Here is a 231,814-nt window from a genome sequence, read left to right as displayed (position 1 = left end):
ATCTGACTTTTCTTTGCCTAGAATCTCAGGGTCTTCATGGGGTTATCCCATGCCCAGTCACTAATCAGGGGGCAGTGCTTTGCTCCTTTTTCTGTTTCAGGCAGTTGTAGGCTGCTTTGTGACAACCACAAACACAAAGGACTTGACAGGAGCGAGAGAGCATTGCCCTGTGTATGTTGCATTACTAACTTGCACATGGTGTATTCTCTAACAAATCCCCAGTTTGGTAAGAACAATCCTTATTCAGTGTTGATGCTGAAAACCCTGAGTTTGTCTAATCTTCACAGTAAGCTAGGATAAGATAGATTATGGCTGAGGCCACAAGCCTTGTAGATGTTTGTGCTGTTTTTGTCCAGGATAGAATGAATTTTCCTCATAGCAGTGTAGTAACTCTGTTTTGGATTTGTGCTTAGCTGCCAGCTGGGATTAAAACAGAACAATGTTCTACAGAGGGGAAAAACATACTAGAAACTGTTTAAGTTCTTCCATTTGGTGGTTCTTTTATTTCTTGTTGGTTTTTTTTTTCCTTACAATCATTATGCTCAAATATAAAAATTCCTGGCCAAAGTTAGATTTAAAAGTAATTCCATCTGCATTGATACATGCCAAATATCACTAGAATCCGTTTCTGAAAACACACTGATAAGACTCCCAACAGGTTGCTTTGCCTGACATCCAGAAAAATCACCCTTTCCAACTTGTGCAAACATACTTCAGCTTGACAGAAAATAAGTTACACCTGAGTGTTTCCACGCTTAGTTTTCATTAATCTTAAATAACCTTTTTTCCATGGACCCTTAACGATTGACTCATGCTAAGCTGCACCACTGTGATCCTTTTCAGCTGTACTAGGCATCCTCATGCATCCCAGGAACACAGAAATAAGAATAAATGCAGAGATACCATGAGGATTAATATACTGGTGACAGAACTGGAAAGCTCCAGGCATCTTTATTTCCAGAGCTCTGGATTAGATGCAGTGCACTGCAGATCAGCTATTCTTAAGGCACGTGGTGAAATTAACAGTTTGTCATCTTAGGTGGTTCATATCTCAGAGTCAAACATTCTGTGCCAGTAGTAGATGAAGGTTGGTGAGTTGCTGGCCCCTATCACCATCAGCAACAGCAGGTACAGCATCATCATTATGGCAAAACGGTGGGTGTAGAACCAGGAAGATTCATTAGAAGGCCTGAAAAGGGAAAAGGAAATGAATTCTGTCAGAGATGCACAAATACCTTGGCAGAAAGTATCTCAGATTTCATTATTATAAGCAAATCAAATAAGAACAAAAAGTTGTTCCACAATCCCTATAACTAACAAACCCTGATTTTCACCACATCCCTTTCCCTTAAGTCACCATGCACAATCCTGTCTTTTCTCTCCATGTTCACACCTTTCCCTGTTGTCTGGAGCTGTAGCTGCCTGGCCTGTAGACATGTGTTGAGTAGCTGAGTGAACGCTGCCACTTATGATAGATAAGGGCAGGGATAAAACTGAGGCAGTTTTAAGAGATGCACTCACCAGATGTCCACTCTTGGATTCCTGCCACAAACAGATAATTAGACCTCTCAAAGACTCTAAATGCTGGTAAAAAAGCAAATTTAGCTGAGCCTGGGAATGTCAAAGAGCAAGACAGAGGCAACATGATGGTTTAAGACTTACTTCCATAGGAAATGGGCTACAAACAAATTCTGGCAGCGCAGTATATCTTTCTTGGCTGTTTTCTGTTGATTTTCAACAATGAGTGTGTTTATGTGGCTGTTGTAGCAGCTCATCCCCCTAGACAGCTGAATTCTTACCTCCTATGCTGCTTCTGTGAATACACTAGCAAGTATTTAACTCGTAAAAGCTGATTGTTTGTGACAACGAAGTATTTCTGTGGTACGTCTCCCCCTTCGCTGTTTTTCACTCTGGCTCTTTTTCTGTCAATTTCCTCTGAATCTGAATTGGGAAGAGAAAAGTAAAAAAAAAAAAAAAGCAGAACTTCAAGTAACGGTAAAAAAAGTAAACAACCAACACCCCCATACACACCCCCCAGAAGAATGGGAATGAGATAACCAAAGATCTAGTCCTGGTATTCCCCTGAATTTCTCAGCATCCAAGAATAGAATGAGAAGTTTGCTTGAGGCTATACCACTCCTAGTCATCCTTGGTATGGATGACATTATGGCCCAGACCAGGGCGACAAGGAGGTAAGTCCCCCATCCAGTGCTCCAAGAGCCACTGATATTAACAGGGAAAGAAAAACAACATGAAGGACAGATGTAATGACTACACAGTTATTACTGTAATAGACTCACCTTTCTTTTTCACCTGACACTTTACATCTGGGTGGTCAATGATCTCACAAACAGCCACACAGCTGAGGATAGAGCCCAGTGCACTTCGCTGCCAGCCGAGGCCGTGAGGGCTGTACAGCAGAGCCAGGCTCAGGTCACTGGTCAGATAGGTGCCTTCACCAAACAGGGATGTCTGAAACAGAGAAGAAATCTAGCCTAAAATCATGTACTGCAAACCTCAAACAACACACAAGTGTTCTTTCCTTTCAGACTGGCAGTTCTGCTCCTGAAGGTAAATTACGAAAGGCCTTTCTGACCCATGTTGGGTCTGGTCCATGCACTGTTTTTGTCCTGGCACAACTGCCTTGGGGTGGGGCTGCTACCCTCTCACATCCCTCAAATTAGCTGCTTGGCAGAGCACTTAGTGTGGACAGATTCATGCTTTCCCGGATCTGGAGTTAGTTTGCCAGCATGAGTATTTTACATCAACATGACTGCACTGCTCTTAAAAGGCATTTCGTCGATTTATTGAAACTGTCATCATTCAAATAATCCAAACTCCCTAAACAAGGCAAGGCTTTACTTCATTTAAATCCATGCTTTACTAGAAAAAATGAAAATATTTTTCAATTTGCCACACTGGCTAAAATTATTACTCCAGTAAGTCCATTGTACCTGGTAAACCATTACTTATCAAGAATGTGAGGAAAAAACATAGTCCAGGTTGACTGGAATGTCAAGCAGGTGCTGTATCAAAGCTGCCTCACAGCTGACACAAAAAGCCAGGAGTCTCAAAGCCCTTCCACTGAAATCAGAAGAGGTGCAAATCCTATGGGATGTCTCCCTAAACCAGACCATTTTAAGAAGGCTCCACTGGTGAGTAGCACCTGAAACTTTGCTGATCTAAACATAAGGCCAGGCAGAAAATCTCCACTATACTCCTCCTCTGTAGACAGGCACTTCCCAGCTGCAGGCTGTCAAGACAGGCCAGGATTTTCAGAGGAATTACACTTCCTTATAAAAAAGCAGAGGACAGTCATAATTTGTCACGCTGGTGAAAAAGGTTTCATGCCACTACCACTTTTTACCCTCAGGCTGCACTAGAAAATCCGACACAGCCATCCACAAAGGCCTACACTGAAATGAGAACAGCAGAACAAGATCATCAGCACATTTCATACCCCGAAAGGAATCTGGTCCTATTTTTAAAAAGCGTCCCCAGCTGCAAAGTGAGCAAGGGAAGATGGTGTCAGTGGCAGGAGCCTCACCCTGTTCAAGTGGCAGTGCAGGCCGTGGTGCAGGATGGAATGGAAGTTCTCCAAGCGGCTCCCGTGGAAGGCGTAGATAAGGTCCCGCTCTCCCTTGGTCTCAGCAAACTTGGTGTTCATCTGATCACAGTACACGATCTCAAAGAGGTAGTCTGGAGCAGGAACCGCAGCCCCAGACATCCCTGTGAGATCCTGGATCTTCTCGTACTTAAAAACAGGGAGGAATATCAATGTTGGTTTATGTGGTTAGATTACTCACTGGAAATTTTGCTTCCCGTCCCTTCATACTGTGTAATATATTCTGATTACGCTTTTTTGAGTTAGAATTCAACACTATCAAAATTCAGAAGGAGTAAGTGCACAGTAAAAATCCTGCCAGTTTCTTGCTATCAAAGTTAGATCCTAAATCTTCTCTCCAGAAAAAAACCCAAACCTGAATTGTAATTATTGAATTAATTTATGATGCATGGACAGTATCGCAATTCTACTTTGGCTACAAGAAAATATATTCATCAGCTGATCTTGCAAGAGAAAAAAACCATGAAAACAGAAGTTGTTTTCATCTTGCTGCTAATCTCTACAACTATTTTGATCCCTGTTACAGAAGTGCCTCAGTGGCTCTGAACCTTTCCCTTTTTGGGGCAGAAGACAAGAATTGTCTTTCTCAGTGACAAGCAGGACCCAACCCACGACACCCAAATTGGACTCCCCCAGACTAAACCATGTTATGTTAACTGCAGTAACCAACTACAGTCACTGCCCATCATCAACTACTGACAGTGGTCTAGTTCTACTTCTTCCAACCAGTGTTCCTGAAAATTTTGCTTAAAAACTTGCCTCTCTATATACAGAGAAGAATGGATTTACGTTAAACTGTCAAGCTCTCACAATAACCAACTTAATTCTGGCAGGAGGAAATATTCTCTGAAGTGCAAGTTTGCCTTAAAAACCAAATTCTAATTAAAATTTTCAGAATTCAAAACTTACCTCCTGTTTCTTAGTACTTTGTATCATGAAGACTTTAGATGATAGAATCCAACTAAACAGGTCCCAGGTCCTTTTATCTGTATTTGGAACAGACTCCAGAATCTCTTTCAGGCTTGGTAGAGCCTTGGTATCTGCAAGCTAACAACAGAGGCATTTAGCACAAGCTGCTTAGTGCCATTGCGATTAAACAGGGACCTCTAGTGAAAACAAAACAATATTTCACCCAAACAAACTGAAAAACAGGTTCTGTTTTGAGACATAAACACTTGTATTCAGTTTGCGGGGAAGTTTGTCAATTGCTCTGAACGCAAACAACAGGCAAGTTGTAAACAGTGATATTTACCAACAGTGTCTGTAGGGTTTGTTACAGGAACAATGAGATGCAGCACTGGGAGAAAACCAGCTGTCACAGGCAGTATATACAGCGGGCCTGACATAAGGGTGGTGTTCAGGCCACGTAACATGCAAATCCTTCACTACGAATTTGAATTTAACGTCGGCAAGCTCTCATAACACTTCACAGGATATTAGGAACATAAAGGCTGGAAAACACGTCTGAGATTACTGAGTCCAACCATTAACCTAACTGCCAAACCCAGCACTAAACCATGACCCCAAGTGCCACACCTACGCGTTTTCTGAACACCTCCAGGGATGGTGATGGCACCAGTTTCTTGGGCAGCCTATGCTAATCCCTAACCATCCTTTCAGGGTAGAAATGTTCCAGAATACTCAATCTTGAGCAGCTTGAGGCCGCTTCCTCTTGTCCTGTCGGCTCTTACCTGTTACCTATTGCATGTTACTTCATGTGCCCACACCGGATCTGGGTGTTTCCCAGCGTGGGTTTATCGGCCAAAATCCCAAATACTCTTCTAAACCCGGATTTCTTGACTGGATAAACCCTTCATCCTGCTTTATCCGTGCCCCTGCTGCCCTCACCTGTGCGGGCAGCCCGTGCTCCCCCATTTCGGGGCAGGTTCCCTGGCACCGCGGGCAGCTCCCCGGGGCCGGCCCCGGCACTCACCAGCCCCTCGAAGTCCTTGGTGTCGCCGCTGGCGTAGCGGCCCGGAAAGGGCCTCAGCGCCGAGTCGCGCTTGTAGCTCTGCAGCGCGGCGGCGAACAGGCTGCACCGCAGGTCTGCGGCCAGCGGGTCTCGCCGCGCCGCCTCCCTGGCGCCCGGGGCCGCCTCGCCGGGGCCGGGGCCCGGCGCTGACATGCCCGGAGGGGGCCGCCGAGCGCCGGCCGCTCCGACAAGGCGGCAGCGACCGTCCCGCCGGCGTCGCCCGGCCGCGGCGTGGCCCCGCCGCCCCGCCCCGGCCCGCGGTCGTCTCCGCCCGCCCAGCGCCGCTCCGGAGCTGCCGGTCCGTGCGCCGCCGGCAGCGGGGCTGGCCGCCGTTTGTGCCCGTTACGTGGAGACCGGGAGGAGGGACGGAGGTCTGGGGGAATGGCGCCCGCGCCTCGGGTAGAGACCGGGAGACGGTTACAGAGGGGCAGCGGCATCTTCCCCTCAGGCAGAGACCAGGAGAGGGTTCAGGGGGCAGAGGCATCTTCCCCTCAGGCAGAGACCAAGGAGAGGGTTCAGGGGGCAGCGGCATCTTCCCCTCAGGCAGAGACCAGGAGAGGGTTCAGGGGGCAGAGGCATCTTCCCCTCAGGCAGAGACCAGGAGAGGGTTCAGGGGACGGCAGCATCTTCCCCTCAGGCAGAGACCAGGGGAGGGTTCAGGGGACAGCGGCATCTTCCCCTCAGGCAGAGACCAGGAGAAGGTTCGTGGGGAGTAGTGCCTTCCCCTCAGGCAGAAACCAGGAGAAGGTTGGTGGGGAGTAGTGCCTTCCCCTCAGGCAGAGATCGGAAGAGGGGTACGAAAGGGAATGGCACCTTTGCCTCAGGTAATGACCTGAAGAAGAGTATGAGGAGAGAATGGTGCTTTCCCCTCAGGATGAGACTGTGGGAGAGGTGAGAGTGGGAAAATGACGCCATCCTCACAGGTGTTGATCGAGAGAGGGGTAGAGCGGGCCACGGCATCTTCCCCTCAGGGGGAGGCCTGAGAGGGGTACAGACAGCAATGGCACCTTGCCCTCAGCTAAAGATTGGGAAGAGGAGTACAGGGGAAAATGGCATCGCCCTCACAGGTAGAGACTGGGAGAGGGGTGTGAGGGAATGGTGTTTTGTCTTCAGGTGGAAACTGTGAGAGGCCTGCAGGATACAACAGCATCATTTTCTTAGGTAGTGACCTGGAGAGGGTAAAGGGGGCAATTGCATCTTTCTCTCAGAGACTGAAAGACGTTATGGGTCAGGGGGGAAAAATGTCACCTTCACCTCAGGTATAGACAAGTCAGGCCCATGGCCCATGGGACAGAGAGGACATGGAGAGGGACCCTAGCTCTTTGTACCCGCAGTGCAAGCACACTGGGACCCGAAGGCAGGGGACAGTGAGGGGACAGTGACAGTGTGCTGGGGTGTTAGTTGCACCATGGCCATGTCAGATGGCTTGTGGCCCATCCTCTGTGAGCATTGGGAGGGTCCCAGGTCTCTGCCCTGAACTGCTTGGGCATGGCAGGTGCAAACTCCCACCTTGGGCATTGCATTTGTGTGAAACAGCAGATTAACCAGAAGGGTCTTCCAAGGAGACTGCTTTTTGTGACAAATTTGGTTTTATGTAGCTCTAATTTTTACATACTTTAAGTCAAAAATTTGTAGATGTCATTACTCCTAAACAATTCCCTTTATCATCCAAATTTGTAGTCTTGAGGAAGAATCCAGGTTTGTTTACCTCTGCAGGCTGGCATTGCAGAATTAAGGGAGAGGAATTCACTTTTTAGTTGAACCTCTTCATCAGGATGCATTCCCTATGTTGCTTGAGATTGAGGTTCAGTGTTCCTCCCTGGAATGCTGATATGGTGTTACTGCTGTGAAGCATCTTTCCAGTCCCAAAGTGTCTTAGAAATCCCCGTCATCAATGTGGAAGTCTCCTCAGCCCAAATACTGTTGGTGTCCTAAGTAAAATTTTGGAAATATATAGCAATATTGGATTGTCTTTTAACATCTTTCTTGGTTTCTTCATTCAGGAGGGATGTTGCACATATCCATGAAGTAACTGATACAGGCATGCAGATGCTCAGAAAAATGCTAAGGTCAGTTGTGAATACCTGTTACTGGGCTCTCATCTCATAGCTGAATCTCCAGAGATAGCTGGAGCTGCAATTTGCAGCCTTTCTGAACAGGAACACCAGCTGTGTTACATCTTGTCTAAGGGCAAACTGGTATCAAAGCAAAAAAAAAAAAACAGGGACCTTAATTCCCAAGTACGGAATTCCTATTCTTAATCATCCACTTGAATGGCTTGAAGTTTTTTAATAATTCTGACTACATTTATAATGATAAGATTTCAAAATTTTGGATAGAACCAGGTAGATTATAGCCTGTGCACAGTTGCCTTCAATTGTAAGGTATTTCACAATGATATATGTAATTGAATTGAGTTGTAGATTTGTTTACTTGCTTTTTAGTAGCTTATCCAAAAAAGTGGCTTTCCATAACAGCTGCATCAAAAAGGCTGTGATAGGAAACCTCTAGGACTGGACAAATACTTGCTTGGGTCTGAAATATTTAATTGCAACATGTAGACAAAATTATTTTAAGATGCCTTTTGTTTATGTTACCCAATTTAGTAGCTACCTGTACATGTTTTTATCTTTAAAACATTGTCCAGTCTATGAGGTCTGTGCTATTTTTCAACTTTCTTGCTCCAGATGGTCTCCCACATTCCAGCAGCATGGATAGGTGCCTTAAGAAGAGAACTAGCACCACACAAAGCCTTTTTTCAGGAAATTACCCTGGTTTGAAATGCAGCTGGAGTGATTCCTTTCCCTATTTCTATGTCCTTGAGAGGATGTATTTTAGTTTATCTGATGTGGTGCCTTATTCTGCTGTAAATATCTGATATCTCTGACAGGCTGTTAGCGTCATCATTCAGCGATCCAGCTCAGGACATGTTTATTATCTCCCATGATATTAAATTGTTCTGTGTGATCCTTTTGAAAAATCGGTCCTTGGCTGTCTAATTGGTTGATTTCATTCACTAATAAATCATTAGATGTAATAATTTTTGGTGCCTGTTAAAGAAGATTAGAAAACAGAGATGTCTCTTTCAATGCATTTGGGTGGAATTTTACATTGCTATTTTGAGCTTTTGAACAGATAAAATTCCAGTGCCCTCGTTTAAGATACCAATTACTGTGTTAGAAGAAAGAGGGGGGAGTATTGCTGTTGATATCTGTGGAACAGGTAAAGACACTCCACATAGCAAAAGGTGTGTCTCTTGTTTGGGAATTTCTGCATGCTGTATCTTGTTACCTCACAACGTGCCTGTGGCTGTGGTTTTGGGACAGAGCATGGGGTTGAGAGCAGGACATGCAGGGCACTGCCAGCTGGGGCCTTGCTGTTGGCAGTGGGGTGTCCTGGCATCTGATTAAAGAGTGGGAATAGGCAATAGTCTCTGAGGAGAAGCTGGGAGAGAAAGACAGTGTGGTGAAATGGGAATGGAAAGCTGGAGGGGAAAGGTTTTCCTTGGAACCACATCAGTTCTGTTGGCTTCCTGCGCCACCACTTTTTATATTACTCTAAGAGAGTCAAAATGCAGTGAAAGACCTTCTGTGGCCTTGTTATGGTTTAAAGAAATTAACACAAAATAGATCTGAGACATCACTGGCACTGTAATAGTTAATGGAGATTCTGAGAGCATTGATCCAAAACTGATGCCTACCTCTGGGATTCCAAATGGATGGTGCTTCCATTAGGGCAAGCTCAGCTGTGTTTGGCAGTGACAGATACTGATGAGATAACAAGTTTGCTGTATTGATGCTGCCTGAGAGTGCTGCCTGCTCAAACTCATTTAACACTGGGCTAAACCCTGTTTCACAAAGCTGCCCCTAAGCCAGAGATGAAGTGCTGAAACTTTTGGGAGCTGTTTTAGGGGAAGTGCCCCTTGCTGTGCTGGTGATCCTGAACATCAACTGCTGTAGACTCAGGCCTGCAAAATGTGGGAGGATAAGCTTGGATAACCTCATCGTTCCTTTGGAGGGGAAGCACAATTCCCCTTAGGGTTAGCTACAGCAGATAAGGTTTTCCAGCCTGTGCCTTGCAGAAACCCCAAACCCAAACAAAGGTTTCTACTCAACCCTCTCCCGACAGCTCCAAGAGGCACAGTGTTGTCAAGGGTCTAGATTCAGGAGAAATGTGGAACGGCTGCTGGTTTAGCTTTGGTATTGCTGCTTTTTAATTAAGTGCTGTGAGTCTGTGCCGTGGGCTGGAGGCTGAAATTCAGAAGCATCTTTCCAGTTCTCTGGAAAACTACCTGATGAGCAATGCTTGAGCAATGTGTTGTGCACCTCAGCATTTCTTAGTGACTGCATCCCACATTCCAAGCTTTCTCCCACACCTTAGCACCCCTGCTTGGTGTGCTTCAATACCTGCATGCAAGCAAGACTATCTGGGACACTGGCAAGGAGATCTCCTCTGTTTTTTTGAGAAGGGCCCTTCAAACGTGTTTCTCTTTCCCCACTTTATTTTCCTAGATAGAAAAGCTATCCTTGGTGATTTGCTATGATTCTGTGCAGAGATGGTTGTGTAAAAGATACTGAAAGGGTCGTTGCCAGTGCAGGAGTTTGAATAACGTAACTCTGTGTCTTCTTATGAAATTGAAGATCTTATTATTAAACATAGACTGTAATAAAAATAGTTTCTGGTGTTGGCAGATGCATTTCAGCAAAGAAATGTGGCTTAAATGTCTTCATTTAATTCCAGTGTGTTTAAAATTGATCTCATGGACCGGAAAAGAAGGTTTTTTTCCCCTTAACTAGGGTCTGTGAAGGAAATTAATACAGAGAAGGGAAAATAGAAATACAATACCACACTCAGTGAAACAAATGCTTATGACTGAGGGCTTCGTTCTTTGCTAGCACCACTGGAACAGCCAGCTGTATAAGGTATGTTTTATTATAGAATTAACCTTGACCTAAGGTTCAAAGAGAAAGGTTAGTTTGAAATAAATCAGTAGTATGGTCAGGTCACTTCAAAGAGTCTAAAGCTGAGCTTGAAGATTGCATGCTGTTTATGTGTATCCAGTTGGAATAGAACATATGGTAAAGATAATAGGAGTAAACTATTTATCTCTTCCACCCGCCCCCACTTTGGATTTAACGCCTTTTTGTCCTTTGCATAGATCTGCTGCAGGGGATGTTTTTATCCTGAGATGTTTATTGAAAACAGAAATGTGGAATGAGCAACCTTTTAAAGTCAGCTGGGTAAAGCAGTTTTGCCTTTAACATTTTTCCAATTGCTCAGATTAAAGTAAACCATTTTGGAAGTAATCATGAATATGGTGGATCATATTTCTTTGTCACTTGTCTCAGTGAATTCAGTCTTAGGAAATTCAAAACAAAATGTGCTCAGTTCTGAATTACTGTTGTTCTGATCTAAAAGCAGGGTCACATTTAATTGTTACATGTGAATTACATGGATTTAAGAGCTTCCCAAGTACCAGATAATTCATGAGACATCCTAGTAAGCTCGGCATGAGTATCCCAGCTAGCTCAGGGAATGGGAACAGAGGATGGTTAGGCAGTTTATCCAAAGCCACTTGTAAACTGTAGCAAAACTCAGATTTGTCCTCATGGCTGCTTTAGACTCCCATCCTTTTTGATGGAGAGGACCAGAATCCCACCTGGGAATTCCTGAATGACAGTCTGCTGCTTTATCCAGAAGACCAGGCTTTGGTCCCAGTGTCCTTATTCTTTTGCTCTCCCTGCCATAAGGGAGGTACCAGGACTTGAAAGGCAGCGTGTCCACCAGTCCCTTGAGTCCAGGTTCAGCTTTGTGTAGGTCACTGTACAGGGGAAATAAAAGACCTCTTCACTTCTTCCAAACACACTGGATGCAACCTGGCCTATTGAAAGGTGTTTCTGTCCATGGCAGGGGGGTGGAACAGGATGATATTTAAGGGCCCTTCCAACCCAAACCATTCTCGGATGGAATGAAAGACAAGGCAGATGCAGTGAGGGGCTGGCAGTTGTCTTAGATGCAGAAGTTCTCCTTGTTGATTGTAGCACTGAATTGCTATAGTGTGAGGCCAGCACTCTAGTTTTGCAGTGCTTACTGGGAAGCAATGGGAAGTGCAGTGCTGCTGGATGCTGGTAAGCAGAGGGGATCCTCTGCTGGAATTAAAACCAGCTGCTGAGCCAAGACATGGTCACTCTCTAATAGCTTTGCTCCACAGATTGGTTTTTCCATAATGTGATACATGCAGTTTGCAGATAGTAGCACATTTTAAGATTTATGATTGCCTGACTTTTCCCATTAATAGGGAAATCTGATAATTGTCCATTTTAAAATGATTGCTGAACAATAGGAAGGAGTATGCTTGTTGAAAGTAAACATAAAAGCGAGCTGGATCTATGTTAGGGTGCTGAGCCTTTGATAGATTTTTCTCCTTACAGCAGTCTTTGATCTGCCACACCAGAAAATAAGCTCAGTGGGGGACTGGATATGGGATATAGAGCAGTTCACCTCTAGGTCACGGACTCCAATGCAGTCCAGGTCAGGAGTGAGGCTCTGGGTCAGTTCTGGCGGGAGCTGGGTGTGGCAGCACCCCCAATGTCTGTTCTGCACCTGTGTCATGGCACAGGGGGTGTGTGGGTCTGCAGGAACACCCCTGCAGCAAAGAGGGGACCTATTGCTTCTTCCCTACTTCCCAAATGAGAGCTCTGCAGCTTTGCCAAGGAGATAAATGATACGGGAATGCCCAGGGCAGCACAGGGGCTGCATCAGGATTTGGCTCTCAGCAATGTTCTTGCTGGAGAAAGCTGAGTACTCTGGCGTGGGTTGTGTGCAGGTTGTGCCCAGTCTTCAAAACCAGTCACTGTGTTCTCTGTCTTCTCAAAAAAGGCAACAGCTGTGCCTGTTAGTTATCAGTTAATCTAAACAAAAGGGAAGTTTGCAAAGTGGTCATATTAGCTGTGTAGTAAGAGACCTGTCCTTGTGCAGCAGTTGTCCTGATGACAGCAACATCTCCTTGCAAATAAAGGGCTGTTATCAGAGAAATATTTGAGCCCTAAGTCTCCTCACCTTTGAAGGACTGATTTCAGAGGAAAAGTTGTGCAGCTTTGTTTTGGAAGGAACTGGGTGCAAATGACTCCCATGTAGGAAGCACAGCACATGTAACAGGTCACAAATGAACTGATACTGTGGACTAGCATAAGGTTTTTGCCTATGGAATGTGAATTTCTGGCTATGAATCTTGATCTAAGCTGAGAAGAAACATAGGTGAGTTTAAACGTCAAAACTGAAATACCAGAATTTCTCACTGTTGGGGAAGTCACTTGGGTTTCTTTCTGATGGTTCCAAAAAGAGCAGAAACAAGGATTTTATTGCGCTTCAGCTGTGTCAGATGTGGGGAGCTGGTTCTGTTTTATTTTGTGCGAGAGACAACTGCCAAGATTTATCTTTGCAGGAAGGGAAACAGAAGTGAGAAAGGTCCAGAATCTCATGTAGTTCTGGCCAGAATTATCTTATCTGGTTATCTGAAGTTTGGCCAAACCTCACTCCACTCCAGAGTCTTAACCCAAGACTAGAGCTGTAGGGATAAATAGCAAGACCTAGGCTGTCTGCAAGGGGACTGGACCCTGAAGCTCTGGTCCAAATTCAACACCGTGTGAACAGTACATAACGGAGCTGTCAGACTCATCTGACTTCTGCTCAGCTCCAAAATCCCCAGCCTGGGACACAGTGAGGCTTGTGCTTTAGTCTTCTATGACTCTCACCTCTGTGGTGTTGGAGAGGATAAAGCAGCATTTAAAGACAAATTTTGCCTGGAGAGGTCCAGCTTTCGCCTGTGTCTGAGCACTCCATCTGCTCCGTTGCTCTTTTTAGAGCCCGAGGATGCCTCTTCTCAGTGAAAACAGCCGAGGAGGGGCTTGGTGTAAGTGCTGCGTGTTGTGTCTCCTTTAGCTCTTATCCCAGAGAGAGCCCCTGTGCTGGATTCCTGTTGCCGGCTGATGGCAGCAGCGGATCTGCACAGAGATCTCTGTCTCCTCACCTGCCTCTGCCCTCCACTGCTCTGACCACGTTATCCCAAACATTGCAATTTCGGGTTATTCCCACTGCCCTGCTGCAAACCAGCCATCGCTTCTGATCAAGCAAGTCATACGCAGGAGAGTGACGTGGAAATAATTCTGCTGCTTCGAAGGGGAAAAACTGCCAGAAACTTTCTTTGTCTGCATACCCACCTGCTGATGTGTCCCTTTACGCACAGAGCTGGTGAATCAGCTCCAAAAATATATGTCAGGCGCTGAGTTTTTCCTTTTCTAAAGACAGGACTGATATTTCCTTGGGAGCTAGGAGATGACAGGACAATTCCCCCTCCCTTGGAGGGACTGTCGGGTTTGCCTCACTGCTGTCTTGCTTTTCCTTGGGATGTGTCAGAGGGAAAGATTCCTGGCTTGCCTTCTTAAACACAAACAGTGATTTTAGAGGAAGAAAGGGGACAATACGCTATTGTTACATTGTTCCCTACCTCAGCCTCACACTGAAATATTTAAGGTCCTCCATGAATAATGCAGCCTCAGCCCCAAGCCTGTTTTGCACTTCACACTAAGCGGGGCCCATAAAACACCGGGATTGCTCCCGGCATACATTACACTGCACAGAACATCTCCTACCGAGCAAAGCTTTGTCTTCACTGCCACAAAGGCTGTTGGGATTTTTTTTCCCCTGTCTCCAAGAGAGATAATGAGCACAAGAGCTCTTGTTTTAAAATGTTAGTGGAAACAAGTCACCTGTGTTGTTTTACTTGCTGCTAACTAGCTGTGGTCCACACTGCATCTCCCACTTATGTTGATCCCATGTCATTCCCTTTTTATCCACTGGTTTATCACAGGACAGCTATACAACACTTAATCTATGGAAAAAAATATATCATATTTAGCTGTAAGGCAGTAAGCAAACTGATACATTAGGCATCAGGATTGCTCCATAACCCTAACCAGGAATTCTTTCTTTCTTGACTAGGAATTGCGTACCTAAAATGGAGCAGGAGCAGGAGCAGCTTGTTGTAATGGCTTGAGGTTCATAACACACTCTGACACATACAGCATGTCCCTTCCCAGGCCCTTAAAAAGTTCAAGAGAGATTTTTGTTGCATTTTAATGATGCTGTTGTTGAGAACAGGACCCCTTTAGTGTCTGGTTTAGTCACTTCCAGCCATGCTGTGCAAAGGAAAACTGAGGCAAGAGGAAAAAAAAAGTATGTGTGGCCCCAACCCCTTCCAATGAAGATACCTTTGCACTCACCCTAAACTATAAAGGTAAGGCTCTTGATGAATTTTGGATTAAAAAGAGCATTATGTCTCCCTGGACATCTGGTTTGTCATCAATAATGACATTAGTATCTGTCACATAGGAATTGCCATCTGTGATCTGGTCAGAGGCCTTTCAAAGGGAAGGAAATGAGAGGATGGAAATCAAAGCATGCTTTGCTGCAGGGAAGAGTGACTTAAAAGCTCCAGAGGTGACCATAGCCTTCCCTCAGCTCAGCAAATCACATCATTCCTCCATCAGCTCTAGAACAAAAGTATAAAGATCTTGGGTTTTAGAAAAATCTTGGGAAGCATTTGCTGAAGGGAGGAGGTGAACCAGGAAAAGGTAGGATTGTATGCAAGGTGGTTTAATAAAAAAGAGGACCATAGAATCATAGAATGGTTTGTGCTGGAAGGGACCTAAATGATCACCTAGTTCCAACTCCTCTTCCATGGGCAGGGAAACTTTCCTCTAGACCAGGTTGCTCAGAGCTGCCTCCAGCTTGGCCTTAAACACTTTCAGGGACTGGAGCATCCACAACTTCCCTGAGCAGTCTTTTCCAGTGCCTTCCCACCCTCACAGGGTAAAATTTCTTTCTAATATCTAATCTAAGCCTACTCTTACTGAGTCAAAAGGTTCATCCAGAGGTTTTCCAGCTGCTTTTTTGCATTGTCTGGGTTACACCCTCTTCTAACTTGCTCCCAAACCAGAGCTGTTCGTAAAGGTGAACATCTTTGGAAACCCACCTGCTGGCACAGCAATAACATTTAACCTGCCCCAGGGACCCAGTGATGCTATTTTCCACATATTTTATCTCTTTATTGGCCAGGTATGAACTTTCCCCATTGATACCTAAGATTAATCTGATCCTATCAGCTGTTTATTTAGAGGTAAACCCTCATCCTGTATTTTGGCTATCAATCCCCATTAGTTTCTCTATATGGGTGATTGAATAATCCATTGCCTTTGCTAATAAGCACCCATTAGTTGTCCTATAGAGCTTTAGCTTTATTAGAAACAACTCTTGTCAGCTTAGGCCAGAAGAAAGGCTTTTAGCAGGATTGTTTTGATTGCATTACTTGGAAGGTGGCTTTTGAGCACCTGGAAGTTTAGAGGGGTGCTGCATCCAGCAGGGATGCTTTTGTTGGAGAAATGCAGATGATACAGCTGTGGGCAAGATGAGGATTTGCTGCAGGGGCGTACAAAATGCATTTAAATCTGCAGAAATGGCTCTTTGGTTTGCCCTGTTTAGGTCAGTCTAAAAAGAATCTCCAAGAATTCAAAGTAAATGTTTCTGACACCTGTCTGGCTTTGGAATGCCAGTGGATCTCAGGACCTGCCATTGGTATTTCTCTTCCTTTTTCATTCTCCATCTTCATTCCTCACACCACCAGTCCAGAAATTTCCCTTTTTGTAGCATTTCAGGCTGCAATAAGCTGGTTACAAGCAATTTGGCTTGCTGCTCTGCAGAAAAAAAAGTGTGGAAGGCAGGAGGAATTGCTGCAAATCGCTGTTCAGCTGCTCTTCATCACACTGGCTCTGGCTTCCATCTACCCGACAGCCCCGCTAAAAGGATAATAATGCTTTAAAAATTAGAGTCAGCCGAACAACTACTTCATAAATTCATGGCCTTGCCCTGATCCTTTCCAGAAGTTTTTCTTTCAGATTGAGTCCATATCAGACCTTGGATTCCTTCCTTTTGGAAATGCTGCTGCTTTTCTACTTTGGAAGCATTCTCTGAGTCACCCAGCTATGCAAAGGGGGTTACTAATTATCTCTCATTACCTCAACAGAAACAAGCCTCATTTCAGGATAATCTTGTGCTCTCTCCTTTAGAGAACACAGGATAATCTCTCAGTGATGTTGTCTCATTGTGGGATTTTGTCCTTAATAGATAAATCGGTTCTGAAATCCTATTAAGAGATATTCTGCCCCCCCCCCCCCCCCAAAACAGGCAAACTCACAGATTAAGCAAACTTCTGTGGAACGTGGAAGAGAGAGACCCTTGGCTTTACCTACCTGATGGGAAACAGCTCTGGTTTGCAGCAGCTGTTCCCATCTGTACTGCTTCTGAAAGCATTTGGAGATCTAAAACAGCCCTGGCTTTTATATTGGACTGATGGTCCTTCTCAGCTGCTCAAATCCACCTTAAGCTACCAGCAGAAAACCACAGCAAATGGACTTAGGGCTTGCTAGAGATGTGGTGGGAAGGGAGCACTGGTTGAATGGGTGGTACAGCATCTTTTCAGTCCATGTCATGTCCTACCAGTGGCAAGGGATGAACTGTCCTGTTGGCTTTTCCACCTTCTCCAGAAGTGTGAAGTGCCAGAGAATCTGAACAGGAGAGGTTCCACCATTTCCAGATGGAGATAAGGTTCAGCATTATTGTTCTGTTCCATAATTTGAAACACAGGAGGAAGAGTTCCTGACTGGCACCTTCCAGGATTTTCAGCCTAGTCCCCAAAGGAAGGCAACCTCTTTGTGTGTTCTCCCAAAATAACTCTGATCTCAGTGTCTCACTTTATCTCTGTGAAGACAGGGACAAAATTGGCATACATGACGATATTAAAAGGCTCTGCAAGTATTAAATCCCTTCAAATTTAGGGTATTTTTGTCATTAAGGAAGTTTGGACAATAAAAGAAAACTGTATCCATCAGTTGTGAAGGAAGTTTGAAAATGTCTTTTAAAAGGAAATTAGATTTCACAAAAAAATTGAGTGAGATGTAAAAATGAAATCTCTTGTTTTACGGATGTGACAACTCCAGCAAAGTCAAGTTGCTTCTCAAGGGATGCTCATGGGAAGAGAGAACCTGCCCAAGTCTGGGCTTCATAAAAATGGAAAGAAAGTAGTTGATGTCGTGTTAGATTTGTTTGGGTTTTTTAAATTTACTCAGAGCTGTTCAGCTGTGGAGGACTCAAGTCCCTGTTTTATCTATAGGTTCTGTGGTGCATAGCATCAATGTCTCCCTGTAGCTGTTTTTTTGACTGGAAATAGTGATAGTGATCTATTCTCTTGGGTTCTTTTCTTCTTAGCATCTTTCTTTTGGCCTTCTCTCTCTCTTCTTTGAGAGTTAGGGAGCTGCTTTACCCATAACCCAGGAAGCACATCTCCTACTTTTGAGACATACAAGAAGGGATCGCCACACTTCTCCATTTTGGGGGCTAAAATGTATGAATGTTTTGGGGTTTTTTTAAAGTATAAATATATCAGATATATGAATATATATCATATGATAAGGATCATTCCCTTTCAGTGGTGTGTTTCCATGTTCCCCCAGTTCTACACTGCCTGACCCTTTCTAGTGCCCATCAGTAATTTCTCTTGGTGCAAACAATGAATTTAACCGTGGAGATAAATTTTGATGGAGCTGCAGCAGGGTCCAGGCCTGGCACATCTCCTCATAAAGAAAGGCTCTCTCCTCCTCACTGCAGAAGCTGCTGGGGCTGTAATCTGTCTCCTGTGCTGCATCCTCGCCCGAGGACTGGCAAGCCTGAGCCCAATCTTCAAAAATAAATCCATCACAGCAGCAGGGAGCGGATGAAGCCTCTGCAGATATAAAGGTCAAACGATAAAGGCCATGTTAAAATATGCTCATAGGAAATGGCAGCTTATAAGTACTCTGTGATCTAATTACTTATGTCAGGCAGATAAGCCTGGACAGCAATTATTTTTAACCTAAATCACGCAAGCAACTACTGTAGGAGCTTTGCCAGTTCTCAGCATTTCTTTCAATTATTTTTGGGGCAAAACGTGGAGCTCTGCAGGACAAACAGCTGTCTTAAAGGATGGGTTTTCAGTTTCATGAAGGTGGAAAGCTGCTTTAGTTATCTATGCTTATCGTTTTTTTCCCTCTTCTTAGAAAAAGAAACTGTACATATTGTATGTAGTCCATGGACAGCCCTGATTTGCAGTGCACATGGAGCAGGACTGGGGTTTATTTTCCTGCTGGCATGGCTGGATATGGGCAGAGGGGAAAGCTGTAGCTGAAGACAGTAGTTCTTCACACAGGAGGATGTCAGCTTCTGGGATCTGATGGATTGGTGAGATGAACAGTGATTTGGAGAGGGAGAGAGTTGTTCCTTACCCTGCCACAGGTAATGGCCTTAGAGATTGAGCAAAGGACTGCACCTGGCAGAAGAGCCACATGAGTACATCATCTCTTGGTCTCTGTGAAGAATGGAGGTCCCAGCTTGTGACTCCATCTTAGCTCTACACAGATTCTGTGAATTGACCCTAAACCAAGAGCACAGATAGGAACCACGTTGCCCTTTTGCAGGCAGCTGTCATAGCCTTCTGCTCCATCTTGGCACACAAAATCCAGGTCTGCTTGGTCCATCATCATCTTCCATTCTCTGCATGACTTAAAATTTTCTGTTGTGGTTCTGGAGAAGCTTTTTAGCCAAAAACATTTCTCTGTGCCTTACAGAGAGATTTTTGGGAACGTGTATCATCTTACATGATGCTTCAGTCTTGGCTCTTTGACTTGTGCCTGAGGGAGCTGCCCCTGTTCTCTCAAGGTCATTTGAATGTCAGCAGAGATGTTCATCATCCTGGGGCTTCAAGGAAGGTATTGATCACCTATGATGAATTGGCACATGTGTTGTGCAAGAAGAATGACCAGTTAATGGATGAAAGATGTGAAAGCTTGTGCTTTCATCCAAGTCACTGCTTCCTTCTCCTCCTTGACATAAGGGTCCTCCTGCTCCAGGAGGTGTAAGAGATGCAGAGGAGAGAGAGGGAGAGAGAGAATGGCTGTGGGATCCAGTGGCTGTTGGTGACACCTTCTTCTGGGACACAGTCTGGGTGTTCCTACATTCTTTTACTTTCCAACTAGGCTTGACTGACCATCCCTGAGCATTGGGTTGGCAGCAATGCTCCAGCCATAAACAGTCCATAGGGAGCACAAGAAACATGGATGAGTGCCTGAGGCACCAGTCTGTAGTGGGATCATTTTAGAGTTCCATAGCTTAGGAGTGAGGGAGAGGAGATGCTGTGTGCCTCTGTCATGCTGCTCTCCCAGACTGCAGGAATTACTGCAAGTGGTGATTTATTAAATCTTTGTAAACCAGCGCAGTATCACACATCCCCACTGAAAACTCTTCTGCACAAGGTGTTATTCCAAAGGGCTGTTTCTGATTGATTTTTTTTTACTCCCGATTTTTTTCCTGTATGAATGTTTTCGAAGAAAAGCACATTATTCCAAATGTGATTAAGTCATTTGGAAGAGGATTATGGTGTTTTGGAATAACACCCTCTTATTCCAGAATGAGATCAGTCACACAGGGGAGTTAATCAGAAACAGCTATTTTTCTCCTCTGGGAAGCCTCTACCAGCATGACAAACAGTCAGAACTGCTCCTACCCCTGCTGCCCACTGGTGCCTTGGTCCAGGTGGGGGTCTAAGTCCTGACTGTGCATTATGACTCCAAAATGTAAAGATATAATTTAATTGCTTCTGGCCTTGACCCTGGGATTTCTGCAGTAGTGAAACCTCAGAATCCTACATAGAAGTCACAACAAATATAAGCATTTCGTGGCTGAAAATCAAGGTGATGCGTAAAGGAGGTATTGTCTTCAAGAGATGTTTGCTTCCCCAAGAGGCTCTGCATTTATTTCAGTAAGTGCTTGACTGAGCTGCACCAGAGGCAGCTGCATTCACCCCTCTGCATTGCTCTTCCTGTCAGCTATGGTGAGCTGCATCCCTTGGCCATTGTCATGAAGACATTGGTGTGACCCGTGCTCTAGAGCAGCCTGGTCTAGTGGAAGATGTCCCTGCCCTTGGCAGGTGGTTGCAACCAGCTGATCTTTCAGAGCCTCCCAACCCAAACCATTCTAGGATTCTACAGTGCTGTGATCACGCTGCATCCTCTGCATGCACACAGAGCTCTGCTGTCGCACTTCGTGGTGCAACAGCCCAGAGACTTGTGGCTTCCATATGCCACAAATTATATTTTTTTTATCCTCTGATATGTATTTATTATTGAAAATTAAAGGGTTTCCTAAATTTTTATCTCTGAGCTGGGCCAAACACAGCTTAGGCAGTAAGCAATGCATATTTATTTCCAGCTCATGAAGGAAAAAATATAACATCTTTCCTTGTGTTTCTGTAATTTCTTTTCTGTGCATATGCAAATTGCCGGTTTATTTGTGCAAGATTTATGCAACTAAATGATGGGGAATTATAGAGGCAATTCAGTGCTTAGAAAGAAGAGACACAATTGCTGCAATTTGCTCGTGCCATGCGCTAATTCCTTCAGAAAATGCTTTTGCTCATTTATTTGCACCGAGCACCGATTTCTGCACCCCTAAGCAAGCTTGGGAAATGTTCTCTGGGCTCAATAGACTGCAAATGGTTTATATTTCTTTCTGCCTGTGCCATCGCTTCCCCATAATACTTTATAGCAATTAGTAACAATAATGAAATATAGCTGTGATTTCTCAGCACTGGAGAAACACAGCCAGTGCTTGTGAATCAAGCACATTTTCTGGTCAAATTGGCCATTTAAACATGCTGCTCAGGAAGCTTTAAATCCACCTCAATGGATCACTCTGAGCTAAGCTCCATGGGGGGCAAAAACACTGCTGGAAGCAGATTTTTTTCCTTTCCAAAGCTGAACCTGCTCTGTGAGGTGATGCTCACAGGTCTGGGAGAACCTCTCACCCAGGCACGAACCAGTGCATTGTGTTTGCTGACAGGCAGCAACCTCACTGCTGCAGGGAGACCTTAGCTCGCAAAGAGAGTGGCAGCAGAGGCTGAGGCAGCTCCCAGGTTTTTCTCCACATACCTCCTTGATGAGGCCAAATAGGGAAATCCTATGGGGCAGGGATCATAATATGATAGAATCACTTAGGTTGGAAAAGATCATTAAGATCATTGAGGCCAGTTGAGCCTCCTTTTCTCCAGACTGAGCCCCCCAGCTCTCTCAGCCACTCCTGGTGCTCCAGGCCCTTCCCCAGCTCTGTTCCCTTCTCTGGACACACTCCAGGTCCTCCCTGTCTGTGTTGGAGTGAGGTGCCCAAAACTGATGCCAGGATTGGAGGTGCCTTAGCAGTGCCCAGTACAAGGATAAAGTCACTGCCCTGGTCCTGCTGATATTGGCCAAGTGCCATTGGTCGTCTTGCCCTCTGGGCACACCCTGGCTCATATTTGCTGTCAACCAGCACCCCCAGGTCCTTTCCCACCAGGCAGCATTCCAGCCACTCTTCCCAAGCCTGTCATGTCGCATAGGGTTGTTGTGACCCAAGTGCAGGACCCGGGCACTTCACCTAATGCCTTACTTCCGGTGCCCGGATGCAGGATGGAGACAGGACACAGTGACAGAGGTCCAGAACCCCAGGAACTAACCTGGAGGTCCTGCAAAAGGACTTGATGTAGTTAAATGTCACAAGACAGCTGGTGCCCAGCACTTAGGAGAAAGGGAAGTGATTTAGTTTTGGTCATTATCAGAAAAACATGTGTGGAGGACGGGCAATGAGAAGAGCAGCCGTTTTCTATTAGGATAAGAGTAGGTCAGGTGTAGTTAAAACTGGGTAAATGGAGCAGGAAATGTGGCTGTATATTACTCACCCAAGATATATTGCACACATTAGCCTTGTTTGATCGGGTTATTCAGAGATTCGGTGCTCTGAGTGGTGTTTTAGGGTGGCCAAATCCAGGCTTTGTACTCTATTAAAATAAATATATTGCTCATGTTTAATAAAGTCTCTGAATTTCCATGTTACTGAAAGTCTGCAAGTGGTCTTTGCTGGGGTCTTAATGAGTCCCTGACTGCAATGGGCTTTTGAAGGTGGAAGGTGTGATATTAATATTGTTTATGTAGCAAAATAATTTATGAATATTCATTTAATGAGGTTGCTGGCTTCCAATGTATTTCTGCTCTTGGGAGCTCTAATGGGTTTTCTCTCCTGGCAAAGAGCTGCCTCATGGAAGCGCCAGAGGCTTTGCTGCGAGGACTCGTGGGCTGCCCTGTTCTGTGGAATTGCATCAGGCTGGTGGAACAAGGATAGTCTGAGAACTGCAAGGCCGGTCTGAAATTTTTGCTGTGAAAACTACCCCAGTTTTGCAGAACGATTAGGAAAAGTTGTTTTTCTCTGTTAAAAAGCCCTATGCAATGCAGAAGGCTTTATTAGCACTGGACAGGACAAAATGTATTTGGCTGGGGTTTTTGGTTTATTTTTGGTGTGTCTGAAGCTTTTGAGTCTTAATGAAGTGTGTCCTCTCAAAAGAAATTGAGAGGGAGGTGCTAAGATGGACAGTTGTTATATGCTTAATTTAATTTTATTAGATGATATTTTAAGATATAATACTTTTAATCTCAATTATATCCTTTGTAGCATCTTTGTCTGCATTTACCATTGGTGGTCTTTGACTACCCCTTGATGCATGGACAGGCTCTATCATGTCCCTATAGCTCCTTCCTAATCTCTTGGATAAATATGATGGATAAATACATGCTTCTGGCATGGCAGCATCCTGCTTTCCTTTCAGGGATGGAGGACTGAGGTCCAGGTCCCTCTGAGATTCCTGAGTCCACATGGGCAGGATCCTCCCGTGGTGGGGTGATGTAAAAGGCAGAGCAAACCTCCCTGGGGGTAAACCCTACTCTGCAGCTCAGCTCAGCTCTGCGAGCTCTGGAATTAGACATCCCAGGAGGAGGGGGAATGAGTCCAACTAGGGAACCTCAGCCAAGCATTGGACCCACCTGGGACTTCCCAAATCCTGGTCTCTGGAGAGCAGCCTTTGCTGCAGCTAAAGTTGATACTGCACATACAAACCAAAACCCAAACCGATTGTGGGGGCACTTTCCCAGCTCTCTTTTCCCTGGCTGCCTCAGGGCGATGCTCAGTGCATCATCCACAGCCTCCACCCCATCTGTGGGCAGTAAATCCTGCGGCAGCAGTCGGGGCTGACCGCGGCTTGGTTCCCTCTGCTTTACAAAGCTGTATTGTTTTGGCGTGACCTGCTTTTAGGAGCCCCCTGAGGTCCAGCCATATATCTGTCCTTGCCACATCCTGGAGAGTGGCTGGGACCCCGGCGGGGTCAGCGAAAGGGTACTCACGGCTGGACAGCAATTATCCTCTGGGCTGGGAAAAGCCAGGGCAGAGGCTGTGCTGTGACCTGGGGTCCCTTAAAAAAAACCTTTGAAAGGTTCCAGGCTAGTGAAGGTTGGGTTGCTTTGCCTCAGTGCATCCTCTGCATCCTCCCCCAGGCATTCTCTGCTGAAAAATTTCACTTGTTCTGCTTAATGTTACTTTATTTGGACATCACATAGCAAACACATTTGACTTTGCCCTGCCCTGGTATCCCTGGGCTGGAGGGAATGTCCTTTGACCCTTTCTTATGAAATCCTGCAGGACTGAAGTGCCATGCTTCAGTTCTTTAGATCCTCAGTTTCCCATTCTCCAGCTCTGAGCACCATCTGTCTGGCAGAGCCACTAAATGGGATTAAACCCAAAAGAAGTGGCAAATTGTGAGTGTGCAAACTGCTCAGCTTGTGTTAAACAGGGGACATAAGCAGAGTCTGGATGGAAATAGGCAAACTAAACCCAGAAGACTGGTATCCAGGACAGCTCAGAAAGGGACAGCTGGGGAGGTGTCAATGTCCCCCTGCGATGGGCTGGAGGGAAGGCAGCCACTTCCCGATGCTCGGCATCACTTTATTTATCTAATTTCCCCCAAGCAAAAGCAGCGCAATTCCCTCTCTAAGCAAGCTCCGTGAGTCAGTGGTAGAGCTGGCCAGCCCCTTCCCATGGCTCCATCAGTCCATCAATCCACTAAAATAAAAAAACTATGGGCAGAAGGTGTTAGTTTTAGGGGAAGGATACTGTCGCCCCGGGGAGATGCCAGTGTGTCCTGTATGCATTAATGAAACACTTTCTTTCCGGTTAGGACTTGAAGGATGCTCATTGAAAATCAGGCTGCCATGGAAACCAAAGGTGTTTAGTCTTTTGGGAATGCTGTTGGACAGAGGCAGGGAGAGGTGTGGGAGGGGGGAGAACAGTCTCTGAAGAAGAAGCATTTTAGCAAACCCCTTGATTCAGTCCGTGCCTGACTGTTGCTGCGGCTGCTAATTGCGGGAGGGAAGGTTTGTCCTGGTACTGGATGCTCTTCATAGCTCCAGGGGCCTCCTTGCCCTCGGTGTGTCCCTGGATGGATGTGGCATGTGGACCGTCCCGGCTGCAGGGACAGGGATTTGCTGTGGCAGCGGCGCAGGGCGCGGACGGGATCGGCAGCCGTGGAGCCCCGAGTGTCCTTGCTGCTTGTCGGCACCAGGTCCCTGACAGGAGGCAGCAGGTCAGGGACCTTCTGCTGCTCGGGGACCCCGGTCCCCTGCCCCTTGCTCCCCCTCCCCTGCTCCTCGAGGATGAAACACAGGAAGGTGCAAGCATGGAGAAATAATGGAATTATTGCTCTGTCATGTACCATTCATTTTAATTAACGCAGCACGTCGGCGCTGTGACAGCAGAATTAACGAAGGTTGGGAGATTACTGCGAAACAATGTCGTCTTCCTGCACCTTGTCACTTCCCAGCGCTGTCCCCAGACCAAACCCCCTCTCCTTCCTTCCCCTGTGCATTCCACCTTCCATCCTCAGGCGCTTGCTGGGAGCCCGTGTCTGCAGGCAGGAGCTGCTCCCATTCCCCGTCGGCCCCACACGACCCTTAACTATCAGCAGTACCTACTAACGCATGTTTTAATTAGAGTAATCAATGGGTTGCATTAGGAAAAGGACGGGAGTGGGTCTCTGTTGCACGCACAGAGCAGCTCTTCGTTGTGCTTCATACAACACCCTGCACTAGTGCTGCTGGAGGTTGTCATTAAGGCTAATTAATTGCAAAGATACCCAGTGCTTTCTGTTGGGCAGCTTTGGATTAAAGGCCGTTCGGTGCAGCGGGGGCAAACCCGCAACGGCTCAGCCCGGGCTTGAAGGCAAAATGCAAAGAAATAGATAAAAATAGCTAACAGCCACCCTTCTTCCCATCAAATATTCCTGAAATCAGCACGTTCCTGCAGAAAACCTCAGCGCATTGGAAAATCCTCAGCGCTGAGGGCCGGGGCTGTCAGTGCCGGCTGCCTGAGGATCGATTCACTCGTGATTTGGATTTTTCCTTTCGCAGCAGTTAATGCTCTGCCAGTGTTTTGCCACCATATCCCGCTCCGTAATTACAGTGACTGCACGGATCAATTAGCGCCGCTTAAAGCCATTAGCAGCCCGGCCCCTTAGCCCGGGGCTCATGGCCGGCAGTTGTGTGTGTGGGGAAGCTGTGGAGGGACCCATTCGCACAGTACCTGCAGTGGGCAAGCCCTCACTTCTTTTAGATTCAGTTTTATTCTGGTTTTTCATGTAACAATCTAGTGACGGCCTCAGCAGGGGCATTGGGACACACTTCGTCTGGCTATGAATGTTTCGTTTCGCTGGGGTTTCCATGTTGCCTCTTGGGGTTGCCCAAAAGGTGACAATTCTGTTTTGTGATGTGGTTTGTTACCAGAGATTTATCTTAGTTCAGTGCCAAATCCAAAGCTTCTGAAGGTCTGGGAGCGCCTTGAAGCATCCATTTGCAAGGGAATAGCAAAAACCTTTCCCAGTGTCTTATCCAGGGGGATGAGGGAAGCCGGGTGAGAAGCAGAGGAGGGATGAGAGCAAACACATTTTTGTATCTGAAGGGGAAAACAAGTATTTTCTCTGTGCCTCAGTTTCTCTGTTAGAAATGCAAACTCTGCCTTAACTGCCCACATCACCTGCAGACTCAGAGCTCTTTGGTCTTGGTTAAATGATTTATCAACTGCAGGAAAACAGGGAGCCAACCACCTCCAGTGGAGTGGCTCAGTTAAAGGATGGAGATGAAGCTCCAGGCTCTTCACAAACTCATCCCAATGCATTGGTGAGCACAAACACCTCAAACACGAGGTTTCCATTCCTAATACAGCCATTTCCATTCATTTTTTAGAGTGAATGTGAAAAACAGAAGGGGAAAACGCCCAAAATTCCCCAAAAGATTTTCCTACCAAAGTCTCCCCTAAAAACAAAGGTTTAAAAAGTCCTAGCAAAAGCCATGACTATTAACCAAATCTTGTAGCATTAACATTTCCCATGCAGGGACTTTTTCTCTCTTTTCCTTCCTTTGATGAAAGGTTTTACTGGTTTAATGCTGACATGTCCCAACCTATGTGGCCTGGCTGTCCCTGGGCAGAGCTGGTGTCCCCAGCAGGGAGGATTCCTCTGCAGTTAAAGAACATAAATACCTACAAGGTGCTTTCATTTTTTCCCCCTATTTCTCATAATTTTACCATATAAGGAAAAAAAATAGGCTGATGTAAAACCTCTAGTTTCAACAGGACTGAGTGACTCCATGTTCTGGAGACCTCATTGAGGATATGCTGGTCCATGAGGCAATTTGGTGGTCCCTGGGAGAAGCTGGGGGGGGCTGATTTCCCAGCCCCAAATCATAAATCATGCATATAAAAAGTCACTCAGGGCACTCTAGCTCAGCATGGGGCAACTGTAAATATTTTTGATCTAAGGGATTATTTTCTCTTTGGGCAGTGTCTCACTCTGTGTGTGACATCTCATTCCTAGATCGATGTTTTATAGGCACGTGGGCCCTTGTATCTGCTCATGGTTAGTCAATAATGCCGAAACATATGGGCTGTCGTGTACTTTTCCATGTACTCCTGTTATATAGGCTCCAAAAATAACTTGAGGGTTAAAAAATAAATAAATCTCGAGGATGGTATTGTTCGTGCTAGATAAAATCCTGTGAACAAAGCAATTGGCATCATTTCACTTGCAAATTGAGCAGCGAAGCAAAATACCATTTATGAAACTGTAATTTATTCTTGGAAAATCAAGCACTTACAATGTCGGCTTGTCGCAGGTTAAGTTACAGAAAAGGGAAAAAATAGATTAATGATGAACGTGACAACATTTCAGGGGAAATCATCACAGTGAAAGCCTTTGAAAAGCCTTTTTGCTCCCTGCACAAATGGGGTTTTTATTTTTTTCTCCCAAGAATATTAAACCAGCGAATGCTTTGGGTCGCAGTGGTGCCGGCAGGTCGCAGCTGAGAAGGCAGTGGCAAGGTCTGAGGAGGTCCTTGCACCCCCTTTACCCCCATCCTGCTGCATCCTGTGCTGGGGAGCCCTCACTGCTTTTTGAAGCCAAAAAGCAAAGTCTGGCTCATTATTTTTTTCCCTGCCTGCAATTAGTCCATCCCTTAAAGATCCACTTTCTTGCAGATGTTCTTATTATAGTCACAGAACCACAGATTAGTTTGGGTTAGAAGGGGCCTTAAAGACCATCCAGTTCCAACCCTCTGCCTTGGGCAGGGATACCTTCCTCTAGACCAGACTGCTCCAACCTGGCCTTGAACACTTCCAAGGTTGGAATATTCTTATGTTTTGGTACAACTAACACCAGGCAACGTGAACAAGCAGCTCTCCAGTGGGGACATCACCAGTGCCACCAGTAGGGCATCAAACCCCATCGTCATTTCCTCCATATGATCCATATAGATGTTCCTTCACAAAGGTCTTCCAAGGTCTCTCCTTTGCCCTGGCTTTTATTCCTTATCCCTCTTAGCCCTTTTTCTTCTGCCAGGAGACCACTCTCCACTGACAGACACCCCTTGAGAGCTGGCAGACACCGTGGCGTTGTTGCAATGGGGATGGGAAGAAAATTAATATAATTTGCACAACAAGAGGACACAGCTCATCAGAGTAAGTCCATAGGTGATGAGAAGGCATAGCCTTGTCTCCTGGCATGTAGGAGTTTCTGGACCAGTTTGGGCCATGAATCCCAGCCTGGAGCTGCACTCTGGAAGTGCATCTTATATCTTTATTTAGGCAAATATCAGCAAATAGTCCTAACCCCCACGATTTCTGCACCAGCATCTTTAAGGTCTCACTGTTAAGTTGCAATCACTGCAATGACAAGGTATTTGGGGCAGGAATGGGTATTTCCATGATTCTGGCTGAGGTGTCACTCATCCCCCACGGCGCTCGCTGAAGGTGACAGTAAAACGGAGTTCACAACCCGAGGAGCGATTGCCGGCTGTAATAGTGTGTCACGTATTAAGGGAGCATGTTTGAAACCACGTTATATTATTAAAATTCATGGGAGTGATTTATAGGGGTTTTTAAAAACAGCAGCTTGCCAATATAAATTGGCTTAGGAAAGTCAACTGTAATCCACCCAGGTCCAAATAATGACATTTCCTCCAATACATCCAAAAAGCTGAAAAGCAGAAAATAATATCCAGGCTCCAGAGATAAGGCGAGCACCCAAGGGAAAAAGGACTCTGAAATATTCATGCAGCCATAGATTGGATGGTGGAAATGGCCATTCCCAACGGCTGCGTTTAGGGACTGATGAATTTAGTTACTGTACCTTTGTATTTATCGCTCAATAAACAAGACAAGCTCCTTTACGAGGCTGAGCAAGACTAATTTAGCTATTTTAGCACTAAGGAAATGGCTTTCTCGGCAAGGCAAGGGGCTGGTAATTTTGTATGAAATTAGGAGACTTTTAATTTAGCAAAGGCAGCGAGCACTGGTGGGGCCTGAAGGTGCTGGGAATAACAGAGCTGGAGATGAGATCTGAGGATTAAATCCCCCCTGGAGCTGTGGGGTTGGGATGCTCGCCCTGGGTGTTGGGGGACCCCACACTAAGAGATAGCAGAGCCTTTCAAAGCCACTTGCACCTGCTGATGAAGATGTTCCAGCTCTTGATTTTTAAGATGATTTTTGGAGGCTTAGGCCGTTGCTGTGAAGGTTTTACAGCAGCCATGCTGGAATCAAGCATGGCTCTGTAAAAGTGTCAGCAAATGAAGCGGGGATGCCCGAGTGGTATTAACGCCCAAATGACCTTTTCAATAGTTAGGGCTTTATGGGATATTATAAATTCTTCCCGTGTTGGCAGGGTTATAACTAGGACATTAGTAGTAACATCTTCTCCAGTGAAATCCGAGGCAGGAACGTGCTGCTTGGAGCTGAAAACACACAACTTAATTTTTTTTAGTGTTTCTGTAGTTGATTTGAGATGTTTCCAGCAGAAATTTGAATGTGCATGGTCAAAAGGAGATTGCTTCTATTAAAGACAAGTTTTGAGCACTCAAGTGGGGTTTTTTTAAGGGCTCTTAATATTTCCAACAGCCCAAAATCAAAGTGATTTAAACGTATTGCTTGGGGTTTTTTATTTCCTTAGTTTCTAAGATTCCAGATTAATATTGTCAAACCTTTTTTTTATTGCCAAGAGGGTAGGGAAAGTCCTTTTTAATGAAAGCCACAAGCTCTACACAATACCTCGACTCTGCAGCTGCTATCTGAAGTGCCAGATTTCACTGAACTTACATGAAAATCCCCCGAGTGAGCCCACTCTGATCTTTTTTTTCACCTCTTGTGTTGCCACTGGGAAATAAAATCAGTTTTTATGCTGGTATTTATTATGAAGTATATATTTAGACAATCCATGCTGCAATTTAGCAGTTCCGAGAGCTTCAGGGAGTTGTTTGAAGTGACTTTTCACTCACCTGCTTATTGAAACCCCTTTAGAAAGTGCTGCTGGGCTCAATCTGGCTCATTTATTCCCCACGGCCTCTACTTTGCCTGTCCTTTGGCATCAAGGGCAGCAGCAGCACACGGGACAGTGGCAGGAGGGTGGCTCATGGTTCACAGCCCATTTTGGGCAGGAATACACCTTAGAATCCCAGAATGGTTTGGACTGGAAGGGACCTCAACAGTCATTTTATTCCCACCCTTTGCCATGGGCAGGGGCACCTTCCACTATTCCAGGGTGTTCCAAGCCCTATTCAGTCTGGTCTTGGACACTTCAGGCATGGGGCAGCCACAGCTTCTGGGGACAACTGTGCCAGAGCCTCCCCACCCTCACAGGTGCTGCCCCGTTAGTGCTGCAGGCAGCAGCAAAAGCAGCTGCAGGAATAGCTGAGCAAGAGCCAAGATTAATTGGAAATTGATTTGCACTTCTAAGCACAGGTGTCACACTGTGACCCTGGAGGTCTCATCTCACCCAACTCCCAAAGAGCCCCCACGCTCCAGCAAGACTCTGCTGATGGCTTGGCTGGAGTTTTATGAGCAAAGCATCAAAATAAAAACCCCTCAGCCCTTGAATTTTGGAAACTGCTCTTGGAGAGGAGCCAGATTCATCGTCATCCACTTCAAGTGGTGATGCCTCAAGTTGCCCTGAACAATCCCCACGCCACACCCCTGCATGTGAAAACAAAAGCCCCACAAAGGCTCATTTATTCTAGTTTTATTTTTCTTGTACAAGTAGCCACAGGCTAAAATCTAAACAGAGCAAACTACAAAAAACCTGGGTTTTATTTTATTATTATTTTTTTAATACAGAGCTAACAATCGTGGGATCAGTGGGATTTCAATATCAAGACAGTTCAAAGTAAGAAAGGTAGAAAATAAACAGTAGAAAAGTGCTTTGCAATTTGGGTTTTTAGTATTACTCCTAACAGCTGATTCCCAAAAAGGACTGGGACAAAGGTTTAGCATTGGTTTTATTATCACTTTCTTACAAACGTAAAGATATTGCAAGTTTAAATGATGGAAATAGGATCAAAGTACAAATCCCTCTTTGCTTTTTAAGTCAGACCCTGATCCAAAGCCCCGTGAAATCAGGTTTGTCCCCGACTCTGTGGGCTTCACACCGGCCCCTTCCCTTCTTCCCACACGACTCGTAGCCCAGGCTCTGCCCTTGGAGTAAACCTGGAGCCATTTCCCTGATTCCCAGTGTTCCAGGGGGTTTCAGTGCCATGGCCCTGCGCCAGCAACGCTTTCGGCTGGGGGTGCTGGTGCTTCACTCATCCCCATCTCCCCACCCGCAGCTCCAGCCCAGGCACTTTCCTTTTCCTTTCCCTTTTTTCTTTTAATTTGGCGGGCGAGGGAAAGAAATGAGCCGGCATCAAGTTGCTCGATGGGATCTGTAACCTGCCTGCTCCGGCGCGCACGGGGAGGGATAGATTTCCACACAGTGTTTGCACAGATGAAGCGAGGAGCTCCCCTCGTTTGTTTTCATAAGATTTTAATTTCCTTTTTTTTAACCAATTTTCCCAGACTTAAGTGCTGTCAGAGAGGGCTCAGACACAGCACTGATACCCCCTGAAATGCCATGGGATGGTTATCCCAGAGGAACACCCCCACAGGCAGCAAAACTCTTCCCTTCACTATCCAGAGGCAGCAACACTTCGAAGCTTCTCTCCTCTTTTATTGCCAACTTAAAACCTACAGTCCCTTGGTATAATTTTGGGTGGAAATTTAAAATTCCCAAACTGGTCCAGCACTCAAATATATCAGCACCTTTACAAAACAAGGAAGAAGAAAGATAATGGTAGACAAATAAATACCTGAATCCAGCAGTGTGAAAATACCCTGTCACAGCATAAAACTATTCCCTGTTCAACTAAAGACAATGTGGATACTATCCCTGAGGAAGCAGCCATCTCTGGTTAATTTGAGATCTCTAAGAACAGGTTGTGGCCATTATGGGTTATCAAAAAAAAAAAAAAAAAAAAAAAAAAAAAAAAAAAAGCTTAAAATAAGAGGGTTTTTGGGACCAGCTGAGAAAAGGCAATGGGTTGCATTAGTGTAATTATTCGAAAAATACTTTAGGATGAGATTCCTACCCCAAACATGGGCAGTTTCCAGCAGTTTGCACCGGATCCAACACCTGCCTGTCATCCAGTGGGTTTTTTCTGGGTAGAACTGATTCTTCCCATCAGGAAAAAGTGGAGATGAAAAAAAAAGGAATAAGAAACTTGGCAAGCTGTTCCTTAAATGTTGTGGTGTGTAAAGGAGTGTGAAGGGAGTGCTGCCCTTGGCTGGCAGGTGGGTGCTGATGGTGAAAGGCGCTGGGAACCACCCTGGGACTGTCTGGCTGCCTCAGCCTCTGCTCTGGGGACATCAAATGATGCCTCAACCCCTTTCCTGTGGCACAGCCCCACATCTGCAACACACGGGGACCTGCTGTCCCATATCAACCCAAATACAACGTGTCTACCCAAGTACAATTGTGCCCTAAACACAGAATAAAATTCCATCAGTTTCATTCAAAACCAGGGCAGCAGTTTGGATGAATGAAGGACAGACTGTCCCCCATGCTGAAACCAAACACAAGCTCTTTTTAAATTCTCTTTTCTTTCTCATTTCACAGATTAAGGGCCAGACATACACTAGGTTTTCCCAAGTTTTGGGTTGGGACAGCTTTGCCTCCAGCCCCGTTCAAGCACTGCAGTACAGCGAGTGGGGCTGTTACTTGTCACTTTGCCAGCTTAGTGGCAGCTAGAGGCACAAAGCCAATATATAACTTGGTTGAGTTTTTTTGCCCAGTTTGGTGAATTTAGGTAATTTAGGGAAGACCATGGATCCTTATGGATCACCAGACTTCAGCCTTGTCCCTTCAGGGACTGAGCTGCCACAACTGTCTGTGTTAGGTCCCAATGGTACAAATTGACAACAGCGGAAAAGAAACCCCAAAAAAGCTAAACGTCTAAAAAATAGTCTTTAAAGATTCACATCCATCTTCAACCATCTCAAACCAACACAGAATCTGCATTAGTTTAAGCCACCATGTTTCTGCATAATTAAAAAACAACAAAAGAAAAAACTCTACTCTTGACATACTATTGTATTCCAACTAGTCAAATGGCACAGCATTTCCCTTTAATAAAAGGAAGTAGTGACAAATACTTGTTACTATTACAATATCACAATAATATGATATTAAATTAATAGCATGTTCACAGCTCCAGGAAGTCTGAGCTGAACACTACTCTAGGTTCTGTGTTCACTTTGGCAACGGTACTTATTCAATGTGAACGGCGGCGTTACACACACGAAAAAAACAATAATAAAGAAAAACTGGGCTGGAGTGGGAGTAGGATGGCAGGAGAGGATCGGGTTGTCTTTGATATGAAGTTTTAACTTGAGCTGTTTGGTGCCTTCTCCCTCCTGCCTTCCCCTAACCCCAGCATCCTCTGGCTCCTGCCATGGGATGGGCTGTGCTGTTGGTCTCACACAGCTCTGTCCCCCCACAGTCCCTTCCCAGGCTGTCTCCAGGTCCAGCATCACAGGTGTGAGCAGGGATCGTCTGACAGGCCATTTAGCCTCTTTGGTGGGGTGGGGAGAGGCTGTTTGGGGGTATTAATCCCAAAATTTAACCCTTTGCATCTTTTCTGTTCTGCATGTCTACAGGAGGATGAATTTTAATGGAAGAGGGCTAGGAACAACAAGCCTGAACAGCTCCTTGCTCTGAGGTTGATGCCATTTACATCTGCTTGGGCCAAGATGGATGAGGTGACGTGGAAGGACAGTGTCCTGCTCCCAGGTAACCCTGCCCAGCACCAGGACTCAGCTCAGGGAAGAGGCATTTGCTCAGCCTCCTGTATATTGTACTATATACACAGCCATTGGTTGCATCCCATTGCTGGCTGGGCAGGTGATGGGGGTGCTTTTGACACAAGGGACTCTCCCAATGGTACCATTTAAAAAAATACAATTAATACTTTTTTAAACTTAAACTCATTTCCTTTCCTGATTCCTTTCACTGTCCTTGCAAATACAGCAACGTTTGATTTACCACCACCTACACAAAGAGATCAAACCTTCACATTGGCCTGGATTTAACCACCTCACACAGCAGGAAAAGGGCTGCCCTCTGGCACCAGCTGGCACGTGGTGTCTCTGTCCCCCGTGTGTGCCCCCATGTCACCCACGGATGATGCTGGTCACACTCTGACTCACAAGGCTGCACCACACCAGGACAACCCAACCTCCCCAGTGTCAGGTTGGTGGTTGATCTCTGGAGGGGACAAACCCTCTCTTTGGTGTCAGGAGCTCCTCTGCCCACCCTGGGCATGGGGAAGGGGCAGCTCTGGCAGCCCCCAGCATCCTCCTTGCTTTGTCCCTCCCAGGGAACTGAGCCCTTTTTGGCTCCACTCATCCTTTGGACGTTCTCCTGTGGCTGGAAAGGCGCTGGAGGAGCTGGGGGGAGCTCAGTAGCATCTCAAGGGGTTCTGTAAGTGCTCTGTTGGGGTTTCCCCATGCTCTTGATAGCAGGGTGGGCTTTGGGACAAGTGATGTCCAGGTTCCCACCTCCCAAAGGTGTGTTGTGCTGCTTGTGCCAGCACACACCATGGTTCATCCTGGGGAATCAACCTTGGGGAGCAGCACACTGATGGGGCAGAAGGGTGCCTGACCCCAGCACTGGCATCTGAGCACCCCATCCCTTCAAACCAGTACCCAAATCAGCCCTGGAAAGGCAGTGGTGCTGGGGAGCCACAGGGCATCATGCTGCTTGTCTGTGACAGCCCCAACTATCTTTAAAGTAAAAAACCACAACACAAATCTCCGCCACACAAAATCACACCGGAGCCCCCAAAAGTAAAGCTCATAACACCAGTGAAGCATCGTGCTTCACATGGGGCTTGGGTGGGAGAGGCAGGAATTGGGGGAGAGGGGAGGACACACACACACACACACACACACACAAGTTTCTCTCACGCTTGAGGTAGAACATTGCTTTCAAAGGTTTGGAAGTGCTTTACATGGGAACAACGACAAGGAAGCCACCAAGGTGGCGGGTACAGAGCGTGACTGCTGAGGTAGGACCATGCTTGTACTGACCAAGTGCTACACTACTTGTATGTTTGAACACGAAGGAAGACGCAGGTATTTCTGCTTCCCAGAAGACATTCATTCCGGTTGAGGTAGGTTCTGAGTTCACTCGGGTTGTTTGTCCAAGTCTTTCAGTAGCCCTCAGGCATCCTTTGACACACACACACTCTTTTTTTTTTTTTTTTTTTCTTTTTTTCATATTATTTATAGTCAATCAGCAAAAAAAGTATCCTGAGAAATAGCGAAAGTGTACGAAATCATCAAATCCATGGAGAGACAGCCTTCCTGGGCCTCGATTTTTGGAGTCAAGTTAGAAGGATTTTTCCAAATCCAGTCTTCTGGAAATAAAAAATAGATCCAAAAAGTAGTCCTAAAGCTGCTGATCAGGAAAAAGTCTGGGATGCCAAGAGATGGGGGCTCCACCATATCCCCAGTCTGTCAGAGACTGGAGAGTTTGCCAAACTCTGCCAAGGAGTCTCTTATATAGCAGCTGTGGGGAAAATCCATCGTGACCAGTCTCCAGAGAGCCGTCATTGGAAGAAACACATTGAGAGGCTCGAGAGAGGTCAGAAAGATAAACTTCACAGAATTTCCAAAAGGCTGTATACATATATATATATTTATATATATATATAAAAATAAAGCAAAACAAAAAAATAACAATCAGACCGTAGAAATCTTCAATTGACCTGAGATTGACAACTCGTAAAGACATCACCAGTCGCAGGTTTGGTTTCTGGTAACTTCTACAAGAGGCTTCGAGTCTTGGCAGTTTTATCCTTCATTGGCAGGACCATGGTCGGGAGCCAGAGCAGCAGGACTGCTGCCATGGGGGTTTTTTGGGAGGGGGTCTGGCTGCTCCTCAATGATGCTGAACTCATCCAGAGGGAGTGTGGAGATCTGGGTTTCATCGTGGGAGGCTGACAGGCTGTGAGCCGACTGGAAAGAGAGAGAGAAGGGGACAATGCAGTGACAGCTCCCTGATGTACAGCCAGGTGTGCTCCCATCCTGCTGGACTTACCGTTATTCCCTTCTCCTGCTGCTCCTGGGATGGGGATGCTGGGAATAACCTCTCCAGCTCGTTCATATCCAGCTGCTTGCCGTTCAAGTCCCGGTCATCCCTGTCCCTACGAGTGGCCCCATTCAGGACAAGGCCTGTGGCACTCCGCTGGCTCCGGGGGATCTGAGGAGTTGACAGCTGCTCCTGCACATTTTTGCACATCAGCAGCCTGAAAAATAAAGAGATGGAGCCTGAGAGTGAGAGAGGTGGTTCATCCTCTGTTCCTTCCCCCAGGCTGGCATCTGTCTTATCCCTGTGCTACATTCCTTCATCCTTCAATCCATGCCATAAAGTCCACCATTGCACTGGGGATGTGAGACCTCAGGTGGGCACACCCACAGTACCAGGGACCCCCACCTCTTGGTAGCAGTGGTGTGAGCATCCCTACCTTCCTCGGTACCCAAACATAAGGAAGAGGATGCAGAATATGATGCACGTGACGCCAATGTGGATCCCGATGATGATGCCAGTCGTGGAGGTTTTATTGTTCTGCTCGTCCTTCATGCAGTCACAGGGAGGATTCAGCACTGCCAGGAAAAGGAGAAGAGGTCAGTGGTGCTACTCTTCTATTGCTCCTCTGGCTTTTGGGGAGCCCACAGCCAAAGTCAGAGCCTTGGGCAGTGCTGGGAACTGGGTACAGGACAAAAGTAACCACATGGGAAGCAGGTGTTCACTGCCTGCCTATGCAGCTCCCTTGCTCCTTGCTCCCAGCAAGGAGCTCCACAGCAACCACAGGACTGGAATATCTGTAGTGAGCCAGCCCCATTACCTGGCTACTGTCATGAGACACAATTAACGAAAAAAACCCACTCTGATGTTAATTTTTGTGATACCACATGCTCAGGTGGGAGGTAAGAGGCAGCCACCACACCAGAGCACGCTGAAACCTGATGGAGTAGACAGATGCCAATGAGATTAGTATTTACTCCAGCACAGACAGAAGAGTAATAACTATCTCTTGAAGATATTCCCACTGGAGGCTTAAAAGCCTTCCAAGAGCAGCAGGATATTTTTTACACATAGATGAATATGAAAGGTGTGATCAGTTTAAGAGATTCCCTCTAGAGGTTTCTCCTTTGCTGCCACGTAATACAGGGCTCATGCTCTGCAGCCATTTCCCTTTCCAAAGCCACATGTCCTTCCTTTTGACCAGTGAAGGTCAAAATATCCAAGAGAGCTCCAGGTGCTCAGTGCACCATGTCTCACCTGAGGATGGCAGCTAGTACCTTATGTATGGCCTCACCTCTGTCTGAAGCTTAGGGAACAAACCTGACATTTGCAAAATATTTGGCTTGTCTTCTCCCTATTGCTAAAAAAGCCATTCAGGTGCTTCCAGCCCTGCAGAGTTTTGCCTCAGCATTATTTGTGATGCTGAAAATAAATGAGTGGCTGAAGATGAGACAAGGGTAATGCTACAGGAGGCTGACAAGATGTGTTTGGCCTCACCACCTTCCTGCAGAGCTGTTTCCCAAACCAGCACTGAGACCCAGGTCCCATCTCACCTGTCCTCTCCACGGTTTCCCTCAGGGACACGAAGCGGACAGTGGAGTTTCCGTCCCCGTGCTGGTTGTAGGCGAGGAGCTTGACTTCGTACACCACTGATGCATCTGCCCGGGGGGACACAAGAGGGACAGTTCAGGTGTAACCATGAGCCTTATCTCCCCCAGTGATGCTTATTTGGGAAAAGAACATCTTACCAAATACACACAAGATGCTGCAAACAAGTACCTGGTGCTGGGAGTGCTCCCACAAAACCTGGGGGAGAGCTGCGGCATTTAGGGCTTGGGCTACACATTCGAGTTCTCTCCTGCTAATCACGACAGGGTGGGGAGGGGACATGGATCAAGGTGTCACCATACTCACCCAGGTGGGTAATGTTGTAGGCTGTGACGTTGCTGGCCAGGAGCACGGGACCTGTGTACTGGGAGAGGTGGACTTTGCGGTAATACAGCTTGAAGCCTTCGTGCTGGCCCAGTTTGATGGAGGGCTCCCATGTCGCCTGCACAGTGGTGCTGTTAATGACTTTAATAAAGAGGGATGGCATGGCTGGGACTGAAACAGAGAGAGAAAAACAGTGGGTTGCATGTGCTTTTTCAGTCTGAATGATGAGAAATTCCCCTGCAGCCTTTCCCTCCAGTCACTGCACCAAAGAATGTGTCAGCTGAGACTGAGAAAAATCTGAGCAGACCAGAATCTGGTTTAACAGCTTTGAACTTCTTCAGGGAGCTGCTGGAGTTTGCAAGAGTTCCCTCTGCTCAGACCAGCAAGCAGAAGCTACTTTTACACTTTGGCTGCAATATGATGCTCAGTGTGGCCGGGTCAGGGCAGGAATGCGGTGACTTTGGCAATCCGTTCTCAAATTCCAATTTTTTTCCCTCACCCGGAGGCACAGACCTTTCAGAGTGATTAATCCCCCTGGGAGGAAGGAACCAGAAACGATGGAGCTGGAGGCATCTGTCTTAAAAGGGTGCTAGGTACCTGCACTGGCTTGCAGGGGGCTTGCTCTCCCCATCAGTTTTAGGAGGGAGATTTGTGACTGTGTTGGGGACTCAGGAGAGAACCGGGGCATCTTCATCAACAGCCCTAAACAGCTGAGATCTCTGCACAGCTCTGGATGGCATGTTTTGGGAGGCAGGCACTTACCTGGCCTGAGGGGCACACAGGGGGTTAGCTGGGAAGATGTCCCTGCTGCTGATTCAAAGTCCACCAGGAACATGCTCCAGTCAATGCCCCAAAACCCTGCCCTTATTCTTAGGGTGTGCTGCAGAGAGGGTCAGACCATTCCCTCTCCAGGTTCCCAAAAAGCTGCCTGGCCCCATCCTGCCCCATCAGTCTGGCTTGAGAGGCAAAGGTCTGCAAATCAAAGCCAATTCTTGTGATACCCATGTTTCCAAAGCTGGCTCTGCCACACGCCAGCCTTGTGCCCTGGGCAGCACTGGGGCACACAGTCCATGTTTCCCCCTCCCCTCCCTTTCTCCTACACTGATGACACCAGTACTAGATGTGTCTCAGCAGGACATTTCACTGATGATTTTTTTTCTCATTTCCACAAAATATCTCCAGGCTAAACTCTCCCATCAATTCCCCAACCTTTGGCACCATCCAGAAAGTGCAAAGCATGAGGTGCTGCACACTCTGCTCCAGCACTGGTACCTGGAGGAAGAAGAGTTTTTGGGCCCCAGGCACCAAGTTCAGCTCACCCCACAGCAAAAACAGACAGCAGAACAGTCTACTTCTCCATCAGCCTCCAGGCCTTGAGGTAGAGCTATTTTTCCAATCCCACGTGATTACAAACTCAGCAGTTCCCACATAGAAGCCTTGCTGGGCTTGCACTGGACCAAAGCTGCTTTCTGTCTTGTATCTCCCCAAAGGGTCTCTAAGGATGAGCAGTGCAAACCTGGCCTTTGGCAGAGTTCAGCACAACCATTAGTGAGTGATGGGGAAAAGCAGATGAAACATGGCCATGTCCGTCTAAGACTGATGAGAGCTAAAAAGGGCATTTCCTCAGTTTAGCAGTATAACTGCACAGCATAACTGTCTGCCTTTTCCCGGGTACTGAGAGCTCAAGCTTTCCCACGAGGAGATTTAGAGGAAGGATGGATGCATCTCCAGCTGAGCAGCAGTCGGGGCAATCCTGTCCCTTCCCAAAGTGATGCCTTCCTTCAGGCTGCAGGGGCTTTGCTTGATGTCCTCAATATGAACAAGTCCCTGCTGACTGCCACCTATCTCCACATGGATTCAGGAGGAAAGACCCAGTGTTCTGGGTCACATTAATGAGATCTCATCCTGTCTAAGTGCAGCAAATGGGAAAAGAAATGGGCTGAAGTATTCCTTCTTGATAGGATTTATTTTGATGTGCATTTCATTGCTGGGAAAGCTTAACTTAACAATTCCTGGGTGCAAAACACAGAGTAAATTCTATTTATATCAGAATGTGCTATTCCTCCCAAGGCTGTGTATTTTTGCAATCCAATTAAATACTCCTTTTTTCTTATTCTCCCAATTCCCTCCAGGGCAAAATCCCCGCTCTGAGAAGTTGGACCCTTGCTTAAAGCATCACTTTTCCAGCCACGGGTGAAAACACCATAGAAAAGGAAATTATCGCATTATCCCATGGACAAAGAAACACTGATGTGGGCCATCCTGATTTGTGAAGAGTTGGCTTTATTTTATGGTTGCAGAGCCTTACATTTAATAAAAACCACAAGAATATCTCTCCTTCAAAATATGGAATATACTGTATTTATTCAAACTTTTGAGTATATGTATATATATATATGTATAATACTGATTATAGGTATATGCACTCTCAGAATGCACGTGCTGTTTATAAAGTGATTACACAAATAAGTGTATACAATGGAATATATCTGTCTGTGTGTAAATATATGTACACACACCAGCAGATAGGTGCTTCACAGAAGTATATATTAGACATAATATGGAGCTACTATAAGTGAGGCATCTCCCTCATGCTAAGGGCTGGGATACTTGTTTTCCTCTTCCGTGCTGTTTGGAATTTTCTCCAGGTCATTTCAACTTTCTTCTTGAAGGCGTCTTTAGCCGAAGATGACTAAAGGAACAGTCTTCATCCTAGAGAAATGTCAAAAAGTCCTGGAGAAAACCCTAAAAAGCATTAAAAGACAAGAACAAGGAGTGTGTGCTGCTTAATGAAGCAGAGAGCGTTTGAGATTTAAAATACCACGGCATTTGTGAAATGGCGTAAAGGAGAACGACAGGGAGGAGGCAGGAGGGTCTTCCTGGAGAGTGAGGTTTATGGAGGAGGACAAAATTCACTCAGGTCCCTTCTCTACAGCATCTTCCCTTCTACTTTCCATCCAAAATCAGCACTGGCTCAAAGGAAGGAGCACCATGTCGCTAGAAAGCATCAGAGGCTTCAGCCAAGCGCACTCTCAGCGTATTGTCAGCCCCGAGCCAAATGTAACCCTGCTCCTCTGTTTTCTGAGGAGTATTTCATATTCCTGCTCCAAACAATACCAGCATAACATGGTCACTCAGGCCAGTCTCCAGCTGGCAGCATCTCTGCTGCCCTGGCTCCACTTGAGCTGTCCCTGGCTGCCAGATATATCATCTTGGAAAACCCATCCTTTTCTGAGGGCTGTTAGCACAGATCCAGGGGCTCCCTGAGCTCAGGGGAGATGCAGCTCTCCTGTGCATGTTGGGAGGGCACAGGGTGAAATAGCTTGGCCATGAGAAGAAACAAATCTGCAGTGAAACCTGAATTTGGTGACAAAAGCCACCAGGCCCTGGCTCTCTGAGCCACTCTCTCCTCTGTGAGCAGAAGGCAACAGGCACCCAAGTGAAGCAAAGTGAACAAATGAAGCCAGACCCGGGCTTTTAAATATCTTTTTACCTTCCTACAAGGCAAACACAGGCTGGGGCTGAGTGATCTGAACCAAGCCAGCTTCTCTATCCAGGACAGAGTCAATTCCTGATGCTTTGTTACACTGGACAAGCCTTTTTTAAAGGATAGCAGGACAGAGATACCTTAAAACTTCAGAGAGCCAGGAAATTTATGATCCCATTACCAGATACCTAACTATTCCTGTCATGATTGAAGGTAATAATGACAAAAAGTCCTCTCTCACTTGACCTGGACTTCTGCAGAGTCGCCAAGCTCTATAGAGCATGGCTGGCTTGTAGCTCCTGGGGCTGAACTCAGAGCATCGGGTCAAGGAGTTTCAAGCTCTGCCTTAGCCCATCCTTCTGCCTCTAAATTGGAAGGAAAAACAAACTCCAAGGGTGACTGATACCCTGCAGAGTACCAAAGAAAATAAACTTGCAGAGCAACAATCCAGCAGGCAAGGATTTACTGGTGTTTCTGCTTAAATTCTGTAATAATTATCTGCAAGGGCTGAGAACAGAATGAGAACTGGATCCTCCACCTGGAAGTCAGCACACTTCTATTTGATACTAAATAACATCCTCACACCCAAGGCCCTCTCCATTGGAAATTCATAATTACTGAACGTTCATGAGAATGATTCCTAAGAAATTAGTCTCCATATCTGAGACAATCAAGGTTTCAGAAATAGATGAGTCTAGGAAAACATTCTTCCAGTTCTGACTGACTTATCACACTGGGGCAGTGGTTTCTCCCTGGTACCTCTGTGCAAGGGTCCTATATTACAACACCCACTGTCTTACTGGGGAAGCTAACTAGTGGCCAAAAGAAAAAAACCCCAAAAAAAGGCCTTAGAGATCACCCTAACTTCCCATTGAAAAAGAAAGCTGCTCCAGGGCAGAGATTTGAAGGTCAGGACAGCTCAGCTCTAGTGTGATTCGCCCTGGATAGAGCAGAAAATAATAAAATCTTTAAAAGTGTGGCACTTATCAAGTAAGAGCTGTGAGTACCAGAGCTGCTGGAAGATGATGAGATGCTGCTTGAGCAGGAAATCTGCATTTAGCAAGGAGTTTAGGAACAGCCCAGAGCAGCTGCAATGCACGAGGCCAGGCAGATTTGCACTCACCCCCTGCTACAACATCAGCTGGGAGAGGCGATGCTGTGTTTAATCAGTCAACCCCCCTGCAATGACACAAGTGAGATTTACACAATATCCTGGAGTACGAGGAGCAGCAGGAACGAGGAGCAGCAACACCACAGGCTACAGTGGCACAGCGCTGCGGGGCGGTGTCGCACAGCGGGCAGCAGCATCTGAGGGGCCCTGCCCAAAGCGCTCCTTACCTTCCCCCAGCGTGCTCACCACCGTGACTTCTGAGGCTTTGCTGGCACCCCGGGAGGTGTAAGCCTTAATGTAAAAGCTGTAGCTGGTCGAGGGCTCCAGATCAGTCACTAGCTGCTGGAAGGTGCTCTTGCTAACAGCCTCCTGGTACTCCATCTCTACGGGATCTGAAATGCAAAGGGAGCATTGTTAGACTTTGCAGTGTTAGGCTTTGCAAGAGGTAAAGAGAATATATAGATGTTGCAAGCAGTAATTTTGGTCCCTGGCGTGGATATGTACCTGCTCACTCACATTTCTGCTTGTATTTCAAGGCCATTGAAATTGGTAATGTTGGGACAGGGCATTGAGCAACCTGGTCTTGTGGAAGGTGTTCCTGCTTGTGGCTGGGGTTGGAACTTGATGATCCTTAAGGTCCCTTTCAACCCAAAACATTCAGTGATTTCTGTGATTTCTGCATGCTTTGCCAGAGAGCTACACGGGCAGCAAGATTGGACTGTGCAGCTTCATCCTCCCCACCCTTTTGATATTTACAATGGTATATTTAGTATTTGCAGGTATTTACAGTGCATTTACAGCCTCATCTCTGCCCTTCAGAAACTGGGAGGTGATGGAAAACACTGATGGCAGCATGGACCACTACAGTGCAGACCTGGTTTTACCTAGTGGGCTGTGTTGCTAAATTATGGGACAGCTGAGAGTGCTCTGGGCAGTGGGTGTAGCACCATACCTGCAGCTTTCCGGATGTGCAGCACGTAGCCGATGATCTCCTTGGTGTTCTGCAGGGGCTTTTCCCAGGACACCTGGATGGTGGTTGCAGAGACAGTCTCTGCCCTCACGCCTTGAGGAGGGCTGGGCAGCCCATCAGCCCACAGCACGGTGAGGCGGGCACTGGCCTGCGTGGAGCCCGCGCTGTTCTCGGCCAGGCACTGGTAGATGGCTTCATCCGCCTGGTTGATCCCATAGATGGACAGAGTGCTGTGTGGGGACACGAGAGGGACAAGCGTCACACTGACTGCCATGGTCCCCATCCTGGCTCCCGTGGCAGGGCATCCCATGGTCTTTGTTTCCACAGAAAGCTTTCAGGAAGCTGTGGGCTGGTGCTCTTGGGGAAGGAAAAGTCCAGGAGGTGGATGTGTCATTCCCTGGAACCCGTGACTGGGCAGATTATCTGTCTCGACCTGCAGATACTGCGGTTCAACTATAGCCAGAGGTGGACACAGGGTGGGACAGGAACCAGCATGATCTAAAGGTGTGGATTCAGGAACATCTCAGCCACACCACGGAGCCAGCTCTGTGCCAAGTGCATTCACACACCCAAACCAGCTTTAACTGGCTTAGCTCCAGTACACACCAATGAGACCCATCCAGGCACTGCACATGGCTGCTAAGCCAAGTCTAATCAAACACAGCCAGAAAGCCCTCTGGTGATACCCTAATTGCATTATAGCACATTAGAGCTGTCATAGGGTAACACTGGGATTAGCTGATTTATCCAGCAGGGTTATAGCCTCAGCTTCCACTTCTGCACTTCCAGAAACACCATCACCATGAGCCAAAAGCAAAAGCTAATGAACAAGTCACAGGTCTTGTCTGCAGAACCTCTGAGTGTGTTTTTGATGCTGGTGCATCAAAACTTGCTGCCTTCCAGGGAAACAATCAGAATGGTTCTTCCAGCCTGCTCTTGGGGACTTCCATACCACATTTAGATGCTGTTTTCACCATCCAAGAAAGGACAGGCCCTGGCTATCCTGGAAAACATCCCTAAAGCAGGGGAAAAACCCACCCATGTACCAGCCTCCCAAATTAGCATATTTCTGAGCGTGGTGCCCATCTCTGCACAGGGACAACCAGAGCCCTTGTTCGTGTGGCCACGTGAACTGGAGGACCTTTTTGCACTGCAGGACCCTCCAGCAATGGCTGTGGACAAGTGGAGCAAGTTCAGGGCCAGCTCAAAGATTGCACCACCCGATATCTTTGAAACAACGCCAGCAAATACTGACTCGGAAATAATTGTGTGCCACATTAGCTCTGTCTTGCCATTTGAATGTGCACAGCAGCTTTTCTTATTAATATCTGCTCACAAACAGGGACTCATCAATGAAAGCTCCACTCAAAGCCAAGCCAGGAACAACACAATTCAACGTGTATCCATCAGACACAAGATCTTCTAAATAAATAAATACCAAGCTTATCTCCCTTCAAAGGCATGGGATGGTCACTGTCACCACTGGGTACAGCTCTCAGCTGGAGCTGGAAAGGCAGATTTGACACTGGAGATGTTTTTTACCCAACTCTGAGGGAGCAGCTCAGGTTATGCTAAAATCTGCCTACAGTGCCTTTGGTCCTGGGAGGGTGTTTTCACACTCAGGAGATCCTTGGGAAAACTTCAGAAGCTCACATGAGCTTTTTCTTACTTTTCTGTAAGAAATGACCCAAACCTAATGAAATCCACATCCACTACTTGCTTCTAAGGAGAAACAAATTACTTTCTTCTCCTGTAGTGAACTCTAGGTGGACCTGGAGCTTGACTGCACATGAGTAAATCCCAAGCATCCCTGCTAATGCAGGGGGCACTTCATGGCTTTTTGGGAATCACAATCAAAGCTGCCTTTCATGTAAATGAAAAATTGAACATTGGAGGTGGTAATGATATATAACCTGCCACTGCTTGTCTGTATGTCAGAACAAATGCTTCTTCTAATTGCAGCAAAATATTGGTCTTCCTATATTAAAATTTATTATTGCTGTTGATTTAACGTTCTTATTTCTGCCTTGCAAATTATCGGGGGCCATGGTGAGTGAGCAAATGTTTAACAGTCATCTATTTATGTCCTATGCCTTTGTTTCCTTGGAAACATTGTAAATGGAATATCAAATGTGATGGTTTCAGCTGATACGGTGATTTTCAAGAATCAGCCCTAAGCTCCTCTCATAGCCACAGGCTCAACGTATCTGATTAAATGGAAGGAGAAAGGCAGAGCTGGGAGAGGGCGCAGGGAGGAAGGACCCGATGTGTGGCTCAGCTGTGTCAACAAGGGCTGACTCCTGTGAGGACAGATGGCAGAAGGCAGGATTACGCCATCCGAGAGCTGCACTCCCAGCCCTGCACAAAGCAGATGTGTGGAAGGAGCAGCAGCAGCACTTCCTTCTGCCCCGTCAATGAAGGGATTATTTCCATGTGGCTGCTGTGCATCTGGGCACCCAGAGCAGCCAGGCAGGGCTGGCACGTGGGCCAAGAGCAGCCTTAAGCTTCCCAAGCACAAAGCAGATCTGGACCAAGGACTATTTAGGCTCCACTGCCTCCAGGTGCATTTACTTGCTTTGCTTGAAGAGAGAAAAAGATGTGGACGAAGGAAGAGTGGAGCTAGGCTGAAAAGTAGTGCAAGGAGCCTGATGGCAGCACTGTGATTCCGAAGCCAAAGACTTCTGTCTCCTGGGAGGATTTGGGGGTGAGCAAAGCTCCTCATGTGTGACACAGATGATGTGCAGGATGCCAGTAGTCCTGGCAGGATGGCACTTGGCCACTGGGACCTGGAGCTGAGCAGAGTCTCTGTCATGCACAGTTAAGTCAAAAGAAATAAAGACAGTATTTTCTGCAAAGTTGGCATGGCATGTAGCTGGAAACTTGCTTCAGGCTTCAAAAAGTTCATTTTCATTGAGATTTCCTTGGCTGTGCTTGGCTGTGCTGTGCAATGAGAGTCCTGGCTTACCTGGAGCCCATTGAATGATACATAGGCAATGGGACACTAAATCAGCTGGATTTTTGGCTATGAGAGCATGGAGAAGCTGGTGAACAGAATGCCCAGCATCTTAACACGAGCTCCATGAGAATCAGCTTGCAGCATGTGGAGGATGCAGTGCAGCAGGGCCAGTGTTCAGTCCCAGGTTTTGCTGCTTTTTGTCTTCTTTTTTTTTAATAAGAAAGCTCAAATAAAAAGAAAATCTGTAGTTGCTGTGTGAGAAGGCACAGAGCGTCCCTGTGCGTCAACCATCTGAAATATGCAGTGTCCTTTTATTTCTTCCCGACAACACGAAGAAAACCTGTCACTTTGGGACATCTGCTGCTGGAAAACTTTCCCGTGAGTGCCAGACTGGCAGCGCCGCAAGCACGTCAGACGAGGCGAGATGCCAGAAGGGTTTCTGCTGGTCACCAGAGCTGCTCGGCGAGCCGAAGGCTCCGTCACATCTCCACACAATGCCCTGACAGGCATTGATGGAAGTGGGGAGAGGAGCCGCTGCAGATTCACACCCGGCTGAGCTGAAACGAGAGGCCTCCGCTGCTCCAAAGCCGCAGTATTCCCAAGCTGTCTTCCCAGTTCATAGGCAATCAGGATGACTGATCTGGCTTGGGTCAGGGGTCCAGGCCGGTGACCGGAGATCGGCTTTCCAAAGGCTCCTCTGAAAAAGTCTGCGAACTGAAGGAAGCCTCTTCATCGATTCAGCAGCACAAAGAAGAGGGGCCCATCTGGGAGGGCATCAGCCTGCGTGCGCACAGGCGCACAAAGGAGGGAGTGTGATGAAATTAATGCAGAGAGCAGGCTGTGGCTAGCAGGGACAGCATTCTGAGTGCCAGCAGATACAGAAAGGCACCAGTGCCACATTCAGATCCCCCATCCCTGCTCTGTTTGCCATGGCCTGTGTTGTGCTGTATTGCACTGAATGATCTCTTCCTGGCCTGCTGGCCAGCGCTGTGCTGGGAAGGAGCCTTTGCCTCCAGCTGTGCAGAAATGCCCTGCATTCTGAGGGTTGCCTCATACAAGCTGAAATTAAGGTGCAAAGCTTGAAAAATGACACTCAGTAGAACATCTCAGCACAAAACATCTCAGGAAAAGCTACTGGAAAGGAGGGCAGACTGTATTGGTAGGACTGCAGATGCAGACACCTGGGAGAGCTCTCTGTTGCTAAATGGAACATTCCCCAAACATTTTTCCCAAGCAAGCAGCACAGATACTGGAGAAGGCCCAGCCTAATTTAGGGGAGACTAATTTTATGGACCACTATGAGCCCAGTCCTGCCTTGAAGCCTCCTGTGTAAGGACCATTCTCTGCCGATGGACTTTGCTGTGTGCAACAGCTGGAACAAACACTTAAACTCCTGATTCGATGCACTTCAAGAGCAGCTCAGTGGAGCAACACACAGAGAAATTACACAGGCAACTTGGTAACAAAGTAGTGGCAGCCACATGAGAAGAAGAGACTGATGCCTGTTGCCATTGGCTGATCCAGGGCTGCTGCAGCTCTTTTTGTGGGATATGGCTGTGTGATCCCAGCACAAGATCCCTGCTTGGTGCAGGGATCACGCTGATTCCCTACTGCTTAGAGGGCTTTGTGAGCGTGTGCAGAAATCCTCCTTGCACGGGCCATTTCCATGTGTCTTCCAAAGTCAAACCCATAAATTATGCTTAAATCCGGAGCAGCGGGTTCACATCCCCATCCTCCACATACTCATTTGTCATGCTTCTGGGAACTGAAATATGATTTCCTAGAGAGCACCCTTCCCTCAATCACAACCCTCTTCAAAAACTCACAGCACAAGGAACTGCAGGGTTCCCTGTCCTCCCTCATGTGGTCCAAAGCCACACAAATTGAAGTATTTGTGGGGAGTGTGCACCATGAAGGGATGTACAAACCCATCTACACCTTTCCACATCCAGCTAATGTAGAGTTTACAGAAAAAAGCCACCTTGTGAATGACAGGCTCTGGTTTCCTGGGTTTGGTACCAGAAGGGCTGTCTGGTCCCAAGTGCTGGGATATTTGTGCTTGAAGGCCCTTCTCTGTTTCTGCACTGGGATTTAACAGCATGAGAAGTGCAAGAAGAGCAAAGTTGTCCTGATGTTTATTTATGAAGGAATATTTCCCCTGATGAACCTTGAACAATCATGGCCCTGGAAGTGAGATATTTCCAGAGCACTAAACCAAGTGCAAACCAGTGAGGAAGAATTTACAAAGGTCACCAAGCAGAGTGAATGCCACCTGAGCCCAAATTCTAACAAAGCCTTTTTCCGGTGGAACAAATGAAGTCCCTTAATTACAATTTGTAAATATAATCTTCTTGGAAAATCAATATTTAGAAAGCCTGCCTTCTCTGAAGAAGTTGGCCTTTGTTCCTTCCTGTTATGGCAATATAAACCCCATAGTGTGATACACTTCCAGGCTGAAAATTACACCCCTGAACCTGATTGGGTCAAAAGGAAGAAAAGCAATAAACCTTTCACAGTAGTAGTTTGGGGACTATTTCATGCTTCCTTGTAAGTTTTGAAGTAATAACCTAGAAAAGTAATTTTACACAAGCCCAGCTTGGCCAGTAACCACACCTTCCTCCTGCAGCAGTACTCCACTTCTGGGATGGGCTGGTGATACCAGGTGGGAATTTTGCTAGAAATTCCCCTTACACCTCTCAGGCATTTGGAACATGATCAATCAGAATCACTCCAGGAGCAACATGAGCATCAGCATAGAGGGACAGACTCTACCACTTCTGGACACAGGGATGGCTCCACCAAAGGCCAAAAGGCTCCATCAGCTTCTCCCTCAGAGAGCTCGGCTCAGCACAGCATCACCCTGACAGCAGTCGGCTGCATCCCCAGCCCAGGGGCTGCATGGCAAAGCAGCCCCATCATCAGCTCCTTCAGTCATTTTTATTCACAGCTTTTAATGGAAAAGCCCACAATTCCCTATGCCTGAGCCTTCATGCATTTTTCATTAACAATTATCCGCTATCCCAGAACTGCTTTTGATTTTTTGCTAATCATCGATTGGCTATTTTGTTCCCACACAGCTGGCATTTTCAAAACATAACAACCACCTCTGGAGAGGGCACAGCAGAAGGCTGATCTTTAATGCTAATGTGCCCAGAAACCGTCAACACATCAGGTGATGGGAATTCACATCTGAGGGACCACGAGGGAGAAGATATTTATTGGATGCAGCCTATGAGGCTGATTTCACTGTGCTGAAAGCTGGAAGTTGCTTAGCAAGTGAATGTCTGATGTTATATCAACAGTCACATCTAATCTCTGGTGAATCCAGTCCTGAAGCTGCATCCCAGCAATGAAGAGTACTTGTAGTCTCCTCACCTTATGGGGTTTGCTTCCTTGGATTTGCAGTTACTGCATATGGGAGACAGTCTGGGGTGAGGCAGATGCAAAAGGGCCCTTCACAACTTTGGGAAGCATCAGATCTATTGACTGTGGGTTTGTGCTGCTGCCCACAGAGCCTCAAGCTTGCAGGTTTGGACCTTGCTTTTGTCTGTGTTAATTTACAAAAATTAAGTTGCTCCCAATGACACATTTTGCAATCAATTAGCACATGATATGTTTTGGGATGATTTACTACTTTTCTTTCCTAAAAATCCCTTAGGGGGCATTCAGACCTCTATGACAATATTAAGCAGAGTTTTAATCCAAATGAATTTTCTAGGAAACCATGAAATCTAATTAAAAAGCTCATAGTGTAGTTTAGTAGCTTCATTACTAGTAGATTCGAGATCCATCTTTACAGAGACAAATATTTTCCAAGTGCAACAGACTGATAAACCCAAGACATAACCAAAAATTGATTCTGCCTGGAACTAAGTGGGTTACAGCACTTAGTCACGCCCATGAGAGTAACGCAAAGGGCAAACTTGAAAAATCTCAGGAAAAAAAAGATCTGTTGATGTGTCTCCTCTGTGTCATGGAGCTCCCAGCCCTGCTGCACCAGTGAGGGCATTTTCCAGACTGACAGCTTTGGAAACCACCAGGCACGGCCACTTGCCTGGAGCTGGAGGTTGGAGTCGACCATGACTAGTGTGAACGAAGACTAAAGTTCAACACTGTCGAGTATGACGGCCTGAGGGCTTGGCTTTACAGTCATGTTACCATAGCTTGAGAAGATGCCACGTGTCAGCTGAGCCCCAGGAATGGGCTGAGCCACCTCAGCCTGTACCAGATGCTGTAATCTGATCATTCCGCTCACTGTGGAAAAGACTGATGCTAAATTGCATTAAATGATTCTCACAAGAAAACGATTACAGAGATGTTCACCAAGTTGCAGTTGATGTGCATGGGTAGCACAGCTCCAGGCACAGGGACCTGGCCAGGAGATGTGACCATGACCAGAGACCTGACTCCTGCTCTCCTCAAGTGGAGAGGAATGATTTCACAGGGGAGACATCTGGGTGAGATACAGAGCTGGATTCAGTGTCAGTTTTGCCATGGATTTAATGACCACTAGGACTTCAGCACGTTTGACTTCACTTCCTCATCAATAAAAAGGGATGCACTAATTTTCCTACCTCCTCTTCTCCTCTGTTCATACCATTAAGGGCAGACATGCCTCAGAAAGCCATGCTATGAACTAGAAGACCACAGGCCTGAACTGAGTGTCATCTGTATGTACATACAAAGTTTTCTGAAGCTCTAAAAACTTCCAGTTTGGAGAAAACCTCCACTGATTGAGATGATTTTATTACCACTCGCACCTTATCCTTCTTGCATCACACATCCTTCTATCACTCATGTAACAAAGCTTTTAAACCCCTCAAAGAAGAAAACAAAAAGCCACATTATATAGACAGAAAAATAAACTGACTCTTGCCCCTGAGGAACAAGCCCTGGTGCCTGCACAGCACTTTCCAACTGTCTAAACTGAAGGTCCAGACCCTCCAGTGAGGCTGGGTAGTTGCTTTCCTGAGACACATTTGTTAATACAGAGAGCAGCTCTATGACACCACAGAGTACAAACCTCTCCCCATACATCAGGTTTACAACACAGGTGCTATTATTTTGTAGTATTTTTTTCATGCTATTTCCATAGAAACTACATTGTCGACTGGTAATTTTCACACTAAGTGCATCATTTCCTCAGTACAAACATCCACATCCCCTCACAGGAAAATGCAGTTATTTAGTACTCAGAGAACACACTCTTCCCTGGTGAGATAAAAGGCTGAAGTTTAGTGAAAGTTAAGCTCCACACAAATATTATTTCTAATGTATTTGCATTTGCACACCCAGGCAGGTCAATATCCAGGCGTTAAAGCACAATTCCTCCACTGAGGAGTCAACGTGGTCCCTGTCAGCTCCAGGAACAACATTTAGCCCTTCCAGAAACACCCAGATGATGATCAAGACAAAACAGATGCTCTTTCTGGGTTCCTGCATCAACAGCCAAAGTCTAATGCTGATGTCCTGGCACAAAATGTCATGGAGCACCAAACTGTAGGACTATAAGGCACAGCCAGCAGGACTGGAGCAGTGTTTTAGTTTATCAAAGCCCAAGCTGAATCCACAGATCTGTTTCAGAACATGGCCACCTTCCCATCAGCTCTTAGCTATGCAGAAAGCAATCCAACAGCTCTTTCACTCCCATTTCCACAGCAGTGCCAGAGCCCAGTGCTCCAGGACCTACCTGTTGTTATTCTTCAGCTTGATGTGGTCACTGGTCTCCAGGATCTGCCCATTCCTCAGCCACGTGATCTGGGGAGGGGGTTCCCCTTGGGCCACACAGGTGAAGATGGCAGTTGTCCCCACAGGTCTGGAGATGGACTGGGGATGCTGCACAAACTCTGCTGGGGCTGAAAGGAGCAAAGAGAAAGAGGTAAGAAAAGTCATGATGATCCCACTTTATCCTGGTACAAAAAACCCCACCTCATCAGTAAGCCTTGTCTGCCTGGGAATGTGGGATACTTGGCCAACCCACAGCACAGGCAGCAGGAAATTCTGTTTTGGATGGTGTGCCTGTAAACAATGTAAAGCTGCCTTTTGGTTGCCCACCCTGGCAGTCATGGCTTCACAGGAGGTACCTGAAGGCCAGATCAGAAGTGATGGAAAGCTGAGATGAGTTCTGCAGGGTTCAGGCAAACAGGACCAAAGTTTAGGCCCTTTCACCTCTCCCTGGTCTCCCATGGAAAGCAGCTCCAGTGCTCAGCTGGGGAGATCTGCTGTTTTCTCAATGGCAGAGCTAGAGCAACACCTTGGCTGTGTCCAAAGGAAGCTGAATGGCATCAGCAAACTGCTTGAAATGGAAGGAAATGTATGGATATCATACAGCAATCTGGCAGGGTGTTCACTCCCCAGTAAATATCAGATTTGCCGCCAACTATTCCTGTCACCAAAAGATTCGGGAACCTTTTTTACCCCACATCTTCAGCCTGGGACTTCTGGGTTCCTGGCGTGCCTTGCAGAAGACTACACCATGCCTTTAACTGCTGCTCACCTTGTCACCAGATGTTTTCGCCTTTGGCAGTAAGATTTTTAAACAGTAAGCGATCTCTTCCTTCCAGCATCTCAAATTAGATTTTAAATCATTTATCAGAGTAAACCAGCGTATCATCCTACAGAAAGCAGGGCCTGACAGACACTGCCAAATAGGTGAGATTATTCAAGCAGTTCTGCTTCAAAGGGCAAAGTGATAAATATACTGCATGTTGCTACTGAAACCTAAAATCAGGTGGAACCGGCAGCAGACACAATGAAGACAAACAGATAAGAGGCACAGGCCCATAATAAATTTACTGGCTAACATCACGTAACGGATGGCTGACGTTAAATTTTTCTGACAAAAGAAAGATTATCTAGGGAGACACATTCAGAGGCACTCACTGGCATTTTTCAAGCATGGGGTTGGTGGCTGTGCCACCAGCAGAGATGTAGGGATTGGAGAAGGGAACAAACTGGTCCAGCAAAATATACTGAGGAGTGGCCATGCTGCAGATGGGATGCAAGAGTTGAGTCTTATGGTTCATGGGCAAAACACCCCCTGGGGTTTCCTGCAGCATCTTGCAGGGATAAAGGTCTTTCTCAGCTGTGTGCTGGTAAGGAAAGAGCATGGCTACTGCTGCGACACGGCCAAACTGCAGGGACAGGTGAGAGAGTTAAAAGTCCAGTTGTGCAGATTCTAAGTCCTCCAAGCAGGAAGACAGAGGAATTCATCACAGAGCCCGTCCCCCTCAAAGGAGCCCCCTCCTTCATTTTTAATAACCAGAGGGAAGTGGAGCATGGCAGGTCTGACTTATGTTACTGGTACAGGGTATCCACCAGCAGAGTTTATCCACTGCTGTCAGCACTGAGCTCCACTAATGAACCTGATCCCAGCAACCCAATGGACATGTACTTCCAGAACCTCCTGCTAAACTTCCCCATGTGCCAGTCAATCTCTTGCCCTTTTACTTCCCTTCTGTGTTTTTCCTCTAGACTCACAGATTAAAACAAAATTCAGGATGGGTTCAATAAAAGTTGGAAGCAAGGATAAACAGGGGGAAAACCCCTCATCCCTGCCATGAATGGCCCTTTTGTGGCGTACAGTGAGAGCATTAGAGACTTGATTTTCCTCAGCCTCCCGCCCCCCCCGCTTTGTGCTGGCGCAGTTTTGCAGGAGCAATTAGTTTGCAAGTGGCTGTGCACCTCCCTGCTTTCATCTGGGCTCCCGAGCTGCACCCGCAGCACTCACAGGTGCAAATCCACGATGCCAATGAAGGGCACAGCCACCTTCCAGCTCCTCCCTGCAGCTTCATTAAAGATCCTCTTGGCTCTTTGCCTCTGCCTCCCCCTCCCTTCATCAAATCTCAAACCCACCGTTTGTTCCAGCAGAAACAAAGTTGAAATATGGAAAGAAGCATCCGGCATAACCCTTCTGGAACTGCCGTCTCTCCTTATCCTCCCTTATTAGCCCGTGTCAAGAGGGAGTAATTGGAGCAGTGTCGCGTGTGACTCGGGGTGACGAATGTGCAGCTGCGGCCGCTGGCTCGGTGCCAGTGACACTGCTTGGTGCCATGGCCACAAGGGTTCCTCGGGTCCCTGCTCCCCTCTGCCATCCCTCCTCTTTCCTGCCTTGCTAAACACAACCCCAGCCCCGGTTTAACTTGCTTAAACTCTCTGGGGAGCAGGTTTCCACCTCTGCTGTGCCAAGCTGTTCCCTATTCCATGGCATCCCTTGCTGCAAGACATAAATTGTCCTTCCACTGTTCCTGCTCTTCCTGGCTTTCCCCAGACGTTGCTCTGTCCTGATCAACAGTGTGAAGCTGTAGTGCCAAAGTGGCCCATGGAGAAAGCCATGGAGTCAGAGGACATGATCTGAGAACAGGTAGAATTTGAAGGACATGGAGTGAATGAGTGTCCCTCTGCTACCTGGACCGGGATTCACCCAACCTGTCCTCATAACCAGTGCCCTGAGGAAGGTGTCCTCAGGAAACTGCTGGTATGTGGTCCCAGGGCAAACAGCTCCTTTCCTGGGCAGAAAAACATCTCTTCTCCTCTCTTGGGTCTTCTCCCCTGCCCTTCCAAACGTTTTTGACAGGATCCAAGAATTTGCCTGGGTTAGTGGGGAAGGAGCAGAAGCCAATCCTGCCTGCTGGCAGCCTTGCCTTCAGCTGCCCCATTGCCAGCACTTCACCCTCCTATTCACTTATAATTAACAAAGCATCTTGTCAGGGCCCATCCCAGCCTGCATCGAGGCAGAGTGGCCTGAACACCTCTGCCCCTTCCACACTACATGCCTAAAGGCCATTGCAGGCAGCCAGAGGAAGTGTTTCTCAGCTCTCCATTATGATTTAATAAAGATATTAATGGAGATCACTGTTAAGAGCAGAGGATTCAAATGTGACAGAGAGGAGTGGGCAGGATCCAGCCCAGGCTTGTGAAGTCTGAAGAAACCAGAGTGTTGATTATTCAGGACTTAATGGGAGGGAGGGGATCATGCAGTTTTAATGAATATTTAAAGGCATGACATCAGTATCAAAAAGCAATAACACTTAATATCACCCCCAGAATGGTTAATGAAGTGATTCAATAGCTTTTACTGTGCTCAGCAAACTGTGATAGCATGGAGATGCACTGCAACCATCAGCTTCTAACAGGAGACCCCAATGGGCTCCATCTCTTTCAGGACATGTCAGCAGGGACCTGCAACCAGTGTGTCCCCCAAGACAGCAGGAAGCTTTGCTGTCTTCGCCATGAGGTTGTGGTGTGGTGCTTATGGCAGCACCTGATGGCCCACAGAAGGTCTCGTGGATCACTGAGAAGATGCTAAGGTTAAGGGAGCACTGACAGCCAGTGCTCTGGTGCCAGACCAATCCGTGCCTCTTGCATCTCAGTATGAAGTGTCATTAATTCATTAATTCTCAAGTGGACAGAGTGGCAGGGCTGGGGAGGGAGGCTGGGGTGAAGAGAAGGAAGAATAACATGGAAACAACAAAACCTCATAAATTAAGCTACTGGCACCCACAACAAGGGTATAAGGAGAACTCAGGTCAGTGGGGAAGTCACGCAAGCACAGCAAATGGTGACAGGAGATTTAAGACAACTGCTGCTCACTTGGCTTCACTCTGTTCACTACAGAGGATACTCAGATGTTTGCTTGAGTAATTTATGGTAGCAGTGATGGGACTGCAAGGGCCAAAGAGAGACAGTGTGCCTATGGCCCCTGGAAAATAGGCAGAGAACACTCAAGGGGGCTGACATGGAGCCTGTCTTGCAGCCCTCATGAAATTCTTGCCCCATCAAGGTGCAGGCTGGAGCTCCACAGCAGCAGGGTATGTTCCCACATCACCCACAAGTGTGGTCCTGGAAGAATGCTCCACTGGGATCAGACACCCCAGCTACCTCAAGCATCCTGACAGACAAGATCTCTGTCCCTGTGTGGTGGCTTTTCTTGAGAAGGAAAATGTGGACAGGAAGGGAACTGTTCCATGGGGGACACTGACACACACAGCACATATTGAAGCTGGTTCGTAGAATGAATTCAGGGCTAAACTCAAGGACAAACCAAGTACCAGAGAGCCAAGTCTAAACCACAGCAATGCAATACATCTGCTGCTGAATTCCAGCCCACAGCCAAGGCTTGTGATGCCAGCGAGCAAGAACGATGGAAGAAACATCAGGAAGCGCAGCGGTGGCCGGATCTGCTGGACCAAGGAGCGCTGCCCAGTCCTGCCAACAGAAAGCAAGGCAAACAAGGCAGGCATTGTCAGCAGAGCCTTCAAACCCATGTCCTTAAGATGGGCCCTCATTTATGAGATGGGATCTCATTTTTCTACATAGCTTTCAGGAGGAAATGAAGCGTGGAGTGGAGAACACTGGTGACCATCTGGCCATTCACAGCCCATCAGTTTGTTATGACACCAAACACATAATAAAGCACAAAAGATTGCGCAGGAGGTAGAGGGAAAGTGCTTTGATATATTTTTTCCCTTGCCACGGAAGCCTACTCTTCCCTCGCCTCACACACACGCACACCCTTGATTTCAGTCGGCCGCATTCGGCCCTTCCACAACTCCCCCCGTGAGACTTTCATTCGAAGCCCAGCACAAAGCAATATTCAAATGGCTGCGCCAGGATCTGAAGGGAAAATGGAAACTTTCTTGTGTGAGAACCTTACAAAAGAGATCAAAGGAGCCTAAATGGCCAAGGGAGGGCAGAGAGGGAAGGAGTGGGGGATTGACGCCTTCTCCTCTGGAGGGAGGAGGAATTCCCAGGAAGATAATAAAATGGTGTTGGATTATCTGAAGGAAAACCTGCAATGGAAAGGACATTACTGCTGGAGGAAGAGCAAAGCCCTGTATTGAGACACCTCTGCCCACGCAGCTTCTGGATGGGACAAGGACCACTGCTGGTACCAGGAGGGAGGATGTGGTCTCAGTTCCAGCCTCCCGCTAACTCCTTGCCTTACAACAGGAAACATCGCCTTTCTCCTACAGTTTCCCACCTATAAAACGTCCCTCCTTCAAAAGACTGGGGCAAGTTAATTTGTGCCTCCAGGCACTTCAAGGGCCCCTGCATAAAGGCAGCAAGTACCTGGCCTGGTGTGCTTTGAGGATGCCGTATTGTCCTGGCCCTGTGCTAACTTCCTCTCCAACCAGGCTTTTGATAGCCCGCTCTTTGCTTTTCTTCTCTTTACGGATGTAATTTGCATCGCTGACATCTTGACAAAGATAAAACCCACAGCCTCCCATGTCAGTCATTATCGCTGTTTTCTTCCCAGACGAACCTGAACAGCAATCATTTGTACCTCTCAGCTGGAAAATTCAGGCAAAATGAGATGCAGAGGCAGGAAAAACTGCTTCCAGAGGGAGGGTGAGCAAACCTGGGATGAGCTCAGCTGCCTGGCCAGGGTCTGCCATTACCCTGCCTGGGGAACATTTCCCTAAAACACATAAAGCATTTTAAGGATGGGCAATACAGGCTGGGATCCTGGACACTGCAGGTCCTGTGTAAAGGCTATGCCAAGGACACACTGGCCAGACTTCCTCACACCACTGCCAGCTTCTCTGCTGATGCTGAATGCAGGAACATCCTTCCTCCACAGAAAGACGGGGCTCCAACGGCCCTGTGAATGACATTTTTGGGATAAATTCTTATCTTGGCTTGCCAGGAGAAAATCCACACTAATTCTGCAGCAGCTGAACTCCAGCACTAGACCAGTGCTTGAGAGCTGATGTTCAACTTTCAAATTTCCAAATAGACTAAAAACTGCTATCGGCAGCAATGAGAAGTTGTGCTACTTTTCACCCTCTCATTCAGTTGCTAACAGGAGCAGTCAACCATATTCAATAGCTGTATTTTTAAAACTTCACGGATTTTCCAAGTGATTTGTTTTTGGTCTGCCTCCCTGCATCCTGGACATCAGCTTGGCATTTGGACTTGTGAGACTTCTACACGCACCACGTGCAGAGCTGTCCTGCAACAGCTCTAAAGAGTTTGTATCAGTACAGAGAGGTTGCTCTTAATGCTGGGGTTGATGTTTCTTAATAAGGGGATTCATAGCTGTGTCCGCTGGGAGGTCCCCTCATTGCATTACTCACCCAGAAATCCAAGAGCAAAAGAAACAGTGAGTTTTCACCTTGTCTCATGTCTGGTCAGCACCTGGGGCTCAGGGGGCTGAGCCCTTTCTACACCCTTCCTACATTGCTCCTCCACGGCTGGCTGGTGGGATCACCGTGACATCAGGGCTGGAGCAGGGCACTTTCCCCATCAGCAGCACGAAAGGTTCAATTAGCAGCTCCGGCAGGAGGTGTGTAATTTTAGATTCAGGATATCATCAGTCAATAGTTAATGAGTGAACTGATGAGAGCGGTGAGATGCTTTAAGTGGACTAGCTTGAAGAGGAGGTGAGTGCTTGTAATCAGGGGTGGATTGCTGCCATTCAGAGCATGCTGCCAGCTGGGTTTGCCTTCTCAAACGCTTGCCTGGCTCCCCTCACCATGGAGACTGGTCATACAGAGCATGTGGAAGGGATTCGTGTGCTTTCCCTAGTGCTGATCTCTACTTTGGGTTGAACTGCCCTTTACAAGTAGCATTTCAGGACAGTTGCTGCAGGAAGAGAGAGGAGCAACCTGTATCCCATGGGCACAGCCCCCAAAGGGTGCTTCACTAGGTCCTGGCAAGTCGCTCAGACATAGTGTCAGCTTCTACATCAAACAGTCTCAGAGACTTTTTGGAAATGGTTTTAGACTTACTGGTGCCATTTCAGTTGGAGAGCAACACCCTGTGAGTGGTATCCACTGCTGCATACCACTGCAGGAGTCATATCTATCATTCAGAGGTGTCCAGTATGAGAACAGAGACCATGTTCTTTTATCACTAAGGACCATCAGACAAATTTGGCTGATTAATTCAGGCTTTCTGCGGAGATGCACAAGTATAGTAACAAGTAACAACCAGCATCTGCTAAGACAAAGAAACGCCTGTGATGGGGTGAGAAATCACTGTAGCCCATACAGCTGATGCCTCAGTTGAACCATACCTGGTTGCGACTCACCTGCACGGGACACAGACACACACCCACTTGGCAAACCACGTGTCTAGAAAAGAAGCGCTTTGTCTGGTAGCACCAGAGAAGTGAAGTCACCTGCCCAGCCCACGCCCTGAGGGTCCCAGGGGCTCACCCTGCACGACGAGGCTGCCCTGCGCGGTGCGGCGCACCCGCGTGCCGGGTTTGTTGGCGGCGCACACGTAGATGCCCGAATGCTGCACTGTGAGGTCCGAGATCATCAGGTTTCCTGTGCCCAGCACCTGGATCCCCTCCACGCCAATCGGGCGGCCGTCTGAAAGAAGGAAAGAAGGACAAGAGTCACGTGCTGGACTTTTGGGGAGGTTCTCCAGGGCACAGCCCTCAGTGAGGTCTAGTCTAAGTACTTATGGAGTGGTGCCATGTTCTGCTACTGCTTTTTGCCAGGTTAAGTAAATGGGATTTAGCCAATGCTCTTAATTAGAACTACCTTCTGCAGAAACCAGATCCTTATTTACATGTTTGCCCAAAATCACTCTTTGTTGCTGCTTAAAAACCCAAAGCACCACCACAGAAACAGTGAAAGCTTTCAACCATGTGTTCAGATTAAGATGAACCATCCAGAACACAGTTCAACAGAGTGGTTAAACCAAGCTAAGTCATCTCAGCTTCTCTGAGCCATTGCCTGGGTTCTTGCATTAGAATGAGCAGGGATCCAAGCAGCTCAGTAGCCTATTTCCAACAGAGAGGCTTCAGGAAGAACTCCTGACCTACCTACTGTAGTGCTTCCCTGATGCACTTTCCCAGCCACCAGCAATTTATGAGCTGCAGATTACCTGACCTAGAAGTTACATCACTTTACCTGATAATTCTTGATGGATTTTTGTGGCTTCTGAAAATAAGAAAACCATGGAATTTTCGATTCCTTAGCTCTTGAACACATACTAGTTTAGGGCTGAGGAGCCCTAAACTTTGAGCTGGTGGTTCTATCTCATTTACTCTGGCTTGAAAGGGCAACTGAAAAGGGCTGCCCCCACCCTGAGTGCTGGATATGAGGCAAGTGAAATAGTTCACTATCAGGGAACTCACTTTTTTCTTGTTTTCTCTGGAAAATTCCCAGCCAGCTCTAATTACAATGTGTTTCATTAGTATCAGGCTATTGCTTTCTATTGTTTCATTGATTTGTGCTTTAAGACACTGTCTGACAAAGGCAGCTCTAAATCAGGCCTAGCACCTGTCAGGGTGTCTGAGCAGAGGGGCAAGGCAGGGGAGGATTTTTACTGGAGGAGGAGTTAAAGGGAGCACACTTTCATCAGACAGGCATCAGGAATTAATTTCTCTCAAGCTTGCTCATGGAGGAGTTTAAAGAACCTACAGAAACCAGAGAAACAAGAACCAGCCCTGATGATGTCCCCACCTGACCGCCCCATGAGACTGCTACACTCATGTGCTCCACAACAGTGGAAGACCCTGGTCTTGTGCTCCAAAGTCTGTGCCATAATCTTGCCATAAGCTTCACACTTCAACACAGATGGCATACAGGCCTAGATACAAGTTACCCTGCAATCACATGCTTTAGATTTAATATCATGCTTTGTGTAGTAAAAAATATTAGAGAATTTGGGTAATTCATAACTAACAGGTTCTAGAACAGATTGGGAAAACTCCTGCTCCTCCATGGACTGCAAATGGATCACTCCTTACCTGTGGAACTCAATGGGCAGAGGCACAGGTGCTCCACCGTGGGCTGCACCCCACCCAGGGGAATCTCTGCTCTGGCGCTGGGAGCAGCTCCTGCCCCTCCTTCTGCACTGACCTTGGGGTCTGCTGGGCTGTTCCTCTCACATGTTCTCACTCTTCTCTCCAGCTGCAATTTGCTGTTGGGCAATAACTTTTTCCCTTCTTAAATTTGTTTTCCCAGAGGTGCTGCCATCACTGCTGATGGGCTTGGCCTTGGGCAGTGGTGGGTCCATCCTGAAGCTGGCTGGAATTGGCTCCATTGGATATGAGAAAGCTCCCAGCAGCTCCTCACTAAAGCCATCCCTGTAGCCCCACACTACCAAAACCTTGTCATGAAAACCCAATACAACCATAGGAGTGAGGGATCTCATTTCAGATTGCAGGCAGCATCTTGCTAGGAAACATCAGCAAAGCACAGACTGAGAGCTACAAAAACACTTCCCAAACCTATCTCCTGCCATGCTCTGCATATATTGTTTTTCAGGAAATTTTGAAGAGCTGAAAGGTTTCATTGCTTCATTAGACAGGAAATGCCAGACCTCTTCATTATTTGCATTGCAAAGAAAAATGCTCAGGTCTTTTAGAGAGAGAAAAACAATGTCATTAAAGGATCACACTGCTGGCCAAGCCACCGCCGCAGTAAATGGCTCAGTCATAAAAAGGACAGTAAAACATGACCTGTCCCACATTTAATGAGCAATAACAAGGAACCATTTCTTTCACACAGCATTTGAACTGAAGTGTAAAGAGGTCTGAATTAAATCCAAATTGAACTTGATTTTATCTTTTAAATTAGACCTTTCGGAAGTCCGTATTTACAATAGGCGTAAAAATCAAATCTCTCTCTTGAGGGAGGGATGGGACCAGTGAAAGATGCAAAGTGATCATACCTGGATCCTTCATCATATCACTGCCTTGAGAAATATGTGACTTGAATGTCAGCAGTTTTACTGTATTATTTATAACGTGCTCCATCATTTAAGCATGCAAAGACTCAGCCTGCAGCTAGTGCTCTCCCACCCCAGTCCAAATACTGGCATCAATATGCCCTCAGTTATCTCTCCAGCTCCAGCTATTAGAAGCCTGGTGTCTGAGGAAATATCTCCTGTCCACACATCTTTCATCTCCCTGGAGAACAAAGCCCTCCGAGCTCAGAAGCCTCGGTGGAGCTGCCATTTGGGTCAGTGTGGCCACCTCTAATAGCCAGCAAAGATCACTGTGCCTGATCACTGCAGACACCTCTCACTCAACTCCTCTTTCCAAAAGCACTGATAAGAGCTTCTCCAGAAACATCTCTGCTTTCCCAGTCTGCTCCATCCTTCTCACTCTACTGTGCCTCACTCAGCCTGAGCCATCCTGCAGTCAGCTAGAAGGTCTTCAGCTAATATCTAGTCCAAATTAGCAACACTGACAACACATATAAATAATACAGGGTGTTTACACAAGAAATTCCTTGCATCCTGAAAGCTCAGCACTTTGCAGAACCGCTGTGCTGAGGGACTGATGTCTCACACCTGCTTTGCAGAGGTTGCTATTTATTTTAACCCTGTTTTCTTTACACGGAGACCTGAAGAATGGTTTGAATCAGGCAATCCAAACCCTTTAAATTCACCTTTCTGGCATCACCTGCCACCACAAAGTAATCTCTTCATGGAAGAGATCTGATTAGACGGCAAAAGCCAACATTTGCTCAGTTCCCAAAGCTGTCAGGATCCAGACAGGCTTGAAACCACTGCTCATTTAACATGATGTTCTACTTCTTTTATAGAAGTCAAAAGCAGAAAATCTGAGGGCTGAAAAAAAGCCAGTCTGGAGGGAAATGCCTGAGAGATTCTCTCTTTCGATCCCTCAGTTGATGAGGACAAAAGGGGGAGGTTCAGCTCTTGTGAAGAGCAGAGAGATCTCTAATTAATAAAGGAGACCATACTCCAAATGGGAGATGCTCCCAAAAGATGCTCTGGCTACAGACAAATAGAGATGTCACTGAATCATAGGATCGTTTGAGTTGGAAGGGACCATAAAGATCATCTCATTCCAATTCCCCTTCCTTGGCAGAGACATCTTCCACCATCCCAGGGTGCTCCAAGCCCTGCCCAACGTGGCCTTGGACACTTCCAGAGATGGGGCAGTCACAGATTCTCTGGGGAACCTGTGTCAGGGCCTCCCCACCCTCACAGGGAAGAATTTCTTCCTAATATTCAGTCTAAATCTACCCTGTTTCAGCTTAAAGCCATTCTCACTTTGTCCTATCACTGCATACCCTTGCAAAAAGTCCCCCTCCAGCCTTCCTTTAGGCCCCTTTAGCTACTTCCATGTTCCCCATGGGGCTGAAGTCTGGAAGAAAGACGCCTGCAGTTTGGGAGCCGCATTATTTATTTTTCCAAGGTGTATGTGATGCTTTCTGGAGCCCATTCTCCGCCTGCTAACCGAGTGATTGGCACACCAGCACCAATTACGGAGCCCCCTTAAAACGTGCCAGGCGATATGAATATGCAACAACACCAACGCCTTTCTTTATAAGTAGCAAGTAGAAAGAAAGTAACAACTTTCTAATGTTGATCATTTAGGTCTTTTGTGAATTCTTTGTATTGTGTCATAGTAGCCTTCCACTCTTTAGACACATGGGTCTCCTGCTCCTGCGGACACTGGGCACTGTGGATTAGCATATTTAGAGTACATTGCAACAGTTGACTATTCAGTATGTGAAGTGGTGAAATTTACTCTATTATTTCTAAACACTTACGGGAACGGTGCTCCTGTCAACCAGTCAGCCATCTATTGCAAGCTTCTGTGTCCAATAAGTTACCAATTAATTGGCTCCTACAATTGTTGTATAGTTTACTTCTTGAATGGCTCCCTCTTTAGTAATTTCCTTCCCATTGTGCGGCCCTTTCTGACAACTTCTGTATAACGCTATCAGATAATCACTGTCCTTTCTTTCTCGCCTCACTTTTCTGTATCTCTCTAAATAGTTTATTATTCTGCCTTGGTACCTTTTATGGAGGCCAGCTCAGTGGCCTGTCAGTTAAAGGGTAAGGATACATTAAAATCGTCGTTCATTCAAAAGGCTTTGCAGTAAGTGCCCAGGATATTCATTTGTGCACACATATAGGTCCAAGCCTGAAGTGCGTAGCTCTGAAAGGAAAAGCCCTATCTTCCCTGAACAAACCCTTAATGATTTTACATCTCTCTCAGAGCCTGCTCTCTAATGAATGTTGACATTTCATGCACAGCGAGACACAGGAATTCTGTTTGTGGTCAGGGGCTACAACATATTCCCAAAGAAATTAAATTCAAAATTGATTGTGTGACACTCAAAAACTGGCCCAGAATTTGAATGATTTCCTTCAAGCAAAATATAGCTGCCTTTCCCACTGAAAACCAGCCAGGTTTTAGCAAAGCCAAAGCAAGAACTGCAAATGGTGTTTATGGCTTGCTTTCCCCTGCACCAGAAAGCTGTGAAAGCAAAATTGTTCTTTTGCTCCTTTTTGACAGAAGAAATGCCACAATGTCAAAACTGTGAGCAAAGGGGCTCAGAGAGAGTTTCCAAAAAGGCAACGTGCCCTGTGCAAGCCCCAGCACAACAGCAATGCCACAGCTCTTCCTTATTTCTACAAGGCAAGAAAGATACTCACACAGAATTGACGTTTTTGCTTAAATTAAGCCATTCCTATTGCTAAATCAGCTGCATCTCTCTAAGACTTGGTGTCTGTGGAATTTTTTATTTCTGCAAATGGATTAAAAGGGATTCTTTTCCCAAGCTGAGTTAGGTATCTGTAGGAGAAACTTCAGGAAGAAGACCTTCACATGGAGGAAGTCAGAGATGACAGATACTCTAAGGACCTCCCTGTCCAGCACAAACCCCTCTCCTTTCTCATGATCACACAGATAAGGAGAGATGAAAGCGCTTCCGAAATGGCTACAAAGAGATGACAAACCCTCCAAGTCATCCCAGAGCCCGTGCACCGCGTCGCTGTCAGGATCACTGTCATCTTAAATGAGACCTTGTGATGCTTTGGACAGGAAACATTCCTGCTGAAGGGGAGGGAAAATCACAGGATCTGTTTCCCATTCAGTAGCTCTGATTCTGCCGCTGTGCTGCAAAGCAGCAAGTGAGGGTATTTATTTTTGGTGGAAGGCAATGCTGAGCTCAGACCATGCAGACAAACATCACACGGTGCTATTACATCTTCATTATTGCACTGTGCTATAGAGACAAGTGTTTTGAAGAAGGTAATAAGCACTTATAATTAAGGCAATTATAAAGTAGTTTATTATAGTTGAGTACTAACATAGAGCTGCCTTGTGTCCAAGAGAACCAAACCAGTGATACAGAGTATCTGGGGAATTTTTAAAACAGCATCAATCTGATGATTATGGCTCTGGAGGCAAAAATACCAGTTAGTGGAATACAAAGGCTGGTTTTACAAGCCACTAGAGGATGCAAGGAGGGAAAACACGGAAAAAATGTGCAACTATATTGGATGCAAGTCTTCATTCCCTGGCAGGCAGCTCTGGAGCTGGAAGTCACCCTGCCCATGAGCTGACACTCAGCCTTGGAGAGCCATGGGAGTGGAGTCCCACAATCAGCACAGCAGCATGGGACTGAATTATCCCTGTTTAAGTTTCACAGCCACCTTAGGAGACACTGGGAGATGAAAATCCCAAAAATTATGTGGCCTCAAGGACCACAAGATCTCAGGAAATCCTAACTGAACACAACCCCACTGTGCACATGGGCAGAGTTACAAGCTCTGGCAGATAAAATCCATCAGCACAGGTTTCTGTAGGGCAATGGAAGTCTTGCTCTGAGCAAAACAGTTTCTAAGCTATCATCACAAAGTTAGAACCTAAAATAAACCTTAGAGAAACACAGCCCTTTGCTCTTCCTCACTTGCATGATGCCATCAGCCAGTGTCTCTGCTTTCCATGCTGATTTAAAAACATATCACGGACCCAAGCAGCAAGCATTTGTTTTTTCAGGGCTTCAGATACACTACTTTAAACATTCTCTCCCCCTTAAAATTCTTTTAAAACTCCCCGAACAGGCAGCAAATTTCTTTCAAGTCTGTTTTTATGTGAAAGATGTGTTTGTGTATGATTTTGCTTCTCTAGGCCAACAGTGGTGATGTTTTTGATGCAGCAGAAGAAGATGCTGTCACTTGAGAAAAGATAAAATTATCACCTTTCATGAAACATCTACAGGTTTAACCAACCCACTCCTCTAACAGCTGAAAACAGAATCTTGGCAGAGAGAAAAAACGAAGTATAGACACGAGGATAAAAAGCACTTCAAGCCTTCAATTACCTTCTGTGGGAAGGGAGAGGGTGAATCAGTTGTTGTATAAAACAGTCAGCGGCACCTACCTATTTCCTACATGATGGCTATGGAGAGGAGGAGGAGGAGGGAATCCCAGTGACCCCTGGGGCTTACCGAGGCGGCTCCAGGAGACGATGGGGCGCGGGTTGCCGGTGGCGATGCACTCCAGCACCGCGGTCTGGTGCACGGTCAGCGTCAGGTTCTCCGGGCCCACAAGGATCATGGGGTCCTTGTACACGGTGGAGTGGGAGCCTGCAACGACAGCACCATCGTCAGAAGGCTTCTGGTTCCCTCCTGTCTAAAGGGAACTTCAGGCACCCTCTAAGTACATCTCTTCTAAGAGCATATCCTCTTTCATCGGGAACTGTAGTGACAGGAGAAGGAGTAATGAGTTCAAACTGGAAGAGGGGAAATTTAGGTCAGGAGTTTGGAAGAGGTGGTGAGGCCCTGGCACAGGCTGCCCAGAGAAGTTGTGGATTCCATCCCTGGAAGTGTTCAAGACCAAGGACTCAGAGCAACCTGCCCTAGTGGAAGGTGTCTCTGTTCATGGCTGGGGGTGGAATGAGATGATCTTTAAGAGTCTTTCCAACTCAAACCATTCCAGGATTCTAAATCATGTGGCTGGCGTAACCCTCAGTAACTCTGAGATGTACATGAAACAAAAGGAGCACAGTGTTTGTGTGCCAGTCACACTGAACATGCGTAAAGTATGCCTTGAATGTTCCTGGGGAAAACCCCTGAGCCAATGATCCAGCCCCAAACAGCCCTGTTAACATTTGGATATCAGCAGCATAAAGAAGGAACTGCACTGTGAACTGCAAAGAGAAGATGTGCATATAAGGAAATATATGGTATAAGGTATATATATAAGGTATGTAAGGAAAACACAACATGCAAGACAGCAGGAATGCAAATAAAAAAAGGAGCTGCTTTATCTTCCAGCATTTCAAGCCATAAAGTACTCCATATGGACCACAATGACTAAGTCTGCCTCTGTGAGCATCCTCTCCTGCTGCTGGTGTCACTTACTCCAAAAGATCTGTCCTGGGACAAGGACGGATAAGAGTCCCTGACTTCTGCTGAGGAGCTTTCTGAGAGGAAACTCTTCTGACTACTGCATCTCACATTTTCCTACCATTTTCCTGCAGGGAGAGGATGCATCCCATTGCACTGATGTAACTGTGACATTTGCTGCTCATGATACAATCACTAATCCTTAATTTGCACTATAGTAGCACCAAGTGGCAGCAACCAAGAATAAAATCCATTGTGCAAGATGGATGTACAGACCCATAACAGAGCAAAATCCTGGCACAAGAACCCTGAACACCAGATAGACACAAGAAAGGCAAAAGAAAACACATTTCACTAGACAGAATGATAGCATGGGACAAAAACATCATCCTGTGTTATGTATACCACAGCTGAACCCACATCTCCCGAGTCCCTAAAAAGTGCCTTATCCCTGGGCCAAATGTCCCTGCAGCCTTTAGTCCCATTTGTTTGAAGCAGGAGAGGAGGAAACTCAAGAGATATTCTCAGTTCTCCATCAGTAAACAGGAACACTGAAAATCTCTGCATTCATCTTTCTCCCTGTCTCTGATGAGAGCTGGGTTATACTCCAGAAATGCTGAGGTCAAAGCAGTGTTTAGGGAATTCCATCAATCTTACAGCTGCTGGCAAAAAAAGCTCTGTACACCTGCAAATAGAAATACTTGGGCTGGTCATCTGCCCTCAAGCAGGAGTGGGGCACAGGGAGGGCTGGGCAGTACAGCTCTGCCTGGGCCTTCCCAGAGGGACCATCCCACACTGACTCCTGTACATGGACTTTCCAGTGTTCAAAAGTCTCTTTACAGAGAAGTGATCCACCCAGATCTATCTACGGGGTCTTTTCTCCAAGAAAAACAATTTCTTTCTGCATTTTTGAGTGTTACCCTTTCACAGCAGCTCAGGGGCTGGAATCAGGGCATAGCAGGGGGATTCCACAGTGGTCCAAGGGCAAGCACACATCAGAGCAGCTCGTTTGTTAATTGTTCCTACGAGGGCTAAGCAGGGAGCAATAAAGTGACTCCAAGCTTGTGTGTAAATGGGCAAAATCCAAGAAAAATCACCGTGTCAGTGTGACTTAAGAGCTGACTTTCTCACTAAATGCATTTCACTGCAAGCCATAAAATGCAGATTTTTTGATGAGAACCAGAATGCACAATAAATTCATATGACCGGCTGGTTAACCCCAAGAGATCTGAAAAACAATACCTTCCCCTCAGTACCTCGGAGTGCCTTTAAAACCCATGTAGATTTATTGTTCTGAATCACAATACTAAATGTTCACGCTTAGAATAATACGGTATTATCAGCGTATTATATAGCGATTTCAATATTTCAAAACACTGAGAAATGAAATGAATTGTCCAAGGTCACCCAAGAATATCAGCAAAAAGGAGCCAAGCTCAAAGCAGAATTTACGAAACACGCTACTTGGACAATAAAATATTTTAAAATCACATTCTTTGATTTCTACTCCGAGTCTTAAATAGACATTCAGGTTTTTGAGTGTGGATTCAGCTCCCTGAGTTTGAGCAAATGCTGTCCAACTCTGAAAGTGGCACCACTGCTCACCTTCTCCTCCAAAGACAATGGAATGGCCCCGTAGCTTTGGGGCTGAGCCCACCACCCACAGCAGTGACAGCTCCAGGGCCAGCAGGGACTGGGACACAGCAGTCAGATGCCAGCACCACACAAAGGGACCAAACATGTCCCAACAACAAGGAGGAGGTTTCCTTCTTCAACCAGACCAAGCCTTTGATGCAGGGTCAGGAAGAAAGGAGTGACAAAATGAGGGATTCATGGCAGGCGGGTGTTGCTGGAGCTCAACAGGGTTCAAGGCAGTGCAGGGATTTATTCTGAAAGGGGAAAATGCTCTAATAATGCCCATGGTCCTCAGGGACTCTGCCAGCAGCAGTCACAGTGAGGATGGGGAGGTCCCCAGCACTGCCAGCAGTGACAGGCACTCCAGCAGCATTGTCTGCCAGATCTTGATCAAAAGGACAGCAGCAGAGAGAGCTGCAGCTCGCACTGAAAGGTGTCAGTGCAGAGAGGCAGGCAGCCCCCTCGGGAGCAGCTCTGCTGAGCAGGCACTTGAAAATAATCAATCAGCAGGACTGGAAGACATTTCTGTGCTGCTCACTGCTGGCAGCCCTACCACCACTGCCAGGGAGAGGAGGGAGAGCACTGCAAGCAGGCTGCTTCACCCCCCATGGGCAGCCACCCTCCTCCTCCTCTCCTGCCGGGCTGTGGCAGCACCCTACAGGGCACAGGCTCCAGAGCCCATTCTCACCCTCTCCCTCCTCCCTCCCCAGCCAGGGCTTGGATTGGAAACCTCAGGGAGGCAGACCCGGTGCTTCTCTGCTGGTGAAGCAATGGCTAAAGTTGCTGCCCTGTAGGGAAAAGTGGGAGCCCTCCTGCCGTCATGAAGAGCATAGAGATCATTCTCTTCACCATGACACAAGAGGGAGGTGATACAAAAAGATTTGCAAGAACTCAGCTTACTCCATCATGCCTAATGCCATGTGAACAGCAGCACTCATGTTAGCCCAGTATTTGCTGACACAACATCCACACCAGCAAAGCAATGCCCTGTGCACCTCTGTGGCTCACCACAGCCTCTGCTGCCATGCCAAAGCCCAGGGTTCACACGCTAACACATACCTGTTGCCCTGATCTAACAGATATTTGTGTGTTCTCAGCAAACACCCCAGAGCATAAACCTTTTCCATGGAGGTTTAACCCAGTGCAATGAGTTTTCCATGCAAATGTCCAGTTAGAGCAGTGCAGGCACTGAAGCATGGTCCAAACCCCACAACAAACACTTACACACTGTGCCTGTATTCATCATCCAACTGCTTTAAGGAGGAGAAAAAAACCCCACAAATGTTTCACAGACAGGAAACCTGGAAAATATCCATCTGCAGTGAGGGATGGTCAGATGAGAACAACTAGAGCTTTCTGCCCTGCGAGAAATAATAACTCAGACCAGTAAACTGACACAAAGAACTTCACCACGTCGATAATTTACTGTTCTTTTTTCTCTCCATGTGGCTACTGTTCACATAGATCAAGCAAACAGATAAGTAACAGGCACCCAAAGCTCCCAGGTCTTTCAGAACCAGTTAACCTGCTTTCTTTCCCCATCAGAGTTGATATACTCAGCATCACTCTTCCCTCGGCTACACCCCATTTCACACGTGCTGCTTTTTTACAGTCAGCAGAGGCTAATCTGACACTTGGTACAGGTGTTAAGTCTCTGCTCCAGAACCACTGGCCAGGCAGTGCTTTGGAGGGTGATGGGAAGCTGTGAGATGTGACTGCATGCTGGAAAACCAGGTACCAAGCTCCTGGTACCAGCAATCATGTGTATATGATGCACAGAGGATTGCAGGTCAGGGGAAAGACCTTTGGCTGCATGTAAGAAAGAACTCAGAAACACCCACTCAACCATCCCTGGGCAGACTTCCTTTGCCTGTTATCTCCAGAGATACAATCTCCATTTCCACAGGGAATCTGGGATGTCCTGCACTGGAAGGGATCTTAACAAATAACAATCCAGAACAAGGAAGGTGTTATGGCTGGACAGAGGAATGCCTCTCAGTCTGTTGGCCTGAAGCTCTCTGAAACTGTCCTGGTCCAGAACAGCAGTGGGAAGAAGACAGGAAGGCAGGCAGGACAGCGTGGCTGGCACTAACCTGACACGGTGAGTCGGGCCTCCCGGCTGAACTTCACATTAGCAATATTGGTGGCAACACAGTGAAATATCCCACTGTCTTCTGCCCTTAGTCCTGTTATCTGGAGAACCCCCTTGGGAAGCAGCGTGTACCTGTGGGAGGAGAAAACAGAATCAAAAGCTTGCAGAGCAGGACACGGTGTGACAGCAGGCTGCACACCCATCCAGGCGAGGCAGGCTGGCTCCCTGCATCCCAGTGCACAGGTGCCAATATCACCAGGATGTCAACATCCTTTTAGGCTGAGCCCACACCTGCTTCTGCATCAGTTCTTACTTTTTTTTGGATACTTGAGCCTCTGGTCTCCTTTTTCAGGGGAGTAAAAGAAAATAATTTATCTCCTGCTGCATCCTTGAGAAATGGTGATTTTTGTTAGAAGACTATAAAATAGATGCTTCCTTTTTAACCTGTGGAAAAGCTCTGGAGGTGCATTTGCATGTGAAGACAGCTGACAGTGGGGTTATCCCACATGAGTGGGAATCCTCACTCATCAGCTGAAGCACAGTGACCATGGACAGGCATCAGAAACCTGTGCTCCCCACTCCAGGCTCAAGACTCAAATCCATATAACCTTAAAACCTCAGATACATGAAAAGGTATGTTTAAAATAAATACTGAGCAGGCAAATGCAAACATCAATAAATATTTTATATCCTCAAAACATAGGCACGTTTAAATCATGCGTGCACACACACACATATATGTACACATACATTACAGGTTGCTTGGCAACCACTTGTTTAAATTGGCTGGTAGTAAGTCATTACACTGTGATGAGTTAATAATCCATTTCCGTCCGGAAGATGAAGAATATCTTTCTCCGTATCAGCATATGGTTAAGTGCCTATAAGCTGCTCCCTGCGCCGGGTTCCAAACGTGCGGCTCCGTGTCGGTGGCAGCATGACAGCAATCAGTTTTACACGGCCCGAAGTTGATTGCAATCTCTCTGGGACTTTAAAATGCCCATTGTTTTGGATGAATTATACTACAAGAAGCCTTCATTTTTGTTAACAATCTGCCCACAGCATTAGAAGATTCAATTCCAAAGCTATTATTCTGCCTTCAAAGCCTCCAAGTGCAAGACTCGGCATACAAATTTATATACACTTTATACGCAGAAATGCACCAAGCATGATTAATGCAGAAATCCAATTCAGTTAGAGAAGCAACTCTCATCACCCAGGCGCTGGTGTCAGAGATTAATCTACTGAGCTGACAATAAAAAACTTCCCCAGTAGCTTTACTCCTACAAAAAGTAAAATCTCTTCAAAATCAGGACACAAACATAGGGAAAATGTTCCTAGGCCACATCCTCCAGGGCTTGAGCAAACTCTCTTCCCTAGAGGAGAAGCCACAGGAACAAGCAGAGCTTGGACCTTTCTGGGTTGGAGAAAAGTCTTGGTTACTCAGTCTTGGAGTTCCTCAGTCTTGGGATTCCTCAGCCCTGGGGTTCCCTAGCCTTGAAGAAAACAAGTCCCGGTCACATTTAAATCCTGCAACATTTCTGACCATCTCCCCAACTGTGTTCCTGGGCTCAAATGGAAAGGATCAGTGATGCATGAAGGACTTCAGGGGAACTTCACCTGCCCTGCAACTTCTCACTGGGATGCCACAAGGCATCCAGCACTGTTCTCCACTCCTCACTTCTGCTTATGCCACCTCGGATCAGTGACTCTGCTCTACCACATCCCCAGTTCAGCACCTGTATGAGTAAGAAGCCTTCAGAGGACATCAAGTTTAACAAATCAACCCTGCACTGGGCTAAAAAAAGCTCAGCTGAAAAATGCAAGGAAAAACAAAACCTGACAGTTGCAGTTTTCCACAGCAGATTTGAGCCTCTTGGGTCCTTCTACTGTAAGTTCACTGCCACTCTGAGAAGGTCAGGCATTGTTCTAGCCCTTGTGTTTTCTCCTGCCTCCAAAGAACCCAACCACATTCTGCTTCAGAAGTGACATTTTTAAGAATAGGGGCTTTCAGGAAAACATTTACAGCTTCCTGGTTTCGCCTATTCCCAAGGCAGGGCTGTCAATCCGTGCTCGAGGTGTGCTGTGAGCGATTGTCTCCCAGCGCTGGCCGTGCGGCTCCTGAGCTGCAGCTGGGGCAGTGGGCACGCGTTTCCTGCCACCTGTCCTGCCCTTGTGAGCACCAAACCCTGAGGAGGGACGTTTCCGACACGAGGGGAGCAGCCTGTCAAACACAGGAAGCGCCGACGTGCCGCTCCAGGTCCAGGCTGGGAAGGGAGGCAGCTGGAGTTTCTCTCCAGGAGATTGTTTGGGAAATGGCAGCTCAGGGTGCTGTGGGAAGCTCCCTGCAGAGCTCGCCGGTTGCCACATGTGAGGGAGTCCACCTGGGAATAGCAGCCACAGAGTCCAGGACCCATATGCAAGATCCTAAGTCATGGGTTTGTCTCAGAAAGAGTTACACAAAATGGAGCCATGGAGGGATGAAGGATGCCAATGCTACCCAGCTCTTTGAGGTCTGCTGGAAAGGTCTCCATGCTGGAAAATAAACCTGGAGCAGGGTCGATCAGAGACGGTCAATGCAAGCCCTTCAAAATCAGCTAATAGCTTCATCTACCTCTCCTTGGAAATGCCAGTACCCCTACAAGGTGTTTGGCCAAAACAAGAACCAAACCAGAAAAGCCACAACACACTAAACAAAAGATTCTTCTATGGTGGAAACACTGGCCAAGACCCTTAGCCCAGGTTGGTTCTGTCTGAGCACAACTGTGAAAGCAATAGAAAGGCTGGCCATCTTTTCCCACCTGGAGAAAAGCCAGCAGCACATGGCTTGGACATGTCCTACCTTTCATTGTCTGTGTTGACTGGCATGCTGTTCTTATGCCATAGGATGACCGGCTCAGGCAAACCATGGATCTGGCACTGGAATCTCGCTACACCGCCTTCCTCCACCACTGCATTCTGAGGGTGGATGTGGAAGTCAGACATTGCTGGAAGACAAAAAGAGAGACAAAATTATTCACATGTGAACAGCAACTGATGTCAGCAACTTCACCTGACCTAGAAACACACCCTGATTTCCCACAGAATGCAAATGGGACTGTAATGTAATGTAAGAGCAGAAGGCCAGCTTGCAGCCTAATCTTCTGCACAGAAAAACAAGACTAATGGAAAGTTTTTGACTTCCAGAGGCCCACCTGCCTCTGGACATTGAACTGATTGGCTTAACCAGAACAGGAGACTTTGCTCAAAGACCCTCATGTCCTCAGCAAGGTCTGCTGGGGCAGCGAAATAAACAGACACTGTACTGGCACTCATCAGAGGTTATTCCAAATTAGCTTGAGCAGTCTTTGGATCCTAATCCACATCAAAAGAGAGATGGATTATTTCTGTTGCCATTGCGTTGTCAACATTTGGGGAGCAAAAGGATTCAGCCAAAAGAAAGAGCAGCTGCCAAGAGCTCAGCAAAGCGAGGCTTTTGGGGCTGGGACCACCTGACAGCAAATGATGAACCCCAGCACGCCCACACAGGGTGAATACAGACCAGCCAGTTCCAGCAAGCCACAGCTGTAACCACTGTACAGAAACACTCTGGCACGCTGTTAGAGCTACATAAATAATACCGTAATTATTACTATTAATTAATTGGAAGGTGCTGCCTGTTGACTCCGCAATAAACATATTCAAAGCTAATAAACATCCCAGTGGTTATTGAGCTCATGATTCATTTAAAGTGCTGCATCCACAGGAAGGTCTCTCATATTACCATACAAAACAAACTCCAAGAAAACCTCCTGCTCTGCCGCCCCAGCCCGATGACACCCCTCTCCAGCAAGAAAGCCTCGTCCCCTTTTACATGCATCAAGTGCAATGACTGTGGATCTGCTAAGGAACAAGCTGCCTATGTGTCAGGGCAACTTAATCATTCATCTGCAAATTGCAGTTGGGCTCAGGCAGATGGGAGATGGCCATTAGCAATCATACATTAAATATGTGTTGCATTAACCTGCGCTGCTCCCGCAACCACCGCTCGCAACCCGCTGATGGCAGATTTGTTAAGCTGATGGAGTAACACGGAGCAAAGCCCTGCACAGTTGTAGGGCTGGGAAGGTTTTGTAGGTATGTGGGTGGGATGGGCAGCCAGCCCCATGTTGGGAGCCAGACCAGGGAGTGGCTATGCAATGTTCCAGCCAGATGGGGAGACACACCAGCACAAGGTGAAAGATCACAGAAAACTGTATTTCTCTTTTCCAAGATAAAAATCAATGCAATTAGCCTCTCTGGTATATGATGGAGCCCAATGGTGCAATGGCAATTTACCGAATTCATACAGATTTAGCTTTGAAATGAGACTGATCATGGCCCAGAGAATTCAGACACAGAAACGAGCCCAAAGGCTGCTAGGAAGTCTCCCACACCAGGTGCCCCTTCCAAGGTGGCAAGGGATGCTTCAAAAGATGGGGGTCCATGGGTGCCTGCAGCAGGAGAGCTCAAAGGAGCCTGCAGAATATGTCAAGGCTGCAGACATAGACCAGGGTGAGCATTTTCACAAAGCCAATGGACCCTCACCAAGAAATTAATCCAAGACTGAGAATGACACAAAGCTCTCTAAGAATTTTTATTTTAAAAAGCAGGGATTCAGATGCCTGCAGGAAAATTCCTTTCAAATGTACAGATGCTCAGCACTGAGGTTTTTTGGTGGCTGACAGGGTTGATAAAAGAGGGAGGTGTGAATGAGAACAGCCCCGGCACAGACTTCGCTCTGCTGGCTGCAGAATTCATCGCCATGCCTTTATTTCAATAATATCACCTCTTATAGGTAAAACTGCAGCAATAACCTCTACTCTTAAAGACACCAGTATTAATATTTATCATGAATAAAACATGGAAAGTTATAAATAATTCAGTTATGAGGATGTTAAGTAAAATATTACTCTTCAACGACACTATAATGTGGCTTTGAAGCACAGTTTTATGTTAAATGCCTAGGAAACACTGTGACCCTTGCCAAGACCAGCTGGTTTGCAGAAGATGCATTAAAAATTCATGCACTGAGCTACAAAATGCTATTTTTAAAACAGGTTTACGAGTTTATTTACAGTTGCAGAGACAAAAGACTTTTGGAGCGTCTCCTGTAAAACAGCAACAAAACTTCAACGTGAGTGATTACTGGTTTTTCAGCCTGGGAATAAATCACCGGGGAGAAGGAGAGAAGAGAGATAGGAGGGATGCTTCACAGGGCATTGCCTGGAGGGGCTAAATCTCTGCTGATCCATGTGAGGTTTTTATATATGTCCCAACTGACTGTAACAAACTCATGCAGCAGAGTGCTTGCTCCTGTTTGTCACTTGTCTTCCCGTGGCAAGCAGCAGGACCCTGTTAAAAAGCCGGGTGCTTTTGTTCCAGCCGCCAAGGAGAAGAGCTGCAGTCAACCCGGGTGGGGTTGGCCAGCAGCCAGGGAGCTGCAGCTCATTTCTATGCTAATGGCCATAATAATTTTAAAAATAAATACATGCAATCACAATATTCACCCGCAAGCTCCTAAGAGGGGAGGCACTCGCTAATCCATCTGCCAGCAGTCTCTGCCATCCAGCAATGCAGCATCCATGTGCCAGTGGAGGGACTGGTGCTGCCCCAGGCCTTTTTTACCATCATCAGAGGGGTGAGTGCCACCCAGTTCCCATTAAACTTCCCTCTGCCATCTTGTTGTGTCATCAAGCTATAAAAATAAATCACATGCACACTCATTGCTCCACATTAATGCTCCAAGCTGTGATGTCTCAGTGCTTCTGCTATCACCCCACCTGGATTTTGGCTGTGGTACACAGTGACTGCCACAGGGCAGGGAAAGAGAAAATTTGGGCTCACAGCAGACAGAGAATGGTCCTGGCAGCCCTTTGACACTTCAGGCATGGAGGAGCCTCTTCCAGAAGATGTTGGCCAAGGCTGGATTCAGATTGAGTGTTGACTCTTTACAGGCACACGGACACATGAAGCAGAGGAGTTACCCTTCTTCTCTCCTTCTCTTGTGTTATATAACTAAGGACCTCAATTAGGATTATGCTGTATCACAGATGAGGCTCTTCCATAAAGAAATCCCCATGCTTGGGATTGCCCACCACTTAACCCCCACTGGGATGCAGTCCCCGAAGGCATGTCCCATGGACACAGGTGAGCAGGAACTCTTATCCTCATCCATATTCATGGAGGATTCATTCTGGGGTCTCCTCTAATCAAATCACAAGCACTTTCTCCATCCCAACAGGCCCGGTGGAAAGGCCAATGGAATAAAAATGAAAATAGCTATCGAGTGAAATTTTCTCTACTCCATAAAAAACTAAATTGAAACCATTAGTGGCCAATCCTTTTTTGCTCAGTGCAGCATTAGTGCTAAGCCAGAGATTGACCTAGATTTGATATAGAAAAAGAAAACATTAACTTGGTATGTCAAAGCAAATCCCAGGCCTTTAGAGTCATTAAAACACAAACATTGTGCAGGCACAAGGAAAGGAGGAAGACTTGAAAGGTTCAATGCCAAACATGGTGTTAGGAGAGCATTTGGGAAGGCCAGCTAGTTCTGCAATCATAACTGCCTCTTGATTTTAAATTACTTACAGGGAAACGGAGACCCAGCCTGGCCCTGACACAAGACAGTGCTGGGGAGGAGTGAGCATCCACACCACCATAAATGCCACGCAGTCCACAAATAGCAGCCAACAAGTGAAGACCCTTTCTCCACATTTCTGTCACCAACCTGTTAAATTCAGACCTCTGACAATGGAGGCAATGTGGTTAAAATGCCTCACAGTTAACACAGTATAAGGAACAAGAGTTTTATGGGGATGTGCCTCCAGTACCTTCCAGATGCTCCTGCCAAGGAGAGCAGGCTTTGTTACATCCATTACAACTGAGGAAGGTGAAATCTGGGAGGCAAATTATTTGCCCAGTGCAGAGAACAAGCCATGGGCAAGCTGACCCCTTCCAAGATTGGCTCCATTCTGATGACAGTGAGCTGCTGATTTTTATAGTGAATTTCTGAACTAACTAATAAAATAGAATTCCTCCTCAGGTCAACAGAAGCCAGGGTTGTTTTTAAAACACAATGAACATCATGTCAATTAATGCCAAACTTGAACCACTCTCAAATCAGGCTGAGAGCTCCAGCAGAACCAACCTTCAATATCTGTGAGATTCACGGAGCACCCAACTCCTTTTCCTGAAAGCCACCAGTGCCAAGGCAGGCAGAGGGATTAAAATTTCAATTCCCTCTTGGCTTAAGAGACTTTCACCATAAAGTCAGCAACCTGCCAGGGAACATCCTCGAAGAAGTGAGCAGGTGAAGGCCCTGCAGACTCAGGTTCCTTATTTATCCCCTCCACACTCTGGAACTGGACGATTTGCCAGTGAGAAGGAGCCAGCACAAAAGATGGGGGGCGTGTGGACACCAGAAATCCTATCCTCTCCTCTATTCCCCCAACCTTCAAACAGCGACAAGCCTTTAAGAAAAAGACACTGAATCTTCTTTCTATACTTTTTTTTTTTTTTTAAAGATGCATTTTCATAAAGCTAAAAAACAAGCCCAGGGCAGGCCAGCCCGGTGGCTGCTCCAGCTGCAGAGCAGCCTCTGCGCCTGCGAGCCGGCCCTGCGTGTCTAATGACGCTTTTGTGCGAGGTTGTTGCTGAACTGCCATGAGCCCAATTTTGAATGCAAGTTGCTTTGTGCATAGTGAAGCGTGAACAACAGCGCCGCCCATTTATCTATTTAATTCTCCAGGAGTAGCAGGAGTGGGGGCCCTTTGCTCACATCTAAAGGGAAGAAAAAATCGCCTTTCTCTCAGCTTTGGAAAGGGAGGGAAATATTAAAGAGCAGCAGTGCCTCTCCCAGCACAGAGGAAAATCCTCTCTGTCCACTAATCGTAGCAGGGAAAATCCCAAATCTCTATTGTCCATGGTGAGCCTCAGATCTCAAAAGAATATGGGCTGCAAGACTCAGGAGAGTTTGAAGCAAGGAAGTCATTTTAGAGGAATGTAGTTCATTTAAGAAGAACCAAAATACTCAGTGAGATAAAAGAGGGAGGATGACCCATCTTGGGCTGTGCAGAGCTACAGGGAAATGGTCAGTCCTGAACACATTTTATTTAGAATATTTGCAAAAAACTGCTTATTTCCCTTTTGTTTTGTCTGTTTTTTTCTTCCCCTGGAGCTAACAGGATGTCTCAGAGCAGGAATGGAGTACGGTCCAGGCTCTGTTCTCTTTGCATTTTGCATCCTCATGTCTCTTGTTTTCACCTGCAATCAAAGCTGACTGGAAGAATTTAAAATAGGCTGAGAAGACAGCACATCATACAGACTTCTCTGGCTGAGGAACAAAGTCTCCACCTGGTCTGTTTTTTTCTCCTGTCCTAAGGTTCTGGGGCAGGGACGAAAGGAAGACAACAGAGATAGTGCCTCACAGTGGGACACAGCAGTTGCCCACGGGAGGGAACATGCAACAGATATTTTACAAGAGGAGTAGAAGGGAAAACCTACTACCTCATGACTCAAGTCAACCAGGAGGCAAATTTTTTTCTGGTCTGGGACTGTGGCTTCTCAACTCTTTGCATAACACATGAAATGACTGTGAGCCAAATCCAGGTTACATCCCCACTGCATGAACAGCCCTGATGGACAGTACTGATCCATGATTTATTGTTGGGTTTGCTGCTTTCAGAAGCAGAAAAAAGCACAGAGCCCTGTAGGGACTGCTTCCACATAGGGATGATAAACATCCTGTGAAAGTAATGAACACATCTTCACTGCATGCAGAGCAGGGGTCAGAGGGAACATCCTCAGGAGCTCCTGGGTTGCTCCACCTGCCCTGCATAAGCAAAGGAACCAGGCTGTGAGGAGGATGATGGGTTCTTCCTGAAAAGGCCTCTGTAGGGTGGTACCTGGAAACCCTTTGAATGCCTGCACTGAATGTGCTGCTCATCACCAGCACACCCAGCCTCTCCTGCACAATCACAGGTGTCTCCATAACCATATTCCAGTCCTAGAGAGCATTTAGTATATTCCTGGTATTTATTATAGCTCTCTTATTGGAAAATTAACTATACTACCATCAGTTGTTGATATAGGGCTACTCTCCTGTGAGCAGGAAAGATTTTTGGATAAATGCAGCCTCTGCACCATACATGGAAATGAGCAGGGGCCCTATGACCTGTTATATATATAATTGTTTTATATATAACTGTTATATATATAACTGTTTTATACTGCAGTATCTCACAGTTTCCATAAAACTCACAAAATGCTGTACCTCTGGAGAGAGACTGCCCCCACACTGTCCCAGTACAGCACACGAGGGAGCATCCCAAACATTCAACAGCCCACCACCCTGTTTGTCTTAACTTGGAGGAGCAGAGAGCACCAGGGGAGCTGCCAACGCCAGAGGAAACCCTCGAGAGAATCAGGCCTTTGCCACACTCTCCCTTGTGCAGCAGCACCACCCAAATGCTGCCTGCTGACACCAAGACCTAACAGAACACAGCAGCTGCAGACAGAAATCATCCCTGCCTGGAAGCAAGAGCAGGGAATCCCTTTGCATTGGTGCAAACACCCTCTCTGAATTGCAGCAAGCAGCCAGGGCTCTCTGAGCACCCTCACACCTTTCCTATAGAGTTACTGGTTACATTAGGGACAGGCACAAAGCGCCATCCATGGTCACAAGCAAAATCCAACATCATCCTGCCCTTGAGTACCAATAGCACACTCTACCCATGAGGCGATGCTGCTCCTTATAAACCACTTTGAAAGATGCATCTTGGCAATCCCATGGATCAAATGTCTCCCTTTCCTCCATGCTCAGAGCACATGGCAGCATCCCATCATGTTACCTGCTATGCTGAGCAGCACAGCAGACGGCCCAGGGTGGTTATTCATCTTCCAGCACCCTCTTGTTTTGCAGGGGGATTGACTAATAAACAGCCCCTTTAGCACTCTCAAATTGGTTTCAGGGAGAGAAGTTTCTGGCAAAGAGGGAGGCATTGCTGGGAGAGACCTTTATCAGGGAGCTCTATTGCAGTAATTTTTCAAGATGAAATTGCTCTCTGGCTCATGACAGCATTTAGTGTATCCTGAGGCGACCATTTGTGAAGCCAAACCTGTCCTGGTCCTGCTGCCCTGCTGCTGGAGGGAAGGAGGAGTATTAAATGTCATAAACAACTCTTAATTTGCCTGGGTGGACTGCACATGGGGCTGGTGATTCTGCAGTGCAGGAAGGGGTTATCTGTCAACTGCACAGGGCTCCAGCACCAAGGGTGGTATTGGCCAGGCAACACTGGCTGCTGTGACACCTGCCCAGAGGTACAACTCACCACAAAGGGTTGCTGTGTTTTTGTGAGGTGACTTCTTAAAAAACCCCAGCATCAGACAAGGCTCCTCCACCCCAAGGCAGGGCTCCCCTCCAGCATCACAAGAAGATGTCCCCTCTTGTTGCATTCACAGAAATGGCTTCTTCAGGACTTCCCTCTGAAGCACACATTCACTCTTTGCAAAACAGCGATGATTTATCCCACTCAAGTGCCCCGGCAGACCCCTGAAGTAATAAGAAAATGAAGGCCAAGCTGTCCACAAGCCTCTGGGAAAGGTTGGCTCAGCAAGGGCAGAGCAAAGCGTGCAGTATGCTGCCAGCAGGCAGGTCTCTCCTGCCAGATTCCCATCCAGAGCTCCTCGTGTTTTTCCTACTCTGACACACACAATTAAGACAAATTACATAGTTACCATTTTGATTTGTTGCACAATACTGATGTTTTCCATCCCTCTCTCAAATATTGATGGAGACAGTAAAAGAGGAAGCTCCCACACAGCTGGTTTTGGCCCTGGACCACTTTGTTTGCAGCCAACTCCTTCCAATATCGAGCGCGGATGGACGAGCAATCCTGCTTTTTATCAGCTCGGAGAGGCAGCGAGCCAAGCAAGCACGAGGTGTTATCCTCAGCAGCCCTCACAACACCTCTGGGTAGAAACATCCCTGCTCAGACCTCCCTGAGCAAAACCAGCAGCTTCCCTGCTATTTTGTACTCGCCAACGAGTGCACACTTTGTTTCGGCATCTCCAGAGGCACTGATGGAATCCGTAAAGGTGAAGGCAAGGAAGCTTTTCATCACGACTGCCCACAGAAATGCCATCAGCCTCGCTTTCAGACAGGGAGCTGTCCTGATTTACAGGCTAATGAATTTTAAATGAGATGCATTTTTTAATTTTTTGTTGTCAGCCCCCATTTTTCTGCCAGCAATCATTCCAGTAATAGCTTTAAATTTTCAGCATCTGTTTTTACCAGCTCTCTTGTAATTAGTTTACTAATGTATTTCACCGCGCCTTTGTTATTTTCAGAGAATTACTTCATTCCCAGCTATCAGAGATAGTGCACTTCAGTCTATAAGGAGTTTGGCCTTTGTTCCCCCGTGGTTATTCACATGGGGGAAGATGGCTCAGTGAATGACAAGCCTTTCTATCACTATACATTCTCCATTTAATGTCTTTATACTGGCTCATTAATTACCACAGAAAACTCCTTTCCAAATGGAACCTGTGATTTATAGAAGACTTGGGCAAGGTGCCATTTTTATCGGGCTGACAGCAAACAGCACCAGTGCTGGCAATTCACTCCTCATTTTCCCTCCTGCTGCAGTAGAGTCAGCCCTGCCGAGGTGGGAGCTTTGCCTGGGCAAAGGAGCTCAGAGAGTGCTCAGTTCTGCTGAGCCATGGGCATCATGCTGTTCCTCTCGGCTGGGACGGCCAAGCTCACAGAAAACTGACCTACAGCCCGTTCTGCCTGCTGCACAGATTGAGATATTCCCTTGGGCAGCAGCTGGGGAGTGCCTGGAAGAGGTGAAACTACCTCTAAGGTGATCTCTTTCCCAAATCTGGCGGTCCAAGGGGTGGCAGTGCATACAACAAAATATCTCATAGTTCTTGGCCAAAACCCAAGCACAAAATGGAGACCCTGGTTTTCACGATGGAGTGGGCAGTCAGAGATGATGGGCTCCGTGGCATCCAGAGGCACCTCTCTGCCATGTCCCATCACACAGCAGGCCTGAGTCCCAGCTGTATCCCTCAGACTCTAAAGCATCACAGACTTGCAAACCTCCTAGCACATGGGGTCCAGGCAGGGGGAAGAGCTGCCCAAAGACACAAGGCAAAGGCTCCCTGTGGACCCAAGGCAGCCAGAGCAGGGGGGAAAGGCGGCTGTGGAAGTACCCCAGACAAGGGTCTCTCTGTCCAACGGAAATTAACTTTAAATCCTTCAGAACAGTATGTCTTTCACCACGTCCATACTCTGCCGAGCATGATAAACTACTCCCCTTCTTTATTAAGGAATGAAACAGAAGTGGAAATGGTGCACACGATAACTAAAGAAGTTATTTAAATAGAAAAATAATCACAAAAGGCTGGATTCCCACAGAGGAGCTGCTTCACATCCCAGCAAGGAAAATACTCAGCCTCCCCTGTGCACGGGGAGAGGAGAGACCACAGGACCACAGCACTGAACCAGAGCAAGCGGGGCACAGGGTTAGCATTGCAAAAAACTGCTCTAAATCTCCTTTCTGTTCATTTAAACTCCCAATTTCACTCAAACACAGGTGATTTTTCTAAATGCTAAAAGCTGCTCTGCTCCCATCCCTTGGTGTTGAGCACAGATATTGTGCTTCAGTGTTGCCAAGTCCAGATTGAAGGGGATAATGTCGAAGATGTAGAAAGGACTGAACTGTTGTGATCCTGAGAAAATCCAGGTTCCTCCCAGGTCTGCTTTTCCTCCTAGCAGCAGCTAAGCCGTTAGCTGTCATCTCATCCCTGTGGCTGAGTTACTATATAAATTCCTGTTCGCTCCTTGGCAATAGCAACAGCTTCCTATTTTGCTGGCAGCAATCCAGGGGAAATTCAAGCTGAATTACAGCCATTCTTCAGAAAATAGGCCAAATCCACGAAAGCAGGACACATGACCGCAGACGCAGAGCTCGTCCTTTTTTCTATTTATTTCGCGGCGAGGAGCCCCGTTGGCTGAAAATAGCTTATCTCTGGAAGTCCCCCTTTCCGTTCACGGCTGCCGCTCCTGGCTGCCAGCCAAACCATTACCACCTCAAAGAGAAAGTTCATAGCTCCGGCGTATCGGCCCCACGGTACAGGACGTGCGGTTTGATGTTTTCACCCATTTCTCTCTGGGAGCTCAGAGGAGATGGGGATTGTATTTCTGTGCACGAGCCCAGCGAGTGTTAACTCCTTTCCTGTGCCTCTGCTGGGATGGATGCACTTGGGGCTGTACCCCAGCATCACTTTTCAGAGTAGACGCAGTAGTGTGTATACACGTATGTGGACATATGATAGGAATAAATTGTTCCCTGCAAGGATGGTGAGGCCCTGGCACAGGCTGCCCAGAGAAGCTGTGGATGTCCCATCCCTGGAAGTGTTTAAGGCCGGGATGGACAGGGCTTGAAGCAATCTAGTCTGGTGGAAGGTGTTCCTGACCACGGCAGGGGGTTGGAAGTAGATTATCTTAAAGGTCACTTCCAACCCAACCCAGTCTAAGGTTCAATGATTTTATGATACGATATGGGGGGGTAACACAGGTTGGACTCTGTGGGTCCCTACAGACACCCATTCCCATGACAAGGTGACAGCTTCTATTTCATGCCAGGTCTATGTGAAGAAGCCACTATATTCCAAAGTACCTCTGCCCCCACAGTGAATCCTTTCTTCTCCTTGTGTACCCCACAGCATCCTAAATACAACTGTCAGATGCAGACAAACACAAGTAAGGATACAAGAGAATGGTTAGATAAGAAGGATGTGGAAGATGGTGACACAGAGGAAGGAAGTGATAGCAAAGTTACAAACCACCAATCTCACCATCTTTATTTTCCTCGCTATCATCAGACCATCACTGAACCCGAGGAGCAGTGATGCATTCCAGAAAACACAGTTCTCAAGGGAGGACTGGCTTCTTGTTGATAAGAAGCAGGGAGGCTTATCTCCCAAACCCACTGTGACACCTCACCCAGGGCCCAGTTTATCAAATTAAACTCATTACCTTTGAGGACTCACTGAAAAGAGGTGGCAGGAGAAAAGCCACAGGTCAAGGAGGCAAGGCTTGAGGCAAGGCATCACACTGCGGTGCGGCTCCTGGATCAGCGCATCCTCTCCGGCACGAGCTGAGCAGCAGTGGCTGGTGGGACAACCCTGCCTGGGAAATCACCACCAGCACTAAACCATCCCAGAGCATCACGTCAAGGAAGCAAAGGGACAGAAAGAGGGGATGCGTTGATTTCCTGCGAGGCCATCACAGGGCTCTCTGGTTTATTGTACCTACAGCCACGCCACGCAGGGCTGTGCTCCCTGGGCGAGATCCCTGATAGGAGATGGTTTACAAGAGGAGGTTTCCATATGGTAGAAAAACAATCTGACCATGACCATGGGAGAGCCACGACTGTGATCTGCCATCACAGAAACTCTGTACTGTGTCACAGCCACATACAGAACTTTGCATATGCATCTCTTACTGCCACAGAGAAATAACCAAGTCCTTTCCGTGAGGAATTTTTAAAATGAGCAGTCGAGCATAACTAGATTTCAGCTTTGAGCACTTTGCTAAGACATTCAGATATATAGTACAGATGCTTCTAATTTGTTTTGCTTTTTTATCCTTGATTAAACAAACACAGGTCACCTCAGGTGGTGCCTCTTTCAAGGACGTTTGGTATTGTTTATGGGCACAGGATACAACAAGAAGCCCTGGGTAACAGGAGGAGAGGGCAGTGAGGCTCAGGAAGCCTTTGAAGAGCATTCCCACGGGATGCTCCCAGGTGGGATAACTATCAGCTTGAAGGGCTATAAGGAGAGGCTGTATTGATTTGTTGAGAGGAGAAGAGGTTGGAAGAGTCTGTGTTATTTCCTAATGTAAAATTTGCAAGTATTTTACCCAAACCTTCCTGCTTCTTCCTGCGTTTGTGCACCCTGAAAATCACTTGGGCAGGTCGGGGGTGGAGGGGAAGGCCACCAGACTCCCTGAGCAGTGGTTCCCTGACTAGGAGTCACAGATTCTCCTGTGACCAAATGCAAATGCCCTACATCCTCCATCGATCTCCACCCATCCTACCAAACAACCCCTGGCAACAAAGTTCAGTGCCATGGACAAAAGACAAGGGGGGGTCCTGAAAAGAAACCCAGCACGAAGTGCCAAGCCTGGAGAAGAGGTCAACATTGACATTGCAACTCCTTCCAAAGGAGGAAAAGTTAGAAGGCATGCTGGATACCCAGGCAGCCACACAATTCAAATTTAAATACCAGCAATTGCCCTCAAAGACTGTCAGTGATGGGACAGCCAGACAGACCTGCAACTGCCTGGGACTCCTCTGTCCCCATCCCTGCTCATGCACTTCTGTTCTCATTTGCTTCCCAGACTCATTCCCAATCCAGGTGCCAAGGTTAACATCATTTAGCCACCTAAGCTCTCTGTCAGCATGAAATTTCATTTTAATTAAAGCTTAAGTTTGGGATGCACACATGAATGTGGAAAGCTGCGTGGGCTGGAGTGATGATAAATACCAAGGAGCAGCAGCACTGCAAAAGTGATGTGGGTTTTAGGGAGCAGGCAGAGGTCAAAAGCTGCACGTGAAAGGAGGGATTGCAGAGAGGCATTTTTAGTGACTTTGAGCTCTGAACTTGAGCTTTGCCTCTGTGTTTGCAGCACACTGGGGAAATCAGAGCCAAAACCCTGTAAGCCTGATCTTCAGGGGGCCCTTGCAGGGATGCTCAGTGTGTCCTGTACCAAACCTGAGGAATTAGTCCTCTCCCTCCTGAAATGGGCATCTTCGACAGAAAAAAACTTTGTAGCCCAAAACAGGCACCTCTCCTGTATTAACAAGAGATAAAAACTCTGTAACAAACAGGTGATTGTAGCACAGACTGTTAAGAGATCTGAAAAACTGCTGAGACGCCTGAAATATTCAGGAAGGCAATTAAATCTATCTTAACAAAACCTCATGGCATATAATGCCCCCCCAAGAGACCCACTCTAATACCCTAATAACTTGTTTATGTGACCCAAATGTCCAAGAGGATATTCCATGAGGGCGTGCATGCATATGGGACTGTGTACCCATATGCATATTCAGGCAGAGAATAAAAGACAGAAGCAAAGTCCTTAGGATACTTGCGTGGCACAAGGCAGCAGCATCCGCATGGAAAACACTGTCAGCAACTTTACAGCTCTCCCCAGTACGAAGCAAAATAAATAAATAAAAAGAGCTGCAGGAATTAGCTGTGAGGGTGACAGCACTGAAGGCAAACGAAAGCAGAAAAGAGGGGGTAAGAAAAAAGCATCCAGCCCGGCTCGCTTTTGTGTTCTCGCACAATGGGGCACGTCAGCTCCGGAGCCCTCCGCAAGCCATCACCCGCCATCTGGCACCGGGCTGGGCCGCTAATGGGAGGCCCCGGAGCCCCAGCTGACTCCCAAAGCCACAGGGGAAATCAAGCTGATGATCTCCCCACATTAAGCCATCTAAATTAATGCAGATGCGTGGCCCGCTCGCGAGAAATTGGGCTGGTGAGTGGCGGCGAGCAGAGCGGGGCGAGGCAGCTGCAGCGTGCCGTGAGCCCCAGAGCCCAGCGCTGACTTCAGCAGCGCCGGGGCCGTGCGAGCCACCCGGGCTCATTTGCAAGACAAATTGTTGGCGAGTGTTTCTGGAAGCGCAGCCCTTTTCATCCAGTGCTGGCAGCTCGGCTGCGAGATGCACAACCCCGGCCAGATGCAAATTCTGCAGCAGCGGGGACAGCCCAGATTAAGTCAGACCGTGCTCCCAGAACCAGCCTCATCAACTAATGTCCCTGCAGCAACCCCGATGGTTTCGGCAGGGTGGACCTCAGAGGGCTCAGGTCCCAAAGGAACATTTGCAGCCCTGAATGTCTGAATTCCCTAAGCACTGTGGTACTGGACAAGGACACAGAGCTTGGCAATGAATCACAAGGGGAAAGTCAGTGCTGGTGCAGCAGAGGGCTGCTGAGCACCTCGCCAAGGATGTGAGTTCAGCTCCAGCCTCTTCCCTGGCCAGCTGTTGCATGAGGATCAAGAGAACAAACCACCTGGGGTAAAAGATGCACAGTGCTCTCAAGGCATGGAAATGTGTGCTGGAGAGGGCTTCTTCAGCCCAGGGGGACACACAGTCCATCCTTTTCCCCTGCACCTAATGCGACTGTGCCTCCAAAAGATTCCAGGTGACATCCTGGGGACATCTGGATGCAGACCTGTATCTAATGCAGGTCAGAGCCCTCTGAAGGGACTTGGCTCTGGCTGGAGCAATGCACAAAGATCTGCCCCCTCCATCTGGGCGCAAACAGGAAAGTCAGCCTTCAGGAAGGAATTTTGTTTCTGCCCTCCATCACTGGCTTGATGGAACTGAGGGGAGCCCAGTTCCTGTAGGCAGCAGTGGCACGTACCATCAGTGCCAAAAAACCACCACATGCCTCCCCAGAGCGAGTTCAACCGGCAGAGACCTCCTGGGAATTGCTGCAACAAACCTCAGACCAAACAAAACCCAAACCTTTTAACAGCTGAGGCACATTTCAGCCTCCCCAGGTCCAGCTGCTGTTGCACAGCCCAGGGAACCTCTGGGGGTGGCAGCGATGCCTTGCAACAAGCAGGTATTTGGGGATCCATCACTGTCACTGACAGCTGAGATCATGCTTACAGCACCAAGGGTGAACCCAGATCCTTTCTAATGACTTTGGATTCATAACCTATTCCCACAGATGGAGAATTTTATTCCCAAATGCAATGAGACCCACATGGCAGCAGCTTGAGTGATTACAGTCTCTGCTATCATTTGCAGGGAGGCAGAAAACCCCCCCATTTTACCTAAAGGGGAGGGTGGTAGCATATGGTAAGCGTAGGTTACACTCAGCCCCAGGAGCAAAGCTGCAGCCCTTACACAGCTCACACTGCCTCTAAAGCGTGTTCCAGGTCTGTAATATCCCACCAGAAAACAAGCAGAATTTTTGCTGGGGTAGGAGAAGGGGAGAAAACCTTCCCATGCAAAATTTGCTTCCAAATTCTAGCTAGTTGAAATAATTTGTTGGTAAACACAGAGCACCGTTGGGGTAACAGCTGAGTGGAGGCTTATATTAAACAAGCATCTTCAGATGAAAATATCACTCATCTAAAAGGCATCACTATTCATTCATGCTCAATAAAACACAAAATGGTTACAGATAGAGCTGATGGAAAATGAGAGAGAGAAATGGAAGTAAAGGTAAAGCTGCCAGGCAGGGAACAGCACAAGAAGAAGAAAAAAAAAAAAAAAAAAGAAATATCACTGTGAAGAGGCTGATTTAGCATTCTGCTCTAGGAGAAATTTCAAAAGCAGGTTTTAATATCTGATAAAACTTCACTGCTGGTTGCCACACTGCCTGACAGAAGCACAGAAGGGGACTAATAGCCCTGGCATGCAACATGATAAAACATTTTAAGCCACATAGCTTCACTTGGACTCGCCACTTTTAAGGCTGTTTTACGGTTCACTGCTATCCCTCAGTGTCCCACCAAAAACCCCTGAGCATGCACAAGCTCTGCTCTACCCACCAGGCAGGTAGCTTCCCCCAAGGATGAGTTTTTCCAGCCTGCAGATTATCACAGGTGAATATTACCATTTGGTGGCATTGCTGCAAGGAACTGCAAGGGCTGAGTGCAGGGCACCCAGGCTGGTGCCTCTGGTCTTCTCACCAGACACCTGGCTGCTCCAGGGCTCTCATCCCACTAAAACAGGATCTCTTCAAAGTCCTACATCATCCAAACCCTTCATCTGCCCAGCTGGATGCTGCTGAGTTGGCATTAACAAGAGACGTGGGGGGCTTGGTTTGAAATACACCTCTGCTTTATAGACGATTTCCCAATCTAATAAAGAGACAAAACATTATATGTCTTTCCTTCTCTTATTTCCCAAGGAACAGCGAGAGTGGAAACATCTTTCTGCCTCACCAATAAAACTTTTATAACCCACTTCCCTGGTGGCTTCTGAGCAAAGGCCCTTTTCCCAATGAGAAGCCTGGGAAAAATAGGGAAAGGAGAGGCGTGATCTGTATTCACAGCCCATCCTAGCTCAGGTGGTGGCATGAAACACTGGAGTCACGCCTGGATGCAGGCAGTAAAAATACTCCTTTTCCCTGGCTGCCCAGGGATTGTTCTTGCCAGGTAATCCATGCAGAGGGTTATTGAATACAGCCCAGGAAAAGTACCACTACCAAAACTTAAAAGCTACCTGGCCATTTGAGAAAAAAAATATTAAAAAAGTCAGGCAATTGAAAAATAAGGCAACTGAAAAAACAAAAGCAACCAGGATGGGGTGTGTTGCTGGGTCTGAGTCCTGTTTTTTGTGTGGTTTGGGTTTTTTGGGGGGTTTTTTTGTGTTTTGTTTTGGGTTTTTTTGTTGGTTTTTTTTGTTTTGTTTTGTTTTGTTTTGCAATGAGCTGGTACCAGCTTTATTTACTGGCAGCCATCCTGCCTTTTTCTGTTTGATTTTACAGTAGTAGAGGAGTGGAAAACTGGGGGAACTTGGACACAGACTGGGCAGGTTAACTGCACATCCCTGTGGACACAGACCTCTTACTTGTAACTCTACATTTTCCAGGACTGCCAAACTGCTACAGGTGTACAGCCAGAACACATGAGATTACAGAACAGGCTGGAGATACTTCAAGGCAATTTTTTAAAAAAGCACAGGATTATCAGCACACAAATACATCAGCAGGTAGCAGTATTTCCACACTATATTTCCAGCTGGAAGGAGGAAGAACCAGCAGAAAACAGGCTGTCTGCAGGCAGTAGTGTTTCTTGTGGTCTTCCCTGTGGTGTTGCCCAACACAGAATAATACTTTATAAACAATCACAGAATGGCTTGGGTTGGAAGGGACCTTAAAGCTCAATTCACTCCACCCCCTGCTATGGGCAGGGACACCTTCCACTATCCCAGGCTCCAAGCCCTGTCCAACTCAGTCCTGAACACTTCCAGGGATGGGGCAGCCACAGCTTCTCTGGGCAAGCTCCGCCAGGGCCCCACAGAGAAGAATTTAATCTCAAAATCTAATCTAACTCTGAGCTCCTTCATTTTAAAATCCCTCCCTACACGGGAGACAAGTTCATTTGGATGTGTGAGAAGGGGCACAAACCCACTGACTCACATCACAGCTCCAGGACTGCTCCAACTGAGAACGGGATTGGCCAAGGCAGGCGATTATAACAAAGCCCTAATTAGAAGGAGGGACAGGAAGGACGTGGAAGGGGGAAAAACATCCAAAGAAATATGCTTAACTATCCCAGAGGAGCCTTCCACAATGATCTGCTACTGCCTCCATCCACACAGAGGTTATCTTTTAAGATTGTTTCTAAATTCATGAAACTTCTCCTGGGCACGAGCACAGGGTCAGGAGAGAGAAGAAAGGAGAAAGCAAGCTACTAAGGAGGAGAACAGGAAACTTTTTTTTTTTTTTAAATGACATCAATCAAGCCAGGGAAAAGACTTCATGCCCCAGAAACCTAAGGCCAGGTTACTCATACATTCAATCATAAAGTCCAGGAAGGAGAGGTCTTTCTTTCAGCTTTTTTTTTTTTTTTTTTTTTTTTTTTTTTGGTCAGGAGTGGTTTTAATTAGCGTGCTCAAAGCTTGTGAGCAGCTCTGGGAGCAGAGAAGCCTGCTCTGCTAATGGTCTCAGGGAAAGCTGAGCATCCCAGCAGGATTTGTCCCAGCTCCCAAAGCTCATCCCTTTGGCTCCACATATCTCCTTTGGAGACACCATTTCCCTGCACTTCTTTAGCCCAACTGATGACAGCAACTCATTAAAGCAGCATCTTGTTTAGAAGAGCCCACACCTCCTCCCTCTACATTAAAACAGCAACCTGACCTCAATAAAGTATAAAACAATTAACTTACTAATTAGTCAACAAATAACTGTTTCACCCAAGTAGATACCAAGTTGTTAGGAAATCTATTAGCATTTCCACTGTAATTTCATGCTTTGCTGATAATGAATAAAACAAGGTTGAAAGGGACCTATTCATGTCCAGAGCACAATGCCCAGTGGCTGTAAGATAGTGGAAAACTTCCTCAGAAGAGCCAAGTACCAGGACCAGAACCACTATCTGGACAATGCCACCGACACCACAGCAGCACCAAAACCTGGCACAGGGACAGTGTGAGGAGCCAAAACAACAGCAGAGGCTGAGAAGCTCTGCCTACACTTCCCAACCAATGTTTAGGACAAGTTCATGTGTTCAAGTGCATTGGGCCAAAAAACCCCAACATTTTGCTTAAAATGATTCCTTTAAATCCCCCCAGCCAGCTCCACCATGGACAACAAAAATCCTACTAAAAATCTCTAGTTTTTAGATGCATCCACATGTTTATTTGTGCTGTGGTCAACAAGCAAGGCCATCAAAGCCTGCCCTCCTGCAAATGTGGGCAAATGTTAATATAAGTGTCCGTTCTGGTCCCAAGGATAAAAATTTGGGTCTCTCAGATGACATCCATTTCCCTATTTCCATGCCATCCTCTTCCTATGTCAGGACATGCTCCTTGGTTGCATTCTGAGACAGTAACAGGGGAGATCTGAGTGTTGTCTAATCCTGACTGGCTTTACACCTGCCCTGGGTGTGCAACCTGGGATGGGACCCCATCATGGGATAAAGACACAGCCAACTCTGAAGTTAAAAACTACACAGATGAGCACACACGTGTCCAAGGATGTTCTGACAGTGATGATAATACCTAAGGGACAAAGCACACGAGCTGCTGTTTAACAAGATGTACCAGAATGTACATCAGTGAAATACTCTGCAGCCATACAGTTCTCCCCGTTCAGGCAAGGTGTCTTGCTTTAGGAAGACAGGTATCTGCCAGACATAACCCAAGACACAAGGGGCTGCTGTTTGGTTGCATTTAACCAACACTTCATTCACCCAAAAGACAACATCACCTTGTGGTTCCCAGAGAGTTTCCCAGAGACTCTGCACACAACACATCCAGGTCAACACATCCAACTGCAGACAGCCTCATTCCACCCACACAATCTACGCCCATGAAACACAGCCCTTGCCTTCCTCTTAATCAAACATACACCAGCGTTGGAAAAAATTTGCATGTTAGAACAATTAGATGTGAAACATTACATGCCTTATCTCAATGATATTACATAATTGGATTTGCGGCGTACACAGATAATGAAAGTCAGAGCTTCCAGCAGCCAGAAATATAAATCATACACTGGATTTTCTGCAGTTAAAGTTAGGAATATTTTAAGAGGTCACAGCAAATGCATTATTTATATTAAGAAATTGAATCATGTTATTAGGCCCTCTGTTCATCTAGTAAAATCTTTAAAAAGCTCATAAACTCGTTACTTTATTAGTTCAGACTTATTATATGTATTTGAAGCAATACTCAGAGGTATTGTTAAGCTACTGCAGGCAAGGGTTACAGGTCTTATGTATTTTCCTTTTGGTAGTACCAGATGTGTGAGGCAGCGGCTGTGCCGAGGGTTTGTTGGGAATCTCAAAGCTCAGAGCAAGCCCAAGCCAACTTTCCTGTGTGTGTTACCATTCACTAGAGGCCACTGGCACATTTAGTGCACAGGCAGCTTTGCTTTTTCCACAGATAAAATTTTCACCTGCCTGCCCAGCCCTCCAACCCATCCTCGCTCTGGAGGAGAGGCCACCAGTGTAAATGCAGCTGTAATCCTGCTCCAGAGGTAAGGATGTCTGGACTTCTTGCACTAATTAACCCAAACGAGTTCCTGCTCTGCATCACCCATGGAGAGCGTGCAGGACCCTGCTCTGCATCAGCAGAGCACCCACAGAGGGTGTGCAGAACTCCAGTGTGACACGTGTATCAGGAAATCATTTACAGAGCCGCTCTCACAGCAATTCATCTCCACCATCCTGTTGGATCCAGATTTATGCAAATAGCTTAATGTGTTAATTTACATATTTGATGAATATGCATTGTCGCACCCATAGAAATGACAGCAAACATCCTAATTACCAGCACACAAGCCTGATCAGGCTGCAGGATGGAAGGAGCTTGAGAGCTATGCCACGTTTCTGCTGGCTCTGGCTGCTCCATGCACTGCCCAGCTGCTCCTGGAGCTGTTGCTCCTCATCCCATCAGCTCTCAGTGCACCCTGTATATCAGATTTTGCAGGGGCAGGTCAAAGACCATCTGATTCCAGAAGACAATACTGGCAATTCCCAGTATTGCCAACACATGTGCTTTGATCTCCAGCCTTGCAGTGGCCAGAGTTCCTCCCCAGCCCCACTGTGGGGACCGGCAGGAGGACCTTGACTTATTGGAATAAAACAAACCTGTCCCTGGTGGCCGGAGAGGAAAGCCTTGAGAGGGGACCCCAAAGTATTCTCAAAACATCCACAACACAAATTCATAGAACACCAAAATGAGGGTAATTTTCTTATCCTTTGGCAATCCTGTAATTTTTAACTCACTCTGCTGATTTTTTGGGGTTGGATCTGACTCGGAGAAGCTGAAAGCTATCCATAGCAGGAGGTATGAACACAATGACATGAAGCCTTATGACCAGCCTCCAATATGAGCACCCCCAGCAAGCCAAAATCACATTCCAGAGTCTCCAAGAGACGTTCAGGACCCCACTAAATCATTCAAGGCAGCAGTGCTCCAAGGGGGCTGTGCTTTGAACAGCCCGCTCTAACACAGGCAGGGCTTCACACCATCATCCCAGCACCATGGAAGATGTGCCCAGCCTGAAACCTGCACACCGAATTTGGCAGGCTGTGGGGTAAAATGCTCTCCCCACGCTGCCTCCTCCATCCCTCTGCTTTCCCTGGGCTCCCTCCTCCTGGAGCAGCTGTGCACCAGGTGAGCTGGCCAGCAGGAAGGCTGGGCAAGGGGCTCGCAGCCCCTCTGACCCCGCAGCTCCTCTCCCCTCCTCCCCGGTGCCTGCCTGCCTTTGAAGCCTGGCTAATGACAAAATGACATCCTGCTCCCTCCACCTCCCCCTACCCACTAACGGGGCCCCCTGGCCTGACCTTAAGGTGTGACGGCTCCTCAGGTTCAAAGCAGGGAGAGGATGCTCAGAGCTGAGCCTCAGGGGAGGTTGAGGGGGGATGAAGGGGTTGTGGTGAGGAGCCCCACATCACCCCACACTTCGGCTTTCCCCTCCGACCTCTCCTCGCTGCTGGCTGAGAGGAACACGGCCATTTTGCAGCCCCAGGGGCGACAGATCTAATGGGCATGTCAAACCACCACAGTTCCTCCTTCCACTGCAGCCCTGAACGGCTCCAGAGACGGTTGATTTTCTCTGGCTCCTCTTGGCCAGCTGAAACCTCAGCAGATTCAATCACTACACTGAGAGATTTTACCTGGAAATCAAGCCCTTTCCAGCTGATCAGCCACCACAGCTCCCTGTGCCACCAGAGCCTAAATTCTTTATAAGGTCTAATTATTGACGCAGACAGGCACTGATCACTCCTCAGCAGCGTTTCAAAGACAGATCAGATGAGAAGCAGCTCTCCATTTGATATGCCATTAAATCAGGTTTTCCTTACCTGCTGCTCAGCTCAAACACTGGAAGAGAGACAAGACTATTGCAGTGTTTCCTACCTCCACTTTAAAAAAAACCACAACACACCACTAAACTTGAACAAAGCTCTCCACAGCTTTCCAAGCAGACAGGGAAAATATTTTTAATCTCTCCCTCTGCAGTTTAATATCAGCAATCAGTTACCACTGGCTCAGATTTATTTAAAGGACGTACAGCATGAACAAGCAACCCTCTACTATTAGAAGCTGAGGATGCAAAAACTCCATCACTGACGGCTGCAGCCATCGTAAAGGCCATTAAGGGAGCTACTCTGCCTAAATGCACATAATCAGCAAATTTATGGCCTGTTTCTTCTGCTCAGAGAGGAATTGGTAGAGGCTACAAAGATGTGTGATGCTGACAGCTTACAGGCAGGGCTGGTGTGCAAGCTCAGAAACACTCTCTGCCCCAAAAATGCAACAGTTTGGTGCACAAATGTGCCCCATGCATCTCACGGCAGCTCCATCACACATGTGCACAAAGCTGCCCCCTCCACTTTAATTGATTCCCCCAAGGGCTTCGGGATGGGTTTTATAGTGCATAACTAATACTGATAAGCAGGCGTGATAAGGTAGTGTTATTACCCAACTAATGGGTCACTTCATCCACAAATACTTTCTAATTTAATTGAAAACAGGAACATGAGCTGCAAGCACTCAAACCTCGGGTATCATCCGCACCAGCGTTCCTGGAAAAATTTTTGCTCTCCCCTTCCCACCTTCAGTAGCTGATGAACCACAGCAGATGTCACAAAACTGTGTTTTGTGGCTACAGATTCACAGTTGAAGGTCTCTGGATTCAATTCAGCCACGCAGCAAGGAAGTGCAGCTCCCAGGAACTTCAAAGAGAATTGCATCCATCACTTTCAGCAGGGCTGAACTGGCCTTTGCTTATACCTACCTCCCCTAGGTCTGCCCTGGAAAGGAAATTCCTGGAATAACTTTCATGTGCTTAACCCTTCGGAAATGGTAGGCATTAATAAAGCCCCTCCTCAGCATCCGCTTGCCTGGCAGAGGTTGGAGGCCATCCACGCCTGATCAGCAGCGATGTTTGCAGGTCATTAGCAGAAAAAACATAATTCTGGATTTCCATTGTGCTGGAAAAGAGCGTATTTCCAGTCTCTCCCGAGGACATTCCCGAAGAGCACAGCTACCATTATGCAAATTGCTTTAACGAGAGCCTGGCCTTCTCTAATAACCACCTAGTGGACCAGACAGAAATATCAGATGAACTTCTCAGTTACTGGGGTACTCAGGAAAAACACAGTGATTTCAAATTCAGAGAATAAAGTCTTTTCTCCATTTTCAGTTAGCCTAGTACAATCTCTCCTCCTTGAAGCATTTTTCCCTATTCTTACCAATCGTGTGCTCAGTACCACGGGATGTTACCACGCTGTGATTCTCTAGCTTGGCTCACACTTGGAATCAGACCAATGTGTAGGGCTGGAACTGAGAATTATTAAGTATTAGTGATTACATCTCCCCCTTGTGCCTGGAAATGCTGCGAGAGGCTACAAACCCACGTTCTGCCACTGTTTATCATCAGAAGTTTTCTTTAACTGGGAGAGACAGACCTTAGAGCAAAACTGAACCCAGTCCAGCAGCAGAGGGCAAGGGTTTGACGTGGTCAGAGTACCAGAGTATTTCTTGTGCTGTGGGTGGGCACACAGCTGAGCTCTCACCATGAGCGCACACCTCATTTGTCAGAAAACACTGGGTTTTGCTAAACTTTGCAAAATAAAATGCTTCCCAGACTGTCTGGAAGTGCATTTCCCTTCATTAGCACTAAGATCAACAATTTAGCAGGAGGCAGCTAGGGGATAGCAAGACCAATCCAAACAGTTTTACTTAAATTCCATCTAAATGAACCCAGTTTTCTGGGCTTTTAGCAATGGAGGGATAATGTATGCCTATTAAAGAGCATGTCAAAGCCCCAGTCACACAGTCTGGGCATTCAGTTAAAGCGAAGGTCACAGATCTGTGCCCTGGGGCCAGGGGAGAAAGGCTCAGAGGAAGAGGAGTGGCCATCTGGTCCCTCGCTTATGCAGAGGTCACTGCTTTCTGTCACCCCCCCTGTGGCCTCTGACTTCTAGGACTCAAAGAGAAGGCAAAAAAAAAAAAGCCAGGCATGATGAAAGTGGGGCCCTGATGTGCTGAGACAACTCGCTAAAAGAGCTCTAACTAAAAACAGCCACATGCTCTGCGTGGTTAAAGGGACAGTTCTCCTCTTGCACGCTGCAATGCCAAGACCTGCACGGGTGCATTTTTCCACGCGTGGAAAATAGCTGGGATAAAATACTGAGCATGGTTCAAGCCTACCAAGCCTCCAGCAGCCCTAACGGGGAAGCCATGAGCCTTTTGTAATACACGAATACAGCAGCAGCATGATTGGGAGGGAAAGAGAGGGGAAAACCAGGAGTACAGCCTGTTTGCAAAGCTCTCTGAAGTGCCAGATACTTGCACATGCCTGAAAATCAGATTGATGCTATTCATGCCCGGCGTACTCGTTTCCTGCTTGGCAATGGCATGTGCACTGAATCGAATCCACTAATTGTTCTGTCTGCACCACGATTTGCAAACGAGATCGCTTAGGAGCCAAAAGAAAATAAATGAGGTGTTTATTAGAAGGAAGGCTGATTTCATATTCTTCATAAAAGCAAAACAGCTCAGATGCTCAGTGCCATCTCCAACCCGCCTTTCTGGTTGAGATGTGACTTTGAGCTGCTGAAGCTTTTATTCCTCTGGAGATATTTGTTCAGCATTCAAAGCAGAAAGGCTTTATAAGCAACTCTGCCATCTATTTTCAGAGTAAACAGGTTTCTTATTCATTAATTACATGGGTCTTCAGATAACACACCGAATTTCCCATTACCTGGACTCTGTGCAGTTTGTTCCCTGCATGCCAGCACACTGCAGACTTTTTATCAAGCAATTCTGCTTCATTTTAATCTGTGATTTATCTGAGGGCCCAGCATCGTTGCCTGAAGGGTATTGTTTAAGTAACAATACTGATGTACACATTCCCACATCAAATGTCAAGGGAGAAGAGGGCTGCTCCAGAGGATGCATGGGCTCAAAGGAAATCATTAAAAGCCACTGGCCTGCAGAAACTAAATTGTATTTGAAAAGAAAAACTAACAACAGACAGGAAGCTACTGGCAACCAGGCACAGCTTAGGAAAGTGGCTCTGGGGGGGAATAGCTCCGTTTCCCCTTACAAACTCTCATCGTGGCCCAGATTTCTTTCTTAGGCAGTGACAGACACAAATTTAAATTCCAGTTCATACACACAGCCGCGGTGCATGGATCGGTGTCGTTTGGATTTAATTCTTGTTTTTCCCCAAAGTGCAGCGGCTTCACACCACACGTCCCTTTGGGGCAACAGCAAACCTGCCACCGCCCATGGACGGAGCTGGGATTTCACCAGCCTTGCTCACTCCCCGCCAGCTTTGAAGCCACTGGAAATTAGTGCAGCCCCATCAAAGGCAACAACTCCAATTAAAAGCTGTTGAGAGCCTTCCTCACTTTATATCCCAAATGTGCTCCTGTTAAAGCACACCCTCGAGCAAGCACGGATCAATCTCGGGAGCACCACAGTTCTGTGACAACAGGAAAAAGAGATGCTTCATATTTGCTGACTCTGTCTATATTTGTTCAGGAAAGAAGAAATATTTATTTCTAGGATGTGATCTGCACTGCAATGCACTTAGAAGCTACTTTTAAATTACGGGATGGGCTCAGCGCTATTTAAAAGTGAATCGGTGCAATGCAAGGAGAAAGCAAACCATTACTTTGGTCAGAATAATTTTAAAAAGAGCTAATAAGGCAAGACTTCATTATCTCATTCCAGCTGCTCAAAAAACATCAACAGATGCTACTAACATGCCAAGGATGGAGGCAGCTTCCAAAGGTTTTGAGCAAAAAGCCCACAATCCAGCAGAGCAGCAAAGCATCTACACAATTTACAGCTGAGAGTAATGCCACCAAGTGTTGACTTTGTGGCTCTGATCCCAGAAAAGTTAGCACTTCTGGAGACTCCAAGAAGATGGGTACTACAGCCCCTGAAAAGCCCCAGGGTGCTGGCAGGAACCCACACAGATGTCACTCTCCATAGACACATAATCTCAAAGAATTTCCGGCTCTGTGTGTACCTTTTCCTTGAGGGAATGGCTCGTTTTCCTTACAAGATCAGTTTCCTTAGGAAACCAATACAGAGCAGAAGGAGAAAGGGAGGATACCCTGCTTATGTGACACCACCAGACTTCATTAGCAGGCAAAACCACAGCTACTTTAAATGCATTGTTTTGTCCAAAAATCAGACTGTTTTACTTTGCGGCTCCAGAAGTCCACATTCCTGGCTGACCAATGTGATGGCACCTCCGGCAATTAGGAATTCACTCACAACTGACACACATCAGCACAACTGACATTTGCCTGATCCGGGCCCAATTGAGGAAACATCCCACCTAAGAACAGCCAATTAACAATTAACAGTCCATGAAAAGCTGCAATTCCAGCACATCTCACAGATCATCTCTCAAAACAATACAAAATACTCTCATCTTCAGGGAAAAAACTATTTCCAGTGTACTTCCCACTAAGTAAGGGACAGAGGAATTAGATATTGATTCATCTGCAAATATAATTAAACTCTGCAACACTAAAATATCACTGTTAATTTAGTTGCAGGTCCATGTCATATGTGCAACAAATCATAAACGGGCCTATTAATTTACAACTTTATGTATAATATATTCAGAACATAGCATAAAATGGCAGGAATATAGGCAGTTCCATCTAAAACTCTGCAGTTGGTAAATTAAATCTATTTGCAGCAAAGTAAATTGAAAAACATACTGAACTTATTACTGTGTCTAGTTTAATATCTACGAATGGGTTGGATTTCTCCAGGTGAATATTAGCCATATGCACTGAAAGAAATTTGGCTGTTTCCATCTCTCTGCTCACATTATTGCTCTCCTCCTGGAGGGGCTAATCAACCCTGACTGGCACTGGGGCTTGGGGTGAGTGATGGGGGACATAAAAGTTTCAAAATTTGACTGTCCTCCAAACATTCATAGGAATAAATATTGAATTTTCAAAACACATCAGTGCCTTGTAGTGACCCTGCAAGATGTCAGAGGCGCAACTGGAAAAACCAAGGTGTTTTGGTCCTTCACAGAAGCATTTAGATGTTTTCATACCCTGGGGACCATCAGACATGCACTCAGGAAGGTCAGGGATGTCCCACAGGCTATTACAGCTGAGGCCTTAGGACAAAAAACAGGGTTGAGCAAAAACTTGAGGAGGAAGAAAATACTCATGTAAAATCTTTTTTCCACCCAAGACGGTCTCTGGTGAAAGGATCCATTCACTCCTGAGCCAGGAAACCCAAAGACAGTTGGACCAAATGTCTAACCAAGACATCCAGCCTGAGCTGTGCAAGGATTTCCTAACTTCGGCAAGAAAATCCAGACCAGTACGTGAGACTGTGCATGAATTTCATTTTCAGAAGAAAAACATCCCCTTTCTCCACCCCCACCACACTGCCCCTGCCTAATGGGCTTTATTTAAACTGGACTCACCAACAGCTCTCCCCCCATCCCCCTTAATACTTTCAATCCATAATGCCTGAAAGGTTCTTTCCCTGGACCTTGCACGGTTTATAGGGTTAATTGAATGCACACTGATCTACTAAGTGTCCATAAGAAGAAGCACCATTCTTTAAGATGTCATTTCTCCCCCCGGCCCCCTCCCCGGCCCCCCGGACAATGCAGAGGGGCTGTGCCCGGCCAGGCTTGGCCCCAGTGAGGTATTGTTCCCCTGCCGGGGGGGCCTTTGGAAAACAAAGCAAAACAAAAGAATCCCTCACATGCCTAAAAAAGGAGACTTCATGCCAGAGCTAACCTTTGAAGATTTATTCCCCGCTGCCCTTGTGACCCAATTCAACCTCCATTACTCAGGAATTCCCCAGACGAGCTCCGAAAGGCAGGGATGGAATTTCGGACTTTCTAACTCATTTGTTTGTGCAGGACAGGGTGGTCTGGCAACCCCGGCCAGACAGGGAACTCGTGTGCTGGGAGAGGCTTTATATAAATATACATCTGTATTTATAGGTACTTTAGGTATTATATGTAATTGTCATGACGATTCACTCTCCCTCTGCTTAAAATTGCAAATCCTCACCTTGCACAATGTGACTGGATTGTAATAGGCTTTTGTGTGGTTGCTTCCCTCAAGCCTTAGAATTCACCGCCTACTTTTGGGGCTGGAAACTGGAGGGGAAAGAAAATAAAAAGAAAGAAAAAAGAGAGGCTCATCTACATTATAAAACTGAAGCATGTTTCTCTTGAGAATATGTCTAGTGGGGTGAGAACTTGGGAAATGCTCTTTTGGGACATCTGCTCCAAAACACCTCTTGCAACAAAGCCTTGGGAGGGCTGGAGGGTGAGTGTGATCCATGATGTGCTGGGCTAGGCAGATCCTAATGCAGGGCCAGGGGAAATGCCCACAGAGAAGTGTCTGTGCCTGGCAAAAAGTCAGAGAAACCCTAAAGGAAAGATCTAAGAGCTATAAAGTCAAGACAGACCCACCCCAGAAGCATTATCTCTGCATCACTCTTCTGTCTGCAGATGGCTTTTCCCAACAGCACTGGGGGGTTGGGGGAAGCAATCCAATTTAACACTAAAAACTTGGAGGAAATAGCTTAGGAAGGAGTCATAAAAATGTCACATGTGCCTAGTCTCATTAGTCTAGCAAGGGATGTGTCCCCCCACAGCGTGCCAAACGCAAACCCAGACAGAGACTGTGATTATCCCAGGTCCAGTTCGAGCCTCCCAGTTCAAGCCCTGATCTGCTGGGTGGTCACAGTCCATGGAAGCAAGGCTGTCATAGCCAGTGATGTCTGGGCCTGGAGCTGCATCTTCTTTTCAGGGTCCACTTTCTCTCCCTGCACAGTAATGTGTGTGAGCTTTTTTGGCCCGGTATTTTGCTCAGGGCTCACTAATCAGCCATCGTTACCCTTGGACCCTTCCTCCAGGATGGCAAGGGGGATTTTGCATGCCTCAGGTGCTGGGAACAATGAGGTCTCCAACTCTGGAGGAGGGGGGAAATTCTCTCTCCTCATGGGTAGTGGTAGGTGACAAAACCTGGCTGAATGGAAAATAACTGCCTGGCTCTCCTGTTGCCCACCAGCCATGTTCTGCAAAAACAGCTACAAGCTGCCTGTAGAATTCCTCAGCTTTGAGACAGCTGAAGCCAGGACACCTCTGCCTAAAGCAAACATCTCCCAGCGTGGAGGGGGACCTCTCCTAGGAATGCTCCCTACTCCAGTCCCACTGCAATGTGCTTGGCAGAGGAAAACTGATGCTGTTAAAGCTACTGAACACCTCAGCAACTGAGAATCCAACAGAGGTTAATCTACAGCGGACCTCAGAGACATTTGTCTTGATGCAAGGTGCAAGACAAGGTGCTCCACACTCCCACAGCACAAAATACTGTTCCAAAAGACGTGATCCTGCCTACCTACCTACCTGGGCAGCAAGACAGGAGCAGAGAGCTTTCACAGGCCATCAAGCCATGACATGAAAATATTCTGGGGCAAATGGAGTTTATACCCCAGCACAGATGTAGCTCTTTGGAGAGCAGGGAGTTGTTGTCTGCTTGCAGCATCAACCAACCTCAACAGCTGGCAACACCCTGCTCTTCACTTAGAGCACCACAAAGATTTTACCAGCTCACACACTCACAAACACAAAGTGTTAAATCGCTGACGCTGCTTAAGTGCAATAATTAATGATCTTACAGCCATTTGTGTGTTAAAAAGCATCGAATTAGAATGGGACCTTTTGATGTTGGCTTTGAATGAGCAGAATGACTCCAGCAGAGCAGGTCTGAATTCCTCCCCAGGCAGGTCACACAGTCCCATCAAGAGACTGCAGGCTTTCACGCTCCACATCAGCTCTGCAGCACAGCTCTGGACTGTCTCAGCAGCATCCCACCCCTCCTGTTCCTTCCTGTCCCCTCTGAAAAATGACAGTGATACCGTTCACCTGCTCTGCTGGCCCTGCGTGAATTCCCTGGCTAATCCTGGCGTAGTCCTTTGTAGATGGAGGGCTGCTCTCGGCTGGAGCTGTGCTGATACAGGCCAGCTGGAGCTCTGCTCCGTTAAGGGGTAGGTGTTGCTGGGGTCTATGCTCAATACCTAGGAAACAGGCTTGAGAAATGAGGTTACGCACACAGCGTGGTGCTGCACGTGAACTAGTAAAAAGAGCTTTACTTCTGCCTAGTTGCTGCAGCCCTGAGTGACTGCCTGATTACTCCATCTATATACAGTAAGGCTACACTGTAAATATGTCAGCGTGGTGTCAAACAAACCTCAGAAGTGGTAAGTACAAGGTGAGACTCTGGAATGTAAAAACAATCCCCCTTTTTTGCTGGTATCTGCTAAGTACACTGGCTAAGTGTCTAAACTGTTCCAGGCAAGAGCTTCAAAGTGACTGTCGCTCAGCACTGCACATCTCAGGTGGACTCAACACGGCCCCACGCTGGCCAGGGAAAAGTCATCTGCACAATTCACTATACCATTATCCCAATCATTTACAAAGTCACAGCAGACACACCAGAAAGCCTCCTGGATTTATCCTAAAACCTGTCTCCCTAGGAAAGACTGCAGAGACCCTCGAATCCCATGCAGCCAAACCACCCAAGCTAAAAAGCCCTGTAGACCTAAAATGCAGAGACATCTCCCAGACAAACACAAAGTAGGCTGAAACATCCTCACTAAGCAAAACTCCATTAAACTCTTGACCCTCCTCATTAAGATAAATGAGGTCTGACTGTCACTTTAACTTGCCACCCTTTCACTTAAAGCTGAGAAGGAAGCAGATGCTTAATTAGCATCCCTCATGGGTGTTCACAGGTCTCAGTGTAAGGAGGAAGCAATCTGCTACTTCAAAATCCTGGGTGACATTCTCCATGCACCGACAGCAATGCACACTGCTCAAGTCCTTGGAGGAACAAAACTCCAGGTGTGAAACTCAGGCTTTGCTAGGAGCCCATCTCTCACCTCCCTGCCCCAAGGCAGCCCAAGTCAAACACCTACAGCTACAAGGTCCGTGTGGTCTCTGTAGCTGTGGGTAAAATTAAATATTTGCTGGTTCTTAGCCAAAATAACTCATCCACTCCAGTTACAGACCCAGGAATGGAGTACTGTACAGGTAAAACCCCTATACACTAATAGATGTGCAGTAAAAATAACCCAGACAAATAAACAAAAAAACCCCACCAAATCTCCCCAAATCTCTTTTCAAAACTTTTTAAATACCAAGGGTTTAAACTACTCATTTGAGGACCAGCAGCTACAAGGTGACTCTGACACAAACCACAATGCCCTAACAACAAATGATGTGTATAACACGAGTGGAAGGCTTCAGTCTCTTTTCAATCCTACAAAGACACCTTGGATTTAACACACTCATGAGTTTCCCTGGGATCATGCATCTTCCAGTACTACTCACCCAAATCTCAGGTAGGAATTACTACAAGGAGCACTAAGAAGGAATAAGAAATCCCCAAGGTGCCAAGGCTGCCTAAATAAATCACCTTTTGAAGAGCAGTTCAGCCATTCTTGTTCCCACCTGACAAGACACTCAGTGATTTCTCTGTGAAAACCCAGCAAGTCTCCAAGTTAGAGAGAGCAACAGATTAGACCCCCTTAGGAAAAAGATAAAATGGACTATTGGCTGTTAAAGAGTCCTTGATTTGAGGAGGATGGGATTGCAGTTCAATTTTATCAGCTGCTCAATAGGTACATTTAGTGAACCGCATTACTCAACTCAAGACAGGAATTAGCATTAAACTGTGAGAAAACAAAGCAATTTGATATAAAAACACATGACTGGAACAAAGTGGGATGGAGACCACTTTGATATCCACAACACCATGGAAATTTGCAGGAGAACCCATTAAGAAGTCCACAAACACCCTGGATTAAAATCCCAAAAAGTCACCTTTAAGCACCAACACCCCCTCCCACCCCCTTTATTTTCCATTAAAAACTCCTGGTTGTGTAAATTGGATTCAAATGAACGTATTTACATTTGCAGGAGGAACCTGAAGTCAGGCTGTCAAAATGTCACTCTGTCACTCATGTTTTCATCGCAGCCCATCACAACACCGAGATGTTTCGCTCACCGCCTCGACAGCCGCCTTGGACACAAGGGAATGAGTGGCAGGAAGGAAGGACGGCTGCTGGGAGGGTGTCTCGTAAGGATGCTCTAGTGGAAAAGTGTTATTTGCCTGTGAATTCTGGCATGCCGGGCTCTTATTGTCGTTGGCTTTCAGCCAAGCACTGCCAGGACACAAAAACTCAATTTATGTTGGGATTTTCATTGACTCACTACTGCTCATTCCTCATGTTTTTGGGGCAACTTACTATGGAAGCTGGCACTGGCTAAAAGAACAGTTACTTTTCACCTAACTATTCATCCTAATTAACATCATGCCAGGATGGAGAATAAATTACAGCAGGACAGGATCGTCTTCACTGAGAAAAATAGTGTGTTATTAATCTGGGACAATCTATTGTATGTCAAGGATTGCATGATTCCTCTCATCTTCATTAAAAAAAAAAAAAAAAAAAAAAAAAAAGCCCCTGGGCAAAAACCAATTCTCTAAAATCAAACCGTTTAGAGCTATTAAATTCCACTCTTCTACATGAAGATTCTGAAGGCAGTAGAAATCTCCAGAATTAAAATAAATCCCAAGTAGGACCAAGATGCACTACTTGAGGCTCAGCATCCCTAAGTTAGTACTTTCTGTTCTGTAACAGGATGCTCATGGTACACTGGACATGAGGATATTTGCATGAGTCCATACAAAAGGACAGGGCAATGATGAAGAACCTAACCCCATTTCTTCTGGTTTCTCTCCCCAGAAGAGGCTCTCTCCAGATCTTTTGGGTAGCAGCTCCCAAACATTTTGGAGCCAACTTCAGAAAGCAAGTCACAGATGCACATGGGATGGTGTGAGACTAGCATTGTAGAGAAGACACTCACATAACCCAAGGGCTGAAATCCACCTCTTTTTTGGCTACTACCCAACAGATATTCCTGCAGGAAGAAACATCCAACTGCTGCCTGTCAGGACCCTGCTTTCACTTGTCTTCAGGAAAAATACCAACAATGCCAGAATTGCTGTGATACGGTAAGATTTTTCAGCTGCTGCCTACTTGCTTACCATGCCAGAGCAGTCTGCTAGCCTTCCTGGGCCCTATGCTGGGAAGAAAAGCTGGAAAACAGGATGCTTACAGTCTCCAAAACCAGGACACAACCCAAATTATCTCTTAGGAATCACCTCTTAAGCCCAGGTTCTGATTTTTTAAACATAGCTGCTCCCAGTCCAGAGATGGAAACACAACCCATGTATGTCCCATGTTCAACTAACAATTTTTTTAAAAATAAAAATTACTTATTCTTAATAACCCTATGTTGCTCTTTTCTCTGAACCAGCTGTTTTGGACCCTGTCAGAATCAGGAGCTTGCATTAAGCAGAGCTGATGTACTAACCCATCAATTCCGCACTCCTCTGAGATGTTGCCTTCATGCTCATTATCCAAAGCCTAAATTGCCAGGAATTAGATACCTTCACTCTGCATATCAGCAGAAAAAGGGGGAAGAAAAAAAAAATCAAATACAATTTACAAGCCCACAGTCTAATTAGGAGAAAAACTTCCAGTCCTGAAGCGTTTGTCAGTTTTTCATCCTGCAAAATGCATACTAATCCCCTCTCCCTGCCCTCTGCCTGGGATTGCCATTACTCCGCTTCCACAACATGCCAGGAATGATCAGCATTAGGCCTTCCTAATGTGTCTCCGAAACAATAGCAATTACAGAGTCGTCCATTCATATCTAAAGGCTTACAGACTACAACTTCCCTCAGGAGGCTAAAGACATTTCATCGAAGCAATTATATTTATGTAGCATTAAAGTACTTTCTTTAAAGCCGCAGCAGTCACCTTTTTGCATTTGAAGCAGAGTGGTAACGAGGAGCTCTCTCACCCCATCCAAACTCCTCCATGCATATTTTTTGCCTGTTTAAAGATTGCTAACACACACACACACCTTGGGGGTTTTGCTGCCTTATTTTTAATGTTATTACACTCCTTTCCCCAAGGGATCTGACATGCAGATTGGAGCCTATTTACATGACAAGGGACCAGAATGGAAGAAGCTCATCAGTTTATTCAGCTTTCCCAGCTCTCATCATGTCATCAAGGACCTTCTGATGTCTGGCAATGCCATGAAGCCCCAACTTCGAGGATTTCACAGTTCTGTCAACCTTGGCTCTCGTTATGCTAAAAGCGAGATGTTTTCAAGCTTCTCTTTTTCCTCACAAATCACAAATGCTGGGAACATTTTTAAAGTGCATCAGCTAAAAGTCAATAGGCGACCTAAAGGAAATAATAATTTCTTATTTTTTAATGTCAAGAACCCAGAGCAAGTGCTACAATTTTGGGAGCAAAAAGACAGCTCAGACCAGGCTTTTAACGCTGGAAGCTGTCAATACAGAACCTCATTTATTTTCCACTCTTCCACCTCACTTCTCCTACTGGAAGCAAAGCAGCTCCCTAGAAATATTCCACCTATGAATTTCACAGCATGCCTCGCAAAATCAAAACGCGAAGCCTTGGCGTGACGTCTCAAATCTCTGCCATTCAACAGCTGATCATATTTTCCCTTTGAGCAGCACCAGCTGCACTCCACCGGCACGCCTGGCTCGCGCGGGGCTGCCCGCGGCAAGTTTGGCATCCCGGCTTGGAAAGACATTTCCTTCCAGGCAAAGGCTGTGCCTAGCTCTGGTGCGCAGAGGGGATTTTTTTTTTACTGCTTGAAACACTAATAAGAGGAAGGGATTCCTCGTGTTTGGCCAAGGTTTCCTTGGATCTGGGTTCTCCGTCTTCCTTCCTGAGCTCTTTGTGTTGGAAGGCAAAGAGCTGTCACGACTCCACACACAGGTGCTGCCCAGCTAGTGACCTCAGAAGGATCTCCCTGCAGCTCTCCTGTGCTTTTGGGGTAGAGAAACCACCAGCCTGAATTTTGGAGCTGGCAGAGCACCTTGCAGGCATGAAACCTCAGCCCATCCCTCCTGTCTCCCCGTGTCCTGCCGCGGATGCTGCAGGCTGGACCAGCTCCTGGAGGCTTTGCCGTGCTGCAGCCAAGCGTTGTCCTGGCCTAAGGATGAACTTGTTGCCATGGCAGGAGTCGAGGCATGCACTGCGCTGCCGGCATGGCGGTGAGCGGCCGCTCGGAGCACCGGCTGCTCCGCCACAACGCCTTTTTGTTGTTCCTTTCTCACAGTGCACCCGTCCTCTCTCCGTGCTGAAGCAGCCTGGCAAAACCCAGCTGACCATAAAGCACAGCAGCACCGTGGCTGAGGGCCCAACACTGCTTTTCTCTGCTGCAAACTCTGCCTCTTCCCTGCCTGCTGCAGGGCACAGCATGGGAAAGCCGATGCCGGCACAGGCGAGTGTCCCACTACAAAGATAGGACATAAAGGGAAGCTGAAGTTTTGAGGCAGGAGCTCTGTCAGACAGAGAAGATTTTAAGAGAGGGGAAATAGCATCACTCCAAAAAGAGGTTGTCCCCAGCTAATGCATTTCCCCACTGCTGCTGGAATGTTTGCACAGGACAGGCTTAGCTTGGCTGCCTTTTAAAACTCCCTTACAGCTTTGATTAGCCTTGCTAAAACTAAGGGCATCTCTTTTTCACACACTAATTAAGGACAGGCTCAGAAGAGGCTGGTATCCTTCATTGCTGCAGATTTTAACAAGAAGAAATACAAAGGTAGACTTAAAATTAAAAGCAATGCTCCTTCCTGAGCAGTGGTTTCAGTGCCTCGGAGATTACAAGCCAGCCCCGCTCTGCGTGTCAGCAAGCCTTTCCAAAATAATGAGCTTGCTTCCGTCCCAAGCAGCTCCTGTTGCACTGGAGAAATGAGCAGAAAGGTATTATGGGCTCACACTCACCAGATGGATGTCCTGCTTTGTTCTCCGCTTACTGAAAACCCTACACATACAGTTTGGATTATCTTCATTGTAATTCTAATCACCACCTCTGTTAGGGAAGGAGGGAGAAAGGGAGGGATCCTTGCCTCTGTCAGGAGAGCTAATTAAAAGTTGTGAGTCATCCAGACTTCTCCGCACATTGGAAATGCTTTTGGAAGATCAGGTAATCTCTCATTCTTAGGAGAACCTAGTTAGTAAAAGAAAAATTAAGCAGGCTCCCCTTGGGCACGGAGCTGTAGGAGAACAAATCCACTTTCCCCACGGGATGCAGCAGTGTGAATCATCGAGGTGCTTCAAACACATGCAAACCACTGTCTTAAGCAGAAAGGCTCATACATGTTCCCCAGCACAACACCACAAACACCTCCTGCTCACCTACACCATGCTGGCTTTTAAAACTCCTTCTCTAAGAGGCTTTTACATATGCATATATACGGTGCAGGGACTTCTGTTTTCCCATGTAAGAACTTCTGACCCCTCTGGCTGGTTCCCGGATGGTTGGGCACAAGCTCAAAGGTCTCAGAAAAGTCAGAGCCAGGAGGCTCATGAAAATCGACAGCTGGCAGCGGCGTGAGGTCCACACAGTGCCCCAGCTCCTCGGCCCCGATTAGGCACAGAGCAATCAGCAGTGAGCAGCCAGCCCGAGGCACCGGCCTCCCCGGCCCCACTGCGGTGGGAAGGAGCTGCCTGTGCTGGTAATGAGCTCTGACAGCTTCAAGTGGGGTGAGGGCCCCCTGCACCAGCTTGGCAAGGACAGTGTGCAGGCAGTGGGCCCCCAAAACCAATGGGGATGGGAAGATCGGTGGAGGACCAAGGCCACCATCCTTAATTCCTAGAGATACACAGTTGCCTGAGATCAGTAGCAAGAGCCAGGCTTCCCAAGACATCAATCAGCACACTGCTTTGGCCAAACAGTCAAGTCTGGATCATTCCAGTGTAGCACCCAGACTCTGTATTTAGGACTTCGACCAGTCCCTGTCATTTAGAGATGGTGGGTGTCCTCAGAGCTTGAGCCCTTGTGAAGGTCTACAGCACCCATGGATGTCCCAAGGGACAAGAAAGCTGTTTTCTCTTTGGTCATGAAAACAAGCTTTACAAAAAGGATTATTTCTGCCGTCACCTTTCCACCGGCCAGTCCAGCATGTGAAGACTTTTTCTTCTCTTTCCCCTCCCTTTTCTTTGACAGACAGTTCAGGCTGACCCCCTTGGGGCCCTGTCTCTTCTTCTGAGCATTAGGATCACTAATGAAAGATGCAGGCAGGACTTTCCCTCCCGCCCCTTTACACACTGCCGTGGGAAACTATGGTGAGCTGGACACGGATGCTGCTCTGAGGAAATAAAGTGCCTCGGCAAGCGCCCGCACCTCGGACAGAGCTGCCACACTTCCCAAAGGGAAGTGACTGCACTGCTTGGCCATTCAGGGCAATGTCACCACAGGAGCCCAGGACAAGAGCAAACCTCTGGACAGAAGCTGAATGTCCCATTGCCCTCTGGGGAAGATGCTCAGCTGCAGGGGTAAATATGTTTGTGGGCAAACACCGCCAAATAACAAGGTAAAATGAGATGGACTGCTGCTTCCATCTGATTATTTTGGAGATTTTCTCAGTGCCATAAATCCATTTGGATTCAAATTGTTTTAGGGTTTGCTTCATGGGAACCCCAAAGGCCATGAAGAATCTCTTGGCAAAAGAATGCTCCAGCTGATGTTCCTACCTTTCTACCCAAGGCACATCCAATCAAAAATAAACACAATTTTACCAAAGCCATCTGCAAACTAATTTTAACTGGTGCAGCCTGAACACCTGGACATTTGCAACCAGCCCATCCCAAAACCACATTAGCCCTGACTTTTTGTTGTATGTGAAAGCTTAGGAAAACTTGAATCACACTTTTGCAATGCTTAGAGAAGACATGAATCCAGCTTGTGCAGTCTTGGCCTCCTTTCTGAATCCATGACATTCTCCTTGATGAAAGTCCACTGTGTCCCTTCCCTTTCTGACACCTCTAAATCCTCTGAGTCTCAGGAAACAGTGCAATCCTTGGTAGGGAGAGCCCGGGATGAAAATGGGCATCATCCTGCCCACTGAGCTGGGCAGGGAATGCCAGGCACTGCACTCAAAAGACACCAGGCAACCTGCAGTGCCATGCCCCAAGATGAGCAAGGCGACTGAAGAAACACAAACTCCTGCTCCTGGCCAAAAACACCTCACAGGGATCAGCCATGACTTGATCTGGCAGGTTTGCTGTCCCTGCCCTTCCTGGGTACAGCAGGCAGGAAAACGCTTGGTTTTTCCTTGATGAATAAGCACATAAGATTCACAGAAAAATCGATCAAATGCAGAGGAGTACAATGCTACAGCTGAAGTATGCACACACTGAACTTTTCTGCTCCTGCAACACCGTCACTCATTTACACACCAGCAGCTTAAAACTATCTCTTTTGTACACCCAAATTGATCCTCACTCTTAATTAGTGCTCTCAGTTGCAGCAAAATTTCATTTGTTTCTTCCAAATGTGGCCTGATCCATTGTCCCTCTCCCTTGACCTGTGAAAATTAGTCATTGAGCTCAGTGACAGTGGTAAGTGCAAAATGCAGCATCAAAGGGACATAATGGGGCCTCTTAGGACTGACAAAAAAACACCATTAATCAAGGCATGCTCAAGAGGCATGTGAGTGGTGCAGGAGTGCGGGTCCTCCCTCGGAAGGCGGGATGCAGAGGGATGTGTGGGTGCAGGAGAACCCCCCCTGCCCCAAGTACTGCAGTGTGCCCCGGACACCCAAGCACTGCTGCTTCATGGGCAGATGGTCTTTGTTCTGTATGTCCCAGTTCCAAGCATTTGTACACCTGTTTTCCAATAGAGGTTACAGAGATGCCCCTTTCCAGGCTGCTCCTTAGCTAGGAGAGAAGGAATGAAGCTCATCTTTAAAATGCTCTTTAAAACCCTGCCTCAAGCTCATCTGTAGCCCCTACTCTGTCAGGAGTGATGTACAGGATGCACACCAGATCAGGAGGGAGACGTCAGCATCTGTTTTTCCAGAGGCAACAAAAGAGTCTGCAGATTCACAGAGGTAAGCACATGACACTGTCCATCCAGCAGCACCTTGCACTGACTGCCCTATGATCCCAGAAACAAGCCAAGGGGGAAGACATTAACTGCACAAACAGACCCGAAAGGTGTCGTGCTGGGGAATTATCCCAGGGATCAGGATCCAAGAGACCTATGGACAAACCTGCACTGGTACAAAGATAGGGCAGCCCTGCAGTCAGTTGAACCAGCAGCAGGGCGGCTGAAAGGGTAAGGGACCAATTTCAGCTGGTCCAGAGAGAGTTTTAACTCTCAGAAAACCAAGAGGTAAACCTCTTCAAAATTCCAACCTCAGCAGCAAACAGTGTGTTTAAACCCTCTCCTGCAAATCCATGTCATTAAATAGAATAACTTGGACTCAGCAAATCCAAATGACTCTCACTTTCAAGGTCCTGCATTCAGAAGCCCACAATGGAGAACAATGAGGTGGGGAAAAAGCCGGGGATCTTGACGCCGCATTCAGGAGGCCATCTGGTCTGGCCAGCACAGCCAGCGCTGGGAACGGGCAGAGTCGTGGGTTGAGATTTAATCTGAGCCACTTATTGGGTGACCTCAGGCGAATCGTTTGACCTCCTTTTGCCTCAGTCAACCCAACTGTAAAATTGGGTTTAAAGCAAGAACCTCTCTGAAAACCATATGCTGTGCCTAGGAGGAGTGGGAGCAGAGTCCCTTCCCAGCAACAGGGCTGCCATGGTGGGTAGAGCCAAAACCAGAGCGGAAGAGGAGGTGCATAGAGCTCAGACCCAGCATCCCTTGATGTCAGGAAGCTCTGCCTGATGTCTCTCCCAGGTCCCATCCTGCCAGCTCTGGGAAAGCAGCTTTGGCACCTGTGCAGGGACTCACCCGTAAGAAGGGTGAGTCTGACCTCACCCGTATCACTACTGCACCCAAAGGTCCCAATCATTCAAAGCAAGGTCCTCAAATTCCAATCTCAATGGTTACTCACTAGATCAAGAGCATTGATTGCTCTGGTCAAATGCCCTACAAAATTGATTCCTACTTACAGTCTTGCCAATGAACAGTGGCAGAAAAGCAGCTCCTCTCCCACCTGGGCCCCAGCCTGGCTCCAGCACTGTACACCCCTCAGAGACAAGCAACAGCACAGATGAAACACCATGGCCAGCTAGCCTGGGTCCCTGGTAAACACAAAACAGCAGCTTGGCCCCCCAGGTGTTCACAGGAGTGTGCAAATCATGGCACTGACTGTAAACACATCCTGGGTTCAGAGAAAGGAATCTGAAGGACAGTAGGTGCATGGATGTCACTGGCCACACCATAGCCAGCTGGGACCCTTGTAGGGCAAAATGAGAGTGAAAGCCATATAAGCAGAGACCTGCCCTCCTGACTAAAATGATACAGGAGAGTGGCCCAATACCTTGAGGTGAGGCTGGAGCAGAGCAGCAGGCAGAGGGACGAGCAGAGTACACGCACACGGGGCTGGGGACTGTGCTGTCCCCACAGGATTGCCCATGCAGGTATCACAGAGCTTCACCCCGTGTTAAAAAAGAAGCAGAGAACTGCCTCATACTGCAGGTGCAGGCTGCAGAGATGTCAGAACTTCCTCAGCTGTGCTACAAGAGTTAATTGAGACAAATAACTCAACAGTGCTGCCATTAATGAAATTCTTCTGATATATTTCCCCTGAGCTTTCTATAAATGACTAAGTGACATTACTGCCTGCAGTGAGAACCCCCTATATGAGAGATAACGCTGCCGGAGCTAAGGTTGGCGCATCCACGGTAGAAGCCTTGGAAAGAAGTGCAAGATGATATTTAAATAACTATCACACTGCTAAGAAATGAGCAGCCAAAAGAAATATGGTCTTATAATATGCTCAAGTCTCAGGATGAATCCTGGCTGTTACATGCAGACGCTGAAATGCAGTGGGTGGTAAGTGACAAACTCTTTTAATCCTGCAAATCTACTGAAATTCCCAGTCAAAGCTCTCCAATTTTCCCCCGGTGACTCCTATATTTGTACATTTGTTTTGCAGCACACACAGGGCCAACTACTGCATCAGTACAGATGTGAGAGGCAGTGTCACGTGAACCAGCATGTCCTAGGGGCAGCCAAAAGAGCTGATGGAGGGAAATAACACACTCACCCATCATATCCATCTTCTGGAAACATCTCACCGTGTTTCTGCTTTACTTAATTTCTTTTGCTTTCCTTTTTTTCCTTTAGCAATTCCTCATGGGTGTTTTTCCCCTCTGAGATCGACTGCTGCAAGCCCAGAATTTGCTCTGGGCTTGCCATAAGCACTCCAAGCACAGACAATATAGAAACATCACTGGCACCAGGGCTGAGCCCTTCTGCTCAGCACTGGAGAAGAAAAGGCAGTAAATATTAGCAGAGCCACAACAGAGGGGATAAAAATCTCATTTATGGATGGAGGAAACTTGGCACGTAACACCAAGAGTTAAACTGCAATAAAATTCAAATGACCATTAGCAAAAAAATTCCTGGGAGTCAAAGATATCTCCAGAGCTGTAACTGACACCAGGGCAGACCTTTACCTGCAGCACATTTTGCACCAGTAAAACAAGGAGTCGCAAAAGTATCGCACCTCCAGCTGCAAAAACAGGTTAATTTTTACTAAGCACAAGCCATAGGTAGGACTCTGCTGACAACACAGATACTGTACAGGCACAAGAGAAACCAACAGCAAACCCATGTGTTTAAGGTCTGCCTTGACATTTTGAGCTGCGACTTGCAATCTGCATCCCAACAGTGGCATTGCCCAGGAAATACCTTGGTGACAACTTTGGTGCCACCTTATTTAAACCTTAATTTAAAATGCTAACTTCATAATGAGTGGAACAAAACTGTGTAAAAACATTTCCCACTCTAATCCTGGTTTGATCCCCCCCAGTATGGCCTTCTTTTGTAATTACATCCCTTTGTGATCTCACTCTAATGCCTTGTATTGTGACCCATAAAATAATCAGCCCCCTTTGTCTCTCCCTAATCCTTTTAGACTTCCTTCTTGTCTCTACACTCTTATAAATGCTGCCATTATTTGGGCTCAGCAGCTCTTCCCACCACCCCAGAGCTTGGAAAGGGGGCTGCAGGTTAAACCCTGAATATATTCTGTGCAGAGGAGCTGAAACGATGGGAAGATCTTTGCTGCTTTAAAATCCCTGTGATTCCCAACCTCCTCCCCTAGCCACACCAGCTTGGCAGGGAAACCAACCTGCAAGTTTGCAAATGCACCAGCCCTCCCCACTTCTGTATCTTGCTGATGACCTGAAGACCTTTGGCCTCCAGGTCACAGTGGCCAGTGTGCTTGTGGGGACAGTGTGCTTGTCCCCAGGCTGGGCGAGGGGAGCTGCTGCTGCTGTCTGCAGGAATCAATGCAGAGAGGAGTCACAACATCTGCCTTGCCCAAGCCATCAATCCTGCCCTCCTGCTGGCAAGGTAAGTGCCATGGACAACCACACACAGTGGGATGGAGGAGCAGAATTTGGGACAGGATGCAGAAGGAAAGGGGGTCAGAGAGAAGAGAAGGGCACAGGGATGTGCGCTGCTATGCTTAACTACAAACCAATCACCCTGCAGCAAGACGGAGTGAAGAAAATGTCAAAATGTCATTACAAGCTCAGATCTGTCCAGAGTTATTATCAGGTACTGCAGTACTTCAAATGCTGGGCAGGTCCAATTCATCAAACTTCCAGAAATCTCTGGCTCTAAACTGCACCATTTTAATTATTCCCCTCTTTCCTTTTTTTTTTTTTAATTCAGATCAAACAGACAAAATTGCTACTCTCAGGCTGGATACGTGCAGAGCCTGATCTGATACTCAGCCTGATGGTGATTTCCAATTAGTGGTAACTGCTTGTTATTGAGTGATATAATCAATGGGTCTTACTCCACTGGCTGGGCTGTGATTTATGATGATGTGGAGCCAGGTCCATCAAATTACAGCATTTGTAAAAAGGGCTGAAAATGCCACAAAATGACACAATCAGAGCAAGTGAGGCCAAGCTGAGCAAAGGGTGGTGATGAGAAGAAAGGTGGCTGCGTTCTGGGGAGCCCACCTTTCTGAGGAGTGGACTCTGGATGTTACAATTGCTCAGAGGGTATCTTCATCCACAGAGAGCCAAAGCATGTTCAGCTTCTGGCATGCACAGGGGGAATCCAGCTCCTCAGAGACCTGTGAAAACACAGCCAAGCGGTGCCTCCAGAGAACACTCTGACTATGAAACTGATTTTAATTAAGACAGCTCAGAGTCATGCGAAACTACGAAACTGTCACTGAGAGACAGAAAAGATCTGCATTTAATAACCTGATCAGATTATAAAAACATGTTGCATTCCACAACCTTTTAAACTAACACACCAGGGTTTGAACAGACACAGAAACAGCAACTGAAAGAATTCCAACCAGGGTGTTAGGCAGAGGGTAGAAATGCTGAGGGCCTCCCCACTCATCTCAGTTACATGTAGGCTTCTTGCACACTTGTGCTTGTTCAAAAGAAAGTTACACTACAAAAATATTATCAATGTTTCTAGCACCTGATCAGCCAATACACAAACCAGCCAAGGTCCACTTCCTTCTGCTGAGTATCTTGGATTAATAATGGCGACACACAGAAATACCCCAGAATTTAATGAAATGAATTTAATGAGTTAATTTTTAGGAGGAAGGGTTTAAGATGCACCCGCTTGATGAGGAAACTGCCAGCACCTTGAGCCCATCAGGGCCGCACGCGCAGTGGCTGAGAGCAGCATATTCTTCCAGTTAAATTTCACTCAATGCCAAGTGTTGAAGTAAATTTGAAACATAAAAATATGATATCCAGCCCACATTTCCTGAATGCAAATATGTACATTCCTCCGAGCCAAGAAGATTATATTCCAAGCAATAATACAAAGCCAGGGTCTGTAACAGTGATATGAGACTAACAGCCTGCCTTTGAAGACAGCGAAAAGTGCAACAGAGCTCTCGAGGGGCTCTGCTCTGTCAGATCTCTTTTATTCCCCAGTAGCACGGCCTTGATCAACTTTCAAGATTTTTGTTTGTGAAAGGTTTTTATTTCTCCTTTGCTTTTGTGTTCAGATGTCAGGCTCAGAGGGAAGAAGAGATCAGCACTGGGATGAGGTTTTACCCACCGGCAGTATTTACTCTGCTCTGCAAAGGTCTGCTTAGCGCTTGGGGTTTTTTCCCTTCCAGGCAGCCAGCACCCATTCCTTCCATGCAAAGGTCTCTAAAATGGGGATAATTACTCTTCTCCTTTGACTTGCTGATCGGGACTCAGAGCAAGGAAAATCACTATCTCTTGTGTGTAACCACCGTGGGAGTTAGGGGCTCAGGGTACAACTGTGATTCATTCTCAGGAGATTTCATCTATGATTAAGCAGAGTCCTAAGTGCAAGTGTGTGTTCCTGCGGCTTAGGCACAGCAGGGGAACTTGCCCTGAGCAGCAGGTTACATTTGCCCACAACATTCTGTTTTATTCCCATTATCTGCAGGCACCTGTGGCATCAAGGCTGGGGGCCCCCCTGTTTGTGCTGGCTTCATCCAGACCTTTTCTCAGGGCTGGCAACAAACCAAGCCTGGCGCCAGAATAGAGTCCAGAGCATTTTCAACGTGATCCCTTTTTCATTTTGATTCATGTGAAACTACAGCTACAAAAGGAAACGCTATTCAGGGACACACAGCACATCACATACATATTGATGCAGGAGCCAAGATAACAGTGTTTATTGACAATCCACAATCTCAAAGGTAATTCCTCTGGCTCTCATGTCTCCAGTTTACAGGTCCAAGAAGTTTGGCATTGTGCTTGTGCATGAGTTGGCTTCCAGCTCATAAATGCCAGAGCCATTCACCGAAAGTGCTCCAAGGTTTAGCACCACAAGACTGACAAGTTTGAGATCCAGCTGCTAATCTGGCACGGCCCCAAAGCCTTTGGCTCCTGGACAATGTCACTTCTTACACTCCTGAAAAGCTAGGTTTGCAGATGGCCACTTCATGCACTTGGGAATTGTTACACACGAGGGCTGGAGTGTTCCCTTGGTGGGCTGCCAGCCGGCCGTGGCACTGCGGGGAGCGGGAGGAAGCGTTTCAAAAGGCTCCCCCAGTTTGGGAAATGCAGACAAGACCTCAGCCCCAGACTCTGCCTTAGACTTTTCCTGCTTTGCACCAAAAAATCACGGTGATATTTGCAATTGCAACAGAAGCATTAGTAAGAGGCTTGCACAGAAGGAAGAGCAGTAGCCATCTTCCAAACAAGCTGGAAAGCCCTTCAGCAAAACTTAACAAACAAAAGTGTTCTGCCAGTATCGCAGCCGTACCACACACCCATCCTCACACTCACATAGAAACTACACCCAGCAGCAACTTCTGGTTGAATGTGAAAAGGATCAGTGGCTGCACTCCCAGAGCCCCCAGACAGTCTGTGAGCAAAGAGGGCCACCAGCACAACAGGGACAGGAACCACCATGGACCCCCCAGCTCTGCCATCGGTCCTGGGACAAACACGAACCAGCAACCAGAGCTGACAAAGGAGAACCAAGAGATCCAACAGGACCAACTGCTCTGCCCAGGGCAATGCAACGGGCTAACGTCAGGTAGCGTGCAGAGCTGGAGTCACAGCCTGCCCTGGAATTCTTCCTCCCCCACCTTTAAATTTCATTCCTTCACTGGCATTTTCATCTCTCTCCTCCTCCAGGCTCCCCCATCAGACAATCTGTCTGGTGTTGTTAGCCTTGCCCCCAAAGGCACTGCCACGTCAGGTAGTAAATAAGACCTTGCTGCCTCTACACTGCCAGCATTAAATAACAAAATGAAAGATACCATGACCTTCAGGAGGTCTTTGCCTATGGTTTGGGAAGTGCTGCCTGCCAAGCAGAGCCCAGCTGGGCTGCACAGCAAAGGGGTTTCCAAACTCACCACAGGAGATACAAACCACAGACTACTTCACCACATGATTTTAATGTAACTTACACCTCCAACACAGAGAATTTGCTGTTAGAAGGTGGTTTTTAGTTTTCTACCCAAGAAAGCTGATGATCTCTTCTTTCACACGTGGACAGCTACACAGATTATATGCCAGACAGATTTCAACACCAGCTCCAGGGTTTTTCTCTCTTCTGTCTCTTTAACACCCCCTCCACGAAAACCCAGCACCCACCACGCTGCCCTCCTGCTTCCCAACAAATCCTTGTGGGATTGCCCTGTGAGGTGGGGGTGGCACAGTGCCTGTACTTACTCGCTGCCTGAATCTTCGCCTTCCGGCTCACCACCAGCCCGTAGTGGTTCTGTGCCATGCAGTCGTACTCGCCTTCATCCGAGGAGCCATCTCCCCGCACCCTCTGGAAGCGGGAGACGTACAGAGACCCGTTGGCCAACATAAAGGCATTCTCACTGTCCACGATCATCACACCGTTCTTCCGCCACGTGATGGTGATGGGCTGGATGCCCTCCACCTGGCAGTAGAGGATCAAGGGTTGCTCCTGCACAGCTATGTCATCACTAGGCTCCACGACGAACGCCAGCTCGGAGGAACGGCCGAAATCTAAAAAGAAGAGAGTAGGGCAGAGTCAGCAGCAGGTCCAGGACCAGCAGCAAGAGTCAACTGCTGGGGCTAGAAACAGGAGATGATGGAAATGTTTTGGATGTGCTACAAAGTGCAACTGTTTCAGAGAACCCAAAACCCAGGGGCAGGCTTTGCCTACCAAGACCTGACTCTCTGAAACCGTGGGGTACAATTTCTTAAAGCCAAACCACAGGCAAAGTCCTTCAAGGCTGCCTTTGGAGGCTCCAGTGAAGGGGACAGGCAGGCACACCCCTCCAGCAGCTTGCCAAACCATAGCTCCACTCCATACTCCCCTGAAGATTCTCTCTTCACCTCCTATTGCAGGTGTGCAGGTTAGACAATTAAACCCCACACAAACATAGGACGTCAGCCATTCCCATGGCAGGAGCAGAAGTGCACACCAGTGCTGGAAAGCCACTCCTCTCCCCACATAACCAGGCAGAGGGGCTGTGCCGTGCCCCAGGCCCGTTTGCAGCACAGCCGGCGGGGTGAAGGGGGGATTCAGCTCCCGATTCAGACCATATTGCCACCGGCATCTTCCCGACACTTCTCCCGCTTGGCAGAGCAGGAGGCTGTTTGCCTCTCGCACGCAACACCGTGCCCTTCTGTCGCTTTGGTCTCTCTCACGCTGTAACAGGCAAAGCATGCTGCTATTCAGCCCTTAATGAAGAGCAAGTTAAGCACCAAAATACAAATGCGCAATGTTCTGGCTCAGCCACACAAAAGGTTCCTTGCAAAGCAATTACGCTAAACGATGTCCGCGAGAGATAAGTTATTGCAGAATTTGTACCAACAATGGGCAAACCCTCACTTCCCCCATCACACAGATACATCCTAATTTACTTCTTTTGCCAACAGAACGTTTAAATGCTTCCTCTTTGGCATGTTATGCTTCACTTGGTCACAGCACACCTTTTGAGGGTATAATTTGCCCTACAGTCATGATCAGACACTAGAGAAGATGACAGAAATAGAACTATTGCTTAAAGATTGGCCAAAACATACGCAGACATGAAAGAGAAAAAGAGACCAAGAAACAGGAGTTATATAGATATTTGAAGGTTGTAAATATAGGGATGGAGGTGAGCTGGGTTTTTTTAAAGAAGAGCAATGGTGAAGAAATTCCAGGAGAGTAACAAAAAAAAAAGTAGATCTGCAGTTTCATCCAAATATGGACAAAGCCTTTCTAACAGTTCACTGGTGCATTGGCCCTTCAAGGGGTGGTTTCCCAACCTGTGATACAGCTTCTTTCCTTTTTCACAGGCTCTGTGGAACCAACTTCACAGATGCTCACAGAATTGGGATGCACACAAGCAATATCTCTTGGTAAACACCAGCCACAGCACAGGCTTTGTAATGCCTCCCTCATATAGACCCCACCAAGGACAGGATCCCCCCACATCAGGCTCAAAAGTAGGGTGGAGGGCAGACTGTTAATGCATGATAAGAATAACAGAGATGAGAAGAGGCAGTTACACTAAAGAAAGAGAAGAAAAAAAAAGTCTGTCTTTTCTGCTCTGCAAACCCAGGGAGATTTTTTTTTCTTTCTTTCTGTAAATCCCCACTGCTTTCTACGGCAACTTAAATTGGATTACGGGGGATAAACATTGAGTGCAACCTGAGCCGAGGCAGATGGACAGAGCAGACAAAGCAGCAGTACTGCAGGGCCAGGCCAAAGGTACTGCCAACAAGGTATGAGTGTGTGCAAGGAATGGACAAACCCCACTTAGTGACAGGCACCTAAAACACACACTTTATTAACCCATTAAGTCTTAAAATGTCAGGCTAGCTCCAGCCATCTCGGTGATCTATTGCTCACCGTGACTCCTTTTTTATGAGATAGCCCGGGGTCCTCTCAGCAAGTCAGACTGCAGCCAGCACAAACCCATCAATTACTTTTTTTTGGTGAAAATTAAGGAATTAGATGGATGCTCTGCATTTTTCTGCAAAGTGGCCAAGGTCTCAACACCATGCTGGGGCCCCATTCTCTGTGTAGGTGCTCTGGTGAGTTAGGCAGGATAAGAACCCTTGCATCCTGATACTGATCCAAGAGGGACTTCTGACTGCAGAAAGACTGAAAATTTCAGGATTTAGCCTAATGTGCAATCAGGAAAAAATCCATAATTAAATAAATGCCCCATCTTCCCCCAGCACCCCTGTACTCTTAGATAAAACAGCTTATTATTATATGTACAATAAAAGGAAGAATCAACATAATTACATGCCCTTCCCACAATTGCTGTCATTATAACAACCATCATTAAGGCCTGTGATTGGAGATAATCATGTTTGCCTCCATAAACATTCGGTCTGCATCCTCACTCCAGGCTGCTTGAACTGCAGGAGTGATGACACTCGTCATCAGGACTGGGGTCCTCAGACACTTGCTGGAGTGGGGACGGACACTGGTCCTGGGGTCTCCTTGGGCTGCACTCAAGAGCAGCACTGTGCCTTGAGGTGTGACACTCTGCAACTGGTTTGTAACCTGTAGACACTCTGCAGTGTCCAGAAGCACCCAAATTCCAGCTCAGCTCAGGTTTTTCTCATGGGATGCTCATCAGACCTTGAAGAAAACCTGCTGCCTCCTTCCTGGAGTTTCAGGGCCAGGTGACCAACTAACCAGATGCATGGGGAGAAGCTAGTTCACCCCATGTGGGGATCTGGGAGAAGCCAAGCTCTGTCTTTCACCTGTCTCAAAGGCAGACTCTAGACACAGTGCCCTCTTTTCCTGGGATGCTCAGGATGAGAAACAAAGGGACAGACACTCCCAGAAGAATGTCCATGGTGGGACAAGAAGGTTTCTGGTGTTTGCTCTAAAAGGTCAGCTCAGAGGAGTCAGAGGGATAGCACAGACAGGATAAGGGGGCAACAGTGGGAGAGAGGGACCCAATTCCATCAGCATAAAGAACTGATAGCAGTTAGCAGTAAGGCACATGATAAGGCACAGCAGTAAGGAAATGATGCTGCAAAGTTGGAAGTAAACAATAACTTTTTCCAAAGGCACATGGAAATAGTAAAAATGCAATTAATTGAGAGATAGCAAGGAAATTGCTGAGGCTGTGCACAATTCACTCAGGGAGTCTGAAAGCCCCATCCCTCTCCAACAGCTGGCTGTGTATCCAAACCCCGCTAATCCCACACAACATCCCAGGTACCTCCCAAAGCGGACTGCGAGGCAGCACGGCTCACAGTCGCTCCCTGCTCGAGGCAGGAACTGTACAACTCTGCTCGTGGCAGCTCGAGTTTGCAGTTGGAGCCGGGTGTCAGGCAGGCAGCTGAACAGCCCGCTCGTCTCGACGCCGGCAGCACGCGAGGGAAAACTGCTTTGCTTTCTGCAAAGGGATGGAGGGAGGAAGCGTGATTAGCTCTGACATAAAAGCCACAAGAAAATTACTGGAATCCTCATTCTACAAGTCTGCTTTTGAGAAACATTTACCATCTCCCTGAGCAATGTAATATGTGACTATATGTGCAAATATTTAACAAAAACTACTTCCCCTATTGATCAAGCAGACAGGCATACTCAGAGAAACCAATTAGCACTTGTGCTTTTGAACCAAGAGATTTATTTAGTGCTGAAAGAAAGAACTTCGAATTAATGGGAAGCTTAAAAAACACTTTGAAGTACATTTAAAATAAAATAAGTTTAATTATTTTTTACTTGACACTGTGATTCACATTCAGGGCTTCAAAAGAACTTGCTTATACCCCTGTATTATCCTTTTCCATTTGGGAAACACAATTTTGGCTTTCTCTCCTGTACTTCAGTGACTAATCTCACCGCTCTAATTAGCGGTGACATCCATCACCAAGGACCTCAGTCACATCCTGGCTCATCCTCCTGGACCCCATCCAGACCTGGAGCCAGCAGGGCCATCCCTGCCCTGGGAGCACACGGTCCCGACAGATGAAGCCTGTATTATTACTCCTGTTCTAGACAGGGAACATTAATCACAGAGGGATGAAATAAGCTGCCAACAGCTCGCTCTGAGCTTGTGGCAAGGCCAGATATTGTGGGAGCAGTTGGGTCCACCCCACTTTTCCTGGTGCAGCATCATCAGGAGCACTGCTGGGGAGACTGAGGTAGCACCAGCTCCTTCCTCATCACACCAACAGCACGACATCCACCTGCAAATTGCCTCACATCAGCACAAATTTGCCCCCTTCTGATTTGCTGTGTTTATTCCCAGCATAACACAGCCTAAATCAGTAGCATAACCCACCACCAAGGACAATCACTCCAGCCCTGCGCCAATAATGCCAAAAGAAGATGCATAGGACCAGAGGATTTTATAGCGGTATTTTATAAATAAGTATCAGGACCAAAAACCTGGACGCAGGTTGGGCCATGCACATGAAAAATAACTCCTGTTTTTCCAGTGGTGGGTTGTTTTTGATTCAAATCCTTCTGCAAATGGGAGGATATGAAAAGAAGAGATATATGGATCTGAGAGATGTTCTCCAACAGATTATAACAAGCTTCAGGCTCATGAAATTGGCAGCCTAAAAATCCAGCTGGTGCCCTCTTAAATCTCCTTGAGCCTGACCCAGACCCTAAGGAGAAAAGCATTGCACTGCAGTAAAGTGCAAATTGGCTCTTTAGGGCATCCAGAAAATTTACATTTAAAGGAGAGGAGAATAGGGTGTAACAGGCCCCACATCTTGCTGGCAGTAAAGTTTACTAGCTCAGAATTTTTATTCCCTTTCCTTTTGGACAGGAGGTTATATAAAGCGATTTTTCCATCAGGGAGCATAAACCACATCCACTCGTTAAACGATTGCAGGAGGTCTCTGACAGGGATAACACAACCTCTCAGCCACCTGACGGAGAGCCCAAAAACACCCAGCATCACTGCCCTCACTGGGGACACAGATTTAAGCTGAGGAAGGCAAAGAGCCTGAAAAGCCAAAGAAGTTGCCCCAAATAATTTTCAGATGTTTGAGATCAGACTGAGCAAATCCCAGGAGGTCGCTTGTTGAACACAGTGGAAGCTGGAAGCATTCATAGCACAAAGAGCCTTTCTAGGACAAGCTCCAAGTCCTTGTGTGCTCCCCCATCTCTAAAGAAGGCAGGATAAAACCTGTTGGTATAGCTGGAAAGGGCAAAGACCTTTCCTGAGCTAATTACCCCCAGTAGCTCCATCCACAGCAAGGCATCCTGAGCGCATGGCAGCAAGCCGAGCATAGGATGCACTGTTATTTGCATTCCCCACGTATTTCACAGCCCTGACCAGATCACAGCCTCACCACAGAGGGCATCAGCGACACAAACACAGAGCAGGAAACAACCGTGCACAAGCAGAGAGCAAAGGCACAGCCAAGATGGGAAATGCTGTGCCAGAGCCAGGGTTCCCCAGCTCCAGCTCCTAAGGCTGCTCTAACGTAGAGCAGGGAACAGATGGTTCATACCCTGATCCTGCAGGAAAGCATCAGGGAGGTGGCTGTCCCCACAGCCAGGCCCTTGCACAGACCCAGAAGGAAAGGGACTGGCCACTCAGTGAGTGACAGTGCCCATGGATCAGAGATGGTGGCTGGCATGATGGCACAAGGCTGCCAAAAGAGCCACAGGCACCTTGGCATCACAGTGCCAAACCCCACCAGCCAGCACAGCCCTGCCACCAAGCCCTTGAATTTCAGCTTGAGTTCTGGCAGGCAGGGATGGCATGCAAGGAAAGGTCTTTCTGCAGGAGGAGAAGTTAGTGTGCACATGAGAAACTTTGAAACTCTTAATTGTATCCAAGGGATTCAAAGCAAACTCAGCACTCTCTCCTCCCTGCCATCCCCTCTGCCGTATCACCTCCCACCCTGAAATTCAGGATGGAGGAAAGCATCTCCTTGTTCTTCTCAAGGAGCCGAGCACTGCATGGATCCCTGCTTGCTCCAAAACCAGCGCCTTGAAACACGAGCTCTTCTCTCTCTTTTCACATTCTCTCAGGTTTCAGCAGCAACGACCCTTTTGCAAAAGCATCTTCACAGCTCAGCAGAACCATTCACCGCCACCCGAATCCCTGACTTGCCATCAGCTTCATCAACACAATCTCATGTGCGAGAACAACAACAAAAAAAAAAAAACCCGGCAGCAAATCCTTGACTCTGCTCTGAAACTCTGGTTTTAAATTACCAACACAGAGCAGGTCTGGGTTGTTAAGTGACTGTGCTGCTCTCGAGTGGAGGGTGCGATACAACGGCGACATCTGATATAATAGCAAGGCCAGATCAGTGTGCTCTGTGCTTTCCTCATGCACTTGCCTATTTGCCTCTCTCATCTCTTAAAGTGCAATTATTGACATGTTTGCCTCCTTAACCATCAGTTTTATATGCTTGCCAATGACTCCTGAACATGTGTAAACAATTATTTTTATTTTCTTGCAAAACCAAAATGTTAGATATTCTTTTGGATAAGCAGACTCGGGTAGATTTTCATGAGCCCTGCTACATAATTTATTAGTTTCTAAACTCTGTAAAACTAAAAGCTCCACTAAAGTTCAAATAAGTTTGTGATTTCAAAGTAATTTTGAATGGACTATTCCTGTTTCTGACTAATGTTACTGGATTGATTTAAATGGGAATTCTTAATCTGCAGAGGGAGATTCTTGCATTGTTTTGTTAGCTAAATAAAAGGACAATATCATGGGCCAGAAGCCCAGGAGTGCAAAGCATGAAATATTGTGGGGCAAAGAGACAGAGAAAAAAGCATCTTCTGTCTCAGATCTGCTGCAGGCTGCAAAATGAAGTACATGGTCTGCTCATCCCACGGCTTTGGAGCAGAATCTAAGGATCTGTGAAGCAAGGGGCTGGCACTGCATGGGGTCACTGCTTGGCACTTCACACGCTGTGACACAGGACCCTTGAGAAACAAGGAAATCAGAAATAAAAAAGTTTAGGCAGACAAAAAGAGGGAGAGAGACATTCTCATTTGCACAAATAAAATGAGAGCAGTTTTGCAGCTCTTTGCCAGGCAGTGCTGCTGCTGAGCTGCTCCATGCCAGGCTGACAGCACATGGGCCAAAACTGGGATTGAACAGGACGCAGAGGAGCGGGGAACCAGGCTGTAATCCTGAATCTGGGACTCTCTGCCCAGATCTTCTCTCCTGGAGCCCTCTGCCAGCTCCTAAGTGAGCATGTGAACTTGGTCTGTGCCAGACCCAGAGCCTGACAGGTAACAAGAAGAGGTGCAATTACACCAGCTTAGTACTTCTAACTCCCTTTGCAGGGGGTGGTGGGGCAGATCAGAAGGGAAGCAACTTGTCCTGTTTTCCCCTCTCTCGCCTTGCTTTACACACTTCCAAGTTTACTTTTGGCACATGATGGCCCCAGCAGGCACCTGAGTGCCACGGGTGGCTGCACACTCACATCCCTGTGCCAGCCTCACCCCGAGCACAAGTCCCAAAGGTGGTGCACACTGACACGGCTGTGAGATGCCTGCCCCATTTCATGGGCTGCCTGCTGCCTCCACGCGGGAAAACCACGTCCTGGGATTCTCCTGTTGAACCCCCGAGAGAGACGAAGCCCAAACGTGGGCTTGAATTTCATACCGAGTCTCTGAGCGTTACTGGGGAAATGATACCTGATACTCTCTATGTATATTAAGAAAAAAGACAGGGTATTACACCAATTTAGTAGAAAGCAATCTTTTTTTTTTCTTTTTTTTTTTTTTTTTTTGCGCGCGTCTGAAAGAGGACAACAAAGCCACACAGAGCAGAAATTAGTGAAAGCTTATAGCTTCAATAATTTAGAAGTTAAGCCTACTTAAACATAAATGACGACGTTTAATTCCAAGGCTGTTGTTACTGAGCAGAGCCCGGGAGCCTCTCGTATCCTATGCCTGCCTTTGAATGCCGGGCTCAGCAATAACAGACAAAAGCTGTCCACCACCCAGAACAAAGAGCTCCAGGAAATTAAAAAAGAAAAAAAAAAAAAAAGAAAATACTGTCTCGCTGCTGAGCCCACTCCCTCACGCTGACCAGCAGCTCCCAGTGCCTGGCTCACAATCGCCAGACCAACATTTTGGGGAGTTTGAAAACCACAGGGCTGGGAGTGGAGCATCATGTCCTGCACAGCACGGCACTGCTCCCACACAGCATCCGTCCCCGCGGCGAGGCTGCTCCGGTGCTGACACCGACGCGGGAGGGTTTATTAAACTCAGCAGAGCACACAAACACGCTACCTCGCTGTTAACCACGTCGAGAGCATAGAAATCCACCGAAGGCGGGGGGAAAAAAACAGTCAGAACCAAAAAACTTTGAAAGTGTAGCCAAACACTGGTCAGCGGGGCCAGCAAAATACACCCCAAAGTCAGGAGCCACTGACCCACCAAGGCGCAGCATAAACAAACACAGAGAAATTTGGACAGCAGCAGGCGATAACCTAGACGCAAATTCAAGTTGCTAAAGTTCTGCTTTCAAGTATTCGCTTCTTTTGCTTTCTTCTGTCCAGGAAAAAAAAGAAACAACCTCACAACTTTTTAAACCATCCTCGTAGTACTACTCAGGAATCTTAACATAATAACAAGACCTGCTTCATTACATCCACTTCACAGATTACTTCTATTTTCTGTGAGTTTCACTGGCTTCTCCTCGCGCGGTTGCTACAGACCACGTGGCGACATTTATGATACGACTAACCCACAGCCTTGCTTCCCAAACACCGTAGCAGCTAATCTTTGATAAATCTAACACACACTTCTCTCCCTCTGATCATGCTGGGCTGCTTACAGGGCGTTTTAAAAATAATTCATAGAACAAGCACAGAATCGTTTGGGTTGCAAGAGACTTTAAAGACCATCTCGTTCCAACTCCCTCGACATGGGCAGGGACACCTTCCACTAGCCCAGGTTTCTGTCCCTACTTTTCTTTATCTTAGAAGGCTGTTGAGAGAGACTAGAACAGGGTGCACACGGGTATTTTGCTGCAGAACAGCGTCTATCTCAGATTAGACCCGTGCTTAAATAGCATCACCAGTAGAAGAAAAACACTGCCATTTATCCACAGGACATGTGCACAGTATGTCCAGGGAAAGCTCTCTTTGATGTTTGGTAGTCCGGCCGTGCTCCGGTGGACTGTGTTACCAATGCGGACAGAGCTGGTGTTACAGGAGAGCACAATATACTTCTGGGTCTGAAGCTGCTCGCCCTCATCCCTGCAACTTGTCTCCCAACATCTCTGTCGCTATCGCCTTTGCTGACGAACGCGACGCGCCCGTCGGGCGCTGCCTCCCGCTGCCACCGCGGGGACGATCCCGGAGGCTCTGACGATCCGGGCACGGGTGGATGGCCAGCCACGCCACCGCCCCGGCAGCCACCACACCCCTCCTCGGGCTCCACGAACACCCCCGTGCCTCCCTAGAGCCCCCGCACAACGGGTTTCCAACTGGAAGCACAGCTCCTGGGGAGCACTTCGGGATCTCTGCGGATGAAGGAAGGCGCTGGATGGGCTGGTGCGGGACTCTCCAGCCCCCAAGCCACCGACCCCTGCTCGTCCTCCCGGAGGAAGGCGCCCCGTTCCCGCCGAGGGATGCTGACCCGCGGGGAGCCGCACGCCGCACCGGCGGGCACACGCCGAGCTGCGCGGCCCCCTTCAGCCCCGGCGGCGGCCCGGAGCCACGGGGAAGGGCTGAGTGCGGGGCTGCGAGTGACCGAGGACGAGCGAGGGGAACCGGGAGCGGCGGCGGGGATAGCGAGGGGCGAGGGGACGAGCAATGCCCCGGCCACCTCGGGTGCGATGAGGGGACGCAAAGTGCTGTTTAGACGGACGGAGCGGCCGCGGAGAGCGGCGCCGGTGCCGGGCACGGCAGCGGCTGGTCCGTGTCCGCGCCCCCGCCCGCTCCCCCAGCCCAGCCCGGCTCTTACCTCCGCGGCACACAAGCAGCAGCAGCCCCAGCAGGCAGGCGGGCAGCGCGGAGCCCGGCGGAGCCATGGCATCCCGAGCGGGCGGGCTCGCCTCCCTGCGCCCCACGGGGAGGGAGCAGCCCGCCGGCAGAGAGGAGGGAGGGGAGAAGGGAGGGCGGCCAGGCGAGAACCACCCCCAGCTGCGGGGCGGGATGGAGAGGGGGGGGAAGAAGAAGGAAAGGGGAAAACAGGGGAAAAGCGGCTCTCAGCGGTGCTGCCCTCGGCGCGAACACGCCGCCGCGCCGGGCGGGCGGGGGGCGGCGCTGAGGGAGCGCGGCCGCGGGCGGGCGGGGGGCGGGCAGCGCCTTGCGCCATCTTGCGCATTCGCCAGGGCGCCGGCAGCGCCGCTCGGGCTGAGGGGCGGCCCCGTGAGGGGACGCTCCGCGCCCGGGACCCGCGGGGAGTGTGCGGGACCCTCGGCGCTCTGCCTTCACCGGAGCCCCCTCACGGCGCTCCCGTCACGGAGCACGTCTCGGAACCCACTCACGGGTTGGGTCTCGCAGGTCGCCCCTCATGTGTTTCGCTCCCCAGAGCCCGCTTCGTGGTTTTCCCCTCACAGGAGCCGTTTCTTCAGACCCCCCTCATGGGTGTTCCCTCACTGGTGCCACTTCACGGGGCTCCCTCCACAGGTCTCCCCTCACCGGTGTCCCCTCACGGGTGTCCCCTCACTGGGGCAGCCCCACAGGTCTCACCGGAGCTGCTTCAGGAGTCTCCTGCCACAGGTCTCCCCTCGTGTGTCTCCCTCACCGGAGCCCCGCCAGGGTTTCCCCTCACGGAATCCCTATCACCGGAGCCCCCTCACAGATCTCCCTTCACCACTTTCATCTCTCGGGGCTCCGATCGCGGAGCTCCAGGGATTAGAGGGGTACATGAGGGCGCTTCCCCTCACCTGCCTCCCCTCACTGCGGGAACCTCGCAGGAACCTCGCAGGAACCTCGCAGGAACGCAGAAGAGTTGGCTTGTCCCATCTCTGGGCTCCTGATTTTAATGCCACCCTAAGTGATTTACCCGAGTCAGTAATGCAGGTTGTGGACCAGCCACTCACCCTGGAGAGACCCCAGTGGGGAAGGACCCAGTAAGGGATGAGTGTGCTCCTAAATCCTGCCAGAGCAGGGTAATTTGTCTGCCCTCCTGGCAAGAACTAAGGATAATGTGTCCTTACATGACTCTCAGCCCCTGTGCCCACGCAGTATCTTGTGCCTTCCAGCTGATCCTACCCTGTCCCTTGGCCCATGCTCTCTACAGACATAACTCATGTCATCACCATCGGCAGCAAAATCCATCTCGGCAGGGACAGCTCAGTGTTTTGTGGTGTTTGCTTGGCAAAAAAAAGAACTGAAATGAAATAAAAGTCGATCCTAGCTAATTTCTTTCTTCAGACTAAAGCCAGATTTTGTGGCCTGGGTTATTAAACCCTGTAACCATTCCTAGAAATCTGGTGAAAAACTCTTTGTGAAGAGGAGCAGTGCCAGGCTCCCCTGGATGGTGCACCCTGAGCGTGTTGGAGTCGGCTAACGAGGAAAGAAGACGTCACTACATCTGCTCCACATTAAAGCTTCCTTCGTTTAGTGGAGGGTTGAGCTGCACGAGGCTGCTTTCAGCTGGGGAAGAATTTGCTCTGGCTCCGCCAGCCTCTTGGTAACATCTGAATTTCTGTGCTGTCCCTGACCTTTTGGCACCAGCCATGCTCTTGCTCCGACTCCCTGGCTCCTGCCATGGGGCCCCATCAGCATTTCTCTAAAGCTTGAAGCCATCATGGACTTGTGGCTGCTATCACTGAGGATGGCTTGTGGGAATTAATAATTCCAAGAGAAACTGAGCACGATGTGCTTTACAGGGCTGCTTTCCCTGTAAACTACAGATTTTGTGTGACCTACAAGTATATCGTGCTCTCCTGTAACACCAGCTCCGTGCACATTTTTCTGCCAAGTGCCCTGGCAGGACCCAGGGGCTGGGGGAGGTAGGTACATGTTTAGGGTATTATCAAGTTCATCCTCACATCTTGCAAATGAAACTGGTGACAGCACTAGTGGCACATTCAGAAATCATCCACTGCTGCCAAACAATAGGACTTAGATGAAAAACTCTAAGATCTTTTAGGGAATAGGCAGGTTTGGGGCTTTTGGAACCACCTAAGAGCAGGAATTCAGAGCACTCATGTTTTTCTATGCTCTGTAAGCATGAGGGCTTAGAAAAGTTGCTTTGTACTGGTGGCAGGAATTTGCTTATCACACTGTGAGCAGAAATCGGAGCCTTTGGAAAAGCAGCAGGGTTACAGGAGTGACGGTGTCCAGCCCAAACCGAGGCTCCAAACCCTTTCCTGCAGAGCAGTTGATGGGTCCATTCCTCTGTCCCCCTTGCTGTTGAGGGGCACAGGATCTGTCTGTCCATCTGCCCTCCCTCTCCACAAGGTTATCCTGCAGGAGAGCTGCCCTCCAAGGGCATCACTCACCCCTCACTCCTTGCACAGCGGATTTCCATCAGCTCCAATCGTGCTTCTGATTTACACCAATTAACTGCAAACTGAGGTCCCCAAGACACCATTAGTAGTTTCAGTGGATGAAGTGGGAGATTAACTTGTCTGAATTCACTCCATTTATTATTCTATGTGTAATTGTGGTTACCCTGCCTGCTATCAGCCTGGGAGCTTTCTCCTTATGTATATACATGCAGGGGTTTAGCATCTGCTTCATGGTCAGTGAGCAGCGGGGAGTGGGATTTTGCCAAAATTGTGGCATCCACCTTGAGGCACTGAGCCCAAGGCCAAGCCAGCAGTGGTGGGATAACCCCAGGACCTGCTTCTGGAAGTTGTTTTCCCCAGCAAAAACTGTTTTCTCTGTGTCTGTTGGGAATCTGTGAAGCAATCCTGGCCACCTCACTGCATCACACAGCCCATTGTCTCGTGCAGTGCCGTGTTCCAGAGGGCTGAGCTGGGCCACATGCTGCACTGGCAATTGTAGGTCCTTGAATTACCTGAGACCACAAGAAACCCAAGCCCACTCTAGTGGTATTTCCATCTGCATCCTTACAGCATGTCAGGGTGACAAAGGTTGGGAAGAGAAAGAAACATAACCACATGCTTTTTACTTCTCTCCTGTAACTGCTGTGTGCAGCCATCTCTGTCATCCATTCCATCTCCTCTCAGCAGCCTCCAATCAGCACCCTCTGCTGTAAACTGGGAGCTGGAAGAGTGATTTGCAGTCACCCATCACCCCCTCCAAGGTCCTTCCTTGCTCATTTGTGGGGTTACCTATCATTAGGAGAAAGACTCATCAGAGTTCCACACTCTGACAGAGTTCCCTTTAACCACTATCAGAGAACACTGTGCTAAGTGCAGATTTATTACCTCTGTAATGCAGATAAAATGAGATTTTATGGCTCTGTAGTCGTGGCAGCATAAAGTAATAATGGAAACTACATACTGAAGTAGGGAATGCATCCCAGGAAAAGGGAGATGCACAAGAGGTTAATAGTGTGTCCTTGTGCAGTGGCAGGTATCCTCTCACCAATCCTGCTGGACACAAGACACCGAGTGCTCAGCCCAGTATGCCATCCAAGAGAACTAGATAAATTACTTTTTCTTATAGGAATCAGCATCCAGAAATGCCTAATGAATACAAACTCTGCTCATGTCTGAAATTCCAGAAGAATCCCCAAGGAACCAGGTACCCACTATCATCTCACAATCCCAACCTCCATGGTGGTGAGCTCTGGTACTGAAATGGTGTGAGCATGAATCCTGCATTCTGCTCCCACCACTGCTTCTGCCAGCGAGGTACAGCCTCACACAACTGGAACAGACTGAATTGTGAGACAAATTCCACTCTTTTTTGAAAACTTTTTATTAATAACCCATTAGTTAAGGAATATAAGGACAATGTCTTCTTACACTTTAACACTAAAGAGTATTTGTGGAGTTAAGAACAGTCTCTGAAGAAAGAAAGTTATAATAAAGTACAGCATGGAACCAAGCACAGACACAACCTTCAAACAAGATCAAGTTCTGGTTACACATCTTTATGCACTGTGCAGAAAATGAAATTTAACTTGAAAATACAAGCAAGGGAATACAGTAACAGAAGTAGATGGTAGATTTCTGCTGGCTAAACACTTCTTTTCTAACAAAAGTGTTGATTAGAAAAGACACAATGATTCCTTCAAAACACCTATTACTAATGAGATCAAAACCATATACAGTGTTCTAGTAAAATGTTTGTTTTCTTACACAGCAATATTTCATGGGCTGATTGTTAGCTAGTAATGTAAAAAAATTCTCAAACTCTAAATTAGAAATTACATCATTTGAACTATTTAAACCAGAACTTTGCAGCCTGTTAAGTAAGAAATCAAGTCAACAAAAAGCTGATAGAGGTTTTTTATCTGAGTTGCATGTTTCATGTAACAAGAAATGAAAGGAAATAAAAGGATGAGAATTGTGACTCTCACAACAGCATGGGGAATTTACAGTTGTGTAGCCGAACAGTAACATTAATACTAGAAAATTATGCCAGTGAGACAAACCTGACATTTTAACAATGTAAAACAATATACACCAGCAAAAAAGTTGAACAGCAATAATCTTTAGTGTTACTGAAAGGAAGAAAATGGAGAAAGGAGCCTGGTGTGCAGGAACAGATATTAAGTATGATGGGTAATTAAAGGTATCAACAGTTTGTGTGCCTGTGAGAAATCTGCGAGAAAGCCACTTATTTCATGGTAAAAAATTATATGCACTGGTTGTTTCAGCTTTACACATCAAATGTGTATTATGTGTCTTCTTCAATTCACTTCCAGCTGAGACTGAAAGGCCAGAGCAGGGCAGACCTGGGGCACAGCTGAGTTGGACAAGGACACTCGGCACTCTGTGTGGATGTGTGTTGGTCCAGGGACAGCTTTGGTGCTGCTGGTCAGTGGGGACCTCTTGGCTCCAAGGGAACTGTCTGGATTTCTGCAACTGAGGGCTGGCCTACCAGTTCTTAGACAGCCAAACACTGCCAACCCCACACTCTGGTGCACTTCGGTGAAGTGTAACGAGATCAGAACAAGCCTCAGCATAAGGTGACAAAAGTGTTTTGGGGATGTGTAAACAGAATTGTTTGTGGTCTGCTGCATCTCCCCAGAGCTCTCTGAGCCTGTAACTATTGTGGTGGTTTGGTGGTTGGCCCAAAGTGATCCAGGGGAATGGTGCCCCACTGTGCCTGTAGGCTGCAGTGACAGACAGGGACAGCTTTCAGGTGGCTCAGGGCTGTAGGATTGCTGAAGGCTGCACAGCCAAAGCAGCGGGTGCATGTACAAGGGAGCACCCCCAAAACCGTGGCACACTGCTACATCAGCCTCTGTCCCCTTCCATCTCCCTGGATGGAAAGTGGCAATGTGGCTTGTGCAGGGCCTGTTCTGTCACCAAGGAAGGGCAAGGACTCTTCATGGAAATAACTGGGACCTGAGGGCCACCTGCACCACGTCCCCCACTCTCTGCAGTGAGTGCCCAGCCTTACCCAGCTGGAGGGTTTGTACCTCTGCGACTGCATCAGCCTCCAGAGACCTTATTGCCTGCAATAACACTTCACTGCCTTATCTGTAACCCTGCTAAGTCATGAGTTTCAGAGTCTTGTGGCAGTGGGTTCTGGAGGTTATTTACACACTTCCTCTGCCCAGTTACGTTTCCTTGCCTTTCTAGCTCCTCGCTTGAGTATCACACACACATAAACTCCTGCCTTCTCCTGCTCACTGGCACTGATTTCCAGTCTGTCCCACAGTATTGCAGAGTCATGGCTATTCAGAGCATGGAACAGCATTTCTGAGACCCCTCAAGACACCAGGCAGCAGCTGGAGAAACAAAGCAATCACAATGACTGGAAATACAGCTGGTTACCAGAACAGTGTCATACTGGGAAGAGATGCTGCCAACTGGGGAGAGAAGGAAGCCCCAATATCCTTCCCATCAGGGCACATGGAGGCTTGGAGGTTCTCATCTGCTGAAGAGTGGGAGGTAAAAGGGTTGCAGGGTGCTGGTGAAGTAAGGTTCTCCATGCTGCAAGCAGTGGCACCTCCACCCAGTCATCACCAAGAAAAACAAAATCTAAAGCCTTTTACAGGATCTCAAGTTGGCCTGCAGTTTCCCCATATACCCTGGGGAGAATTTTAGTAAGAAAAGAGGAAGGTGGGCATCTTTTCCTTCACTTTTTAAACAAATGGTGAGATGTCTGATTCCTCCAGGAGGGCAGAACATTTACCAAACACCCATGAACAGAATTACTGATCTTTGTTAACTCCGAGCAGCTGGTCCAATCTTGTAGCATTTGCAGTCAAACCCTGCAAGCCTGGAGCAGGACAGAGACAGCCTATAAAAAGTAGAGAGAAGTCCACTCCCAGCAGGGCTAGGCTGAGAGACATGTCAGCAGTAAGCAAACATCATCAGCAGGAGAAGTCACTGGATGATTTTCAAGCCAGACTGACTGGTATGAGACCAAAGATTTAATTTTAATTTTAAAGCTCTGGTGGTGCTCTGCTCTTTAAAAAAAAAAAAAAAAAAAATATCCACCCAAAAGCACTTTGGCCAGGACCATCAGAAGTGACTGGAAAATTTAAGTTGTTCATCCAAGGCTTTCAGCAAGTCCACTCCTTACAGAAGGCTGAATGCTGCTCTCCTGTAAATCAAAACCATCTGAGATGTCTCCACACGGGCACCCAAAAAAAAGAGAAAACAAATACATGCCCCCAGTATCACAGGTTATTTTTGCAATTGCTATTCTTCTTTCTGTTTGTTAGTATAAGCTTGTTGAGGAAAGATGGATCGACATCCTGCCAGCCAAAGCAAGTCTCCTTTGGCAGCTGCTGCAAAACACAGTCCTACAGAGAGACAGAACCCAACTCTCTGGCTGTAGGGAAAGTGTCAAGAAACAAATCAAGAGAGACATCAGATCTGCAGCACTATGTGTTAAAGAAGAGTCAACAACCAGTGCAAACATATTCTTTAGAAAAAGGCAGTATAAGAATAAGTTAAAACCTATAATGGACTGTAACAAATGAGTAGATCTACTGCTTTTTTTTTTCTCCAACAGACATGAGGTAGTTGTGTTGTTAGGGAGGAAAAAATAAAGAAAGAGAGAAGTAGTAAAAATGCTACTCTATACCACACACTATTCCACTTTATAAAATTAAATAATATAAAGATGTTCCAAGGAAATAAAAATACATGTTGTACATTAAAAGGACAGATGTGTACCTAAAATATTAGGTACGAGAACCTACATAAAACAAAGCCCAGGCTGGTGAAAAGACCCAGACGCTGCAGAAGGTTCTATATAGTACAAGTTGTTAGAGGCACTCGTAGAGTGTGTAATAAAAGGCCACTACATCAGCCAGCTAGTCGTAGTTACTGCGGTAGCACACACAGAGAGCCTGGTAATCCTTCTAACCACGGGAGGGCAGAAAAGGCTGGTGCTTACAGCTCACTGCCTTTGTTCCTGGGCCTTCCAACCCCTCCTGGGACTCCTGTGACAGAATTCATCCCAGTGCTGCCAGGCAGTCAGCAGTGCCTGGGCACTCCCCGGGGAAGAGGCAGGTGAGCAGGATCCCTCGGTGCATTCCCAGCGTTAAAGGACGTCCTGCCAGTCGTGTCCTGCCAGTCGCCTCGAGGGCTGTGGGAAGTGAGAGCCCCAGCCTGGTGCAGGCAGCTCTGTCCCATCGTGGTTCTGTGTCAGACTTTGGCAGACAGCTCAGTCCTGCTCCCACCAACACCCAGTTCCTCATGGGCTGCAGTGGGTGCAAGACGGGCCCTCACCAACCCACCTGGCTTCCCGAAGGCCTCTGTAGAGCTGACAGGCCCAGCCCTGCTGGGGAGGTGCAGCACCTCACAGGGACAGGCTCTCCTCGTGCTTCAGCTCTGCTGTGATCAAAATCAGATCAGCTCATTCTTTGTGATTGTGGACACATGCCATGCTCTCAGATGCTGAGGATGGGCTGGTTAAACCAGAGTTACTGCGGGGCAGGGCCTCCTCAGGCGCCGTGGAAAGCAACTGGCACTTGGCTGGCTGCGTGTCACCCCTGCCTTCCTGGATGGAGTCTGAATCTCCACTCTCCACCGAATCCAGACTTTCTCCTTGCCTGTGGAAGCCATTGGTGAGCCCACGGATGCAAACTGCTTCTGGTTTGTCAGTCTTTGTGTCGGTACAGAGCAGCTCAGCCTGGGCCTGAGCCTCCAAACTGTCTGTGCAGTCCACCGACACTTGGCCAGTGTCCTGCTGGAAGCTGGGAGAGACAGGAACAGCCAGCTCTGCCGAGGGCAGCTCTTCAGGCTCCTGCTCCTCCATTTCTGTCTCTTCACTCTCCAGGGTGTGCAGCTGGGAGTCGTAGTCTCTGTCAGAGGCTGAAAAATCAGAATGGACAATGACCTCTGCTTCTACTTGGTGGAGGGTGGCTGGCAGGTGGCTTTTCTTTGCTTCATTCTGTTATCAAACAGGAGAGAAATTTAAAATAAAATTTTAAAAAAAGGTAAAGTAACTGAAATTCAGATAATTGAGGCTGTGACCATACCAAGCACTAAAATATATTTATTTTTAATCCCACTGAGTGCAATGGGATGTACATATGCCTCTATTAAGCACTGTCTTGATATGTTTCTCAGGGCTTAGGTCTTAAGAAGCAATTCAAATCACTTCAGGATTATTATTTCTATTTTATGTTTGAGAAAGCAAGTCCCGAGGGAGCGAAGTGATTTGCTCACAGTTTCTTGGCAGGCTGGAGCAACCATTCCTCCAAGCCCCTGTCAAAGACCACAATTTTCAAATCTCACCAGTCTGTTTCCACATTAAGGGCCAGAATTTTAGAGGCTGAGTGGGCACCACTGTAGGAAACTTCTGCTTCTGAGATGGATAAAGGGGCTCCCTTCACTTCCCTCATTTAATTTTGGCTACATATCACAAAGTGTGTGTTTGTTAAAGCCCTGGTCACAGCCTGCAAAAGTCTGTGTAAATTCAAGCACTTGAATTCAGAAATAAAACAATAAGTTCTGCTCCACAGTGCTTGAGTGGAGTTCAGGCTACAGATCTCCACAAATCTGGCTGACAAGCAGGTCATTTTGTGAGATTATCACTCAATAATTTACCAGACAAATTATTGTAGAAGCTCACAAAGGGCTCTCCAGGCAATCAACGCTCAGATTCTGGGCTGAGTGTGATGTAGCAGCAAGGAGATAATTCAGAGTATAGAAGTGATATCCCACGTGTAATTTGCGCTTTCTGTTGAAGCCAACTTTGAGCATCATTTACATATTTTAACACTTTTCTCTTTTGTTGACAAACTCTGATGGGTAAGCTGTGCTGTAAATGCTGCCCTGTGATTGGGCTGTAAAACATTGTCTTAACTCTATCACAATGTTAATTACATCCTGTGTATAATTGATTTTCACACCACTGTCTAGGAAGGAAACATAGGTAGGTTATTTAGAAGTATTTGCAGGGGGGGGTGGTTGGGCAATGAACTTTTTCAAAGAATAACCAAAGAAATCTTCTGGTACAGAGTCAGCCTGAGCAGGTGCCAGCTTGCTTTGCTAAGACAGTTGCACAGATGTACACTCTCCCAAACACAGGAGTGCATATTTATTCCAGCGATGCAATATCAGAAATAGGATTTCCTCCCAGAACACAAGTGCAATGAAAATTGCTCTGCCCTATCTGGAGAAGGGAGTTTAAATCAACCCTTGATCTTTGACTCCTTTTACAGCCAAAAATGCAATTCCTCTGTCAGGCAAGCACGCTGTAGATCTTAATGACTGTGCTGAGCACTGCAGCTCCTAACTCACTCAGGCTGATTGCTGCACAGCCACAGCAAAGACTCCAAGCAGACTGCTGGTGCCAGGCACCAGGTCCTCAGGAACCAGAACTGCCACAACCCTGCTGACAACCGAGCTTCTGACCTCACCTGGCCACCACCAGACGAACAAGCCCACAAAAAGGGGCTGCAAAAAGGAGAAAGGGAGATGGAGAACATAAATGGAAAACCCACATGAGAACACACAAGTCAACAAAGCACCAAAGACACCCACCATCACAGCATCATAAACCAGGGCTTGTAAGAGAAGCTTCTGCCCCGTGCTGGAGGGGAGCTTCAGCGACCCATTGACAGCAGAGAGAGGCTCTTTGGTGATGGTGTCCCCATATCTCGTGATGCTGTTTGTCCAGGCCTGGTTGGCTGATTTATTCCATGAAGACTGCAGGAGAAAAGTGGCAAGAGAAAAGATGCAGTTATCACAGACACAGATTCTCATCCTCATACGCTTGAAATAAGAAGCAGCTTGAAAAAGGAAAGTGCAAGTTGGGAAAATACCAGAAATGTGGAGGACACTTCTGATAGCATAAAAAAAAAAATTGCTCTGCAGTGGACTCACACAGTTCCTGCCTTAGAACTGGCTTTATTGCTGTTAAATGGCCTGATGCAGAGCACAGGGATAAAAGAGGCCAGATGGTTCATAACTGGTTGCATAAGGGGCTTTCCACTGATTCTCAAATTGTGAGGCCAGCAGGTAAATCACAGCACAGACATCATTTAGAGGTCCACTGGAATCAACTCCTTGCAAAGCTGCAAGAGCCCAGATCAGAATGAGCCTACTGAAAAATACCACAGACCTGGAAGAAATGGAGCTGAGTTGACCACAATCTTTGCTTTGGCACAAGTGATGCTCCACAACACAGAGGGACCCTCACCCATGGCAGTGCCCTGTGTGCTCCAGTAAGAGCTGGACATTCTGCTAAACCACTCAGTCTGCAGCACAGACAAGAGATCCTGCTCCAAGCCAGGACTTGGGAAAACAGTCTGTCATTCCTCATCAACACGGAGGGACAAAATTGGGGGCCTTAATTTTTTTAATTTTTTTTTTTTTAACAACAGACCACCAAGCAGTTCTTTGCTCAGCTTTAAATCCCCTGGGCAACCAGTGTTACCTTGTTTGTAGATCTAATTAAATTATATGGGCTGAACGCAATTTGTTCTGGGTTCTTTCAGCTTCCCCTTGCAATAAACTGTTGAATGCACACCTCTGTGTATGGGAAATGTGTGTCTTTAAGAGCTGAAGTTATTTAACAGCTCAGACTATTAGTTCACAGGCAGAAAAGTATTTTCTTTCCAGGTTTTGATTTTATTGAACTGTCCTGCATGTACCTGACTGAGCCCTGTTAGTCCTCACATACGTATACATATACACACAAAACTCAGATTTAAGGACCACACAGGCTATCTCTAGCCTTGTTCCAAAGATGCTCCACATTGTGTGGGTACAAGAGAGGCTGACGCAGAGAAGAAGAGGAGAAAATCTTGATGTGACAACAGCGAATGTGCACATGCACAGAGAATGCTGGTGGTGTGAGCATGATGGCTGTGTAGGGTGAAGATACCCAACATGTCTATTCAAACCCACTGACCCTCTACTGCTCACTGCCAGGAGAAGCCCAGGATCCTGCTCTGTGTATGTGGCTGCTCCTTAGGCAAAATCTATTCCAACAACCGCCAATGCAGCCTGAGTCCAGCCGAAGCAGCAAGGAGATTTCTGACATCAGCCTGACCTTGGGTGAGTCATTTGACCTCCTTGTGCCTCGGCCCATCTGGCTGAAAATTAGGTAGAAATACACGACCAGATGTTGTATGTGAGCCAGGCATTCCTAAGTCAGCTATTTAGCAGGAAGCAAATGCTACCTCGTGCTGCCAGGGCTGGCAGAAGGACACTGAAGTGCTTGTGTATGCGCTGAAGGGCAGCCAGAGCTGCTCTCAAGTGCTCTGTCCACCCTCACCCAGGCACCCAGATGACTCAACACCTTGTGGGAGGCAGAGCCATGTTACATCCCCGCACCACCCCCAAGTCACAGGAGCTTTGCTGCTGCCTCAGGAGCAAATTTTTAGCAAACAAATAGTGAAAGGCCTCACTGATATGCCAACAGCCTGCAGAACTGTGATGTCCAAGCTCAGCACTGTGGCTATCAAACATTTGCTAATTTAGATGTGAATGCTTGAGGCAGTGTCTTTTCCATTCCTCTCTCTGCAATCCTCAACAATATATTCTGAGCCAAAAGCCTTCCCTAATTGCTCTGTTTCTAAGTGGACAATCATTAAACTACGCTTTAATAGCGAGAAATCAACCAAGCGATCAGAGAGAGCTCACAATACGGAATAACTCCACATGCGAGTGCTCAAGGAGCGTGTTCAATTTGCTTCTGCTGCCATCTGAAAGGCTTTCTGCAGCTACATCCCTGACTGATGGCTTCTGTGCCTCTTCCAAGGAACATACGTTACTGAGCAAATAGTGCCTGGAGATTTCAGCGCTGAACCTACACAAATCTGCACACATGCACCAAATGTGTGTCCTGTTAGAGATGCCTGCATGCGTATTTGCCATCAGAGAGATCTGAGCATCATACGCAGACACACACACACAGAGCAAACTCAAAAACCTTCTTGCAGGCATCTTGTGAATACCAAAAAACGTGGAAAGAAACAGGCAGCTCTACTGCAATCCCCCATGGACCATCTGTTAGCGGAAATGTCAATCTGCCATGTTTACATAGGTTTTGATGACTCTGGGAACAGCCTGTTCAGCTCTGGCTGAAATTGGCTGCAACGAAGAACAAACTTGTTTTGTACCAGTTTGCAACTTTCAACAAACAGAAAAAACCATCAGCCACACAACATGGCCTGTGTCCCACATGTTGTTCGAGCACATTATGTTGGAGAGGGGGGAAAAAAAAGCAAAAGACAAATCCCTCTTGGGCCTTAGTCTCTAAGGTTGGGCAGCAGCAATTAACTCTAGGACTGTTTTCATCACAGACCTGAAGAAATCTTGTGTGCCTGAAAGCTTCACTGCTTTTTTAAGCAGCATTTTTTTGGTGTAATAAATGATACAATTTCTTTTTACTCAAGGGGAGCTAGTGGGTGGCTGAAGGAAGGAAATAGTCTCTTGGTTTTTGCAACACAGTAATGAAGGCACAGAGCAAGGAGTGTCAGTCTAAAATACTAATATAAAGAGGGAAAAATCTCTTTGTCAGTTCACTGAAAACACAAGAATGAAAACTAATAAAAACATCTTCCAATAAAAGACATTTCCATTACAGCTAAATCCTTATCAAAGCAAACAAGCCTTTTCATTTTAGCCTTTTTATAGAAACTCCAACTGGTAAAAACGTGCCTAGATCGTGTTACCTTCTCAGTGACAAGTCACGATTTCATGCAAATATATGAGCTGAGAATGAACACATAGCAAAAGTTCAACTCGAAACCTTCCCTGTTTTTTCAGGATGGTTATTTAAAGTAGGTTTAAGTCCTGTGCAAAACGAGGCTGGGGATGTTTTAGATGTGCCCAGCTTTTGAGGGTGCTGCAGCAGAGAGAAAGGCTCCACTGCTGAACAGCAGCGGGTGGGAGTGGGAAAGCTCCGTGTCACACAAACACAGCGACGTCCCTGCCCACAGCTGGGATGTAACACAACACAGACAGATAAAGGAGTCTCTGCTCCCTGGAACCAGGAGCACAGCTCTCGTCTGAAGTGTCCCAGAAAATAAAGGGACTTCTTTTCCACGCAGAAAAATTTCAGCACGAAAATGACAAACAACCTGGGTAGATCCAAGTTCCCTGATGTGTTACAGCTTCTGCTCTCTCAGTCACAGGGATGCTTCGTGGGAAATGCAGTCCTGTGGGAAGGAGGCCCACAGGGAAGGAGAAAGGGCAGCAAGCAAGGAAGGCTCCAGCTCACAAGAACAACAACAGCAAACATTTCCAAACCAAAATGCTTGGGTTTGGCTTCATTCAATGAAAAGCTGAAGTCTTCCATGGAAAGCAGATGCTTTTTAACATTCTCCCCCACCCTTTAAAATTGCTTGGCCCACAAGCAGCAGTGACAGAGATGTCTGGAGCAGAGCCATTCTATCATCCTCAGTCCATCTGTCAGAGGAGACAGAGCTGCATCACCACAGCCCATGCACCACTGTGTCATTTATAACAGGGCTACTGAGGGCATCAGTCCCTGTGCTTGAAAGGGGAGAGAGTAAGAGAGGAAAATCACTTGCCAGTGTGTTTAGAAATCCTTGTGTGTGACCTCTGGAAACACGTAAAGGAAGGAACATGAACCACTGAATGGCCAACTGTAGTCCTGCCTAATGCAGCTGTGAGCATTCAGAGGGGTCCTGTACTGACACCTTGGCTGCAGTAGCACCTTGCTGTCTTGCAGGCAGGGACAGGGGCTCCAGGAGGTTCCTCTGGGACTGTCCCACCTTCCACTTGCACCATCCTGCACCTCCAGCACTATGTGTAACAGCTCAAGAAGAATCACAGCCCTAAGTTCAAATGAACTGATCTTGACCTGAAAATGACCAAGGGTACATCTCACAACCCTTGCCCACAATTCTTTGCATGAATCAGTTCCAATCTCAGAGTTTTTAAAGACTTTCTGCCTTCAGTCTGTTCTCTAATCCCCACTCCTGTAAAATGACATTCACTCACTTCTGACTCCACATGGCATGGAGACAGTCCCTTCTTTGTGTCTATCTAACATGGAGCATCCAATCTCCACCAGAACCTCAGGCTCCCACAAGAATAAAAGCAATAAAGAATAATCCATGGAATGGTAAGTAATGAGTCAGCAGGGGAACAAGCTGCAGGCACAGAGCAGCCAATACAAGTGCCAAGCAGCCAACACAAACCAGGTTTCAGGAGAGTAACCTGAGGACAGAGGGACAAGCAGGCAACTGGAGGTCACAGCTACACAAATCTGCCCTGCAGTGCCAGCAGCCTCAGCCAAGGGTCTGCCCCAGCAAACATCCCCAGCTCTGTGGTGACATGATATGCTGCTAAACAAAAGGGATCCTTGAGGCATTTCTCAGTCCCTCTCTTCAATGAATAGGGCTGCAAGTCATAGTATCCAACCTAGAACACCCTGGGGAGCTTCCCCTTGCCAGGCTGGACAGGAATTTCCTTCCACAATGATTTTTCTCTTTCCTGTGGCTCTCTTGCGTTCCTTGCCATGGATTTTCACAGCCTCAACTTCACACAGCATGAGAGAATAAAAGAGAAGGCAACAAAGGCAGCTGGTCACTGCAGGGTGCAAAGCTCCCACAACACTCTGTTCCAGGCAGGGTCCCTGGGGATTTCCAGCTTCAATGGATGCTGGGGGAAGATATTTGCAGCACAGAGGACACTCACATCCACTCCACAGCCTCGACTAGTGGCATTTTGCATACAAGCAGGGACATGCACACACTCACAACTGTTCCTGACTTGGTTTCCATCCACTGTGGGCACCAGGCACATGTGCACCACTCCAGCCATGTACCTGAGACCTGCCCAACTCCCTGACTGCCCAGCCAGGTAACATCACATCACCATTCAGACATGGAGCCTCCTGGCCAGTGCAGCATAAAGGTGTTTCCTGGCCATATTCTTTTCACACTTGATTATACACATCGGAGTATAGAAAGGACACAGTGGTGCTCAGGTGGCACTTCCAGCAGGAATGGGGCAGTGCAGGGAGCAGGGTCTCCTGCGTGGGAGCACATCTCCCTCCAGTGCCCGCTCCCAGCAACAACAGCCTGTTGCTCCTGGCCATCACTCGATCTTCACCTGCCAGGTCACCCTCCTGGTCGGCACGGGTGACAACGCTGCTCTCCGGGTGGCTGCTTCCCAGTGAACCTTGCTTCCCTAGCCACATCCATCAAAAGAAAAAAAAAAAAAAACCCAACAAAAAAACACCTCAGTGGATTTATCTCTCAGTGGCTGTTCCCCATCCAATTATGGAAACCCTACGGGCAGAACCATCACCCCCCAAAGATCTGATCTGTGACTGTAACTCTGCTGCTGGGCACTGCCCAATCTGAGGGCCCCAAACTCTCAGGCTGAGCCCCATGTGCCCAGGCCTTGGCACTGCCCTCTCCAGCCCTGCTCTGCACATGTTCAAATCTTGGTGTAAGCCCGCACAGGCAGGATTGCTCCTCTGGAAGAGAGATCTAGATATGCTGCCCTCAGATAGGCCTCACAAAGAAGGGAACTTACCCCCAGCCTGACCTGTTCTCAGGGGTAAGTCCCCATCACTGAAAACATTTGTTCCTTATTTAACTGGAAGAGCTGTAGGAAATTCCTCACACTCTTCGGCTTGGGTCCAGACAGGCAACCACATTCCACCAAAATCCATAGATGTGGCTTGGCTGCAAACAAACAGCCTGTCCTTCGGCTGAGTGCTGATCTGCCACAGCACGCAGGGATGGCCATGGGCACAGCTTCAGCTCTTGAGGCTAGTAAAGCCAGCAGAAGACTTTGTATTTCCAAAAGATCACACCTGCACTGCCTCTGCCAGAACAGACAGGGCTTGTGGTCAGCCAGGTACCTGAACTCACCTTCCCTCCAGTGACACACGAGTGCATCGTTGATGCCAACGTGAAATCCCACGCGCTCACAATGCATTTGTTTTACTAAACCTCCTAATTACTTTACATGCTCTCCCAGGGCTACAAAGAGAGACATAAACAGATTAACTAAATTAGGCCAATTAAAGGTTCCCTAATGGAATGAAATGTTTCAGGCAAGCTTGGAAGAGGAAATGGGCAGGGAGGAATGAAAGACAATGCAGTGTCAGGCGAACCAAGCAGGGCAGGAAAAGACGACTTCAAAAAATTAGGTTCACAAAACCCCCACAATTCCACCTCTTGCTTATCTTCAAGAGTATTCCAGTGAACACACTATTTATGGAGACAGCTCCTTTTAGTCCAAGCAGAAGAGAATCCTGGAAGATCACGTGTCTGCTCTAGACATCACACTTCCTCCCACCATCCACATGCCACAGCAACACGAATACCACAGCTTTCTGCAGCACCAAGTTTGGCAGCAGCATCTCAGACTGCGGGGTCACTGTCCCAGGAGATTAAAAGGGGTGGTAGATACAGGGATCCCAAATTAGATCCAACAGCCAAGGCTGAGCCAGTGAAGTCAAATTTGTGACTGCCCAACACTAGCCTGCAGCCACGACTTCTGGCACTGCAGAGCCAGGACAGGATCCCACCAGGCTTCCCAGCAGCCACACACCAAAGAAAGGCTCTTGCCAAAGGCAGGAGCCCAGTCACCACGTGCATGGGTCCTCACCTTCCTCTTCCCATGGAAGATGTCCTCAGGCAGGCTCGTGTGGATGAGGCTGTGCACTTCTGCCAGCTCTGTGATGTCCCCCAGTGGCACAGGAGCATCCTCTGGGAGCGGGGACATGAGGGACTCGAGCTCATGTGAGTCCAAGGTGGCACTGGGAGAGGCCACCCCTTGCCTGCTCCGGTGGTAGTACGTGTGGTTGCCAGCAGCCTGGGAATCCAGGCCTGGCAGGGCCTCCCTGAGGGAAAACAAGCAAGAGTTGACATCTCAGCTGGTCCTTGTGCAAGTGACTAGGCCCAAGCCCTGCCCTGCCACTCCTGGGAATATTCTTTGTCACCACATCCCACTGTAACACCTTTCACTGCAGATATATCTCTGCATCACCTTGGTTAATGCCAAAGCTCAGACAAATCCTGCTGTGGGATGCAAAGCTGTTCCTCTGCCAGCAAACCCCAAGGGCAAGAGATACCACGAGTCTCAGCACAAGCAGGCTCCACAGGCTCACCCACCCTGGTCCATGGGGAGCTGTGTCACTCGTGTCACCCCTGCTTTATAGGTTAGAGATGAAACAGGACAGGAAAGTTTAGTGGCCACATTAGGATGAGACTTCAGAAGCTGTTTGTTTGTAGTCCTGAGATCTGCTGTGAGCTCAAAGCCCTTCTGAACAACTGAGCTGTTTTCTGCTCATGGTCTTTCCAAATGCTTGTGGCTGGATTCAGGGCCTTGGGATAGCAGAGACCTTTGGGCTGTATCCAATCCTCCTTAAACCGGCCTGTCACTCACTGGGAACTGTCATCCTTTTCCCAGATGGAAGTTAACAAACCATTTCCAAACATCCTTAGAGCTGTCCAACCTCAGAAGCAAAATACTACCCACACTAACAGGCACAGGCAATAAACCAATTCTTCCATTTTCTTGGGGCTTTTTCTTTCTCTTTCTCTGAAAAAACCCTCTCCTAGTCTAAGAATGCAAATTGAAGAGCAACTACCAAAAAAATAAATCAGTAAAAAGATTATACTAAATACACTCCTTATCCAGCCACAGCTCCAAGCTGTGCATTAACTGTCCCTTACACCACATCCCAAGCAGCTCAGCTGAACAGGGGATGCAGCTCACAGTGTTTGTCTCCTTCCAGAGCAGCCTCCTTTACCTGAGGTGCCACCCACCTGTGCTTGCTGTTGCGGAAGCTGGCACACATGCAGAAGAGAATGCAGAGCAGCCCCAGGCACACCCCCACGATGATCCCTGTCACAGAGTGGATATCCAGGACATCTAGGAGGGGAAGAAGTGACAGCCACATCATTTCAGCTGCTAGCAGGAAGAGTGTACAGAGTGTCTCATGTTCAGAGGAGCACCAGCTGTACTAACCCAGGTTTAAAAGGCCCTCCTAACCCAGCTGTGGTTCTGTTCTGTGGTTCTGAGTCTGTACACATAAAACAATAAAATTCCTTGGCGGTGACAATTTAGAGCAAACTGGCATCTCTGCATATTCATTAATATCATGCTACAGCAAAATGCAGGTTTTACATGCCCTTCCAGAGGAACCAGGATGGGGAAGAGATGAAGTTTGGGTGTGGGGTGGGCTCTGGAGCTGCACATCTGAGGGCTCTGCTGTGATCCTCTGCACTGCCTTGCAGAGAATCCCATCTTGCATCCTCCACAGCAACACCAGGCAATTGCTTGGCAAACAGAAATGTCACTGCTGACAAATCAGTCTCCAGCAACGCAATTCCCTTCCTGCCCTGGGGTAAGGAGGAATTCCTACCAGACAGCTTCTCCCTCAGGGTGTGCACATCTTTAACGTTGGAATAGGGACCGGATCCCACCACTGTCTTTGCTCCCATCTTGAAGAAGTATCTGGTATCACTTTCCAGGCCATGCACTTCAGTGCTGAAGATGTTTCCTGACCAAAAGGAAATCAAAAGAAATTTAAAATACTCTGTTTTAAGAGTATTCAGAGGCTACAGCAAAGCAGCTGTGGAACTGCTGGACCCTCAAAAGTGAGGGATTTTGTAACATTTTTGTGCATTTCATACACCTCTTCAGTAATAATGAACATCCTGTTTACAGATCCGACAATACAGATTGCGTGTGATGCTGCTGGCACACGTTTTTCTAGGAATTACTGGCTGCCAGGCTGCATCTGTAGGATATTTCCTGGCTGATAATGGCTTTTTCAGCCTCAGACATGTATGATTTCATGTCTCTCAGCAGCCATGTCCCTGGACTCTTCGCTATGACCAGGTCCAGCACATGCTGCAAGAAAACTGCCAGATGAGCTCTTGAGTATTTGTCTGCACAAAGTGAGGCAGAAATCAGGACAGCAGGACTGGGCAACCAAAGCTCCAGAGACAGGAAAGGAGGCAGGAGGACTGTGGAGCATTCCAGTACCTGGAGGAGGCTCACCTTCTCGTGTCAGCAAGGTCCACATGTCATCTGGCTGTGTGTTGTTGGCGTTGTACAGGATGAGATACTCCACAATGATGCCATTGGGCTCCACAGGTGGGCACCAGTGCACCTGCACAGCGTAGGGGTTGAGAGGGTGCAGCCGGAGGTCAGATGGAGGAGTGGAGGGGCCTGGAGGAGGCAAATAAAGACCCAGCCTGAGCAGCAGGAAGAGGAGCAGAGCATTCACCCCCAGAAGGCCTCCCAGCACGTACTCAAGGCTGCCAGAGCTTCGAGGGGGTGTGAGATCACACCTCTTGGAGGCACATTAGGAGGGATGTGACAGAGACTCAAGGGAAGCCAGGAGGAATGAGGGTTTGGTCCCCACAGACACTCACGGTCGGGCAGGGTGAAGCGCTCCACCACGCTGCCGAAGGGCCCGTCGATGCCAACGCCGTTGGACTGCACAGCAAACTCATACCTGGTGTAGGGCTTCAGCCCACTAATGAGAATGTCTTCATCTGAGCTGGAGAGAGAGGACACAGCATGGGGCCGTGAACACCTGAGGGTTCTCCCAATGTCATCCTGACACCTCGCCAGGAACACTCTAAGAAATTATCCTAATTCTGACAGAATTTGATTTTCCGCCTCGAGCTCCATCTCCTGCAGCCATGTGAATGTAAGAACACTCAGCTCCCAGGGACAGAGCAAAACAGTTCCCAGTCTCCAGGACCATTTCTCATGTACTTGCAGGGAAAAGTGGAAAACAGCCTGGTTAGAGGCTAAAAATGGGCACAAGTATTCAGATGTAAAATACATCTCCAAATTATTAAAACTCCTTAAACTTTAGCAATTTATAGACCAAACTTGTGAGGACCATCTCACAAATCATGAATGCATAATGGCACCTGGCAATGTTGTTAACAAGTGTGTTAAGGTCCAACCACAGCAAAAAAGATGCAGAGGTCAGTAAATGATTCCTCAGTATTCAAGCCAAGATAAGTCCCACTGCCACATCTCAGCAGCTCTGAACATTATCTGTGACCATGGCAGATACTCTCAGCACATGAAACACCCAGGAGTTTGCTAAGTTCTGGAAATGCCACGCCACTTCCTCCTGCCCTGTGTTCATTCCGGACACGAACAGCACATGGCAGATGAACCCTCTTTACCTGGTGTAGTAGGTCACAAGAGAGGCGTTTTTCAGGCCCCAGGGGCTGAAGCGCACGGTGTAGTTGACAATTTTGACTGTTGTGAAGTCAGGTTTCTTCCAGCGCAGCCAGATGGAAGTTGAGCTGTTGGACTCTGCATAGACTTGGACTGGAGGCAGCGGAGGCCCCTTCTGCACAGGGGGATCTGCAGTGCAGCACAAAAAGAGATGTGGAGGTGCACATGACAGTAATGCCCCTCACGCCCAGTAGAACAACCCTAATGAGAACGGGGATATTTTGCTCCTTTCTCCCCTTCCCAATTCCTCCAATGCATTTTGCAATGACTGTCGAAGTTCCCTTATGTTATGACATTTCCTATTTTGGTATTGTCCTTTTTGAAGTTCATCCTCTGTAATCCCTCTACCCTTCCTCTGAAGCCACGTGCCAAGTGGAAGAAACACAGCAATTGAAGGGCATTTCTCACCTACTGCTGTTGCAGGGGCCTTTTCTGTTTTGCCCTTCCAAACTGCTGCATACCCATCTTCGTGCTTATTGAATGCCACCAGCTTCACCTCATACAGCTTCCCAGGAGCTGGAAAAATCAATCAGGGTTTGCCTTGGGTTATTTTTGTCACCAGCTCTCCCTAGTCAGACACATTTTCTTTGATCCCACCAGCTTTTCTCACCATCCAAGAAAGTAGCTTGAACATAATAAATACCTTTTTGTTACCTTATACCTAAGTAAATATCACCTAATACCTAAATTACAGCAGGGAGTCCCCCTTCCACTTACAGGCTTCCCACACACAAACACTGTCTCACAGCTGCTGTATGTTATCAGCACAGCTGCTCTTTGGTTCTCCCTTTGCTTTTGACAGAAATTATCAGCAGGAAATGGACTTGGCCCAGGCCTCAAGGGCTGACCAGTGTCCTGGCCTCTAGCACATCTACTCAAGATCTCTAGATCTTCCTCCCTTACAAACTGCTAAAGAAACCTACACACGCTGGTTCCTCTCTCCACCACGGAAGTGACTGCACTGCACTGTTTATTCCTGAGGAGTGAGGACATTCTCTCTTCCCCCAAAACGCACCTCCTGTTTCTGAAGTCCTTTCTGATTTATTCACTGCTGTGAGGATTTTCCTTCCAGCAAGTCCTCAAATGCCCTGTTAAGTCACTGGCAGCCTTTGTTGTATGGTGTCTGTTTTGCCTCCACAGTAGAGCTTCCCAATTTGCAATTAGAAAAGCAACAATGCACAGAAAATCCACACCAAAAACCTGAGGGCTCTCATTGCAAGCTCTTCCCATCAGAGAGCCTCGCACTGTGGGGAATCTCAAACTGAGCTGCAGGACAGGGCGCTCTGTCTCCAAACAGTGCTGCCCTGGTCCAAAATCCACTTCCTTCTTTCCTCCAGCCTTTCATCAGCTTCTTCATTTTTAATGGAGATGTTTAATCAAAGAAACAACTTGGGAGATATAAAGTTCTCAAAGAAGACATTCCCTGCAGCAGCCAGCCCCTTCAGGAGCTCAGCCAGAGCAGTCCACACTGCCTTTTGTTGCCTTGGCTGCAGCACATTGATGAAGTTTGCTAATTTGGGACATGCCTCTTCATTCCGTGCCCTCACAGATCACTGCTCTCTTTGCCAGACAACGTAAGCAGAATGAAACCTTTCTTATTGATGCCAATTTTATTATTACTGCCCTGATTACACTCCTAGAGGCTGATGGTACTAATTACCAAAGGCTTTTCTCTGCTCCACAACACACGCTCGCGCTCAGAATATAAAAACACTTCAGCCACATTTTTCTTCCCCGAAGAATCCCAAAAGCAAACAGAATTTTGTCTGCCTCCAAGACAGCCTGATCTGCATTTCCACACTCTCTAGCCACAGAAAAATGTTTCAAACCCACAAAAGGGGGATAAGACCAAAGAACACTCAACCTCCAAAGGGCTTGGGACCATGGGCTCAGTGGAACAAAGAGCCCCCAGCCCATCTCTTGCCAGCACCACACTCTCCTTCTGCCTGAGCCTTGGGCTGGGCTTCACTGGGACACGAGCACCTCGTGGATGGTGCGATCCAAAACGACGAGGAAAAGCTCACAGATGTGATGCAGCTGTGGGCAGCTCCTGCTGGAGAATGGAGTGAAGGAAAGGACAAGTCCTCTGTCTCCATCCCTGGGCAGGATCAATACAGCAGCTGCTTACACGTGACACCAGGGGAGCTCGCTCAACTGCAAGATCAAGCACCTCACATCCTGAAAATAAGGGTATTTTGGATTTCTCAGTCAGAGGATTGGCTTCAATTTTTATACACCGGCCCAGATGTTCAAGCTCTTAGAACAGGCAAACATAAAACTCTATCAAGCTGTCAAGAAGCTGGTAGGCAGCATGAAAACAGATGTATTTCACTGCATTCCATCGTACATTAAATATAAGCAGAATAATCTAGTCCAGATAATTTCAAATCACTAATCTGGATGGCTGCATAATATATCCAATATGCTAAATATGTTGCTTCACTCAGCATTTCAAGGTGTTCATTTGGCCAGGTGCCAGAAGCCATACTTTCCTTTAAATGGAAAAACACCCTGATTTCCAGAGAGTGACTTCCAGAGGAATGCAATCTTCCTTCATGGGAATGTGGAAGACAGGATCAGATCCCTGCAATTTATTTTTCACATAAACTACGGCCCTGGTAGTTGTACGTCAGTACAGAGAGTAAGTGCTAGAACATTGATGGAAGTCATTAAGAATTTCTCAGGGAAAACCCCTCCTGGTGATTCAGGAAAGCCTCCTGATTTTGTGGACTCATGAAATTGCTGGATTTCCAGTGTGCCTTTGACCAACTGCCCACCTCTCTCACAGGACTGCAGCACAACACCTCTCAGATAAGACACAACGTACCATTAGTGATACTGGAGACAGTTTGCTCCAGAGATTAGCACAAGATGGGAGAAGTCTTCTATTTCAAGCCACACTTCAAACCAAGGCAAAGGTCAGAGTGCTGGCTTCAGTGACACTAGGGAGCTGTGGAGCCAAGGGATATGTAGTGACCACTGTGGACCTTGTCTGCACTGACATGGAACACACCACATCTGAGCTCAGCCCGGTATGCCCAGTGCCCAACCTGGGATTTCCTGACATACGTCAAACACCAGAACAGGCTTCCTAGAGAGATGGTCCATGTCCCAAGCCTGTCAGTGTTTAAAAGACATTTGGACAGAACTTGCTTTCATTTTTGGTCAACACTGAGGTACCCGGGCAGCTGGGCTCGATGACTCCTGAAGATAATCCCAAGAGAGTATTGGGTGTTTGTTTTTATAGAGGGATCTTAGGAGAGGTTTCCAGTGCTGTGCTTTCCAAGCACACATCCCTGACCTGAGAAATCCCCCCAGCTAATTCCCCATCAGCTCAGATAATGTTAGGGCTGCCAGCCCTTCCTGAGACCACTACCCACTCTGCCTACAAGCTGCAGCCCCAAGTACTGTCACAGGGCAGTTCTGTGCCATAAAACAAAACCCTTCTAAATCCCAACCGCTCCTCCACGTTTCATGTGCAGACCCCCTCCCTTCCTCAGCACAGCCAGATTCCTGACCCTTCCTTTACTGCACGCGTGCAGGAGCACATCATTCATCAGCACAAGGGGAGCAGAGGGAACATCCTGGGCTGGGAGAAACCCGAGCCCACGCTCCTGACACAACCATAGCCGATACGCAGCCGCCAAATCATACGGAAACCATTAGGGCTTGACGGATGCCCAAATTCAAGGAAGTAATTACAGAAGAACAAGCAGCCTTCTCAGCATCATCGTGCCAGAGCATTTGGAACCAATTCAGCCCACTCCCAGCCCCTGCACCGACTGACATGCCAATGGTTGGAGCAGTGCGTGATGATGTTCACATGTGGTTTTCTCTGCGCAATAATTACAGACCTAAATTCTGCAGAGAAACTCATCACTGTTAACACTCTCAGTGGCGAGATGGCCGTGACAGAGTTGGGAACCCCACTTAGAGATGGCACAAACAGTCCTCCCAGGTGCTGCAGCCTGACCTTTACACTGTACATAATACATAAGCTACAAGTGTAAGATGAACCAGCACAACAGACTGGTTCAGTCTCCACTCACTGGGCAGTAACAGGGTGAAGCATAAAGTGGGGGATGGAAGAACTTTAGGAAGCCTTTTTCAAGGATGCATCTGCCATAACTCTCTTCTCTCTCCATCCTGTATCAATGGGCAAATCAATTAATTAACATAATCAGATGTTAGGAACACAACCCGTGGTGGGAAATGCCAAGCACAGTGAGCCAGGCAGGTAGGTCTCACTGCTGCTCAGATCTTCTGCAGTCATGGACACTCACTCTTCCATCCTTCTTCCCTTAGTGAGAGGTGTAGGAGAAAACTGGGCTAAAATTAGTATGCTGTGAATTATCCCATCTCTGCATTTGAATACAGATTTCAAACAACACGCAATTATGGAGCTCCTTAGTAACAGACAGAGAAGGAGAGATCATTGTCCTGACTGGAGATTTCAATCTTGGCATTCTTTATAGTGACACAATAAAAACACTAATTAATTAAGAACTGCTTATTAGCATATACTAAGTATATTGGTAACTTGGTTAAAATCCTTGCTAAATTTGTATTAGAAATTTCTGTGCTTTAAACTCTGCTCAACACAAGCATCAAGAGACCACTTCAGAAAGGATTTTGGATGACCTTAAAACACTTCAGGTGATCCTGGCCCTATGTATCTCCAGTCATGGAAACAACTGAGGCTCTCAGGAGCATCCTGGGATGATGCTACAAAGAGCAAGAGACAGGCCCTGGGTGTCCACACCAAGTGCTAGGACAATTGCAGCCAGCTAACCTAGTCGAGTCAGCTCGTACTGCTTCACTTTCTTCTTTAGTTTTATGGGTCCTACGTCCCAGCTCTCATCTTCAGCACCATCCAAAGGACTCTCATCACTGGACTCCTCTGGGCCCACCTCTCTGTAGTAGAGCTTGTAGCCAGATATCTGGGCATGGTTTGCTGGGGGCTGCCATGTTATCAGGAGAGATTCCATCTTCGCTCGGACTTTTAATTCTGTCGGGGCAAACGGAACTGGAAGAAAAAAACAAGAGAAACAGATTGAGCCACATGTCTCCATTGCCCTGGTCTATTCAATCCTCCTGGTCCTCAGTAGTGAGGGAAGAGTGTGAGGAAAAGGCTGTCCTGAGTGGGATGTCTCCACTCCTGACACTCTACCAGTGACTTTCCCAGCTGGGTGGTAGAGGAAACAACGATGTCACAAAGCCACTGTGGGGGTTTCTCAGTGTATTCTGAGACATCACCATCTTTAACCACTGCTGGAGCCTGGCATGGGCTCGGATCTGTTCGGCAGAATTGTCTATTCACTCCCAAACATCATAACATTGGGATCTGGAGTTCTGTTTGTTTTCTTTTTATTTTTATTTTTTTTTTTAACTTTAAAGCTGTATTTGGAGGGTACAAAGCCCCACTGCCCAGGCAAGCAGTCAGATATACAGAGGCTGCTGAGCAGCAAGGTAAAGGTGAACACTTTGGTCTGAACAAAACCAATGGTTGTAATTCCCAAAGGAAAGCAAGTATCTCTGAAAAGGTCCTCAGTTCCCCACACCATATCCCAAATCCCAGGCATTCCCCAGGCTCCTACCATGTGTCTGGTTGTCTCTGTCAGGAGTCCGATGCTGGGTCCACTCGGAAGGGGCCCCATATCCCACACTGGTGCTGGCAGCAATCCGAACCTTGTACACTTTGTTGGGGTGGAGCGAGTACAGGGTGATCTGGGTCTCATTCCCACCCACTTCAATGGAGGTGACCTGATCTGCTGGAACCAAGGGAACACCACTGAAAACACCACTGAAAACAGGGATTTCCCAGCCAAAGGGTAGTACAGCTGAGCAACCACAAGTCTCGTTATCCCCTTGTGGTCTGCATGCCCTGGGCTGGCTTGGCTTTGCCCAGAGCAGTCTTATGCCACCAGAAAAAAACTGTAAGGCTGGGCAGAGCTGATAATCTGACTGACAACTCCCTTCATCACATTCCAAACTGCAGGTTGCCTTTAGCACCACAGAGCCTGCCCAGAGGGAGCTGTCAGAAAACTTGCTCTGATGATGTGATGGTGGAACATGAGCACAGCTAATGGGAGCTGATGGCATGTTCCAGTGCTTCTAACTGTTATATTTAAACCCCCACCTTAATGTCAACCAAAACTGTCCAGCAGCCCCACTTTCCACAAAATTCACACCCTCATCCACGCCAGACAGAGGTTTTACTGCTCCCTCTTGAGCCCACCCAAGTTCATAAGGGAGGTAACAAGAAATTTAAACTGAGAATAGCCTGGGATTTTCACAGTAACAGCTAACTGGTTTTGCCGAAGATTCATGTGGCCTGTTTAGAGTACACAGAGGTCTTGATTTCAGCTTCCCTTGGCGCTAACTCAGCCAGAAGCACTGTCCCTGCTACGTAACAGTGTATTGCTGAGTGTGATCCCTGGATTTCAAGTGTTTCCAAGGTTTTACGATGCCACTGAGCCATGTGCAGGCTCAAGGCAAAAGAGCCAGAGCCAGGAGTCACAGCACAGACTACTAATCCAGTTGAAATACATGGGAACATGTCCAGCACCTCATCACACTCGCCATCCTTCTCTCAGGAAGAATCATGACCCTGGGAAGTGAGAAGCTGCAGAGCTTTGACAGTTTTAAGAGCAAATACCCAGAAGGATTTGCAAAGCAAGCACACGTGGAATTGAAACAGCCACAGCCAGCAGAGGTAAATGTTACCATCCCTGCTGAACCCTGCTTAGTGTGTCTGACAACGTAAACAAAATCAGATAAAACTCGGCAACAGAGCAACAAAAACCTGGCCAGGGTATTTGTTTTTTTTTCCACAAGGACTACTTTGATTAGATTGCATTTTAAGGAAATCTAAAGCATTTACCCCTCTTCCCCAAGCAGCATAAAGCTCTTCCCCCAAAACACAGCAGAGATGGCAGTGAAGGGCTGCTCATGCAGACATTCCTGGGACAGCATGAACATGGGTCAGGCCATTCTCCTGTGGACACAGCACCTCCATGATCACAGGAAAAGGCACCTCGAGGTGGGATGAGATAGCACTGCCATGACTACCAGACAGAGCTAGGCTATGAAAGTGTTCTCCTCTCTTGGGTTAAAAGGGATCCCTGATTTCAGCTTTGCACCACCTCCCTTTCTGATCACAGGCTGTTAACACCACTAGAGCAGACAACACAACCCCCAAATGGTGTTTCCCTCACCTTCCTTGAGGGTGCAGTAGTCGATCTTGTACTTGGTTATCTTGCCATTACTCAGCTCGGGAGGAGGAGGCAGCCACGTCACACGGATGTCACCAGGAGTCATGCTCGACAGGGACAGCTGAGGGGCTGCACTGGGAACTGGGGAAATAACCAAGAGAAGTCAGCAAACACCAGAGCAAGACCTTAACACATCTCTGCCAGCTCTCTGAGCTGGATGGAGGCCACTACCTTGCCTCTGCCACAGCCACTGATGACTTAGTGCTGGGGGAACACCCCACAGCCCTTCAGGGGAATGTGAGGACAGGAGATGCTGGACTGCTCCTCTTCCAGGCTGACCAGAGCCTGTGGCCCCAGCTACACTGCTCCACACAGGGACCTGTGTCCAGGGCAAACTGGGAGGGTGGCACACACCAGCTCTCAGCTTGTGCTGTGCTGTACAGTGGAGCACGAAGAAGACACAAAAGCAAATGGCTCACGGATCCAAACTGCAGCCTGGGAATCCTCATTCCTTTGAGAGCTACAGCTCTGGGCTGCAGGCAGCTTTCATGCTTTCAACTCAGCCTTTCAGGCTTCAGACACACACTTGGGACCACGCAGGTCACCATGTCAGGAGAATTAAAAGCACATAATGCACACGAGGTCTGCCAAAACCATCTCTGCTTGCCTCTGTCCTGCAGCCTGTTGAAAGCTGTGCATGGCCTCCCGTTGGGCAGCTGTGCTTCTGGCACTCTGCCTCTACTGCTCACAAAATGCTATGTGATAAATGGTAAAATCAACACAAACTACTGACTCTTAAGGGGTCCGACCTCAAGGCTGCTCCTACCCCTACAAATCGCAATAGATGTTTCTTCTGAGTTGAAATCCAGTCTGGCCCAGAGTGAAGCTTAGAGCAATATCACACGGGTTAGGGGAAAGCCCTGAGGAGCTGGCTGCAATTCCCAAAGGATTCTCATGAGCCCCACCATCAGCCAGGTCATTTTCATACCCTTCATTACCCAAACTGATGATGAGACCAGGGTGCAGGTTTAGGTTTCTAGGAGCTACTACGACTCTCTGTAGCACATTCAGTGCTCACCAAGAATCAGGCCAAGAACATTTCCTAGGCACCAGTTGGGATGGAGATTAGATTACCCATCTAATTCAACGCACCATCCTCCAGGGTCTGGACAATGATGGAAGAGGACGTTCGGCTGGCTCCGAGCTGGGAATATGCAACCACGTAGAAGACATAGTTGGTGTTTGGTTCCAGATCCTTGACTTGCAGCTCAGTTGTGTCGTTATTGACAGCAAACTGGTATTCCACATTATCTGTTCCTAGAGCCAAGGAAACACTGATCAGCAGGTCAGTGAACTGCCAAGACATTCCTGAAAAAAATAACTTAATTCACAAGGTTCACAGACTAAATCCACTTTAAAAATCACTGTATCTTCTCAAATTTCCCTAGCACCTGCACACTCAAATCTCATATATGAGTTTTTTGGGCAGAAACTCCAATGCCTCAACATTAATATCTCCATTTTGACTCAAACTCCTTAATCCATGCTGAAGCAGCTGCAGTTACCAGCTTAATTTTCAGAGGAGCTCTGGCAATAGTTCAGCAGGAGCATTGGCTTGCTGGCTTTTTGGGAAGACAGATCCCAAGAGAGCCAGTGCCTCTCTTCAGATTCTGGGTGTGGATAATTCAGTGATGCCCCCTGTACACAATGCAGCTGGTTAATATCACTGTTAGTAATCACACTCTTTGCATACAAAATCAGTATGTATAAAATAGGCGGTGTCTGGTCTCATAGAATCCAGACAACTCAGCTATGTGGACACATTTCTGCTAGTCAAGAATTAGAATATGTCAGCTAATCCACAGGCATTGTCACCGGCGGATACTGACTCCAGAAAATTCTTTCACCTGCAAAGAAAAGGTAATTGCCTCACACGTGTCACTAGCTGGGGAACAGGGTAATGTGTGCCTTGTATTTTTGACACAGCTGTGCTGCTCTGGGAGGTGACACCTACCCACAGCCCGCTGGTAGTGCAAGGAGAAGCCGATGATCTGCTCGCTGTTGTGCTCCGGCCTCTCCCAGGACACGAGGACGGTGGTGCTGGAGAGGGACACGGCTGACACCTTCTTGGGAGCGCTGGGCAAACCCTCCCGCACGATCACCGAGAGCTTGGCGGTGGCACAGGCCATGCCCAGGCTGTTCTCAGCCACACACTGGTAGTAGCCAGCATCCTCCAGGCCGATCTGGTTGATGACGAGGCTGCCGCTGCTCTGCACCTTCACGCGCCCGTTGGAGAGGATGGGCTCCCCGTTCTTCAGCCAGTGGATGGTGGGGGCTGGCTCTCCCTCTGCCTTGCACACAAACCTGGCCGTGCTGGCTCGGGTGCGGGAGATGGTTTCAGGAGCCTGGGAGATGCTGGGAGTAGCTGGGAGGAGAGAGGACAATTTAATGCAGGTAGGAGGAGGAGAAGATAGCAAAGCAAATCCCTTCTCCTCCCCACTCGGTGCTATGTTTTATTCAGTAGCAGCTTTGCTTACAAGATGGGATTTGCCAGGCAGACTCTAGAGGCTTAATTTAGACTCTGTCCAAAAGGAAAAAATAAATTCTGTATCAATCATGTGCTGCATTCCCTGATCCTAGGCTGTTCTCCCTGCTGGCTTCCAGGATACTGAAAGTTAATTGCTGATAGAGATTTCCAAGAGGGAACCCTGGAGAACAAGAACAAGGCATAAAACAGTTCAGTAAATACCAGGAACTAAACCCCAAATTAAAGAGGTGACACTCCCACTGAGAGCTATCCCAGCTCAGGCCTCCTGGCTCTAACCTGGCTCCCATTTTACCCAGCACAGGCCACAAAGGCCACAAACCTTTGGGGATCTCCTGGCTGTTGGTCCATGCAATCCACAGCAAGCTGGTCACATGTGTAGCTGGGAATTTGCCTGCTCTGTACTCACCGAGGATGCGGAGCTCAGCTGCGGCGGTAACGAACTGCCGCGTTTGGGGTTTGTTGGCTCGGCACACGTACACCCCCGAGTGATGGGGCTGGCTGGAAGGAATGAGGAGATTTGTCCGGCCCAGCACAATCACATCTGTGGAAATGGACTTTCCATCTGCAAGAAGAAACGTGCACAAATGTGGGAGGGAGCCCCAGGCTGCCCTTTATGAGGGCTTGTAATCAATGCCAGGATTGCAACTGGGGGATGGAGAGACCCCTAAATCCCAAACCCCAGCCCAGAGGAGGATTCCTGCTGGGACACTCCTCAGTGTCTGACAGCCAGCTCAAAATTTAGTTTAGCCTGTAATAATCCAAGAAGTTGTGGTTTGGATCACAACAGCCTTTGATGCCTAGGGTGTGCCTGCAATGAGAGCCCTAGGAATAGCACATTCAAGGGAAAGCTGAAAACTCCCATCACAAGCACGGACACCTCCTCCCCTCACTCTTTCATGCAATGTCAGCAAGACTGCTGGATCACTAACAACTCAGGGGTTCCTCCTCCCACTCCTGGAGGTGAACTCAAATTCACTGAGCTTCCTGATACACTCCTTGTTCACAGCTCGGCTGTGAGGTGTCAGGGAGACACCTGGTGCTCCTTGGGACACTGGTGTTTATTTCAGAGACAAGGGCCATGAGCTGCCTTCTCCCCATTCTCCAGGCTGGGTGCTCAGCACTGCTGAGTAGGAAGGAGGAAAGGGCAGCTCTGTATCACTGGCCAGAAGCCAAGATGTCCTACAACTTCAAGTAGCCCTGGGCTCCTCAGCATCAGAGAAAGGGCAGAGGCTGGTGCTGGGCACTGCACATTCTCAGCATCCCTCTGAGGTGAGAAACTCAGGGATATGGCATTGGAACCTCTGAGTGAGTGTGGGAGACAAAGCCAAGAGCTGGGGACAAGCTGAGGAAAGGCTTGGATGGGAGGTCTGGCACAAGTCTGCAGACTGGGAGAACCAGCCAATTTGTGCAGTACCTGTGCACCACCAGACCTTGTCCCTCTCCACCTGCAGAAGCACGTCCTCACCACTGTCTGCCTTTACCTCTCCAGCTTCAGGTGAGCCTGGAGCTCACACAGAACACACTCCCCACCTCCACTGTGAACAGCTGCACTGACAGCACCATCAGCAGGCAATGTGGCTGACAGCAGATCCTCTGCCCTCTCCCTGCATTTTGGGGGTCTTCACACGGCCTCACAGTTCAGTGGCTGCACACTCAGAGCAGACAATCTGCACACCCTGTTTGCACTGGAGCGGTTGGTTGGAAAACTGACTCCAGATGGTAGCAATTAGCTGACACCATCAAGGCTGGCAAGAGCCAAACTGGCAACCTGGAGGTGCATCCTCGGTGTTCCCTACATGACTGATGGACCAGTAAACCAGCCTGCTCCTTAATGAAGGCTTGAAAATAAACTTGTGTAACCCAGAATGACTTGCACTATTACTCCATCCTTTTAAACTGAAGAGTCCACACAAGGAAGGAGACTGGGACCAACCAAACACTTGAAAATAAAGCACGGAAAGAATTGGTTCACCAATCCTTTCCCTTCTACCCTTGTTTTCTTTCCTTACAAAAAACTTCCATAATGATAATTAACTCTAATATTATTTACTTTATCATGGGCATCAGCAGCTCTCAGTAAAACAGTAAGTGATCTAGTAGGGAAATGCTGTGCATTTTAATTGTAAAGTGCATGGGATGAGCTAGAAACATTTCTGCTATAACATTTAAGCCTTGCTCAGTTGATTTCCAAAGTGGTATCCTCTGAGGTTTTTTGCTCCTTTTTTGTGGGAAAGAGGAAATATTTTTATATGCTAAAATCACCGCCTGTGGACAAATCTGGGCTGAAAACCAACCACAATAAATGGTTACAGGGGAGAGGAGTCTTAAACTGTGACCCGGATTTATGAAAATGACTGAGAGCCTTTTCTGGGAGAGAATCAACCTCTGAGCTGTGAATGTCTTCAGTCAGAGTCTCTGAAACACATCTGATGGATATGACTCTCAGTGAAGTGACACTGGCATCCAACTCGTGGCATTGGCTATCAGCCCTGGGTAATATCTGCCAGCCCAGCTCATTCATACACCTCTGACAAGACCTAAGCAGCTCCTCAATCCTTCCATTCAACAAAATCCTCCCAGTAACAATCACAGTCATCCCAAGGATTAACAGATCTTATCAAGTTTTATAATCCTGCAAGATAATACAAGCTATTTCTCCAGTGCAATGGCAGATTCCACAGAATCCCCAGTAACCTTGGAGTCTAGGAAGGAGTGACACCTGACCCCCATGACCTTTACTACTCCAGTTCACAGGAGAAAAACTAATTTAGATCAAAAGGCATCCAGGCACAGGTCAAACAACTATAAACTGCACCGTGTGATTTGTAACCTTTGAGATTTAATTAATAATTCCACTTAAGCAAGGAACACCCCACACGTGACACCACCTGTGTCATTAGGTATCATTGTTACAAGCAACCTTCCTGCCCCAGATTTTTCTACTCTTAATAGACTTTTAGAATGTAGTATCCACAGGGGCCTATGGACAAGAGAAATTTTCTCCTGTCCCTCATACTCACCTTGTCGTATCCAGGAGACAAAGGGGGTGGGATCAGCAGCTGCCATACACTCCATCACCACACTCTCCCCGGCCACCACCGTGGTGTTCTCTGGAGCAGCAATGATGGTGACATCTCCTCCTGCTGCCTGGGAACCTAATGTCAGAAATTAAAAAAAAAAAATCTGTCCTTCCAAGATGCAAAGTTCCCAGAAAAAAAAAAAAAAAAAAGAGTATGTAGAGCCCTGGCTCCCTAGTTGTGCTTCCTGAGCAGTCTCATGTGTAAAAATGGCTTGGGCCCAGTTGGAGGAGAAAAACAGGTCTTGCTTTTTTATATGACTACAGAATTTTTACTAAAGAAACAAACAATCTGCCCAGAAAAATTTACTCTAATCATGCAAGTCCTAATAACAGAATTTTCACATGGAAATCAAATAGAATTTCAACCCAACACCTTCACGAACTGTTGCTACATGGATGTTTGTTCATTAGATGAAACAAGACTCCACTGTCCTCAAAAAGAGCAACACCAACCCTCACCCTCCACCAAGGCATTGGAGCAGCTCAGAAGGAATCCAGTCACTTGGCTAAAGAAATTCTAATAGCCAGATGCTGGACTGTAAACTGCAACACAGAAAGGTCACGGCTGCATCCTGGCCTTCACCTGACAGCACAAAGGCTGATCAGTCATCCCACATCTGGAGGAGACAGTGCTGTGTAGCTTGTACGTGCACAGAGCAAGAGCCAACACTTAAATCAAGCAAGGTTTACAGGAAGGTCTCCAGGCTGCATTGCACAATGCCTTGAGAATGGGATGGGGATATTCTGCTTGAAATGAACCTTCTGCCTGTGTCTGCCCACTGCTGAGCAGAGGTTAAGGGAAGGTTAAGGAAATGCCTTTGCAGCGGCCAAATTTCTGTTGTCAGATGAAAACAACTGGAGCACTCTTGAGCAGACCAGACTGTTCATGACCCTCACCAGTTCCTCCAGCTCTCTCAAATATCTCTAACTCTGGGGGACACTTTTGTTGTTGTCTTCATGAAGGAAGAAATAACTGTAGAGGAGTCACGTAGTACCAGTAACACTTAGGCCTGCAATGAAGGTTATTGGCAGTAGGTCTCAAACAAATAAAAGCAGGACCTTTCTGAACTCAGTCTATCAAGATGCTGCGGAGTTCAAAACCTACGAGATTCAGACAAGCTCAAAAAGGACACATTTACCAGGATTGTTAAATATGATCTCATTACAGTCCCCAGCCCAAAATGTTCCTGACTGGAACCCTGATGCTGAGGGAGATGTCCAAGGAAAGCACCATGTCCTCCCTGCCCAGTTACTTTACGTGCTGTTCTCCAGCACCTGCTGTGGTCACTTCTGGAGACCCTCACTGGCCATTAAGGCAGCATCCAAACAACTCACTCATATCTGAATTCCTTGGGGATATAAGCCAGAGGAGCTTCAGCCTCACAGGCAGAGCTGCCTGCATGGCAGGAGGCCACACGGGGCTGCACTGAATGTGCTGTGCTCAGCCCAGCCCCAGGCTCTTTGCCAGTCAATCCAAGCAGGGCAGCCTTGCCAAAGCATTGGTTCCACGCTGAAATGTTCTCGCAGTCCGTACGTGCGTGAATAGGATTTCCATCTCTACTGTTACGTGAGCACAGTCAAAAGGAGCAGAATCCCTGAGGCACCGAGGGAAACAGGGAGCAAGCAGGAGTCAGTGCTTGTCCAGCAGATGGAAGCAGAGACCGAGGAGCGCCCGCAGTGCCTGACCCGGGGCAGAGGCCAGACCAGGCTGACCTGCAATCCCAGCCCTGGGCAAACGCCAGCAAGAGGAGCTGCTCTGGGGCAGGGAAGAGGCAGGCCAGCTGTCCCTCCAGTGGAATGACTACCCTACACAGAGGGGCTGGTGTGGACAGGCAAACCTTCTGGGCTGGCCAGGGCTTTGCTCTGTCAAGTCTGCTGCTGCTGCCATCATCCACAGCCACCTTTCAGCCTCACAGCCAGCACACCTGGCTGCAGCAGGACAACCTGGGGAACAGCACAGGGACAGGAAGAAAACTCAGCAGATACGGATTCTGAGAATTCACTGGCAACCAGATCAAAATCCTTCACACTCTGAATTACTGAGACAGAAAATGGGCTTAATCCAAAAACAGACACGAGAGCTTCCACCCCAGGCACGTAAGCTCAAGGATCAGAGAAACTCAAGGCTCTCCAACAGCAGCTTTCTTTTAACTCCAGCTCTAGTTCAACAAAGCACTAAAATCCACAAGTAATCATTAGTCTTGCACAAGAACTGAGCACAGAGATTCCAGTGAGGCCCAGCTTAATGTGAGGGTGAAGCTGCTCTGCACATTGTTATTGCGAGTCTCTATCCAGTACAGCACAGAGGGATGAGGCAACATTGGAGAAAGAACAAGGAGAAGGAGCTTTCCAGCCAAGATTTGGAAGGAAACACATGAAAAAGCATCAGAAACAAAGGCAAAGGGTTTTACAGCAGCCATTGCTGGAAAGACACTGGAGAACCCAATGAGCTGTGATGAGCTGAGGAAAGTGGTGCAAAGGAGCCAGGTGAGGAGCTGCTCTGTGCTGAACAGGGCTAGATGTGGTCACACATCTCCACACAGCCCAGGCTCAGTGAGCCCAATCTGCCCACCCTGGACACCAATCACTGCCTGAAGGGCCACAGCAGCTTCTGATGAAAACGAGCAGGGCAGCAGCTGACACCACATGTCCTGGGAGCAGGAATATCCATGGCAGGACTTCCAGCCTGCCCTGGGAGTGGGATTCTTTACCCAACACCACCGGCTGCCACCTACCTGCTGGGCAGGACATGGCTGAGACACGTCTGTGTGCAAGAAGCTGTCTTTTTCTGCACTGCTGGGGGAAAAAAATAAATCTAGAGTAAAAAAATAACACCAGCCAGATGGTAATATATTCCCTGCCAGATTTCCAGGCAGCTTTCTCTACCAAGCTTAGAGCAGAGAAAGAGAGCTGCTCAAACCTGACTAAAACACTCATCTGTTCCATCAGGTGCATGGCCCCAGGTACAGACTGGCAAAGGCACTTTACAGGTTATAGAAGCTTCACCTGAAGGCACTTGTCCTGTATCACTTGGCCCCTGACAGCTGCCTGGTAGTGCTGTCAGTCACTAGGAGAGGGTCCATCTTAGTTTCAGCCTTGAAAAACTATTGGGAAAACATATTACTCCAGCCCCCAGATCTGATTATTACTGAAAATTATATTACAAACATAAACAGTTCTCCTTGCTTTCCCAGTGCATTCCTGGGTGTGTGCATGGATGAATGCCCCTTACACTTCTTGCACACACAAACACATTTCTCTCCAGCTTTGTATTACATTGTGGGTGTCTCAGAGCAAGTCCACAAGTCAAGTTTCTCTTCAAATTGAGCCCCTTTGGAGCACATTTTTCTCTTGCCACCTCTCTAGGCTGGTTGGACACACTGGATCCCAAGTTCACCCCTACAAACTGTGTTTCATTGAGGAGTTCCCAAGAACAGTACTCAGCTAACCAGGAAAACTTCCACACAGGGGATTCCAACACACATCAGAGAGTAAAACCAACGTGAGCCTTTTAGTCTCCACTGCCATTAAGACCATTTCGGGTCAAGAGGGAATATTGTCAGAACCAAAGGAAAAAAAGAGCTGCAGTTTCCAAGACATCTTTCACTGCCTGAACAAAACAGGTCACTGAATGCACCTGCGCCGTGCTGGCTGCTCTGGGGCATTAAAAGCTTTCACAGAGCTGCTATTTAAAACTTGGGCTTTGAGATTTCTCCCCCTCTGCCAGCTTTGTTTTGTCTCTCCAAGCAGCAGAGCTGCTCCAGGCAAAAGCTTTGCACAGCCCAAGGCACAACCCATGGATTCACATCAAAACTCTCCATCACTGAGGCCTTTGTGGACTTTCTGCCCTTCTGAGTCAGATGGATCAATTCTACCCTCTTTTACTGGAAAAAACATCTACGGGGTGCCAGGAATGGCTCTGGGATTACTGGACATAGTGCACACGACTGAGGGAAATTCTCAGGGCTCTGAAAGAGTTTGAGAAGGCAGCTGTCTTCCTGCACAGTTCATTAACCCCTGCACAGGAAGACAACAAAGGTGTTACCACAGACCAAGAGCCCAGACTTACTGATCAGCTGCAGAAATATTTCAAAATATTGCCTCCAAGTTTATTGTTTCCAAATGACTCACTACATAGGACTTCTCAGTTTATGTGGTTTTCCACTCTCCTATCATGAGACGGGGAGTCAGGCCAAACCTGGGTGCTTCACTTTGTTGAACCACTGCTCTCACAGGCATCCCTCAGTGCCTGGAGCTGGGTTCAGGGCAGGCACAGACGAAATACAACAAACCATTTATGATGATGTTTGTTAAAAATCCAAAAGGAGGTAGGGAGGAGAGCACAGAGAACCTGTGAGTGAGTGGCCAGACACACTTCAGCACACTCTTGAGGCTGCCCCGATCTCTGCAAATCCAATTGTGTCATTTCACAGTGAAGGTGAACTCTGAGCAGGGATGTCAAGGGAGGTACCAAGGGGAGCTGCTTGGGACAAAGCTCAAAATGTTTATTTGAGCTTATGGCTTGAGTTACAACATCCATCAGTGATTTCCAGCTCCGAGAGTTCATAACTTGGCTCTGTCTCTAGTGCATCCATAATTCAAGAGTGATCCTCTCCCGCCTCCCTGCTCTTGTTAGTGCAGAGTATCAGCATAGAATTCAGACAGTGCAACAGGAGGAAAATGCTTTTTGTTCAGCCAATTTGTGATGGTTGTTTGCAGTGACGAGGATGACTTCTTGAGTGGGAACACCTCTCTCCCGATTCCATGAACACCCTACCTTGGCAAAAGTGCTGAAAGGTTAAACATGACTTGCATGGCAACACATTCAGCTCTCAGCTGTCAGCAGGTCAAGATCTGGAGATCTCTGACAATCAAGCAACAGTATTCTGTTCTGCGAACTTTCTCACCCTCTCTGGAGGAGGAGCATGAAACCTTATTCATCCCTGCGAGCCTCCTCCGGGAATAGATCCTAGCACCGAGCAGCTGTTCATTAGAGAAAGTCAATGCTGTCACTGCTGTTATTCTGCAGACAATAAAGGAGCAAATTACCCATTGCAAAGCACACACCTTCAAAAATGCGGGCGCTGTGTTTGCAGAGCATGTCCTACCCCCACTCCCCAGCTCTCTCCCTTTTCTTGGATAACTCACAGACCTGGACTGTTAGGGAAGAAGCTGACAGCAACTGTGGAGGAGAAAAACATCCTCCAGACCTGCCTTTTTCCTCCTTTTACACTGCCCTGGAAATTTAACTGTAATTTATTTCCACTTCAGGACAGGATAACAAGCATGTAAAATCTCTAGGCAAGGCTCTTGCCAGGTTGTATCCAAACACTATGGAATATTTGCTTTTGGGGCAATATAAACAATATCAGATCTCACAGTATGAGTATGTTTAACAACTTCTTCTGAAAATGGCAAGGCACAGCTTTGTAAAACAGCAAAGCAAAAAGGACTGGCACAAGGCACTTTTCATAAGTGACTAGAGAAGGTGAGTGGTGCCCTTTTAACACCCTAAATCAGGCATTCCCACGTGTCCTAAGTCAAAATCTGCCTTCTCTTATCCCCAAATGCAAGCATATATCCTTTCTATAACTCACCATCTACCTTTTGGAGTTTTTCTCCCAGCTTTGCTCTATCAGTGCCTGTGGCAGTTTGGATCCAAGTTCTGTTTTCCTGTCATTGAAGGATGGGATGACTTTTGGTTACTTAGACTATGGACTCAATTCCTCAACTTCAGTGCTCTCAGAACTCCTCCTTTGCTGCCAAGCCTTGCAGGATCTTTTAGGTGTGTGCCTCAGCAGAAAGCACAGCACGGACAGTGCTTTGGTACTGGGACTGCAGAGGTTGTCCCAGTACAATCACCACCAGTGCTCACAGAAATGTTCCTTTCCTTTTCCTTCCCAAGCACCTGTGGAGTGTCTGGATCAGCACACGAGTCATCCAGGAAGGGAGGCTGAAAAGGAACTCGACTTCCATTGCTCAGTGTATTGGAGTAACAGGTTATTTCTGCCCAATAACACAGATGAGCTCAATAAATCAGTTTTGTATTGTCTTTTTACCTCATTCATGTCTTCTAAATGTTTTGTAAGCAATCACACATTTGTCAATGCAAACACTGAACTGAAAAGCTGAACAAGGCAGTATTTATCTCCATGTTTTGGAATGGGGAGTCTCTCTTCCTCCTTACTAAGATGATGCTGCAGCAGAGCAGTGGCATATCCTGTCATCTTTAAAGCAGCACACAAAGAAACGTGTAAGTGATTAAAACACAGAAGTTCAATCACTTTTTAGTGCTATTAAAAGCACTAAAGCTTGTATCTCAGCTGTACACACAGCACTTGTATCTCAAACTACAACTCCAAAATCCCCAACAAAGAAGTCAGCAAACAGATCCTAAAATATATGGTCCAACCTACACTTCACAAAACCTGCTCCTCTGCTGTTTGTAAAAACAGAGAATTTAACAGATTAAATACACTTCTCTGATTCAAAAAAGATGCAGAGAGATTAATTAATTTGGATGAAGAGTGTCCATTTACTACCTGGATGGACTCCTCAGACCACCACCTGCCACAGCTTCTGGCATCTCTCCACAGAGTGTGGCAGGAAAAGCTGCTCTAGGAACAGCTTTTCATTTGGCTTGAGAAAGAGCCTGTCCAGCATTTTCCCCAGTTCCACGTCTGTGTCTGGAAGTCCTGGGAGCACATGGATCCCAGTCCAGACAGGCAAAGGGGCCATCAGGCACTCTTCTTTCATTCCTCTCAACTTCTTTATGCAGCTGACAGATTTTAGCTCAGAAATTAAATCCTTTAATGTACTAGCTCAGCCACAAGCTGACACCCTGAACTCTCTGTAACCAGAAGCCCAGAAAGAGTGGCAGGTTTCCAGGAATTGCCTTGGATTTTTAGGGGGGCTCTTCCCCCACTCCCCAAACCCTCGATCCTTCAGGCTTTGGAGTTTTGTACATCCAGGGCACATTCAGCCCTGCTGCAAAGCAGTCGGGAGCGTGCTTTGCCCACCACTCCAGCTCCTGTAAAGCTGTCAACATTGGCTCTCTGTTTGTGTACACGCATTTGGAACCGCTCCTCATCACGCCAAAAGGGCCGGGAGCCAGCCAGACTGCACGACGCATTCCTGCTCGCTTCCCCAGAGCGCTTGGAAGCGCCTCCATTTGCACCGCTCCGAGCCGGAGCCAGGCAAAATAAACAGGAGGGGCTGTGCCGGCAGCTGCGGCCAGGCAGCCCCACTGCACACAGCTCTGGGAACAGGGGCTCTCCTGGCTCCTGCCACAGGGGCGGACACCTCCGGCCTTCGGGCATCTCAATCCTCATGTTATAAATGCCTATTTTAAAGTTGGCTTTTCTTTCGCAAGATGTGTGCTATACAATTAATAACTTTGTGGTAAGGATATAAGGTTTTATTTCTGCTGTTAGTAAAGAAAATTAGGCATAGTGGTAGTAGTGGATATAGTAATTGCTTAAACTGTCTGTTGGCTGGGGTAACATCCAGTGAACATGGAAAGAAGACTCTGCTGTTGATACACCAACTATCAGCATCTCCCATCTGAAGGAAGCACGGACCAAGGCCTGAGCTGGAGGTGATGATGAAGGTGATGATGAAGACACAGCCCAGAAACACGCAGCTCTAAAAAGGCGGACCCAAGAAGGGGCCATGCAAAACAGTCCCTAGAATATGGAAACTAGTTTATGGAAAAATATGAATATTCAACAAACTGATACAACAAAAAGGGTATTTAAAGAAAGCCTATGAAATAGCAATTTGTGGACTTGGCTAAATGCCAAGTCACCCGACTGACCGTACTTTGCTTTTTTCCTTATCTCCTAATTGTCTTATCTTTTTATTAAAACCTATTTCTTAAAATATACCAAAAAGTGAATCTCGTTTTTCACACTCAGAAGCCTGAAGATGCATCATAAAGAGTTTCTGAGAGGCAGAAGCAGCAGCCCATGGAGCTGGAATGTGGCAGAGGCAATAGGAAACCCTAGCTCAGGGCACAGGGGATGCTGAGACCTAACAGAAGGACTGAGTTGGAGCAGCGTTGATAGTGGCATCATTTTAGATAGTAACTACTGATTAATAAGCCTGTCTTGGCACATTTTCACAGACTTTGGTGCAAATTGCCTGTAAGAAAGTCACTCAGTGTACAGAGCGAGTTGAGCCGCTAGATGAGGTGAGAGGCCAAGAAGTGAAGAAAGGAGCAGAGGTACCTCAGTGTCTCTGTGTGGAGAGCAGCAGAGCAGCCTCCCTGCCCTAACCCTAAGACCCAGACAGCTTATGCTGCTCAAGCTGAGCCCTTAAAGCACTGCAAGCTCCAGCCATTTCATGCAGCTGCCAAAACCAGGGACTAGAAAAACAAGGGCTGCAAGAGGCGGTTTTGTAAAGTCACCACTGCAACAGGAAACCTCCACAGTACACCAGGAATGTCCCATGGCTGATAACCAGTCCAGATGATGTCCCAGCCTCCCTGCTGGACCAGGCTCTGGTCCAGTGGTTCAGGACAGTCTCCCATGGTCTCTGTCACCAACTCACTGTGCTGCTCTGGGCACATCTCTCAGTGTCTCTGGGATGGTTCATAACACAGCTATTCACAGAAGTGAAGGTGCCAAAGTAATAGCCAGAGAGCATCAGAAGACCCTTAACAAAAGCCACAGTGTCTGTGATTTAAATACAAACACCCCCCAAATCAGTAAACACGAAATGGCCCTGAGGACATAAGCTTGTCAGCCTCTGGGATTCAGTGGGAACACCCTCATGCCTTTTTAACCATCATTACATCAGCTCTCTTTGTCATTATCCTAGGGCAGCTCTCCACCTTCCAGGAGGACACATCAGGAACCTCGAAGAAAAAAAAAAGCTGTAGGCTTTGGGGTTTTTTTTAATCTCTTGCAGAGAAATGACACAGAGACATGGCCAACAGAAGACCATTCTGGCTCACAAGTCACCCTGAAACTCCTCCTTACCTTGCCTCAGTGACTGGAGCCATTTCACTCCAGTCACTTCCTCCTCGTGCTCTGAGGCTGATGTTTCCCAGGGGCTGACACCTACTTCATCAGATTTATTTGCAATTCAGATTTATTTGTAACATCAGATCTATTTGCAATTCAGGCACATCCAGCGACAGCAGAGAGGCACGAGGCTGGAGGCCCTGGACTGTGCAGGAGAGCACAATCTGCTTCCTCCGTGACCACAGCTCCTGCTCTGCCCCATTCCCTCTGCCAGAGCAGCCATCCACCGTCCCCAGCAGCTTTGAAAAGAGGAACATTTTGGGAAGGGATCTTGCAGTGCAGTCTCCCTGATGCCAGGTACACAGAATGCTTCCCACAAGCGACACTGCGAACACACAACACACTGGGAGCCCACAGTAACACAGTCTGGCAGCAAACTGAGACTGCCAACTTAGAAGGGAGAACTAAAAGCAGATGGATGCATCTGCATTCACTCAGGACAATGCAAATCTGTTTTTCTAGGAAAAGTCCGGAAGAAAAGCTGCTTTCCATGGGGAAAGATCATCACTGACATCTACAGATTCTGTCAAAGCCCTCTTGCTGGGTGCCACAGAGAACCCTGATCTAAGGCTGTGCATTAAGACAGTGTTTGATAACACCACCTGCCCTTCTTTATCCCATCCTTCTTCTCTCTTCCTACTCCTTATTCTTGTCCACAACCCACTTGGCATTTCCCCCTGGCTGCCCCAGAAACAGAGTTAGGAAAGAACATCCCTGATACTGAAGGCAAACTCCCAGCTGTGTTCTGAGCAATCCCTGACATCCAAGATACCCAAATGAGGGCTCAGAGCAGCCCAGATCTGCTCCTGACTCAGCCTCCCCTGTGACCCCTGCTCACTCCTCCCATTCCTGTTCCTCAGCACCTCTGTAGGTCTGGTGGGTCTTGGAGACAGGGACATGGCTGTCTCATGTCAAAAGCAATGGGATTAGTCACCACCATGAGCTTTGCTCTGCCTCCAGACACTTCCAACATCCTCACTCCAGCTGCTGGATGCTGTCAGTGCTGGAGGGCACCACCAGCCCTCGACCTCAGAGAGCTGCTGAGGCACAGCTGTAATTCCAATGATTAATAATTAACGAGTGTCATCAGGAGCCCAACCACATCAACCTTCCTGTCCTGTAGCCCGCTGCAAGCTGCTGACCTAATTATGGTCTCTATTCCTAGTTCCCTTCCAGCCTCCCCACGCAGGCACAGCCCACCCCACACTCTCCAGGACAGGCTGGGTGTGATCCCTGTGGTGCAGATGCTCCACAGGATTGCACCATCACCAAGGGACTCTGAGGAGAACTGAATGGAGCCTGCTGCTTAAACCCTGCTTCAGTCCAAGCTTTACCAAACACCAGCTGTTATTTCAGGAAGCCTCAAAAGTGCAGCAGACCTGGATTAGTAAGACATGCACATGGAGAACACCAGAAGACCACAAACCATGCCTGAATACAGACATCCCTTGTCTTCAGGAGCTGGAGGCAGAGTAACACACAAGCCTGGCCACATCTGACAGCTCTTAACATCGTGCACAGCTACCACTGCATGTGGATTAGACCAGTTTCCCTTAGGACCTGGAAACAGCTCACCTATTCCCAGTCGTACATCCCTTGTTCTGCTCTATTATCCTTGACACCTCTGTTGCCACTCATTTCAGTGCCATCCCCAGGCTTAGCTGTTGTGCTTAATGGGAGGTGAGGGCTCTGCATTTTGTATCAAACCCTCTGTCACTGCAGGCTGCTGGAGCTGTCAGCAGTGTGGCACATCATAGCCCCACAGAACTTCACAGACAGCTGAGCTGGAACTCCCCTTGGGCTCCCAGAGCAGGCTGCTGACACTGGAGCTACAAGCAGCCTTCCCTTGGCCATGGGAGGGGTGTGATGCATCTTGGTTGGCCCTGTAGGAACCCCAGCCAAAGCAGGGCTGTGTGGTTGGATGGGTGCCTGACACACGTCTGCACCCAGCCTTTCACAAGTTTCACCCAATATCTATGGGCTCAGTCCTGTTCCACATGTGCTTGAAACCCACTGGCAGTGATGGGCTCAGTAAAGTGAGATGGACTTAAAGTTTACAGCTTGTTAGGCAGAAGGTTACTTCTAGCTTTAAAGATCTATTTATTAAGCAAGAAATGTTGTGTACCTCCTCCTTGATCTTGCCATCCTCTGAATTCACACTTGCCATGACTTGCTTAGCACCTTCTGCCACAGGCAGGAGCAACAGCATTTTACAGAATCCGTCAGATGCATTATGCAAACAGCTTCAGATACCTGCTTCCCAGGGAAACCAGAGCTGCAAAACACTTGTAAACAGAGTCCTCATGGCTGAGCTTTTGGGATGTCAAGTGGAGAGCAGTTCCCTGCTTAACTGCTAGTGAAGTGAGAGCCCAGAGGGCAAAAAATCCCGAGATGCTAAAAGGAGAGAGGGAAAAGTGACATTTCTGTGTCCAGCACAGGAGGCACACAGAACAGGAACATGACAATTGCAGGCTGGAACTGGAATGTCACCTTCTCCAGAAGTGAAGCATCACATGTAGGTTATGCCAACAGCTCACAGCAAAAATGCAACTGTGTTATCCCACCCCACACTTTGCCTACACATCCCCACAACTCATGCTTCCCAGAAGAAGTGTGCCATGCCCACATACAGCTGTGGATAGCTCCACCCCCACAACGCCCTGCTGCCCCTACAATGGGTTCCTGCTGGAAGAAGGAGCCCCAATCCAGGTGAGACCACCCCTGCACTCTGGTTAATGCCGCCCTTCACTGTCAATGGCAGCACGCACAGGATCAAGGCCCAGCTGCAGTCAGGGAGGTCAGCCCAGAGCAGCACTGACCCAAATCCAAAGTCCCCGTCCCCTGGCTGCCCAGTACCTGTGTTGGAAGCCGCGAGGGGAGCAGAGCACGTGGCCAGGGCTCAGGCTGAGTGCCAAGCCAGCATCCAGCACGTCATTCGCACATGCTGGACTGAAAATCCACTTGTGGTAACAGCACGTCTGTTTCCGCAAGGTGCTGGCCAACTGTGAGTGTTGCTCACTTCATCACCACCTTCCCCTCCATCCCTAAAGCTCATCCCAGTCAAGAGCTGTATTTTCCTACAGCCCTTTGGAGCTGGAACCATCCCCGTCCCAAGCTCTGCACTGGTACCTGCAAGGCACTGCAGCACAAACTCCAAAAGAACAAAAATCCTGGAGGTGCTTCAGCTGCCTCCAAGCTCTGTCCCTGTTATCACATTCATACAAATATTTGGCTGAAAAATCCATTTCCTGGGACACTGCTGCAGCAAGCTGCTACAACTGTCAGCGTAAATGATGTTCTGCCAACGGCAATCTCGCAGTGTCATCTCTAATAACACAGCACTAAATCCCAGCTCGCGGGGGATGTGCTCAGCTGCTGGGACACTCCTCCGTGGCTCCCTCAGCCCAGACCTCCACCCATCACCCTGCTCTGTTCTCCAATTCCTGCATTATTGCAGCACAGGGAGATTCTGATTCTTGCCAGCCGGGTTTGAGGCAAAGGTTTTCCCCACATGTCATAGCAGTCATGGCCACCTCACATGCACGGACCAGGAACAGGGTCTAGAGGGCATGAGGAGGAGAAATCCCACATTCACACTGAGATACCTGTCCACACCTCTCTCTGTACGTGCCCCTAGATGCCCTCCAGCACCAAATGCCCATAATCACTCTCCAGACTGACCCAGCCCTTCCAAAAGGGCAGCTCCAAGGCTATTTATTACATTGTCCCTATTTACAGGTATCTAAATATTAAGGAACTGATTCTCCTCTGCAGCCTAACAGAGACGGAGAGAGAAGCCAGGAGTCCTGGCTCCCAGGACCACACTTTGACAATCCTTCAGCAATACTCAGTAAATATGAAAAGACAGAAACACTGAGATCCACACAGAGGAGCTCTGAGGTCAGGACCTCAAACTTGTTTCTCCCACTTCAGTGGGAGAAAACTATTCTATTCTAAAATTACTAAGATTTTTAACCTTCTTTAGGTTACTTGAGGGACACCACAGTGCTTATACATACTCAAATAGATTAAAAAATAAGGAGAAACGACAATTTTTTCAAGATTCCCAATGCTTTGCAAATAAAACTCATAGGATGAATTGCAGGGAAGTGAAATTTGGGTTAGCTGTGGAGAAAAGAGATCCCAGCATTCATTCAGTGGGGAAGATGCACTGGAAATCAGGGGGAGCCACACTCCTTGTGACATCTAAAAGCAGAATATATCAAATCTTTGTAAAAGTTTACTGTTTTTGCAGCAGCACAGCTTCTGACTGTTATTTGTGCTACATTGTGCCAGTTGTAGGGCAAACACGCAGCAAGAGAGAGTCCCTATTCCCATGAAAACACACAAAGAGCAGGAGTGTGCATGACATGGAGAGGCAAAGCAAAGAGACAGGCAAAGTGACCTGCTGAGACCACACGTCATGTTCCCCAAGCCCTTCTGCTACTCTTCTTTGAGAGCTGCTTTATGAAGCCGTGTGTATGTCAGGAACCTGGGAACACCACCAGGACACACAAGGAATTAGTTCTTGACAAGTTCAGAGCAGGACTCCAGAGCCTGCTTCGAGAAGAAGGAGCTACAATAAACAAGACACAGCTGACCCCAAGGAAAGGCAGCATGCACAGCTGGAGCCTGGGAAAGCATCCCACAGCCAGCTCCTAATGCCCTTTTTGGCAGAGAGAGCCACAGGGTTCATTCATCACCTGTCCAGGTGAGGGGTGAAGGCACAGAGCTGCCAGATGTGTTTGGCGCTCCGTCCACTGGGGAGCAGTGGAGATCCAAGGGGAAAATGCAAGGGGAAAATGCAAGCTCTCCCTGTTTCAGCAGCAGGCTCTGTTTCAGGGCTGCGTGACTGCATCCCGCTGTCCCGTCTGCTCTCTTCCCTTCCAGCTCCAAACGCCGCTTCCCCAGGGAAGGTCTGGAAATTTGCACCATGAAGTCTGCACAGCCAAAACATCTGCAGCCCCGCCGCTGCCACGGACACAGCACAACCTGAATTACCCCCAGGACAGGCAAGTCACACTGCCCAGGGGAATGACACTTCGGGGGCTTTTAGGCTGTGCAGATATGATAGAAAGGGGTCGTGTTAATTGCTGTTTTTACTGGGAAAAGGCCATTAATAAGGGAGATGGAACAATTCCCAGCCATCGTGTAAGGAACGGGGAGGGGAAGGGGGAGAAACAGGACAACTGGGCAGAAGAGCTATGGGGAAACGGATTCTTTTGCTATGCACAACCCGTTCAAATCCAGCCCTGTCTGGAAGGCAAAGGCATGAACACAAAAAGTTCCCAGGCCTGATCCTTGGAAGCACTTGCATTATCACCAGCAAGACCCCAAATCTGCCAGGAGCACAGCCTCCAGCATCGTAACACAGCACTGCCAGTGGGACAGCAGGTAAGGAGACACCAGGTGCCACTGCACAAACCTCTTCCAGGGGCCCTGGCAGTGCAGTGGGACTGAAAGGCTGGACTGTCACCTTATCTTGGCACAAAGGAATCCCTAGCCAGGAGAAGGGAGGGAAGAAGCAGTTTAGCTGCTCCGCTCTGCAGACACATAGGAGTTTAGTCCCTGAAATTTCCAAATAAGCAACACTAAATAGCTGTATTTCAGTCTATTGTTCTTTTGTTGTCTGTTTTTCAGTTTACTTCGTTGTTGTGTGTTTTGTTTTTTTTTTTTTCCTAGAATTCCTTGTTTTGGTTTAGTTTGGTTTTATTTTTCACAATCAGGAAAGAATTTCTGCCTCACAAGTTCACTCCAACTATTATCAACTGCTTCTGAACAGAGAAGAAAAGACTTCTCAAGCCAGTCCAGGCATCCAAAAATGTGCTCTGATGGTGAAGTGCTGAAACAAAAAGGATCAATACCATGCCAGTCACTCATGGAGGAGTTTACAGCCTGCACAGGTCACTGCAGTTTCCCATCTGTCTCAGAGATACTTCTCCCCAATTATAAAAAACCCCAGAGATTTAACAGGCATGTTTTTCATCACTATCAGCTCAATCTGGTGAAAAACTCAACCTCACATATTTGTTTTAGCAGCCAGCGGGTGGTGTGGTGCTGCAGAAGAGAGATTTGGGTGAGAACTCCAGGCAGAAATCTGCTCGGGCCGGCTGGTGCTCCAGAAGGAACGTTTCCCATTTAACCTCTTCCATTGCCTCCATTTGCAAAGCAGATTAAACATTGCAGAGCTACAAGATGCAATTATGCAGAATGAGTTATGATGCCAAGGACATCAAATTCACCTTTGCAGCTTGATCGATATTAGTTATCAATAGCACACCAGAGCCAACACAGGAGCTGTCTCTGGAGTGTGGAACTGCCCATAGGAAGCGCTCCCCTCAGCTCTGTGCTTCATTAAACACACAGAGGATCTGGCAGGGGCTGGCAATTAGATACAGAGCATTCAACCGCTCACGAATTCTCTGCAGATTCCACCCAGATTACCTCCAGGACACAATCCATTGATCAGAGGTGTGTTCTCAGGCTCCACAGTTAATTACACTCCCTGCTGATGGATGAACAGCAAAGCCATCGCTGGGAAAATACATTGGGAGCAGAATGCCAAGCAACTCAATCCTAAACAAAGACAAAAGGGGCTGGGAAGGGTTTCAGAGCTTTCAAGGTTAAAGCTGCCTGCAAAACACACAGGGATCAGCACAAACAGGAGACAGACGTGGCAGGGGGCACTGCCCTGAGAGGAGGGACAGCTCAGCCAGACTCCCAGCCCTGGTGAGTTTGTTCACTTGCAGGACAGGGATGATAGAAAGCTGGGGAGGCAGCCAGGAGTGCTGGGAAGGATGCTGGAGTCTGGAGACCCCCACTGCATTCATGCTCTCAGCTATGCCCTCATGTCCAGACTTGCCCACTACACTCTTGGCTTACAAAGGAAAATGTACTCAGAGGCTGAGGCCCAGATTGGGAGGAGAAGGACACCCAAAGCCTTGCTCCAAAGGCCTTTCAGCAGGAGAAATCCCAGCTGGGGCTGCTCCTAAATACCACACAAAGATCTCTGGAGCTCAGCAGAACACCAGCAATATGGACACAGAACACAAGTTGGATGTCACTGTGCTCAGCCTCCTCCAGACTGTGCTGGGCAACCTGGGTAGACACAGTCCTGCCACCTACTCCAGCCCCCAACTATTTCTTTCGCTTGCTTGAGAAGCACCTTCATGTGTCCATGTCAGCCCTTGCTTCTCTTGCCATCCAAGGCCACTGCAGAGAACATCACCAAAAATGCTGCCCTCCCCAAGGAACAAATGGGCTGCCTCATCCCTTCTAATCACCCCAGAGCACGAAGGAGTCCTCCCAACACAGTCTCCTTATCCTATCACAGCAAAGAGAAACCTTTCATGAAATGCCTTCTCTGCAAGTTTTAACCAAAGCTGGCCAGGCGCAGAGCCACAGCCGGAGGGGAGATGGTTGCTGGCATTTGAGCCCAGCTCCCCCACCACACAGAGATGACCTGCCAGGTAATCCAGACCTGTGCCCAGCCAAGAGGCTGCTGGCAGCACCTCACCTTTCACCACGCTGAGGGTGGCATCGTTGCTGTAGCGCTTTCGGGCGGCGTTGGTTGCCACGCAGTGGTAAATCCCAGCATCACTCTCCTGCACGTCCACGATTTGGAGGACACCATTGGGAAGAGTTATAAACCTGAGGAACCAAAAGGGAGAGTGTGAGACAGGCTGTGCCTTACCCCTGATAGTCATCACCCCAAAGCCTTTTTGTCCCTTCCTTTTCTCTGGAAAATCTCTCGTGTGCAGATCCTGGTATTGACAGCAGAATGGGGTCAAGGAACCTCTGAGAAACCCAACCCGTGGTTCTCAAAAAGCAGCAGGTACAGACCTGTCCATCACCTCAGAGTCTTCCAAATGTAAAAGCTGCTTTTGGGATCAGACTAACAGGATTTTGTTGACACAAACCAACTGGACAGTACAAACCAACTCCACACACCCACACTTCTACATACATATTTGTAGATATCCTCAAGCTTGAGCACTTGCCACAGCCATTTCCAGCACTTACTTTTTACAAAGGTTTGTTGCCAGACAAAAAACACACAGCAAAGAAGTCTGAATGTCATCTTTTTCTTGCTGCACCTCAAGTACATGAAAAGGGAGCAGCTGATACACAACTGCACCTCCATGGGCCGAAGCAGCCATGACACAGCCACCTGAACCTGCACCATTTCTGGGTTGTAGTGATTCCTTTCCTTCTTCCACAAGTTTCTGGCTTTCATAAGGTGACAAACTCACAGCTGGCCATTCAATATCCCCTGTATTGCCCATGGGATGCTACTGGGAAACACTTCCATGGAGTGAAATGGCTACACTGCTCACGACATGAACACAATCCTTGCTGCATTACACTGAACAAAGCAGATGATTAGCAATTAGCATAAAAGTAGGAGCGGGCTGTCAGCATCTCCATTTTCTGCCTGGATTCCTAGATGGCAGCCTCTTTATTCTTGAATGCAAGGCGCAAAGCCTACGTGATCCTTTTTAATTATATATGAGATCCATTTTTAATTGCAAGTCTCTATAAACAGAGCTGCCGAGGTTTGACAGGCAGCTCTGGGTTATCAGTCTTCATTATGAAGAGGACACATTCAAAGGCAATTGCTAAGGGGAGGGATAGCAGCTATTCCACAGGAACAGCACAAAGACGAGTTATAACCATGAATGCCAGTCCTGCCATCCACAAAGATCACAGTTAGTCACACTGTGGCTTTCCAGGTGCTGAGAGAGCTGGAGTGCCATGAGCGAGGATCACTGAGCCAGGAAGACCTTAACAGGTCACTCATCCTGCATTCAAGCCATGGTCACCAACCGCATCCCTGCTCCTGCATACATTTATCCTAAATCTGCACTCATGGAAACCCTTGCCCCAAGCAGTCTATTCCAGAGACAAATTCCCATTTGTGAGGCTTACATTGATCCTGGACCTCAGCTACTGCAGCTGAGCTCATCACTGTCTTGTCCTCTTCACAGCTGATAAAGACAGAAGAGCCACCAGAGATCCTCCAGTGACCATTCTGTCTCCACTAGAACAATCCAACAGCCTGATTCATGGACACAGACAGGCTGAAGGTTCCCACGTACACAAATGCAATGCCTAACATCCCTAAAGCCACGTGCCTGCTACTTACAAACACATTTTGCTCAGGATCAAGCTCCAAAAGACCTCAGAGGAGGTGATACCCAAAAGCCCTCATCAGGATGCCTCATCAGGACTCAGGAGAAAGATGACAAATATTTGCATCCTCTCAGCTCCGTGGAGGGAAAGCCTCCCACGGCGATAATATTTATTTTTGTCACGCATGTGCTATTTGAGTCTGTAATTAATATCAACATATTTCAAACACCAGGCAAGGCACTTCCCAGCCACAAAAAGACACTTCAGTGATGTATCACAGATCCACTGAGGCTGGGACAGACCTCTGGTCTGCGGCCTTTCTTCTCTCAGAGCAGGGTCACTAGACCAGGGTGTTCAGGACACAGCTTCTCTTGAGGCCACAAAACAAGGCACTGTGTCTCCAAAGAGAGCAGGAGCTGGAAACAAGGGGGTTAAATTAGGAGACTTCATCAAAAAAGCTCGAGACAGTCCCTTCAGCACCACTGGTAGGAGATCTACTCAGTGCAGTACATCCTGTTGGGAAAACACGGCAGCGGAGAGGATTGCTCTGCTGGGGAAGCAAGGGGGGAAGAAAAGCAGAAATTTCTCCATCCACCTTTTCTCCCAGCTGCTCACAAAGCCTCCAGGTCTTCAGGGTCCCAGCAGCCCTGAACTAGAAGCCTTCAGGCAGCCTGCAAGGGCATTTGCACCATCCCCAGGCTCCCTGCAAGGAAATTTGCCTGATGACTCAGAGCAGACAGTTGTCAGAGCTTTTCTTCCACGAAAAGGGCAAATCTTTTTGTCTGCTCACCTTCACCGAGGATTAAGCAGGAAACAAAAACTAAAGGACAGACAGACAAAGGCCTTGGAAGCAAGAGAAACTCGGGAACCTTGGCAGTCCCAGGAGTTTAGCTGTTGATAGCTCAGTGCCAGGATCTCAGAGAGGCTTGCCTTGACAGGGGCGAAAGGCAAGTCCCCACTTGGATTACACTGAAGGACAGCACACTCAGAGCAGGGCCAACTACCACAGCCCCAAAGGCAGCAAAAACAACACACACCCACGGAGCTCTTCCCCTCCCTGACAGCCCTGAGGGGCTCAGGGCTGCCCACCAGCGCTTAAGAACTGAAATCAGGCACCACTGCCTCGTGTGTGTCCAAATCCTGCAACCGTACAGCTCAGAGAATATCCTGCCATTAACAGCCCTATTCCCTTTCTTACCTTCTCCCCAATAAATTGCCACACACCCTCCCTTCAGCCTTTTGAAGCTGCCTTGGACAGCCCAAAGCACCAGTCCTGAGCACAGTGAGGAACCTGCAGCTCTGTTGTATGCTCAGTTTGGAAGCCTTTTGCTCACAGCCCCAGAGTCCTGTACATGAACACATCAAGGCACTCCTGACAGAGCATAGAAATAAACTCTGCACACAGTTAAAACCCTCACTCAGCCAACATGTGGAAAAATACACTGTGATTGCAGAGCATGTGGTCTGTAGGTTATGAATTTGCTGTGCAGACCTCCAAAGACCTCCAGTCCCCAGCAAGTGCTCACCTTGGCTCTAGAGAAAATAAACAGCAGTTTGGACCCTGATGTGAAACCCAGCCAGCACCTAAACTTAAGATGATGCCAAGAGATGTTGCACACACCCCAAAGCAACTGCAATCTAGAGAAATCCTGTGAGCCACCTTTTAGCAGCTGTGGCAGATTTAAGACTATGTTTATTCAATGTACTTCAGAGCCAGAACTGCAAAATAATCTGTGCCTTACAGAGAGAGTTTAGATTTTTTTTTGTCCAGAAGAGGGACAGGAGAGGAATTCCAAAAACACCCATCAGCACTTTGGTACCCTTTAGGTTAAGTACTTTTTTAAGCTCAGCTTTCAGTACCTTTGAGGTGGCACCAGGCTAGACACCTGCATCCAGGGGCAAAGGCTGAAAACGGTGCCCAAAGGGTAAGAACAACAAAGAAAAGCAGGAGAGGAGGAAGAAAAAGGAGGGGAAAAGCGGGGAGGGGGGAAATGAAGAAAAGAGAGGGGAAAAAGGAAAAGCAGGTAAAGGGAAAAGCAATGTGAGTTTAACATGATTATTCTACCCCTCTTAAATCACAAACACTGAAGTAGTAGCACTACACCAGGGCTGTATCTCCAGTCCCTGAGCCCGATTTTGCACACCCTCCCAGCCCTGCTATTCTGGAGTATGAAATCATCACCCTGACACCTGCCCAGCCAAAGGGTTTCATTTTCACAGGCTAATCTGAAGTGTGCACAGGAGGGAGCCCACAGTAATCAGGCCAGCCTGAGATCCCATCCTCAGGCACGATGCTGGGAGGATAACAGAGAGCTCTGGTTGGCAGCCAACATTTCCTGGAATTCACTTAATTCCTTCGAAAGCCGGTTATATTAAATCCAACAACAACTAGACAACAACAAAAAAAAGCAAATCCTTCTGAAAAAGCATATTAGCTAGAACATGATTTAAAAAGCAAGATCTGCAGACAGAGATTATGGCCTAGCTTTTACAAGGAAAACAATTTTCAGGCTGCCTGTGATGAAAGCAATCTCTGAGCAAGTAATTTCACAATATCCATCGAGCTGTCTCATTAAAAAGCCATTGTATCTATGACACACTTCTCCCTGCAATCCCTTCTTTTTTGCCTTTTTTTTCCCTTTCCTTTTTTATTAATTTTCTTCTCATTACAAAGCAACAGCCTCCTATGAATTTCTAGATTCCACAGTCCAGACCCAAGGATGTAAGTGGTTTCCCTATAGAAACAGTCACTGCTGCAAAAGCATTTCTAAACTTCCCCCCACCAACACCCCCGTATTTTTTTCCTCCTCTGCCACTTGGATTAACTTCTCCAGCAGGAAAACAGCTCCTTCTGAAGAACAGAAAAGGAGTTTCTAAGAGCTAAAGGACAATTCAGGCACTGGTCCCCCGCAGAAGTGATGTCTACAGACAGACAGACAGCTAATGGTCTATCCCCTCCTCTGTAACTGACTTTCATTAAGGAGAAAATATCATGCTGCAGGACTCTCCTCTTTTCTCCAGAAAAGTGTCTTTTACTAGAAGGTGTCTAAACACGGGAGTAAAACAAAGGGAAAGGCCTCCCATTAAAACCACAACCAAAATCAAAGAAAATCCACATTATGGAGTTCAGCTGGGTACACCCAGGTCAATATTACTCACCTCAGACCCCAATCCCCCCAAAAATTCCATGTCATTTCACAAAAGAGGACAAGCCAAAGCAGTCCATGCCTTGTCATGCCCTGTCCCAGGCCTTTGTAGGGTGCAGGTTCTACACTGTAATAACTAGCACAATATCAAGGGTTGTTTTTCCTTTGTGGTTTGAATACCCGGGGGAAAGTTCATTTTATTTAGGTGTTTATGGTCATTTTTTTTCCTCAGCTCATTGAATACCTCCTCTCATATCACTTAATTATCAGGTCCAAACCTGGTCTATCACCTCTTCTTGTCATTCTACCATTTCACAGAACCATTTCCACATCCTAAACGGTCAGGTTTTGCTTTGCTCTTTTTCAAGCTGACCCGAGGAGAAAGCAATCCGGGAGTCACCTGGGTTCTGCTGGAACAGCTTCCTGGTCCTTCTCCCAGGTGATGACAGGGGAGGGCAGCCCCTCGATCCGGCACTCAAACCGGGCCATGCCATTTTCTGCCACTGTCTGCGACTCTGGCTGCTGGAAAAAGCGTGATAATGCTGGGGAAAGAAGAAGGGAAGGAAAGTTAATCACTCAGTGTTTCTGCTGAGAAATGCAAACTTGTTATAATGTATGAGCTCAGGGAAAGGCTTTTCTTTCCTGAAGATAGCCTGAAATGTAATTCCTCCCTTTCCTGCGCTCCTACAGAACCTCAGCAACTCCAACAACAGTAACTGAAAGGTTTCAATGTGTAAATTTGCTTCTTGCCTCATTTTCTCCCTTAAGGCAACAGTGTGAGAGAGACAGGCAACTTGGCAGTTTGAGCAGTTACCTTTCTAAATTGCTTCCTTGTCTGTTCACTTGCTCCATTTGGGAAGGACACAGAATGAGAAACAGAGGGGAAATGCCACAGCCCCAGAGATGAGAGTTTTCCCCTTGCCTTGTAGCATTCTTGCAGCCACAGGAAATTAAAACAAGGCAAGAGGAAGGACAAACCAGATGTCAAGTTACACAAAACAACTGCCCAAATGTTGGCAGTGTGGGGGACCAGAGGCAGAGCCCATAAGGGTTCTGATCCTCCTCCTACCTGCAAAAACCAACTTCATCCTATTCAAACAGATGGGAGGCAGCCAAGGGGATCCAGACACCCTGCTAAGAGGAGAATGGATTTCATACATGCCAGGACACTTGTTTGCTCTCCAAGGCTCACCTCTCTCTGTATGTCTTTCCATAGTAAAGAGGCTGAACTGTTTCGGAGACAAAGCACTAAGGTTTGGAATCGCTCTTGGACCACAACCCACAGCTGCCTTATCTTCCAACCCTCCCACGCACACAGCAAAACCCTGCAGCAGAAATCCTCCCCCAGGGCTCTCAGCATCTGTCCTACCGACAGCATAACCTGAAGGCATCTCAGTCACAGGTGGAGTTTTGAATATTCATGGAGGCTCCTGGATGGGGGCAGAAAGCCTGTGTTCTTCTCCACCAGATGAACCGGCTTCTGCTTTAACCATTTCTGTTAAACTGTCTCTGCTGTGAAATCCACCCTGCTGGACAAATCCATCCAACAATGCTCTAATACAAGTGCCAGAAACCCCAAAGGCAGAACAATAAACATCAATTTCAGCCAAAAACCTCACTTGAATGCCGGGCTGAGCACAGCACTGTGCTCAGAAGTGACCTCCTGGCCCTCAGACACAATTATGTGCTTGTCCCACCACGGCTTTCCAAGAACATCCATCATTGCTTTGGATTTTATAGGACTCCAAACTTGAAATTTTTCTTTGCATCTCTCTCACACACAAACATCCATGCACACACATACATGCCTTATTGCAGTGTGAGCTTGAGAAAGTATGTACAGTTTGGAAAACGAAATGCTTTTGCATGACCCATTTTAACCTCGGCATATTCTCAGCTGTCATTAGTGTTTTTCTTTAATTTAAATAGTTATCACATGTTTCAAGCAACTCATTGCTCTCCACAGCAGCTACAGACCAAATTCTCCCACCAGCTGTCCACCACGTTTAGTTTTTCAATTCAATACAAATGGAATGAGAAATGTTTTCCTGGAAAATTTTGAAAACTACATTAATATGTAAGGCCTTAATTCAGCCAACTGCTTTAGTAATCTCAAATACACGCTGCAGACCACTTTAGCACAGAGTGATTTCTACAAATTACAAAACCTTTTAAGTTCATGTTAATAAAACTTGCTGAATCCAAGAGTTTAAAAAAATCCACCAAATGCCAGTGCATGTTCAGGATGGCACCATCAAAACAACCTTCTCCTGACAGCAGATACCTTTAATCCTCTTTCCCATTATTCTCTTCTCATCCTACAGGTGTCAATAAGAATATTTCAGCAGGGTCTGGAGGGTTGTGTACCCAGGAAGATCATGATGGGAGGCAGGAATCCTTCTAAAAATTAAATCTGTTGGCATTTCTGTTTCCTCCACTTCACACAGGGTCACCTGTTTTCTCTGCTGTTCATTATTTAGCGGCTGTCTCAGAACTCTTGGGGTGGGCTTCAGAGGCTGAGCAGCTCCATCATACTCCTTTCACACCACAAGGTTAGGGACAGTGGGGATAGGGATGAACTGGGAAAAAAATCACCTCTGCAGGCTCTGAAAGAAGCAGGCTGCATCCTCCTCTGTGAAGGAGAGGACAGGGAACTTCAGCTCAGGTCTTTTGAGCACAGAAAATAATACCAAATCAAGGCAAGAGAAGTGAAAAAGTTCCTTTGATGCAGGACTGAGCAAGACCCCTGGATGTCAGCCCTGAAAGGGTGAGGCAGAGACAGAGCTGCTGGCTGGGCTCATCACTACTCCACAAGCATCTGCACCAGCTTGGGGCCAAGACCACAGCACAGTGTGATCCCTTGTGCTCCTCCTCTCTCATCCCCACGAGGACCAGCATGGAATGGATGGGGCAGGACACGTACAGCACCTCTACTGCAACTCAGAGCTGAGCTGCAAACAGCTGGTGCAGGGAGGAAAAAGAACCAAGCAAGGGAGGAGAGGACTGGAGAGCAGGTCCTGCCACTTGGACACACTGCGTGGACAGTGCAGGACAGGCTCAATACACTGCTCACACCCTGGAGGATCCTTGGAGGGGCTGTTCTCCTCCCACAGCCACATTCTGGGCTGCTGCAGAAGTGCTGCGAAGTGAGAGGTTTTTCCACAGGGAGGCAGCGAAAGGAGATGCTTGAGGGGGAAAAGGCAAACAAAGACGACACATACTCAACATTATTTTCAACTCCTCAGCTAAGGTTTAGCTTGCAAAGCCATCCTGAGCCGCAAAACACCTCCCAGCCCCGTTTCACTGATTATCCTGAACACCTTAATAGGCCACTCAGTAAAAATTACCCACTGCAGGTGAGAAGGTGAAGAGCATTACAGCAAATTGCCCCCAGCGACAGCTGAAGCAGCGGGCTCTGCGCCTCCAGGAGTGGGGCAGGCAGCTCCCTCCCCGCTGACATGTTAAACCCAGCTGGAGCCAAGCCGTGTGTGCCAAGGCTTTCAGCCCTGAGCCCAGGGGTGACTGCAGGATGGAGAAACACAGCACCCTCCCCCTCTCCCAGCAGCGTGATCCGTGCAGGAGGCTGTGGGCTTGGAAAGGCTGCCAGCCAGCAACACTACACCCCAGGCAGAAAATGCAGTCTATGCGAGGAATTCAGCCTTCTGAAAGGGACTCGCTGCTCTCTCCCACAGAGCTTTGCCCCCAGACTCTCGTGCTCATCCTCTTTGTACCTCCTACAATTATCAGGAGCTATTTCCAAGGTGGAGACAACATCAGCCCCGCTGAGATCACATACGCCACCCAGGCCACCCCTCTGTGAACGGCTCACCTCTGAAAGGGCTGGGGCTGGAAGGGGGGCACACAAAGAAAGTCGTGGGAGCAATTTGCCACGGCCCCCCGGTACAGCACAGCCCTCTGCCTGCAGGGCCATATGGCAGCACAGGATTGCTTCTGCTCTCCACAGGAGCCACCTCCCCAAAACACCATCCAAAGCCACATCTGAAGTCACGGATGCTCCAGAGCCTCTGCATTCATCGGCAAGAAGTTTTCCTGCCCATCATGGCTCTGCCTATAGTCCCTGGCCTCTGCTCACCTATGCCCCAAATTCACAAAATAAATAGGATAAAATCTATAAAATAAATCCCTAAAGTAAGAACAAATCCTAGCTGCTGCTCCTCAAATCCCAGACGTGCAGGGCGCCACAGAGAAGACACACTGTCCGTGTGGAGAGAGGATGATGAGAGATCCTGTGTGTTGATTCCTGCTGTGGCCTGTCCCTCCAGGTGCAGGAACACTCCAAACCTCTCCTGTGTTCCCTGCCAGCAGCCACGTGATGTGACACTGGCCCATTCCCTCCAGGCACAGCAAATCTGACAGTCACAATTACTGTAATTTTCTACAACCTCCCTTACACAAAATGTTTAAGCTAAATTAAAAGCTTTAACAAATCTTCATCAATGTAGTTATTAACAGGTAGAAAGCTACACCTTCCCACAACTACAGTAACGCCCCTGGTACTCCCATGTGGGAGCACGTGGGGCTCAGGAAAACCTGCAAACCCAATTTATCAGCCTGAGCAGCTGCTCAGTTAACAGGCACTCTCACACACAAGCCCTCACAGCCTTGCTCCTCCCCATTTACCATGGCCACCACTGCCACAAGGTGTGGATGGGGACAGCGGCATGGGTCCCTTGGTGGCACACAGGGTGCCAGGGAACATTGGGCAGTGAGCCATGTGTTTATCCAGAAAAATGCCAACAAGCTGAACTCCTGAACCACAGTGGAAGGATGGAAGCCATCACACTGTCACAGCCTTCACGTGCCATTCAAGCACTCTAGCCTGACTGCTCTGAAAGGCCTCCTCCAGCCTCTGGGCTCACTGCTGCCTAGAGCATCCCCTCTCTCCACTGGGAAGCTGGCAGCCCTTACACAGAGGTGCCTGAGCTGCTCTTGGGGCTGTCAGGGGGAGAAGTGGACTCCCACAAGCCTGAAACACAGCAGATGACACCAAACTAGTGCTGAGCAAGGCAAGTGCCATGAATAGCCGATGCTCCTACATGTCAGTGCAAGACTCAGTGGCACAGAGAGCCCCACATGGGAACCTCATCCCAGGGAAGGAAGGGACCTGCAGGTCAGAAGGACAAGCTCATGGCAGGAATAACACACCCCACCTGCTGAACAGGTTTTTTTCTACTGCCCCATCCTGATTAGCAGTCCCCAAGGCAATCTGCACAAAGAATAAGTCCATCCACTCCATCCAGCTTTGGATAGACCGTGTTCAGTGGCAGGGGAGAAAATGAAAAAAACCTTTACAATCCTCACTTGCTCCAGCTGAATGCTAATGGAGCAAGTGCTTTTGCCCAACCCTCGGAACAAATCGAAGTGAGAGATGCATTTCATTAATCAATTCTCTTGCTGCTCCCTGCTCAGAAATAGATATGTTATGTCAGGTGCATGTGTGTGCCACGGAAGCAGCATTTTCCCTGTGCAGATGGTAATAAAATGAGACATATGAGTACACACAAGGAAAGAGTTCACTGGAAATTTCCCATTTCTGGGAGAAACACAGAAGGGGATGGAGAGAGGCATCACTCATGTATGCTCCTCTGGAAAAACTGAGGAGGAGAGAAGGGCAATTTAAGTCAGCCTCCCCATTTTGAGATGTCTCCGTTGTTCTAACTTGCAAGACACCAAACAATAAACCCAGGACCATAAAAGAGACACAGCCCATTGCCACTGGGCAAGAGATACAGCACACACTTCAACATAAGTCACCCCTAAAAGGGAATAAATATATCCTAACTCAGGCTATCTGGACTGAGGCAGGAGCAACTAAATAAATCCAGCTGGACTAATGACAGTTTTTCTACTCCAGGACTTCCACCTCCTTCCTAACAATACCTGTGTGTAGGATCCCTGACTGCATGCTGAACATTTTCTGAGCAGAAATGGAGGACATGTTGCAAATATCAAAGATCTTCTCCTCATCAGGCAAAGCTTCACCAGCAGTTCTGGTGAGCACAGTGCTCACAGACTGAAACACTCACTTGGCCAAACCTGGATGGCCCTGCCTGGGGTACCAGAGCCTAAAAAGACCCCAGTGTAAAAGGGGTGTCAGGACATTCTCTCTGCACCTTCATCCCTCACAACTCCCACGGTGTGCTGTGCAGCTGTTTTCAGCAACATTTACACAAGTCACTGTACTAGAGAGAAGTGTTACTGTATTTGCATTATTTTCTAGCCTCACCTATTTGGCAGGTCAAAGAATCATATATTTGCACTCACTTATAAATGCCCCAGGAGCCAAGTCTGAATACAAGGGAATTTTATTCTTGAATTCTGTGCAGAGATTCAGCAGTTCAGATCTTGGAGTGTCCCTCCTGATCCAAACAAAAACTGCCCTGAACAGCTGTTTCTGTCATCTCTTCCATGCGATGAGATATTCACCTCACAAGCTGCCACAGTCAGAACCCCCACAGTCACCTCTCCAAGCACAGGGTGCTGCACTCAGGGCTCTGAAATTCTCTGCAAAAACAAGTACTGTCCTCTGGAGAGAGGAGGATCCTGTTTTTAGTCCACAGCTGATGGCACCTACCTGGGAGAGTTACAGAGGATGTTAACAGTGGGATAACAGGAAGACACCACCGCTTATTTGTGGACTATCCCCAATCCCACCTATACATCATTATTAAGATTTTATTTCACAGACATCTCAAGCACCTGGGAAAACAGATTTATAAATACCAGGAGGGGAAGGAAAGAAAATCAACAAAACCCCCAGAACACTTACTTGAAAATCTGACTGCAGCTGTTTGACTGGTGACGGTCCCTAGGGAGGTGTGAGACACACAGGAATAATTACCCTCAGCATCAGCCCTCTCGGGATATTTACTGTCCTTGGCCACAGCCTGTGATGAGATGAAGAGCGATCCGTTTGGAAGCACATGGAGATGTTCCTGCTCCACTAATGGAAACCCATTCTTCTTCCATGTGATATTGATCACGTGCTCAACGGGGGTCAAGTTACAGTCCAAAATCACCACTTGGTTTGGCTCCAGTATCACCTTTGCAGGACCAGCACTACAGCTCAGCTCCAGAGAGTCCCCTCCCGACAGCCTCCCTGCAAAGAAAAGACAGTGTTGCCGTCAGGGTTACTTTCCTTGGTTTAATCACATCCCAGTAAAACACAGTGAAGGAACCGTGGCTGGAGGTACCAGGTGAAATCCAGCTCTGTTGGGTGACCAGCACAGCCCATGACTCCTGTGCACTGCATTCTCCACCTCCCATCCCTACAGCTGTACAGCCTTCACCATTTCTCCAGTGTCAATGGGCCCAGCAGCCACCCCTTTTGTCCACACTCGTTCCCATGCTGGATTCAAGCAGAAAGCAGCTGGAAGAAGGTGAAGAGGTGTTAACAGTAAGAGCAAGCACAGAAGATGCAGTAAGGGCCCCAACCTCCCCTAGCTGCCTGTGGCAGGCTCCCCTCTCACCTGTACATCAGAGCCTCCTCTGAGGCTCACCAACCCCTACAAGATAATTAAGTGTAAGGAAAAGTATCCAAGCCCCATGTGGCACTCCAGTGCCAATGACCACAACCTGGTTTGAGCAGCTCCCCCTCTTACTGGCAGTAAGAGCTCAAGTCCAGCTGGGAAAGCAGCAGCTCCCACTGATGTTCATATTCTGGGAAACGCATTTCAAAGGAAAGACAATAAAAGAAGAGTTAAAAACATGACCTGCTGTCTCTGAGCATTTTATCCCATATAGGTGAATCCAGAGCAAGAATGGATGGAGACATTTTCCCCACTAGGAAAGGGAAATTGTTAGCAGACAGTATCCAGCACATGCCCTTAGGCAACCTTCCTGCTGCACCTGGAGGCCAGAGCAGTGACCAGCAACAAGCTCAGCTGAACAGATCTTGGTCTGGCCCACTTCCAAACCCACGTACTCGAGGGGGCTCCACCTCTGAAACAATGCTCAGCATTTCCTAAAAGAATATTGCCATTAATAAAATGCATTTGCCGTTAGAGTTCTCCAGAGACACTAAGTCAATGTTAGCTGGCAGCGCTGCTTCCACACACCAGCAATTTCAATCTCTGCTGTGCTCAAACCATCACCATCCACTCTTTTTATGGCTCTGCTCCAAATTATTTTGTCACTGCTCCAATCAGAAATGTTTCCTGCCTCTATAACAAGTTTATCAACACTGGATATGAACCACATGGCTCCCTGCCCGTCTCCTATCGCAGAAGGCTACAGATTAATTTTATAGGAATTCAAACACCCTATTAAACCTGCTACTACCTACTGCTGATAAAAGGGCTGCACTTTAAAAGAGTGTGTGTTAAGCATGCAATTAGGGGCAATGACACGCAAAATTACATATGCAGGGAGATGGAATTATTTCAAGGAGTGTGCTGGAAACCGCAGGTGCCCCTGGAAAGAAGGACCTGACCCTGTCCCCTCACGTGGCCAATTCAGTGCCCATGGGGAAGGGAACTTGTCAGGTTTGTCATCACTGCTGGGTTGTACAACGGCCACTGAGAACTTGGTGTTGGCCAGCTCTGTCCCTTCAGTGATGAGGAGGCTGCACAAGAACCCTGCCTGTTGATTGCCATGGTTATGGGACAGAACAGATCCTCTTCTGTCACCTTCACTAGGACATCCAGGGGACAATCTCCCAGTCCCCAAAGACAAATTCCAGCAGGATACAGAGATGCCCGTGTCACAGTCATGCCCTGACAAAGGGGCAGCCACTGCCAACACAGAGCTTCCTGCAAGTCCCTGGATTGAGGGACTGCTTCCACCATGCTGCCATCTCACACTCTGCAGGGAGAAGGCACAAGCAGAAGCAGCAGGCACTCCCTGAGCTCCCAGTATGTACACACCACAGTGGAATTCCTGGATGTACACACCACAGTGGAATTCCTGGATTTGTCAGCCAGCACAGCCCTGGCAGGTCCAGGTCAGGCAAATGTCACCAAGTGCCCCCCTGTAGGGAAAATTCTGCCCATTCATGTCTCCCAGGGCAGACTGGTCCTTTGACAATCACAGCAAGCTACAGAACTCAGTCTCCTCAGGAGGACAGCAGCAGGGGAACACGGTGCTGAAAGGCTGCCCTAGATGTACTGCAAAGACACTGCCCCTGGAAGCCTTTCATGCAAGACAGCTGGTACCAAAAAACTGTATGAAGTCATGAGAAATTCAGCACCCCAAACACCTGTGCAGGTGACATGGACAAGCACAGGAGAGGGTTAACAGCTGGAGAAACCTCAGCTGAGCTCAGGACAGGAGGCACACTCAGATGCTGTCATGAGAACCCCATCCCTGTGAGAATCCTCACCCATGGAGGAGCAGTGACACAGACACTTCTCCAAAGGGATGTCCCTGTAGCAGCTGCTGCTGGCAGCCTGTCATCAGGGCTCAGGCAGCCTCTGTGTGTACACACCACCTCTGTGGAGGCAGGGCTGCTACAGCAAGGGCTGAGGTGTGTGACACAGAGCTTATTCCAGAAGACTCGATACTTTGTTGGGTAAAGTCTTCATTCTTTGCCTTTCCTTACATTTGTCATCTTTAGAAGCTCCTGTGCATCGCTTCGGGAAACTGCCTGTGTATCCGTCCTATTTTCTAGTTTCTTCAGAGAGCAATTAGAATGACATTTTGCTGAAAATACTCCTCCTTTTCCAAAGGTGAAGTGAAAGGGGACAGGCAGGAATAGACGAGGGATCTGCAGTACACCTTCCCACAGTAAGAAGCAATTATCAGCCTCTCAAACTTCAATTCCTTAAAAGTCAACTCAACCTGCTTGTAGCAGAATAAGAACAGAACATACTTTCCATCACAAAAAAAAGAAGTATTTGCTTTTCAAAAACTTGCAGTGACGTTTTTATATCCTTAAATGGCCTGGCTCTTTTCCCCAAAGTCAAAACCTACCTGGATCCAAGCTTCTACTCGGTTGGTCAAACATGTGCGACCACCCCTCCTTGATTGTTATTTAACACAGCATGCTGGGAAAGCCTCCACTGGGCAAATGAAGTTCCCACCCAACACCACACTGCTCTGACCTGTCCCGAATCATCCAGCCTTCCTTCCTGCCTTTTTGGCCCCAAAATACTGCAAGTTTTTGATGACAAGCCATTTGCACATACAGAGGTTGAGCAGCAGGGTCCAGAGGGCAGACTCGGCATTGCAAAAAGCCTCAGTAAGACTTTTGTCCCAAGATGTTCAAAGAAGTGCATAAACACTCCCTGATTAAGGAAAAAATACCTTCCAGGCTCTGGAAATGTAGGAGGAGGTCTGGTTCAAAACACCGCACTAAATTAGCAAGCCTGACAATGAGATAAAAGCCCCTTCAAGGGAAGGGATCAGAAGAGAGTAAAATTAGTCCAAGTGAGATCAAAGACAAATGAAATCAGGAATGTTAAGTGCTTACAGAAGCTGCTGACTATTTCCAACCTCCATTCTTCATCCTATAGTGACAGAAATGGATAGGACCCTGGTTAAGTACAGAGCCATGAGCTCGTGCAGCCTCTTGCTCACCTCCACCCTCTTACCTGCCAGAGGTGATGCTGTAATTAATGTAGTCAAGGTAGACTTCTAAGACAGGAGTCAGAAGGGCTTTCTACACGTCAGTCTTAGGCAGGTGTTCCAGCTACAGACCTGTGCTTTGGAGCTGAACAGGTTTTTACTTTTGACTCCTCCTGGAAGTAGTTTCAGCTGCTGAGCTATTCCAAGGTGGGCAGTAATGGCTTTCAGACCATAAATGTTTGTGCAAGTACACAGTCCCACATAGATACACATAACATACTAGTGCATTCACACACACACAGTTCTGGGGGAATGTAGATGTATTCAAATGCAGAGCATGCCCTGGAATGGAGGGTCTTTGATGTAGCAAGTTAAAAGCATTTTGTTCCCATGAAAATTATATTTTCTGACCCATGCTCTGCAGGTTTTTTTCACTCTCCCCCGTGTTGCTAACCCCTAGGCTATACTGTGCATAAAAACAGCCCAGGAGAAAATGTTCTTTTTCTCCCATCTATTTCCTCACTTCCATCAGCCATCCATCCACCTCCGGCATCCAGGCCCAGTGAAGTAAATTAAAAAGTCTCCTGTTGAGTGGTGTAAAAAAACAGGGCGTTTCAAATGAACAAAGGTCGTCAAATCTTCAAGGCACAAAGCTGTCCTCTGCCCTCCACGGGAGCACAGCCCCTGCCAGCCTGAGCTCAGATCCAAGGCAGGCATCTGAAATCCACATTAAACCAGCCATCAGCCCTTCCCAAGTCACACATCTCAGCATCCAGCCAAACCCTACTCCTATCATCTCCTCTCCCCAACATCAAAGGGAGGCAGGAATAGCCCAACATACCACTGAGTAAAGGGGGAAAAGAACAGATTCTGTCGGGTTTTAATTTCAAATCTATAACCAAGCAGGTGAAGTGTGAGCGAGCAACACAGCAAGGTCTGACAGATTCCTGACAATGCAATTACTTGGGCAGAGGTGGGACCCTCACAGCAGAGTTTTTACATCCAGGACATGCAATACTCCAAGCCCATGGAGTTGGGACCTTTCACTCCATGACTAAGAACAGCACAAACCCCCACTTGTATCCTTGCACACAGGGCTATTTCCCATCCCTTTCCTGAGGTTTAACCACTTAAATCAAGGTGGAAAAACCTAGACAAGGGAGATGCTTGTTCTGGTGAAATTTTGGCTATCAGCAGTAAACATGTCCTTGAGCTCTGCTACACAGCACGAGCAAATAAAAGGTTACTGTTCAACAGGAGACAAATGGCTTTGTGCAGAGGAGAACGAGTAGTGGTTTAGTAATTACTGTGAAAACAAAACATTCAGGCATAAACCAAAAAGGATTCAGTGCACTGGCATATCTCTGTTTCTTTTCTAGCACAGCTGAAATCACCTAATCCACAACCTCTGAGTAAGGCCTGTAAGACTGACAGCACATCTCCACCAATTCTATTGTCTCTTTTAAAAATTCATTCAGCTCAGGAAAGCCAAAGACATTTAGGCACACACAGGATCCCAAGGCACAACCACTCCTACGACCCCCAAGCCTATTCAACAATTCCAAGGCTCAGACCTTCACTTCAAGGCAGGGGAGGCCCATCTTTAGCATAGCTGAGTGAGCCCCGGGAGCAGCTCAAGGACACCCAGCCCTAAGCACCAAACCACTGACAGCCTCCAGTGCCTTCCTGCAAAAGCCCTCCAACACTCCCAGCCCAAAACAAAGAGCTGAGAGCCAAGCCAGACAGGACCCATTACAGCACAGGCCTTGGGAGATTAATACTTCACAGGGAGCAAAGTACAAGGGTTTCTAATCTGACACACTTCCAGAGCTGACATCACTTCTAGTTCTTGGCAGCCAGAGATTTTCCTGGGGAGCCGCTGTTGTGCTGCAGGTCCCGCAGCCTGGAGCCTGGCCAGCACGTTTCCTATTCCACACACATCTGGCACTTTGAAACTGGCTTGTGCACCTTGCAGAGATGCAGCCAAAGAAAACCTTCCCAGGAGCAAGAAAGTGGCTCAGGCAAGGAGAGCAGAGCGCTCGGTCGTCGTGTGTGTTCTGTGGGATATCAGGCGGTACCAGGAAAGGGCTCCTCTCTCCCCTCCACATCCCACAGGAGGTGGCAGGAATTCAAACTGCATTTGAGCCTCTGCACTGTCGCCTGCCTTAATTTATGTATTTATTTTGGATGTTGAACTCGTGGAACTCAACAGCACAATTAATCTTATTTAATTGGGAGTGAACAGCACTGAAGAAAAGTGAAGTTACTCCTTCCAAAGGGTTTTCCTACCTCTCAGCAAGCCAACTACTGTGCCATTGTTCTGCTTAATGTAACCTTCTGCCGATGCTCTTCAGAGGCTCTTAGAGCTGTAGAAAATCTTTACGTTCTCATTGTCTAATTCAAAGAGTGACTGTACTTCAGTGTGTCCCCATTAAAGCAACACAAAGCTCTCTTTCTTCTTTGAAACTTTATGCATTGACAATTACAAGTCAATAGCTTGGTCTCAGTGTGTTTTTAGGGCAATTGCACTTGGCAAGTGGTGACCCAGAAAGAAATCTGGACGAAGGTCTCCGACAGTCTGCATGCTGGGTGCTCGGCAACACCAGCACTGAAAGAAGAACCGGAGGAGCTCCGGGGCTTGGAGCACCCCACTCCCATGATCTCTACAGAATGGGAGGCTGAAAGAAGAGCTGGACACCTAAATCCCCTTGTGCATCACTCGTTCAGCCTCCCCACGGCATAATAAAATAGAAAACATTCTTCCACTAAAACGTAAGGAGGCCTGTGAGACAGAAAGGTCAAGATCCCTACATTCCCTACTTAGTTACCAGATGTTACTGGAACTTTCCACCTTGTAAGAGCAACAGGAATAAGAAAGTTACACCTTCAACACCCATTAAGCCTCTCTGGAACATAAGGCTCCTAAAACTAATCTCCTGAGCCGCTGAAAAGACCATTTTATTAACACTTGATACGCAGGCAGAGCGGTCTCAGTGCTGAACAGTGCTCACCAGTGGGAAGCCAACCTTATCCTAATTCTGCATATAAGCAACCTGGATGGTTTATTTAATAATGCAGCATCTCCCACTGCTGCAGGAGCATTTATCCAGCTGGCAGCAAGGGACTCTCAGATCATCCCCTGTCACTAAGCTGATCCCAGCCTTTCATGAGCAGCTGGGTGCCAGCCCGGCACTGCAAGCAGCAAGAGGCGCCACATGGAGAGTGTCACATTGTCCCCACGTCAAGGGGCCAAGTATGAGGCTGTGCCAGGAGCAATCCCCTCACACCCTGCACACACCCAGCTGCAGCCATGGTCACTGCCCAGCTTGGGCCTGGGTGCACATTGGTGCTCCTCAAGTGCTGGCACACATCTGGACCTGGGATGAGCACTGGCCGGGAATGTTGGGGCATGCAGCTCTTCCCAAAGAACAGTGCTGGGCATGAGTTTCTGGCCTTTGTCCTGTTCAGAACAAAAGAGCAGAAGGGGTGGCATGAAAGAAACATCAAAAACACATGCAACGCTGCATCGCTGTTTACAGGCTATACCTGGAAAGAATTATGTCATCTAAAGCTGTAATTACAGTAAATAGATGTACTGGTTTGGGCTGGGGTTGAATCAATTTTCTTCACATGGGGAAGCGAATACCTTTGTGTATAAATGTTAACATACACCAAGGAAAACACCAAGGAAATAGAACAGCTGAAAAGGTCTCCATGGAAGTATTTCTGAAGATGCTCCTAATGTTGAAGCCAACTGAAGCTGTTCATTTCAGACACCCAAGACTATGAAAGCCACCAACCCACACAGCCCTGGAAACTCCAACCTAGTAAAATGCCAACTGACTTCTGGAAAGGACTAAGTGCTCCTCTGCTTCCACAGAAGCATCAGATTTGCCCAAGCAACTGTGTCTACAGATGATGCCTAAAAGATAGGAACAAACATCACACCAGCTCTCAAGATCGAGCTCCTTCTCGTTGAGACGTGTTATTCTGATGTATCCCCTGCAACAAATGGTCCAGAAAGATGAAACAAATCAATAGCAGTAATAATTTATTCATTGTGTTGAATTGTCAATGGCAATTATAACAGTAAAGTGCTTGACTTTCACAAAGGTTAAGCTTTTGTATTTCTCCCCTCTGACCCCAGAAAGGTTTCTGAAGGCAGAGGAAGCCTAGAATTTCAAAATCCAGATTTGCTAAACTCAGCCTTTTCAGATCTTCTCCCCAAGGTGTCTCACAGCAGAACAAGGAGAGGTGTCCCTGTGTAGAGCAACATAAATGTGAGCCTCCCTTGCATTGAAGGATGCTCAAAGTGCCAAAGTGACTTAAACACTAAAATCCCTGCAATCCTCTCCACAGTCCCCACACTGCCTGATCCAGGGGGGACTGAGCTGCTCCGGTGCCTTTCCCAGCCACTCCACACCCGGCACACAGAGCACCAAACTCAGGCTTTGCTCTACAAACATCTCCAAGGCAATGCCCATCTCCTGGCTCTCATCTCTCCCTTCTTAAAAAGCCAATGAGGAAGAGTTGAGACAATCCCTGCAGATGCTGCTGCAAGCATGGGATGCATGGGTGTTGTGGTTTAAAAACAAACTAAGTAAGAGGCTCTAAGTCAGAAATAAAATTTAATGAGAAGAAAAGGAAAATAAAATAGAATAAAATAAAATAAATACAAAAAGAAAAACCAGTGACAGAGTTAGAATACAACCTGATCAGGGTGATGGAAACAGTCCAGACGAGGTGGTCTTCTTGAAACAGAAATCTTGTAGAAAGGTCTGGTAGCTCCGGTCCTCTGGGAATTCAGTGGAAGAGGGCTGCCTTTACTGTCTCAAATCCCAGCTTATATCCAGGTGAGAATGCTTGGCTCTTCCCCATGGGCGGAGCATCTCACAATGGGATGATGAGTCATGGAAGAGAGCCTTAATGGCCCATTAAAGAGAGAGATAACGCCCGGAGGGAGTTATCTCTGAGTCATGCAAAAGGCATTGATGGGCCATTAACTGAAGATGGTGATAGAATACACCCTAAACTACAACCCAGGACAATCCACCCCTTATTCTATTACCATCTACAACATGCCTAAATCAATACATTCTTACAGATGAATGCATATATACATACAGAATGAAACCTTACACACTGCTTTCACTTAAAATTAAGTCTCCCTGTGGTACACAACGGGTTTCTCCATCTTTCTGCATTACCTACCAAGTGTAGCCAGGTCCTTGAGCAAAGACAATCCTATGGACGGGTCTGCCTTTGCCTGAAGTGGGATTAATCCAAACACTCTTTCTTAAAATGCCCTTCATGTGTACCACAGGTACTTTGTCTCTATTCACTGTGTGTAAGGGTTCAGACTGGGCAGGACCACCTCGATTGATAGACCTTCGGGTGTTAACTATCCATGTGGCTTTGGCTAAGTTTAGTTCCCAATTCTTGAAGGTTCCTTCACCAAGTGCCTTTAGGGTAGTCTTTAATAGTCCATTGCACCGTTCAACTTTCCTGGCAGCTGGTGCATGATAAGGAATGTGGTATATCCATTCAATACCATGTTCTCTAGCCCAGGTGTTTATAAGGTTGTTCTTGAAATGGGTTTCATTGTTCGACTCAATTCTCTCAGGGGTGCCGTGTCTCCACAGGATTTGTTTTTCAAGGCCCAGGATGGTGTTCCGGGCAGTGGCATGAGGCACAGGGTGGGTTTCCAGCCATCCAGTGGTGACTTCCACCATGGTCAGCACGTACCGCTTTCCTTGGCGTGTTTGGGGAAGGGTGATATAGTCAATTTGCCAGGCTTCCCCGTACCTGTACTTCAGCCATTGTCCACTATACCACAGAGGCTTCATTTGCTTGGCCTGTTTGATTGCGGCGCAGGTTTCACAGCTGTGGATGACCTGTGAGATGCTGTCCATAGTAAGGTTCACCCTTTGGTCACGGGCCCATCGATATGTTGCATCTCTTCCCTGATGACCAGAGGCATCATGGGCCCAACGAGCTAGGAATAATTCTTCCTTGTGCTGCCAATCTAGATCCACTTGTGATATTTTCACCTTGGCAGCTTTGTCTACCTGCTCGTTGTTGCGATGCTCCTCATTAGCCCGGCTTTTGGGTATATGCGCATCTACATGTCGAACCTTCACGGTCAGCCTTTCTACTCGGGCGGCGATGTCTTGCCAAATGTCAGCGGCCCAGATGGGTTTTTCTTTGCGCTGCCAATTGGCCTTTTTCCAGCGATTCAGCCATCCCCACAGAGCATTAGCTACCATCCATGAGTCAGTGTAGAGATAAAGCTTCGGCCACTTTTCTTGTTCAGCAATTTCCAAAGCCAGCTGGACAGCTTTAAGCTCTGCAACTTGACTTGATCCACCTTGTCCTTCGGTAGCTTGTGCAACTTGTCGTGTGGGGCTCCATGCTGCAGCTTTCTATTTCCGGTTAGCTCTTACAATTTGGCAGGAGCCATCAGTGAACAGAGCATATCGTCTTTCAGTCTCCGGTAGCTCATTATATGGTGGGGCTTCCTCAGCGCGTGTTACTTGCTTTTCTTCTTCTTCTTCTTCAGACGATAATCCAAAAGTTTTACCTTCCGGCCAGTTCGTTATAACTTCCAGAATTCCAGGGCGATTTGGGTTTCCAATGCGGGCGCGCTGTGTAATGAGGGCAATCCATTTGCTCCATGTGGTATCGGTGGCATGATGTGTGGAAGGAACCTTTCCCTTAAACATCCACCCCAGCACTGGCAGTCGGGGTGCCAAAAGCAGCTGTGTTTCAGTGCCAATCACTTCTGAGGCGGCTTGAATTCCTTCATAGGCAGCCAAGATCTCCTTCTCTGTGGGAGTGTAGTTGGCCTCGGAGCCTCTGTAACTTCTGCTCCAGAATCCCAATGGTCGGCCTCGAGTCTCCCCAGGCACCTTCTGCCAAAGGCTCCAAGACAAACTATTGTTTCCAGCTGCGGAGTAAAGCACATTCCTCACATCTGGTCCCGTCCTGACGGGGCCCAGGGCTACTGCATGAGCAATCTCTTGCTTGATCTGAACAAAAGCTTGTTGCTGTTCAGGCCCCCAGTGGAAATCATTCTTCTTGCGGGTCACCAAGTAGAGAGGGCTCACGATCTGACTGTACTCAGGAATGTGCATCCTCCAAAAGCCTATGGCACCTAGGAAAGCTTGTGTTTTCTTTTTGTTGGTAGGTGCGGACATGGCTGTGATCTTGTTGATTATCTCTGTGGGGATTTGGCGACGACCATCCTGCCATTTGACCCCCAAGAACTGGATTTCTTGAGCTGGTCCCTTAACCTTGCTTCTTTTAATGGCAAAACCAGCTTTCAGCAGAATTTGGATAATTTCTTCTCCTCTCTTGAAGACCTCCTCTGGTGTATTCCCCCATATGATGATGTCGTTAATGTACTGCAGATGCTCTGGAGCCTCACCCTTTTCCAGTGCAGCCTGGATCAGTCCATGGCAGATGGTGGGGCTGTGTTTCCACCCCTGGGGTAGTCGGTTCCAGGTGTACTGCACGCCCCTCCAGGTGAAGGCAAACTGAGGTCTGCACTCCGCTGTCAAAGGAATGGAGAAGAAGGCGTTGGCGATATCAATGGTTGCATACCACTTTGCTGCTTTGGACTCCAGCTCGTACTGAAGCTCTAACATGTCTGGCACAGCAGCGCTCAGTGGTGGCGTGACTTCATTCAGACCACGATAATCCACCGTCAGTCTCCATTCTCCACTGGACTTACGCACCGGCCAAATCGGGCTGTTGAAAGGTGAACGGGCCTTACTGACCACCTCTTGGCTTTCCAGTTTGCGGATCATCTCATGTATGGGGATCACAGAGTCTCTGTCTGTGCGGTATTGCCGACGGTGTACTGTTGCTGTGGCAATTGGTACTTCTTGTTCTTCTACTTTCAGCAGTCCCACAGCAGAGGGGTCATCTGAGAGACCAGGCAAGGTATTCAATTGTCTGATGCCTTCTTTCATCACTGCGGCTATCCCAAAAGCCCAACGATATCCTTTTGGATCTTTGAAATATCCATTCCTGAGATAGTCTATGCTGAGGATGCATGGGGCCTCTGGGCCAGTTGCAATGGGGTGTTTCTGCCACTCGTTCCCAGTTAAACTCACTTCGGCCTCTAATACAGTCAGTTCCTGGGACCCTCCTGTTACTCCTGTAATAGAAATGGATTCTCTTCCTACATACCTTGATGGCATTATGGTACATTGGGCTCCAGTGTCAACCAATGCCGTATATCTTTGTGGGTCAGATGTGCCAGGCCATCGGATCCACACAGTCCAGTAGATTCGATTGTCCCTTTCCTCTTCCTGGCTAGAGGCAGGGCCCCCCTATTCCTGGTCATTGCATACGTTGTTCTCTTCCTGTAAATGAGTTGCTGAGGTTCCTTCAAGAGGATCAGTCATATCATCATTCCTGTAACGTCTGGAGTTCTGTGCACGAGAGACCGGAGCAACACTGATTCTAGATGAGCTTTTTGTTGTAGGCATTTCTCTTTTCAGTTCACGTACCCGGGCTGCTAAGGAGGAGGTAGGTTTTCCATCCCACTTCTTCATATCTTCTTCATGCTCCCGAAGAAAAGACCAAAGGTTACCTCGGGGTGTGTATCCTCTCTCCCTGGCTGGGGGACGCCTGCTCCTAATCGCAGAGACTCTTGTCGGCTCTGGTGAAATATCGTAAATTTTTTCCTTAAGTTCTTTTTTCAGTTTCTGATGGCTTTCTTCAATTAAGTTCCTGACTTGCTCAGCCAGTCTTGTTTCCACAGATGAGACATGGGCACGAACTGGGGCGGTGACAGTGTCCTCGTAAATCCTTAGTTTATTAGCCAGGACACCCACTTTGTCCTCACCTTCTCTCCATTGCAGTGTTGCCAGGTAACGCGAGTACATTTCTGGTCCAAGCCGTGCAAATCTCAACCACATCCGTGATGTGCACTGGATATCATCTGGGTTCTTAGGAAATCTCTCATCTTCTGCAAAAATGATCTCCAGCACAGCCAATTCCCTTAGGCATCGGATACCTTGTTCTATTGTGTTCCATTTTCCTTGGTGCACTAGGAGGTCTTCTTTACAAAGGTATCTGTCTTTCACACTTGTTAGCAGTCGCTGCCAGAGGCTGAGAGTTTCTTGGGTTTTTCCAATTCCCTGGTCAATGACCACATCGCGGGACAGTGATCCCAGTTGCCTGGCCTCAGTTCCATCCAGAATGGTGTCATTGGCTGCAGCATCCCAGATGCGGAGCAGCCAGGTGAGGATGGACTTGTTGGTCTGGCGGGTGAATTCCCTTCGCAGGTCACGCAGCTCACCCAGAGATAGAGAGCGGGTGATGATTTCTGTCTCTGTCTCTTCAGCTGAGTGCGAAGGTCCTGCTCCATCCTCGTCAGTCGCTATGCGGACTGATTTGCTCCTTGATTTCTTCTTCTGAGTGGTGGCAACTGCTACTGGTTTAGGCTGTTCCGGTTCAGTGACGGTTTGTGTGGAGATGCTGACAGCACTTTTGGTTCCTTTTTCCTCTGTGAGAGTCTGTGTAGTCGTCGATGTTATTGCTTTGCTTCTTTTTATCTCTTCTACTTCTTTAAGAACATGCTCCAACACACCATGTAGTGTTTTGATTTTAAGCATGGTGCGGGCCGTACAGAGAAAACCAAGCAAGACTAACAAGAACATCATGCTGTCCTTGGCATCCAGAGGGTACTCAATATTTTCAAAAACTGCTGTGTCCTTCCTGAAAAGCTGGAAAAAATCATTCTTTACTCCTCCCCACAGGGGCTGGGTGAGATTGTTGAGGCTCCAGACGTAGCATCCTAGACTAGAACAAGAATACAAAACTGGGTATATATTCTGAATAATGTTCATTGCCTCAGATTTTATCAAGCAATTGACATAATAGACCAGTAAAGCAATTTTAGTACCATATCCTGGTCTATGCAGGAGCATTAATGCCGGCAGATAGTGCCCCACGTTTGGAAAAATATAGAGAGATAGGTATAAGACACATGTAAGCATGTTGGGCATCATAACAGACAGGTGTCCTCAATAAGATTGTAATTTCTGACTTTTCTTATTGCCTCTGCCCCACGTTGGGCGCCAAAAATATGTTGTGGTTTAAAAACAAACTAAGTAAGAGGCTCTAAGTCAGAAATAAAATTTAATGAGAAGAAAAGGAAAATAAAATAGAATAAAATAAAATAAATACAAAAAGAAAAACCAGTGACAGAGTCAGAATACAACCTGATCAGGGTGATGGAAACAGTCCAGACGAGGTGGTCTTCTTGAAACAGAAATCTTGTAGAAAGGTCTGGTAGCTCCGGTCCTCTGGGAATCCAGTGGAAGAGGGCTGCTTCTACTGTCTCAAATCCCAGCTTATATCCAGGTGAGAATGCTTGGCTCTTCCCCATGGGCGGAGCATCTCACAATGGGATGATGAGTCATGGAAGAGAGCCTTAATGGCCCATTAAAGAGAGAGATAACGCCCGGAGGGAGTTATCTCTGAGTCATGCAAAAGGCATTGATGGGCCATTAACTGAAGATGGTGATAGAATACACCCTAAACTACAACCCAGGACAATGGGGAACCCAGGACAGAGCCCTGGGTTTGCATTCAGAGATTTACAGTGTGGAGGCACATTAAAATTACAAGCTTGAACAAGCACACTGGAACAATAACACATCAGAGTCCTGTAATTGGGCCCTGAAATACACTCAGAGAAAAATACAGACCAGCTGCAATGCTGGAAATGCTCCTAATGCAATCCAAGGTAATTATTGGTAACAGACCATCAAACAAGTGCATTAATATGCTCTGATCAGAGAGAGAATCAGATGGGACAGTCTGGCACAGCAGCTTGTACCTGCAAATTATGTAAATTATTTGAAAGAGCAAAGCCCCAAAGCCCTAGAAACACTAACTCTAATGAAAGTTATTAAATGCTATTTTTGTTATCTGCTGGTGTTAACATCAGAAGGCCCATTTGCTGCAGTGACTGTAATTGTGCTGCCGAGGGTCCAGGCTGAATGAGCCTGAGATTTGCAGACTAAAACGACTGCCTTGGATTTGCATGATCTCACCGACACCCGTTTGAACACATAATGACTTCCTGCATTTTTCACTGATGTTGGAAAGAAAACCCAGTTATTTTTTGCTTTTGTCAGATGCACAAGTTCCTGATTTTTCTTCATCATACGCATACTTTAACTGCAAAGGACACAGAGGAGTCTGAAAGAAGATCTCCTGTTAGAACATTTCAGTTTTAGCATACTTTTAGAATATACTTTCATCTCTTCATGCCTGAGAAAGCTAAAAATATGCAGCATGATACAAGCTTCAGTATCATCCCTCTTGAGAATAGTCACTTAACCAGAAACTAATATTGCCAAATAAATACACAAAAATTCTTCAACTGTGGGCTACAGTTTTAGAGTATTTCGTAGCTCTTTCCCTCTGGATTAATGGCTTTGCATATTCCAAAGGTGCAAATATAAATACGTTAAATTGAAAAATGTTCAGTTCCGACAGTGAATATTTTATCAGTCAAGTTCTCACCACCCTACAGTATTAAAAAAAAAAAAAAAAAAAAAAAAAAAAAAAAAGGCAGTATACTCAATGCTAAACCTTGGGAAAAGTCAGAGGAATGAAAGTGTCCCCACTCCAAGTCTGAAACCATCAGCCAAACTTCCCAGCTAATACATCCTGTCCTCTTTACCAGACAATTCCTTAGTATTTCTAACTCTAAATTTTACACACAAAATGCAGTGTAAAGCTGTGGAGCAAGCAGAGAGAGCCTATCCTGCTTCTCTCTCATTTTAAAGACCTCCAGAAACTTGGCCTATATTTACAATTTCAAAAGAAACACACTTGTAATCTTATTTTCTTTTTTTTCACATTGCAAGACAGACACACTTCCAGCATTAATGGTGCACCCAAATACTGATCCACCTCCAGTGAGAGTCAGAGGCACCTCAGTGAATTTCACAGCCTGGTTCACTGTCCATCTTGCTTCCCAGCATGTCGGGCATGTTGCATGTCACCGAGGACAGCAAGAAAGCTCAGCAGCAAAGGAAAGAGGAAGAATTACAGAGAAAGGACACAAGCCCTTTGACTCTGCCCCTGCTTAGGTGTACAAGGCTTGTGCTTGGAGTGCCAGCTCGGCCCCAGCTCGCCCAGCCTGGCTCTCTGCAAAGGAGTGACAACAGCTGCTGGAATTTATTAGTTGTGTCTGTTCACGCTCACCAACCCTCCCCAGGACGCACCGCTCCGATGGCAGCCAGACAGAAACGGAGAGTGTGACTGCAGGCAGCGGGAAAAACACTTCTCCATCACGTGTGCCTTCCCCTTCACAGGCTCCCCTTCCAGTTGTCTTGCCTGTCATTAAAAGGAGCTTACAACCTGCTGCTGAATGATGCACTATAATCAATACAAAGAGCCACAAGATCCCCTGCAAAGGATGTGGGAGCACTGCTCAGCAGTGATATTTATGAGTGCAGGATCCCACAGACCGGAGCAGTCCCGAGTCCCAGGAGTATTTCCACTGCTTACACCGAGATCAGAAAATTAAAATGATATTTTACGCTTAATGGTTTGAACAAGACCTGTGAAGTCCTTCTCTCGGTCCCATTTACAACACAAACGCCAATGACAGAGCAGCAGATGGTCAGAAACACTCCCCTAGAATATTCAGGCAATTCAACTTGAATCTGTGCCCAAATCATTTAACTTTAATGGATTCTTTCATTAACAACCAAAGAAAGGGAATATGGTTGCCAGGACATTAAAATCACTTTTTCAATTATACTGTTATAAAATCGAACAAATTAGCTGTAATTCTTAGCTGAAGCTTAAATGGAAGCACGACTTTAAGAAAGAAATTAAAATTGATTTGGATTAGCGGGCATCAAGAGCTTTTTAAAAATTAACAAGATTCTTATGACTTCATAGCACGGATGGATTAGCTGGAGGTTTCACTGCCCTGCGCTTGCTACCTGCCAAAGCATGGCAGCTGGCTTCACAGCATTCATTACAGCAGGGTTTAATTAGACTGGGGGGAGAGAACTCAAGGACTGAAGCTGGAAACAAAGTTCCAGAGAAGCTGGGTGGTGTCTGAATTCACCTTTTGGACCCAGCCCAGCAGCGCCTTGGCAAAACCCAGGGAAATCATAACCTCTGAGCTTGAGCAGGACAAGGTCTACAGGCTGTAGAGTTTAACTCAGGGTGGTCTTGCAAAACTGTACTGGATGTTTCATGAACACAAAAAAAAAAACCAGCCCAAGATGTCTATTGTAAAAAACACACAACTTCAATGCAGGCTACTGAAAAAAAACCAAAAAGAAAAAAAAAAAAGAAAAAGAAAAAAAAAAAGGGAGCAGTAGAAAGAGCAATTCATAAAGGAAACAGGAACTGTAACACTGGGCACCTGGATGCAAGTTACCTACAACACAGAGCAATGGGGTCACACTAGGAAGAAAAATGTCCTTTATATTGTATAAGATGAGCTTAATGAAAGAGACCTTCACTGAACACAACTTGCATTGATCCTAAGGACCAAGAACTCTAAGATGTACTTTAGAGAGCCATCCCCCTGCCAGGGAAGCGAGTGATTTGGAACTGTTGCCCAGAAAAAAAGAGACTGAAACCAAGCTGGAGACTTTTATACCTACACTGGACAAAGCCTTTTAAAAAATATTTATTAAAAAAAAAAAGGAAAGAAAAGAAAAAAAAGGCACTAGTGGGAACAATCCTGTCATGACCCCTGTGAGCCGGACGGGATGTTCCAGTGCTCAGGCTCCACCCTGAACAGCTCCAGGATGATGCACTGCCCAGAGCACCTGCCAGCTGGCACAACTGGCCTCTCTGTAAGGTAAATGCAGCAGAACATTTCAAAACCATTTTCATGAAATCTTGCAACACAAAGCACTTTAGATGACTCTCCCCTTTACGAGTCAGCATTTCATATTTAGTTATTTCTGCTCTTTATTGCAACACAGCGGGTGGCAATTTGCATCAGTAAAACTTGGCTGGAAAAGTTAATCTTTCTTTGGACAATCCTGAATATTACTGCTTTGCCATAATCCTGCTGGTTTGTCACCCTGTATCTGGCTTTCAGATATGCCACAGAGTAATGTTCTCCAATAAATCAAGAAGAGCTTTACCCTTTGAACCAAGCTTTGAATTGTAATCGCTGTGGGTCTCTGTGTGCTTGTTAGCAGGTCTTATATTTAAGAAAACAGAAGAACACATTTTAATCCAGAACCTTTCAAGATCCGTGTGTCTTTGAGTTCTTTTAATGATTTAAAAATCAGGGCACCCTCTGGTTTTCTGTTAGAACTAATGGCAAGATTTGGCCTAGTAGGGTGGCAACTGTGCACACATAACACACGCAACCAAGACCTTTATCTCTTCTAGGGTAGGGATCTGAAAAGCCTGGAGTGGGTAAGAAAGGAGACCCCCAGATGAGACTGTTACTGACAGTGATCTCTCTGCAAGGCAAAGCAGAATGGGCTTCTGCAAACCAATGTTTTAGCCCAAAGGTGACTTTTATTTTTGCACCACTGCAACAGCACAAGAGCAGGCACATCAAATTCAGGTGCTTCTGCTGAACAGCAGCAAATGCCAGGGTAATTCCCAGCTAAAAGCACAGGAACTTCCTGACCCAACCAAGCAGCAGAGACAGCAACTGTACCTGTGAAATCTGGCCCCCAGGCTCATGTTACTGCCATGCAGGAGCAGGCAGAGGAACTGGCACTCCTCACCACACCGTAGGCACCAGCACCTCTGTCCATCAACTGCGGGTTAGAAGCACCTACAGGGACTTCTGAATATCCATTTTGACTTGTCTACGAGTAGAAACTTACTATTATCATAATTATTAGTAACAATTATACAACTATTATGTATGTTAATATATGTCAACAGAATAAGAATATTAATATATTCTCTACAGGGTATTTCACAGAATTAATGAGATCTCATAATGAGCCTAACCTCTCTGACATCTTGCTGATACTTATTTCTAAGCAACCTACTAAATTCAGTGTGCATCTGCTCCAGCATTGAACTGGCTTGCAACTCAGCTCGATACCGTAGGTGAAAAGGACACGAATGCTGATGAAGGGAGGTTTCTGCCTTGCTGGGGGCAGTGATGGAAGAGGCAGATGTATATATTTATTCCTGTTGCCTTTATTATCAGTCTGGTTCCCTCTATTGCAGGCAGCTCTGAGCAGCCAAGTCTTAAACCACCCCAGCTCCTGCTGCAGCGAATGGCAGCGAGTCCCCAAGAGCTCTTTGCCACTGACACATCAATTCAAGCACATCACAGACTCTGTCTCCAGGCCCAACTCCTCCCCAAGGCCTTCCAAGTCAGCTCCAGCGAGGCTGCTGCTCACAACACTGTTTTCCTAGTGGTCTTAGCTGGACTTCCCACTCTCTGACACCTTCCCAGCTTGCTTAGGTGGCACAGCAAGGGAAGCAAGCACCCTCCCATGCATCAGGAAAAAAAACCAGAGTGCAGTCCTACAGCCAGTGAAACTCAGTGTCCTCAGAGTCAGACACAGTGGTACACCCAGGGACACACAAGGCGCCTCTTGAGTTCATTTGCATCCTACCTCCTGTACAAGCTGAGATTCAGGAATAAGAGGTAAATCATTTCAGCACCAGATCCTAAAAGCCCTAATTCTCTGGTAGTGAATTCAGCAGCAAAATTCCCACAGAGAGAAGGATTTAGCCCTGGAGAGGTCCAAAACAAAAGGAGTATCTGTGACTCACCCATGAGACCCACAGCAACAACAGTGTAAAAATTACATTCACATGGACTTGATGCTACTCATGGAAAACTACTCTGGAGCCTTTCTGCTGGCAGACTCCATCTCTGAACACTCTTCTTTCCCTCTTTTGATCTTTATAGGATATTTGCATGGAAACAAGAGCCCTGTTTCTCAGCTGCTCATCTCGTCCTGCTGTCTGCCCTTCCTTAACAGGAGACAAACTTTTCAGAGAGGCTGTTTTCAGGCAAATAGCCCAGAATGACAGAAGAACAGAGCACACGGGCACCTCCCAGAGCCGGAGTGCCAGTACCAAGCCAGGGATAACCCCCTGTGCACAAACAGCTTCTCACCTTTTGGTGATGAAAGCTGCTGAGTACACGGGAAGAGTTCACTGGGACACTTTCAGAGCATCTTCCACGGAAAACAAGTCTGTTCAAGAGCATGCTGAGAAGGTCCAGTTGTGTGGGATGCAGCATCAATCACCAGCCAGGATGATTAGCCCTGCTAACCTGAAGTATCCCCAAACTCAGCACTGACACGTGGCACCATTATGAGACTCAGACTCCTTCAAAAAAACCAACCCAATAGTTACTGCATGTTCAGATTCTGCTTTTGCCCCTGAATATTCCTATAATTTTTGCTGGGTTTTAAGCATAATTTTGTTGTTCCAGTGGGGTTGGATATGTGGAAAGTAACCAAAGTGGGGGGAAGCTGACAGTGACCTGCTCCATGTATCTAACTTGGAGTGTGAGCCAGACAGCACTGTCAAAGGGCAAAGAATACACTCTGGAAACAAAACCTCTTTGTTCCTCTAATTTTGTTCCAGTTAAGTCAGTTCAGCTGTTCCATATAACCAGTCAAAAACATCCAGCATTTCCCAAAGTATTTTAAGACTTCAAAGTTGTAGGTTTTATTTTGACAGTTTTAAAGCACGTAGCTTTTTTTTCTTCTCTGCAGATTTTTTTTGCATTAAAAACAAGGCTGTTTAATAAATTAAGCTTTACAACAACCACTGCCGCTCTGCTTTTATCATGGCTTCAATTAAAATATTGTTTCCTGAAGACAGCTAACGGCTTCTGAGAAAAAAAAATGAGGGTGTTTCAATGAGAATGTTTTCAATAGACTCAATTTGTTAAAACTTGTGATTAAAACCAAACTCCAAGTAGGGCAGGCTCAAAACCAGGGGGGGTTTAAAGCTGTCCAAGTTGCTGATATGAACTCAAAACTTCACAGCCTCAAATGAGCATAACTAAAAAGAAAATTCTTCAACACCCAACAATGGAATATTTAGGAAAAAGTGACCCCTCCAACATTCACTGATGAGGAAACTGTAGGAAAAGCATTGTCTAGAGCAGTGCCTGGCAGCTCAGCAGAGATGGGAGCTCATCAGGAGCAGGCTGTTCCAGAGCAAAACCTTTCTACATAACCCAGGCAACAGATCTGACCTTTTCATCTACAAAAACCAGTCAGCCCACCACGGAACTCATTACTGGGGGAGATCTGCCCCTCCAACCCACTTGGTTTTTTTCCACAGTCTCAGGGCCAAACCTGTTGTGACACTGATTGCCTCCTGTCAGGAAAGTGCTGGAACAGCTCAGGGACAGGACCTGTACTGAAACCAAACCTGTCTGAACTCTCCCTGGGTAACCTGAGCTCCACACACCCGCGCTGACATTGTCACCACACTGAACGGGAGCCAAGCCAGCAAACCAAAGCCTCGTGTCTTCAAAAGCAAACAAAAGAGGGTTATAAAAACTAATTAGCTGTTTGTGCTCGCTGCTGCTCTTCTCTGCAAAACTGTAACCACAGAGAACATCTCGGAGGGCTTCTCCACAGCAGCTCTGGGCTGGGCCAGCTTCACGGTGCCAGCAGCAAAGGCCCTAATCCCACAGTTTTGAGGTCAAAGCTCCGCTCGCACAGTTCACAGTACAGCCCACAACCAGCTGTGTCAGCACAACTGAGAAAGCAGGATCAAGCAGCCGTGGGGACGAAGCTTTTAAGCCTGCGATGTTGCCAAATGCTTCGTATCACAGCCCTGCCTATTTGCATTTCTGCCTTGGGCCCCATCTGTAGCTTCCCATCCACGTCAAAGCTGTCCCCAGGGAGAAGGAAGGCAGAAAGGCTACTGTCCGTTTGTTGAACACATCTCAAGCTCATCCAGCTTCAAATGAAATGGGTGGTGAAACTCTTTTCCATGCAGTTCTGACTCTCTTGCTGCCTGGGGGCAGAGAAGACCAGAAATGAAGTAGCTGGTCCAGTGGCTTTGATCAGTCAGCACCAGTGAAGCTCCCAAGCCCTCCCATACCAGCACCACATTCTCACCATCAGAAACACACACTCTTAATTCTCTCCTCAACTTCCTCTTCAGATGAAGGATCCTACAAAGTAGGTCTCCGAATGCGATCAGTTAAATCACTTTGTAGTAACACATAGGAATGTCTTTAAAATATGGTCACATCCTGTTCCAGAAGTCTTAATGAGCCATATTTTTAGCCCAGGAATAACCTGAAAACCAGCACAGACACACTGCAGCACTAAAACGATGTAAAACGATGTCACTGTAAAGCTATTTCATTACAAGCCATGGCTCTCTTTGCACAGATAATTTCTTCCAAGAGCCCAACTAAGCTGTCATAAGGTTTTCCCGCAGACACATGTGTAGAACAGCCAGAAATAAGCCTAATATACCAGGCAAAAGTTGAGAACCAGGAGAAAGAAAGGAACAAACACAGGAGATGGGTCCCTTTCAACACACGTGTCTCAGCAGAGGTCACTGCAATGACTGGGAGCTGGAGGAGGGCCAGGGCACCACGCATGCATCTGTCAGGGATCCCACCCAGGCTCCAGGCAGGCATCCTCACACACACACGGGAACTGCAAGGCCGGAGAAAGCAGGAGCTCCAGCTGAGACCACCCAGCCTCTCGTACCTCACACTCACTACCTGCAGTGACAAAGTGACTGACACAGCCACAGCTGGCAGAGCTGCACGAGGGAGCACAGACCATCCTCCAACAGCCATCTGCATCATCACCAACATCCAGAGGTGACAGACACGTGGAAGACAGAGGCAAGGCCAGGCATCTGGCATCCCAACTTGCTCAAGCTTCATGTGAGAAGCAAGGAGTAGATGAAGCAGGATCCAGACATGACAGTGCCAGGCACTCCGAGGACGTTTCTGCTCATGCCCAGGGGTTTGAAGAATTCAGCAGCACCTCCAGCAGGTCCTTCCCAAAACCCCTGGCCTGAACACTGCACTGCATGACTGGAGTCCTGCAGGGCTTGTGACCTCTCACAGGGCTGAGAGGCACGGACACAGCCCCCATCCTCCACGGCTTGGGGGTAAATGATCGCCCTCCCACTCACCCTAAAGGCAAAACAAGGCACAAAGACACCCCAAGCAAATGCTGGTGAAGTGACACCCTGTCTAACTCAGGGGGACAATGTGAAACTCCAGTGGCTCTCAGGCTCTAGAGACAAACTGTAAATTGCTGTTCTGGCCGCTGCACCTTCCCTGATCCTGAAAGAAAGCTGGGGTAAGGGAACACCCCTACACTCCTTATCTCCTTAACATGAGGAAAAGAACAATCTAAAATGGGCTTCTCCTCTGAATGAGCTCCAAAGCTATCTCGGAAGAGCCACGTTATCTCCCAGCAGCCCAAAGTACTCCTATTTGTTACAGAATAATAAAGCCATTACTACTGAGCAATCACACTATTACACTGTTGTTTTACATGGCTATAATTTAACAGTTCCCCACTGTTTGCTTTAGAAATTCTGTTCTTGAAAGGTCTATAAAATTATGAACTCTTCCTCCAGTTTGAAAACATGGGCACGAGCAGGGATTTCTGTTTCCTAATAAATCACATACCCCTACTAGCAAACACCAGCTTATAAGAAACATCTTTTGTTTATTCAAAGTAAATAGCATGTGGACATTTTAAACAAAAAGAAGGTGGGAGGCAGAGGGGGACAGACAGATTATGTTTTTCACTTTCATTTTGCCTTGTGTCTAAACAAACAGTTCCTAACAGCTTTGTTTTCCAAACCAACTTTCTCCCAGCTGCTATCTGGAACCACAGAAAGGGAAAACAATACTCAAGATGTACAAGATTACTTGATTTTGCACACTCGTTTTACACAGCAAGCAGTGGTCTGGATAGACAAGTCACAGGGAGAGCTGCGAGGAATAAGCAGTATTTGGGGAGACTGGTTGGCTTCACACCAGATCAGTACTGGGAGGGTTCACTCAGACCCTCACACTATGCCAGGGGGAAGCAGCACTTTGCCAAACTTTTGTGACAGGTCCCAATTCTGTCACAGGAACGGATCTGCTGCTTTCCACTGATCCACAACAGCACAGAAATTTGGGAGGTGACTGAACAACAGCTTAGAGAGGAGGTCAGAGAAAACAGCTCTTAAAGGCCCCCTCAGGGACAGCTACCTGTAGCATCTGAAAACAAACTATCACCCTAATCCTTTTTAACCATGGTTTTTACTGTTTCCATAAGGTACAGGAAGCACAGAGATACCGACCCAAGAAGCCCAAGAAATTGTACCCGGATGGAGGACACTCTAATGTTTCTGAATTTTTCATCATCTTCAAGATCAAAGACATTAATCATCAAAGACATTTCTCATCCTTCTGCCTTCAGCTGATGATCAAGGTACCAAATATTCCTACACTCCTTTTTCTTGCCTTCTTGCTACAGTTTAGTGTTACTTAGACCACATCTACCTCACAAGCTCCTTGCCCACAAGAGAGGTAGCAACACTTCATTAATATTGCAGGGTGGGAACAGCTAGACAATATTTTCATCTGTTTTCACTCAAACAGAGGATTCCTTATATCCAGGCATAAATACAGAGACACCATTCTTAGAGAGCCTCAGAAATTATGTGCAAATAATGCTTTCTATTGCAGCTCTTAACTATCACTGAAACTTGCTACATTTAACCCACCACTTTCTTAATTGCACATTATGCCACAACCTAACAGCCCTCCACAGACAATGGACCAGCCCCTTCTGAGCTGGACCTCCATGAACATCACCCAAAAAAGGCGATTGAAGAGTCCAGAACGTGGTAATTTCTCATTTATACCTCATTCAGCCCATCCAGGTCTGGCAGGAAAGCACCAGTTCAGTCTGCACTGTGGGGAGCAAACCCTCTGCAGGAGCCCTCTCACAGGGTCTGTTTCTCCCACAACGTGTCAGCACATGTCCCCCTGACAGCACATGGATTTTACTGCTACTCGCAGTGCAAATGAGATAATTAGGTCAGAAATCTTCAAAGCCCTGCCACTGCCGTGGGTAATGAGATTCGGCAGTTCACCTGAAAATAAAAATGGAAGGAGAAGGGCTGGTAAAGCTCCATCTCTACCAACAGCCTGAAGTCTAGGTGTGAAGCCATCCAGGAAGCAGCTTAGCTCAGCTTCCATCAAGAAGAGGTCCTTCCTAGGAGCTGGGAAGCCAGTGCATGAACACAACCCTTAAAAAGGAGGAGCATTCATACGGGAAAACCAGGGGCACAACAGATTTGCCAATAAAACACAAGGTACAAGCAGCCAAACTGTCACATTTTAATCAGTGACAGCTCTCTTATCTTGCTGTGTGCTGGCTTTCTCCTTGCAGAAAGAGACCAGATCACATCTCTGCTCTTATCTGAAATACTGTCTTCAAAAAAAAAGGGGTGAAGAACCTTCTGCAGGAGTGTCACTTCGGTGACAACCCAAGACACACGCACTCCTCAGACTGAGCTGAAAGCTTTCACAACAAACAAAACCCCCTGGCATGTATTTAGAACTACTTATTGTACAATTCTGTCTTCTAAAGTTAAGCAAAGAGCCTCTCTTGTTTGCTCTTGATAGGCTGGGGCGCAAGTCTGGAGCGTGTCTTCAGGACAGGGTGTGAAGTGCCATAATGCAGAGCAGCTACAGAATGTCAAAGAACAGCTCTGGTTTCAATCTTACCAGGTACACAAGGAAATACACATACAGACCCTCTCCCTGCTCCTTGTGCATTCCAGCTCTCTCCAGACAGCCAAGGTGTCCTGCAGAGAGGCCTGGATATGCAACTTGTCACTCAGAGAGGACAAGAACCAACTCTCCCAGGCACCAGAAGGAAGTTATCTACTCCCAAGAAGAGAAGTCAGGCTCGTCAAATTCCTGCCAACTCTACTGCATTTCCCAGGTAATTGCACAAACCATGAATTAATAAGGAATAATGAGCCAGCACACAGGGGAAGAGAAGACAATTCAGAACAGCAATGAAGAGAACGAATGGAAAAGTACATTTTAATTGCTCAGTGCAGACAACTGTCACTGCAAGCCTGCACTGCCCCAAGAGAGGTGTCACTTCCCTGGGAGGACACAAGGACACACAAGCCACCCACACAGCACAGGAACACAAGGCAAAGGTGAGGGGGGCTGAGGGCAGGGGTTAATTTTGCAGAGAACAAACAGCGTGGGCAGTCCTGACAAAGCACCAGCCTTGCCACCACCCACCACAAGTCCTTCGGGAAGTCACAAAACCCATCTGGGCTTCACTGCCTGGCTACAGCTGCAGTGCCTGACACCAGCTCCCTCCATGGGCGTGGACCACCCCTGCTTTATCCAGACCTGCTCTGCTTCTTTCTGTTATCACCTAACCCCATAGGTATGTTATCTATGCAGCCAGCCAGCCTTGCTGGGACAACAGCAGATAAAAGGGCAGGTTTGACAGAGAAAATAATAAAATGGGAGATGACAAACTGTTAAGTCAAAGCGGTGCTCACAACTAGGCGTGCATGATCTTACCAAGGACTTGACCACTTTGGGACTTAAATGCTCCTGGCTTAACTTCTTACCTAGTCCTGTTTGAAAAGGCATTCTCTGGTTGTGATCTGGAAACTCAGGCATCATTGAAAGAGCAAAGTGACCTCTTACAGCTCAGGGATTGTGTTAGGAAAAATAGCAACATAACAGCCATATCTGTGGCTACAGGGATGCACATGAAGGTGGAGGAAAACAAGGAGCAGGACAAACTTTGAACATGGTTAAGACTGAGGGTCAGAATGGGTGAAAATCTGCCCTTCCATTTCCAAACTTAAACTCATATCTATCACAACAACAGGAGGAAAATATATTTCATAACCTATTTCAAAAATGCTTCACATCTATTTGGCCGTTTAACTTTCCAGCATTTACCCACTGTCAGTGCAAGTTTCTCTTCAGAGCACATAAATCTTCCTGTTTTCCAAAGCTGCAGCCAGCTGAAACCTGACAGTTTGAGGACAAAGCAGTAAAAGGCCCGAGTCTGCTTCCAAATGGTGAAGGACACACTTTCGACACAGAGTATGAGAGCAGCAGAATTTCTGTGGGGACTGTCACACCACTTTGGGGCCCTCCTGGATCAACAGGGCTACAGGGTCACACAGGATGCCTCTCCCTGGCTGTCTCTGGGCTTCTGCTTATCTCACCAAAACACATCTGAAAACAACACTTGGACTTACGTTGAGATTTCAACAAAAACTTTCTCAGCAGTGAGGAGGGTTTTGCCTCTGTGCATCCGACTTCAAGATGAGTGCTATAGATGGTGGCTGCTGTGGACCAAGGAATCCAACCCCATTTATTGCTAAAACCAGATTTATTTCCATTAATCTAAACTAATTAGTCCTGCTCCTCCTATAACGAGGTCTGTTATGCCTCAGCACATAACACACCATGAAGATGAGAAATCCTCATCTTCATAACCAGGCACTTTTGGGCCACTTTGAATAGCTCCTTCTCTACTGTTAGAAACAATGATAAGAATGACGTCTCTTCCAGAGAGCCAGTTTTATTTCAGGGACTATGATCCTGTGTGATCATTCTCACGTTCAGGTCAACAACAGCCTCACAAAATCTCCTTTATCCAACTTTTACTACTGTTGAGCAGGGATTAACATTAATTGAGCCCAACTCATATTAGCCAAAGATTATTAGCTAGTCACCAGCCTGTAATCACTTGCATTTTCCACAGAAACGTTTACATGGCTCAGATAACTTGGAGGATAATCCAAGTCACCTTTATAATGAAATCTTTATAAAAACACACATCCACATTGTTGTCTTCCTCCTTCCAAAAGACACAATTAGTTCAACTTAGGAAATGCTATAAAAATTAGTTCTGTCAAATTTGCAGTCCAACAAGTTTCTCATGAGAAGAAAATACTCCCTATGAGGGCAGTCTTTTTTTTAAACCTCACAAACTTTCAAATACACAAAAAAGTACTCAGGAATTTTTATTTACAAGCCTGCACATACCACATACCAAATACTAATTTGGCCGTTCTGTGTGCCCCATCCTGATGCTTCCTCTGGTTTGCTGCATGTGAGGATCCTAGTGCAACATCCCAAATCTGCCTCGGCAACAGCTGGGCTGCTCTGCAAAGAGACGCTCTTGGAGCTGAAGGTTTCTTTACTTTTCCCTTGGCTGGCACTGATCCCACCACATCTGGAAAGCCACATCCAGCACTGAATGGCAGCTCTGCACTGAGCTGGGGGAACTGATGCCCTAGGGATCTGCACGGTCCAGATCCAAGAAGCCAGGCTTTGAACTGAAGCAGTAAAAGATTTTCCCAGCTGAGCAAACACCTGACTGCTGAGAACAGCAGGGCTTACTTACTACTGTTACTACAGAAGGCTGAGATTCTGGATGGAAAACAGGTGAAAGACCCAAGGACCTTCATGTACTCAGCTCAGTAAAGAGCAGGTTATCAGGAAATTCACTGAGTGTACACATCCTCCCAGGGAGGCTCTTCATACCAGTCCCCACACACCCCTCTAAACCCCAGCTGGGTGAACTCAAACTGAAGGTGCACGTCGCTGAGCCAGGATGCCAAACCAGCCTCCCGAGGGGCTGTGATGGACAAGCTCCCACAGCAAATGTTTAAGGCAGAAGTGGGTGTTGCTTTTTAAGAGATGCTCTTTTTCAAGCACAACCGTGAAACCTGGAAGAAGAAACGTGTCAGCTGCACACAGTACACAAGAAGACAGCACAATATACTGCTTGCCTTAAACTATCCCAAGTGCCTTCTCCGGTGTAAAAAACAAAGAATGATCTGACAGCTCAGCCTCACGCCCAGATGCTGAAGTGTTGCTGAAGCCTTTCACCCCTCACTTAACTCCTCTGCTGCTAAACAGCAAATCCTGGCAGCAGCCACAAGCATGAAATAAATGAGAAGCTCTTCTCTGCCCGCAGCTGGGAGAAACTTCCATCTCTCCCCACTTTGCATGTAAAGAAAACTCCACAAGTACTTGTGGTAATGCTGCTCGCCAGATTTTCCACTGACAGACTCTTGAGGAAAGCCTCCAGATAGGAAGTCTGCTCCTAAGGACCCTCTTCAAGCGGATGACTTTTGACTTTGAGAACGTATGGTTCATCTTCTTGAGGAACAGTTCCTTTTGTTTTCGGTACAGAGAGAAAGAGTACAAAGGAAAAGAAAGAAAAGTTGCGTTTACTGTGACCTAGGGAACACAGAGCTAAACAAATGTTATCAATATTTTGATTTCTCTGACAAAAGCCGCAATCAGCACTGACACAAACAACTGGTTAGCAAGCTGGGGAGGGGGGGCAGGAGGGGTAAATCAAACCAGAGTTTCAAGATACTTATCTTTCCATCACAACAATTGCCACCAATGACAGTAATTTACATGCCTAATGGGCAGTATTATGTTTACAAAACCATTCTTGGGAGGGAAAATCTAAACAATTTTTGCCAATCCAGCAAAGGAGCCGGTGTTGGATCAGATCCTGGGATTCTTTTTCCCCTTTTGTCTTATCTGAGGGTCTTTTGCCAAGATGCCTTGCTATGGAACAACACAAAGTGCCTTCAGAAGCGTCTCCACAAGCCACAGAGACCCGTGGAGGATATGATCACCCTCCTGTCACAGCCTGAATTCTCCTACAGCACGGCTGCCCCAGCCTCTGTGACAAGGGGAAATACCTGTCAAGCAGAAAAACAATGGAGCAGTCCCAGGTCCTCCATCCCTGGCCACACTCTGTACCCCTCTGCTGAAGATAACTTCCAACGAGCCCCTTATCTCCCACACAGGAGCAGGTCCCATCCCCAAAGCACACGCTGACATCAGCCTGAACACCTGCTCATTCTCTGCCCTCCCCAGTCCTTGGTTTGGTTTTTCTTTCCATGAAAAGCTCCTCGTCCCTTTGTTACAAGCTCTTTCAAGGCTTTGCCACAGACAGACAGACAGGTAGGACTGCCAGGGCACAGAAATGGGCTCAAACTGGCCCAGTCCCTCTGGGTCTATGCTCATCATTCCTTTAAAGCAGCACAGATAATCCCAAGAAAGGTGAGAGCACATTTTCACTAGACCATCAGCTAAAAAGAGACAAAGATTTCCAAAAGAACATAAAAGCCTTCTCACATGCACAGGAAAAAAAATAATCAGTGAGCTCTTGACTAGTTTTACTATCAGAGAAAATTCCACTTTTGTCTGGAAAATACACGCACCCATTCTGCAGCTGTATCCAAGAGCCACAGAGAGGACAGTCCTGCCTTCAGTGCAACACCTGAGGTCATTTTGGAACCTGTAAGCACTGATGATGCCTCTTAAAAAAGAAGATTTATCAAAGTCCTATGTACACGGACAATCAGATTTTGCCAAACCTCTCAGCGTATTGACAGGGCAATGGGAAATCCATTTCATTAAGTAATGACCTTCTGGTCACACCAATTAACTTGATCATCTATCGACAGTCAATTTAGAAACGATCAAGGATGCACATTTCCCAGCACACGGTGAAACAGATGAAAGACTTTATCACATCTCTGCTGCCAGCCTGGCATTGCTTCTGCATCCCAGGTTTGCTCCACCAAGTTCTGCCATCCCAGCACCATTTTACCTGCTGAATTTCCCAAAGTCTCACATTTAACAAGGTGCTAAGCCATCCCAACTCCAGCGGGAACGGGGTTCAAAGACCCGAGCAGGAAATGAGACCAGGGAAGTCCGTCAGAACAAGGGAAAGAGCCACAGCAGACTGAGCACAAATGCAATACTTCACATGCTAGATTTTAATTCTCCCACCAATCTGGGCTGCGAGCAAACCTTGGGGATGCTCACATATCTTTAACACACCTTTAATATTAATGGCCTGTCCTCAAGAACTCCCTGAAAGATCTGGGAAAAAAATTAAAACATGAAAAAGCAAAAAAAGATAGAGTAAACCAGGTTATTCCATAGCTCAGCTGAATTTCATACGGCAATAACAGGCAGTGGTGTTTAAAATGCTGATAAAGATTTTTAAAATAATTTGAGAACATCTGATATGAAAGTTTCCCTGGAACACAGTAATTGCTTATCATAACCACCACAAAGTATGTTTATTACCCACGGAGATAAGACAGGGCAGCTGCTGAACTTCTCAGATAAAGCAAGCCCATATCACAACAGCAGGATCACATGGATTAGGTGCAGGAGAGGATCTGACTCAAACAGAAACACCAAAGGGCATCAGTGACATGAACAAAAACACGTCCAAGGGAGAAGCTCCACGACCTACACACTCACAAACTGTCCTGACACCTGCAAACAGGACAGTGTTAGATAGACACCTGGTCTGGCTCTCCCATGGAATTTCCCTTCTCAGCAGCTGCAACTCCAGCAGATTTTTGCCTTCCTGCAAGGAAAAAGTGACCAGCTCATCCTTCTCTTTGAAGCCTCCATTACTTTTCAGAATTAGGAAATTCAACATTGTTTCAAGGATGACTTCAGCATAGTAGTGATAGTCAGACAAATTAGGAGCTCTTCAGACATCCCCCCGTGTCTGCTGGAGGGTTTGGCAGCTCTAGAAAGGCTTGTGAAAACACAGCTCAATGCCGTTTTCTATGAAGGTGGCAGATTCAGCTTTAGCAATTGTGGATCCTCTCACCAACAAGCTGTTACGTCAGAAAAGCACAAGCAGCACTTGGAGGTCACTTACTCCAGGGATTTAATAAATGCAAGAAAGGGACTTAAAGTGATGGTGTTCTTCATGTTTGCAGTGTGTAACAGCATCCTCTGCTGAGTGGGAACAAGTGGGGAAACTGAGGCAGAGACAGCAAGTGACCAACACAGAGACAATGAAAAAAGCCAAAGTCACAGTAGATCCAAATCCTGTGTTTGGAAGTGCTTTCCCAAAAAGAGAGGAAAGCAAAACAAACACCAAGCCACGTAACGTGAATGCTGGTGTAATCGTAAGTCATGTTTTACAGCAGAAAAGACTTCAAAAATAAACAAATGAATACAAGGACTTGAGATTGCGATTTCCTGCAGTTTTCTGTCTCGTGAGTGGATTGCCCAGTTCTACCCAAACAAGGTTCATCATCTGCTCAAAGCTCTTCCTGCCATTGAGGCATTCCAGGTTTCTCCACACACGGGTCTCCCAGCGCCTCTCCTTCAGTCCATGCAGAAACTCCATCTCCCTCCTCCACTTGGTCACTGAATTTCCAAAACTGAATTCTCCAAGTCCAAACTAGTTATGACTGACCAGCAGGTCTAGGCGTTGTTGAGAAAAAGAAAAGGGAGATGGATAGACAACTGGATGGGATAATTACACCTCTTCACCTTCAAAAACTAGCTAAAAATACTGTAGCCAAGTGGATCCAGTTCTTCTCCAGAAAGTAACAAAATTGCACCAGAGTTGATTTTGGCCCAACCTGCACTTGGCAAACACTGATAACAAGGATTTACCATATCCCCTCTAGTATTACAGCTGACTATAAAACAAACATTTGCTTCCTACTGATAACAAAATGACTATGATCACTCAGGGTTTCTCTGTCACCCAAGAAAGGTTAGGGTTTCTCTGTCACCCAAGGCAGACTTGTAATTTCCAGTGTCCATGCAAAAAATACTCTGCATGTAACACTGGCCTCAGTTTTCCCTCAGGTACCCACTCACCTCATGCAGAGATACAGTTTGGGATGGATTCCAGCAACAAATTACAATCAGATTAAATATTAATTCCCATCTTAATTATATAACCATGACTAGGCTTAATGGCCTTGAAGCCATTTAACCAGGAGAGGAGCGTATAAATCGTGCAAGCAGCATCTCCCTGCAAATGCCCAGACTGGTTCACAAGCACCTGGATTTTTTCCCTGGGAGAACAGCCAGCCTTGGAAAAGAAGCTCCGAGGGAGGTAAGAATTCAAATCATCTGGCTAGCAATATGGTATCAGGAGTCACAAACCCGTGGGACAACACAACACTCTGCCCTCAGGATAGCTGTGCACTAGAGTGAGAAAGATCATATATGTGCTGAATACTTATTGATGGATTTCATCCTCCCCTTGGACAGAGAGAAGCGTCTTCAGGTTTGGCTAAAGATGGGCCATGAGGATGCCAGAGCAGATGAAGTAACTGGCCCAGGAAAACAGTGGGCACTCTTCACAAACTCAGGGGGCCCTGGTGCCCGCAGTGCAGAGACACCTGTGTTGTCCCACAAAAGCTGCCTCCATGTCCAAATCAGGCTGCACACAGGGAAAATCATCTCCCTTCATCCCCAGGGAAAGTCATCCCCAGTCGCCCACCCCCACGGGACCCCCACAGCAGATCAAACCTGCTACAGCTGCAAAAGAGGGGGATGTGCCCGAAAATGAGACTGTTCCGCTTCACTTTGGACTTCAAGGCAGTGAAGGCACAAAAAACCCCTAAAAACCCAAACAAATACCACTCAAAAAAAGCCCCTAAGGAAAACAGGAGAGACAAAACCAAAACGCAGCGCGAGCAGGTTCTCCTTCAGTTTCACACATCAGAAAAGAAAGAGAGAAATGTCAGCAAAAGCATTCCCCACGCCGGAGCAGCCCCTGCCTGGCTCGGAGACCGGCTGTCACAACAGCCACGGCACAAGGGCAGCGAGCTCCAAGCTCCGGAACGCTGCCCCTTGGAAACGGGATACAGGCGACGCGTCGCCAGCGCTGTGAGCACGACGTTTGGCACTGCCAGTGTCCCCCTTTTCCTGAGGGCTGTAGGGAACACACGCCTTCCCTGCACCGCCCATCCCGGTGACACCGCAACGCCGCGGTGACAGGGCCGGCGGAGCCGCAGGCAGGTGGCATCCTGCGAAGCGCAGCAGCAGGGAGCAGGGACACGCGATTCCTAACAATGGGAACGCCGATTTCCCCGGCACAAGGCTCTCGCGGCAGGCAGCGGGGTCACGCCGCCAAGGCGAACGCGACAGGAAGGATAAAACAAATCACAACTCAAGTTGAGGTGATGTCGAAAAAGGAAATCTGTTCTATAGCAGGAGAGCTCAACCACAAAACCGAACTACACAAACCCAGATGGATTTCAGCTGATCCCTCGGATGGAAAGCTTAGCACGCTTCCCACCAACACGTCCCCTGTAGAGAGCCCTAAGGAAAGGAATCACGACAGCCCCCTTGTTTAGTGTTTATTTCCTTAAACCCCTTTCCTGCTACTGCAGTGAAAACAGGCTCAAAGTCAGCAAAAGGCTCTCAAAAACACTGGCTCACATCCCCACCAAGTGTACACTGGCACTGCTTCCATAAAGTCCAGAGGAGGGAAGGTTTTCCACTCTACTTCTCTCCTAGGTACCTCATACCCAGCGAGACTTGAACTTTGGATCAAAACATGTGCAGCTTTGGGATCAAACACAGACTTTCCCAAAACCATTTCAACCCTCTGCCAAATTAATTTCAGATTGAAACAAGTCCATGTTTTTCTTTTCAGAATCAAACCCACCTGTTGGAAAGCACATCCACACGTACCCAGAGGCACATCCAAGCACTGTGCAGACACACTCGCTGCCTCCCCATATAAGATGTGGCCCATTGTTAGAAAACAAACAGTAACAATTCTCACTAGTTGCCTAATTGCTTGCAAGAAACACTAAGAAGCCACGACTGCAAATTCTCGCAAAGAATCTGAAGTTTTCTGGTTGAAGTGGGTCTGGAAAAACAACATCCACTCCAACAGCCCCATTTTTTCGGGGTTTTTTTTTGTTTGTTTGTTTTTTTGTTTTTTTTTTTTTTTTTTTAAATCACTGTTCTCCATTACAAGCCTTGGGATTCACTTAGCTGTTTGCTCAAACACACAGGAGGCAGAGCTCCCACTCAGTCCAGCCTACCTGCTCGACTGCTGCTGGTGGGGTCACAGCCTGCCACCCATCTAGGAAAACCCACACTCACTGGTGACAATGGGCCATTTACATGGACCGTTATTCACTTCCACAACAGCCACCATAAAGCTGCACCTATGTTGAACCATAACCTACCCCTAACAGGAGCTCACAAGGTTCTGAGGAAAAAAGAAAGAAAAGAAAAACAACCCTGCAGCCGTCCACGTGCTGTTATTATGCTCTGCTGAACCTGAATGCATCATAAAAGGAATAAAAATGTACAATGACATAGGGATTGCTCCTCCACCACAATACCCTGTTTAGGGGGGATTTAAACCAGAGCAAGTCCCTGGCACACGCTCACATTTTTTGGTATGGTACTGCCAGTCTATACCTTTCCAAACCCTTCTCGAGGATGAGAACAAAACCTTTTGCAGGTTGTGCACACACAGAGAAGGAACCCCACATCCCACGGTCCGACAGCTCAGCTGACCCTCAATGCAAACTTCGATGGCAACCACAGAAAAGCCACCAACGCGCCCGGCGGCCGCGTACGTGTGCCCTCACACGGCGCCGTTTGCGTAACCATTGCAAAACACGAGGAGCACGGCTATTCCTGGGTCACCTCCTTGACCAACGGGACATCTGCCCACCCGTGTGCCCCACGCCCGTGGGAGCAGGGCAAGAGAGGCGAGGGGCTCCTGCACGGCCTGGCTGGACACTTGGGCGTGCTCTGGGACACCCTGCGCTGGACAAGCGCTTTATTCCCCACCACCCTGGCACAGGCACTGTCCCTTCCAAGGAGAAAACTTGCCACTGTCCAGGCAGAGGCCGTGGAATGCTGCTGCTGCTGGTCTGCTGTCCTCCCCAGCTCATACACTGACGGGAGTTCCTGCGGGGAGTGTCACCCTCAAAGCGGGACAGTGTCACCCCCAGTGTCATCCCCCCGAATGATGATCCCAAAGGAATCACCATCTGGGCATGGGCCACGAGCACAGCTATCGTTCGACTTGGGAGGAAAGAAGGGGATAAGGAGAGGGTGGGGGGAATGGCCACAGAGGGACGGGACGGCCACTAAGGGGAGAAAAGGACGACCGGGGTAAATGGCCACTAAAGGGGAAGGAGGGCTGGCAGAGCGGGCGAGCGGCCAGAGAGCGCATCCCCGCGGAGCCGCCCGCTGCCCATGTGGAGCGCAGGTGGCACGGCGGCCGCCCGCGGGGCTGGGGGGCACCGACCTTTTCCCTCCCTCCTCTCCCTCTTCACCCACCTTGCACGGCCAGGACGGCGAGGGCGGAGAAGCAGAGACAAAGCAGCAGGTCCTCCAGCGCCATGTAAGCCCCGCCGGGCGCCGGGAGCAGGGGCCGCCGCGGCCACATCTACGAGGGGAGCGCGCTCTCCCGCCGCCCCACCGCCATCTTGTGCGAGCGCCCCGGCCCCAGCCCCGCGCTGCCCGCCGGGCCCCGCTGCCGGGGGCGGCCCTGGGCTGCCGCTGCTCCGCCTTTGTCAGCGGCCCGGCCGCCCCTCCGAGGGGCTCCTCCCGCCGCCCGGCAGCGCCCGCACCAACAGGTTGTCGCCAGCCCGCGGCGGGGGGAGCGGCCGCCTTCCCTCAGGGTGGGGGACGGCAGGTGCGGGGCTCCTCCGCCCGCCGGCGGCTCCGCAAGCCACGAACATTTATAGCGTTTTATGTAGGGTTTTTAAAGATTTTTTTTTTTTTCTTAAATCTGTTTAGTATTTGTTTCCGTTTTTGCCAAGGGTGAGCGGGGAGTGTAGCGGGCCGCCTGCAGCCGCCGCGCTCCCCTCACGGTGCTGCCTCAGCCGGCCCCGGGAGTGGCCCCGCTCCCTCAGGGGGTGAACGGCAGGTGCGGGACGACTCCGCCCGCCAGCAGCTCCACAAGCCACAAACATCTACAACACTTTATGTGGCTTTTTAAATTGCACTTCCACCCTCTATCTCTTTAGGTTTTGGTTCTCTGGTTTGGCACGGGTGAGCGCGGAGGGCACGGCGCAGCTCCCGCGGCCGCGGTGCTGCCGGGGCCGCCTCCGGCGCCGCTGCCCGTCGGGGCTGCCGGAGCTCACCGCGCCGAGCCGCCTGCACCGCGGAGCACACGGACACCGCGGACAGCATCGCCACGGCTTTGCTGGGGTTCACTTTCGGGCCACAGCTCCTTCAGGTGTATATCGTTCATCGGCCGTCATAGCCTAGCCTGTGCTTATCAGCCGACTGTAAAAGAAAATACAATACATGGTGTGGCATGTCTGCATCCCGTCGCTCTGAGAAAGGCAGGATCTACCCACCAGCTGAGCCAAGCGGTGGAAATGAGGCAAGGAGATGAGAGACGGAGTCCAAAGTTGCTGCCTCCCGGTTTGGCTTGGCTGGGTCCCAGACACAAACTCGCACCACATGCGTGTGCGTAAACCCACAGGTGCAGGTGTAATCCTGAGGGCAAATGATGCCAAGTCGCTCTTTCGGCAGTGGTACCTGGCACCAAACACAAGGGCAGCCACATCCAGAGCGGGTCTGCTTTGCCCTCCAAAAGGATAGGAAGCTGCCCAGCACACAGACGTGTTTTGTCACGGCAGTGTGGAATGTGAATTGGTCTTCAGCTGTGCAGAATATGAAAAAAGAAACCTTTCTAATCCAGACCCTCCTATTTATTAGCCTGTATAAATGAACTATAAAAGCTTAAACGAAACCAGAAAAGCTGTGTGGTGGGAAGCAGGTTTCCCATGAGTGTGAGTTGTGCAACTCTAAGTTCATACTTGGCACTGCCAGTACAGACAAGCCCTGGGAGGCAGCAGCCCCCTACTCTGAAGAGATGTGTGTGGGGGCTTTGCCCAGCATCAGGTGGGCACTCACTGTGCACTTTGCTGGGAAGGAACGTGTAATAAGGCCACAAAATTCCACTGGCCTCATTCCTGCCCCATCTCACCTCCCTATGGAAAGAAAAGTGGCTAGTAATATCTACATCCCCCTCCAAAGCAGTCCAGCATGGAGGTACATTAACATCCACAAATCCTTCTTTCTATCTGAGTTCTTCCCACCTGCTCCTTTATGTGTGAGGTGGTTTTAAGGGTACTGTCAAATTGCTTTAACTAGGCTATAAAGGAATATCTACTTGTGTCTGCCAGTGGCTTCTTTCAGACACAAGTAGATATTCCTTTACAGCCTAGTTTTTCTTCAAATCCCAGACATTTCTCCCTCCCTTTAAGCAAGAAAATCTTTACCTTGCAGTCAGGCAAGTCTGGCATTAATATAAATAAGGAAAATTGCTAGCGGTCTACAAAGCACTGCACATTCTGGCTAAGAGCACCTGCCTGTGTTAAGGCACTAACTGAGCTCCATGTCAGCAGGCCAGGGTTGGACCAGGCTTTGAAAAACCCAGGTCTAACCCCTGTATTTTCTCTCTACATGATCTTAGTGTTACTTGATTCCTATGTGGCACCTCTTTGTCTTTCTGCATGTCAGTGGAAACAGGAATGAAACCAGTATTTCGACAAACCCAAGCTTTGCAACATATATTCCTTGAATATCTGTCCCTGGGGTAAAGAAAAAACCGGCAACTTGGCAAACAGCCGCCGAACTGAGAAAGCGGCAGAAACGTCACCCGGAGCACCAGCTCCTTCACACTGACAACACCTGTGCTCTGCGGGAGCAACACCAAGTCCCAGCATCTGCTCACGGAGGTGAAATGATTCCCTGTGGCACTTACAGAGGGAGAGCCACTTAGTAGATTTGGGAAGGATCAGGTAACTCCCTGGCTGTCAGTCCGTAAAGAGCAAAGTGACAGCAGCCATGCCAACAGAAGGGACATTCCTTCCCAGACAATGGCACTTCTGCCCCAGTACTTAGGGCAGCAAACCCCCCTTTTATGTGCTGTAGACTCCCCAGCATTCCCATTCCTGTCAATGAGGCATTCTAGCCTTTCGATAGCTGCAGACCTCTGATACTTTGAGAGAATAAAGTGTGGCAGGTGGAGCAGCAGCAGCAGGCAGGTGTTTGTAAGTTCAGCTTTTTGTTCACCCTTTGAGAGACATTATTTCTGTACTACAAAAATTTTTTGGTGAGTCAGGTGTATGGACAGTGTATCATACAGATATCTTGGTTTGTATAAGATCCCAGGAATAATAGCCCACTCTGGAAATGCAGCAAAAGGCGCTATAAATTTATCTAGCTCAGCAGTAATTTTGAGCATCCAAATACACATTTTTAGGGTGTGAAGTCCCATTTTAAGGGTCAAAAGCCTCATTTTTTAAGGCTTTTCCCATGCAGGCAGCCTGTAGCCAAGGGGGATCCATGCTTCTGAAAGGCTGTAGTAGTGCAAGAGACCTTGGGGCACAGCAACACATTACAGAGGGTTCTGAATCAGAACTCCAGCCTCTGAATCCAAACTCACATGAAGCAGCCCATGACCACTTCCAGCTGGCAGCTGTAGGACTCAGACTACCAGGATCTAATTGTACAAGTTACTAAACAAATGCAGGTAAAGAACAACACCTGGCTCAAAAATCACACCCTAAAATAAAAGAAACCTGAACAACAGAAGGAAGCTATTTCAGAGAGAAAGCAGT

At 47.5% G+C, this 231,814-nt stretch overlaps 3 protein-coding genes across 6 annotated transcripts; all 3 read right to left on the bottom strand.

Moving 5' to 3' along the window:
* Positions 1 to 474: 474 nt before the first annotated feature.
* Positions 475 to 5,813, bottom strand: PARP16 (poly(ADP-ribose) polymerase family member 16). 2 transcript variants are annotated; one of them, XM_066328221.1, is made up of 6 exons: positions 5,559 to 5,813; positions 4,535 to 4,672; positions 3,548 to 3,754; positions 2,301 to 2,472; positions 1,800 to 1,941; positions 475 to 1,189 (listed from the first exon to the last, which is right to left on the bottom strand). In XM_066328221.1, the coding sequence occupies exons 1-6, from the start codon at positions 5,748 to 5,750 to the stop codon at positions 1,045 to 1,047; spliced, it is 996 nt and encodes a 331-aa protein (XP_066184318.1). In that variant the 5' UTR covers positions 5,751 to 5,813; the 3' UTR covers positions 475 to 1,044. The 2 variants fall into 2 exon arrangements, with proteins under 2 accessions (XP_066184318.1, XP_066184319.1); XM_066328222.1 differs by lacking the exon at positions 5,559 to 5,813 and adding an exon at positions 5,474 to 5,536.
* Positions 5,814 to 35,216: 29,403 nt separating this feature from the next.
* On the bottom strand, positions 35,217 to 131,171 carry IGDCC3 (immunoglobulin superfamily DCC subclass member 3). Its single transcript, XM_066328220.1, has 14 exons — positions 130,964 to 131,171; positions 120,790 to 121,095; positions 74,634 to 74,778; positions 71,793 to 71,923; positions 67,165 to 67,302; positions 60,148 to 60,306; positions 52,677 to 52,842; positions 44,014 to 44,261; positions 43,289 to 43,453; positions 38,446 to 38,634; positions 38,085 to 38,189; positions 36,971 to 37,109; positions 36,544 to 36,751; positions 35,217 to 36,461 (listed from the first exon to the last, which is right to left on the bottom strand). Exons 1-14 carry the CDS (start codon positions 131,028 to 131,030, stop codon positions 36,297 to 36,299), a joined length of 2,331 nt encoding a protein of 776 aa, XP_066184317.1. The 5' UTR covers positions 131,031 to 131,171; the 3' UTR covers positions 35,217 to 36,296.
* Positions 131,172 to 134,826: 3,655 nt separating this feature from the next.
* On the bottom strand, positions 134,827 to 229,179 carry IGDCC4 (immunoglobulin superfamily DCC subclass member 4). 3 transcript variants are annotated; one of them, XM_066328216.1, is made up of 20 exons: positions 228,513 to 229,179; positions 192,654 to 192,983; positions 186,264 to 186,405; positions 181,102 to 181,235; positions 164,501 to 164,635; positions 161,887 to 162,042; positions 160,947 to 161,357; positions 160,085 to 160,249; positions 158,936 to 159,073; positions 157,316 to 157,486; positions 156,511 to 156,744; positions 152,127 to 152,234; positions 151,664 to 151,847; positions 150,890 to 151,017; positions 150,513 to 150,683; positions 149,872 to 150,009; positions 149,273 to 149,378; positions 148,110 to 148,344; positions 141,048 to 141,212; positions 134,827 to 139,449 (listed from the first exon to the last, which is right to left on the bottom strand). In XM_066328216.1, the coding sequence occupies exons 1-20, from the start codon at positions 228,619 to 228,621 to the stop codon at positions 138,913 to 138,915; spliced, it is 3,897 nt and encodes a 1,298-aa protein (XP_066184313.1). In that variant the 5' UTR covers positions 228,622 to 229,179; the 3' UTR covers positions 134,827 to 138,912. The 3 variants fall into 3 exon arrangements, with proteins under 3 accessions (XP_066184313.1, XP_066184314.1, XP_066184315.1); XM_066328217.1 differs by lacking the exon at positions 228,513 to 229,179 and adding an exon at positions 218,652 to 218,758; XM_066328218.1 differs by lacking the exon at positions 152,127 to 152,234.
* Between the last annotated feature and the right edge of the window lie 2,635 nt (positions 229,180 to 231,814).

The sequence above is a fragment of the Sylvia atricapilla genome, chromosome 13 (genome assembly GCF_009819655.1).
Source record: "Sylvia atricapilla isolate bSylAtr1 chromosome 13, bSylAtr1.pri, whole genome shotgun sequence".
NCBI lineage: Eukaryota > Metazoa > Chordata > Aves > Passeriformes > Sylviidae > Sylvia > Sylvia atricapilla.
This window is presented reverse-complemented; position numbering and strand designations above follow the sequence as displayed.

Bases quoted from the DNA above. Each gene is read 5' to 3' on its own strand.
- IGDCC4 (XM_066328216.1), bottom strand. From the start codon at position 228,621: ATGTGGCCGCGGCGGCCCCTGCTCCCGGCGCCCGGCGGGGCTTACATG. The intron at 157,487-158,935 runs GTGAGGGAAACA...TGGTTCCAGCAG, and splicing joins CTACTGCACCCTCAAGGAAG to ATCAGGTCACCTCCATTGAA. The intron at 150,010-150,512 runs GTGAGCCTCCTC...CCTTTTGGTCAG, and splicing joins GACCTTGCTGACACGAGAAG to GAAACATCTTCAGCACTGAA.
- PARP16 (XM_066328221.1), bottom strand. From the start codon at position 5,750: ATGTCAGCGCCGGGCCCCGGCCCCGGCGAGGCGGCCCCGGGCGCCAGG. The intron at 2,473-3,547 runs GTGAGGCTCCTG...TCTCTGTTTCAG, and splicing joins TGCACTGCCACTTGAACAGG to ACATCCCTGTTTGGTGAAGG. The intron at 1,942-2,300 runs GTGAGTCTATTA...TTCCCAATTCAG, and splicing joins GTGTCAGGTGAAAAAGAAAG to ATTCAGAGGAAATTGACAGA.
- IGDCC3 (XM_066328220.1), bottom strand. From the start codon at position 131,030: ATGGCTCCGCCGGGCTCCGCGCTGCCCGCCTGCCTGCTGGGGCTGCTG. The intron at 71,924-74,633 runs GTAGGACATGTC...CTCCTCCCACAG, and splicing joins GTCAACACAGACAATGAAAG to GTACACGCTGCTTCCCAAGG. The intron at 38,190-38,445 runs GTGAGTATGGTG...CCCCCCGGGCAG, and splicing joins CTACAACATTACCCACCTGG to ATGCATCAGTGGTGTACGAA.